Here is a 250,373-nt window from a genome sequence, read left to right as displayed (position 1 = left end):
AGCAAGTCACACACCGACGGGAGACGCCTTCGAGGTCCTTCCGGCTAGCGGTGATCGGCTGTGTTCACACTGCCGCCTCCTCGGCAGGCGACACTCTTGGTGACACAGTCAGTTCCTGGGACGTGGGCTGTAACCCACAGCGAAGTCGCCACGACCCACGAAAGCAAGGCCAAGAGCACAGGCACACATGGTTGCTGGATTGCAAGAGAGAATCAAAGTCCACAGACGTCTACACTCTATTACTCCTTTGAAGTCACTCCCGCCACACCTCGCAGCTCGAGACAAACCCGGCCGGGTCACCGTCTCAGGGCTCAGGAGGCGGCGGGCCATGTCCCCTGCCTCCCTGCACACCCCGACTGACCTGTCCGGCCCGGCCACGCCATGGAGGCCGTGCAGCCCGGCCTGAGAGGTCTCTACCAGGGCAGGAAAGTCCCCGCTGGCCCGCAGAGGGGACCCCCAGGGCCACGCGGCTTGGGGGCTCGTCTCCCAGCAGCACCCCGGGCCCGCGACTGTGACCTGCGCCCGGGCTCCCTGTCCATGGTGGCCGGCCTGTGGCCCGCGCCCTGGCCCCGCACGACGGCCCCAACCCAGCCTCCCCCCGAGTGGGCGAAGCACCCGGCGCGGGCTGCCCAGGGGAGGAAGGTGGCCGGGGGGCTTCCTCTGCACGAGGGGACGGTCACAGAGCCCCCAGGTCCCACCTTGATGGGGTCAGGTCAGGGCTCGGGCCGTTGGGCTGGGCCACCCCGGGGGCTTCACCTTGTCCCAGGAGCCACCCAGTCCCGGCCCCACCAGAACCTGCCGATGGCCATTCGGGCCGCGTAGATGCGGAATCCTGTCCTGTCCCCCGGAGCTCAGCGCCCAGCCCTGCCTGGTTTACAGCCCGCCGTGGGCCCACTGGAGCCTTCGCTGCGGTCCAAGTGGGACGTTTCTAGGAACGCTGCTCTTCCCTTCATTGACTGCCATTTCCAGGAAAGAAGGTCGGGCTTTTATTTATTTATTTTTCTCCCTTTCACTGCACTCCGTGGAAGGCTTTCTGCTGACATGGTCCATAATTAAAAATCAAAGCAATAAAGTGACATTCTCAAATTTGAATACTGGGTACAAAAAGCTTAATTGCCAGTCCCCGTTGCCAAATGGCACAGTGGCTTCAACATGAAGGCACAGGGATCTTCAGGAGACGAGAACCTTAAAAACGCGCACACGTGATTCTATTAGAAGCAGCTTCAGAGCCTCCAGACAAGCTGCAAACACTGGGTCGCCGCCCGTCCCTTGCACCTTCTCCCTGTCCGAGGCCCCTTCACGCTGCCGCTAACCCCGGGGTCGAGGAGCTGACCCACCAGTGAGCGTCACTCACATCTCCTGGGTCTAAGCTGCTGAGGTCCAGGCTGCACCAGGAGTGGAGACTCCGGGCGCCCGGCGGGCTGCGGCGGGACAGCCTGCGACTCTTGGTCTCCGGGTCGTGAGTTCGAGCCCCACGGTGGGCATAGAGGTTACTTTAAAATAACAATATTTAAAAAAAGAAGAAAGAAAGAAAGAAAGAAAGAAAGAAAGAAAGAAAGAAAGAAAGAAAGAAAGAAAGAAAGGTGGAGACACCAGGGCAACGTTTCGCGCCCCAGGGACTGACGCCGGGGGTATCACCTCCCAGGAGAGCAAGGGACGACTGAGTGAAAGGGGACTGTCCCCAGGGGAAGGTTGCCTCAAGCTTACGGGGCCTTCCTTCTCCACGAGATTAATTCCATTAAACACGCGCGGGCGGGGGGAGAAGCTTCAACACGTTCAGTGCTTTTCTCTCGACCTCCAACATCCCCCAACACTAGGGGGGACAAACCCACCCACCGCCTCCAAAGATTTACCCGTAAGAAGCTAGATTTGATTAAACTGCACACCTCTCTTCCTAGGATGCTAGGACAGGAACATAGACGATCTTGCCGCGCACGCCCTTAAAGTCGACCTGAAGAAATAATGGAGACTTACAGGCCACGGGGGTACCTAGGACATGGATAGCAAAAACTTCAGAATTTTCACAATCCGGGGAAGTCATAATTATTTCTCAAGCGTGGTATCTTTTTAGTAAGTTATCTTGACGTAGGAGAACAGATCTGGGCTCCTACTGTACTTCCTTGGCCGCAATACTGCAAAAACCATTTTATTGAACCATGTGATAGAGCCGTTAGAACAGTTTTTATTTCAAGCACGGAATCTGTATTAAAAATAACACAGTTTCATGTCCTGCTTTCTGTATTTTCTCCTAGCGCGAGGGAAAAAACACCTTCCTAATATATTTTCTGGGCGCACTCTCTTTGTAATATTTCCTTTGCAAAGGTCCTGTTCATATTTGTATCTTATTACTTTTCTTATACTGGATTTATTGATAGTTTCTAACAAAAATATGATTTCAGTATATTTACTGAACAAAATTCAATATAACAGACCCCAATTCAATTTTTTTCATCAAAATGGAGAACAATAAAGAACCTAAAGTCCTCAGTTCAGACACATAGCATCAGAAAAACTTATATTGTTTAAAGAAATAACTCAATAAGAGGAAGTGATAGATATTACTTAAAGAGCAACATTAGCTTTGTTTAGTTATCTGTGTTTCTAATAATCCTGCCTCTAACTTAGTAAGCGACAAGCATTTTTGGTGTCCCTTGGTTATTGAATCCTACGTAAATATAGTCATTTTCTGAAAAAGAGGGGGAAATGGTGATCATGCGTTCCAAGGTACCCCTGGTCGGTATTTACCGTTAATCGTCATTTTGTGCATCCAAATTTAATTTAAGAGAATCTTGAAGAACCTTACGGGGTCTGTTTCCCAGATTATTTTGTTCTCGCGCCAGTATTTTTTTATGAGTTAATCATGCTCCTGCTTTGGCATGTTTACCAGGGTTCGCATCCTGAATTTCTAATGTCCTGACTTTGAAAACCGATTACAGAGGGTTTTCTTCATTGACCATTAGGTAAAGGGTTGAAAAATAACTTTGGTTTACAATAGATTTTTAGTTTAATGGATGGGTGTATTCATTATTTCCCTGTTTTCAGTCTCTTGTCTATCGCCTAGTGATGATTATAGCTGTCTTAAAGATGATCCTCATCTGTGGGCTATTGCATCATCCTGAGATTTAGTAATGATTTTAGATTTTTCCACCTAAATTACAGGGCACTTTCCACTGAAAATGGTAAACAATATTACAAACTAAAAAAAAGAAGTAATCTGATTTCTGGGAAGAGGGAGCCCCGTGAAAGATGTGTGCTTTTATAAGGATGGACAATGGGAAGCAAAATAATAACTCCTAACTTTGATTGTTCAAATCTATTCTGCAATACAGAGAGCTGCATGCAGGCTGGAGCAGGCGTGGGGCAGGAAGGTTAAGTAGAAAAGAAGGCACAATACTTCAGATTGGCAGTAGACTGCAGCAAGAATAATCTAATCAAAACGAAATTAAATTATCTAGTCCCAGGGCAGGCTCCTGGGACTGCTGCACTGAATGCTAGCAGAGCCCCTCCTAGACATTTTTCCCCAGTCAAACTCACATGATGAATGCAGATGAAATTTGAAATATGAAAATCTGAAATAATTTATGGAAGTTGTCAGAAATTTGGCCTGCTTGTGGTGTAATTTCCTCTGAGACGAGGCAGGCCGGCTCACTGCTGCAAGAGTTGGAGCGGCTGCTGGCCTTCCAGTGGATGGATCAACCCCTTTAAAATGCTCTTCCAGACAAATTACAGCTCATTACACACAGCCTTGCACCATGCCATTATGTCAGAGGAAATCTTTTTTCATTTGCACAAATTTGCTTGGAATTCTCATATTTATTTGAGCATCCATTATCGAATCTGAACATTGAATTATCCACAATTATTTTCTGGGTACGCGGATGTTTGTGTATATGGAATAGATGGTGACTGCAGGGCTATAAAAATATTACAGTGTGGCTGCAAACCCCACGTACTTTGTAGCCGTGGTACAAGAGCGTCGTTGGCCTGCTGGGAGACAATTGACTTTGGGGGAGATCTTTACAACATCCGCCGTCTCTCTGAACACACTCTGGGGGGGACTAACGGCTCCGAGCGACTTCCTCAGCTCTGTGGCGTACAAGAACCACGCGTTATTCGCCACGCCTAGGTTAGGATCCTCTCCACCCACCCCACGCCGCCGTCTGGTTTGGGTGGTCACTCTCACGTTCCTCGTGCAGCGGCTCACATTCTTGCACAAAGCACACTGCTCCTGATGGCTCCAAAGAACACCGTTGTCCTGAAACCCATTTCTTCCTTTGTCACTCTTCTCGTACTGTCACCATGGCAAGGGTGGGCTCTAGTTGCTCAGAAACCCCGCAATAGCGCCACAAAATGAAACGGTCGTCTCAAAAAATTAACTAGTTTCAGAAAAATCCTAATCGCCGGGGTGTTCTATCACGGCTCTTAAGTTGTGGCTGTTGCTTAGCATAATAAATCTCTGCTTCGTGCAATACTTCCAAATTGAGCCCAGTGCTTCCCAGTATTATTTTAGCCAGTCATTCCGGCTTGGATCTAAATGCCTCGCCAACCTTTCCAGCGACTAAATAATTAAATGGTCTCTATTGACTTGTTGACATTTCACCCGTTATGGCAGGTGTCTATTCAAAAGAAAAACGCAATCATTTCTCCAAACCCACTTATTTTCTCGAAGGCTTTTACACAGAGAAAAACCAACCCGAAAAAACTCTGAGGCGATTAGACCTGGAACACCTTACCATGATTTTGTGAATCGGGGTCAGTTGCAACAACAGGAGACGCACTCTCACGTGCATGGGATTCGTTTTGGTCATGGAAGCTAAAAAGCCAGGGTAGGTAGTCGGCTGTCTACACCGCCTATTGTGTCTGTGGCCCTAACACATGAGCGTTAGTGTAAGATACTTCTGTGAGCAAGAAAGAAAGTAGGCTCTGCGTCATGGAAGTCGGGACCACTGGGATTTGGAAAACCACACCGGCTGCCAAGGGAATGGAGCAGCTGGATGCTTGGCTCACGCCAGAGCGGTGGCGCTCTGTCCCTCGGCCTCCGGGGCTGGGACTCCCTTGCCGTCCGCTGCGGGGCCGGAGCACGTCGCGGCCTCCCCAGCTCCTCCTTGCTGCAGGAAACTTTGTAATAGCACTTGGACAAAGAAAGAAACTGGGTTGGAGATTATTGCTTTCATTGTGCTATTGTATATGTGTATTATGGAGTCACTCCATAGTTTGACACAATCAGTTGAATGTGGGACAAGACAAATGTTGTATATGACAGTGGGGTAGTATTGAAAGATGACCCCATATCTAGAGGGCGAAGAGTTATGGATGCATTGATCGCTGCTACTAACATTTTGAAGCGTGGCTGTTAAATTTTGCCTGCTGGCTTCTGGCTGGAGGCCGGCCGGCCTGGGCAACAGAGCAATTGAAAGGAACTGCAGGCAGCTTTTTTTCAGTACACATCAAGGAACTTTGTTCTTCCTTTATTATAACTGACCACTGACAGGAGTGGCTTCTGAAGAAAGCAAGGCAAACAAGGCGCGCTGAACACTTCCCAGCTGATCTTTGTTGTGAGTTTTATTCACTTCCAGTGGGCACTTTCCTTTTCTTAAAGAACCGTTTAGATTTTTAGAGACACATTCCTAAGCCGGAATATATCATGCAAATCAGAGGCAAGCTTGAGAACATATACAGGGAGCATTTGTCATCGATAGGGTGGGACCCTACTGAGAACACAGTTTATGGAGAAAAGGAGGCAAATAGCGTTGTTTATAAAAGACCTGTGGGAAAACCATATAATAAGGAGTCTCACAAAAGTATACCTACAACATTCGAAACCTGGACTGTGAGTGACGTTTCTTTTCAAAAGCAGTAAACAGTCGGATGGCCTTTGAAAATACAGGGTAAGTTTTCCATGTGCAGACGAACATGAATCATATGAGCAGGAAGCTTCCAGGTTTGAACGACTTATTCAAACAACGACATAGCTAAGGTCTTTGTAAAACATCGCTAATGACTGACCTCTTTTAACAAACTGGTCCGAAAGGACATTTTAGAAGCTGGGAAGGAGTGATGCGGCTCGTCGAAAAATGGATGAACATATTGGACTCTAAGAGCCAAACTTTTTCTGTCTTGCCTGTGTATTGAACTTAGCGACCGTAAGGCTTTATCAAGAGGCCTAAGGAATTTGGACTTGAATTAAGGCCATGTGGTTCCTTTGCTCTGATTAGCTTTCACCACAGAAGGTGTAAGAGGTGAAAATAAAAAGGATCTGACTGCAGCCTCAATCAAAATATACGAACAAACTCCACCTGCATCGCTATCAAAGAGATGTACCAAAACTCTAGCCATGTACATACCAAACATCAATACTTCCTGCTTATGAAACTCTATAGTCATATAAATTGTTATGCGAATCCCAATGTTTATGAAATTCCATCCTACATTTGAACAAATGCAATTTTTCAGTCACTATAGCTAGTTATTTTGTCATTTCTTTCCAGATTTCCCTAGAGATCCACTGAGGACTAAGCACATAAAAACTTTCATCATTTTTATGCCACAGCCAGCCAGTCTTCAGAGGAAGAGCAAAATTTTTCACTGTGCACTTTTAAGCTAATAAAATATTCCCGGAAAATTAGAAGCATAAAAAATCGCTATGCAAATATGTATATAACCTTAGTAATGATGCTTGGACAAGCTAATAAAATAATATTTATCATGAAAAGAAAATTAAGTAAAAACCCAGCCCCTGCAAAATTTAAATGCAATTTTAGACTCATTCCCTTGACCTTCCTTAAAACAAAGTAAATGAGGAGGTAATGATCAACTATTTTCTTTTTTTAATGAGAAAACAAAACTTGAATTAAAGTGGGAGAAGAAACAAAATAGAACCATATTTTACAATGTCTGGTAGAGGTTTCTCATAAAAACTCACTTTCAGGAAATTCTTCTCATAATTGAGACCTTCATTGTGATTACAACAAAACATTTTCCAAACACAGATAATCATGTATACTTAAGTCAATGCTGGGATATTTTCCTGTATCTTCTCCCTATTTGAAAATCATTTCACATTTTAATACTTGAGGTACAAAAGTGCTGATTCACTCGTCTGCACAAACCTACTTTGGAATTTTTCTTAAAATCCAGTTAAACAGTAGGAACTTGAAAATACATATATATATTTCTTTTTTAAAAAATTATTTATTTATGATAGTCACACACAGAGAGAGAGGCAGAGACAAGGCAGAGACATAGGCAGAGGGAGAAGCAGGCTCCATGCACCGGGAGCCCGACGTGGGATTCGATCCCGGGTCTCCAGGATCGCGCCCTGGGCCAAAGGCAGGCGCCAAACCGCTGCGCCACCCAGGGATCCCTATATATTTCTATAAAAAAGACAAAAAGAGCTTTTATTATGGCAGCTAATTAAAGTATTTTCCTATAGCAGCTAATTAAAGTCCACCTTGAAGGCACATACATATTCCCAACATGTATTAGAAAATAATTGCATAAAAAGTTAACTGTGCTTTGTCTTCAGTAAGTGCTGTAAGCAGACAGCCTACAGGTGTCCCGGGACAGCCGTGGGAGATCCTCACCCTTAGAGCTCCCAGGACCCTCAGTCGGAATTTTAGGCCAACTTTGGGGAAACTGAATTTGCTCTATCCTTAGGGTACCAATACTAGATACTTCTACTTGTTATTAAGGACCCGGAGATACACAATAGGTTTTTTATTCCAAAAAGCTTACAGTTTATTTTGTTCAGAGGCGAGGAGAAGGTGAGAGAGCCAAGCAATTATTTAATCAACAAAATCAACTCAGTGGAATAAATTAGAGAGTTTGGGCTCAAAGTCTTTCCTTTTCTCCGTCTCAACGTGCATAGAGATGTAGCCTTTACAGTATCTGGTCACTGTAAAATTGCTCTTAGGGAAAAGTCTGTACACTCGCCACATGTCTGTTCAGCCAAATTATATGGATAACTACCTCAGCTCTACAACCCAATTTGAGAAATGATGTGGCCACAGAGACTTTATGGGGCTGACCTGACTGCAGTTCAATGTGGTTCTTAAGATATTATGGTTTCTCTCCAGCCTTCTCTCCAGCAAGCTCCTAATTGTGTTCTAGACTGAAATTTCCGGACTGGGTCTCATCTTCTTCCTCAAAAGACTTCTGTGAGCATATAATATGTTGGAGCTCAAGAAAGCAAGAAAAGGATTCACTTTAACACAATAAATCGAGGAAGGTTTGCAAAGGAATACTCAGAGGACATTGTCAGGTCCTAAAATTTTCTTTAGAAATTTTATTTATTTTTTTGACATTTTATTTATTTACTCATGAGAAACACAGAGGAAGGCAGAGACACAGGCAGAGGGAAAAGCAGGCTCCCTGCAGGGAGCTCGATGCGGGACTCGATCCCGGGACCCCAGGATCATGACTTGAGGCAAAGTCAGATGCTCAACCACTGAGCCCCCCAGCCATCCCAAGAATTTTAAAATATTACATTTGAAGGCCTTTTGAAAATACTATGTACTGCTTTACAATCGGAGAAAAAGTTAATTTTTAAATACCTTTCCTCATCTAGAGGTGCTAAACCATAATTTTCCATATTTTCTCTTTTAAATGATAAACTCATGTGACCTATTGTTAAGTTCTACCTCCTTGGAATGCAATACACAATAATTCAGTAGACTGATAGTTCTACTCCACGAGTTTGCCTTCTAGGTCGAAATCTCCAGGACAAAAGAAATGGACATGACCGGTATCTGAGAGGCATAAATAGTGAAAATACAATAGATTGGTCTATTAGATACAAAAGCTCTATATATCGGTCGAAGGCTAGTGAGTGTGCAGGGTCATTTCTTTCTAAAATGGGGGGGCTGTCCTTCCCACCTCCCTACAGGGCTCTCAGATCTTCAAGGGTACCCAGCACCATTGTGAGTACTCTGTTCAACATAAAATATAACAAAATATAGTCACGGCCACTGGAGGAGAAGTTGAAGACGAATTCTAGTCAGTGCCTAGGACCCCGGGTAGAAGTCATACGTGACCAACTCTGTCCAACATGTGCCCCCACTGAAAACCAAGGCTTCCGCCACCTGGATGCGCACGTTCCCTGATGCTTCCATACCTGGAAGCCCTCATGCATTGACATGCTCTGCAGACAAAGATACTGCTGTGCTTGCCCAGCAGCCCTGGAGACCCAGGAAGGACCTCTCACTTGGTTTCTTAGGAGCCTAAGGAGCCGAACTGGAGAGCGTCACCTGCCACAGGCATATCCCTGTCATTTGGCAGCTACTGCTTCTCGAGTCATCGTGCACTCCAGGGTAACTCTGGCCAAATGGCCGCAACCTTCTTTGTTTGCTGTAAGAACAATGGGACAGCATCCTTTAGAAAATAAAGGCATAGCAATAATAATAATGATGATGATAATAATAACTATAATAATAATTGGTTTTGTTTTTAGACTAACCTAATGAATCTTGCTTTATTTTAGTTGTTGTTATATAGCAGAGAAGCAGTAGACAATTCTTTCATTCTGATTCCTCAGTGGGTTTGGGACTTTCCTGGCTCTCTTTCCCTCACTTTCAAGGACTAGCACCTGCTGCGTTGATAATTCCCTTCTACTACCTGGGAAGGGAAGCAGGAGGTGCCCTAACACCACGGAAGGCCTGCCGAGGGGGGCCAGGTACCTTGTGCTCTTCCCTGTGCCCTGCTCCCACCCTGACACCTAGACATCTGCGGAGGCTGAGGCTGACCTAGCCTTTGCTGAGGGAGAAAGGGAGGCAGCCATGGTGTGTGTGTGTGTGTGTGTGTGTGTGTGTGTGTGTGTGTGTGTGTGAGAAAGAGAGCCAAGGTTCGCCTTTCAACCTCCCCGCTTCCTCTGCAGCCCTCCTCTGCTCTCTGCGGCTGGTGGCTTAGTGCATGAGCTGATTAGGTAACAACAGAGCACCTACCCTCCCTGTTTCCTCTCAATGCATTTGGGCCACAGCTTTTGAAGGAGCCCAGCCCTGCCACTATCCTGCCTTTATCACGGGCTGTATGGGGCTTTATCTGGAAACGCCTGGGCTTTGCCCCTGGCTTCATCAATCATTTGGACCAGTTCACATCCCCTTCACGGTGTTCCGCCTCATTAAACCCATCAAGGGCGCTGCAGAGAAGCGCTGGGGCCAGGGAATGCCTGAGCTCTCCTTCCCACTGCCCCATATCTCCCTGATGAGAAAGCCCCACAACCGTGGGGGACAGGGTGCCCAGGAGGACTTGCAGGGCTACCAGATGCTCAAGCTTCACCTTTCTTGCAGCTCCAGGACATTATTTAGAGCTGCACATGGGAAATTAAATGATCAGCCCAGGCTGGCAACTGTGTGCTCCTCGGTGTTGCTTCTTAAGGGGCTCATTTATCTGCTGGTGGAATCAGAGACCACAGCTCCATGGGAAGGGGAGGGTTTTAAGGTTGCCAGATGCAAATGCTGGTTATTTAAAAAAAAAAACTCATGATCACGAAAGAAGCTTGAGACTGAATTTAGGGTCTTCAGAGGCAGACTCAATCATGAAGTGCTACCCAGATAACCTAGACAAAACCCTGTTCTATGTTTGGTGAGAGGAAGGTCCCACAGTTTTCCAAAGTCCTGTTCCACTGACTGATGACTCCGGTTTCTATTTTTAGGTTCTCATAAAGATTTTTATTTTTTTAAACATTTTATTTATTTATTCATGATAGACACACACACACACACACAGAGAGAGAGAGAAACAGACACAGAGACACAGGCAGAAGCAGGCTCCATGCAGGGAGCCTGACATGGGACTTGATCCCTGGACTCCAGGACCAGGCCCTGGGCTGAAGGCGGTGCTACACCGCTGGGCCACCAGGGCTGCCCAAGATTTTTATTTTTTGTATAGAAACGCATCACAAGGTGTTTTCTGACATTATTTCAAAACAACCCTTGGAAGCGGCTAGAGCTGGCATTTTCTTTTCAATGGCCTGTGAAGAGGAACACAGCCAAGGCAAAGAGGCTGCCCTCCAGACCCGGCCGCGGGCAGTAGGTGGGCTGCCAGCCCGTCCTTGCTCTCCCACCACTTTGTGGAGGAAGGAGCTCTCGTTTGTGTGTCTGTTTTGCAACAACGGCCTTGATGTGACATCAGGTACCCAGAGGCAAACGCACTTCCCCACCGGCTGCCCCAGCCTGTAAGGAGGAGGGAGAGGAGGAGGAGGAGGGAAGGGGAAAGCAGACACTGTGGTTGCTCTGGTGCAGTCGGGGCTCCAGGGGTGCAGGAGGACGTGCACCTCACTTCTGGGGCGCAGGGGGGTGCAGGTAACCAAAGCAGGTGGGGGAGCGGGGAGCCAGCATCCCGCGCGTCTTGCAAACCAGAGCCGGTCCCCTCCCCGCGTGGCACCGCCTGGGACCCGGAGTGACAGCCTCGGGACCGTTGCGCCCCAGCAAGCTCCCTCCCGGCCCGGGTCCCGAGAGCGCGCCTGCACCTGCTCAGCAGGGCCCCTCCCACCTGTGCACCCCCGCCAGGCGCACCGCCGCGCATCCCCAGCACTGCGGGTATTAACAACCCTAAAACACCGCGCGGCTACAGAAGCAGAAAGTGCTAAATGTCAGGAGCTGGGGCAAGATTTTAAAAAAAAAAAAAGGCAACGCACCCGAACCCAAGTCTGTACTTTAACTTTTTTAATAACGATTTTTTTTTTCTGGGCTGGAAGCTCGCGCCGAATCCTGGAGGAATTGCTAAATCAGATTAAGGTTATATTTTGCAACAGACTGGATGGAGCAATAAAGGAGAGCACGCGGAAATGGGACTTCGCCCATCAATTAGATCTCTATTAGCAGCCAATGCAGGCTTCACCACAGGAAATGTCACATCCCTGCCCAGGCAGCCGCGGGGTCCCCCACCCCCAGCTCTCACCTCTCGCCTCCCCTAGAGTTAAACTCCTCGGGCGCACGCGCGGGAGCCAAGCAAGCCCCTTTGTTTCAACAAGGGTTTTTGTTTGCGTTTGGTTTTTCCTCCCGGTCGGGTCTGGGAGGCCGGCGCCACCTGCTCGGCTGCCGCCCGCGCCGCGCGCTGACCCGGGACGCTCGGACAGGTTGCGGCGCCGACACCTGCGCGGTCCGCCGGGCGCTGGGCCGCGCGGTGCGGGGGCCCGGGCGCGGGGCCTTATTAATATTAAACGCTTTATGACGGTTCTGAGCAGCCCATAATGGAAGGCGATTAACAAGACAATGGGCAGGGCCCTGAATGGCGGGGAGACTCATCTGCTATTATAGCTCTGGCCCGCCTCGGGGGCCCCGGCGTGCGAATTCCACCTCGGGAGCCGGACTCCGGGGTGCGGGGGGGGGGGTTGGGGCGCGGATCCAGGGCAGGACGCGCGGGTGCGGCTCGCCGGGGGGTTGGGCCGCCGGGACAGCGCGCCCTGCGGGCCGCGGCCAGACCCTTGCGCGGGGTCCATTCGGACCGCGGCTTCTGTCGGGGAGCTGGCAGGTGTGCGCGCCCGAGCCCCGGGCTGCACCCCAGGACCCCCGGCTGCTCCCCCGCGCAGGGAAGGGAAGCGGGGCGCGACCCCCCAGCCTGGAGAGCGCGCCCGGGCCTCGGCCCCGGCCCCTCCGCTCCCCGCAGAACCGAGGCCTCTCATCCTCCTCGGGGGGGCCCCGGGTGACCGCGCCCCTCGCCTGGGCGCCCCGCTTGCGCCCCCCGCTCCGTCCCCCCAGGCCCTCGCCCGAAGGAGACGAGGTGCCCAGCCCGGGAGGGAGCATAAAGGGGGCCCTGTTGCCGCCGCCGCCGCCCCATTCAGGGCCGAATTCAAATGGATATTTCCCCCGCGGCCCCGCCGCCGAGCCTCAATGCCTCAAAGGTGCAGAGCTGCCTCCGTGGACATGCTCTGGGGCTGATATTATGATTTTCATAATGCGCTTTTATGTGGCTCCAGACTCCTCCGGTGGGGAGCCCGCAGCGCCGCTGAAAGGGGCTGCCGCGAGCTGCGCGCCCCCCGCCGGCCTGAGTGGCACCGCGTGCCCCGGCGGGTGCTGCCCCGCGCCCCTCATTAGCATGCACCCAGCGCCCGCCGCCCCGCCCCGACCGCTCCCCCGCTCGGGGGCCCCGCGGGCCCAGGGCGGGGCGGGAGGGGGAGGGAGCGAGGAGGGGGCGGGAGGGGACGGGAGGGGGCGGGGGAGGGAAGGCAGGGGAGGGGGCAGGAGAGGCGGGGAGGGGGCAGGAGAGGCGGGGGAGGGGGCAGGAGAAGCGGGGGACGGAAGGCAGGGGAGGGGGCGGGGGGCAGGGGAAGGGGAGGGGGCAGGGGAGGGGACGGGATGGGGCGGGGAATGAGGGCAGGGGAGGGGGGCGGGGCGGGGCAAGAGCGGGGATGGAGCGGGTGCGGAGCCAAGGCCCTGGGGAAGGGGCCGGGGCGGGGCGGGGGCGGAGCCAGGGAGGGGCGGGGCCTGAGAGGGGCGGGGCCTGAGAGGTGCAGGGGGGCCGCGCAGAACCGGGGGTGGGGTGGGGGTGGGGTGCAGTTTGGCTCTGAACCCCCAGCCAGCGTGGACCCGGCTCCTGGAAACTCTCGCAGGAGGGGCCTGGCAGCGACAGTGGTTCCCCAGGTGGCTGTGCCCGGGACCCCCAAGGCCCAGACCTAGACCGGTGGGTCTAAAGGTTCCTGCTGCAACTGAGCTGATGGCCCCTGGCTCAGGGTAGCTCAGTAGGTACGGCCGGGGCAATCCCATGGCCGGGTTGCAAAGGCCAATCCTGGGACTGTCCAGAGTCCTCAAGGCTCCTGTCCTCACCTACACTCAGTCCCCAGAGCTCATGGGATAACAGCTCAAGGCATCTTCCATCCTTGCCTTCATTCCAGACTCAACGGCAGGAATTTGTTTGACACACTCAGGGTGGCTGAGAGTCCAAGTCGGACAAATGCTGTCCCAATAAAGACATTACAGGTCGGTATGTATGTATCACGGTGACACTGTAAAAAAGGAGGGGAGAGGAAAGAGAAGGGGGAAAAAACTACACTCTGGAGGGACTTCCCAAATGAACTCATCATTTGCATTGACCCTAAATGGAGAATTAAAAAATATCATTCTGACTTAACCAAAATACAGATTACAGCAGGCCCTGTTGCTGTAGACTCAGGGCTACCATTCTTAAGCGATTCTCTCCACCAAATTTGGTAACTAGTCACAAGAACTCTCAGATAAAAGTCGTAAAGCTGTAGTTAACTCTATCCCCAAGGCCAAAGTTTAAAAAAAGGGGGGGGGGGCAGGCACTCATAATTGCTCTCTAAAGTCAGGAGGCTACTATGAAGGTGGCCAAACACCAACTTTATTCATTTTTAAAAGGTCCAGCATATGTACTGATCATGAAAGACAGCCATCAGTATATGTCCTGCCCCCCCTTCCTATTTGTTCAGAAGGTAGACATGTACCAATAAATACAATTACAAGCCCAAAATTCCTTGCTTTAAATAGCAGTAAGAGGAACCATGCATTCAGAGTTAGATTTACCTGCTGTTAACATGCCAGGAGCAGTTGCCCCATAAACCCTCAGGGCCAAATCATAACCCCAGTTGCTCATCCTCTTTTTTTTTTTTTTTTTTGGTTGTTGTTGGCATGATTAGAGCAGTATCATGGTATTGTCAATGCCCACCGTGCACTGGGCAATGAAAACTAGCCCCCTGTTCCGTCTGCAGTAATGCCACAAGGTCGGTCAAGAATCAGTGTCAGGTTGGATTTCTATTCATCTACACGAAGGCCTTTGGGGTTCACTCTAGACTTGAAAAATTTTTGTGACCTAGAACTAAGCAATCGATCCAGAAATACAACGCACAGATTCCATCCCCAGAGTGGTCCCGGTGTTTGATCGTCCTCCTCAAACTAGCTGCATTGCTCGTGTTTACGGATCTACTGATGCAGCCCTGCATATCTAATGAGGTGATCCCCAATTACAGCTAAAATCTGTTCTTCCTGGTTTGCTGCAGCGCAATGAAAGATAACTACATCTGAAATTCTGGGCCGGCAGCTGCTCATAGATTTCTTCATTAAATAAACATCGGGATACCTGCTGATTGAACCCATTTTGGGGTTTCGATATGAATGGCTCTTTAAAACCCTTCCCATATGTTAGCCTCTATTAAATCCCACAACTAGCTGCCTCCACATCAGAGGCTATTAAATCCTTATTAAAACTTGAAAATGTTCTAAAGTAAAATTGCATTGCATGTTTGCAAAGAAGTGATAAAGTGCCGTTTTTAACACACAGTTTTGTAAAGCCTGGACGTGGTAGCCCGGATCAGAAGGTCAAATCACTCAGAAAATTCCTGACACCCACCTAGATGGCTTTTGTTTACATGAGCCAACTGAACGAGAGAGGAAAGAGAGTTGGTTTAAATTATTTAGCTTGTATGCCTTTTAAGCCCTGAAAAAAAAAGGCTCAGTAAATCCCATCAGTTTCAGAAACTGTGAGATTTGACAATAACTACCAAAACAATCGCCCTCATAGAGGAGATGATGATACCAAGTTAATGAATGTCATTATTAAAAATAAGAAGACTATAACCCCCGCCCGTTGTGCATGTTAAAAGATTTTTTGGAAGGCATAGTTGGTAATTGTCAAATTATGGATTTGTGTCAAATGATGAGTTTAAAATATTACAGTATTAGGAAAAGAAGTGAATTCTATACGGCTTGCTTAGGATGTGGTGGTAGTTAGAGAAGTGAGGGGCGAAATGAAGTAGACAATAAATTCGGGATTTATCTGCAGGCAAACTGAACAGCTGTGGTTCCAAATACCTTCTTTTCCACTCACCTGCAATATTTTTCCTCTTTGTATGTGCAGGCACAGCCTTTTTTCTCTTTTCTTTTTTCTTTTTTATCTTTTCTTCTTTTTGTCTACCTGAAGCATTTTCACTTCCTTTTATTGCAAGTACGGAGACAGGAATAGGAATACTGAGGGGAATATCTGGAAAATTCTCTCAAGAATGGAAATCTTTCATGAAAGGAGAACTTCTACAGCCCAACTCCCCAAATTGGGCTGCTGGCAAGGATTTAACTGAACTTGTGATTCCTTTGCCTATGCAGACAGTAGCTTATTTACAGGTCTGCTGTGGGTGGAAGGTAGATCTTGCAAGAATTGGATGTAAATGCCTTTGGGGTTCCTTTTTCTTTCTTTATTTCTTTTTTTAAGGACATGGGAAAAAATACTGGAGAAACGTGCCCCTGATTCAGTAAAGGACAGGAAAGGAGAGGGAGAGGGCAGCCCCGGTGGCTTGGCGGTTTAGCGCCGCCTGCAGCCTGGGGTGTGATCCTGGGGACCCTGGATCGAGTCCCATGACAGGCTCCCTGCATGGAGCCTGATTCTCCCTCTGCCTCTGCCTCTCTCTCTGCCTCTATGAATAAATAAATAAAGTCTTTAAAAAAAAAAAAAAGGAGAGGGAGAGAAACCTCAGTTGCTCTTGGAGTCCTACCGTGAGTGTCCATGGTGATCACCATTTTATCTGCACAGGCTCGGTTTCCTCACCTAAAAATAGGAAGTCAGGTTGATCCAGACATTCCCTCTCCCATCTATAGTTTCGATGCTTCAGGAAACCAGTGCCTGCCAAAGCCCGAATCGCTTCATGCCTGGTCACAAACTCAGATGCATGTTTCCAGAACGTAACTCCAAATCCGAAGTGTTCAGTTCACGCTTTACCATTTGTCCTTTGCGCTATACTTAGAGACCACAGCGCTACATATGGTGGCTTGACATTTCTCTGCTGATCGATAGGGCCCCGTCTCTTACCAACAATGACAATAATCAAATGGCTTTCACTGCATGTACAGAACATGTTAAAATTCCCAAATAAAAATTTGGTAAGTGACTTTTTTATGTGTGGATGGATTCCTGAGAGAAGCTGTGTGAAATGGACGCCAGGGGTGAACAAAAGTCTACCATCCCACGTATTCAGATAACAATTTCAGATATGCTTTTATGGTATCATGATGGAAAGTGACTAACAATATTTTGACTTTTATTTTTTCCACTGTACTTCTCCCTTGTCCATCTTCCATACTGAATAGATTTCATGAATACACCTAAAATACGTTTTAAGAGAAAAAGAAAGGGGCGCCTGGGTGGCTCAGTCGGTGAAACATCTGCCTTCAGCTCAGGTCATGATCCCAGGATCCTGGGATCAAGCCCCACATCTCATCTAGTCCCTCTCCCTCTGCCCACCCCCCACTCATGCTCTCCCTCTCAAATAAGTAAATAAAATCTTAAACACACACACACACACACACACACAAGAGCAAAAAAGAATGACAGGGCATTAGGAAAAATATTAAACAAGATAAATAATCATGCTTTCTCCTCTTCACAAATCTGGTATTTGCAACGGTATTTCTGAATTCCAGAGAATAGTTTTTAAATGAAAATAGCACTTAATAGATGCTTTTTTACCATATAAAAAAGTAAAGTTGGTAATAAAATGGCACTGAAAGGGTGAGATAAAAGGTCTTTCGGAGAGCTATACCTTAAGTTAAAATGTTTACTACTTGACAGCAAGATTTATTAAAGACAAATGAGAGTTGGGAATTTCTTTGAGCCTCCAGTTGCTATTTTAAATTTTACATGGTGAGAGTGTGTCCAAAAACTGCAAATTATTTTAGCTAATAAAGACCTCTTAAATAACTGTAGTCACAGCTATGTGCTTCATTCAAAACTAATAAAGCCAGTAAGTTAATAACAGTAATTAACTCCCAGTGTACCGCACTCCCTTCTATAGATGCTCTGCAACGTACATTTGATATTAAGTTAGCAAGTATGGGAGAGCAAAACACAAAAAGATGATGCTCCTGGGATGAATATGGGAAAAAATTCTTACACCAAGAAACAGAAATGTGTTTGCCACACAGTTGTGCATGCCCCCATAAGATCTCTGAGCTCATGAGGACGCATCAGATCATTAATTCATAAATAGCCGGGAATGGCAAGCATGGTTTCCCCATGAAGAGCCAGTTCTTTTCTTCAAGTCCCTTTTGAAATAGCTGGTTAACTAAAAGTGTTGGGAAGGGATTATCAAAATGAACGTTTTGAGGAGAAGAGACTCAAGAAGATTTTAAAGAAGGAGAAATTAAGGTGAGATGATCAGTGAGTAGGAAGTGATGTGTAATGTACGCTGAATAAGCAGATTATTTTTTGAATAACAAAGAGGGAAAATGTATAATGTCCTTATTTACTTAGAAATGATCTCAGCTAACATCTTGAAAGGTCTCTGGAGGTAGTGGGTTAAATACCGTTTTGGGGTTTCTTTCTGCTATTTCTTTTTAGGGTTTCCTTTTATTCACCTTATACAAAAGGCCATTCGTCAAGTTCAAGAATAGGAAGGACACAGTGCCAGTGGGTGTAGTAGTTGTTGTTGTTAGGAAAATGAGTTTACATCCCAGCATGGTGTCTAAAATGGTAGCTAAAGTGCCCCACAAGCAACCACTGAGCAAATGGAATTTCCATACAAGTCATGGGCTTCTGCAAACCAATCTATTTGCAGAGAATTATCTGAATCAGACCCATATCCTATTGATTTGAGCAATAAAAGAAAAAGAAAAGAAAAACCTTTTCTTGTGTTTTGGGGGAAACAACACGCACCAACAAGGAAGAAAAAAAAAAAAAGAAACCCAAAGCAACACACTTAGCAACTCAGTAGGGAAAAAGGTCAGGCTACTATTGACAAGTATGTAAAGACACCTCCTAAACCATGGGAAAACATGTATAAATCGGTTCGACTCACTGCATTCAGAACCCATGGAAGGGACTCACAAAACTGCACTTTGGCATTGTTGGCCTGAAAGGATATCTATTTATCATCTTATAAGACAGCTCGAATGATCTTTATCTACTTTGCCCACTTTCTGACCCAAATTCAGGGTTTTTATGGAAAATTGCAGTCAGTTTGATTGATGAAATCCAAAGATGTCTAAAATGGCACCAAAGATCTCCAACTGTGCAGACTCCAGCCGAGGGCTTCAATGTTGGCATTGTTCCTGCAGGAATAAAAAAAAAAGAAAAAGAAAAAGAAAAAGAAAGAAAGAAAAAGAGAAAGTTGAGAAAAACAGGCAAAAGTTAGGGGATTTCTGCTTTAAAACTTCAAATTTCAATGAAGATCCCCAAACCCATTATCCCTGTTCACACGTGCGAACCGGGCGCACATCAAAGTATTTCCCACACATCGCAACAAAACCGGGTTCCTGGTGCAACCAATAAACCGTCTTTGTAACCCGCTGAATGGCTGCGTCGACGGAGCGAGCAGGTTTCCGGAAAGGGGGCGCGCGGGGGGCGCGGGGGAGGGCACGGGGGGCGCGCGGGGGGCGCTGGGGGGCGCAGGGCACGGGGGATGCGCAGGGGCACGGGGAGCGCGGGGGGGGGGGGCGCGGGGGGGGGCGAGGGGCACGGGGGGGGCGCCGGGCACGGGGGATGCGCGGGGTGGGGAGGGCACGGGGAGCACGGGGGCGCGCGGGGAGCATGGGGGGAGCGCACGGGGCTCGGGGCTCACGGGGGCGCGGGGAGCGCAGGCCTGGGGAGCACGGGGGCGCGCGGGGGGCGCGGGCCTGGGGAGCACGGGAGATGCGCGGGAGCACAGGGGCGCGCGGGGAGCGTGGGCCTGGGGAGCACAGGGGGCGCGCGGGGGGCGCAGGCCTAGGGGGGCGCAGGCCTCGGGGAGCACGGGGGCACGGGGAGCACGGGGGCGCGCAGGGAGCGCGGGCCTCAGGGAGCACGGGAGCGCGCGGGGGGCGCGGGGCGCGCGGGGGGCGCGGGGCTGGGCCGCTGCCCCCACCACGGGGGCGTGGAGCTGGGCGCCCCCGACCTCGGGTCCCCTTCGGGCGGGGGCGGGGCGGCGGCCGAGCGCACCCCTCTCCCCTTCCCTCCCCTCCCGCCCGCCGCCGGCGCCGCTATTAACCCAAAGCCAGACCCGGGCGGAGGCACCGGCGCCAAGGCCCCCGCGGAAGCAGGGGACGAGCCGCGATGGTCTCCGAAACCTCGCTGGGTTTTTGGGGGCCGATGCATTGTAGTGAATGTTGTCACCTGCCTAATTGTTCCAGGCAGGCCCCCTCCCCTCCCCCACTAGTAATAATAGCTGGGGCGCGCCTCCCACCCGGTTACCAGGCCCGGGAGCTGATGAATGAACCCCCTCGTAGGGGAAAATCTTGGGAGCTGTCTTCCGTCGTATTACCCAAGGGGGCCGGCTATAAATCTTCCTTCATTTTAACCACATTTACCCTCATCCTCCTCGGGGCTAGGGATGCTGCGTTAAGATTGCACTGATGTGCCAACGCTCTGGACCAGCTGCTCCTAAATACAGACAGGTCCTTGTCAATTAAGGCTTTGAGAAGCAGGTCCTCGGGGCCCTGGGGCATTGGAGCAGCCAGAAGCGTGCAGCCCCCACAATTAGTATCCATTTGGAAGGGACCTTCGGGGCACAAATGCACAGGCAAAGGAAGAATCAAAACACCAGGCAACTTCAATTCTGGAAATTGGTCGCGTAAGTGTCGTGAAACTGAACAGACGGCCCCCAAGAAGGGAGCTAAGATTTCTGCCACAAGCCGGGCCTCTCCGGCCCCCCTTCCCAATATCTCCCCTTTGTCCTGTTTCCAGCCGGGCAGTAGGCTGAGCCTGCCCATAGGTTTGGGGAGGGGGGCGGGAAGGAAAGATAAATGAATACCGTTCGTTCGCCTGCTCCAAGCTGAGGTTGTCTCTCGGTGGCTTTTGTGGCCACCTCAAGCAGCTGGTCCACCCTGCCCGGACCCTGGCCTTTGGCCCAAAGGGCGCTGGACAAGGCAAGCGCTCCAAGGAGAAGAGCGGCGATGTATCAGGTCAGGGAGGCCAAGCGGCCGGTGGGCCAAGCAGAGCATTAGCGGCTCAGCTGAACAAAACCCAAAAGGCTCAGGGGGCCCCCGGGCACCGGGAGGGAAGGTGTTTGTTTAAGCGATTAGGAGCAGTTGGTAGTTAGGGGCGGAGGAAAGGGCAGAGCTTGTGACACAGGGCAACTTAGCTGGACAGCAAGGGTGGACATTCAGAGGACATTACTGTTTAAGGCTATGTGACCCCACCAAGTTCAAGAACAGAGCAAACAGCACAGGCCATTAGGGACAGCCGTCACCCGATGGCAACAAAGCCAAGAGGGGCATGGAGAAAAATGTTTCAATATCAAATATGGAATGGTATTAGGGACCAGGGCAGGAGGTCATCGAAAGTCAACAAGAGTTTAGGCTTAAGTAGAGAAAGAATTTAATATCAGAAATGCATAAATCTGCAAAGGAGGCAGCCCCATAATGGAGATAAAAGAACCAGTTGGGTCAACAGTCTGTGATAATGGCACCATAATAGATAGCATCAAGTTGTTAATGTTTAGCACAAAAGTTCAGAGAATGGAAGGACAGGCAGCTCCTTTAATGGAGAACCTGCTGGAAGATTTCCTTAGGCCACCAGGGATGAATGGTCGCTAACGAGCTGCTTTATTAAGAAAGAGGTGGGCCTGTGCCTTGAGGTTCCTTAGGGTTTCAACCCACCCTCACGCCTCCTCCCTCCCCCCCCCAAGGTTTCCCTCCCAGAGGCCCCGAGGCGAATGTTCTCTAAAGAGCCAAAATGCCCTTTCTCCCGGTACCCACTGTGATTTTCCCTCTCCTGTTTCAGCAAGGATGTGAGTGAGCTAACCAAGTTCCCAGCAAGGAACATAATTACGAAAAGAACGGGTTGCTTTGGTTTGGTTTGATTTTTTTCCTGCTGAGAAGAAAAACATGTATTTCTTCAGCGGGATGGATCAGTCAAAAAGCCCCTAAACGATTTCTCGCTTCCCTCCCTTTTCCGATCAATAACAAATCTCATTTTTAAGGAAACTTTCAGTAACAGAGTCCTTAAAATTCAGCGAAGCCTGCTGAAGAAAGTATTTCTGCTGCGTGCGAGGTCTCTGGGACTTTGCCTACGTATGAAAAAAGACCCCTTGACCGGCCCCCCGAGGACAGGGCGAGTCCGGGAGAGACCATCTGTCCTATCTTGACGGCAGCACGGTAGGCGGCAAGTGACTCGGACTGTGCCTACTTGCCCCCCGAGACTCGGCGTCCTTCCGAGGCTGCAGGACCCACAGAGCCCACCCTGGGGCGGCCACCGCTGCAGCGCGGAGTCCCGGGGGCTGGGTCTCTATCTCTGTTGCCCTGAGGCTGGTTAGTTTTCCAAACACATTGACATACGTCATCAGAGTTGGTCCTTAGAACTACCTTGGTGCAACCCCCGCCCTACAGGCGAGAAAACTGATCTGAAAGATTAGATACGCCGACTCCGTTCCAGCCGGGGACAGCCAGGTCCCACTTTCCCTACCCTTTTCCTCTATTTGGGGAATGCGAAGTTCAGGAGCACACTTAGAGACGGATGTCCCCGTCAAGCTGTACGGGCACTCTGATGCCCATTCACGTGTCTGCTGTAAATACGACTCGCAGGGGTCGTAGGTACGTCTCAGAGCACGTGGGGACTCGGGTGGGGGTAGGGGGCTCTCGGGACTTCCAGAGCATGTGTCCAAACACGTTCATTACACGCATGAGAAAACCGAGGCTCAGAGGCGGTCCGCACCCCATCCAAGGCTAGAAATGGCTAATTTAGGCCCACCCTGAGTCCTGTGGCCCCACGCCCAGGCTACATGGGCCACCCTTGTACCCACTCATTTTCTCCCAAGGAAACCGCGAGTTCCTTGAGTGCATTGCTTTCTGTTTTTCTTGGGTCTCACATGCAACTGTCTCCTCACAAAGCGTTTGTGGAGTTAATGGCAAGTGTGTGGATGGATGGGATTAGGAGCGCAAATCAAAGAGATACCAGTCTGGGCCTACCTCCAACGACACTGACAGCGGCCGTGCGAAGACCAAACTGCAGATGTCTGGACCTTTAAGTGATCCCTTTTGAATGGCAAGAAAACATGCTGCAAGGAAAACCAGCGCCAGAGTTGGGGGACCCAGAGATCCCAGTTTCATAACAGCTACCAAGTCGAGGTCTAGGTCCTGCAATTGCCACTCCCCATCACGCTTGAGCAAGGAGAGCCAAGGCCACAGGACCTAAGCTCAACAGAGTTCACCCCAGCAAGGTCCAGCCCCAGCCCCTCACATAGTCCCCTGCAGGGAGGGGCCCGGAGGCCCTAACTGAATGGAGGGGGACGAGACGTGCTACGCCCTCACGCCTGGAGGTGATCTGACCACCGGACTCCTAAGAGCCCTCCCATCTCTAAAGTCCTAAGATGCTGCCCTGGTCCTCTGGCCAGCTCAAGGCCAGCTGGGCCTATCTAGGCTGGAGATGCGGATGACGCGCCAAGGGTCCCTGCACCCCCACCCATCAACCCAGAGGAAGCCTCGGAGAGCAAAGCTGGCCCTGGCGTTTCCAGCCAGCTCCAGCGGGGGATCCTTGCTGGACACAGGCCTGGCCAGGCTGTTCCCCGGAATCTTTGAAATCACTCTACTTCCCCTCCCCTCCATCGGCTCCCTCCTGTCTCGGTGCCTGGCGACCAGCCGCGTGGCGCCAGCAGGGGCCCTCTCGGGCGGCCAGCACCCTCACTAGATCAGGTCACTGGAGCCCACGGGCGCCAGGCCGCTCGGGCAGCCGGGGACCCAGCAAGCAGCGGGCACCCAGGACAGCTGCCCTTCCCTCCCCTGCTGGCGGAGGACCGGCCGGGCCCTGCGAGAGCTCAAGGCGACTTCAGGTCTCCGGGAAAGGTGGGGATACCCCCCCCCCAACAGCGCGAGCTGGGAGAAACCAGGGCCTTGGCAGAGAAGCAAAGCTTCGGCGCCGGACAAAGCGGGAGTCGGGAATGTGCCATTTCCAAGCCTTTTTTTTAATTCCCCTCAAGAAAAATGTAATTTGGCTAAATGCAGCAAAGGTTTTCCGCGGGTTCAGAGGGTCAAGCAGATGTAGACAAGCGCAGGGGAGTTATTTATGTCAATTCGGGTTATTGTACAGGCGAGAGAAAGAATGGCCGGGCGCGGCGGCCAGCGGCCGGCGGGGTCAGGGTGGAAGGCCGAGCGTGCAGCCTGGCGGGACGGTAATTGCCCCGGGTCTGACACGACGCCGGGCTCGGGCGCCTCCATCCATCTCCATCCATTTAGCGGCGGCCCCCGACCAGGCGGGAGGCCGGGCTTGGGCCTCAGCTCCGAATAATGAGAACAATTGTCTCCCTGCCTGGCACTGCCCTTATCTGCTCCCGGCTCCCTGCCCTCTCCTTCCTCTGACCCTACTTGTCCCCCGGCCTCGGCGACCACATTGGATGGGAAGTGAGCTGGGGACCAGGTGGGCCCCGAGCGCAGCGCGGCGGGCCGGGAGGCCTGGGAGGAGACCGGGCTGCGCCCACGCTGGCCCCGCTCGGGTCCGGGCCCCCTGCCGCCTCCTCCAAGCCCGAGGCTCAGCCGCGCGGCCTCGCTTTCCAAACCCGGGACCCTCCGGATCCGCCTCTAGAAGTTTCCATCAGCGCTGGGGGCCGGTCAAGATTCTTCCCCTCTGACAATTTAATAGTCCCAAGTCATCATCTGTGTGACATTGGCCATCCATCTTGTCCCAGGGGAGGACAAAGCCTGGCCTCCTGGACTCCAGGCCTCTCCCTCCCCAGCTCTTTCTATTTTGGGCGGCCTCCCCACAATGGCATCCTTATGATCCATAATGGTGATGTTTATGAAGGCAGCAATACCAGTGTATGAAGACAATTTTATGCCTAATTAGGGAATGATGTAACCCGGGAGAAGACAAAGAGGAGCTGTCCCCCCTCCCGTCTCTCTCTCTTCAATCACACCCCAAATTTCCTTGGCCGTCCCCTTGCGCTCCGGGCTCCGGGGGCTCCATTAGGACAGCATCGGGGCTCCCCACGTGGCGGGGTGAAGGCTGCGGAGCGGGAGGGGCAGACCGGGTGCTGGGGCTTGAGATTTGGGACGCGCTCTTGCACTTTCTCTCTTCCCTATGCGCTCCCATCCGAGGGGACCTCACCCCTGGGAAGACTCCAATAAATGCAACCCGGCGCCACTCGATTCCGGGATAATTTTTAATATATATGCAATAAATGTTCACTTTGTTAGATTGAATGACAGACAATAATATCGGCAAATCTTCATATCCATCCATTACCAGCAAATGAGCCGCACAAAGGACAGATTTGCTTTTGATTAATTTATTTGCAGACTCGGGTTGATAAAGCAATAACTATTTGGTTAAACTTGACATTTGGTCTTCGGGGGGTTATCAGACAAATCCCTGTCGTTCGAGAGAGATAATAAAGTTGTTTAAAGGGGATTAATTATTAATTGGCTGCAATTAATTTCCCCCCTTTGCTCGGCTGCTGCCACAAGGTGCATCCCTCACCCACAAACAAAAGGCAGGCTTTGCCCCACTCTACCGACCTAGGGGAGCGGGGGTCCCCGAAGCCCGGGTGGATGCGTGGCCTCTTGCACCCTTATTCTTGTGCTATTTTAATGAACCACCAAGCCTGGTGAAACGTGCCCGTTTGGAGCCCCTGAACTCTCCGTCCAGAAGCTTTTCTTGAATCAGGGGTCCAAGGAACATCCATTTGAGGATCACAGCCTCTGAACAAGCGGCTTCCCTGGTCTAGATAGCTTCGGTGATTCAGCCCGTCAGCTCATCCTGGTTGTTCTAGGCCCACGTCCTCCAGTGGGTCTCCTGGGGTCAGCATCTTCGGGGGGGCTGAGCCCCAAAGTCCCCTCTGCCCCGCCCGCCGCTCGTCCCCGGAGGCCACTGAGCGCAGGGAGGCCGCGGTCCTGCGTGGACGCCTTCGGACTGCGGAGGAATGGGCTCTCGCAGCGGCCTTGGCCTCTCGGTGACCTTCACGCCCCTTCCCTTGCTAATAACCTGCCTCGATTGTAGGAACGCATCCCGAGGCGCGAGGCGCGAGCCGGCAAATCCCGGGCTGCCCAACGAGGCCTGCCTCGGGGGCGCACGGGGCGGGGTCCAGCCGGGCGGGCCGCTGCCCCCGGGGCTCAGCGAAAGGGCGAAGCGGGCAGCGGATGGAGGGGGTTCCCGGGCTCGAGGACGCGGGGACGCGGGGGGGGGGTGCGGTGCAGCAGGTGCGGGGGCGCACGGGCCTCGGCTCCGGGCTCAGGTCCTGGGGCGGACGGACCCCAGTCCCCAGGCCGCCTGGCTGCAGAACCAATGGACGTGGGGGGCGCAGAGGGGACGCGGGGGCGCAGCAGGTGCGGGGGCCTGCGCAGCCCGGGGCGCCCTGGGTGCCGGGGGCCCGACGTGTTCTCCGGGCAGGTCCCGCGGCCCCGACCCCCGCCCGCCCCCAGCGGCGCCGAGGAGGTGGTCACTCCTCCGGTCTGAGGCCCAAGGAAACGCACGGGGGGGGGACCCTTTCCTTCTCCTCTCTGCCCCCCCCATCCCTCGCCTGTTTGCTCTCCTGCTGCTCAGCCCCGTCCGGCCGCGGATAACCAGGTTCCTTTCTCCAGCGCGGGGGTCCTTGGGCCCGGTCTAGCGCCTCCCACGGCCCCGCTGGATGGGGCCGCTCGCTCTTGCGCTTTCCCACAGGTCCCTCCAGAGAAAGCCCTTTTCACGCCCGGGATCCGCTGATGGATCCGTTTTCAAACGGCGCGGGCCGGGGCCGGGCTCGCGGGAGGCCGCGTCTCCTTAGTAATCGCGCGGGCCGGGCGGGCGAGGTCGGGGCAGGGGTCGCGCTCACCGCCGGCCCTGGGCGCGCAGGGGGGGAGGGGGGCTCTGCTGCTCCGCTCCTGCCCCGGCCCGGGTGCCCCCCAGTCCCCCGGTCCCTGCTCCCAGGGCGCGCAGGTGGAGGGGGGCGCTTGGGCACTGCTGCTCCGCTCCTGCCCGGCCCCCTTGGTCCCCCGGTGCCTCGGTCTCCCGGTACGCAGGTGGAGAGGGGGGGGCTCGGGCACTGCAGCTCCGCTCCTGCCCCGGCCCGGGTGCACCCCAGTCCCCCGGTCCCCGCTCCCAGGGCGCACAGGTGGGGTAGCTCCGGCACTGCTGCTCCTGCCCGGTCCCCCCGCCGGTCCCCTTGGTCCCCCGCTCCCTGAGCCCGCAGGTGGGGGAGCTCGGGCACTGCTGCTCTCTCCTGCCCGGTCCCCCCCATCCCCCGTCCCCCGGTCCCGGCTCCCTGAACGCGCAGGTTGGGGGTGGGGTCTTGGTCACTGCTGCTCCGCTCCTGCCCGGTCCCCTTGGTCCCCCGTCCCCGGATCCCTGGGTGCGCAGGTGGGGGAGCTCGGGCACTGCTGCTCCTGCCAGGTCCCCCCGGGTCCCCTTGGTCCCCCGTCCACCACCCCCCACCCGCTCCCAGGGCGCGCACTCCGTCCCCCAGCAGCTCCCCGAAGGCGGCGGGGCGGATGAGGGACCGCAGGGTAGTCGGAGACCCCCCCCAGCCCAGCGCCGCCGTCCGTTTCCCCCTCCTCCGGGTCGCCCCATTCCGTTTCCCCCTCCACCATCTGCCCAACCTCCGCAGACCCACAATGGGGCTGGAATTTTCCAGAACTGCCGTCCCCCGCCCCCGCCCGGGGCTCGCAGGCAGTGCTCGGGGCAGGATGCGCGCACGGGGGGCCTCGAGGCTGGGGCGAGGGGGAGGGGGAGGGGATGGGCCTCCCTTGTGTCCCCTCCATCCCGGGCCGGGGTCCCTGCAGGTGCAGGGCGGAGTTCCCTCCCTGCAGGGGTGCGGGAAAGGGGTGGTGGGCTCAGCGGCAACCCTCGGCGCACCCCGCACCCTGGGCCCGGGGCGCACCCGCCTGCACCCGCCTGCACCCGCCTGCATCCACCTGCACCTGCCTGCGCCCGAGGGATGCTGCAACCCCGTCGCCCCCCCCCCGCAAGGTGGGCACCTCCCGACCCGGCCGGCCCGGAGCTGACCCCGCCAGGACACCCACGTGGGCCCCAAACCTAAAAGGCCGGAGGCCTGGCCGCGCCCCTGCCCGGTGGCGCCCGACCCGGGGCGGCCGCGGCCGCTACTTACGTTGCAGGTGCGCGCATCCGGGCGGCTCTGACCGGCCTCCGCCGCTCTCGATTATTTTATACATTTCTCGGAGATGCACTTATAAACAAGTGGAAATTGTGCATCCTACTGCACCATTTTATACATGATGAGCCGTCAGTAATAGGATTATTAAACAAAAACCGTCTCAGGCGCTGGCGTTAACCTTTTTTAAAACGGCTAATTAGGTTTTGCACAGAAAAATTAGATTTAACGTTGCTTACATTGCCTACATTTTCAGTTGATGCTCCGGTAATTTCGGATAGGCCGGGCTGCCGCCATGCAAGAGATAATAAAAAAAATTAACTGTTTTAACATATATTACGGATCCCCTATACCGAAATAAGGCAAAGGATATTTTCATGATCAAATATTATATACATAAAACTAATTATCTTTTTTCAGCTGCCTCCATCAATTACTGGGGAGGAGGGGCCGCCGAGCGTCCCCTGGTGGCGGACGAGGAGCGGGCCCCGCGCTCTCCCTGCAAGATGCATCATCCACGGTGGCTCGGTGGCATCCTTCACTCTCCATCCACCTTTCTTCCTTTGGAATATTTGGGGCATTTCAGTCTCTCGTGCTCATTTTCCTCTCCAGAACCACCCACGACAGCCTCAAATATCTAGATAGGATAAGGTGCCCCGTAAAATCAAAAGCTTCCCTCTCCGGGATGTAAGAGGCAACGTGATTAGTCAGGGGTCAGAGCTGCAGGCCAGCCTGGCGTGGGCCCCGAGAGGAAGGGCCCGCTGCTGGCTTTACCAGGACATTCCATTTATGGCACCCAACCAAAACCAGAAGGCGCCTACACGCGTCCAGTAGGCTCCACAGGATGTACAGTGAAGCAGTGAAGTTCCCACATTGTCTCTGGTTAAAGGAAACCCTACAAAGGGCCTTGGGGCATCTGCTGGACACGGAAGTGTGGAGCCACGTTTTCCGACCCGCATTGCTCAGAGCAAAATTCAACACTTGGCTCCTGCTCTTTGCCTGGAAGCGAACTGAACAGCACCCCCAGGCCGGCCGCTCCCCGGCTGTGCACGTGGATTTGCAGTCTGTCGGTGGGGCCAGGATCTGTGTGTTACTCAAAACTGGCCGTGGAGGATGAAGGTCACCCGCCCCCCCTTCGGCTCCGCTCCTGCTCCTCTGAAGCAATCAGCTGGGGGAACGGAAGGGGGATGAGGAACCATTAGGGAGGAGATTCATTAATTTCTTAAAGATTCAAAATCGGTTAAGAGTTTATTCGAGATAACAGAAGACTTTTAAAAAATCGAATAACAGAAAGAAGCAGGCGGAGCCCCATATAAAATACATTATTTTAAAGGGGCGTAATAAGCGCCTGCCCCGTGTTTGTGACACGGCGACCGTCATACAGCATAGCATAGCCCTGCTGAACGAGCTCACTTTTAAGAGCCTTTTTTTCGATTTACCCCGTTTCATGATTGAGGTTCACCATCCTGTAAATCTCCCCAGCCGCTCTGGGACCTAAACACCAAAACAAGCAAACAACCGGCCCTGAAATGCTTTATTCCCTGCCCCTCCCCAAGGTTGTCTAATATATGCAAATGAGAGACCATGAAATCAATAATATTCCGGTTTCCCCCTAGCCGGACAGCACGGTTGCGGGATTCGAGCACAGCAGTCCACGAGGACCCCGCGGTGGCTCTGCTGTCACTTGGTTGGCATGAGCATGTCTTCAAGACTCAACAGGAAGCAGTGTTGAGGGGCCCACAGCAGATCCTGGGGTTTGTTGGGATTTGTCTTGTTTCTCAGGAAGCCCAGCCTCAGCGCCAGCCCCACTCCACGGAGCGGAGCTGACCGGCCCACTCTTTTTTAATAAATAAATGACATTAAAGAGCCTGGCAGTTCTGGGAGGCAGGCTCCTGTGAGCTAATGACACCCCTGGGGGGAATCTGGTTGTGTGTAGTGTCCTCTCACCCTAGGGGTGTGATTGCGCCGTGGTGGCCACACCCACCTGTCATGCTTTATTTCTTAACTAATAAATCACTACAAATGATGTGATGTGCGCGGCCATCTATCTCCGACCTCTGTTCCTGTGCTCGTGAGCAGCCCCCTCCGGTGACACCAGGGGGGAAGAGTGACGTCCTGCCAATCGATGTTTCCCATCTCGCCCTCTGAGATAAAAATTCTACAAGCCGCGGGTGTCTTGGGTGCGCCCGCTTTTCCTTTCTTCTATCACGGCCTCCACGGGGGGGGGGGGTGTGGACTCCTCGCCACGGGAGGTCCCGTCGGCTAAGGAGATCCCTTGGGCCACCCCGGAGGAGTGCCCACCTGGCGCGCGGTGGGCTCCTGTGGGTGAGAGCACCAGCGTGGCCTCGGCATCCTGGGGTTTTGGTGACCCCGGGTGAGCGGGAGCGAGACTGCGCACCTCTCCCCAGAGGGGCTCCTCCGGCTGCTGCCCGCCAGCCAGAGCTTCTCCCACGTGCTGGGTCCCCCCAGCCGCCTTCCCCTCCCTCGCCAGCCCCATCTTCCCCAGGAAGGCCTTCGTGTCCTTTAGCTCCACCTGGTCCAATTGACAGGATCTATTGTCTGCCTAAAACTTTTGTTCCTTTTGTCTTTACCCCCCAAAGTGGGAATGCAATGCCCATCTCTCTCTCTCTCTCTCTCTCTCTCTCTCTCTCTCTCTCTCCTTAAGACTTCTTGGGCTGATTCCATACAAGGCAGGAGGCTACATAAAAGGCAATGGTTACCCCAGGACAGACAAACCTTCAGACCCAGGAAGCCTTGCTGGAGCTGGACGCCAACCAGGAACGGGGTCCATGCCTCTGGGGCCTGCAGGAGTCAAGAAAATACATCCGTGAGACTCCAGGGTGGAGTTGTCTTAGGACTTTGCAAAGGGAAGGAAAATATATTTAAGCATGGATGTAGCTTGTACTCTATCCCTTGCAATGAATTGGAGAACTTGCCGCCAAATCTGGGGGCGGGGGGATTAGATTGGGGAGGGGGTGCTACCTCCAACGCAGCCCTGAGAAGAAATAACCATGCTGCCAGCATCAGCGGCCAGGCTGTCCAGAACGGTGGCCTTGGTGGCTCCGACCTGGGCTTCCAACCCCAATCTCAAGGCCGCGCTCCTGCTCCCACCGCCCATCGCTGTAGTCCTGCCGCATCTGGGCATGAGGGGGGCTGGGTACACTGTGGCTGGAAGATCATGAAATGGGGTCCCCACCTTGTATGATTACCGAGAGAATCTGACCTTCGCTTGTCAGGATGGCTTGACGTTAGTGACGTGTCATGTTCTCGTAGGTGAATTTAGAGCTACAGCGACATCCATTGGCGTGACTAGTAAAACGCTGTAGTTAACGGGTTCTGGGAGACATTCTAACTTAGATTTATTCTTTGTTCTATATTCCACCCTTATTAAGCACAAAAAAATTTACCAAGCCCTTCTCGGCCTCGGAGGCCCGTATCTCCACCCAACAGTAGTTATCATCAGGGAAATTTTACCCGAGAGCCGCCAGCCACACGGATTCACTTTGTTCTTCAGAGACACCGGGAGGCCGGGCAGTGCCCTGGAGGCCAGTTCTTTGGGGCCTTCCATCAAGGGGGTGCTCCATGCTGGGATATTTCCCTCACGTCTGGGAAAGGGAGCCAGTGTGCGTGCACATCCCGAGTCTCTCTAGTCTGACTCCTCAAGGAACCGGCCTCCTACCCTCCTTACGTTTCCCGGCCACCTCCCTCCTTGAGCATCCTCATCTTTTATTTAAAGGCTTTCTATTTGTAACTGGTACCCAGATCATGCCACTTGATTTCGGGGTCCTGAGTTCAAGCCCTGGGCTGGGTGCGGAGCCTACTTCAAAAAAAAATAAAGTAAAATTAAATAAAAACCTCTGTTCACACCTTAAACTTACACAGTGTTATGTGCCAATTTTCTCTCAAAAAGCTAGAAGAAAAAGAAAGACTCTCTGGTCTGTACTGATGCACGTGGGGTACGTGAGACCACAAGGCCCGAACCCAAAGGGTGGGAGAGGCCCTCACTTTGTTATATGCTTCAAGGGAAAAAAAAAAAAAACCCAGACCGTCTTTACAGTATTGTTCATATTTACTGTGAACAGTGTTCAGGAGCACACACTCCAAGAGGAGAAAACATGTGTGAACTCAATTCTGGGTTCTGACCCTTCAGCTTATGACCTTGGACACGTCACTTTAATTCAGACTTTCAAAGTCTGGAGGTGCAAAGAGGGTGATGTCTGCTCCGCGGGACTGTTGGAAGAGTGACTCATAGAAGAGTAGCGGCCATGCCATTCACTGTGCACTGGCCCTGATGCTCAGGCACCTCTGAGCACTCTGGGTGAATCGTCCCATTACTCCTTGCAAAACCCCGTCTGAAGAAGGGCTAATGAGGGCACAGGATGCTCACTGGAAGGCTCTGTAACCGGGAAAGCTCTGCGACGATACGGTATGATCGTGTTCCACGTGGTAGAAGGACCTCTGTGTCTCTCCCTTATACCTGGAATTCTTAGCCATTCATAGTTTTCCAAAACTCCCTTACACATCTGATGTCCGAGGCTGGATAACGGAAGAGTAGAGACACCAGGATGTGCTTTTGGCTCCTTTCACGTGGAGATCGTTGATCTTTCCACTACACCTGACCCGCGCCTGGTAGATTGGGAAGCACGTACTGCTCGAACCCAGCCATCGTCTCTGTTCCTTGTTACCCAAAGCGGAACAGCACCAGCTTCGCTGGCCCCAGCTTCGTCAAAATCCAGATAAATTTCTGTGTTTATAATGTTTACTTTCATTCTGTCTTGAAATACGGTCTCCACACTCCAGTGGTGGTACGTATCCATTCTAGGCCTCAAGGTCCCTTCTGGGCGTATGAACAGGAGCATTTATGTGAATGCGAAGCCCTTCACCAAAATGTGTAGCCGTAATCCTGAATTTAGGGATGGACTTCTTGACTGAGAAGCTCACAGTTGTTCTCCTTTTACGGCTGTTATTTCTCTTACCGCATTTTAGAGGAGGCAGGACCCACAAAACACGTTTTGGGGGATATGTATGTGCTGTATGGTTAAAACCTTAACTCTCCCGCTAATTATCACTAGTTCTCTTGCATTGAAATCCCATTCTGTACAGTGAACTCACCCTTTTCACTGGCTAGGGTACCTCGGACCCTCACGGATTTGCCTGGTTTTGAGATCAAATTATGGATTACTACTTCCTCTTGCTTTCTCCTGTTGCTTGATCGTCCATCTACCAGAGGGTAGGAGCAAGGACCAGTTCTGATATTTGGCTGCAGCCCTCGTAAAAGGTTTATTGAAACCAAAATTAATTTAAAATGTGATTTTTTTTAAAAAATTATGCATTTTTATTTATTCTTGTGATTTCTGTTCTCGGTTTTAATGAACGGACTGCCCCCTGGTGGACGAGAACGGTCAGCTCACTTGAAAACAAGTGCTTTTGCTACTTGAGGTGAATCTGAATTATTCTCCTTCAGTTTATGTGAATTATAGCCACATAAACAGTAAGAATTGAATCCATAATATGTCCGATTCAGTAAAATACAGAACTCTAAGATCCTCCTCGGTAGTGGTGAAGTGGGACTAAGATCCCGTCCTCAAGTACGAGGGCAAGGGCAGGATCGTAATCTCTGTCTGGTGAGTTTTCATTTCCCTGGAGTCGCAGGGGAGTTGTGGAGTCTAATCGGTGGGTTCTCGCACTGTCCTTGACGACCGTGTTCATAGATCAGTCATTTGCAAAAGTTTGGCGCGCAGCGTGTAGTGGACTAGTGGGCAGCTAGGGCACCACTGCAGTAGTGCTGTGTGCGCTGATCTTAGACCACTTGTGCCAAGGCCTTTAGGAAGCTCCTTCCTGGGAGGCAGGTCCAGCTGCTGTTCCCCTTGTGCGAGCGAAGAAACATCCGCTGTGTAGCTTGGGGGGGGACAGCTGGGATCGAAGCCCTGGGAATCGGGCTCCAGCGAGCAAGGCCTCCACCCTACGCTAGGTGGCCTTGCTTAGGGGCCCCCGGGGTCCCAGGATTGAGTCCCACATCGGGCTCCCCGCAGGGAGCCTGCTTCTCCCTCTGCCTGTGTCTCTGCCTCTCTCTGTCTCTGGATCTCTCATGGATAAATTAATAAAATCTAAATAAATAAATAAATAAATAAATAGCCTTGCTTACGAGTTGCAACATGCTGCAAGATGCCGCAGGGCCTCTCTCCTGAGCACTGTCGCCTGTCATGCCGTGTTGTCGATGCAGATGTGGGAAGATTAAAATTAACCTGTGGCAGTCCCACCGCCTCTTCCCTTCCTGCCGTCACCACTGTGACCCCTCCCAAAGCACCCGACCCATTAGGGAGCGCAGTAAATATTTCTTATCAGTGAACTTACATTATTCAAAGTGTTCTTTGAAAAATCTCAGCTCTTAGTGTATATATCATTCTTTTTTTTTTTTTTTTTTTTTTTTACACGATCATGGTGGATCCTCCATCTGGTCTCCTTTGACCCTTGGAGACAACCATTGACTCTTGGCTCTTACTGGAGTGGCAAGGAGCACATCCGGGCCCCCAGGGACCAGGCCCAGTTTAGCGAGGGAGGTGTCCTCCTCTCCAGGCAGCCTCTCTAGTTCAAGTCAGATGGACCGGTTCTGCATTTCTACGTGTGGCACTTTTGGGGCGATCTTGGACACCGGACTTTGTGAGGGTCACAAAAGGGCCTATTGGAAATTGCTGAATTCCAGGACGAGGTCCATAGGACAGACTCCAGTGCCCTGTGGGCCACCCTCTCTGGGGGGCTGTGAAACAGGTACGACCCTGAAGCGTCCACGGTGGGGGGGCCACGTTATTCTGGTCACAGTGTTGCTTCTGGTTTCAGGCTCCTACAGACTTGCTCACCCGCGTACGTCACGGTACTGGGGCTGCAGCCCCCCATCCACCGCTCAGCTGGGCTACAGGTCCCCATCCACCGCTCAGCTGGGCTACAGCCCCCATCCACCACTCGGCTGGGCTGCAGCCCCCATCCACTGCTCGGCTGGGGCTACAGGCCCCCATCCACCGCTGGAGGACCTGGATCTTTCGGGGGTCTGATCTCCCTTTGGCAGCAAGGGCCACTTCGTCCAGAGCCATCTGCCGCCAGCAGAGAGACGGGTTCTGGGCCTCCCGACGCCGCCCCGAGGCCCTGGTCGAGGCCCCGCACAGCACGCCCTGCAGTAAGGGCTCGGGCTGCCACGGGCCCTGCTGCTCCGGGTGCTCCGGGTGCTCCGGGTGCTCTGGGTGCTCAGGCTGCCGGCTCCGGGTGCTCACTCACCAACCGATCTCGCTTCTATCCAACCACCTGCCTGTGAATCAACGAGGCTCTCAACAACCGCTTCGGGACTGTATTCACGAGCAGGAGCTTCAGAGGTATTTTTGAAGAAGGGACGGGAGGAGCCACCTCGGGGCCTAAGAAGAGTAACGTGTCTCCTCTGACCGCCAACGCCGGCATCTTGCTTTGTCCTTAAACTAAGCATTAACAGAGCCAGAACTCTTCCTGCTTTATCCCTCCTGTTCCTAATAAAGCTCCTTTCGAATGGCATTTCATTGGTTTTTAGTATGTCTTAAGGGAAAACAGTCCAGTAGGCAATTCAACTTGAAAACCTTACATTTCACACACACACAAAAATGAAATTCTAGTAACTGTCAAGTCTGAAGTACTGATATCATTAATATAGGCTTTAATTAAGTGTCCTTTTTTTCCCCCTTAAAAAAAAAGAAAACTTACCATCTGCATTCACCCAGAAGCACATTAATGGTTGAAATCAGACCGTCTGGGTGTTTTGGACACAAAAGAAACCTTTGAAAACTCTGATTTGGGCATATGAGTGTCAAGAACCCCACCACAGAGCCAATCCAAAACGTGCTACAGTGTTTCCATTCAGAGGGGATCAATGTGCCTCTTTAATGGTTTTTCAGAATCCCAGGAAATTGTGATTACATGGCATTAGCTTTTCATTTTCTAAAGAATGGATGAAAAGCATGAAAGTCCTCTTAACAATGTGAATAAAAGTATTTTTGGTTCTGGTAAGCTTCTGCTGTTCTCTGATAAAGACGACACAGAAGATGCTTTTAAGATGCCACACAATTGTACATAGAATCGTAGCTCAGTAGCACGGGTGCTGCAGAGATCACAACCTCATTCAGCCTGAAAAAGACCCCCAAACGGCCATTGTCCCTCCTCGACAGTGGCTCAGTCAAGAATGGTATTATTCATCCCAGCGACATCGTGAATTTATTTTCCCTCCCCTGTTAGATAGATGCTCTCAGTTCTCCTTGCATGTGGGGCAGGAAATAGTTCCAAGGACATCGCTATCGATTTCGGGGTAAACGCACTTTGCCTGGTTGACTCGGTATTTGCTGTCACGGAAGGTGGATGGAAGGATGGAAGGATGGACACCAGGTGTTCACAGAAACCACTTGGAACAGGACCAGGTTGTGGTGGGATCTCATGACATTTCCAGAACCCCCGGGGTTGATCCCTTCCAGACCTCGGTGAGGACCAAAGTCAGCATCACAGACAACCTCGGGGCAAGAGGGGCCTGGAGCTGCTGGCGCTCAGGCCGTTCTCAGTTCCGTGTGTCCCGGAATCACCAAGGGCCCGTCTTAGCAGTGACCCCAAGGGCTCCACGCTGTGCTCCCTGCACTTTCACGTGAGTCGCAGTCGCCTGGAGCAGCTACAGAGGCTCAGGCCTGGAAAGGTGGGGAGCCCCGACATCTGGGGTGCAGCCCAGAGCAAGGGTGGCCCATGGCTGTGTCCCCATATTCCCCTAGTGTGAACCTGCGGACTGTGCCACCTTGCTGAAGGGCCTGCCCTCCTCCTGGTAGGGATTTGAAGGTCCACACCAATAGTCTTCGGTTCTTTCCGCAGAGGGAGAGACGTGTGGAGGGCCGCCCGCCCCCACCTGCCCAGGGGGCTGCAGGAGGGCTAGCTGCTGGTGCCCAGGCAGGGGGGCCGTGGGGCAGGGGCGGGACACACAGGGGTGAGGACGCGCACCCAGCCCCCCCCCCCCAGCCCCGACTCACTCTTGCAGGTGAAGGACCAGCTCCCTGCCCAGCCCTGCTTCCACCCCTGCGGGTGAAGCACATGCACCCAGCACCGCCCCCCCGCCCATCCCTGTGGGTAAAGGACACTGACTCGGCCTCCCGCCCACCCTGCAGTGCACAGGGGATGGGCTTCAGGAGATGGGCTGCAGGGCACAGGGCACAAGGGATAGGCCACAGGGCACAGGCAGCAGGGCACATGGCGCAGGGCACAGGGGATGGGCTGCAGGGGACGGGCCACAGGGGACGGGCCGCAGGACACAGGGCACAAGGGACGGGCTGCAGGGCACAGGCCACAGGGGACAGGGCCGCCCGCTTCTGTGCTTGGAGCACGAATGTCCCGCGTCCGTGAGTGGGACGGAGGCGGCCCCAGTTTGCGGCATGGGCTGCTGTGGCAGCAGTGGTGGCTTTGGGGGCCGACTGCAGAACAGGAGCCGGGCCACTGCTCTGGCTGTGCAGGCCGGGCACCTGGTTGTGCAGGGAGCCCTCAGCCTCCTCTAATCGAGCGCTCTAGCCTGTAGAGCCACGCTTGATGTCTCTTCCTGTGACGAAGAATCCAGCACCGTCCAGGTCTGACGACCCAGGCCGAGCCTCGGGGGTTTCAGACAGGCCGGGCACCCGCGGCCTGGGTCAGAGGAGCCCGCCTCGTGGTCTCAGAGTCCTGAGTCCGTGCCCCATGCTGACGGTAGAGATTACTGAGAAAAAAATAAATAAATTTTCAAAAAAAAAAAAAAAAAACCTCTGAATTTGAGTCCCTCCCTCTGCATGAAGACCAAATGATCCCGCCTGGGTTAAATACACGCGTTAAGTACTTTTTTTGACTCTGAAATTTCTTTCTTTTCTTTTTCTTAGGAGAGGAAGAGAGAGCCAGGGAGAGGCAGAAAGACTCTCAAACAGATGCCCCGCTGAGCCCGACCCGGGGCTCCATCCTGGGAGCCCCCAGACCATGACTTGAGCTGAAATCAAGAGCCGGGGGCTTACCCAACTGAACCACCCAGGCGCCCCCAGACCACGGTTCCCAAACTCGCATCAGCACAAGGGTTTGGAGTCGTGTGAACAAGAGAGGCCCCAAAACAAAAAGTAGGTGTTTACATTTGCTATAGGAGGGAAGAGCAGCAGAAGAGAATCCTCAAGAATACCCACAGCTCTGAAGTTCAGCTGCCAACTGAACTGCCCTGGCCCGAAGTGCCACTCTGCCCCTGCGCTCCTGCTTCCAGGAGAGGACCGCTGCAGCTGCAACTATGGCTGGACCCTTGCAAATTGGATGAAACCATCAAAGTCACTTCCCGTGTGATGTGACCCATAATTTCAGTTGCAAAGGTGAAGTCTTCGGGCACACTGATTGGACAGATCTTAGAGAAATGTGTATTTTTATCTCCTTGACTCTAATGCCAGCTCCATTCAAGTAGGGTCTTTGTTTCTTTTTTTTTTTTTTTTTTTTAAGTTGTACTTATTTGACAGAGAGACACGAGCAGGGCTGCAGGCAAAGGGAGAGGGAGCAGCAGGATCCCTGCTGAGCAATGAACCTGATTCAAGGCTTGATCCTGGGACCCCGGGATCATGAGTTGAGCCAAAGGCAGACGCCTCACCGACTGCACCAGCCGGGTGCCCTGAAAGTAGGCTCTTTGTCCTTCCCATACGTTCATCTGTTTTGTTTCCTAAATTCCACATATAAATGAGGGTGCGCGGTATTTGTTTTCCTGTGACTGGCTTATTTCACTTAGCGTAATACCCTCTGATTCTAGCTCTATCCACGGCCCCGTAAATGCAAGATTTCATTCTCTTCAGTGGCTCAGTGACATTCCATTGTATATACACGGACCACGTCTTCTCTATCCATTCATTAGTCAATGGGCATTTGGGACGCTTCCCATCGTTCGGCTATCGTTGACGATGCTGCTGCAAACATCGGGGTGCGTGACCCCTTCAAATCAGTATTTTTGTATCCAGTGGATAAATACCTAGTAGCGCACTTGCTGAGCCATAGGGCAGCTCTATTGGTGACTTCCTGAGGAACCTCGACACTGTGCTCCACAGTGGCTGCCCCAGCCTGTGTTCCCACCTGCAGTACAAGACTACGGAAAAGGGCTTCCCTTTCTCTGCATCCTCACCGACACCTGTTGTTTCCTGAGCTGTTCATTTTAGCCGCTCTGACAGTGTGAAGCCGTACCTCACGGTGGTTTTGATTTGTATTCCCCTGGCGATGAGTGATGCTGAGCATTTTTTTCAAGCGTCTGTTGGCCATCTGGATGTCTTCTTTGGAAAAAATGTCTAATTCGTGTCTTTTGCCCATTTCTTAGCTGGATTTTTTGTTTTTTTGGGTGTTGAGTTTGATAAGTTCCTTATAGATCTGGGGTACTAACCCTTTACTATGTATGTCATTTGCAAATATCTTCTCCCATTCCGTAGGCTGACTCTTAGTTTTGTTGATGAAGACCCAATAGTTCATTTTTGCTTTCGTTTCCCTTGCCTCCGGAGATGTGTCTAGTAAGAAGTTGCTGTGGCTGAGGTCAAATTGCTGCCTGTGTTCTCCTCTAGGATTTTGATGGTTTCCTGTCTCACATTTTGGTCTTTCATACATTTTGAATTTTTTTGTGTGTATGATGTAAGAAAGTGCTCTAGTTTCATTCTTCTTTATAGGACTCTCCAGTCTTCCCAACATCATTTATTTAAAAAAAAAAACTTTCCCGTTGGATATTCTTTCCTGCTTTGTTGAAGATTAGTTTATCATATCATTGTGGGCCCATTTTTGGGTTTTTCTATTCTGTTTCTTTGACCTAGGTGTCTATTTTTGTACCACATGCTCTTGATGTTCACAGCTTTGTAATACAGCTTGAAGTCTGGAATCATGATGCCTCCAGCTTTGCTTTTCATTTTCAAGATTGCTTTGGCTATTCTGGGTCTTTTGTGGGTCCATACAAATTTTAGGATTGTTTGTTCTAGTTCTGTGAAAAATGCCGGTGGTATTTTGGTAGGGATTGCATTCAATCTATAGATCCCTTTGGGTAGCATAGACATTTTAATAATGTTTGTTCTTCCAATCCATGAGCATTAAATGTTTTTCTCTTCCTTTGTGTCTTTCTCAATTTCTTTCATACGTATTCCATAGTTTTCAGAGTACAGATCTTTTTTTTTTTTTCAGAGTACAGATCTTTTATCTCCTTGGTTAGGTTTATTCCTAGCACCTCATTTGGTGCAACTCTAAATGGAATCAATTCCCTGATTTCTCTTTCAGCTGCTTCATTTTCGATGTATAGGAATGCAACAGATTTCTGTACGTTGATTTTGTATTTCACGACTTTACAGAATTCATGTATTAGTGCTAGCAATTTTTTGGTTGAGTCTTTCAGGTTTCTACATAGACTATCATGTCCTCTTCAAAAAGTGAAAGTTTGACTTCTTTCTTGCCAATGTGGATGGCTTTTATTTCTTTTTGTTGTCTGATTGCTGAAGCTAAGCCTTCTAATACTATGTTACCATTTTCAGTATTGAACACAGAGGTTATATATACACAATAAAAATTGACTTGGACATTCTTGGATTTTTCCATAAATATCAGTATGTTCTATTTTATGTTGTAAGAGGATATAAAAAAATGTTCTAACTTCAAATATTATTCTGGTAAAGTAGTTTTTTGAAACCTTATGAATCTCCAATATTCTCCCTGTGTTTGAAGCAAGCAGTACTTCAAAGATACCTCTTAGACTTTTCAGAGTGAGTAGTTTCCATCTAAATTGGCAATTTATTTGGGAGTCTGCTATCCTCCACCTACTTTGCATAATTAATATTGTAAACAATGTTAATAACGTTGTTTGATATTGGAGTTGGGAATGAAAATTTCATTTTCATTGTTTTCTGCAAATAATTTGATAGTTGATTCTGTAGATGTCATTTTTAATGTACGTATAACTGTTTTTCCAACAACTGCTCTGGCAGTAAGCCACACAATGCAGGGAGTAGTCTGTTTTCTTGGAGTAAATAAAACAACATATTTACCTTCATTTCTGCTTGGTTTTTGCTTGCTCTGATGCACGTTGCCAGTTCTGAATTTTAAAAATGAAGAGTAAATTCTGATCACCTCGTGTTTTCTCATCGTATCTCAAAAAGAAATAAAAGGATAAATAGAAACTTAAAATAGGAATATAAAGTGCCTCTTAATTAACCTGCTACAACCCAATTTCAGAAGAGGGACAATTGTATTCGTTTTGTAGGGCTGCCATCACTAAGTTTTACAAACTTACATTTCTGTTAGACAGCTCTGACCTATCACCTACTTTAAAGCACTCCACTAGAGACAATATGATTACATCAGGTGTTAGTTTGGTTTTTAAAGATTTTATTTTCCAGCAATCTCTACACCCAAGGTGGAACTGGAATTTACAATCCCAAGATCAAGAGTCACATTCTCTACCTACTGAGCCAGCCAGGCATGTTTGATTTAATTTCACCCTACAAATAGGTATTTGAAAGCCAACATTCTGCAAATATTCCAAATGTCTTTGCCTCTAATCAATCCCAAAGGGCTAATGAGATAGACCGTATGTTGTCCCAAATACATACAGCCATATTTGGAGTCCCTCCCTATTGGAGAATAGCACATCCCCGTCCCCCGTTGGCTTTAGGCTTGGTCATGTGACACTTGGCCAATGAGATGTGAGTGGCAATGACATATTCCACTCCAAGCAGGTGCTTTCAAGGAATTCCCATGATCCGCCAATCCTTTTTGCACTGTGACACGAGACCACATGCTCCACGTGGGGACAGCTCCTCCACCCTGGCCACGGGAATCTAAACGACACACAGCAGAGCCACAGCTGACCCCTGAGGAATATGCAACCTGAGTGGGAAGGCAATCTCCCCTAAGGAGTAGCCAAAAAAGTGAGGAGTATGGCCTCTGTTTTCCCACCTGCCCCAGAACCAAGGGTGAAGCTCCTCCAACTTGGCAGGTGAAGGCCTGAAGCTGATGCAACTCTTCAGGAGAGGCTCTGCCCCGGAAGCTGCTCTGCGGAAAATTCTCCCAATCATCTGACATGTGAAACTATCAGTGAGAGATTGGGTTTTCATTAAGACTCGTCCAAATGGAAATTTCTCTTCTGTCAGCAGCGCACGCAGTGATGCAGTGTCCGCAAGTAGAAATGTGCCGCCACGGGTTGCTTCATAAACTACCTAACGAAGAGGAGTAAAGCAGAGGAATGCTTTGAAGAAACATTTCAATTTCTATTTCCTGTTTCTTGGACACGCGATGTTGCCGTTAACGAAGATAACGTAAAATCCACAGTATCCGCCCTGAGTCCCGTCAGCGCAGGGTTATGTATTCAGCCCGTAAGAACGTTTGATGAGCCCTAATATATTCTTATAGCTCATGCATGAGTGAAGCACAATTAAGTTGTTCTCAGATTTCACGGGATTTCTAAAAATTCAATGGCATATAATGTTATGTGAAGCTGAAAGGAAATTTTCTAAGTTACTGGTAATATTTTCTTTGTGATCAATTATGCCAAAAGGAAAGACTAACAAAGGCTGTGGAGCCCTGTGGAAAGTTGAACCGGGAGGTGTGCCCACAGAAAGAAGACTGACCCTTACTACAGAGGGTGGAAAGGTCCTAAGACCTGTGCCTCACTTGCTATGAGGACCCAGCAGGCCTTATTAAAGCACTACTGTCCAGTTCCCGTGTCCTGGGGCAGCTGGGCCCCAACACAGAGGTGTCAGACTCAAGACATGTTACTAAAGCAGAGTGGGGCCAGGGGATGCCTGGGGCAGTGACCTTTCCCGAGCCCACTGCGGACAGGGTGAGACTATGGACGCCAGGAATTGATCCATGATGTGATGCCTAATGATTGTAGGCTTACTTTTCCTTTAATAAAATTCCTTTTTGCAGGAGGCAATGTTCTTATGAGTGCCCAGGTTATCCAGAAGGATGAATTTCTCAGGTTTCTGGCTGTTAATAGAAATGTTAAGACTCAGAAAGGTGTGGAACCTTCCAGAACAACTTGGACCCTTGTTCTAGGGACCTCAAGGTCTTCGAGTTAGGAATACCTGTTTTGTTACCTCTCTTGTGCAAGCATCAAGCTTTTTGATGTCTTTTTGTCTCTTACTCTCATTCTTCCTTCCCACGTACCCAAACCCTTTGCCAAGGAATTGCCACTAGTTTCTGTGCCTGCCCACAGAATGCCCTCAGCCTGGAATGTTCTCTCACCACACATCCCCCTCAAAAAGCATATACAACAACAAAATAGATACGGTGGGCCTTATTAAAAAATTAAAAACTTCTGTGCATCAAAGGACGCTATCAGCAGAGTGAAAAGACGAGCCACACAATGGGGAAAGTATTTGTAGATCATACATCTAATAAGAGATTAATATCCATAGCGTCTGGGTCACTAAGTCGGTTAAGCATCTACCTTTGGCTCAGGTCATGACCTCAGGGCTGGGATTGAGCCCCATAATGGGCATGGAGCCGACTTAGAAAAAAAAACAAACTTTTTTTTTTTGACAGAATTAGAATGGTGGAGACATAAGACCTTGGATTTAGCCTCTCTGATTCATACCTCTCACTTTAGGCAGAGTACTTTCCATTTTTTAATTGAAATCTAATTAACATTCAATAGTCTATTAGTTTCAGGTGTACATCATAGTGATTTGCTATTTTTTGTTACATAATGAAATGATAAGTCTAGTCACCATCTCAGGCCAAGCACATTTGAGCATTCCTAAAAACAAGGATTTATCAGGTTCATGAAAACTTGCCAGAAGTGCATCTGTTGGCTTTGCTAACCCAAGATATTCCTCTAGAAGGCTCACTTAAATTCTTCCTAAATAGTTGTCTCTTCATTTTTCCCTTTTCCTTCCTTTCAAAAATACTTACTGAGGACCCTTACTGTGTAGGGTACTATTTGGGAGACATCATGGAGAAAAAAATGGGAAGATGGATAGTAATTAAACATAAACAGTTAAAAAATAAAAAATAAACATCAACAGTTTTTGAAAAATTATTTATTTACTTATTCATAAGAGAGAGAGGCAGAGAGGCAGGCAGAGGAGAAGCAGGCTCCCTCGATCCCAGGACCCGGGATCACAACCTGACCAGAGAGGGCAGACACCCAACCCCTGAGCAACCCCAGGTGTCCCTAAATATAAACACTTGATGTAAATGCCAATTTTGCTTCCCTATTATCCATGGGCACATTAATTAACGTCTCTGTACCTCAGTTTTCACATCTGCAACACGGGTACAACAATACCACTCATTTTATAGTATTTGTGTTGAATGTCTTGTTCCTCCAGACCCAGCACTTTTGTCTGCCCCGTTCCTGGCCCTGGGGACCTGGCCTCTGTGGGCTGTGTCCATATCCATATCCTTGCTCTCTAGTTTCAATTTGGATTTGACCAATGGGGATCCCAGGAGATCAGACCAGGGAAGATCAGAGGTAGGTAGGCAATGAGAGTTGGTTCTTCCTTTTCTTCTTTCTTCCCCTTCCCTCCTCCCTCCCTTCCTTCCTCTTCTCCCAGGCTTCCTCCTTACCAGGTCACTGCCCAACGGCTGCCTCCCAGTGCAAGCTGCTGCGAAGGCCGCCCTCTCTGCAGGCCTTCCTTTTCCTGAGCAACCACAAACATTTTATAACAAGCCTAGAAGTTATCACGTTCACACCAACTGGCCACCACTGAAGACGTGAGTACCAAGGGAGGGGCAGTGCCTTCTGAGTAACAGCACAGGTTCTGATTCTCGGACATTAGCAATAGGATCCCAGATGAATAAAATCAATCTTTCTTTCTTTCTTTCTTTCTTTTTTTTTTTGATTTTATTTATTTATTCCTGAGAGACAGAGAGAGAGAAGCAGAGACACAGGCAGAGGGAGAAGAAGGCTCCATGCAGGGAGCCCGACGTGGGACTCGATCCCGGGACTCCAGGATCACACCCTGGGCTGAAGGGAGGCGCTCAACCTCTGAGCCACCCAGGGATCCCCAATACATAAAATCTTTTTTAAAAAATCTGAATTTTATATTTTGAAATTGTTAATATAACTACTGAATTTTGTTCTTCATAAATGTATATAAATTGTTTAACCAGGAGCAGTAATGAAAAATTGAATAGATATCTTTGAAAGGGGCAGCCCAGGGGGGGGCTCAGCAGTTTAGCAACACCTTCACCCCAGGGCATGACTCTGGGGTCTTGGGATTGAGTCCCGCATGGGGCTCCCTGCATGGAGCCTGCTTCTCCCTCTGCCTGTGTCTCTGCCTCTCATTCTGTGTCTCTCATAAATAAATAAAAATCTTAAAATATATATATATATATATATGTATATATATATATTTGAAGGTACAGTAAAAGGCAAATCTCTATTTTAGCCATAAAGATAACAAATATGCAAATTATTTAAACTATGAAATACCTACCTGGTGTAAAATTAGGTAGCCAGTAAAATATTATGTGACAATGACATAGGAATTGTGTATTATACTGAGTAAGAAGAATATAAAAAGTTTTATATATGAAAGATTATTACAATGTAAGAAAAAAGTCCCATAAATACTTAGGCTTTAATAAAAGCCAATTGTTGTCTGGATGGCTGTATTGTGAATAACTTTTCCTCTTATTCTTAAAATGCTTTTTCCAAATTTTCTAATATAAACATATATTATTTTCTTTTGTTTTTAAAGATTTTATTTATTTGAGAGAGAGAGAGCTTGAGCAGGGGGAGGAGCAGAGGGAGAAGCAGACTCCACGCTGAGAAGGGAGATGTCTTGGGGCTCCACGGCAGGACCCTGAGATTACGACATGAGCTGAAGGCAGGCACTTAACCGACTGAGCCACCCAGGTGCCCCAAACATGTATTATTTTCCTAATGAAAAATATTAAAGCATAAGAAACCTATAGTTTAAAATATAAATAATTTTCCTCACTAATGGAGAGGAAATATGTAGATCATAGACAAACTAATATGGGGCATTGGGCTGGCTTAGTCTGTAGAACATAATGACTCTTGATCTCAAGATTGTGAGTCCAAGCCCTATGTTGGGTGTAGTGATAAAAATATCAAAAAAATCTTTACATTTGCAATGATGTGGATAGAGCTAGAATGTATTATGCTAAGTAATATAAGTCAGTCAGAGAAAGACAAATACCATATGATTTCACTCATGTGGAATTTAGGAAACAAAAAGGATGAACACATGGGAGAGGAGTAAAAAGAGAGAGAGAAGGAAATGAATCATGGGTCTTGACTATGGGGAATAAATTGAGGGTTGACAGAGGGCAGGGGTGGGGGATGGGATAGGTGGGTGATGGGTATTAAGGAGGGCACCAGTGATATGATGAGCACTGGCTGTTATACGTAAACGATGAGCCACTGAACTCTACTCCTAAAACCAATATTGAACTGTATGTCAACTAACTCGAAATTTTTAAAAAAGAATTTTAAAAAATCTTTAAAAAGTAAAATACAAATAATTTTCTTTACTAATGGAAAGAAAATATGTAGATTATAGACAAATAAATATAAAATTATTCTTTTGGACTTTGATCAAAAGGATATATACAGGGGCACCTGGGTAACTCAGTGGGTTAAGCGTCTGACTCTTGATTTTTGGCTCAGGTCCTAATCTTGGGGTTGTGGGATCGAGCCCCACAATAGGCTCCGCAGACATGGAGGAGTCTGCTTCTCTCTCTTTTTCTCTATGTCTCTGTCTCTGTCTCTCTCTCTCTCTCTACCTTTCTCCCAGGCCCTCTCCCCTGCTCTCACTTACATGCTCTCTCTCTCTTAAATAGTAAATAAAATAAATAAGTCTTTTTTTAAAAAAAGGATAAATACAGCATCCAAAACTGACTCTTTCGGCTTCCAACAAGATTACAAATCCTATTATTATTATTATTATTATTATTATTATTTTTTTTTTTTACAAATCCTATTATATATAAAAAAAGCCCACAGCTAATATCATCCTCAATGGGAAAAAACTAAGAGCTTTTCCTGTACAGTCAGGAACAAAATGGGAATGTCCAACCTCATCATTGTTATTTAACATAGTACTGGGAGCCCTAACCTCAGCAACCAGACAACAAAGAGAAATAAAAGAATCCAGATTGGCAAGGAAGAAGTCAAACTTTCACAATTCACAGATGACATGATACTCCATGTAGAAAACCCATAAGACTCCAACAAGAAACCACTAGAACTGATACATGAATTCTGTGAAATCACAGGATATAAAATCAATGTACAGAAACCTGTTGCATTTCCACACATCAAAAATGAAGCAACAGAAAGAGAAATCAAGGAATTGATCCCTTCACAATTGCTCAAAAAAACATAACATACCTAGTAATAAACCTAACCAAGGAGCTAAAAGATCTGTACTCTGAAAACTATAAAACACTGATGAAAGAAATTGAAGACGACACAAAGAAATGAAAAAACACACTCCATGCTCATGAATTGGAAGAACAAATATTGTTAAAATGTCTATATTACTTAAAGCAATCTGTACATTTAATGTAATCTCTATTATATGCTATTTATTTTATTATTATTCATGTTTTTATTTTACTGACATTTTGTTATGATTAAAGCATAGCCGAATAGCACAATCTTGATCTCTAGAGCTACTGGCCAGCTCCTCTGTGATAAAATAGCAAATGAAAAGGATTTGGATTGGGAATAAGGAAGCTTCAAGTCCATTGTCTTCTATTTCTTTGTTTCTTCTAGACTATTGGAAATTTTGATCTACCGGATTCAATAGGTAGGGTAAGGTTTATAGAAGCTATTCCATCAGGGCCAGTTGAGTGCTTCAAGTGAAAGGAAACAGAGCTAGGGGGACTGCGGCATCAGAACAGAAAACTCCAACTTCCTTGTAAAGTTTAACTGGATACTTTAGCTTTTAAGCAGAAATGCTTAAGATTTTCATTTCATCTTGCAAAAACACTATTTGCAGGTCAATGATTGAAGGCAGGCAGTTCACTGTTAGCTTTCTTTTTAAGAAGTAGATTGTAGGGATGCCTGGGTGGCTCAGGGTTGAGGGTCTGCCTTCGGCCCAGGCATGACCCCAGGGTCCCAGGATCCAGTCCCGCACTGGGCTCCCCACAGGGAGCCTGCTTCTCCCTCTGCCTGTGTCTCTGCCTCTCCCTCTGGGTCTCTCAGGAAATATAAATAAAATCTTTAAAAAAGAAAAAAAGTAGATTGTAAAACCTCTGGGATCCAGGTAGGGTAAGGAACAGATGATCTTAGACGATTTCTTTGAATTGTCTGGAATTCAAACTTGAGTTTCAAAGGTCAGAAGGTAGTAAGTAACCTGATCTCTTTCAATCAGTAGCTGTTAAAGTCCCAGCCAAGTCTATCTCCTGCGCATGTTTAAATCTATAAGATGGAAGAGAGTGGGGGATGCCCTCATTTTCTGAAGCCCTAGGATGTATCTCTAGCATATATGAGTGCATATACCATATTCAATCTCTAGTATCCAAGCCTCTGATAAATTTTCAAAATAAGGTAAAATTCTGACAAATACGTAATATTTATAAGCTAAGAAATTATCTTATATGATGTGTAAAATAAACACACGTCAAAGATTTCAGGGAGCTCATTAAATACTGAGAGACCCGGAGATTTTGTTAAAAATGGCTCAAAGAAGGAGTCAGAGAACTATAATTCCATACGGAGTAAAAGAAATGGAAGCAAAACTGGATTTTGCTACAGGAGTGGGTGGTAGAGAAGTCAATCTCCACCTGGCAGGATTTATTTGCATGTCTATAGATGGTGGAAGGAGAATAATGCCTCCTTCCCCCACTTCCAAAATAGTCCAACCTACTCCTCAGAACCTGGGAATATGTTAGATGGTGAAGGGGAATTAAGGAGCTGCAGATGCAATTAAGATGGGTAGTCAGGTAACATTATAGGGATTATTTTGGACCATCCAGATGGACTCAATACAATCACAAGGGTCTTTAATAGTAGATGAGGGTAGGCAGGAGAGTCAGAGGGAGCAGCAACTATGGAAGAAGAATGATCAGAAAGATGAGACATTGCTCATTTTGAAGATAGAAAAAGGGCCCAAGAGCTTCAGAATGAGGTAACCTCTAAAAGCTAGAAGAGGTGGGGTGCCTGGATGGCTCAGTCAGTTAAGCATCTGCCTTCAGATCCAGTCATGATCTCAGGGTCCTGGGATCGAGCCTGCTTTCTCTCTCTCTCTTTAGCTCCCCCTGCTTGTGCTCTCTTGCTCTCTTTCTCTTTCTCTCTGTCAAATAATTAAATAAAATCTTTTAAAAAATGAAAATAAAAGCTAGCAAAGGCAAGGAAATAAAATCTCCTCGGTAGCCTCTAGAAAGGAATGGAGCTCTGCAGATAACCTTGAACTTAGCCCAGCAGAGCCTGTATGGGACCCCTGGCTTCCAGAACTGTAAGAAGAGAATAAAGTTATGTGGTTCCAATATGCCAGATTTGTGGTGATTTTTAAGAATAGAAACAGAAAACTCACATAATAGAAAAAAATTAGTCGCTCTATCAGTTATCTACAACTTAACAGAATTTAGAAATAGCTCAAAAACAAAGGCACACACACACTTACACGTACATACACAAATGCACATTCATAGTTAAGACCTCGTACTTGTACCATATCCACGGAGCATATGTAGCTTACTTTTTGGGCAGCAAATAAAAGTAGGGATGTATTTCTTTCTTTCTTTTTTTTTTTTTTTTTTTTTAGGGATGTATTTCTAATGAGATGAATGACTCAGCACTTAGCAATTGCAAAGATGCCCTACCCAACCTCAGGATCATTAATCACTGATGGAAGCAGAAATGAGCAAATTGATGACTTGATGGTTCAGTAGAATCCCCCTTGGAAACTGGGGAGAGCCAAATCATCAATAACTCTGAAATCAATTCTTGCTCCATCAGCCAATTTCTAGCCAAAAGGAGTAATGGCCTTTTAGTAGCCAACTGCTTCAGCTTTGGGGTTGTGTTACAGCAGAATTTTCTTCCTTCAATTAAAATAAGCTGGATAACAGAAATTGATGTTCGCCCTAGGGAAACTCTTATCAAGTCAAAATTGATAGGCCCGGGGAAGAAAAAAGCAAAAATATGAAAAGCATCAGATAAAAAATGATGATTCAAGTGGAACTAAATTGTTTTTGTTTCCTGGCACCCATACTTCATCCTTTTCATAGCAACAGCCTTAGAGTTCCAGACGAGGCTGATCCCACACATATTCCTCTTACTACTCCATTCAGACGAGAGTGGGTGAACGACCTAAGCCTGGCCCATCTGTCTTAATGATAAGTTAAGAATTTATGTGCTCAGGGGCACCTGCTGGCTCCGTTAGAGCATGCAACTCTTGATCTCTTGCATAGAGCTTCCTTAAAAATAAATTTAGGGGCGCCTGAGTGGCTCAGTTGGTTAAGCAGCTGCCTTCTGCCCAGGTCATGATCTCAGGGCCCTAGGATGGAGTCCCGCATTGGAGGGGGGCTGCTCAGCGGGGAGGCTGCTTCTCCTCCTGCCTGTGCTCTATCAAATAAATAAAACCTATAAAAATATTAAATTTAAGAAATTAAAAACATTGGACACCTGGTAGCTCAGTCGATTAAGTTTCTGCCTTTAGCTCAGGTCATGATCCCGGAGTCCTGGGCTCTAGCCCTGTATCAGGGTCCCTGCTCAGCAGGAAGTCTGCTTCTCCATCTCTCTTGCCCCCTCCCCCATGTATTCTCTCTCTTTCTCTCCCTTGTTTTTTCTCTCTCAAATAAATAAATCTTAAAAAAAAATACGTCAGGAGAAAAAAATCCCAATTGTTAAACAAAAGCAAGGGGGTTAAATAACATCTATACATAACATGATTTACAATACATCTTGCGGAAGAAACATCATAGATATCCCTACATTCAATAGTTACACTAACCACTGAAAGCTCTTACAGAATCAAATATCTTGGCAAAGTGGCTTCAGCTTCTTCCACTAGGACTTCAGTGTATTTTCTACTGTCCCCAAGGTGCCTGAAACACTGTCCTGGAAGCCATACCAGGATCTATAGTTATATTTGAAGCCCAAGGGAATAACACAGAAATGAAGAAAATAGTCTTTGTGATGCTTCTGCTCTAGGGAGAAACAGCAGCAGAAGAAAATCCAGCAGTTAGTAAAAGTGAGCACCATTTCTGAGAATAATTATAGTACAATCTGATAAGTTGTGATCTCCTTATTTTCATCCATTCAAAATAAATGATTTCTTCTTTGTAACATTTCTAGAACCTCCATTGTAGGGCTACCTCTGTGGTCCTTTTAGTCTTCATCACATCTGAGAATGCAGAAGAAGCAAAAAGAATAAAATCGAAGGAACTCAATTATTAGAATAATATGATTAAGTTGGGTCAGTCAGCAAAATGAAGTCAACCGACTAAAAAGAGTTTTAATGGGGAGTATCATCCTTCATAAATCAGGCAAGCAAACCATGAACCATTTGGAAAGCAGCTAGGTTTGTGCCCTTTTCATTTACCTTAATTTAATAGCTCCGTGGAGCCATGGCCTAGCAGCTCCTAGTTAAGGTTGGGGTCTAATGTTGTGGGACAGATTGTTCCTCCATCCTTCCACCATATATTCACTTACTGTTTTTATTTAGCTTTCAAAGACAGAGGGGAACATCTCAGCTCATAACAAAGGACTAGTGTCAAAACATTACTTTAACTTTAAACCTACCTTTTTATTTTATTTTTTTTAAGGATTTTATTTATTTATTCATGAGAGACAGAGAGAGAGAGGTAGAGACACAGGCAGAGGGAGAAGCAGGCTCCATGCAGGGAGCCCGATGTGGGACTCGATCCTGGGACTCCAGGATCATGCCCTGGGCCTAAGGCAGACCCTCAACCACTGAGCCCCCCGGGCGTCCCAAAACCTACCTTTTTAAAAAAGAGATTTTACTTATTTTAGAAAGAGCATGAGCAGTGGGGAAGGGTAGAGGGAGAAGGAGACTCCCTACTGAGCAAGGAGCCTGATGGGGGGGGCTTGATCCCAGGATCCTGGGATCATGTCCTGAGCTGAAGGCAGATGTTTAACTGACTGAGCCACCCAGGTTCCCTAAACATACCTTTTAAAAAACTCCAACAAACCAATAATAATAGTATAAGAGACAAACAATCCAATAGAAAGAGACGACAAGGACGGCTGGGTGCCTCAGCGGTTGAGCATCTGCCTTCAGCTCAGGGCTCAGGGCATGATCCTGGAGTCCCAGGATCCAGTCCCACATCGGGCTCCCTGCAGGGAGCCTGCTTCTCCCTCTGCCTGTGTCTCTGCCTCTCTCTCTGTGTCTCTCATGAATAAATAAATAAAATCTAAAAAAGAAAAAGAAAAAGGGACAACAAAAGAGAAAACCTGAATGGCCAATAAAGTTGTGGAAGGATGCTCAACTTCACTGCTACTAAGGAAAATGCATATTAGAACAAAAATGCTATACCATTTTCCTATAGGTAAGATGGGTGGGAACTAAAAATAACAAATGTTGGCAGAGATTAGAGATATTCTCATAATCTAAGTACAACCACTAGGAGTAAATTCACCATTATTTTAATATGCAAATTTGAAGACATCCAGACCTACCAGTTCCACTTCTTATTTATTTATTTATTTATTTATTTATTTATTTATTTATTTATTTATTTATTTTTTTGAGTAAGCTCTATACCCGACGTGGAACTCAAACGTACAACCCCCCAAGATCAAGGGTTGCATGCTCCACCGACGAGCCAGTCAGACAATCTATATTCCACTTCTAAATACTTATTCTAGATAAACTCTCATGCAAAGCTGTTCACTTCAGAATTGACTTTGAAGGTAAAAAAATTAAATGTCCATTAAGATGCCAAATAAATTCATTTGGGTAATGCTTAATAGGATTCCATAGGATAGCTAGGATACATGAGCTAAACCTAGGTGTAGGATCACGGTTGCATCTTAAACACTATGTTAATTGAAAAAAGTAGATTCCCGGAGAATGCATGAAGTATGGTACAATCTTTTTCTTTTTTCTTTTTTTTTTTAAAGATTTTATTCATTCAAGAGAGAGCATGAGCAAGAGGAAAGGGAGAAGCAGACTCCCTTCTGAGCACAGAGCCCAACGCTGGGCTCCATTCCAGGACCCCAAGATCATGTCCCAAACTGGAGTCAGACACTTACCCAACTGAGTCACTCAGCATCCCAATACAGTACTTCTATTAAAAGTGTAAAAGGAGGGCAGCCCGGGTGGCTCAGTGGTTTAGTGCCGCCTTCAGCCCAGGCCGTGACCCCGGGGTCCTGGGATCAAGTGTTGCATCAGGCTCCCTGCATGGAGCCTGCTTCTCCCTCTGCCTGTGTCTCTATCTCTCTCTCTCTCTCTCTCTCTCTGTCACTCATGAATAAATAAAATCTTTTTAAAAAATGTAAAAGGATACTAAACTATATTGTATATTGTTTATCATGCATGTACAGAGGTAATACAAGTATATGTAATAAAAGTATAAAAACATGCAGAGTAACTTCAGTGAAAAGGTAGCTCTGGATAGTTAGGATAATGGAGTGGGGGATGGATATCAACTGTATATACTGTTTGGTAAAAAGGGAAAAAATCTGAAGCAATTATGGAAAATATTAACTTCTGTGATTACATGTAGCCCTGGGAGCACAAAAAAATTTTCTAAAAGATGTATTGGCATTAATATTTCAATGGCATAGGGGCACCTGGGTGGCTCAGATGGTTAAGCAGCTGCCTTCTGCCCAGGCCATGATCCCGGTGTCAAGGGATTGAGCCCAACATCAGGCCCCCTGCTCAGTGGGGCATCTGTGTCTCTTTCTGCCCCTTCCCCCACTCATGCTCTCTCTCTCACTCTCTCTCTCATTCTCTCTCTCAAATAAATAAACAAAATCTTCTTAAAAAAACATTTCAATGGAATGAACCAAAGCAAAACTTCCATGTATTTGTTTTCCTAAAAGTTATCTTTCTGAGAACTTGTCGCACTGGTCCTTGCCACATTCTGAAAGGCGTCCCTTGCAATCATCTAAATCTTTGTAGCTGTCAGATTTTCCAGGGCACCAAACAAAGGGATAGTCTTTAAAAACACAACAATAAATTTTCGGAGAAGTGGCCAAACAAAGGAAGAGAACTTTGAGTCTACAGGTTGACAAATTGGAGCAAGGTAAATATATGGGAGAACCAGTGGAAGAGAGAGGGTAGTTAGTGATGTCTGTTTTGTAGATTCCTTCGGTGCTGCCTCTGGGCTGATAAGGGTAATTTTTGTCCTTCCCAGTAGAGAGAGGAGGGGGAATAACTTTATCAGTTTATGTCCTATTTTAGGCAAGTAGGAGTAATGCAGAGAGCTTTCCTTTTTATCTGTTCCTTCTCAGTTGCCTTCAGCCTAAAATAATCCTTATATCAAAGTGCCATAATTTGGGGTGCCATATTTGGACACCATTGACTTGCCGTTGCCCTTCTTTTACTAAAACTTTTTTTTTTAAGATTATTTATTTATTTATTTACTCATGAGAAATGCAGAGAGAGAGGCAGAGCCACAGGCAGAGAAAGAAGCAGGCTCCATGCAGGGAGCCCGACATGGGACTCGATCCCGGGACTCCGGGGTCATGCCCTGGGCCGAGGGCGGGCGCTAAGCCGCTGAGCCCCCCCCGGGCTGCCCTTTACTAAAACTTTTGACTAAATTGCAGACACCCTGGACCTTGACTTCTAAATCCCACATGCCTCAAAAAACTAACAATAACCATGTAATGTTATCTAATACCCATCTCATAATCAAATGTCTGAAATGGCCCTCAAATTTCTTTTCTTACACTTTCCCAATTGAGACTCTAAACAAACTATGCACTTAGTTGTTTTGACTTTATACATTCTAATTTGAAAAAGCTCTCCCACGTTTTATAGTGATACTCACTTTTTGAAGAGTCCAGACCAGGTATTTTGTAGAAGATCTCACATTTTTATTCTTGTCTTATGTGTTATTTTACTTTGTCTCCTTAAATTTTCTCTAAATATAAATTGATAGGTAGGTCTAGAAGGGCTTGATTAAATTCAGAGTAAATATTCCGCAAAAAATAAATAAAAATAAAAATAAAAAATAAAAAATAAATATTCCGCCAAAAATTTCTTATAGGGAACGTTGTGAATATGGTTTTGGGTCACATCAAGAGACTCTGTAAAGATAATCCCCTATATCTGTGATACTGAAGTTGATCTCCTGGTTTAGGTTTTAACTTCATGTGGCTCCTTGGAAAAGATTCATCTTTCCTTTTGTAATTAGTTAAAAAAAAATATCTAGAGTAATACTTTGGAACTATGTTCCCCATCAACATTTCACCCCATGGGTTTAGCATCCAGTGATGAGTCTTTTTATTATTGGTATTATGTCCTGACCAGTTATTAATGTATTTATTTTTAAAATGAACAGTTGTATATTATATTTTAATTAAGAATATTTCTAAGACTATGGGGATGCCTGGCTGGCTCAGTCAGTAGAGCATGAGACTCTTGATCTCTGGGTTCTGAGTTCGAGCCCCATGTTAGGTGTAGAGATTACTTAAAAATGAAATCTTAAAAAAAAAAAGGCTATCAAATCGAACTTCTATATATATATAATATAATATAATATAATATAATATAACATATATTTAAAAAAGTAGCTATCAACCAAAAGTCCTCCCCATTCTTCTATCCCCCATTGTTAAGTTTCTCATGTTTGCTTCCTTGAAACTTAAGAACTTTGAAAATGTAAAGTAATTGAATTAAAATAAAATATTAAATAAATTCTCTAATAGAATAGGAATATATTTAGGCATTTCAATGAGGGATTTTTCTGTTGGAAAAAGGAGAGATTGGTGATAGTGTTACTGGGCAGTGAGACTGAACAGACATTTGAGTAGGCATGCAGTTAATTTGCTGGAGCCAGCTCATATTGGCTTGCAAGAGCTGATTGTTAAATTTTTTAGAATTTTGTGAGCTGGTTGTTAAGCACAGCCATTATTAAAAGTTAAAGGGTATAAATTTACAATGAGTTATACTAAAAATAGATAATAGGGGCACGTGGCTGGCTCAGTTGGTAGAGCATACAACCCTTGATCTCAGGGCCCTGAGTTCAAGCTCCATGCTAGGCATAGAGATTACTTTAAAAAAAAAAAAGATAATAAACATTTAGAACTCACTAATTCTTAATTATTTTTACTACATTTTATCATTATTTATACCCTTGGGGTTATGTCTATTGTATCTGCATGATGGAAATATTATTTAATGTTGTGTTATGCACATCTCTTCCCAATTTCACATTCAGTGAGTCCATGTTGATGGTTTGAAATAGGTCACGGTAGGGGAATTTACAACATGGCAACACCAGCAAGCATTGCCAATCAAGGCTCAATTTATTATTTTGTTGATTGTCTAGACTTAAAATTATGGGGAGAACGTTGATGCAGATTAAACCTAAAAGTGTGTTATGTCTGTAGCTGTTAACATTGTGAGTAGCATTAAAAAACTGAGTAGATATTTGTCCAGTATTCAAAAATCATTACTCAATTCAGAAAAGAAGTTGCTCACATCATTGTTGAAAGAATGAAGTTTCACTATATGTCTTTGTTGTTTCATGTTGTTTCACTTTTGTTTTATTGCTTAACAGAAATATCAAACAACATTCATGGAATTATGCTGGTTTAGCAATAGTAACAATATGTTTCTTTGGTTACAAAAGTTCAGTAAAAATCAACAAAAGTGTGTTGTGTGAACCAACTGGTTATATGGACTTTAAAAGAAGACGTTTTATAGGTTAGTATTTTTGTAATAAGAGCATTTTTTTTTTTTAAGTATGCTTCAGGCTGGAACTCATGACCCAGAGATTGAGAGTCACATGTTCGACTGGCTGAGCCAGTCAGGCGTCCCATAAAAGGACTGTTATAAATCAGTACTACACATATGTATATATTGCAATGGACTGGATTGTGTCCTTCTAAAATTTATATGTTGAATCCCTAACCCTCAATATGAATATTTTTGGAGATAACATCTTTAGAAGGTAATTAGGTATAAATGAGGTATAAGGGTGAGACCCTACCATTGAAATGACATAGCCTTATTAGAAAAGGGAAGAGAGAGCTCTCTCCCTTCTTTCTCCCCTATGTGCCAGCACCTTGGTCTTGGGCTTTCCAGCCTTCAGAACTGTGGGAAATAAATTTCTGTTGTTTCAGCCACCCAACCTATGATATTTTGGCATAGCAGTTCAAGGTCAGACACACACACTGCTGATAGGCACACAAGTTGTAAGAAGTGTTAAGAGATGATAAGTGCTATAAAAATATGGAGTAAATGATATGTGAGGAGTGCAGTGGAGGTGGATTATTATTATTATTTTAGATAATCCAGGTGATAGATCATGAGGACCTGACCTTGGGTAGTGACCTTAGAAAAACAGAAGTTGGGGATCCCAGGGTGGCTGGGCGGTTTAGCACCTGCCTGTGTCTCTGCTTCTCTCTCTCTGTGTCTCTCATGAATAAATAAATACAATCTTAAAAAAAAAAAACAAGAAAAAAAAAACTGAAGTTTACATGGTTTCAAGAGGGCGCCATTCGACTTGCCGCCATGACTGACTACACCAGGATTGCCATGGAGGTTGGACGTTTCTTCTATATATAGATATAGATATTGATATAGATATATGTAAAATATCCCACGTAACCCCCTGAATTTTAGGTTGTTCCTCTGATCATCCTCTAACCTACTGCCAGGCTGATTGTTCTAAATCCATTTCTGCTTAAAATTGTATTCTGATTCCCTGGATTTCAAGGTCAAGTTCAGATCTTCTCCTTAATCCTTCTAACTTGCTACTTTATCCCACATCTTTTACAATCCACTTCTCCTAGCCGCACCCCTACCCCCCAACACATACATCCTAGTCACACTCAGCTAGTTCCTTGACTCTGCCCTGTTGCTTCATGAACTTTCTGTTGCTCTATCCCGACCTCCCCCCTCCCCCCACCATTTATTTATCCAACTTCTCCTTGTCCTTTAAAATTTAGGTCCAGAGTTACCTTTTCCAGGAAACCTTCCCAAACTCTTTCTGACTTGGGTCCCCTCCTCTGTGCTCTCTGCGATTAACTTGGACTCTGCCCATATTGCACAAGCTCTGTGCTGTGATATTGGTTTACTTACCTGTCTTTCCCACAATCTGCATATATTCTTTTTTTTTTCTTCCTTTCTTTCTTTTTTTTTTTTAAATTCACTCTCTGCGAGGGGACTGATGGCAGGATCCTGGGGGATCAGGCCCTGAGCCAAATGCAGATGCTCAACCACTGAGCCCCACCCAGGTGCTCCATATTCATCACATTTTTCTTTTCTTTTCTTTTCTTTTCTTTTCTTTTCTTTTCTTTTCTTTTCTTTTCTTTTCTTTTCTTTTCTTTCTTTTTTAAATCCTCCAAGCCGAACATGGGGCCTGTCCCATAGCAGGTGTCATTAAGTGCTTGTGGGAAGAATTAAATTTATAGGTAGAACCTTGCACCAGTGAGCCCTGGAGGAAAAGGCAAAGAAAGAAATGTGAGTATTCCACATTAAGGAGCAGACACCCTGCAGCTTGGACATTGGCAGGGGGCAGGGAGGAAGGAGCACCTGGCAGCCTGAGCCGCGGGCAAAGGTTGCTTTGCGGGCCTGCTCACCTTCCACACTTGCACAGCCAATCGCAGGGCAGGACAGGTGAAACTGAAGGGAGGAAAACTACATTTCCCGTCATGCCTCAAGGCGCCGCTGTCCGCTTCCGGCCTCGGTCACCGCCTCTTCCGCCGCGGAAGTGAAAGGAGCACTTCCGGGTCGGGCAGTACCGCGGGCCGGCGGCGTCTGACCGGCCGTGTCGGGTCTTGCTCCGAAGCTCCGCCTCTCGCCGGTGTTTCTAGAAGCCCGGCTGGCGCTCGGTGCTGCGGTGCAGGTATTCCCCGGCAGCTCGGGGCGCTCCGCGGGGGCGGGCGCGACTGTTCCGTTGCGGCTCGGGGGCGCGGCGGGCGCGGCGGGCAGGTGCCCCGGGGGCGCGGCCCCGCGCTGAACCCCTCTCCTCCCTCCCCGCTTGCAGGGTCCCGGACTCGGCTGTGGGCCTCCCATGGCGGATGCGGCCCCGAACGGCCCCCAGGGGGCGGGCGCGGTGGTGAGTGAGCGCTCGGGGTCGGGTCGGGTCGGGTCGGGGTGCGTGGGGGGCGCTCCCGGGCCTCGCTGCGGGGCCCTCTCCGCCGGGCGCCGTCACGCCGGCTCGGCCGCTTCCGGCCGCGGGATGCTAACTGCGCGGGGGCGGGGCTATGATGGGGGCGGGGCGAGGGGCGGGGCTACGTGGAGTGGCGGGAGCGGTCTTTTTTTTTTTTTTAAGATCCTCGCCCCCCCCCCCCCTTTGTCACTTTGTCCTTCTGTCCCTACGAAGAGGGATGCTGGGCTTCCGTGAATATACTTTGTGCGTAACACGCAGACCTGCCTGCTAATTAATTCGTACCCAAAGCGTCACTGCTCTCCGATTTTTAAACACTGTGAATATGTGAATTGAGCAGCTTACTTTTTATTTATTTATTTATTTATTTATTTATTTATTTATTTATTTATTTATTATCTTTAAAGATTTTATTTATCTATATATTTATTTATTCATGAGAGACACTCACAGAGAGAGAGAGAGAGAGAGGGAGGCAGAGACACAGGCAGAGGGAGAAGCAGGCTCCATGCAGGGAGCCCGACACGGGACTCGATCCCAGAACCCCAGGGTCACAGCCTGGGCTGAAGGCAGATGCTCAACCGCTGAGACACCAGGGCTGCCCTCCTCATGCAATTTTGACTGTCAGGAGTTCAAACTTGCTTTGTTTTTCAAATTGAACTTGCCTGCTTTTTCCCCTGTGACTAGCTAGATTCAAGTCAAGCATTTTGGCAGGAATAGTACATAAATGCTATTCTATCATTTTCAGTGTGTGATATATGAGGAAGCATTTTATGTTGATTTATCTTATCATCGCAGATAAGTTTGACAATTTGGTTTAAGTGGCATCTACCAGACTATTGTAAACACACCATTTTTATTTTGTGATTAAAAAGTATTCTCTGGCATGATACTTTGAGACTGAATAGCTTTTCACCTGGGTAGGTTTTCACCCAAAATTTCAGTGATTTTTTTTTTGCCCATACTATTTATAACATGACTGGGCTGTTGACTCTTAAAAGTGTAAACCAATAAACTTTTTAAACCTTTTCTATTATGTATTGAAATGCAGATACACAAAGTGCAAAATGAAATGAATAAATCAATGATCCACGGTATTACAAAAGAAGCACCCTAAACAAATGGATTTCATTTTATTTTTTAAAAAGATTTTATTTTGTTTATTTTTTTTAAAGATTGATTTACTTTAGAGAGAGAGTGGGAGCACGCACGCGTACTGTGGCGAAGGGCAGAAGAAGAGGGAGACTTAACCAGCGCCGACTTCTGCGCTGAAGTCGGAGCCCAACTCATGCTTGAGCTCATCTCCCTGAGGTCAAGACTTGAGCCAAGACTAAGGGTTGGAGGCTTAACCGAGTGTACCACCCAAGAATCCCGAAAAAGATTTTTATTTTTAAGCAATCTCTATACCCAACGTAGGGCTTGAACCCATGACCCCAAGAACAAGAGTCACGTGTCCCACTGCCTGAGCCAGCCTGGTGTACTTAAGCTAATCGATTTTAAAGACCGTGTTTTGGGGCAGCCGGTCGCTCAGCGGTTTAGTGCCACCTTCAGCCCAGGGCCTGATCCTGGAGACCCAGGATGGAGGCTCCCTGCATGGAGCCTGTTTCTCCCTCTGCCTGTGTCTCTGCCCCTCTCTCTCTCTGTGTCTCTCATGAATAAATAAATAAAATCTTTAAAAAATAAAATAAAGAACATGTTTTAAAATTAGATTTCAGACCATGATGTAAAATCTGAGTATTTGTGGAGAACCTGAGTACAGGAAGCTAGATTCATTCTTCCCCTTGACTAGGGTGATCATTTAAATTTAAAGGAGTCACAATGTAGTAGGTTTGGATAGAATAATTACTTGCATATTGTTGAAAAGACATGCAGCGAAACATCTTTTGATTTTAAAATGTACTTGCTTTTTTTCCCAAAAGGTTTTTATATTTTTCGAAAGATAATTAAGTTAGACTGCTTAATGTTTTAGGCTTCATGTTACGATTCACTAGTGAGTTTTGAAATCCATTTAGTGAAAACACTAAGTCTTTCTAAAACATTAGAATACAAAATACCAAAATCCATTACATAGGAAAGTTAAGTATCATTTTTTGTGAAATTTCTTTATAGAAGTTTATTTATTTATGTATATCTGTATTAGATGTTGATGTAAAAATTATTAATATAGCTTCTATCAAAAAATGTAAAAGCCACTTAGAAGACACATTTTGAATGGGAAAACAGATTTTAAGTGATTCTGTTGATGATAATGGATCCATCTTTGACAAACATAGCAGGGGCAAAGATAAAGATAGAAAACATGGAGAATAAAGTTGTATAAGGGAGTTTAATTTAGGGCCACTGAAATATTCAGGGTAAGATATGTGGGGCAGCTTCCAAGGGGATGAAGAAGTCATAAAATTGAAGAGGCAGGTACTACTTAATATTTGACAGTCATATTTTGAACACTTAGGAGTATGTCAGGCCGTCATATGTACATAAGCAAATTCTCCATATATTAATGAGTTGGGTAGTGAATGATTATTACCATGTTTTACATTTTTCCTTTGTAAGGTTTATTTAATCCAAACTGGCTTTTTACTCAGATCTGAAACTTACCTATTTGAATTTGAGATTTCTAAGAATAGGCATTATGGTTCTCTTGAGAGCAATTAGTTCTTATTTAAAGTTCTTTTAAAATAAGTGAAGCCAGTATTATCAGTGCTGGAGGAATAGAGACAATTGTAGTTAATCTCTGTTCACGGGTTTCTTTTTTAATCTTTATTTTTTAAAATATCAGCTAATATTTTTCTATTTAAGTACTTCCACTGCTTTCTGCATCAATGCCATAAGGTTTTTGGAGGTGTTACTGAGTGTATAGTCGAAACAATTGCCTTAGGAGTTCTCATTTAATGGTCTTAAATAATCGCTGCAGGGTTGTTAAAACATTTTGAATATGAAGAAGACTATGTTATCTTCATCCTTGGGAAGATAATTTGCTGGCTTAGTTTACCACCATATTTTTCTTTTTAAATTTAGCAATTCATGATGACCAATAAGCTGGACACAGCAATGTGGCTTTCTCGCTTGTTCACAGTTTACTGTTCTGCTTTGTTTGTCCTGCCTCTTCTCGGGTATGTATTACACGGATATTCTGCCTTTGATACTCAGTTGTTTGGTGTTTATGGACTGCCTTTTATGTGCAAGACTCGTTAAACTGCAAAAGGTTCTGGAACAGATGAAACGCAGGTCTCCTCCTTTAAGTGCTAATAACCCACTAATAGTATCAACTGGAGGAATATCTTATGTTGTGTGCTTTGTAAAAGCTGACACCATGTTGAAAATCAGAAAGAAAGTGGATGTGTAGGGATGAGAGTTCCTATTTTTTTCATTTTTGATTTTTTGACTTAATAGTAAGATGACTGCTTTAAAAGGAAGATGATTGCTTTATAAAATTTAGTCGGGTATGTATATGACGTGATACCTCTAAGAAGGTATAATAGGTTCAAATAATTTTTTTCTACTGACAAGAGATTTGGGTGTTGTGCAATTATGATGCAATCCACAAAGGAGGAAGAGACATGATAGTTGTCAGGTCTCAGGATAACCTCTCCTCTGGTAATTTGCAGGTTGCATGAAGCTGCAAGCTTTTACCAACGTGCTTTACTGGCAAATGCTCTTACCAGTGCTCTGAGGCTGCACCAAAGATTACCACATTTCCAGTTAAGCAGAGCATTCCTGGCCCAGGCTCTATTAGAAGACAGCTGCCACTACCTGCTGTACTCACTCATTTTTGTCAATTCCTACCCTGTTACAAGTATCCTTTTTTTGTGCCTTTTTGACAGAGAGGTTGCCTATCAAGTGTACAGGGAATCTTTTGTTATTTCTTTGCAATAGGAAGGGTTCAGCAAGGAGGGTTTCCGTGAAGCCTGGGTTGGCTGGGTGGTTGACACTTGATTTAAATGAAGATAGATTTAGTGTAAGAATTTCTGACTCTAAGATGTGAAATCTAAATTTGAAGAGCTGATGTGGGAATTTTAAATTTTGTATCTTTGTTCTTCCCTCTTGTAAGCTTCTCTATTAGCAATGGATATTTTAAACTTTGGATTCAAAGCACAAGATTATGGAAGACTTATTTTAATATTTAATTCATATCTTTGGGAAATTGTCCATATGTCTTGCTTAAAAAAAAATCCTCAGCTCTTTCAATTCCTAGTGAGCTAGAAACAAATGGAAATTCATCAAAGAACAACTTATTTAAGCAGAAAATGCGATAATTAATAAATATAATAAAAATACTGGTATTTACTGTGGATAGAGTAGAAAATGGATAATCTTTGGAGCTAATGAAAATTAACACATTTGGAATCTCATTTCAAAAGTGTGTTGGGCCATAACAGGTTTTCTTAAAAGGTGGGGAGGGTTGGGGAGGAAAGTCGCAGTTTATTTTGTTTGGGAAGCACTAGATTAAACAGTTTGGATTTCTTTACTGTAGGACTTTGATGTGCTAATGTGCATTGTGAGGCAAAAGAGTGACCAGAGTTTCTTGATCATTTTAATACTACTGTCCCCCTGTGGTCCCTGTGTCCCACAGGAAAGTGTTTTGTGCTTTAAGTGCTGCTCTTAAGGATTCTTGACTATGTCTGATACATCTGATCTACTCCTAAACAATACGGGTGTATACATAACTACAGCTAATGGAAAACACAGTGAAATGTGTCTCTAGGGCTAAATATTACCTATTTAAATAATACTTTTCTCTGTGAAATATCAAATTTTAAATAGGTTTTTTAAAGGTCTTAAGGAAAAGAGAATAGGTAACTGAAATTTTTTGAGTACTTATTTTGTCAGCATTTACAAACCTGACGTACTTAATCCTCGCAACACTGAAAAAAGTCAAAAATTTTTTTTAGATTTTATTTATTTGCCAGAGTGCAAGCGTGTGAGTAGGGGTGGGGTGAGGGAGAAGCCAACTTCCCAAGGAGCAGGGTCCCAGGACTTTGAGACCTTGACCTGCGTGAAGGCTGAGGCCAAGTGTTACCGGATTGAAGCACCCAGGAGAGGAGCCCCAGGCAGCATATTCGATGAGGACACTGAGGCTCTAAGAGTTTCAAATAACTTGGCCTGATGCCACATTGGCAAGTACATAGTAAAGCTGATAAGGTCTGTCTGGTCTAACAGGTTTACCTAATCTACGGTTAATGTATGAGTAACACTTAGGTATAGTTTTGAGGTATTTCTGTCTGTACCACGACGAAGCAGTCCACATGGCAGGTGGTCAGTGAGTTTTGTTGAGTGAATCCTGAGTGGATGCTAAAGGAAGCTCATGACCAGTTAAGACGGCCTCTCTCCTGTTCTGTGCAATTGGTTATTTGCTAGCCACTCTCTATGGGAATGTTGAAGATTAAGGATTTCCTGTTCCTTAAATTCTTAATGTTAGGGGTGGAGGTTGGGGAGTAGTAGTAGTAGAAATAGTCTAAACTAGTAACTGATAGGAAATACTAGTCTGATTCTTAAAGCACTTGAGTATTGTTAGTCAATGAAGGTGATCCCAGGGTCATGTTACAAAGTTGTGTTCTGTTCTTTGGTCTTACAAAGGTGATACTGTCCTTGCTCTAACAGGGATAGGTACTTAGAGTTTAACTTGTAGACTTTTCACCCTTTCTATTTTCTAAATAGTTTAAAAGTGACATTGAAAGCTAAGTTATGAATCTCTTATCAAGGATTTGTGAACTATAGAATGCTAGAGGTAAAACACTCATTAGAAAACTAGCTTTTTAAATTTTAAATATTTTAGAAAGAGCATGAGTTGAGGGGGACGGGAAGAGGGAGAGAATCTCCACTGGACTCCCTGCTGAGCATGGAGGCAGGTTCCATCCTATAACCCAGCTGGACCAGAAATCATGCCCTGAGCTTAAATCAAGAGTTGGACACTTAATCCACTCAGACACCCTGACACCTCCCCTCCCTTTTTTTTTTTTTTTTTTTTTAATATTTATTTGATTGTGGGCGGAGGAAGTGAGCAGGGGAGAGGGAGGAAAATCTAGCTTTGATGAAAGTGGTCTAGCAAGTGAAGTTAGTGTCAGCCATGATTGGAACCCAGGTATCTTGACTGTCCATTCAGGGTTGTTTTCATTACCTGCATTGCTTTACTGAATAGGCTTCAAATTAAGATATGTTGTGGAGTTTGAGTTTAACTATTGAAGAAACAACAGAATTTTACAGTGGCCTTGGAGAGGAGAGGCTGGCAGCTTTCATCTGTTCCAAAGGGATCTATTAAGCTATACATGGTCTCTACTGAGGAAGTTGGCATTTTACTTAGTTCTTGTAAGTGTCAGGGAAGAATTGGTCAGGATACTAATTAGGAAAATTCTAATCCTTGGGTATAGGTCAGTGTCTTGGTTGCCATTTGGAAATCGGGCACTTTTGGATCTTAATGAATTACGTGGTAATGAATTTGGAATTCCTAGTGCATTCTAATCACCATTTCCCACCACAGCAAAGCTTTCAGTTAGTGAAAGCTTTTTTGTTAGAAAAAGATAATGGTTCGTTTCTTAAAAACTGCAGATAAATATTTTTTAAATGAGGGCAATTTAAAAATTTTTTTGATTATTTTTTCTAAGTAAACTTTACACCCAACATGGGACTTGAACTCATGACCTTGAGATCAGGTCCCATACTTTAGTGATTGAGCCAACCAGGCACCCCAGAATCTGCAGATACTTTTAGGGCATGTGTTTTTGCCATTCAAAGTGGACTAACAGTCTAGATCATTTTATGAAAGTTATTTGACAAGTTTTGTTGTTGTTCTTGTTATCAACCTGGCAGAAATTGGAATAAATAGGGTCTTTGGAACATTCCATTTTTCAAAAAGCTGAATGAAAATCGCATATTTATCTATGACATAAAGCCAAACAGTTGAACTCAACTACATGTCTAATTAAACTGATGAGACTCAGTTAAGTGTCTACAAACCCAAATACACACTTTTTACTTGAGATTGAGAATTTATGAACTGTATAAGCTCAATAGGTACAGTGTCTTGAGATAATGAGGATCTTGTGGGAAAGAAATAATGAAAGATCTTTAGTTGAGGAAAATTGGAGAAGTACTTTTTAAAGGATTTTTTTTTTTTTTTTTTTTTTTTTTTATGTAAACTCTACTTGCAATGTGGGGCTTGAACGTACCACCCCGGAGATCAAGTACAACCCTGATGAGATGGAGTCCCATGCTCTACTGACTGAGCCAGCCGGGGCGCCCCTGAAGAAGTACTTTTTAAACCATTACCCCAGACTCTTTCCTAAGCAATTGTGATGAGGAAAGTAGTATAAGAGACTGTCTTTATATTTGAAGGCCAAATTATTCTGGCCAGGATGGCCATTGTGGGGTTAAAAGCCGTAATAAATATTTAAGGTTTCTTCTAGGTGCTCTAGATTTTGATTAGATATAGCAGATGTTTATTAATATTTCATTATCTAATAGAAAAAAACTTTTCACTATTAATTTTCTTAATAAATTATGAGCTTTAGAAAATGAAATTGTTTACAGGTAGGAAAAAAACTTCATATGGTTAACAAAGTGAAACAAGTCTTTTTAGCAGATGCTGGTTCAGCTCTATATGGGACATAATACAAAGCCTGTTTTACAAAATATTTGATACATGTTGGATATTTTCCTTAATTGTTTTCTTCAGTGAGTATTTTTCCAGTCTTGTTGTTCTCTTTGCTTCATGCTGCCACATACACGAAAAAGGTCCTTGATGTAAGTAAAGCTGTTTTTTTGACTCCTGTTGGCATGAATTTGAGTTCTAAGGCATTTTGGCATTTGTCACAAAAGTTTCCTTCATTCCCTGCAAAATACATTTTAAAAGTATTGTGTTGTAGAATACCTCTCAGTTCCCAGAGAATTTCTCAAGTTTGAAATAGATTTTTTTTTAAATCATATCTTTTCTATTTGGTAAGTTGTCATAGATCTCTTGTACTGTCATTGTTTAATTTTAAGAACCAGGTAAGTAGAGTGTACTGAATTTCTTTTACATTTAATGTTCAGAACTGCTACTTTCCTAAAATATTTTCTTATTCCTGGATTAAACATTAAGCCTAAGTGTCCCAGGTGGATTGACTGCATATGCACTGACATTTAAATTAAAATACCCAAATGTTTGCTTTGTGTTGCCCTTTTTCTTTATCTCCATAGTTCTTTGGTCACAGTGGTAATTGGACTTTAATTTCTATTTTGTATTTAGCTAAGGATTCACAAATACCTTATTACTAGGTAGTCTGATTTTGTTTATAGTTAGATAGAAATAACCTCCATTTTTTTGTGTGTGAAAACACACATCTATAGTGTTTTTATTTTTCAAATACACAAAATCAAAGCAGGAAAATATACTTTTACGTTATTTTGTAAACTTTTATATTACCATTTCTAAAATAATCGTCTTTTAGTTGCATACCTGTTGGGTATGCTATTTATCTAAAAAAAATTATGGAGTAATCAAAAATGCTTCATTCTTTCTAATATTTATTTTCTTATGTTTCAGGCAAAGGGTTCAAATAGTTTACCTCTGCTGAGATCTATCTTGGATAAATTAAGTGCTAATCAACAGAATATCCTGAAATTCATTGCTTGTAATGAAATATTCTTGATGCCTGCTACAGTTTTTATGCTTTTTAGGTAAGAATAAAAATATATTTGTTTTGAGAGGCAGATGACTAAATGAACATAATAAATGTATTAACTCAAATTTTATCCTGCATAAATCTGTTAGATACTGATGTGCAGAGCTAGATTGATCTTAGCCACCATTTTTTCAATTTATTGTGATGAATGTGAGACGTTATGGTAAACCTAGGAGCTTGTCTTATTTATCATTCCTTGTGATTTACCATTTAACATTTTGAAAATTAATTTTAGAACTGCTGCCTTTGAATCTTGAGAAGCCTAGGTTAGTGCATTCTGCCATTATTTAGATGATTTTTTTTTTTCCTAGAAAAATTATGGTCTGGTATTAATAGTCGCCTACCAACACCTCCATGTTTGTTTGTATCTTAGTCATAGAAGTAATGTAAAAATTAGATCAGGCTAGTATTGACCCTCCCCATCAAAATTCTTGCGTTTAAGTTTTAAAACTACATTTCTAGAGAGATGGGTGAAATAGATGATAGGAATTGAGGAGTACACTTGTGATGAGCACCGGGTGATTAAAATTAAACTTTAAAAAAAAAAAAAAGGAAAGGGGAGGAGCAGTTTAAATGGTATAAGCTTTGGTTACCAATTCAGAAGTTCTTCTCTGTCTCTATTAATGTGTTTATCTTCTTTGTTGTGGGAAAAAAAATTACTGCTTAAAAGCCAATTGGGGAAAAAAAAATCAAATTAGCAGGAAAAAAAATAGAGCTACATTTCTGCCTGGATTATAGCTTTTTAAATTTTTCCAATAAGAGGACATTATAGATAAAAGCCAAATATTATTTTACCATGAACCATTGTTGCAGTTCTGTCCTCTCCTCCTCCTTATGTGTACATGCATGTAGTACTTTAAAAATACTTCTATAGGGCAGCCCCGGTGGCACAGCAGTTTAGTGCCGCCTGCAGCTCAGGGCGTGATCCTGGAGACCCTGGATCGAGTCCCGCGTCAGGCTCTCTGTATGATGCCTGCTTCTCCCTCTGCCTGTGTCTCTGCCTCTCTCTCTCTGTCTCTATGAATAAATAAATAAAATCTTTAAAAAATAAAAAAATAAAATAAAAATACTTACATAGATATGTAGAAAATACATACTACTATGGTGTGGGGTTTGGTTTCTTTCATTTTTTTATTTTGCATCAGAAGTGTCCTAATGGATCAGTTACCTGCATCTTGCTTTTTTTCAGTTAATATGAAATAAGTTAGTATGTTTTCATGACCTATTTATAAATGTTGATAGATAACAACTCTGTTTTCTTCCATTTAATGACTGTGTAGTGTTCAGTCATATAAATAGGCTGCATTTCACTACCTATTCCCTTGTTAATGGGGAAACATTTGTTTCCAAATTTTTGCTTTTCCAAATATTGATGGAGTAAACATCTTTTTACCTTTTAAGTAATTTCTACCCTTGGGCAGCCCTGGTGGTGCAGCAGTTTAGCGTGATCCTGGAGACCCTGGATCGGGTCCCACGTCAGGCTCTGCATGTGTCTCTGCCTCTCTCTCTCTCTCTCTCTCTCTCTCTCTCTCTCTCTCTCTGTCTCCATGAATAAATAAAATCTTTAAAAAAAAAAATAGTAATTTCTACCCTCAGTGTGGAGCTCAAACTCAGGACCCTGAGATCAAGAGTTGCATGCTCCAACTGAACCAGCCACGTGCCCCTCTTTTTACCTTTCTGCCTATACTTTGGGCCTCTGTTTACTTTAAACCAGAATTGATTTTGCTGAGTTTAAGCTAAGTGCACTGTATATATAATGGACCATGGCACATTGTCCTCTGAGACGTCTGTATTATCTATTTTCCATAAGCTCATTAATTTATAAAAACTTATTTTTGTTTATGAAATATTTCATTTTAATGTGCATTGCCTTAATTAGTGAGATTTTAGCATGTCTCATTTTTTTCTTTAGCAGGCTGTAAGCTGGTAACTGAGTTTTACAGATTTCCTCATAAATAACAGTTACTTGTTCCATTCTTTTAAGTAATGTTTTTCTCTGGAAACTCCAGGATCACCACATGTGCTCCAGAATGACACAGTGAAAAGACTTCTTGTTGGGTGTTAGGGACCTGGATTCTAGTTGATGTAATCATTGACTTAGACTCTTGAGCATTGATATCACATTTAAAGAAGTTAAACTTTAAAATAACTTGATTTTAATTTTCAAGATTATTGTAAAAGAGATGAGAATTTACCAGAAATATTTAAATAGAGAAATCACTTTGTTATTCTAAAAAGTAAGATTATAATGTCTTATTCAGTCCCTAAAGCTATTGATGCTTTGATGTCACTCGCATATAACACAAACTATAAAATTAAAATAACTTAAAATCATTATTCCTTAGTTGCTCCCTTTATGATAGAAGAACAATCTAATATTAGAAGGCTTCATTAAGTTATGTTTTTCACAGTAATGCTTCAAGCTTTGTATTTAAAAATGAGGTAAAGTCTGTGAGATTATCTTACATATACATGAACATGAGTGTAAAAAAACATAAAAGGATGAGGTCTTTGTAGCTTTATTAGTAGAGCACTTGTTACATAATAGTAATGCATAAGATGAACTGCTTGAAGCTGTAAAAAAGAATGAGGTAAATTTATGTGTTGTGATGGAGATAATCTTTAAGGTATAATACATTTAAAAATTTTTAAGAACTGTGTAGAGCATTCCCCTTTTATATCTTGGGGTATGTTTGTGTATTTAAGAGCATGTGGGTTTTTTTTCTGCTTCAGTTTCTTCATTTTTGAAATGAGAGTGATAATGCCAGTTCCCGCTTAGAATTGTTTAAGTGGATTTAGCGAATCATAAAGTAAACACCGTATTAGGGTTAGTCATATACACTTGTGCATGTGAATTTCTGGAAGGATATATTAGCGACTAAGCTGGAACTCTGAGGAAGGAGCTAACTTGGAGGATGGAAATTTTGTTTTTTATTGTATATTATTTTCTATATTTTCTATAGTATGTATATTTTTCCATTTGAAGAGTTAAAGATTTGTCACAGGAATTTCTGGGGGAAGTGGATGTAATGTTTAGTGATTAGTTTATAATTACGTAAATTTTTATTATGAAAGTAATATCACAATTTAGAAGAAAAGGTGAAAATTAACTTTAAAACCACATTAACATCTTTAATGTACTTCCTCAAAAGGTTTAAAATATAATAATATGTATAGTTCTATATTCTGCATTTTTCAAAGTTGCTGTATAGTTTTCATAATCAAGATTTTAGGTAGTTGCATACTCCATCAAGTAAAGCTAATATACTCAACCCTGCTACCTAATTATCCAAATATTGATGCATTTACTTTGTAGTTATTGGTAGTGAGTGTCTTAATCCAGATAGTCTTTCCTAGGAAAAGAATTCTTGACTTAGAATTTCATAAATTTGTATATAGCTCTTGGGTATTATAATAGTGCTTTTTAACCAAGCAAAATAGTAGAATAAGCTGTGTAAATTTACTAAGGAGCCTGTGTGATTTTACTAGTTTTTTTTTGTTTATATAAAATGAACCACTTTTCACTTACTGTGTTATAAAGTTTCACAACTTGATGAACAATTATTTGTTGGTAGTAATTATAGAAGCATTTATACATTTTCTTTTTTGGGACATCAGTCCCAATCTCAAGGCACTTTCCTAAGTGTCGAATGATAAGGAAACTAATTCAGGGTACAGTGTTCCCAAACCAATATATGATGCATTATTATGTTTGCTTTATCATATATCTTTTGAAAGGTTTTATTTATTTGAGAGAGAGCATGAGTGGGGATGGGGGCAGAATGAGAGAGAAAGGGACAAGGACAGTCAGACTCTGGGCTGAGTGAGGAGTGTGATGCAGGACTGGACCTCAGGACCTTGAGATCATGACCTGGGCTGAAGTCAGAGGCTTAATTGACTGAGCAACCCAGGCATCTGTATACATTTTCTGATATATTTATTTAATAGCTTTTAAGCTTAATATATACATCAATATGATGTTTATAAAAATTTAAACAATAACATCTTAGTCTTTAACAATCATATGTATATTCTTTTATTTCTTTTTAAGTAAGCTCTATACTTAACTTGGGCTTACACTTACAACCCCAAGATCAAGAGTCACATACTCTACCAACTGAGGCAGCCAGGTGCCACTCTTTCTTTCTTCTTAAGAATAACTTTAATTTAGGGGTGCCTTGGTGGCTCAATTGGATACATATCCAACTCTTGATCTTGGCTCAGGTCATGATCTCAGGGTCCACACTCAATGGGGAATCTGTCCCCCTCCCCCCCATTTGTGCTCTTGCGCCTGTGCTCTAAGTAAATAAACTTTGATTTAGACATGATAGATACTACCATGACCATTTATTTTGTTTATTTTTAGAGAGAGAGCACTTACACGTGCACCAAGCCAGTGGGGAGGGGCAGAGGGAGAGAGAAAGTCTTAAGCAGGCTCTTTGCCCAGCACAGAGCTGGACACGGGGTTCAGTCTCATCCTGAGATCATGACCTGAGCCAAGATCAAGAGTTGATGCTTAACTGATTGAGCTCCCAGGCACCCCTACCATGACCATGTAATGAATGAAAGCATACACATTCTTCAGTTAAATTGCTTTCAGTTTTGAGAGTGTACATATGAATTGGTAATGTATATTTCTTACCCTTTATTTATTTCAGTGGTCAAGGAAGTTTGCTCCAGCCTTTTATATACTACAGATTTCTTACTCTTCGATATTCCTCTCGAAGAAATCCATATTGTCGGTAAGCTGGTGATTAATTTAAATCTGTTTTATTTGTTGAGAGTATTGTAAAATAGAGTATAACTTTTAAGAGTTATTTAGCTTTTATGTTAGAGTTAAGCAAGAGATATTTTTTGTAAATTTAACTTCCAGGCCTTAGTAGGGTTAGTGAGAAGGTGGTTGTATTTCTTTTTAGAACTTAAGACCGGATCTACCTTGATCTCCACCAAAGTAGTAATCAAATAAAATAGTATTCAAGTTTAAGAGATTTAAAGATGTCTAAGACATCAGTCCCAATCTCAAGGCACTTTCCTAATTGAAGAAACAAAACCATATGTCAGATAATAAGGAAACGGTAGTTCAGGATACAGCATTCACAAACCAATATATGATGCACTCTTGTGTTTGCTGTATCTTATCAATACTGTGCTCCACAGGGAGGAGAGATCCTTGAGCCAGGAGATAAAAAGGGCCCGTGAAAGTTTCACAAAGCAGAGATTTTAATTGTTCAAGAAAATTAAAGCCTTTGAATAGACAGGATAGGTAACAGCATTTTAGGTAGGAAGAGAGTAGGAACACAAGTTCAAAGGCAAGAAGGAACAAGCCATGTTGAAGGACATTGGATGGACCTGTGTGGCGATACCAGGGATCCTGAGTGCTAAGTGGGTGTAGCTGAGATTAACAAGGTGTATTAGAGCCAAATTGTAAAACTTCTTGAATTTCTGGATCAGAAGTTTGGCATTTATCTTTTAGATGTATAGGAATCATGGCTTGGACATGATCGTACTCTTCTAATAGACTTGTGCAGAGTAGTTTGGAGGAAGCAGAAATATTTGAATGCGTTACCGTAATGTTCAGGAATGGAGGCTTACATGAGACAGTAAGTTCTGCGTGCTGATCTCACAGGTTAGAGTGAAACTGAAACGAATAGTGGTTTTTAACAGCTTCTTGGATATGTTACTGGGATGCTAATGTTAACGTAGCTTTTGTTTACAAATTTAAAATTCATTGTATAGTAGAGCTCAGTCAGAAATTAAGTGTTTTAGCATGATGCTTATTTTCATGAGAAAAGTAAAAGAACTGAAGTTGAATCCTGGTCCATCATTTGCCAGGTGTGTAACTTTAGGCAAGTTATTTAAATTTTAATTTCTTCACTGGTGGAAGAGAAAACCTCTTCCTGGAGGTGAAATGAAGTAATGTTTGAAAAATGCTTAGATTCGGCTGTGTTTTTAATACATAATTTATTTTCCTCTTTCTATAATTCTGATTCATGTTTTGAGGGGTTTTTATGCTCTGTTACAGACAATGTCTTAAAGTACTTCCTAAGACAGAGCTTAGTTCAGACATAGGTTTTCTTTCTTTTTCTTTTTTCTTTCTTTTTTTTTATTAAGATTTTATTTATTTATTCATGAGAGATGCAGAGAGAGAGAAGCAGAGGCAGAGGGAGAAGCAGAGGCAGAGGGAGAAGCAGGCTCCATACAGGGAGCCCAGTGTGGGACTGGATCCCAGGACCCGGGGTCACGCCCTGGCCTAAAGGCAGATGCTCAACTGCCAAGGCACCCAGGGATCCCCATCAGACATAGGCTCTGAATAAGTCCCTAGTCAGGAATAAACCTTCAGTTTTACTTGATTCCGTGAGTTTTTGCCCTTTTTCATTCTGGTACATGTATTCATTTCAGAAAACAGTATCTTTGGGGCCCCTGCCTTCATACACATTTTCATCAGCAGATTTGATTTTCTTTACTGTTTTATACCCTTATAATCTCTACCCCCATTTTCTCATTTGCCCTTAAATCAGAGAAATTTTAGAAGCGTCCAGTGGGATAAAAAAGGAAAGGATAGCAGTAGATCTGGGTAACACAAATACGTGCCAATAAGCATTTTCAGAGATCTTGCATAAGCACACAAAACAAAACAGAGGGAAGGTAATGGGAAATATGTGCACTTAAAAATATTGATAAACAGCCTATAAAAACTACATTTTGTTTTTTGGGGTTTTTGTTTGTTTGTTTGTTTGTTTGTTTGACAGAGCAAGAGAGAGCACATATAAGCAGGGGGGAGGAGCAGAGGGAGAGGGAGAAGCAGACTCCCCGCTGAGCATAAGCCAGGGACAAGGGGCTTCCACTTTGATCGCGGGACCTTGGTATCATGACATGAGCTGAAGGTAGATGCTTAACCGATGGAGCCCATGCCCAGCATGGAGCCCAACTGGGGCTTGAATACATGACTCTGAGACGAAGACTTCAGCTTAGATCAAGAGTAAGATGCTTAACTCTTGAGCCACCTAAGTGCCCCGCGTTGACCATTTAAATAAAAAAATTAATTAAAATTCATATACTTTAAAACTCAATTCCTGAGTCACGTTAGCCAGTTTCACACACTCAGAAGCCACGTGTGGCTGGTGATCACTGTTGGAAAGCACAGAGAAACATTTTCATCGTCACTGACTGTTCTGTCGTCACTGCTGCTCCAGAGCAGCTCTGAGACATGGTCTAGATCATGCCAGGGGTAGAGCCAGGAATGAAAGAACTAGCCACGTGGGGATGCCCGGGGCAACTGTCTGCCTTCTCACAGCGTGATCCTGGGGTCCTGGGATCAAGTCCCACATCGGGCTCCCCGGAGGGAGCCTGCTTCTCCCTCTGCCTGCGTCTCTGCCTCTCTCTGTCTCATGAATAAATAAATAAAATCTCAAAAAAAAAAACAAAAAACTAGCAGCATGACCTTAAGGCAAGCCGTTGACTTGTAATCTGTCATCTGTAACCTGAGGGGTTTGACCAGTGTATTTTCATGGTACCATCTAGTTTTATTCATTAGAGTCATTCAGAAGACCGTGATTGTGTGTTGGTGATAAGTTTATGTAGGATTGAAGTACTTGCTTCCTAGAGCCTTAGAGCTGAGTGAATTAGACCCTCTGTAAGTCAGTGTGCTGGTGACCGTCCCGTGAGAGCACAGAGATCAAGGAGGCAGCTGATGGGGAGCTCACCCAGGAAGTGGTACCAGAAGCCAGGCCTTCTAAAGTCTAGGTTTGGGCACGGGGGCCCCTGAAAGTGCAAGGTGCTTGAGTTAGGGAAGTGTAGAGGGAAGTAATGAAGCTCTGTGCCTGGAAGGTAAGACAGGGAGAGATCAAGAAAGGGTTTAGATTTTATTTCATGGGAGGGAGGAGCATTTGAAGCTCAGAACATGGAGGGGTTGAGAAGGTGATGAGATATGATGTAGAAATATCCCAGAAGATGTGTCACCGGCTCAGCAAGAGGGAAAGAGGGGCCACTTTGGAGCCTGTGAGAGTAGTCCAGAGCCTAAACTAATTCTGTGTAAAATAAAAAGGGATACATTTGAAAGATTCAGGAGGTAAGAGCTTAGGGCTTAGGGAGGAAGACCAAGATAAGGAAGCCCTTTCTGGCCTGGGACTTAGGAGAGTTGTGGTCTGCCACAGGTAGATACAAGGGCAGGTGGTTGGATAAAGTTGCATCTTTACAGATTTCCTTCCTGTCTTTGTGTGAAAGCATATCACATCCTTTTTTAAAATTGTAGCTTTTCTTTTTCCTAACCAGCAAAATAACAGAGGATACAGAAAGGTAGAGCAGGAATTGTCTTATGCAGGATGAGTCAGCACATAAAGTGAAAACTCAAAAGTGAATAATCAGAATTACTCTGAATGACCTTTCAAAAGCTCTTATAAATCACAGTTCGCCAACATGCATGATTTTGTGTCTGCCAGCCTGTACCGGGTGTGTGATGCGGGTCCTAAGGAGTCCTTTGGAGGCAGCAGGCACAGTTAAAGTCAACGGCCTGTTTGGGGCACAGAAGTGCGGCATGACTGGGGATTCGGGAGTCCTGGCAGAGAGTGGGGGAGGAGATGAAGCTGCAGGTTCCATTACGACCAGAGAAGGCATAGAGAAGGCATAGATGTTAGGAGTCGGGCTTGAGTCTGAAGATAAACAGGAACTGGCTTGATCGGGAAATAGCACTTACGGATTATCCTCTCTGCTGTCTCACTTAACTTACTGGGTGACTCCATGAAGTCCATCTTCCTCTTTTATAGATGACGAGAGCTCTGAGAGGCATTATGTATGTTTAAGGCGATAGTTTAAGGAAAATGGATGGAATTTCACTTTCTTGCTCTTTTTTAAAACTAGTGAATTTACCAAAATTAAATGTGAAAATGATGTGACTCTCCTGTAAAGAAGGTATAAATCACCCCTTATCTCAGCCCTTGGAAATAATCATCGATCAGATGCTGTGGCCTCACCCCCCAAAAGACACAAATACGGATTTTGAGAATTTTCTTTTGTGTGTTTCCTACGGTGCATTCTAGTTATTTCTTTTACTTCAGATTCTCTAGTGGCGATGGGGAATTCCTTTATCAGCATTTGCTTTGTATTCTTTTTCCTTTTGTGTCTGAAAGAAAACTATTTTATTTTGCAGGACCTTGTTTAATGAACTGAGGATTGTTGTTGAACATGTAATAATGAAACCGGCTTGCCCACTGTTTGTGAGAAGACTTTGTCTCCAGAGTATTGCTTTTATAAGCAGACTGGCACCAACAGTTGCGTAGTGTAACATCCACCTAAGTTATATATAGTATAAATAAGCATTTTTAGCAGTTGGTACTTCTGCTCGGGGGTTGTTAATTCCAGGTGTAAAACTGACCTCAATCCAATTTGCATAATTTACATAAATGCATCTCAGTGGAAACATGATTATTTTCCTGGCATGTTAAACCAAGCCTTTTAAAAATTCCCAAGAAAATTTTACTGTGCTGTGTTGTTAATGGTTAAGGAAGTTTCTATCTTGTGATAAATGTATCAGAATTTTTTTAAATGCTGCTGTGCCTTTATCATGAAATACATTTATTTCTCTTATTGTAAAAGTAGCTCTTAAATTTCTTTGAACCTAATTGGTACTCTAAATTTACATCTGGCATGATTTCATTATGGCAATATTAACATACATGAATGCATTATATTTTGAGACAGTATTCTTTTGCCATTCAGTTATTTTGGTTGATGATTTTAAAAGAAACCTTTACCACTGTATTTAATTTCAAATTGTTCTTAAATTGATTTTGTGCTGCTTTGTTAGGATTTATTTTGGATATACCATTATAAGAGGAATTCTGCATGCATCTTACACTATGACCTTCCAAAATTTTATTTCCATAACTACTTAATGTGGCTTTGAATATTTTTTAGAAGGCTGAGCTATAAGCTTGTTAGCCAAATGGGTAAATATCTGGGGTCACAACTGTTTTACATCAGAAAGCCGTGGTAGTTCTACAGCTTTCCTTTCAGAGAGCCATTCAGTAACCTTTCTCAAATAGGAAACCCTTCTACAAATGTGGACACATAGATTATTAGTATTACTATAGTTAGTAGAATTAGATCAGATTCTTGACTGCCAATTTTCTCGGTTTCTTAGGGTTGAATTTTCATAGACAGTTGCAGCAGTTCAGATGTCTTTTGAAAGGAATGTGACTGAAGATTGAGCATATGCCTGTGCTTGGTGTCTGTTCTGAAATAATAATGAAGATTATCCTGTAGATTACATACTGTGACCTATCCAATCTGATTTTTAAAAGGTTAAATGGAAAGGTTTATAGGTAAGATAACTGATTGGGAATGGGGCTGGAGGAGGAATTGTGGGGGAACAGTGTGCATTTTAATTTTGTAAATTTACAGGTAAATTTGGGAGTATTGGGTGTATTATGCAGCCGTGATTGGAGTTGTATAATATGTTAAATCCTGTTTGTTGAGCTGCCGTCAACTTCTTTATAAAATTCATTCTGATCTTTATTACTGTTGCATGATTAGGAATGTTTAAAACACTGCAAAATTTTTAGTAATAGTTTTTGTAATCAGTTTTCTTCTGTCTGCATGTAAATGGATTTCTCAGATACATTCATACTTGTCAGTAACCTCAGTTTCCTTTTTGTTCAACTTTCCCATCTCTGGAAATGTGACATCTACTTGATAGCTCAACTGTAACCAACTGTTTTTGTATTTTTGTATAATATTTATCTACTAAGTTAGAAAAGCAGCCTCATGCAATACAGTTGATTAGGTGGGTGGATGGGTGTGTGGCTCGCCTCATCACTATATATGTAATTTGATGGTTTTAAGAACTAATTTTCTAGAGCAATAAAGTGATTATAATGTTAAGTAAACATTGATTTCTAATGATGTCTTTAAAACTTAAGTCTTGAATTATATCAAGAAATATGGCAGCTGAAGTGATTTATTTTTAAGTTACTAGTTTTTTTGTTTTCTACAATTTTTTTAATCATGAGATACTTTTAAATTTATAGAAGAGTTGCAAAAATAGCACCGAGAGTTCTTGTATGACCTTTTACAAGCTTCCCCTTATATTAATATCTTATGTAACTATACAGTTATCAAAACTAAGAAATTAATCTTGGAACAATACTATTAAAGTATAGAACTTACTCAAATTTTGCCATTTTTTCCATTTATTAATTTTCTTGTGAGTTGTTTTTACTATGATTGTCTTTTAATGACCTATGAGTATGCCTCTGTTCTGAGTTTTTCCTCCTTCGTTTAGAAATTACTTTTGGTCAGAAAGATTTCCCTAAAGGAAATGATTTCATGTTGGTTTTAACAAAAGGAATTTTAGTATTAAAACTTAATAATTTAGAAACCCTGTGCTTTAAAAGTTGAGGCTTTTTATCACATAGCAAGATTATATTTCTGATACGCTCCTGATGGACTATTCTTTCATGGAAGGCTTGATTTATAAATAAAATACTCCTCGAGTCATGAAAAAGTAAATTTTACAATTTGAGCATTACCAGATACTTAGTTTGCATGGCTTGTAGTTAGGAATCCTGCAATACGTATACATGCAACCAGCTGATTTGGCTCTAGAATGATAGTTTAGTAGGTACTCTATCAAATTAAAATTAGAAATACAGTAGCAGTATGTGGAATGAATGAAATAGGAGAAACTATAGCTTAGCTGAACCTATTTTTACGTCTGGGTTTAAAAAAGTTAACATCCAGAATATCTGATTCTTTAGAAGTGATACAGTATGCGTTTGTTCTTCTAGTACTTTTAGATATTAAACCCTCTTGGACAGGTGGAAGCCGAACATAGAACCTACTTTTATTACAACAAGAATTCTATATTCTTTTTGTATACTTGATTCCTCATGAAGTAAATTCTGTTTAATGTCAGTCCAAAGAGAAATTTCTTAAGAATTTGTATTTACATTTTCTTGGAATAAAATTTACCAAGGTAGATGCTCCTGGAAGTAAGCAAGTAATTAAATTTAGATATTTAGGAACCTCCCTTGCAGGGAAAATCAAAGCATGCTGTGGTATTAAACCAGAAGTTATGAAAAATTTAGGAGATCTATTTTATAACTGAATTTTGTAAAGCTGTCAGAATTCTCTTTCTAAAAATCAAGATAAAAAATTCTGATTAAGGTTTGTAAGGTTAGGACATGAATATTATTTGATGTGGAAAGGAAAATGAGTGTATATGTAATGAGATAAGTGGAACCGAGAGACTTAGTTTTTTAAAAGTTTGAGATCAGAGTGAATGGAATTAATTTTGAGGGATTTCTGGTTAAAGACTTTTGTCTAATCCTGAGGAGTTTATTTTGATTAAAATAGTTACTCTAAAACACCCCCCCTCCCCGCCCCCACCCATGCCGGCCCAGATCCCCCTAGGATCTGCTAGCCTCAAAGCTACCACCCAAATTTAGACCAGTCTTGATTCTTCCTCTGTTAATGAGAACCTCAAGGGAGGAAGTAACCACAGACCATCACGGTCCTGAGCGGTAGGTGGCAGGCTTTCCTCAGGGAGCCTCCGGGAAGGGAAGGTCCGATGCCACCAGAGGCGCGGGAGTCAGCCAGACTTGAGGACCTGGTTCCCTTCGCCCTTTTTAATATGTAATTACTCAAATTCAACAAATGTTTAGTAAGTATTTATTGTGAGTACATAGTAATGTAATGAAACTGCAATACTACGTATTCGGTTATATTGGAATCGTAGTAAAATATTGAAATGTTGAAAAGCTGGAGGAAGTGCCCTGGTAATGTGTACTTTCTAGTTAAATGGGAATATAGGCCACACTTGGGAGCGGCATCATTCAGATCACGGGCCCTGTGTTGTTTTGTTTTTTTTCTTTATAAATAATGCCTGAATCACCTAAATACATCAATTATAAGAGTGTTCTTTATCCTTAATTTTTAGGTGTGTAGAAATATGGTACTTAGAATTTTTTCATGAATGTTTTGTAGGTATACAAGGTATGGCCAGTTCAGTCTCTTAAAATTTAGACTTTTCGTGGTAATATAAAAGCAATATTGAAATATTTTGGTTATTATATCAAGAATGATACTTAGACTTGTAAATTCAGTTTGAGTTGCAGAGACAACTAGTTTCTCTTTTACACCATAGTGGAATTTCTCTAGGATTAGAATTCTGCAGAGGCTGTATATATATATGTGTCTGTGCGTATATATATATATATATGATGTAGTTGAGTAGATAGTGTGGCAAAAGTATGTCTGTAAATCCAGGAGTCGTTTCCAGGGTTAGTTTTAATTGAGCAGCCCTCTTCTAATATTCAGAGTGGAAAGGTGTTGCTGCATCTGGTATTAGGATAAGAAAATTTGGAAGGATTCCCGCTAGTAATTATTTTGGACACATGTATCTTCTAAGGTGGTATTCAGGTGGGTCCTGAGAAGGAACTGGTTTTTTCTGTGTGAGGGATGAACCCTAGAGTGCTCCTTCTCTTGTGCAGCGCAAATAGGAAAGCTGCACTCAGTTTGAGTTGATGCGACAGGAGAAAAATTACAGTATTTTTAAAATCTAAAGCAGATTCTGTTTCGTAGAGAATTAGTAAGAAAAAAAAAATTGGTAGATACCTTTGCTGGAATCTAAAAATTAACTCACATTAAAGGAGAAGGAAAGGCTCCAGTCATCTCACATTTTCCTTCATAGCCTTCTTGAAAGTAACTTTTTGATATGCTCAATCCTTTTAAACTAGTTTTTTTTTTTTCTTGGTTCATGACAGTTGAATTCTAGATTTTCTTTTGTACCTTCCGAGTAGAACAATTGCTTTTGATATGAATTTTTGCCTTCATATATATTTGTAAGTTGAGACCAAATGGGCAAAGTCTTGGGCAGGTAACATTTGTGATGTGTCTTTACTGGAACAAATGTAAAAGGGTCACAAAGTCTAGAAAGAGTCATAAAACACTGCTTGATTTATAAATGCATTAGTTATGGTGCTCCATATAATGGGATATATTGAACTAAAAAATTTGTGTAGATAGTATGTCAGCATTTCTTAGTAACCTCTCTTGAATCCATTTTTAGTATCTAATCCGTACAGGTTGGGGAGTTATACTCTTCAGGCCAATACTATCCAGACTGTATAAATTTATAAAATAAATTGAAAAATTCATCATTCTCCTATATTCAAGACCAACGCACATAAATGCTAATGTAGGGCTCAGAGGGGAAATATATTTCTCCTGAATATTTGAGAAAATGTGAAGTCCTTTCAAGAAAATCTAATAAACATAATAATCATAGCCTGCTGACACTAAGGAAAAAGGGCCTCATTCGCTCTTTCTTTTATGCAGCGATTTACTGGTCCCTACTGATTTCCAAATTGGATCACTGTAGTAAATTATCTATGCTGGTACCTGTGAAAGTAAGCCCTGGGATCCATATTTGTTTTGTGTTCTGCTTAAATCAGCAAGAATGATAAATTTGATGGTATGAAATTGGAAGTGTCAGGGCTTTCTTTGGTGATTGAACAAAATGATGTCTCCACTTTAATTTATTGTGACCCTTTTTCACTCTATGTGCTTTGTATATCTAATTTATTTCAATACAAATTAAATTCTTGTTCCTTCATCTGTATTGTTATATATCTAAGATTTTATTGATGTAAAAATCAAATTGTGTAATAAAAATCTCTCTGGATTTAAGCAGATTTGAAAATGTTATGTTTCAAAAAAAAAACATTTACAGTTAGAATTCAGCTTTTCATTGTGCTTCATTGCCCTATTGTTAGAATAAGGTGAATTTGAGCACTTCTGTTGTGCTCAAATCTAATAAAAATGGTGTAATTTTGTGATCTTAAGGTGAAACTGGAAAAAAAGAAAAATTACAGTGTATCTCTCAGCTGTTTGTGTGCTTGCTTCTGTATTTTTTGTTTAGTGAGATTTATAGCCTAGCGGATAAGTTATTTATAACCCTATAATTTTTTTACAATATACAGTATAGCCAAAGTATTAAATCAACACAGGGTAACATAGAAGGATATATTTCCCATCTAGGTGTTTAGAATTGGCAGATATTTTCTGTGGCAATTTTAACAACTTGTACTAAGGAAAATGCTGTACAAGTAAGTAATTTATAGTGCTTTTTTTGTTGTTGTTAAATTCTTCAGATTTGGACCTCTGCAACTGTTAAGATCAAGAGTTCCAAGAGTAACAGACCATTTTCATTTAAATAACAAACCAAAAACCTCAAGACAAAGACTTGAAACTTGCAGTGATCCAGAATAAAATGTATTTTTTTTTTGTCATTAACTCATAAAAGATACAATTGTATATGCAGGTGTCTGTGATCTGAAGTAATGGTCCTTGTTTCAGTGAACTATCAGGTTTATGTTGTTCAGTTGAGCTTAGTAATAACCGAAGCATATACTTCATCTTCTATAGTGTTTAGAAATTACTTTTTACTCCTTTATCTAAAAAGCTAAATTTCCTTTTGGGGCTTATAGTATTATCGGGCTCATTTTGAATTAGTATTTATTTAAGATTTTTATTTATTTATTCATGAGAGACAGAGACCCAGGCAGAGGGAGAAGCAGGTTCCCTGCGGGGAGCCCAATGTGGGACTCGATCCCAGGACCCCGGGCTGAAGGACCCCGGCCTGAGCCACCCGGGCTGCCCTGAATTAATATTTTATATATGAACTTTGTATTCCTCTTTCCCAAGGGCAGTCCTCAATACAAAAACAAAAACAAACGGAAGAACATTTCTTTACGAGTATTGGAAGAGGAGCGCCTGATTGGCTCAGTCGGTAGAGCATGTCTCTTGATCTCGGGGTTGTAAGTTCAAGTCCCACACTGGCTATAGAGATTACTTAAAAGTCTTTTAAAAAATTGGAACGGCTTTTAGAAAAATAATTTTATATGGGCATATTGCTGTGATAAAATAATTTTTTAAAAATTTTTATTTATTTATTTATTCCTGAGACAGAGAGAGGCAGAGACCCAGGCAGAGGGAGAAGCAGGCTCCCTGTGGAGACCTGACATGGGACTCGACCCCAGGTCTCCGGGATCACACCCTGGGCCGAAAGCGGCGCTAAACCGCTGAGCCACCTGGGCTGCCCAATAAAATTTTTTTGAAGTGAGTGATTAAACGTTTAAACCAGAGAGTTTGCCTTTTAGTATTATAAAGTTAAAGGATCGGGGACGCCTGGGTGGCTCAGCAGTTGAGCCTTTGGCTCAGCTGTGACCCTGGGGTCCTGAGATAGAGTCCTGCATCGGGCTCTCTGCACGGAGCCTGCTTCTCCCTCTGCCTATGTCTCTGCCTCTCTCTGTGTGTCTATCATGGATAAATAAATAAAATCTTGAAAGAAAAAAAGGCTTTAAAAAATAAAGTCAGGGGATCCCTTGGTGGCTTAGCGGTTTAGCGCCTGCCTCTGGCCCAGGGCGCAATCCTGGAGTCCCAGGATCGAGTCCCGCGTTGGGCTCCGACATGGAGCCTGCTTCTCCCTCCTCCTGTGTCTCTGCCTCTCTCTCTCTCTCTCTCTCTCTCTCTCTCTCTCTCTCTCTCCATGTCTATCATGAACAAATAAATAGATGAATCTTTAAAAAAAAAGTCAAAGGATCTATAAGGCTTATTAGTATTTGAGTTTTTATGTTCATTGAAGTTGCTCTAAAGTGGTTTTGCCACAACTACAGATACTTCTATAGCAGGGATAGCTTCCAGTAACATCCTTTGACACTAAAATGCCCAAGTGACTTTGAAGCAGGTTTATAAAATCATTCTTAGTCTATTTTCTATCTACTAGGAGTTGATCAGATTCTCAAATTTTTATTATTTATTTATTTATTTATTTATTTATTTATTTATTTATTTATATTCTCAAATTTTTAAAACATAGAATCTTATTTTAATTATGAGCACCCTGCCCCCTGCTGGCAAATTTTCTGAAAAAGTCTAATGGTTCAGTTTGCATGTAAAAAAAAAAATCACGATGGGGGAAACATAGCTTGACTCTTGATTTTTATTTCTAGTTGGCTTTTACATTAAATACTAATAAAGGCTATGAAGAGCTTCTTACTCATGATTTCAACCTTTTAATGTCATAGAGTTTTTAGGATTAATCACTATTTCAAGATGCCTCAGTGAGCTAATGAAGTTTTTCATTATATTTACGAGACAAGTAGACTTTTTGTCTCTGTTTTAAGACTGAGAAACCAGAATTCCAGACAAGCCCATGGGAGTTCCTAAGTGATCATTTGTGGAGGAAACCAGAGTACAACCCTCATTCAGACCCTGCTCGCTGGAGGCACATTTTTAAAGTGTAAGTGACAGTCTTAGGAAACAGCAGCGCTTGGCTGTTCTTTGTGAGACCATCACAATTTGAGTATTTATACAAGTCTTTCTTTTTCAAAATTTGTAGAATGCATCCTTCAGTCCTTGAGTTCCTTCCGTGCATTTGCGGCTTGCCCCACCTCAGGAGGCCATCGTAGGCACCCTTCACATGCCTTCAAGCTGTTGAGCAAGGATGAGAGGAGATACACTTCTCTAGTACATGAACTTTATTTTTTGGTTGTCAATAATGGGTCTCATATATGGGTCTCCTGATGACCATGCCAAGAACAGAAAAAGCGTTAAGAACTGTTTATACCAGATATTCAATTTTTTTCCTTGAAATAATATGTTAGCAGTCTCAGACATCAGTGGTTAAGTATTTCGGTGCCATTTTTGTCTATATTTAGCCCATCCCATACACTTTCACGTTTTGTTATCACCATTAGGTGGGTATACAAGACGCCCTTTAAAAATCCGAAGCAAGTTTGGGTTGTGATTAGCCACTAGTAAATCTGGTTGTAAGTTGTGGTGCTCAGCCACGTAGAGTCTTTCAAGGATTTTTTTTTCCCCTGAATGTTGATCCCAGACCCTTAAAAAACAACCTATCCAGGATCCCACGTTTTCAACTATTTACTATTATCCAAAGAAAATTAACTGAAAGGATGATGGCGCACGTGCCAGCAGTTCCAACAGGAACGGAAGTCCCCAGTGAGGACTGCGCCAAGGGGAGGGTGTGTGGTTCCAGCTGGAGCATCTGGACACCGGGCGCCCGGGTGGCTCAGTTGTGCACCTGCCCTCGGCTCAGGTCACCATCCCGGGGTCCCCTGCCCAGCGGGGAGCTGCCTCTCCCTCCCTCCGACAGCTGCTGCCCCGCTCCCATTCTCTCTGTCGAGTAAAATCTTTAAAAGAAACGTTGACGCTCGCACTGTCACTTGGACCCGGTGCAGCACCAGGCCAGCGTGTGGTGGTCCCGGCCAGTGTACCCGGGTAGGGAAGGGCTCCGTCCCAGGCCTTTTCCGGCTTCCTGGGGGGCCGAGGGGCTGTGTCACATTCACCTCCAGGGCCCGCTCTTCTTGCCCAGATGCTTCCCTGTCCCTGCCCCGCGTCCCTTTGGGTAGAGGAGACCTGGAGCTCGAGTCCTGCGGGCTCCCCTCTTGCAGCTGCTCCCCTGCCCAGGACCTTCGGGTTGGAGCAGAGCAGGGAGCGAGGGGAGAGGAGAACGGGCACCCCCTCCAGTCCCCTGTCCGTCGGGGACAGCCTCAGGCCCCGGCCTGGTGCAGCGTCTCCAGCACAGAGACCCGGCCCGGGAGGCAATTTCCCCGATGCCCCGCGCTGGGCTGGAGGGGGGGAGCTGGGGTGGCCAGGCTGGGGGATGCTGAGCTGGGGGGGGGACTGAGGACCAAGCCTCCCGCCGCAGCTGCCCCTGCGCCACCTTGCGCCTCCACCGACAGATGCTGGCACATCCCTCCCCGTCCCTCCACATGCCCGGCGCCCCTCCGCGGTGTCCCCGCGGTGTCCCCGCCTGCACAGCCCCTCGGGGCGGTGCTCCCCGCACACCTATCGCTGCACCTGTCACCGTCCTGGCCGCACAGTCCCTTCTGCGGTTAGTCGGGTGTCAGGTGCGCCCCGGTCGTCACCGTGATGACCCTCGTCCTCTCACTGCCGCCTGCGCATCCTTCTGGGGCTGTGGCACGAGGGGTGCGATGGCAGGAGCGGGGGTGTTAGCCGGACGCCCGGTGCTGGGCCCTGGCTCCCGAGGCGGCCACCACCCTGACGTCGCGGGACCTGGTGTAGGTCGTGGCCTGTCCGATGGCTGCAAACACGTTCTTGGCATAGGTTGGGCCTGGCGCCTTCCCGCTGTCTGCGCTCCAGGTGCCTGCTGTCCCGGGGGGCACCTACCGTGGGGCCGGGGGCTGCAGCCTTGCACGGGCACACTCGGGGGAGCTGGGGGCGGCCGGGAGCAGGGCCCTCGCCCCGCACACACCAGCCGGCCACGCTGGGGCAGGTGCCCCCCCCAGCCCCACGGCAGGTTCACCCCCCCTGGCCCCACGGCAGGTGCAGCCCCCCGGCCCCATGGCAGGTGCAGTCCAGCCTCCGGTGCCTTCCCCAGGTCCGTCCATCTGTCCCGGTCCCAGGCGGTCTCTGCCCCACGGCCCGAGGTCCATTGCTGAGTCCCCGGTGCTGTGACTCAGTGCACTGCTACCCCCGAACTCCACAGTAACCCGGAGCTCGATATTTTTAATCAATAATTTGATAATTTTATTTTTTCACTGGACAGTCTAGTCCACTGATACGTTTGGCCTGATTTTCAGTTATCTTTGTGCTTTTCGTCCTGCCTTCTATGTTTCTTTTTCCTCCATTCTTAATTTTTTTTAATTGGATTTTTTCCCCCTCTACCATTTTGGAATTTATATCCATTTACTATTTTTTTTTCCATTAAGCTTCAGAAATTTTAACCTTCATACCTAAAGTTTTGCATTAAAATTTCCTTTTCTTTCTTTCTTTCTTTCTTTCTTTCTTTCTTTCTTTCTTTTTTTTTTCATTAAAATTTCTAATTTGCTTCTGCTGGGACCACTTTAAATTCTTAGCTCTAGGTTTTTGTTTTCCCATATAGAAAACATAAATTGGGGACACAAATGTTATGGACATTGGCCCGTGGTTATGCAGACTTTTCTTCCCTCCACCTGTCACCAAGGGTAGAAAAAGGCACGTCTCCCCTCTCTCCCCTCGGCTGCCTCTCCAAAGCTGCAGTTGTTTGTTATGCAACCAACTGTCTCTGGCCGGAGCCTCCTCCCTGGGCGGCCTCCCTGACCCTGTCCTCCAGTCTGGGCCTGGCTCCCCACCTGTGCGCCTCCGTTTCAGAGGTGTTAAAACACCACCTGCGTGTATTCACTTAACATTGAATTCTTTGCCTTCTGAACATTCTTTGCCTTCTGTTATCTTGGGGTTGCTTTTAGTGCGTGTGTGTTGGGGGGGTGTATTTATTTTCCCATTTGACCAGATGTTTTTAGGTTGACTTTAGTAGAAACATTATCTGGGCTGTGGGCCATACTACTACGAATTAAGGAGTCCAAAGTTAGGCTTCGAGATTGGAGAGCTGGTCGGCACTCACCATAGAAAGGTCTTTTTTTGGGCGGGGTTCACTCTGAAGGATCTGCGGGATCCAGAGGCCCCCCCCCGCCCACCCCCAACCGACAACACAGCTGGAACTCCAGTGATGCTCTATGGCTGCACCAAGATAGAAAAGGGAACCTACCGCGATGAGGGGCAGGAGAAGGCGGGGGAGGGGGCAGGTGACGGTGCAGAGGCCGGAGCCTTAGGGAGGGAGGGGACCACCGTCCGTCCGAGGTGGACCCTGATGCCACCTGGTAGGAGACTCCACGGGAACAGTAAATGCACGTTTTGCCATATTTCCCGAGCGCTCCTTGTGCCCGACCTCTCTAGTTTTCTTCCTGGCTGCGGATTCAAAGCGACCCGCCAGCTGCATGTCGAGGTCCCGTCAAGGACTTGCAGGTACGCCTGAAGTCGATCGTCGATCGGGTGTCTTGTCACAGAGCCCGCGAGCGCTGCTTCCCGCCTTCCGACGGCCTCATGGCTTCCGGGGCCTCTTCACTTGTGGAATGTGGCCAAGAACAATGGTTCTGCGGATTGTCGGGTGTGAACATATTTGTACACTGTGATGGTTTGTACAAACAAATAGCTACATTTTAGGTTTCTCATTTTACCTTAGGAGATCCTGGGACTCGGGACTTAAAGAACTTCTCTCAAGATCCTGCTTGAGGAGTCAGTGTTCGGTTAAAACTTGCATTATCATGTTTTAAGTCAACGCCTTTCTGGGCAAAAAAGAAACTGGACCTGTTAAGAGATTCCCCGCCCCCATCTTAAAATACAAAGCCTTAGGTTGACAGCTGGATTTTTTTTTTTTTCAATTCACAATTCCAGGGATATAAAGGCTCATGCAAGGGACAGAAAGCAAAAATGCAATTACTTGGCAAAAAAACATCAGATCAGCTTCTGGAATTGTGAGAGCTCTCTCCAGAAGCACATCTTCAAAATCAGTAAATGATTAAAAGTCCTCTCAAAAACAGGCTCTTTCTAAACTATCCCAAATGAATGCATAAGAAGGATGCAAAAATAGTCTTAAGAAACGCTCAGAACTAAATTTATCTATAATATGCAGAGAAATGAGGCCCAGAATTACAATTCTTTCTTCTTTAGGGAATTTGCCAGAAATTCAGAGTGACTTAGTTCTTTTAAATCCCAAGGGAGACACCTAGAAGTAGGGTTGATGAGACCATTACACAGGAGCCAGCGGGGCATGGCCAAGCTCTGAGGCCCTGAAGTCTGACAGGCCTGGGGTCAGTGCTTAGCCCTGTGACCCCTCGCCTGTAAGATGGGGTTACCAGACCCCACACGCTGTCAGGTAGGAAAACGAGCCCAGGCACAGGGTGTCTAGCACGGTGCTTTGCCCAGAAGGGCTGACGACGTTTTGGGTGTCCTTGTCATCCCATGTGGTTGAGAACAACTGTGCGGGCTGCTTGATCGAATAACTTGCGTAGGTGACAGAATTTCCCATTTATGTGTATCCCAAACAGAAAATAACTGTCATTATTTTCCAGGTAGTGTTTAGTAATCATGGATGTTTGCATCCATGACCACCTCTCGTCATCTCCCTTACCCAGGTTCTGTAAAAGTCTGAATTGTCGGGCAGCCCGGGTGGCTCAGTGGTTTAAGCACCTGCCTTCATCCCAGGGCATGATCCTGGAATCCTGGGATTGAGTCCTGCATCGGGGTCCCTCCATGGGGCCTGCTTCTCCCTCTGCCTGTGTCTCTGCCTCTCTCTCTCTCTCTCTCTGTGTGACTATCATAAATAAATAAAAATTAAAAAAACCCAGCAAGTTTAAAAAAAAAGAATAAATAAATAAATAAATAAATAAATAAATAAATAAATAAATAAATAAAATATTTTTAAAAATAAATTTATTAAAAAAAAGTTTGAATCGTCAGAGGTTTTGAATTTTGGGGATTCCATCATCTTGTGATATAAGGGTAAGAGCCCAGGATCTGGGTAGACCCCAGATTTCAGTAGTCACTACTTTGTACAGATCTGTGACCTTGGGTCATGCACTTACTCACTCTTGACATCTTTTCGGTTTTGTAAAACTAGGGAGTAATAGAGGATCAAAATCACTAAGGTATGCTTGATGGGATTGGGTTTTCTTCCCTGCCACTCCCATTTTCTGGAATGTTGTATTCTTTCTTTAAGATTTTACTTATTTATTTGACCGAATGAGAGAGAGCACCAGCAGGGGGAGGGGGAAGGGGAGAGGGAGAAGCAGGCTCCTAGCAGAGCAGGGAGCCCCGCGTGAGGCTTGATCCCAGGGCCTGAGGTCATGACCTGAGCCCAAGGCAGGTGCTTAACTGGGGCACCCATGCAGGTGCCCTGGAGTGCTGTGTTCTAACGGCCACCCAAGTCATTAGAAGGGTGTTTTAAAAATAATGTTTACCTAAGATAGTGAAGGAGAAAAAGTGTCCGTGCAATGAGGAAAGGTCTAATTGCATTCGGTATTTTATGGGGTGGGGGTGGTGCGGTGAGACTCCCATAGGGTCGGTCTTCCCCGTTTGGCTTCACGCAGATTCAAGTTCTGAAATCTGCCCACAATAGTAGAAGTAGCTGGAGCAGAGAGACTGACAGCGTCCTTTGGAGGCAAGGCCCAAGGACCGGAGGTGGGATTCTGAGGAACGCGGGAGTACCTCAAAAGGATTGAGGCTGCGTGTGTTTGGAGAAGCAGTAGAAATACAATGCAAGGCACAGATGCAAGCTACTTGCATAATTTTAAATTTTCTAGGAGCACATTAAAAACAGTAAGAAGAGGGGCATCCGGGTGGCTCAGTGGTTGTCTGTTTACTATGTTTTTTTTTTTTTAAGATTTTATTAATTTATTCATGAGAGACACAGAGAGAGGCAGAGACCCAGGCAGAGGGAGAAGCAGGTTCCATGCAGGGAGCCCCATGTGGGACTCGATCCTGGGACCCCGGGGTCTCACCTGACTCAATTTTAGGTCAGACCTTTCCTGACCATCCGTCCTATTTAAATGTGCCATACCGGGCAGCCCTGGTGGCCCAGCGGTTTAGTGCTGCCTTTGGCCCGGGGCCTGATCCTGGAGACCCGGGATCGAGTCCCACATCAGGCTCCCTGCATGGAGCCTGCTTCTCCCTCTGCCTGTGTCTCTGCCTCTCTCCCGCTGTCTCTCATGAATAAATTAATAAAATATTAAAAAAACCAAAAAAAAAATAAATGTGCCATACCCCAGCCCTGGCATTTCTTCTCCTTAACTGCTTTATCTTTCTGACCACATTTATTGTCTTCTCATATGGCATGCAGCATTTTCATATTTAACATCTGTCTCCCCTACAGAGAGTAAGCTTTATGGGGACAGGGATCTCTTCGTTTTCTCATGCTAAGAGCTAGTTCCTAGAACACAGACTACATTCAGTAAATAGACACTGAACGTCTGAAACAAAATCCACCGTAAACAGAAAAGGATCCTTTTTCAAAGGACATTGAGTAGCTAACTATCTGGATGTAGAGGATCAAGCTTGGAAGCTGTGGAACGAGGAATGATGCAGCTTCTACCGGAGACGGTCATCACACTTAGGGGCCACTCACCAGAACTTAGGTCCCTACTCTCCCTGAAAGCTGCATGTGTCTTGGCCTCATACCTCTTCCCTTGCCCAAAATGTATTCCATGAAATGCCTTGGTTTCCCCATTACTTTCATTCAGATGGAAATATCTGTCCCATCTGTGGGGCCCTAAGCTGCAAGGGGGTCTGGGAAAGCAAGTCCCAGCCTCCTTTTACCTTGGGGAGGTGGACCCCACGAGCGGGGAGGTTCCCCTGATATTGGAAATACATTAAAAATATGCTGGGCTGACAGAAAATATGATAAATGTCCTTCAGTGGCCCTGAACTCTACTATTAAAAAAAAAAAAAATTGGGCAGCCCAGGTGGCCCAGCGGTTTAGCGCTGCCTTTGGCCCAAGGTCTGATCCTGGAGACTCGGGATCCAGGCCCACGTCGGGCTCCCTGCATGGAGACTGCTTCTCCCTCTGCCTCTGTCTCTGCTTCTTTCTCTCTGTGTCGTTCATGAATAAATAAATAAAATTTAAAAAAAAAAAACAGAGAGAGAGAGAGAGAGAGACTGATGCCAGACAGAGGCACTTCCACCAAGCTACCCGAAGACAAGGGCTGTTGGCCGTGTTAGGAGAAGGGGTAGCAGAGCTGGGGGGAACAAAGGAGCATAAGGAAGCATGTCCATGCTACTGAAATATTTGATGGAAGGTGGGTTCACGAGAGGCTGGGAATACAAAAAAAGCAAGACTCTGGCCCTGTTTATCTTTTTACCTTCCTATCCCTTGAGTAGATATTTGAGGCAAGAAGATAAATACTGGCTCCCATTCGTCCCTCTGATTCCCAACAGCGATGCCGAAGTGGGGAAGTGGCTTCAGACATGGATGGAACTGGCACATGGTCAGGCCAGAAGGGCAGGGCTACGAGGTCACTTATGGAGAAACAGGAGGAGGAATCTTTAAAAAAAAAAAAAACAAAATAGGGGATCCCTGGGTGGCTCAGCGGTTTAGTGCCTGCCTTCGGCCCAGGGCGTGATCCTGGAGTCCCGGGATCAAGTCCTGCGTCGGGCTCCCTGCATGGGGCCTGCTTCTCCCTCTGCCTGGGTCTCTGCCTCTCTCTCTCCTTTGTGTCCTTCATGAAAAAATAAATAAAATGTTTTAAAAAAAAAAAAAAGAATCAGGAGGAGGTGGTGGACGAAGAGATTAAGGGGAATGCTGGAGGCCGCGCATGTAGATCCCTAGGAGAGAGGGAAAGGATTCTGGAGGCTGAGCGAGCCTCTGGGGGATGGAACTCAAAGTTGTGCAACATTTAAGGGGAAATACTTATTTCTCCTAGAAGAGCTGCGTATATGTTTATCGAGAGGGAAGGAGAGCTGATTAGAAAAGAAATAAAAGTGGATTGAGAGCTGTCTCTGTGGGGTGACAGTCCTTAGGGATTTTATAGCCGGAACCGTAGCTCGCTCTCTCTGAAGGGGCCTAGGGACTAAAGGAGAGTGAAAACATTTATGTAGTTCCTACGGTTTTGCACGCGTTAGTTTTGAGAATCTCAACTCCAGAGGCGTAAGCATGAAGTTTTCCTGTTTTTCTACACTTGGTACTTGTCAAACTTCATTGTTTTCAGGTAACAGCCTCCCTGGTTACTAATACTTTAATTCCATGTACTGAGATTTCCTATTCTTTTAAAACATTAATCTCAGGTGTCTGGGTGGCTCAGTTGGTTGAGTGTCTGACTCTTGGTTTTGGCTCAGGTCGTGATTTGGGGGTCATGGGATTGAGCCCCATGTTGGGCTTCATGCTCCACAGGGAGTCTGCTTCTCTCCCTCTTCTCCCCCCCCCCCACCAACTTTGCTCTCTCTCTCAAATAAATAAATCTTTAAAAAAGCATTAATCTCATATGTCATTTAAAAACATGCACAACCCTCTGGGGTAGAGTAGACTGGACCCGTGGCTCCAGCTCACTCCCCACACGCCTTTCTCTTCCACGTACTTGCTCTTCTGATGGTGGAGTCAGGAGCTCGATCTCAAACGCGTGAATGTGGTAAAGTTGCTGTCCCCCCCCCCCTTTTTTTTATGAATTTGTTTTTTATTGGTGTTCAATTTGCCAACTGGGTGACGGGCACTGAGGTGGGCACTTGACGGGATGAGCACTGGGTGTTATTCTATATGTTGCTGTCCCCTTTCTGCAGGTCATTGTGGCTTATCCAGCTACTTGTCAGTGAGGACACATGGGGATTCCCAACAGACCCAACTGAGGAGAACTGCAATCCCAAGCAGCTTCTATGCTTTGATCGTTCTTTGCAAGATGCGCTGTATCCATCAGCCGACTGCTGGTTGCAGGGCTGAAGTACGTTCACCTGATACATGCATACCTATTGCCTTGTGTTTCAGTGTTCTGCGACAAGTCTACAGGTGTCAGTCTCTTTTATTCTCCGCGATCCCAACTTGAGGTCTGTAGGATCAGTCAGGATGCACAGTCTCTGCTCCCTATGCTGTCTTCCCTCAGGCTTACCATGTCCTCCGTAATTCACGGCACTGGGATAGGCCAGCAAACTTGGCAGTTAAGCAAACATCCAAATGGGGATGGGGTCTTGAAGACACTCCAAAACTTTGCAAGTACCATGGCAGGAGTACCAGTTTTCAAAATAGAACACAAAAGATACTCTCAGTGAAATAAGTTGGTAGTTTAGACAAATTGATAATTTAACATTAAGAACTTCCTTTCTGGGGATCCCTGGGTGGCGCAGTGGTTTGGCACCTGCCTTCAGCCCAGGGCCTGATCCTGGAGTCCCGGGATCGAGTCCCGCGTCGGGCTCCCGGCGTGGAGCCTGCTTCTCCCTCCTCCTGTGTCTCTGCCTCTCTTTCTCTCTCTCTATGTCTATCATGAATAAATAAGTAAATAAATAAATTAAAAAAGAGTTAAAAGAACTTCCTTTCTTTCCTTAAAAGATACCACTAAAAAATGGTAAGATGTCTCACCAAGTGGAAGGTGGTATTCGTAAAGCATATATCCAACAAGGGACCTGTTTCCAGAATACACATATTAGTAAGAATCCTGCAAATCAATACGAAAGGCACAAAGTGAAAGAAAGGTGGGCAGTAAGGGTCTTGAACAGGATATGAAAAGGATATATCCGAATGGCCAGTATGTACTGGAAAAGGTATCCGGCTTCATTCATCACCAAGGAAGTGGAAATTGAGTAGGCTCCATGCCTGCCCGATGTGGGGCTTGAACTCATGACCCTGAAATCAAGAGCCACATGCTTTACTGACTGAGCCAGCCAGGAACCCCTAGGAAGTGGAAATTAAAGCCTTAATTCCGACCACTCCATACCTACCATGAGGTTAAAAAAAAAAGGTAGCAGCACGTGTCCGTACGGTCGCGAGGGAGCAGGACTCGGACACACTGCGTCGGGAGTGTGTATGTTGGTGCAGCTGCTGTGGGAAACTGCGGTACCCGCTAACACTGGGGGTCTGCGTGCTGGGCGGCCTCGGTCCATGCGACAGCACCCCCCCCCCCCCCCGGGCCGTGGTAAGCTGTGATAAGTGGCTCCAAACTGAAACTACCCAGATGCTGGTCTGCAGTGAAAGGGGTACATTGTGGGATCTTCATGCAGGGGATCTTACGGCAGCGATGACGAACACAGTACGGGTCCCAGGAACATAGCGGGTAAGGAAGTGACTCTTTCGCAGGAGCCATCTAGGAAGGACTCAGCGCACAGTTCAGGCACATGAAGTCCCCGAATGGGGAAGGCCAGTGGATGTGCTCAGGAGCAGGAGCTTGCGACCTCGAGGGGCGGGAGGGTGGTGGCTGGAGGAGGAGCTTCTGGTTTCCCCAGCTGTAATGCTTGTAATGCCCGGATCGCCGGCGTCTAAGGACCAGGGCCACATGGTGGCAGATGTGTGTATAAAGAAGTTCACCTAGGAAGTTCCCCCCCAACTTACAAAGTGAATTGCAGAAGGGGTTACTCTTTTTTTTTAAAAATTTTTATTTATTTATGATAGTCACACACACACAGAGAGAGAGAGAGAGAGAGAGAGAGAGAGAGAGAGAGAGAGGCAGAGACACAGGCAGAGGGAGAAGCAGGCTCCATGCACCGGGAGCAAAAGGGGTTACTCTTGGGGAAGTGAAGATGGATAAGGCAGCTGGGACCCAGGAAGATGGTCGTCATCGGAGAACTCGATCTTTTTATTTCTGGATGGAAGCGGCAAAGAGTGTGCCTGTCGAATGCAGGTGCGGATACTATATAGTTATTTCACATAATAATTGTGATCAAGGAACAAGAGAAAACCCATCAGAACAACCAACCTCTGCCTCTCCCCAGTGCACCCCATGCTCACACACACGGATTTGGAGTCAGAGGACCCGTGTCTGATTCCGTGTTCTATCTAGCCCGTCCTGGCCAAGAGGTCTTGGGAAAACCACTCAACAGCTGACAAGTGGACAGGAGGATTAGCTCGGACACTGCATCAGCTTCACTTTTCAGTTCCTTCCTTCCTTCCTTCCTTCCTTCCTTCCTTCCTTCCTTCCTTCCTTCCTTCCTTCCTCCTCCCTCCCTCCCTCCCTCCCTCTCCTCTCTCTCTCCCTCCCTCCCTCCCTTCCTTCCTTCCCTTAGATTTTATTTATTTTTTCATGAGAGACACAGAGAAAGAGGCACAGACCCAGGCAGAGGGAGAAGCAGGCTCCCTGCGGGGAGCCCGACATGGGACTGGATCCCAGGTCCCTGGGGTCACGCCCCGGGCCGAAGGCGGTGCTAAACTGCTGAGCCCCCCGGGCTGCCCCTCGTTTCAGTTTCTTATGCAGACATTTGCCTGTATACGCAAAATCTATCTGGGCAGCCCCACCTTGCTTTCGACTGTGCCCGCAGTGCAGCACGCACTGACCCTCTTGTCGTGGCCTCCCTTGTATCCACGTGTAACCCACTTACTTTTTAAGTGCTGAGGTGGGCAAGCTCCGTCCGCCTCCCATCCTGCATGCAGAAGGCAGCCTGGCACCCAGAAATATACGCGCTCAAAATTAGTGTTCTCAGTATCCCCCATGATAGCACCACTCACTTTATCTTGCAATGCACCATCGGAGTCAATTTTCCGAATAAATGGCCAAATCTGTCTCATGATCAGAATCCCTATGTTCCCAAAGTAATAGCCAAGGTGAAACCAAGCTCAATTACAGAAGCAAATTCCTGAAAGGCGTAGGAACTTCTACAGAGTTCATGGAAAGCCTTGCAGGTGTGGTGTCTGCTAATAATCAAATGACCCTTGGCTCCTTCCGCCTTCTATTTCCAGCTCTCTGACCTAACCGTTATCTATATTTAGGCATCTATTTGTATCACAAATCCTATGAAACTCTATTTTTTTTTGAAATGCAATGTCAATGTCATATCGATCTACATTAAAAAATCTAGGGCCACCCTCTCTTGACCTACATTTCAGGAAACGAAAGGCAATGTTGTCATTCAAATCTTTTGAAAGACCTTGTATTTTCTTCCAAAGGATAAAATCCACAGACTTAGAAGGTAAAGTGTGGTGGTTAAAAGCAAGATCCCTGCCTTAGTTTCCTCATCTGTAACTTGGTTAGGTGTCATGAATGAGATACTGCACATAGAGGGTGTGGCAATAAGTAAATAATATTATTACCAATAATACCATTTTAAAGTAAGCTGTACCCCAAACATGGGGCTTAAACTCACAACGCCAGGATCAAGAGTCCCACGCTCTGCTGAATGCCCATATAACATCATCACTATTTGAAATTATGTGTTTATTTTTAAATTTTCGGTCTCCTCTGATAGGAAATAAGCTCCACGATATTGGAATTTTACCCACTGAGTACACATAGGCAGCTGCTGAGTGGTCTGAAGTGGAGCAGCAAGGCAAAGTCTCTTGGGAAGGATGGGATTTCTCAAAGAATTTAGGGTCAAAGGAAATTCTCCTAAGGAACTCTAAAACTGACATTGCCTCAATTTTCAGCACTTTGGGAGATTCTGAGGACTGTCCAGCAGGACAGGTACATATATAATGACGATATGGCTTTACGCACTAAGACAGCTGCGGTGTTTTCATCCAAGTCCATGGCGACCTTATTATCTGATAGAGCATCGTTAGGGTTAAATGAGGTAACACAGCGTGATCCACTTTATTCCTCAAATTTATTTGGCAAGTCAAGGCTTCTGGAGGTTTTATCAAAATGAATACAGTATCCACGTTAAGAAACCAGGGGCTACTTTAGGAATCCAGAGCACGTAAGTACTGTAGTGAAGGTTAGTGGATATCAACGTAGAATTAGAGCTAAGCTTCTTTGTATTTTATTTTTCTTTGTATTTTATATCACAGAGTTGAATTTCTGTTAAAATCTATTTACAAGGAAGAGATAACTTTCCTGTAATTCAGACATTTAAGTAATCTTGAGGTTATGAATATTTATGGCACATTTTAAAATGTCCACTTAATTTTTTTTAAGAGAAGGAAGGGAAATAAGTGGTGAGTTTATTTTTAATATTTTTAAAGATTAAAAAAATTTATTTATTCATGAGAGACAGCGAGAGGCAGACCCATGGGGAGAGGGAGGACCAGGCTCCTCCAGGGAGCCAGATGCAGCGCTTGAACCGTGGACCCTGGGACTGTTAACCATTGAAATGCTCAACCACTGAGCCACCCAGGTGCCCCTTATTTTATTTTTTATTTTTATTTATTTATTTAATAATTTTATTTATTTATTCATTAGAGATACAGAGAGAGAGAGGCAGACTCCATGCAGGGAGCCCGATGTGGGACTCGATCCCAGGACTTCAGGATCATGCTGTGGGCCGAAGGCAGGCACCAAACTGCTGAGCCACCCAGGGATCCCCTATTTTATTTTCTAAAAGAGATTTTATTTATTTGAGAGAGAGGGAGAGAGAGCGCTGCAGGACAGAGGGGAGCAGCAGAGGGGCAGGGCTGCAGGTGGGGCTCCATCCCAACCACCCAGAGATCAGGACCTCAGCTGAAATCCAGAGGGAGACGCTTAGCTGACTCAGCCACCCAGGTGCCCTGACCATTTAGTATTTTAACCTGTGTTTATCGTAGAAGTTAAATTTGTTTACCATTCTTATAATTTCATCATTATGACGTCATTAACCTGGTGATCTCCATCAGCATAAAAGACTGTTGACTCAGAATTAGGAGCATGCTAATTTATTTCCTTCTGAAATAGCTATTGTGGAGTGGCACAGTTAAGCTGCTCAGATTTATTTCAAAACAAGCCACCGGGTTGGCCTGGGGGGCTCGGTTGGTTGGGCGTCTGCCTTCGGCTCAGGGGTGATCCCAGGGTCCTGGGGTTGAGCCCGGTGTCAGGCTCCCTGCTCTGCGGGGCATCTGCTTCTCCCTCGACCCTTCCCCTTCACGTGTGCTCGATCTCTCAAATAAATAAATAAAATGTTAAAAAGAAAAAAGAAAAAACAAAAACCCACCATGCATTCCGCTGAGTGTATTTACCCCTTTGGGAGCAGCGATGGACACAGCCTGAGATTCCAGCATCCGGATGCTTATTTTCTATTCTGAGGAGCAGGAAATCCCCCAAGGATAAATACACGGATGATTTCAAACAGTGATAAGCATTACCGAGAGCAGCACCACCACCAGCGCGCTGCGCACAGCCGGCAGGTCGGGTCGCGCCTGTCGCCTGCCTGCGCTCAGCCCTGCGTGAGCCCCAGGACCCCGGGCCCCCGCCCAATGCAGACCCTGGGCACGAGACCCCCTTCCTCCCCACTTTGTTCCCACCTTCCTCCCCATCCTTCCTCCCACCTTCCTCCCCATCCTTCCTCCCCCCCTCCCTCCCCATCCTTCCTCCCCCTTCCTCCCCTCCTTCCTCCCACCTCCCCTCCCACCTCCTCTCACCTCCTCCCCATCCTTCCTCCCCCTTCCTCCCCATCCCTCCTCCCACCTTCCTCCCACCTTCCTCCTCATCTTCCTCCCACCTCCTCCCCATCCTTCCTCCCCACCTTCCTCCCCATCCTCCCTCCCCTCCTTCCTCCCACCTCCTCCCCCTTCCTCCCACCTCCTCCCCATCCTTCCTCCCCACCTCCTCCCCTCCTTCCTCCCACCTTCCTCCCCATCCTTCCTCCCACCTTCTCCCACCTTTCCCCATCCTTCCTCCCACCTCCTCCCACCTCCTCCCCATCCTTCCTCCCCATCCTTCCTCCCACCTTCCTCCCACCTTCCTCCCACCTTCCTCCCCATCCTTCCTCCCCCCCTTCCTCCACCTTCCTCCCCCCCTCTCCATCCCTTCCTCCCCTCCTTCCTCCCCACCTTCCTCCCACCTTCCTCCCCACCTTCCTCCCCTCCTTCCTCCCCATCCTTCCTCCCACCCTCTCCCACCTTCCTCCCCATCCTTCCTCCCACCTTCCTCCCCATCCTTCCTCCCCACCTTCCTCCCCTCCTTCCTCCCACCTCCTCCCCCCTTCTCCCCACCTCCTCCCACCTTCCTCCCCACCTTCTTCCCACCTTCCTCCCACCTTCCTCCCATCCTTCCTCCCATCCTCCTCCCACCTTCCTCCCCACCTTCCTCCCACCTTCCTCCCATCCTTCCTCCCACCTTCCTCCCCATCCTTCCTCCCCATCCTTCCTCCCCTCCTTCCTCCCACCTTCCTCCCACCTCTCACACCTTCTCCCCATCCTTCCTCCCCACCTTCCTCCCACCTTCCTCCCCATCCTTCCTCCCACCTTCCTCCCCATCCTTCCTCCCCACCTTCCCCCCCTCCTCCCACCTTCCTCCCCACCTTCCTCCCCATCCTTCCTCCCCACCTTCCTCTCCCCTTCCTCCCCATCCTTCCTCCCCCTCCTCCCCACCTTCCTCTCACCTTCCTCCCCATCCTCCTCCCCCCTCCTCCCCTCCTTCCTCTCACCTTCCTCTCCCCTTCCTCCCCACCTCCTCCCACCTTCCTCCCCTCCTTCCTCCCCCCTCCTCCCCATCCTTCCTCCCCACCTTCCTCCCCTCCTTCCTCCCCACCTTCCTCCCACCTTCCTCCCCTCCTTCCTCCCCACCTTCCTCCCCTCCTTCCTCCCACCTTCCTCCCCATCCTTCCTCCCCACCTTCTCCACCTTCTCCCCATCCTTCCTCCCACCTTCCTCCCCATCCTCCTCCCCACCTTCCTCCCACCTTCCTCCCCATCCTTCCTCCCCACCTTCCTCCCCATCCTTCCTCCCACCTTCCTCCCACCTTCCTCCCCATCCTTCCTCCCACCTTCCTCCCCATCCTTCCTCCCCACCTTCCTCCCCATCCTTCCTCCCACCTTCCTCCCACACCTTCCTCCCACCTCTCGCAGGGGGGCTCAGGAAGCAGCCAGGAGGCGGCAGACGCGGGGAGAAGCTGTCCCTTCCCCCAGAGCTCCCCGGCTGCCCAGGTGCCAGCAGCCTGGAGGACGATTTCCCAGCGACGCGCGGAGCTACAGGTGCGGGGCTCAGACGAGAGGGCGGAACCAAGCCGGGCTGGCCCCGCCCCCGCCCTGGCCCCGCCCCGTCCTCGGCCCCGCCCCCGCCCCGTCCCGCGGAGACCAGGCGGCTCAAGTCGCGCTCCGCGTCCCTGCGTCACTTCCGCCGCCTGCGCGCCGGCGCCCATAAATGGAGTTACCGCTTCCGGGTCGCGGAGGCCGCCGGCGGCGGCGCAGGCGAGAGCGTCGGCGGGCGCCGGTCTATGGAGTCCTCGGGGCCGCGCGGGTCGCGGAGTCTGGAGGCGGCGTCCGGCTGGGGGCCCGCGGGCCGCGACGATGTTGCCGGGCTTGGCCGCCGCCGCCGCCGCCCGCGGCTGTAGCTGGTCGTCGGTGTGCCGGCTCCGTCTGCGCGGCTGCCGCGAGCACCCGGGTGAGTGTCCGCGCGTCGGCCGCTCCCGCCGCCCTCCCGACCCCGGGACCCCGGCGAGCCCCGGGCGGGCGGCGTCCTGAGCGGCCGCCGAGGGGCCGAGGGGCCGAGGGGCCGAGGGACGCTGCGTGCGCGGCGCTGGGCCCTCCCTCCGGCCTCACTGAGCGGCTGCCGGCTCCCGGTGCCGGGCCCCCGCCCCCCCGGCCCCCCCTTCGCCTCCGCCGACCGCCCGGCCCCGGTTCCCGGCCCCGGTTCCCGTGTTCCCAGCTTCCTTAAGTTTCCTAAAAAGATGGAGAGAGGGAGGGAGGGATGGATGGGAGGAAGGAAGGGTTGGGATGGAGGGAGGGAAGGATGGGAGGGAGAGAGGGAGGGATAGGAGGATGGGATGGAGGGAGGAATGGGGGGAGGGATGGGACAGCACTCACCGTTTATGATTCATCCTTAAGTATGAGGACGTGAAGCTGCAAGAGCCTCTGAGTGGCCCCGGCCTTGGGTCCTGCAGCCGCAGAGCTAAATTCAGTTCCACTGAACAGTCTTTTAGGTGAAAACCTGTGTCCCGGAGCTGTAACCCCGAAAATGGTGCTTGATGAGGGTTTTTATCCCTCTCCTTCACTACTCTCTCTCTCTCTCTCTCTTTTTTTTTTTTTTATGATCTTACTTATTTGTTAACAAGACACAAAGAGAAAGGCAAAGACCCAGGCAGAGGGAGGAGCAGGCTCCATGCAGGGAGCCCGATGCGGGACTCGATCCCGGGAGCCTGGGTCATGCCTTGGGCTGAAGGCAGGCGCTAAACCACTGAGCCACCCAGGGATCCCACACTAGTGTGTTTTTTTTTTTTTTTTTTTTTGACTCAAATTTAAGTTGCCCCACGGTTTCCAAAATAGCCTTGAGCCTGTTTCCAGCGGGCTTATCTACGTTAATGCTGTAGCTCAGCATCCTGCAGCTTGACTCGTGGAGAACCGAGGGAAGAACACAGAACCACATCCACCCCTGGTCTAACTCCCCAGATTCTTGAGCATGCAGACTCTGTACAGGAACGTTTCCCAGAAACTCACGTTTGAAAAAAAAAAAAATCGGTAGCGTGTTTGTGGCCTGGCGTTAGAAGTTAGAGCTTGTAGTCCCAGACCTTCAGGTGTACAGGTAACGTAAGCCACAGCGATGCCTGTGCTGTGCAGACGGTTCGGAATATATTAGTATCTTTAATTTGCAGTAAATGTAAAGATTGGCTCTTAAAATTTCAGCAGAGTTACTGTTAACATCATGTTCTGGGGGCTTTTTAGTGGGGACAGAAAATTTGACTTTTTCTGTATTGGTAGTATAGCTGGTTCTCTTAGGAGCAAAATGAATCTTCTGATTATACCGTACTCCAGAATCCCCAAGTAAACCTTCTAGCGTAGTTGATTCGATTGACCAAGCAATTTTGGCATTTTACACTTAAATTAGGTGTATTGGCTAAGCTGCCTTCTAAGTTGGTAGAAGGGACTTGAAGTAGTGAAATTTGTAATTCCTGTTCTCCGTAGCTGTCCTCATGCTGAAAATTATGTGCTCTTTGTCTTGCTCATCTGTGAACCACAGATAGTAAGTACCTATTGCTTCGGTCAGAATGACTTTGCAGAGTTCTTTGGAATGTTTATCAGAAAATTAAAAACGTGTTTTCACACTGAGCAGATAGTAGGTTTTAAAAATAACCTTCTTTGTGAAAATTTAGTTCCAATAATAACTGAAACAGTTTTTAAAAGGGCGGTCATCGTGCTCACTTCGGCAGCACATATACTAAAAGGGCGGTCATTATGGTAAGATTTAAAAAATTTAGAAAAATGGTACTATTTAAATCGAACGGATGTAAGAAAGAAGAAAAGGACATTTGAAGAACTTTGGGGAAAAAATCTAAAAACATGTTTTTCTTTGTCAAGAAATAAAATTTATGCTTCTAAAATTCCTGTATTCTAAAATACCACCGGGGGTGGGTAAAATTACAAAGATTAAGCAGAGAAGGAAACCTTAAGGGAAACAATTGCTTTATCTGCGTACTTAAAAATAAGAAATGCCTATACACCGAAAGCTCAGTTTAAAGGTAAAAAGGAAAATCGTGTTCTAGAGCCGCACTGTCCAGAAGTAAGATAAGGTGAGCCATGTATATATAATCTTGAGTTATCTGACAGCCATATGTGGAACAGTCAAAACAAAACAGATAGTTTATTTTAATGTTTTAGCCAATAAATTCAAAATACTACATAATCAAAAATTGAGATACTTGCATTATCTTTTTGTACTAAATCTTCGAAGTCTGTGTATTTTACACTTAGCACTTTTTAATAGCCACATTTCAAGTGTTCAGTGAACAGTGACTCCCGTATTGAACAGTGCAGTTATGAAGTTAGTATCCCTAATTTATGAAGAATGTTTACAAACCACTGTATCTTCCAGTAAAAAAAAAAAAAAAAAAGTGGGTGAAGGAAATGAATGAATTCATAAAGGAGTTCAGGTGGCCAATGAAAATGTAAAAATGTACCATACTTATCAATATGCATAGAAATACAAGTTTAAGGATTTGCTACTCATTGCCTGTCTTACAGGGGCTAAGTTTTTCATGATACCTCCTGCTGAGGGTGCAGGAAAGCAGGAACTCTTGCTATTGATTGGGACATACAGTGTTTTGGAGGTCAGTTATTCTTTTACGAAAAGAAATTCAAAGTTTTATGCTTTCTGACCAGTGATTCTCCTTTTTTTTTTTTTTTTTTAAGATTTTATTTGAGTGAGAGCCTGTGATCAGTGGTGTGGGGGAGGGAGAGGAGCAAAGGGAGAGGGAGAAGCAGAACTCCCTGCAGAGCCCTAGGTGGGGCTCAGCCCCAGGACCCTGGGAGCAGAAGGCAGACTCTTTAACAGACTAAACTACCCGGGTCCCCCCCCCCATCCACCCCCACCCCGTGATTCTATTTAAAGATATATAAAGAAATAATCAGGTATTACAATGTGTGCACAAGTTCATTCTTTGTAGTAATGAATTGATAACATAGTCATGCAGAATTGGAAATGGAAATATGTTGCCTTTATTATGAGTTGGTGATATATGTCATATTAAAAAAATCAATTTAGAAGAATAGTGACATGGGAAAATTCTATTATAAGGTAAAACTAAAAACAAAGCACAGTAAGAATATGTACTGTAATAGTAACTAAGTTTCTCTAGAAAATTAACTTTGTGTTTTTCAGTTGATCTATGATAAACAATCCTTTTAAGTGATGAAAATGTGACTTAGTTTCTATAGTAAATACTTCCTTTTTAAGTTCCTCTGATTTTTGCATAGAGCACTTATTTTTCATATATTTATGCCTTACCTCATTTGGCAAAAACTTGAAATGGAAGGATGCTCCTTTAAGTATAGCATACCAAATTAACAGATGCATGCTTTTGCTTAAATCTGTGGTTAGTAGAAGTGTACTTTTAAGTAAAAAGAAACTAAATTTTTGTATTTTTATTCTTGTCTCTAATTTGAGAATTTTGTTTTGTTGTGCCCTCCCCCCACTCCTCCCAATAACTAGCAATAAAAGGTCATTCTGACAGGCTGATAGTGTGGTTCTGTGTAGTTCAAGTTAATGACAGGATTTTTAACCACAAAAGGATCCTGACCATACCATGTGCCTCATAAGTTTTCAGCAAGGAGGTGCTAGACATTGTTGTTGGTGCTGTGGTGCTGAACAAGATAGACCATATCCATGTTTTTTGGGCAGATGCTAGGAATGAGAAAACCTAAGTGCTGTAAGAGTAGTAAATAGGGGGATGGGTTAGAAAGTAACTAGCATAGGCCATTTTATTAGATATACTGAGGAGCAGTGACTGACTCAAGGCTTGAAAAATTAAAATGAGCAAGCCAGGTAGAGCAAGTAGGAACCCTAAAAATCAGACTAGTAGTATTCAGGAGCAGAAGAGAAAACTGCTGTGGCTGGGGTAAGTGTAGGGTATGAGGTGAAGTTTGAGAGGCATCGCAGCCCTTTAGACCATAGGGTTAAAAAGGCAATATTTTTAAAATAGCAGTCTGTGGAGAATGGATTGGAACGGAGAGAGTGAATTGGAGACCTTGGGAGTTATCTAGGTAAACAAGACTGTTGCTAGGCCCTGGTTGCAATGAAGATGGAGAGAAGTAGATGGCTTTGAGGTATGTTTTGTGATATGAATTATATAATAATACAGGTATTTAGGACAGTGGCACTTGGTAAACCCTGCATGTATTAGATACTGTTTTCACTTTTTTAAGCAAATATTAACAAGATTTAAGTGCAGTAGAGATGTATACCAAGAGGCAGTGCAGGAAGTTGCCAGGATCTCATATTTCTTACTAAAAAACAACAACAAAAAACTTCTCTGCTGCTTAGTCTGTTCTCAGCAGGAGTCCTGTTGGCTGGACTTCCTGATGAAGGTCACACTTGGTAGATGATTAGGCACAAAAGGTTTCTCTGCATCTTTGGCTAGCTAAAGCATTATAAGGTAGACTAGATAGTGTTAGTAGTAATAATGGAAGTAATTTGGCAATGACTACATTCTTCATTTTGAAAAATTTAGGCCTTTTTTTTTTAAATACAGAGAAGTATAAATTATGGAGTAAAAATTATGCATAATCTAGATATTTCACCAGCCACATTTTTTTTTTAAAGTAGGCTCTATATACAATGTGGGGCTCAAACTCAGAACCCCCAGATTAAGGGTCACATGCCCTACTAAGCCAGCCACCTACTCTCATTAGTCACATTTTAATAGTTGAAATCCTGTTAGGTTATTTTGTCTCTTGCTTTTTTTTGATGCAACATTTTTTTTGTATTTCAAATCCCACATTCTTAAAAGATTTAAATGTATACACAATGAAGCTATAGGGACCTTTGAGGCACCTGGGTGTCTTAGTCGGTTGAGCATCTGCCTTCGGCTCAGGTCATGAACCCGGGGTCCTGGGATCAAATCCCAAGCCTGTTTCTCCCTGTCCCTCTGCTTGCCTCTCCTCCTGCTTGTGCTCTATTTTTTAAATAAATAAATAAAATCTTAAAAATATATATATAAGGCCCTCTCATAAGTTAATTATTTTTCTATTAGGAGATATGTAAGTTTCCAGTTTTTGCCATGATAGATATTGCCTGGAAGAACAGCTTTTGTGTTTTATATTACTGTGTATTTAATGGGCCCAGCAAGCTTCTGGTGTGCTACTCTGCTTACTATTGTGTATCTTAAGTTAGCAGTAATGTCTTACAAAATTAAGAATAACAATGATTTAGTTTTTTGATATGTCAGTGCTTGAGGAATTTGGAGGAGAAACTACTGAAAAAGTCTCAACTAAAGAGACTGATCTCTAGAAGACTCAGGCTATGAAACTGACTCTCTAGTCCTTAAATTAGCCAGTAAGGAAACAGTACAAACTGCAAGAAATCTGTTTTTAGTTATGATTATTGTAGAAGCAACATACACAGTAGACAGAATTGTGAGTTTGCAGGAGACAAAAAGTTTGTTTGTTGTAATCTGAAAAAGAAGGCCAAATTTCCTCTGAAAGCCAGAGTAAGTGGTAGGTGAAATAAAAGCAGAGAAGAATGATTGTTGTAACTAGACAGACAAGAGTCTCTCCCAGTCTTGGTGAAGAAATAGCTCTCCTAGGGGCTCCCGGGTGGCTCAGGGGTTGACCATCTGCCTTCGGCTAAGGGCGTGATCCTGGAGACCCGGGATTGAGTTCCCCATCAGCTTCCCCTCAAGGAGCCTGCTTCTCCCTCTGCCTGTGTCTCTGCCTCTCTCTGTGTCTTTCATGAATAAATAAAATCTTTAAAAAAATAAATAGCTCTCATATATGCAGCAATGAGAAGTCTTTGTCCAAGCCCATAGAACGGTGAGCACTGAACTCTCAAAGATTAATCTTACATAGGCAGTTTATTTCAGATGTCCCTTTGAAGAAAGGATATTAATGGTGGTAACATTTTTTACTGTTTTTCTGCCTTCTAGAATTAACTCATGAATTCAATAATTTATTTAAAACTTGTTGTTTCTTGGGGGTGCCTGAGTAGCTCAGTCGGTTAAGCATCTGCCTTCAGCTCAGGTCATGATCCCAGAGCCCTGGGATTGAGTCCTGAGTCTGGCTTCCTGCTCAGCAAGAAGCCTGCTTCTCCCTCTGCCTGTTGCTCTCCTTGCTTGTGCTTGCTCTCTCTGTCAAGTAAATGAATAAAAATCTTAAAAAATGGTTGTTTCCTTTTTTAAAATAGTTGTGTTTCTATTGTGTGTTAGGTATTTGTTTTACTGAATCAAATGTGGTCCCATTTGTTTTTTAGAGTATAGAATATTAGAGATGGTATTTTTCAAGTTTTGTACAGTTTTTGATCTTGCATTAATGCCAAGTGTGTACTTTTAAAGTTGCTGATAGCTGGAATTCTACTGAAGTTAAAAATTAAGTAAGGACTTTCCAGAACAGCTAGCAAGGAAGCTATCAAAGATTATTATTTGTTTTTTTATGTAGGTTCTATGCCCAGCATGGGGCTTAAACTCATGAGCCTGAGATCATGAGTTGCTAGCCATACCAACAGAGCCAGCCAGGCCCTCCAGAACTTGTCACTGGTTAGTAAGTAGTGATGTTCTAATAAAAAGAATCAGAATTTAGATAAAACTTTTACATCCATTTGATTTATAGAACATATATAAGAACAGGTTAGACAATACAATGGGAAATAAATCAGAATTCAGACTGGAATGGTTCTTAAAAAAAAAAAAAAGACATCGTGGGGCACTGGGGGTCGCTCAGTCAGTGTCTGACTCTTGATCTTAGTTTGGGTCTTGATATCAGGGTTTTCAGTTCAGGCCCTGCAGTGGGCTCTGCACTGGGCATGGAGCCTTCTTAAAAAAAAAAAAAGAATCCTGTGGCTTAAAAGAGACTTAAAAGACCTCTCAATCAACAATAGTATGTGGATCTTACTAGGATCTGTTCACACAAATACAGATTATAACACTTCTAACAGTTGGAAATTGAGGATATTTGATGATACTAAGGTATTGTGTATTTTTTTGTAATGGTGGTTTGGCTATGTTTTTAAAAGTCCTTGTCTCAGACTACATACTGAAATACTTGTGAATTATTTTAGATTTTTTTTTTTTTTTAAGATTTTGTTTATTTATTCATGAGAGACGCAGAGACACAGGCAGAGGGAGAAGCAGAGGCTCCATGCACGGAGCCTGACGTGGGACTTGATCCCGGGTCTCCAGGATCAGGCACTGGGCTGAAGGCGGCGCTAAACCGCTGAGCCACTCGGGCTGCCCAATTATTTTATATCTGAGATTTGCATCAAATTAACATGGAGGCAAGGAGGTATTGGTGCAGGTAGAGATGAGACTAGGTTCACCATGAGTTGATAATTGTTAAAGGTGGACGATGACCTGGACATTTATTGTATTGTTTTTTCTACCTTTGCATATGTTTGAAACTTTGTAATGCTTGAAAAACTAAGGAGAACTTTGAAAAAAAAAATCTAGCATCAAGTCATGGAAATATTGTCATCTTCTGAGGAAGGATTTTTATACGTGAAATAATCCCTCTTTAAACACTTGAGCACAGTCTCTGTAAAAGGATTTGATCAGTGGGTGGAAAAAAAGCATTGGTGGCATATTGGCTTTGTAGGTAATAATCAGGAAAGATACTTTGGATAGAACAGACGGGTCAGAACACTAGTGGCCGTGGTAAGACGCTTTCCTGGAGGATGAGTTTCTTAGGAAAATTTGCTTTAGCCCTTGCTTCACTGATTGGGCTAGTAGGCTGCAGATTTTAATGTGCAAGGAGATACATTGTTATATTTGCTTTACTTTAAGAGTAAGCCTTTAAAAAATAGAGGCAAATGACCAAGAATATACTGGGCCTTCAACGATTATTTGCCAAATAAGTGAAACGGTAAGTTGACATCAGGAAGTTTTTCAAAAAAACAACTTCAAGCCTGAAACTTGAATATTTATGTTGTTTTATGTTCTTCATGCTTTTCAAATAATCTTTGACATTCATGATAACTTAGGTTCCTGATGAATTCTCCGAGGCATTAAAAGGTTTATTTTTCTTGGTATCGGACAGCATACATCTGTACATGCACATACACGAATTAACATCTTTGGAAGATCGTTATTAAGCAGATAAGAGTTTTACCGTGGGGCTGCTGGTACTGGTTCAGTTGGTAGAGCACACATGACTTGTGATCTCAGGGTTGTGAGTTCCATCTCTAAGTTGGGCATAGAGATTGCTTAGGGGGAAAAAATGGAAAAGAAAGAAAAGTTTCAACCCTTAAATGCTTAACTCTCCACTCAGAAAAACTTGACTATCTGTTATGATAGAACTTCATTATTTTACTGAACACTTTAAAATATGTAAATTATTCACAAGGTGTTCAAAGTCTAGTACTCATAGTTGAGAGAGAGAGAGAGAGAGAGAGAGAGAAAGGGTCCCATGAGAGAGGCAGATAGATTTACTTTTCTGCCACTTGAGTGCAAGTGTGGAATATATTTTTCTTCTGTATTTCAGCCCTCCAAAGCCCACAGTCAACCAGATGTAGCAGCTGAAGTGCTTTGTAATTAGTGTCTATTCTTCCCCTCAATTAGAATTCCTATATGCTTCAGAATCTCACCAAATGTTGATCTAATTATCTGATTAAAAAAAAATCAGTGACAGTATGAATGACTGATTAATATAATTCACTTATTGATTGTGAAATGAAAGAGGAATAAATCTCTAGCAGAAGGAGGACACAGGGTAATTTTGAGTAGGAAGCACTCCTTACCTCCCCCCTCAGTCTACCCTGAAGAGTCCATCATGCCCACAGACTTGGAGCATGCAGCCGGCATACAAAATAAAAAGTATCTATTAGATGTTAGAGACCTTTCAGAAGAGGTGAATAATAAGAATGTCTTATCTGGTTAATTACTTATTTTAAAAGTTTCCAGGGGTGCCTGGGTGCGCTCAGTGGGTTAAACATCGGACTCTGGCTCAGGTCATGGTCTTGGGTTCCCGGGATTGACCCCCGGCTCGGGCTCTGTGAGGATCGCCTTGTCCCTCTACTCTGCCTCCTGCTCACTCCCTCTCTCTAATAAATCTTTTTAAAAAGACATTTAAAAAGTTTCCTATATAAATTACAAATTAGAGTAGGAATATATATATATATATATTTTTTTTTACTTTACAAAGCATAGTCCCCATACACCTGGGGGTTGGTGACCCATGTCTAGGGAGGGTGGGCATTTGGGTATTAGCAGAATGAAGGTTTTGTTGTAATTCTGTAGAATCACTCTTTCTAATCATAGTGGGTATGTTTTTATTTGGTATAAATCTTTGTTGTGAGTTTGTTTGAAATTAATTTTTTTCCTCCTAGAATGGCAGAATTTAGTGACGTTGAGAAGCTCTTCACACGTGATTCGCTGTGGGCACCCGTACCTTCGCGCGCTGAGTCCAGTGAAGTCGTACTCCACAAACGTGCAGAAAGAAGGACAGGGGTCGCAGACTCTCAGAGTGGAAAAAGTACCATCGTTCGATGAAACAGGTGTGTATAAATCTTTTAAAATAACCTTTCTCTGTATAATGAAACAAGCTTGTGTAACGTTACTTGTCCCTCACGTTTGATAGAGCTTATGTACGAAACTGAATTAGTGCTTGCTTTGTGGAAAGCTATTTTTTTTTTAATTTTTATTTATTTATGATAGTCACAGAGAGAGAGAGAGAGGCAGAGACACAGGCAGAGGGAGAAGCAGGCTCCATGCACCGGGAGCCCGATGTGGGATTCGATTCCGGGTCTCCAGGATCGCGCCCTGGGCCAAAGGCAGGCGCTAAACCGCTGCGCCACCCAGGGATCCCTGTGGAAAGCTATTGAACTGCTTATTTCTTTTCATTTTTCTGCTTTAGACTCCATTTTGGTAATTTCTAATTTTTCTGAGAGTTTGTCCACTTAAACTAAATTTTAAATTTACTGGCATCAAGTTCATGACAGTCTTCGTATACTCTCAGCACATATAGTTACATCCTTTTTTTTTTTCATTCCTAATGGTTTGTCATTTTCTTGATTAATCTTGCCAGAGCTGTGTCCATTTTCTTATTTTTCCAAGTAGTAATTTTTTTGTTTGAACTTTTATATTGTATGTTTCGTATTTCATTAATATATATTCTTACCTAATTATAGCCTCTTGCTTTCTTTGTGTTCTGTCATTCATTTTTAAGTTATCAGGTAGCTGTTCATTAATTCTGAACCTTCCTTCTCTCCTAAGGTAGGATTTTAAGCCGTGATAGCTGTCATGGTAACTTTTGACAGTCTTTCCTTTATATATATTTTGAAGTTATGTTGTTAGATACATTTACATCTAGAGGTGTTCCTTAACACTGATGAATTATACCCTTTATTTTTATGTAACAGCTTTTTTTTTTTTTTTAATTTTATTTTTTATTTATTTATTCATGATAGTTACACAGAGAGAGAGAGAGAGGCAGAGACATAGGCAGAGGGAGAAGCAGGCTCCTTGCACTGGGAGCCCGACGTGGGATTCGATCCCGGGTCTCCAGGATCGCGCCCTGGGCCAAAGGCACGCGCCAAACCGCTGCGCCACCCAGGGATCCCCAGCTTTTTTTTTTTTTTTAAGTGATATCTTTACCAGATTTGATATCTCTGCCTGGTATAAATTTTTCTGTCCTTTGACTTTAACCTTTTTTTTTGGTCCTGATTTGATAATCTGTGTCTTAAAATTAGAAATTTAGTCTGTTTACATTTACTGTTACCACTGATGTTGGGGCATATTTCTGCCATTGTGTCATGAGCTCCCTTGTGTTTTTTTCTTAAATCTCTTTTTGCCTTTAGAAATTTTTTTCTCTGGCAGCCCGGGTGGCTCAGCGGTTTAGCGCTGCCTTCAGCCCAGGGCGTGATCGTAGGGCCCCGGGCTCCCTGCATGGATGGAGCCTGCTTCTCCCTCTGCCTGTGTCTCTGTTTCTCTCATGAATAAATGAATAGAATCTTTATAATAAAATAAATTTTTTTTTCTCATTGCATTATCCTTTCTCCCCCATATGTATTCACATACATGCACTTGTTTGGGAGTTACATACTCAATGTACTTTAAAGGAAATTAAAAGTTCACGTTTTTTTCTGGAAAATCTAAAGAACTTGGAATGCTTTAATTCTGGTCACTTTCTCCCAACTTACATACTATTTATTGGCTAGTATTTTGTATTCTACTCTTTCTTTCTATACAGTATACATTGTTATTTATTCAAATTTCTCTAAAATCTTTGTTAACCATTTTTTCTTATTTCTGTGGTCTTTCTGTCTGATGTGCATCCTATAGAAGTTCCTTTAGGTGAGGATCTTTTTATGGTAAAGGCACGTTTAATGTTTTTCAGCTTCTGTTGCTGTTGAGAAGTCATATGTCATGCTTTTGTTCTCATGTCTTTTATATGTTATTGCTTTTTAAATTTGATTATTTTGAAAGTCTTTTTCTTTGGTGTAAACTGCAACTTTCCTATATGTATTTCTGCATACTAGGTATGTATTTCTATGTACTTATCCTTTTTTTTTTTAAAGATTTTATTGATTTATATATTTGAGAGAGAGAGGGCGAGAGAGCACAAGCAGGGGGAGTGGAAGAGGGAGAAGCCAACTCCTCACTGAGCAGGGAGCCTGATGTGGGGCTCTCAAGCCCAGGACCCTGGGATCATGACCTGAGCCAACAACAGACACTTAACGTTCTCACTATATATTATTTTTTTCTTCTGTCTCCTCATTCATGATGCTATATATATATTTTTCCCCCCCACTGAGAGTTGTTCGTTTTCCATGTAGTTTTATATTTTGGAACTATTTGAAGACTCTCTGGATTGAAGATGCATTCCTGCATAGAGTTTGCTTTTTCCTCAGCTGCTGAAAATACAGCGTAGGACCAAATTAACTTAAATTCTTTGCTCTAAAAAATAAAATTCTTTGCTCTAGGTTTTTTAGACCACTTTGGTAGCATGAATTCAGACTGCAAACTTGTGTGAGGGCTGACATAGCCTTCTGTTTTTCATCCCCACAATTTAACACCAAAGTAGAGGTTGGCATGCTTTCTTGCTGTTCCCTTCTGCGTGTATATTTTTTAGTTCACAGCTATACTGTCTAGCTTTTTTTCTGGGTGTCTTGTTAGATGTCCCATCTTCAACCGAATGTAGTCTTGTTCTCTCATGCCCCTAGCAGCAGTGGAAGTAGAAACTCAAAGACTATAAACCTCAGTAGAAATCTCAGGGGAAAGGTTAGCTTTGATGTTCTCACTTACTCTGTAGACATTCGGCTTTCCTTTTGTTTTTGCCCTCTTCACATTTTTTGTGAGCTTAGCAATGTGTTTGAAAAAAAATTTTTTTTAAAAATTTTTATTTATTTATTTATGATAGTCACAGAGAGAGAGAGAGAGAGGCAGAGACACAGGCAGAGGGAGAAGCAGGCTCCGTGCACCGGGAGCCCGACGTGGGACTCGATCCCGGGTCTCCAGGATCGTGCCCTGGGCCAAAGGCAGGCGCCAAACCGCTGCGCCACCCAGGGATCCCTGAAAAAAAATTTTTTTTAAGGATATCTAGTCTGCTGTGCAGTGTTAAAATGAAGTTTTTTCATTTATTCCAGAAGTATTTATTTTTTTAAAGATTTTATTTATTCATTTTAAAGATGGAGCAGGAGGAGGAGCAGAGGGAGAGGGATAAGCAGATATTCCGCTCTGAGCTCAGAGCCTGACACGGGGCTTGATCCCGCAACCCTGAGATCATGACCTGAGCTGAAATCATCAAGAGTCAGATGCCCAACTGACTGAGCCATGCGGGTGCCCTCAAAGAAATATTTATTGTACGCTTTTTATATGGCAGCAAATGAGAATGATTCTGCTTATTACTAAAACAGAAAATTACTAACAGAGAGTTCAGTGAATATAATACTGTATGGTAAATACCATGATGGAGGAAATACTGTATACTGCAGGAGAACTTTGGAGGGATATTGAACTGAGTCTTGAGTGGTTGAGAAAGTTTTCCATGAGGAAATGTTATCTAATTAGGGACCTAAAAGAAAATTAGGTATTGGTGATGAATGGTGGAGAAGGTAAAACTGCAAGTAATTTTGTGTGATTAGATTAGTGAGTAGAGGACCTGGTGGGGATTTTATCAGTAGTTTTGAGAACATAAGGGATGACTATCAGGCAGTAAGTAAAGTCAGATCAAGTTTTTGTTGAGTTTGGACATTGTTTTGTAGGCAGTGGGAATCTATTAGAGTATTTTAAGTAGAGGAAGTACTTGATCCTATTTAAAATTCTACTGGAAAACACATAGGAAAGGAAGGAGACTGAGAGCAGTACTAGAAATGAGGGTCAGTCTAGACTAGGTTAATGGCAGTGCTTTTGTGAGAGATGAACTGGAAATTTAGGAGCTGAATAATTAGGACTTGGTGATTTAATTTGGGAAAAAGAGGAGAGTCAAGTAAAGCATGGTGGCTGGTTACTGGTTTGGATGATTGTGTAGATGATTCACTGATTTCTAAAATTGAGAATACCAAAGTGAGAATGTATTTTAATGAGAAGATGGTGATTTACTTTTGGACATCTGAACTGTAGGTGCCTCTGTGACTTCTTAACATGATTGGTAGGCTGTTGGGTTACTACTTTTCTGCTGTGAGACATCATCATCTCTTGGCTGGATTACTGCAGTAGCCTTCTCCTGGGCTCCATGCTTCCACACTCTTTTTCATGCTCATTATGTTTCAGTCAAAACAGTCTCTTTTTGGTTCTTAGAAAATACAAACCTTGTTTTCAGTATAGGGCCTTTGCTCTTGTTTCTCTTTCTAAGGTGCCCTTCTACACATGGCTGATGCCTTCTGGTCATTTACATCTTAGTTGAAATATCAACTCTGCACAAAGTCATTCTTTAATCACTTCATCTAAAGTAGTCACCCACTTAGTCGGTTAAGCATCTGCCTTTGTCTCCAGTCATGATCACAGGACTATGGGATCGAGCCCTGTGTTGGTCCAGCTCCCTGCTGAGGAGGGAGCCTGCTTCTCCCTCTCCCTCTGCCCCTTCTCCCACTTAACTCATGCGTGTTCTCACTCTCTCAAATAAGTAAAACCTTTAAAAAAAAATAACCACCCAGTCTTTAATATTAGCCTAATTTTAATTCTCTAAGTAGCTGTTAATACTGATTGTTATCTTCAATATTTATTTCCCATCTCCCACTTGTTTCCAAAGCCTCGTGAGAACAGGAACCTCAGTGCCTAGAGCAGTGGTTTGAATATAGTCTCGAGGTTTAATAAATATTTGTAAATGAGTGAATGAAGTGTTCTAACTTGGGGAGAGATTTGGGAGTTATTACCTATACCCACCAGAAAACTGAAGTGTGTTGGAGACCGTACAGGAAGGGAGTTCAGAGTGAAGAGAATAAGTCCTCTAGTACAGTAATTTCCATTGAATCAAGGGACAGATGGGAGGGGAGAAGCCTGGAAAGGTAGGAGAAAAACCAAGGAGAAGATGGTGTCAGAAGAAGAGGGTGTTTGAGGAAAAACATTTCAAGAATATCTTTTCTTTATGTGGATGTCTTTCACAGGGGAATATTTTATAGATTCCTCAAGAAACCTGTGCTTGTATTTACAATGCCTGTTTTTCATCCTTTTCCCTAAATCCCATCTTCCTTTTGGGCTTACTGTGCAGTTTTAGTCAATTTGTTCTCTTTTCCTTATGATGATGGAGAACTGCAGGGAGAAATAATGATTGAGTATGATATTAGAAAATGAAGAGGGCAGCCCGGGTGGCTCAGCGGTTTAGTGCGGTTTTCGGCCCGGGGCGTGATCCTGGAGTCCTGGGATTGAGTCCCACGTCGGGCTCCCTGCATGGAGCCTGCTTCTGCATTTGCCTCTGTCTCTGCTTCTCTCTCTCTTTCTCTCTGTGTCTTTCATGAATAATTAAATAAAATCTTAAAAAAAAAAAAAGAAAAAAGAAAATGAAGGGATGTAGAGCATAATAAGCCCCTCAGTTCCAGAAATAAGCATATTTATTGGAACACAGAAATGGGAAAAGAAACAAGTGATAAAATAATATAATTAAACGTAAAATGTTATAATACTCTTTTGAGGTGAACACAGACTCAGGCAAAAATACTTAATGTTGGTTCTGCTATACAAAATGCTTGAAATTAAAATTTATGACCAGGTTTCTTATTTCTCTGCTGACTGAAATCAAGATTTTTTTTCTTAGATTAGAAATTCATTGTTTATTGATGGTTTTATTTTGGGCTCAATTTTTCAGAATTTGCTTAGGCCAAATTAGAACTTGTTAGCCATTAGATAGACAACAACTAATTGCCTGATTGAAAGATAATTTGTATATTTAAGGATTTGAGATTGACTTTTGAATAATTCAAATCACATGGTAAAGTCAGGAACAGCTCATTAAGAGGCAGAGACTTGCTAAGGAATCCTTAAGTTTTTAAGGAGCATTCAGATGTTTTAAATTTTAGTAAAATTAGTTTTAATTTTGCTAATGACAGCAGATGTGTGGCAAACAGCCAGGGGTTGAGCTTTAAACAAGTGTCTAGAGATATTCATGGATAGAATGTCTTATTGAAATCACAAAGATTCTACTCCAGTGGTACAGTTTAAGTTTATACAGATGTTGGTGTGCAAAATAAGTATTCGTACACATGTTTGAACCATTTACTAGCATTCTTGTTTCTGATTCTTAGCACTATATTATTAGCATCATCTCGATAGTTTGTAGTGAGAAAAACATCCAGAAATATCTGCCTTAGAGCAACTTACTTCATGTGATTTGGTTGAATTACTTTGATCGTTGTGGAAAAGAGGATTGTCTCTGAAACTTCTGACATTAGGTTTTAGTTGTTCAGATAAAAGCTGGTTTGGAGCCTGGAAAGAGGAGTAGGAATTTCAAACTGGCAGTTAGAGATCTGGTTCAAGATAGAAGGATCAGATTGAGTTTTGAGCACTAGAGCATGAGGAGGAGAGTGAAAGTACACAAAGGATCATATTGCAATATATAAATTTTAAATCAACACATTGTACATCTTAAACTTATATATGTCAATTATATCAATAAAAAATAAAAATAGATGAAAAATTCTGATTAAGAAAGTCAACAAAATCAAATGTGTATTAACTCTAGATACTAAAATAACAGCTCGAATTGCTTTAAAATAAGTTTGATCTCAAAAACATAAATGAAGTACTCATATTTTGGAATACAAACTGGCAGAGTAAAACCAGAACAAACAAATTTGGAAAAGAGCTACCTAGAAATCTTAGAAAGTGTACTAAAATAAAAATTTAATAGATTAGGGGCACTTGGTTGACACAGTCGGTTAAGTATCTGATTGTTGGTTTTGGCTCAGGTCATAATCTTAGGGTCCTGGAATTGAGCCCTGTGTTGGGCTCTGCTCTCTAAAATAAATAAATCTTTTTTTAAAAGAGCTTAATAGATTATATACTTGTCATAAACTAGACCTTCAATGTGCATAAAACAAAAAGACTTTCAAAAAATATTGAAAAGGCATTTAAGAGACATGAAACTAGCCTACATTTAATAGACCATTTCAGAGAGAATAGAGAAATGATGGAGAAGTATAGAGAGATGATAAGAATTTTTCAGATTTTGACAAAAACAATCTTCAGATCAGAAACACACTTTGAATACTAAGCAGGATAAGTAAAAAATTCATATTTAAAAACAAAAACAAACATCCCAACTTAAAAGCTTCTGAAAAGAAAAATAAAAATGCTATCATCCAGTTGTTGCTCTTTTGAAGTAGAGTTTTTATCTGCCACAATATGCAGGAGTGATTTGGAGTCACCTCCATGAAAGGGTGAAAGGAAAAAATGAATGTTAATGTAGAATTTTACACGGGTCTAAATAACCAGGCTAGAGTGAAGGCAAAAATACTTCATGTCTAAAAAAGGACTGTCATTACTATTAACCCACCCACATTAAAAAAAGAAAAAGTATGTATTTGTGTAAGATGCAGGATAAACGCAGAGGGGAAGAAAGCATTGGAGGGGCACCTGGGTGGCTCAGTTGCGTAAGCCTTTGCCTTGGGCTCAAGTCATGCTCTCACGCTTATGGTGATACGCCTCGGTTCTTGTCTCACGGAACGGAAGAATGAATCTCGCCGAGTACAGAGGGCGAGCAGAGCCATGCAGCCAGAGCTCTCAAAAGGGACAGGCAGGGGTCCCCAGAGAGTCCCAACTTGGTAAATCTCCTGTTAATATGGGGGGGGGGATTTGTAAATATCATGTCTATATTTAGAACAAACACATATTTCTTTGTGAATATCCTGAGCACAAACAAGGTGTTCCCTGCTCTCTGGTTAGTCTCTGCTCCCTAATACTCCTCTACATCTGGGGTTGCTTAGTAGCCATTAGAGGAGCGACTCCCTGACATCTTGGAGCTGGGGAGCTAGGCTTATGGTTGTTTTTACTGTCTTACCTCTGTTTTCTTGGGATGGGTAGGAGCCTGACTCTGGGGCCTTTCCCTTATCTTTCCCTGACTTAACCCCATCTGTCTGCCCCTAACTGTTCCTACATCATTGGGATGGAGTTTGCATTGGGCTTCCTGCTCAGCGGGGAGTCTGCTTCTCCCTCTCCCTCTGCTGCTCCCCCTACTTGTTCGTACTTCTCTCAAATAAATTAATTAATTATAAATTTTCTTTTTTTTTTTTTTTAAAAAGGAAAACACTGGGATGTAAAAGAGACCATAAAGAGCAAGAAATGGATAAAATGTGTTGGTAAAATTATTGATAAAAACAAGAACAACCTCTTAAGTTAATGCTAAAATCTTAGTCAAGAGTAATAAGATCGAAGAACTTTTCAGTAATTAAAGATTTTTTTTCTTGTTTAGAGGAAAGTTGAGATAACTGAATAACTTTATAAATGGTTAGGAAGATTTATAGGAAAGTGTGTATGTTAAAATTTTAAGTGGAATCATTAAAACGAAAGAAATATAATCTTAAAAGTTTCAGACCATCATAGGAGATGGGGCAGGAAGAAGATGTAGAGAACTTTATCAATCTAACAGATGGCAAGAAAGACAAAATAAAAATAAAAGCAAAAAAAAAAAGATGGTAAACTGAAAACCGTAAAATGGCGGAAGTCCAAATGTACCACTACTCAAGTAGTCGGATTTCATGGTGCTGCGTATCATTTAACTACACGGATATTCTAAATATGTAGAAACAGGTTTTATTTTATTACATATTTTCAGATATGTATTCTGGATCCTCTACTGTCTCAGCTGCTCAGGTTCTTTGCTCTCTTGATTATCCTCGTGATCTACTTTTACTACACCAGCGTGATCTCCCTCTTCATCCTTCTCCTCTCTGTAAAGGACAGGTAGCCCTCCCTTGATCTCATTCTCCTTGTGGCTCCTGATGAAAGTCCAAAGATTGCTTTCATTTTCTCATTTCTCATTTTCACCTCAACCTATTGCGTCTATCCCCTTCTTCCTGCTGATGCTGCTGTTGTCAGAAGGTTACCAGTAATCTCCATATTGCTGATCCAGTTTTTACTTCTGTCCTCCCTCCGCCTCATCCCGCCCTGTGAAAAATGCACAAATGTCTACTCATATAGCAAATATTGTTTTAGAGACAATATAGGAAATTGGTTAAGAGCATAGACTAATCAGAATGACTTTGGTTTCAATCCTGACTGTGCCTTTATGTTTAAAATCCTAGCTGTGTGGCTTTGTGGGAAGTTACAAACTTTTCTGTGCCTCAGTTTCCTCACCTGAAAGATGAAGATAATAATAGTACTTACCTTAGCAGTTTTGCTAGGATTAAATGAAATAATGCACATAAAACTTATAGCATGTGGCACATATTTAATACTTAGTAAATGTTAGCTGTTATTAATAAACTTAATGTATTTTACTATTGAGGGTATAAATATAAGGGAAATTTTTTAAGGGTGATTTTTATTATGAAATATTTGCTATATATGAAAGCTTGTATATGATATATATGTAAGTTAGAAAATCAACAACTGGGAATTTAGCATGCAACCTAAGAACTTACATTCTTGATCACCTTCTCATATTCCCCTTCACCCTATGTATCCAAAGTGACTGTCCTGATCAGTCACTCAGCCTCTGCTGCCCATCTACCAGAGCTCCGGTGCCACCTCGGCCTGTTGGTCCTCCGCAGGAGGGAGAGAGCCAGCAGGTGGCCAGTTGATGAGGGCCACCCATGGCCTTGTAAGCTCACTGTTGGGCAGGAGTAGGGATGGCCACATATCCCAGTGCGCTGGGCTGGACGCCAGAGACTGACCCCATGCCTGGAGCTGTGACGTACATGTAGTTGCAGAGCTGCCACCAGTCCCTGACCCTGGTGAGCAGCTGCCCTCTGGGGCCTTGAAGCTGGGTCCAACCCCCTGGCCCTGTGCATGCATGGTGGCCACCCTCGAAGCATTGTGGCCTGTCCTGCCTCCAATGCCCCCAGCTTAGGGCAGCCTGGGCTGGAGGGGACTGTGTTTCACCTCTTTCAAACCACGTCAGTGAAGATGATGAGCTGGAAGCTGTTGGAAAGGCCCGTGGTGCCTTCAGCTGCTATTCTCTCTTAAAATCCATGTGGCAAGCCCTGCAGCAGGTATAGGAAAGACAGCAAATTCTGTTTATCGAGAACATTCCATTGCTGCACCGAAGGCACACATCTTTGGTGGGACTTAGAATTCTGGAGAACTCCCTTTGTGAAAAACTGGGTGTAATTCCTTTAAATTCCATCTGTCAGTTTTCCACTTTGTTATGTTTCGGGGAGCATGAAGAAACCATGAACAACTTTAGTAATGGCAGAGTTTGACTGCCATTTCCTCAGTGAAGTCTTTATTGCCAAGGACATTCTGAACCAAAAAATTTACAAAGTTTTGTCTTATGATAAGGATGCTTTCTATGTCATAGACCTGGGAGACATTCTAAAGAAACATCTGAGATGGTTAAAAGCTCTTCCTTGGGTCACTCCCTTTTATGCAGTCAAACGCAATGATAGCAGAATCATAGTGAAGACCTAGCTGCCATTGGGATAAGATTTGACTGTGCCAGCAAGACTGAAATACAATAGGTGCAGAGTCTCAGGGTGCCTCCAGAAAGGATTATCTGTGCAAATCTTTGTAAACAAGTATCTCAGATTAAGTATGATACCAAGAACAGGGTCCAGGTGATGACTTTGGATAGTGAAGTTGAATTGGTAAAAGTTGTCGGGCACATCCAAAAGGCAAAGTTGATTTTGCGAATTGCCACTGATGATTCCAAAGCAGTCTGTCTCAGTGTTAAATTTGGTGCCACATTCAAAACCAGCAGGATTCTTTTGGAACAGATGAGAGAGGTAAACTTTTTTTTTTTTTTAAAGATTGTATTTATTTGAGGGAGAGCACAAGAGAGAAGGAAAAGCAGACTCCCTTCTGAGCAAGGAGCCCAACTCGGGGCTTGATCCTAGGACCCTGGGATGATGACCTGACCAAAGGCAGGTGCCTCTGAGTCCGGCAGATACTATGTTGTATCAGCTTTCATGCTCGCAGTTAATACCATTGCCAAAAAGCTTGTATTAAAGGAATAGAGAGGCTCTGATGATGAAGATTGAGTCGAGTGAACAAACCTTTATGTACTATGTGAATGTTGGAGTGTATGGATCGTTTAGTTGCATCCTCGATAATTATGCACGTGAAGCCCCTTCTGCAGAAGGGACCCAAACCAGATGCAAGGTACTATTCAACTAGCCTATTGGGACCAATATGCGATGGCCTTGATCACATTGTTGAGAGCTGTGATTTGTCTGAGATGCATGTGGGCAATTGGATGCTCTTTGAAAACGTGGGTGCTTAGACTGTTGCTGCTGCTGCTACTTTGGGGCCAACATGGCAACTGGTACAGCAAATCCAGAAAAACGACTTCCTGCCCCGAGTAGAGGAATAGGAAGATGTCAGCCCTCTGCCTTCGTCCTGTGCTTGGGAGTGGGATGAAGCATTCCCTGCTGCTTGTGCTTCAGCTAGGATTAACGTGTAGTTGTTACTCCTCTAGCTGTTAACTTCAAGTTTAGCTTGGATTGTGGGATCTGGGGGGACCATTTAACTTAATTACTGTTAGTTTTGAAATGTCTTTGTAGGTGGTGGTGGCATAATATGCAACAATACGGAAGGCTAGGAGATGGAGTCTCCTTACCTGTGTTCCTGTGGAAACTATTTGAATATTTGTTTTTATGGGATTTTTATACACTTCTCGCACATGCCACTAGAGTGCCCCTCAACTGCTGAGCAAGTGTTTGTAGCTTATACATCATCAGAATGGGTCAAAAGCTTAGTGTTGTGACCTGTTTTAAAAACAAAGTATGTTGGAGTGCCTGGCTACCTCAGTCAGTTGGGTGTCCTACACTTGGTTTGGGCTCAAGTCATGATCTCAGGTCCTGGAGTCAGACCCTGTGTTGGACTCTGCTCAGCATGGAGTTGTCTTAGGATTTGTTTCCTCTTCCTCTCCATCTGCCCCCTGCCCCCATACATCTTAAAAAAAAAAAAAGTGTTTTGAGGGAGGCCTGGCTGGCTGGCTTGGTGGAACATGCAACTCTTGATCTCAGAGTTGTAAGTTCAAGCCCCATGTTGGACGTAGAGATTACTTGAAAAGAAAATCTGTATTGGGGCACCTGAGTGGCTCAGTGGTTGTGTTTGCCTTTGGCTCAGGGTGTGATCCTGGGTCCTCTATCAGGCTTCCCACGGGGAGCCTCTTTCTCCCTCTGCCTGTGTCTCTGCCTCTCTCTGTGTCTCTCATGGATAAATAAAATCTCTAAAAAAAATAAAATCTATATTTTTAGAAAGTATCTTGAAATAAACAAAAGCTAGAAAAACCATAGTGACTTCTGAATTTTGTGTTTATTTCTAAAAATAGGAATGGATTTAGACATTTTATGTTTCTCATTGTTTAGCTTGTTTGTGTACTGTGTGATAACTTGATATGTGTATGCTTTTGTGATTTACTTTTTTCATTAAATTTTGCTAAGATTTATCCTAATGGTATATGTATCTAGTTGATTAATTTTCGTGGAAATAGAGTATGTACTTTTGAGGGTTGTGTGAATTAAATCAGTTGATAAATGTAAAGTGCTTAGAATAAATAGTGGTTGTCACATAGTGAAGGCTCAGAGAAAGATAGTCATTATTGTATTTATTATTCACTAGTGTATGAAATGTATGCACAGTCACATGGTCTATGTGTTCTCCTGCTTATGGACATTTGAGTGGTTTCCGATTGAAGCAACAGTACACATTGCTGCTCTGAAATATTCATGTTCTTTTCTCCTTATGCTCTTGTGCAAGTTTTTATTAAGGTAAATGTATCGACCTAGAAGTGGAATTTGCTAGGTCATAAGTTAGGCTTGTGCTAACTGTATCAGAGAATGCCACCTTGTTGAGCAAGGTAACTGCCTGTTTGCATTTCTATCAGCAGTGTAGGAGTTCCCATTGCTCCGTATCCTTGCCAACATTAGATATATTTTTTCATTTTTTTGTGATTGGATGGTTGTAAAATGACTTCTTGTGGTTTCATTTGGGGTTTGTCCATATGAGGCAGCCATTTCTTCATATGTTTATTTCTTATTTGTATTTCCTTTGCTCCTTGTTCTTGTCTTCTGCTCTGTTTTTCTGATGAGTTGTCTTGTTGATCTGGAGGAGTTCTTACATAGTGGTACTTCTCTTTTGTTGATCCTGTTTGTTAGAAATATCTTCTCCCAGTTTGAGGTTTTTCTTTTCTTTTTTTTTTTTTAAAGGGATCTTTCATTGGACAGAAGTCTTGAATTTTAATTTAGTAGAACATATCCATTTTTTCTTGCTTAAGAAATCTGTCTCGGCACCTAACTCTAGGAAATGAACAAGGGGTAGTAGAAAGGGGAGGAGGGCGGGGGGTGGGGGTGACTGGGTGACGGGCACTGAGGGGGGCACTTGGCGGGATGAGCACTGGGTGTTATGCTATATGTTGGCAAATTGAACTCCAATAAAAAAATTTAAAAAAAAGAAATCTGTCTCAGGGTGCCTGGGGGACTCAGTGGTTGGGGGCTCAGCGGTTGAGCGTCTCAGGCTGGGACCCTGGGGACCCAGGATCAAATCCTGCATTGGGCTCCCCGCAGGGAGCCTGCTTCTCCCTCTGCCTGTGTCTCTCATGAATAAATACATAAAATCCTTAAAAAAAAAAATCTGTCTCTATCATGAAAATATTCTCTCTTGTTCCCTCTTAGGCATGTAAACGTCATCATCATGTAAGTCCTTAATCTACCTTAGATTGTGTGTGGGGTGAGGTATATTTAATTCTTAATTTTTATCTATGCAGTTGTCTCAGTAGGCACTTTATTTGAGAGAGAGCACAAGCAAGGGAAGGAGCAGAGGGAGAGGGACAAGCAGACTCCTTGCTGAGCAGAGAACTGGACATGGGTCTCCGTCTCAGGATCCTAAATCATGACCTGAGCCAAAGTCCGATGCTTAACCAACCGAGCCACCCAGACGCCCCTCTAGAATAGTTTTGAGTTAAAGGATTTATAGTGTGTGTCCTTGTTTTGTTTCTTATTTTAAAGAAACACATTTAAAATGTTCACCATTGGGTATGTTTGTTAGAGTTTGTTTTATTTTCTAAGTAAATTCTGTTTTATCCTAGTTTTCAAAAAAGGTTTGAAACTGGCATGGGTATTCAATTTCAGTGAATGTTTTTTCTTTACCTCCTGAAATGATTCTATAGCTTTTGTCCTTCAGTCTGTTAATGAGGAGCATTAATAGTTTTACTAATGTTTGACTACTTTTGCATTCCTAGGATAAATCCAACTTGACCTATCATATATTATCTTTTTAATACATTGCCAGATTGCTAGCTAATATTGTTTATAGGTTTGTATGAAAGCATCTACTCACTGTAACTTTTTGAATAAACTTTGTAGCAGAAAATATAGGCGCTGAACTGAAAGCTCCACTTATTAAGCAAGAGCCTCTCCAAGTAAGAGGTAAATATACTTCATTCTAATTTTTACTATAATGGTATTTTGAATTAAATATACAAAATGAGTTTACATAGAGCTCTGTATAATTATATTATTCTGGGTGTACGTCCACTTTTACTTTGCTTTATATATACCAACCATAAAAATTCATTCTCCTGTTTATAAGCTAATTTTCTACTGAAATTCACTTTGCATTTTGGTTACAAATTTTGTGGTAATTGTTTTTTTCAAAACCCCAAAGAAAATAAGGGCAAATAAAAGTCATCAGCTCCTTTATCATTTTTGGAAAAGTAATGTGATTAAAGAAAAAGAGACCAATGCCTTTCAGTTATGGCATGTTCAAGTCCAGACAGAGTTTGGACATTCTTGTCCAACTTTTTTTTCTAGGAATAACTGAGTGATGAAGGAGTTCTTGTTTACAGCTCTGCTCTTTATAATGAGCTATGGCTCGTGTCTCCAGAGCAGCGTGTTGTACGTGTGACTCTGTCACTAGAAGCACCGTGGCTTTGGCGTCATGCAGAGGTGGACTCTGTGGCTCCAGCATATCCTCGCTGTATGGCCTTGGGCATTTCCCTGAGCCATAGTTTTCTCCCCTGTAAGATTGAGGTAATAGAGGAATTTCTTTTCTAGGATAACCTTGAAGATGATCCATAGTATATACGGTTACAGTTCAGAATAATGAACATGATAGCAGTCACCATTGTCACTAATCGGGGCCAGGACAGGGCAATAGGGATTTCTGTAGACTTTGAAGGAATCTTTAAAGAGTAATTTTAAAAAACCCACTCATCTTTTAAAAGAAAGAAGTAATTCTTTGCTCTAGAGAAGCTCATCTGGATTTAGAATTTTAGGATTATTATATTAAAGGAAGCTAATGAACTTCCTTGAATGTATTTTTTTCAAATACAGTTTTGATTTTTATACTGACTTTTATGTTTGTAATGTTATGATTTGTGAATTTGATTTTAATAGTTAATATGTTACCTTAAGAGTCTTATTTACCAACTGTAGTGATGGATAATTTTAGTCTTAGTTTGTTCTTTCCACTTCAAATTACAATGGACAACTCGTTTATTAATATCTGAGAATAGAGTATGAAGTAAAGGGTGACAATTTGAAATATAACACATGATTTTCTGTTGTTTTGCCCTTGCTCTTCAGATATTTGCTTTATGTTAATATCTATGTCATACCACCAAAAGTCTCACTTTACAATGATCATAAACATAGACCTATATTGAGTGTGATTATTAATTCACAGACTTTAATTGATGCCAAATTGGTATTTTTTTTGTTATCTTTTTTATTTTTAGGAACAATTTGATACTTGGTAATAGGGAAGTAATTTAATAGAAGACCATATTTTACCTGTAATCTGTAATAAACTTCCTGTAATTTTTAACTGATAAAAATATTCCTTATGTTTACTTTAGCTTTCTTATGGACTGTGTGAAGTAGTCCAGCAGCTTTCAGGCTTTTTTGACTGCAACTCACATAAGAAATATTAATGACCTACTATATAAAGAGATTATTGTATGTAACCGAAATAGAAGTCTTCACAAAAAGTACTTACTCATTGTATGTGGTACTCTTTGACCACTTTCTATTTTCATTTTTTATCAAATGCTGGTTTCACCCTGTAATTTGAAAAACATTGAACAAGCATATAATTTTTAATTGAGACTTCATTTTCATTTAGACCCTAAGACAATTTATTATTATTTTTAGACCCTAGACAATGTAAATTGTACCAGTACAATGTAAACAGATCAGGAATACCTATGCAGGATATCCATTAGACAAAAGATTAACATTTTGGCATCGGTTACAGATGACTATGGAGATACGATCTAGATGTCTACAAACGGAATTTTGTCCTGTTCTGCACTTGGGAGACTTTCTTCTGATGCCATTCAGTGCATCAGGAAAAACGTTTTTTTTGTGAAATTCATTAGTGAACTCACTTAAGTGTCAGCATATATGTTCATCTTCTAATGTGTTTTCCAGTGTGCAAATTTATTATGTTTTTGTATATTCTTGAATTTAGTCAAAGCAGTCCTTAAGAAGAGGGAATATGGACCAAAGTACACTCAGAATAATTTCATCACTGGAGTCAGAGCAATAAATGAGTTCTGCCTTAAATCCAGGTACGACATTTTGTTTTTTCTAATGTGGTAGCTCTGTCTAATCTAACCATTAATTTCTTTTTATGCGTTACTTGCTACCTCCACCTGGAAACTTTGCAAGGACTCCTTCCTAAATTGAACTATTCAGTTTAAAAATGTTAAAATTTTTAGCTTACTAAACGGAATTGTGCTTTAGTGTGAACAATCCCAGCCTTTTGTGGTATCTTAAACTCAAAAAAGCATGTTCTTCAAAACCTCTGTATCGTACAAGAACTTTAGTAGGAGTTTTATTATTATGTTAATATGTACCAGTTATCAATGAGATATTTATGTATTTGTATGTTTACCTTTTTAAAGTTTTGGGTTTATTTGGGTAGCAGAGTTGAGTAATTTAGTTATTTATGTTCACAGCCCAACTGTGGTTTCTGTTGAGCATAAGTTATCTTTCTTTTCTAATATCTTTTTGTTATTAAATTTCTTGTAATCATAGAGATTTGTTGAGATATTTGTCACAGATTTAAAAATTTCACCCTCCTTTGTGTGTTTACCTAAGAAAGCCGTATTACATGGAAGATTTCTTGGCAACTTAGACATCAGATTTAGCCTTTTTTCCCCCCTCTCCCTCCTGGTCACATCTTCTATGGTATATTATCAAGAAATAAGAGTTCTTATAATCAGTTTTATAAGTTATATAACTATTAAAACAACAACCAGTTGTAACATTGATATAAAAAATGCTTGTTTCACATGAAGTGCTTCATTTAGTTCTCACAAAAATTTTGTGAATTAAGTAGATTAGATATTGCTGTTTCCACATTGTAGGCCTCCACCCTGTAGGCCATAGTAAAGATGTCAGTGATGACCGAGCTCATTTACTGAATATGTACCTTTGATACCTTGCTGCCCAAACTTTTTATTAATATGTGATAGTGGTTGATTTATGTATTTTAAAGATTTTATTTTTAAGTAATCTCCATAATTTTAGTATTACCACTTAGTATTAATCTGGATATAAACAAGTAGGATTATAAATTCTAAATTTTATTTTATTTATTTATTTGAGAGAGAGAGAAGGAGAGATCATGAGCAGGAGGGAAAAGGTAGAGCAGCAGACTCCATATTGAGTAGGGAGCCCAGTGCAGGACTTGATCCCAGGACCCTGGGACCGTGACTCAAACTGAAAGCAGATGCTTAATTACCTGGGACACCCAGGTACCCTAAATTTAAATTCTTAAATAGAGGATGATACTCTAATTGATGTTTTTTCCACTTTTCCTTTTTTTTTTTTTTTTAATATATGTCAGATGTGGCAGTAGGGTGTCCATAGCAGATAAAATATAAACACCAGTGAAGGAGTTGAATCTCTGCATATTATGTTAAGGCATCTATAGTTAGCATCAAGAATAATTGTTATTTTTTCACTGTCTCTACACCGATTTTTGTATACAAAATGCCACCTTAATTTTTCAAGCCTTTAAGTTGATCTGTGTAGCCTTTAAAGATCAGGATCTAGGTAGTGGCTTTTATCTGCCCCTAGTAATCTTTCTAATAACAAAAATTATATGAATTGTATCTGAATAAATTTAGCATGTTTCTTTCTTCAGTGATCTAGAACAACTTCGAAAAATCAGACGACGAAGTCCTCATGAAGATACCGAGTCCTTTACTGTATACTTGAGATCAGATGTGGAGGCAAAGTAAGAACTTATTTCTTTTAAACCAAATACACAAGCCAAATTTTGGATTAATAAAAACCCATATTAGATAGACTCAAAGGTTTTTAAATGTTACACTTTAAAAGAAGAGTATGTACTAGTTAACTAAAAGTACGTGATAATTTATATGACAATTTACTGTTGAATTTACTTACTGATCAGATTTAATTCAGAAAAATTTCTTAAGTGCTTTACATTTTTCCTAAAGGACCTTATGTTTTGTTGTAAGATTCTCATATAGTTATAGTTCATCTCAATTTAAATATCATTACAATAAAGTCATTAAAATTGTTCATTATTGATGGCCGTGTGTGTATGTGTGTGTACACAGATCTTTGGAAGTTTGGGGAAGTCCTGAAGCTCTTGCCAGAGAGAAAAAACTGCGTAAGGAAGCAGAAATAGAATACAGAGAAAGTAAGTATATTCATTTTATTTATTTATTTATTTTTAAGATTTTATTTATTTATTCATGAGAGACAGAGAGAGGCAGGCAGAGACATACGCAGAGGGAGAAGCAGGCTCCATGCAGGGAGCCCGATGTGGGACTCGATCCGGGGACCATGGGATCACCTCCTGAGCCGAAGGCAGATGCTCAACTGCTGAGCCATCCAGGTGTCCCAAGTATATTCACTTTAAAATGGAGTTAATTGAAATGTAACTTGTAGGTAAAACTTGGGCCTTTAATAATTGCACTTCCTGGTAGTTGCATGCCTCTTGGCTTTTACTCTTTTGGTCCTAGTAAATACCAGTTTCCACTTTGGGATTCAGTTTCTTTTTAAACAGTATCTGTTTTTTGTTTTTTTCCTCTATAGCTCATTAAAGATGATGAGAAGAACCAAAGCTAGTTGGTGATTTGAAGATTATATGTCCTAAAAGTGGTAGTGCTTTCTTACAGGAAAGTTTGTTAATTTAGTTTCCCCATTTCTACCTTACTTTTCTTTTTTCTTTTTTTTTTTTTTTTAAGATTTATTTATTTATTCCAGAGAGAGAGTCACATGAGTGGGGGAGTGGCAGAGGGAAGGGGAGAGCGAGAGAAGTAAACTCCCTGCTGGGCATAGAACCTGATGCCAGGCTGGATCTCATAACTCATAAGATCATGGTCTGAACTAAAACCAAAAGTTGGATGCTTAACTGACAGAGCCACCCAGGCACCCCTCCTCCCCCCATTTCTACTTTAATTCATTCATTGAGCAGATAGTTATCAAACATTTATGGTGAACCAGATACTGTGCTTGATGCCTGAGATTTAGGTGCAAATAAGACTCTCAGGGTATTAAACAGTCCAATAATTGCGTGACAGAGCCATCTTTATAGAATTAATTATTTAGGATTATGTGAAATATATTTAGATAATTCTTTGATTTATATATATATGCATGTATTCATGAGAAAAGTGATGCACACTTGCGATTTAAAAAAGAATACAAAAATATAAAGAACAAAAGGTCTCCTTTTAATACCTCTACTTACCATGTCATTTTACTTTCCATAGATGACTGTTGGTGGCAGTTGGTATCTATCTATCCAGAATATTTCTGATGAATTTTCAAATCTGTATACATACATGTTTTCACTTAAATGTAAATTGGGTGACACAATACATATTGTTTTGCATCTTGTTTTTTATATTTACCAGTGTAACCATAAACATCTTTCTTTGTCTACATATAGAAATCTGCCTGTCTCATTCCTTTTAACAGCTGCATAATATTCCATTGCATGGAACTCATTAGTGAATGTCCTATTTCTTAAATATATAATAATATAATACTCTTATTGCAGGTATATGGGATAAAATGTTAATAGTATTTCAGGGTCAAAGGACATGGGCATTTTAAGATTTGATAGAATAATCTCTGAAGGAATGTGGTACCAGTTCACATTTACACTTAATGGTGTGTGAAAGTGACTATTTTCTCATACCCTTGAAAATGCTGGATATTACCATCGTTTTAACTTTCTTGTGTTTTTGATGGGCAACAGATGGTACCTTTAATTATGAGTTTCTGTGATGAGTACTGAGGTTGGTTATCTTTTAATATCTTTTCTTAATTCTGTGATAATTTTTATAAACTTCTATTAAATCGTGTGTCTTATAATTGATTTTCATGAGTTTTTGGTAGATCTTAATTTTGTATGTTCTGAACATTTTTTTTTTTGAGTTACCCACTTTTCATTTATTTTTAAAATATTATTTATTTTTGTTTCAAGTTTTTACTTAAATTCTAGTTAGTTAACATATAGTGTAATATTGGTTTCAGGAGTAGAATTTAATGACTTACCACTTACATTTGACACCCAGAGTTCATCCCAATAATTGCCCTCCTTAATAACCATCACCCATTTAGCCCATCTCCTTCGCCCACGTCTCTTCCATCAACTCTTAATTTGTTCTCTGTAGTTAAGAGTCTCTTACAGTTTGCTTCCTTTTCTTTTTGTTTTTGTATTCCTTTCCCCTATGTTCATCTTTTTTTTTTTTTTTTTTTTTTTTAGATTTTATTTATTTATTCATGAGAGAGAGAGAGAGAGAAAGGCAGAGACACAGGCAGAGACAGAAGCACGCTCCATGCAAGGAGCCAGATGTGAGACTCGTTCCCGGGTCTCCAGAACTACACCCTGGGCTGAAGGCAGCGCTAAACCACTGAGCCACCCGGGCTGCCCTGTTCATCTGTTTTGTTTCTTAAATTCCACGTTGAGTGAAATCATACTTCTTTTTCTCTGACTTATTTTGTTTAGCATAATACTCTCTAGCTCTCTCTACGTTGTTGCAGATGGCAGGATTTCATTCTTTTTGATGGTTGAATAATATTCCATTGTATACATACACCACTTTTACTTTATTCATTCATCAGTCAGTGGACATTTGGGGTCGTTCCATAATTCGGCTATTGTTAATAGTGCTGCTGTAAACATCAGGGTGCATGTGCCTCTTCAGTATTTTTGTATCCTTTGGGTGAATACCTAGAAGTGTAACTCCTGAGCCATAGGGTAGCTCTATTTTTAACTTTCTGAGGAACCTCTACACTGTTTTACAGAGTGGCTGCACCAGTTTGCATTCCTACCTACAGTACAAGAGGGCTTCCCTCTCTCTGTATCCTTACCACCTTTTGTTTCCTGGATTGTTAGTTTTAGCCGTTCTGACAGCACGAGGTAGTATCTCGTGGTGGTTTTGATTTGTATTTGCCCGATGATGAGTGATGTGGAGCATCTTTTCATGTGTCTGTTGGCCATCTGGATGTCTTCTTTGAAAAGTCTATTCATGCTTTCTGCCCACTTTTTAACTGGATTGTTTTTGTGGGGTATTGAGTTTGATAAATTCTTTATAGATTTGGGGTACTAACCCTTTATTAGATTCGTCATTTGCAAATATCTTCTCCCATTCCATAGGCTGACTCTTAGTTTTGTTGAAGAAGACCCAGTAGTTCACTTTTGCTTTCGTTTCCCTTGCCTCTGGAGATGTGTCTAGTAAGAAGTTGCTGTGGTTGAAGTCAAAGAAATTGCTGCCTGTGTTCTTCTCTAGGATTTTGATGGTTTCCTTTTGTTTTTTCATTTGTCTTTATTGAAGTTTGATTTACCAACATATAGTATAACACCCCGTTACCCCATCCCCCACCCACCCTCACTTCCACAACCCTTTGTTTGTTTCCCAGAGTTAGGAGCCTCTCATGGTTGTCTCCCTCTCTAATTTTTCCCACTCAGTTCCCCTCCTTCCCCTATAATCCCTCTCACTGTTTCTTATTTTCCCCATATGAGTGAAACCATATGATGTTTGTCCTTCTCTGATTCACTCAGCATAATACCCTCCAGTTCCAGTCACGTCAAAGCAAATGGTGGGTATTCGTCCTTTCTGATGAGTAATACTCCATCGTGTATATAGACCACATCTTTATCCATAATCTGTTGAAGGACATCGAGGCTCCTTCTACAGTTTGGCTATTGTGGACACTGCTGCTGTGAACTTTGGGGTGCAGGTGGCCTGGCAGATTTTGATGGTTTCCTGCCTCACATTTAGGTCTTTTCATCCGTTTTGAATTTATTTTTGTGCATGGTGTAAGAAAATGCTCCAGTTTCATTCTGCATGTTGCTGTCCAGGTTTTGCAAGATCGTTTGTTGAAGAGTGTGTCTTGTTTCCATTGATATTCTTTCCTGCTCTGTCAAAGATAAGTTGACCATATCATTGTGGGCCCATTTCTGGGTTCTCTATATTCTGTTCCTTTGATCTATGTGTTTATTTTTGTGCGAGTACCAACCACACTGTCTTCATGACTACAGCTTTCTAATATAGTCTGGAATCATGATTACTCTAGCTTTGCTTTTGTCTTTCAAGATTGCTTTGGCTATTCTGGGTCTTTTGTGGGTCCATATAAATTTTAGGATTGTTTGTTCTAGCATTGTGAAAAATGTTGGTATATTTTGATAGGGATTGCATTAAATCTGTAGATTGATTTGGGTAGTGTAGACATTTTAATGATGATTATTCTTCCAATCCATGAGCATGGAATGTTTTTCCATTTCTCTGGGTCCTCTTCAATTTCTTTCGTAAGTATTCTGTAGTTTTCAGAGTGCAGATCTTTACCTCTTGGTTATAGGTTTGTTCCTAGGTATCTTACTGTTTTTGGTGCAGTTGTAAATGGACTTGATTCCTAGATTTCTCTTTCTTCTGCTTCATTTTTGGTATATAGAAATGCAACAGATTTCTATACGTTGATTTTGTATACTGTGACTTTGCTAAGTTTGTGTCTCCGTTCTAGCAATATTTTGGTGAAGTCTTTTGGTATTCAATGTAGAGTATCATGTTATCTGTGAAATTGTGAAATTTTTACTTCTTCCTTGCCGATTTGAGTGCCTTTTATATCATTTTTTCCTAGTGAGGGAGAGAGTAGGGTGGGGGGGGGGCGGGGAGAGAGAGAGAGAGAATTCAATGTTAAGCAGGCTCCACACCCAGCATAGAGCCTGATGCAGGGCTCAGTATCACAACCCTGGGGTCATGACCAGAGCCAAAATCAAGAGTTGGATGCTTAACTGTCTGAGCCACTCAAGCACTTCAGGATGCCTTTTATTTTTTTGTTGTCTGATGCTGAGGTTAGAACTTCCAGTACTGTGCTTAACAGTGGACATCCATGTCTTATTCCTGACCCTTAGCAGGAAAGTGCTCAGTTTTTCCCCAATGAGGATAATATTAGCTGTGGGTCTTTCCTACATGACTTTTATGATGTTGAGATATGTTCCCTCCATCCCTACTTTGTTGTGGGTTTTTGTTCTTAATATTTTTCTGTTCCTTCTTCACATTTTGTTTCATTTCCCATCAGTGGGAGATTTTTTTTTCTTTTCTTTTTTTTTTTTTATGAAGGATTAAGTAAGTGAAAGTCATGGGTTTGAGACCAGTAGTTGCTATTTAGCTTAGGTTTTTTCCCAATATAGTTTTTTTCCCCCAGATACCTCTGTTTATTAAGACTTTAGGAATGCATGTCTAGACCAAACTATGAGAGCAATTAAGTTCACATGCTTGGAACAGTTTGTCTCTATTGACCTTCCACCCATAACCTTCTCCCTCTTCCCATTCTTGTCTAAGTAGAACTTGTATCTGATCCCATTTTTGGTGAGGGATGACTGAGAATGACTTGGGGATCAGAAAGGTGGGAATAATAGTTCTATAAAGCATCCCCATATTATCAGGAGGACTCTTCAAGTAAGGCTTCAGAGGATAGTACAGAGGATAGTATAACAACCCCTCAAGAATCCATCACTCAGCTTTACAATTATCAATACATGGCCAACCGTGTTTTATCTTTATCTCCCTTACTGACCCTCACTCTTTTAAATTGCTTTGAAACCAGTCCCAGTATTCTATCATTCGTCTATAAATATTTCAGTATATGTTTCTAAAAAACAGGTGTTTTAGTTAGTTCCTATGATAGTGATAGTTAACTGTTTTAGAACATTCACTAACTCCTGCCTGCAGTTAATCTGTCAGCCAGTCCTCATATCCTCTCAGCTGCACCTTGGTTGAAGATCTAGGGTGATTTTGGATAGTTTGAATTCAGGTAAAGAAAATCAGTGACCTTCTGCTGATTGGTTATTCCTTGTCTTGACAAAATAACATTTTTTTCTCTTTCTGACTAATGTAGCCAGGAGGAATAAGAAATATATTTGAGGTTCTCATAGGCCTACAATATATAATATTAAGTTATCTGCATGTTGAGCAAGTATAGTTTTTTTGCAGAATATAAGTCCTTTAAATCATTAGTTTAGCATTTTGAAAAGTAATAAGGAGAATTAGTGAATCCTAGTATCTATGGGGGTTTTGGCCTCTCAGAAGAAGCAAACAGTTATGGATTATATTTACAGATATGTTGAAGAGAGCTGCAATTAAATCCACAGAAGTGAAATAATTTCAGTAAAAGAAATATATATTGGGGTCAGGGAGCTTTGGAATTTTGGTATCACTATTCAGTTAAAGGCTTCCATTGGGTTCTTTTAGGTAATAGAGATGCTAATACAGGATATGATCAAATATTGTTCCAATAGGGCAGATTGCATTGGGGAATTAGATGCTTGCACTGCACTTATATTTCTGATTACTTTGGGGATCTGATAATGTGGCAGGATTAAAATTGAGGTAGAGGTGTTAGTGTCTGAGAAAAATGTCCACGTTTTTCTTTGACAGTCACCCTTTATTTAGGAGAATCTGAATTCTTTAATTGTATTTCTAAATTCTGTACAGGACCAAAGCTTAAAGGTGATAATATTAACCTTCCCTTGATGAGTTGGTGAAATTTCTAGATGGAAATTGAGAGACAATTAAGATCAGTAATATAAGAGGAAAAGAAGCAGAGAGTTTCTGGAGAGCATGGGAGTTCAGAATCATTCAGTATCAAGACGGGGAGCAGTGGGATAGGAAGGAGATCCAGGAGAAGGGAAAGGATGGAGGAGACATGCTAAGAAGGAAAGAACAAAGTAAGCAAAGTAGAGGTGCTCAGATTGTTCCATATTTGGCCATTGGAAGCACCTCAAGTTGGTTGCACCTCAATATACCTAATATTGTAGCATCCTTGCTGTTAGGTACAGTAAGGTGCTTCGGGTTTGTTTTGTACATGTCCTGCCCCAGGCTGAGCATTACTCATCTCTGAAAGGAACTCCATTTCTTTTTAGTGGGAATTAAAATTGAAACACTGTACTCAGGGCATTAGGGGCACTCATTTTTTGTTTGTTTTGTTTTTTGGGGGGAGAGAGGTATGGAAGGGCAAAAGGAGAGGAAGAGTAAGAATCCCAAGCAGGCCTTCATGTCTAGTGTGTAGCCTGATGCAGGGCTCAGTCTCATGACCCCAGGATCGTGACCTGAGCCAAAATTTAAGAGTTGGAAGCCCAGTCGACTGAGCCACCCAGGCACCTCAGAGGTACTCATTTTTAAAAGGCTGATGTATTTTTAAGGTCTTTCCAATGGACAGAAATAGGAAATACTTTTCCTTAAGAGAGAAGATATATAGGCTATTCTGAAAAACTTAATGTTTTTTTGTTGTTGTTGTTGTTGTGTTTTGTATCTCTTTTCTTACACTGAAAATCTTCTTAATCCAGTAATATAATAAATTACATTTTTGTTTTATTCTTATGTGTATGTATGCACACATAAAGAAAGGATACAGTGTAGTTTCAAAATAGTAATACCAATATTATAGCCATCAGGATGATTTAAGATTTCTTGACTTTTCTTTTTGTTGTTAGTATATATTCCACTAGGGATGTATAGTTAAGTGTCTGTGTTTTAAATTCAATTGAAATTTGTCTGGATAAACCATCAAATAGATGTAAAATTATGTTCATTTGGTTCATTTTGCTTTTGATTTTTAGAAATAATTTTGATTTTTATTTGGTAATTTTATAAAACATTTACGTGATTCCAAAGTCAAATCTATCAGACAAAACCTTCAGAGAAATTTAGTTTCCATCCTTATCCTTTCTACCCTATTCCTCCCTCTCGGGTGGGTAACCATTTGAAAAATTAGTTTTGTAGTTTTTTCCATTAAAAGATATATTATGAAATAGGTATTATTCCCCCTTCTGCCCCCTTTCATAAATAAGGTATACTTTCTGTCCTTGCTTTTTTTATTTGACATTGAGTCCCAAGGACCATTCTTTGGCAGTAAATGGAGACATTTCTTTGTTCCTTTTATAATACTCCATTTTTGGGGATACATCATAGTTTACTCAGTCATTCCCCTATAGGTTGTTTCCAATCTTTTACCTTTTTTTCCCCCTGTGTTAAAAAACACAACAGAATTTATCATTTTAACAGAAGTGTTCTGTATCTTTACATTGTTATGAAATGAATATTTAGAATTTTTCCCCCCAGAACTCTTTCATCATGTAAAACCGAAACTGTTAACAAACAGCTCTCCTTTCTCCTACCTGTAGCCCTTGGTAACCATTATTCTGCTTTCTGCTTCTACGAATTTGACTGCTATAGATACCTCATATAAATAGAATCATACAATATTTGTCTTTTTTGACGGAGTTATATCACCTACTTAATGTCCTCAAGGATCATCTATGTGCCAGGATTTTCTTCTTTTTAAATTCTGAATATTTCATTGTATGTATATACCACCTTGTATGTAGCCATTTGTCTGTCCATGAACATGTTGATTGCTTTCATTTTTTGGCTCTTCTGAGTAGTGTACTCTGAATATGGGTATGTAAATACTTGTTGAAGTGGGGTTACTAGATTATACAGTAGTTGTTAATTTTTTGAGGAACCCTCCATCATGGTTGCACCATTTTACAGTCCCACCAGCTTGCACAAGGTTTTCAGTTTCTCCATTTCCTTGCCAATATTTGTTTTCTGGGTTTCCTTTGGTTTGGTTTTTGGATAATGGATATTCTGATAGGTGTGAGGTGATACCTCATTGTAGTTTTGATTTATATTTTTCTGATGATGAGTGTGATAATGAGCATCCTTTAATGAGCTTGTTGGCCATTTGTATATCATCTTTGGAGAAAGGTCTGTTCGGGTCCTTTGCTCATTTTTATTTGCATTGCAGATCTAGAGTTTTTATAATAATCTGATGTTTTTGCTGATAGCCAGCAGAACATATTTAATATACTCGTAAAGAGAATAATTGTGTTGACCTAAAATGTGACTGATAAGAATATGTATGAGCTAAAATGTATTTTGTAATTCTTTTCTTATAAAGGGCTATTTAGAAACCAAAAAATATTAAGAGAATATAGAGACTTCCTCGGAAACACCAAGGTAAGATTATCTTTCTAATAATGTTATGTGTGCATATTTTGCATAATGAAATTTTAATATGTCTGATCACAAGTCAAGATTTTCTTGAGCACACTGTAATTTACTGAATTATATAGTCTGTCTGTCTCTGTGTGTTTTTCTTGAAATTAAAAAAACTGGGATATAAGCTCTCTTTAAATTCAAAACAGGGGATCCCTGGGTGGCTCAGCGGTTAAGCGCCTGCCTTTGGCCCAGGGCGTGATTCTGGAGACCCTGGATCGAGTCCCACTTTGGGCTCCCTGCATGGAGCCTGCTTCTCCCTCTGCCTGTGTCTCTGCCTCTCTCTCTCTCTCTGTCTCATCAATAAATAAAATTTTAAAAAAAAAAAAAATTCACAACTGTTATAAACCATAAGTATATAGGTAAAGGAGAAGACTTCATTATGATTTTAGCAAAATTTAACTCTCTCATATGTACTTTTAATTTCCTGTGTCCTCTCCTCTACTTCTAATCCTAATTAAATATTCAAAATGCCACTTCTCTGCTTGTAACCAAAAAGATTAGCCCTTGGAGGAGAAAATTACATAGCCATTCTGATTGTTCTTTCCTATTATGGGTACATAAAAGTCAGTGGACACAGTATTAGTTGACAGTCTTACTGAACTTCCATAGTACATTCAGTCTCTCTGTGAGATAGCTGTTGCCTGTATTTCCTATCTTCTCAAACTTCCTAAAGCCTTAGTGTTCTCCTGATGACCTTGCTTCATCGCTCACTGAAAAAAATAGACGTAATTGAATAAGGTACTTTGCTTTTCTTCACCAGATTTACTAAGATTTACTTAACTTGTCTAAACTTGTGTGCCACAATACTTCCTATTAGAAGGAAATTAATATTGGGACCAGTATAGAAAGTTTACCTTCATTATCCTATGTCTTATTCTTTTTTTTTCTTTATTAAAATTTTATTTATTCCTGAGAGACAGAGAGAGGCAGAGACACAGGCAGAGGGAGAAGCAGGCTCCCCACAGGGAGCCCAATGTGGGACTCGATCCCAGGACCCCAGGGTCATGCCCTGAGCTGAATGTAGATACTCACCCACTGAACCACCCAGGCGTCCCTGGCTTATTCTTTCTGAATCCTCTTCATTTGGCCTTTCATCCCCACCATTCTACTGAAATGGGTCTTTTTTTTTTTGAAATGGGTCTTATCAGAGTCACCAATACTTCCAAAATACCAAGTAGTCATGTCCAGATTTAATGTTTGCATTTAAACCTAGTTGGGAGGTATTTCCTGTCAAGAAGTGAATATCTCCAGAAGTCCTATCTGGAGAAAACGCTAGCTGTGCAAATTGTCTCCTTTTTTTCTAAGTTACATTTGAGACATTGTTCCCTTTTGGCAAAATTTGTCAGTGATGGCAACTCTAGTTCTTTTCAATTCATTATATTCAAAACTCCTTAATTTCCATTTCCCTTTGGGTTTTGTGTTTCTTGCATCCCGTTGGTGGAATCTTCATATACTACATGAGCCAGCCTTCTCACTTCTATGCCCCGGCAGCTGCTGCCACTGCCTTTGCTGTGGAATAGCTTAGGCTGGTGAGAACCTGCCTCCTGGGAAGATCTGTTCCTCTGTGTTCCAATTGCTTTTGTTATGGAATTTATGTGGGTTTTTTTTAATAACTTATTTATGAGAGAGAGAGAGCATGGCAGGTGGAGCAGCAGAGAAGAGAGGAGGGAGAAGCAGGCCTCCTGGCTGAGCAGGGAGCCCGATGTGGGGCATGATCTCATAACCCTGGACCCTGGGTTCATGTGCTGAGCAGAAGGCAGATAACCAGCTGAGCTACCCATGTGCCCCATGGGTGGTTTTAACAGGATGCTTCCTGTAGTGAATCCTAGCTCCTTGTAGATCTCTTGTGTTGCTTTGGTCTTTGTCACTATTTCTGATCTGATGACTACCAACACATTTTCACCTTTTCTATGATCTTTTTATCTTTTTTATCAGCAATTTGAGCTCCATGGATATCTTTTTTGGTTATAAGATTCTATTCTAATTTTAAATATCTAATTTCCCTTTCTTATTTGTCTTATTCATCCCAAAAGTTCACAAACCTTTCTTCTAAAGAAATATTTTTCATCTTCCACTTTTTTTAAAAAATTAAATCTTATTTTTGTTTATTGGAGTTCAATCTGCCAACATATAGCATAACACCCATTGCTCATCCCATCAAGCGCCTCCCTCAGTGCCCGTCACCCAGTCACTCCCACCCCCCGCCCACCTCCCTTTCTACCACCTTTTCCTTGTTCGTTTCCCAGAGTTGGGTGTCTCTCATGCTCTGTCTCCCTTTCTGATATTTCCCACTCATTTTTTCTCCTTTCCCCTTTATTCCCTTTCACTATTTTTATATTCCCCAAATGAATGAGACCATACAATTCCATTGTATACATAGACCACATCATCTTTATCAATAAGTCATTCGGAGAAGGACAAATATTATATGGTCTCATTAGCAATGACAAATACCCACCATTTGCTTCGATGTGGATGGAACTAGAGGGTATTATGCTGAATGAAATAAGTCATCTTCCACTTTTAAACAGCATCTTTTCACTTAATCTCTGTGCATTCTTTTTAATGATTCCTAAAATAATTTTTCTTATTTTTCTCTCTTCAGCCAAATGATGCATGCAGCAATTCTCTATTATAATAAAACAGACATACTCAGTTTTTTATTTATCAATAAACAATAGAACTCAGAAATCTAGAGCCATGGTCATAGTTTATAGTTTGCATATCAGAGTTCAAGTTGAAATCATATGGATAAGGTTTCTTCCTGCCTCATTCCTTGTCTCAGCTCTGGAGGCAGTTTAAAGCAGAATTTGGGGGCATCTAGTTGCACAGTTTGTCAGGAGCTGGCCTTAATGCTTAAAATCTAGAAGCTCCCCCTTGTGTTCTGTTGTTCAGAGAAAGTAGGAGGTACTGTTTAAAATCCTGGTCTGTAGACCTGACTGCAAAACACTATAAATGTGAGAAATAATTTAAATAGGCATTGTTCTTTCCTAATGCCTCATAGAGAATCTCACCTCAGCTTTCTTGGCAGTACCCAGCTGGAGTGTAGCTATAGAATTCACGTGGAGTCTACAGCAGCCTGTCTTAGAGGACCTACACCTTCAGTAAGGGCTGTTTCCCCTTCTTCGGGGCCTTTTAGCCTGAATGCAAGGGGACAAAACTGCCGGAAGTGTGGGGACTTAACCAAGAACTAACTCTCACATGGCACAGCCCCGGTAGCCACCTCACATTTTACTCCTTGTTTTCTTCATCTGTTTCTCAGAATTCTAAATCAGTACATTAGATCTTAAAGAATCTTCTTATTTAGATGTACCCAGTGACTTGTAGACCGCTCTACCTGTTTTGACCAAATATGGAGCCATGAAAGAACATGTTGACAATGTGTACCAACTCCCAACATAAAGGAGGGAGCTAATAAGCATGCCCAGCATTCTCTCCCAAATCAACGTCTAGAGGGCCACTGGGGAGGAGGGGAGGCCACCGGTATGGGGGAGGGGGAAATTCTCTTCTCATGGAAATTTGAGGTAGAAGTAGTCATGTGCCCACCACCCATGTGCCCATGTGCAAGTGTTCTTGGAGTAGCAAGTTTCCTTACAATGCCTTGTTCTCTAGGAGTCCAAGACAGTCTTTCTCCTGGGTTTCTTTGTACTTCATTAACACCTCCTCTTTCTTCATCTCTTCTGCAAGAAACTCTGCTGATTCATTATAGACCCTTTTATATTTAAATGCTATTAGTAGGTCCAACTGGCAATTTCCCTAAAATAGATACCTAGTGCAACTGCTGCTCACTGTTCTCTTATGGAAACCTTAGTCTAAACCATCACCATCCTTTATCTGCAGTACCCTCCTAATTGTTCTTTCCACCTCTGCTTCTGTCACCATAATTTATTCTCTACATTTTAACTATATCTTGGAAAATCTAAATTAGATTATCCCAAATACCTACTTAAAACCATATAGTGCTTGCTTTTTGGCAGTAGAATAAGATTTATACTCCTTACCATGGTTTCCAAAATCCTGTGGGTTATGGTCCCTGCCTCCTTCTCTGTCCTCATCCCCTCCTATTTTCCTTGCTCTCTGTGCTCTTGCCACACCAACCTTATTTTGTCCTTTCCACACACCAGTCTTAGTTCTTTCCATAGTCTTTAAGTATGCTGCATGTATACTCTGCCTGAAACCATTCTCCCAGATTTTTTCATGGTTGCTGTCTTCTCATCATTGAACCTCTTTGCCGCTGTAGCTAAAATAACCCTTCCCACATACACCCTCCCCCCATACATGATCCTCTCCGTTCTTTTTATTTTATTATGTTCACTGTTATCTGATGTTATATATTTGTTTACAGATTCGTTTCTATCTTCCTGGACTAGACTGTGAAGTCAGTGAAGGCAGGACTCTTGTTTTGTTTACTGTTAGGTCCCAGCAACTAGAATTGTGCCAGTAGTTGCACAGTAAATATTTCTTGTGTAAATGACATAAGCAGAATATGTGAAGTGCTTTAATAGAAATGTAAAGTTCGGTAATAAATGTGCAGCAGAGTATTTATTCTGACAGACCAAGGAAGGTTTTACATAGAAAAGTGCCAGTTGGCTTAACATGGACTAGAATGGATAAAACCTGGACAAATTGTGGTAGAAGATGGTGATAGCATTCCAGGGAAAGGAAGGAGCAGGAAAAAAAACTCAGAAAGTGTACATTAAAGGAACAGCAAAACTACATTTAACTCAAAAATATTTGTTGCCTTGTTTCTTCTGTTTTGGTCTGTTTTGGAATGAAACCACTACTTGAGGTCTTTGGTATGGAGCACTAAAGAGTTAAATTAGAGAAGCAAACTTGGCTATAGTTATTCCTTGTTTAAAACAGTAACTTGCTCAAGAAATGGAAAAATTTTAGAGTATATTGATTTTAGTTCAATACATTTTAATCACTTTATCCCTAGTTTCTGTGTAACCAACTCATATCTTTTCTGGCAATATGCAAGAAATTACTTCCGAGGAAACAAAAATAATTAAGGTTTTGGAAAAGGACCCATATGTATTCTCAGTTTCAATATTGTCACTTTTTAAAGTAGAGATTCTAGAGCAAAAGAAGTAAATAACTAAATCTAGTTTTTAGGATTTGATAGAGGAGATATTATCTGGTGTGTCAGGGTCACTTATAAGCATTAAACTGTTTTTCTGGGAAATCTTAGAGATTCTGTGTGTGTGTTTGTTTTTATAGCCACGGTCCAGAACTACATCAGTTTTTTTTAAAGGTCCAGGAAAAGTGGTGATGGTTGCTATTTGCATGTAAGTATCATTTAAATTTTTAAAAAAATATTTTTAATATGTACATCCCTGAAGGTGAAAATTTATTACTTGGTATCTAGGTTAAGAATTAGAAGTTCATGTTGTTATAGAAGTAAGTTGAATGAGCCTTTGTTAATTATTGTCAGTAAAGTGTTGAAGCAAGAGTCCAGATAGATACCCATGCTTGTGCTGGGTCTATTTTTGTGGTTAAGATCTAAGAATAGTTGCTCTCTGGAAATTCTTTTATTTTCATTGGAATTGATAGAAGTCTTTTTTAAAAAGGTGAATTGGCTGTAACTAAACCAACCTGGGTCATAACTACTGAAGAATATTTACATTCTTGTTTTTCCCCACTTACCTTGGAAGAACATAATTGATATTTGTGCCTCTTTTTCCTTCTGTCTTCTTGATTCCTATTGTTTTATCTTTTGCTGACTAATCTATTTTAGGATGTTTAAAGTATTAATTTCATAATTCATTAGTTTGTATCTTTGTTTCTGATATACACACACACACACACACACATACATACATGTGTCACGAATTGTGGTAAGGTCTTGAAATACAAGAATAGAATACATAACTCTCATCTTTAAGGATTGGAGGGGCACTAGACTGAAAGAAGTCATGTACAGTGATGCAGAGAAGAGATGATGATGCACTAAACTAAGATAATGAAGGTAGGGATGGGAAGACCTATTTAGGTCCAAGATGTATTTAGAAGTATGGTCAAGAATGGTGCCCAGGTTTCTGGTTTGGACAATTGGATAGATATGGCGTCATCATTGAGAGGAGGAGCACTTGAAGGAGGGGCAGGATGGCAGCAAAGGAAATGATGAGTTTATTTTTGAATCTGAGTGATCTCTAGGGCATCAGGTGGAGTGATCAACAGCATTAATTCTTAGTAAAGTGAGGTTAGCAATTAAAGCTTTCTTCATTGGAAGAATGTGTGAATATGTGTAAGCTGCTTAGCATAATACTCAGGACATAATAGGTACTTAATAATTGATATTACGTGTTGGTCTGAAGTTCACAAAGAAGAGCGGGATTAGAGATTTAGAGTTGAGAGTTATTAACATATAGATGATAATTAAAACTATAGGAGTAGTTAAGACCACCTGGAGAATGTGTATGAAGTGTGAGGAAGAAAAATCCTTCAGAAGAAAACGTTGAGGCATGCTAACATCTGTGAAATGGGTGCAGGAAAAGAACCTGCAGAGTAGACCCAGGAAGAGAAAGGAGCAGGAAAGAAAGGAGAGCAAACCAAGAACTAGGAAGAAAACCAAGGATATCATGGATGCCAAGGAAGATCGTCTTTTAAGAAAATAGTGGCATACGCTTCTGCAAGATTAAGAAAAATACTAAAATGTTTTCAGGAATTTAGTAGCAAGAAACAGCTGTTGGTAAGAATAATGAGGTACATCTGAGGCATAAGCCATTTATTGTTAAATGGATTGAAGACTTAGTGCAAGATGTGGAAAACTGAGACAGCAGGAGGAGATATAATTCAAGAAATTATCTGAAATGGAAAAGAGGGAAAGGGTTATATAGTTTCCTTACTTAGAGAATTAGGATATTATTTATATAATAATAGCATTATAATAAAACATGGTAAGTGACTAAATGTAGTGCCCGAGATAAACTGTATTGGTCATTACTGTTGGAATCTGAACAGCTAGCTTCCTCAGAGCCAACCGCGTTTATTTTTAGCATCTATTATCTTCTAGTATGACTCTGGGGCTGTTTGGTCTAGATTTGTCTTCACCTCTGGCATCTGACACCTTCACATCTGGCCTGGTTAAGTAGACAGACTTTCACTAAAGTCTTGGTTTTTGATACTGGTGTGCTAGACAGTATCAAGTGTGCAAATCCTCTTTAACCTACCTAAGACACTTAATTTCCTTTCTAACTTTATTTTGTCCAAATACAAAACAGTCTCTCCTCATCAGTTCTCAGAATACACATATCAGTAATTTGTTTACACATATCATGTTTCTTCATTTGAATATTTAATGATATAATCTGTACTTTTCAAATTTGTATTCTTGGTATCTAAAATATAATAAATTCTTGAAGGCTAGGTATTCTTTTTAATTTACTTTGAACAGAATCTAGTATAGAGGCTTATATACTCAAATAAGCTTTTGGTGGAAATTTTTATCAAAACCTATGCTAAATTGTTTTCTTTCTCTCCTAGAAATGGATTAAACTGCTTCTTTAAATTTCTTGCCTGGATTTATACGGGTTCAGCAAGTATGTTCTCTGAAGCTATACACTCTTTATCTGATACTTGTAATCAGGTAAGGGTTAAAGGTTTTTTTCTTACTAATTTTCAAGTAAATGTTTTAAGGCCTTAGTCTAAAAGGTAACCTATTTAAAAACCACGATTCCTGTAGTTGGCTTGAATAAACTGAAAGTTTTTTAAAATTTTCGAATGATAAAGTACATAGAAATTTGATCATAGTATTTTTTTTTATTTTTTTATTTTTTTTTAATTTTTATTTATTTATGATAGGCAGAGACACAGGCTGAGGGAGAAGCAGGCCCCATGCACCGGGAGCCCGATGTGGGACTCGATCCCGGGTCTCCAGGATCGCGCCCTGGGCCAAAGGCAGGCGCTAAACCGCTGCGCCACCCAGGGATCCCCCAGTATTTTATTTTTAAAATCAAAGATCTTTATTTTTATAATTTTTTTTAGAGAGAGAAAATGGGGTGAGTGGGATAGGTAGGAGGGCAGGAGGAGAGAGAGAATCTCAAGCAGGCTCCACACTTGGAACCCCTAATCATAGTATTTTAAAGCAGATTATGCTTTAAGAACTTAACAAGAATGGAATACAAAGACATTCCATGCTCACAGATTGGAAGAACAAATATTGTTAAAATGTCTATATTACTCAAAGCAATCTACAGATATAATGGAATCCCTATCAAAATACCAACACTTTTCACAGAGCTAGAACAAACAATCCTAAAATTTATATGGACCCACAAAAGACACAGAATAGCCAAAACAATCTGGAAAAAGAAAAATTAAGCTGGTGGTATCACAATTCCAGGCCTTAAGTTATATTACAAAGCCATATTAATCAAGACAGTATGGAATTGGCACAAAAATAGACATGTAGATCAATGGAACAGAGTAGAGAATCCAGAAATGGGCCCACAATGATATGGTCAGCTAATCTTTGACAGAGCAGGAAAGAATATCCAATGGGGAAAAGATAGTATCTTCCATAAATGGTGTGGGGAAACTGGACAGTTACATGCAAAAGAATGAAACTAGATAGCCTTCTTAACATGGTACACAAAAATAAACTCAAAATGCGTTAAAGACCTAAATGTGAGACCTGAAACCATAAAAATCTGGAAGAGAGCAGAGATAATAATTTATCTGACATCGGCCATAGCAGTATTTTTCTTGATATGTGTCCTGAGACAAGAGAAATAAAAGCAAAAATAAAGTATTGGGTCTACATCAAAATAAAAGCTGTGCAGTGTGAAGGAAACAATCAACAAAACTAAAAAGGCATCCTGTTCAGTGGGAGAAGATATTTGCAAATAACATATCTGATAAAGGGCTAGCCTCCAAAATATATAAAGAATTGATAAAACTCAATACCCCCAAAACAAATAATCCAATTGAAAAATGAGCAGAAGACATAATCAGATATTTCTCCAAAGAAGACATGCAGATGGTCAACAGAGACATGAAAAGATGCTCAGCATCACTCCTCATCAGGGAAATACAGATCAAAACTACAATGAGGTATTACCTCAAACCTGTCAGAATGGCTAAAATTAAAAACACAAATGCAAGTGTTAGCGAGGATGTGGAGAAAAAGGAATGCTCATGCACTATTGGTGAGAATACAAACTAGTGCAGTCAGCCACTATGGAAAACAGTATGGAGGTTCCTCAAAAAGTTAAAAATGGAACTACCTTATAATCCAGTAGTCACACTACTGGGTATTATCCAAAAAATACAAGAACAGTAATTCAGTGGGATGCATGCACCCCTCTGTTTACGGCAGCATTATTTACAAGAGCCAAATTATGGAGGTAGCCCAAGTGTCCATCAGTAGATGAATGGCTAAGATGTAGTGTATATGTATCTGTGCCGTAAAAAAGATTGAAATCTTAACATTTGCAACAGCATGATTGCAGCTAGAGAGTATAATACTAATAAGCAGAGTCAGTCAGAGAAAGACAAATATCATGTGATTTCATACGTAGAGTTTAAGAAACAAATGAGCAAAGTGGGGGAAAAAGACTCAAGCCAAGAAACTCCTCACTCTGGAGAACAAACTGATGGTCACCAGAAGGGAGGTTTGTGGCGCTGGGTAGATAAGTGATGGGTATTAAGGAGGGCACTTGTCATGATGAGCACTGGGTGTTGTATGGAAGAAGTGACTCACTGTATTGTATACCTGAAACTAATATAACACTATTAACTATACGAGAAGTAAAATTAAAACGATTTTAAAAATTCAGCAAATGATTCCTTCTGATGTTGGGAAAGATAACCGAAAAGAGGCACAAGAGAACTTTTTGAGGTAATTGGAAAAAATCTGTGTCTTAATGGGAATATATGTTACAAGGGTGTTGATTTGTCAAAGCTTAAAGAGCTTTTTATATTTAGGATTCTTGCTTTGTGTGTGAATTTTATCTCAAACTTAAAATTTCCATATGTGGAAATGTGATTACTGAGTATATATTTTAAAATGTTAAGGAATTAGTATTAAAATTTTAAAGTACGATGGTCTGGTGTCTCAATTTCTAAAATGCCTTAGAGTTTTAGTCATTCAGATAAAATATTTAAAGATGAAATGGTGTGATGCTTAGAATTTACTTCAAAATATTCATGGGAATGGGTATGGAATAGAGAAAACAGATGTGGTTATGTATTTGTAATTATTGAAGCTGAGTAATGGATGAGTTGGGTTTATTGAAATGTTCTATTGGGTGTTTAAGAAACGCTTTATCCGTCTCTCTGTATGTTGACAGTTTCCATAATATAAAGTGCAAAAGACATGATATAGATTGTGATCAGCTTTTTAAGCACATGCACACTCTTCCCTGAAATCTGGCACAAATACATTCACAAAAGCAACATTAACAACTATATACAAGTATATATAAAGATAGTCTGAAATATCCATCAGACTCTTAAATTTCCTTTCCTGTCCTATTTGGTTTCTTTACAATGAGAATGTGTTAGTATTCTAATTAGAAAAACAAATACTTTCAGTAACAGATGGAGTGTAACAGAGGTAAATAAACCTGAAATCATGTGGTATTGGTGCTTTGAGAATCCTTTTATTTTTTTTTTAAAGATTTTATTTATTCATGAGAGACATACAGAGAAAGGCAGAGACATAAGTAGAGGGAGAAGATGTGGGACTCAGTCCCAGGACCCTGGGATCACGCCCTGAGCCGAAGGCAGATGCTCAGCCATGGAACCACCCAGGTGCCCCTGCTTTGAGAATCCTCGGTGAAGCATTTTTCTTGTTGCGAGTGTCAGAAAGGCTTTGATGAAAAAGATTTCAACTGGGCCTTACTGAGTAAATGGAAATTGTATTTCTTCTGTTCTTTTGAAAACTATTTTGGGACACTTCGGTGGCTCAGTCAATTAGGCATCCACCTCTTGATTTTGTCTCAGGTCATGATCTCAGGGTTGTGAGATCAAGTCCCATGCGTTGAGTCCTGTGCTGCGTGTGGACCCTACTTGAGGTTCCTTTCTCCTTCTTCTCCCTCTCCAGCTGCCCTTCCCTGACCCTGCTCATGCACCCCACCCCCCCTCCTAAAAACAAAAACAAAACTATTTTAGACGTATAATAATATTTCAAAAAATTCTAAAGAGCTCCTACAACTCAATAGCAGAAAAAAAAACCTATCTGATTTAAAAAATGAGCAAAAGAATCCGAATATTTTTCCAACTAAGACGTTCAAATGGCCCAGGAAGTATATGAAAAGGTGCTCAATGTCACTAATCATCAGGGAAATGCAAATCAGAACCACAGTGAGCTATCACCTCACACCAGTTAGATGAGCATGTAGAGAGAAGGAAACCCATGTGTGTGCACTGTTGATGCGAACGTAAATTGGTGCAGGTACTATGAAAAATAGTACAGAGGTTCGTAAAAGAAATAGAACTACCATATGAGCCAGCAGTTCCACTTCTGGAATTCTAATCTTAAAGCTGTCTGCACCCTCATGTTCAGTGCGGCATTATTTATAGCAGCCGAGACTTGGAAACAACCTAAATTCTATTTCAAGTAGATGAATGGATAAAGAAAATGTGGTATGTATGTGTGTGTACAGACACACACACACACACACACACACACACACAGAGGAATATTATTTAGACATTAGAAAAAAAAAAGGAAATCTTGTCATTTGTGACCTTGAGGGCATTATGCTAAGTGAAATAAAGTCAGACAAAGATAGATCCCAATTGATCTCACTTATATGTGGACTAAAACAAAAATACCCCAAACTTATGGATATAGAAAATAGATTGGTGGTTGCCAGAGACAAGGAGTAAATGGGGGTGGGTGAAATGGGGAGAAGGTGGTCAAAAGGTACAAACTTCCAGTTATTGAAAAATTAATTTTTGTAAATTTTTATAACTATAGTATTTTTTTCTTTACCTTTAGAGAGACAAAAATACCTCAAGTTTTAAATTTAGGCCTGTGCCTCTAGTGATATCTAGGTTTACAATTTCTGTGACAGTCCTTTTTTAAAGACTTTTCTTCTAAACATACAGCACATCCTTAACATTAATTGGTATGAATTTATCGAGCACCTGAATTTACAATACAGTGTTTTGAAGAAGACAGTCTTCACTCTGTCTTCTGTAAGGAGGTCAGAACAACTGGAAAGATTCCAAGGTGACATTTAAGGAGTTGCATGGTAGTATAATACTGAAGGAAAAATCAAAAAAGGGAAGGATAATCTTGGAGGGGGAAGCATTTATAATCTTCTTAGCCAGTAGATATTAATATTCATTATGCTGCAAACCAAGCAGATGTAGGTTATATTTACATATCTGATAGATATATCAGCATGTATATTTATATATGTATACACACACGCATTGTAATTGTGCAGAAAAAGGTCTGGAAGGATACATATCAAACCTAATTCATGCTACCCTACCTCTAGGGGAAGTGGGGGGGCACAGGGTTAGGGATGGTGTGTGATAATTTATTTTTATAGGAAAAACTAATAAATTTGGCCCATATTGAGTTTATGAAAAACTTGATATCCTACACTTCATTGCATGGCCAACCTGAATATTGATTTTAAAAATAATTGAATGCCCATTGGCTATTTTGTAAACATGATAAATGCATGCGTATGTGTGTGTGTATACACACATACACACAAATAGTGTGAATTAATGAATATTTTGATTTAATTTACAGTTCAAAAGAATTCTATGTTCTATCTTAATTTGCTTTCTTTTTTGGGGGGGTTTGATTAATCAAAAAATCATCAATTGTGTTTTTAATGGTAATCTATTTTAGATATCCAAATTCACATCAAACTAGAATAGAAAAGACTTAGCATAGTAATATCAGGAATTTCCAGCGGATAGCTCTTTTTAACAAAAAATGTGATTGAAAACCAAATAAATGAAAGAAAGGCAAGAAGAAAAGATGAAGTCCAGGGAGGAAGGAAGGAAGGAGAGAAAGGTGGTAACTGCGATTAAAGACATGTTTATAGTTTCGCCATATCTACTTTACGTTTTTATTTATTTATTTTTACTTTTTTACAATTTTATATATTTGACAGAGAGAGAGCGCACAAGTAGGGGAAGGGGCAAAGGGACAGGGAGAAGCAGGCTCCCCCTGAGCAGGGAGCCCCATGTGATGTGGATGCCAGGACCCTGGGATCATGAGTTGAGTCGAAGCCAGACACTTAACAGACTGAGCCACCCAGGCGCCTCCGTTTTTGTTTTTTTAAAGAAATAAAAATCTTAGTTGTAATTATTAGCCCTACATCTTTATTCTCCCCTCCCGCACCCCAGATAATCACTACTCTGTATATATTGATATGTCTACTTCTAGTGCATGGCTTTGAAGTTAACAGTAGAAACATATGTGCCTGTATACCATGTATACTATTCAAATTTTTTATTTGTACAGCTATACAAGTCACTTTTCCTATAAAAAACAAATAGACTAATGCTACTTCTCTCCTCAGAGATATAAACAGTTGAATGTGTATCCTTCTAGAACTTTTCCTGTGCTTTATATTATATGTTGTCTACAAAAATGACATAAGTTTTTTTGTACTTAACACACTGTTCCTAAACTTGATTTTTTTCTCTTTCACTTTAATATTTAATAGTATGTCTAGGAGCTTTTACCAAGTCAGTACAGAAAGCTCTATCTCAAGCCCATTCTATTAAACTATGGTAGAAGTAACTTATGGTTTGGCAGTACCATCATTTATTTTGCCATTCCTTACTGATGGATTTTTAGGTTGGCTTTCACATTTTTCAACTGTATAAACAATGGCATTTTGAACTCCTTTGGGTTCATCTTTATGTCTGTAAGGTAAGGGCTATAAACCAGAATTGCTTTGCTGGGTTATTGTGTATGTGCATGTAGTTTCTTTGCCCTTGTCAGATTGCACAATCCAGATTGGTTTTACCACACTGTACTCTCCATCTTGCTAACAATTATTTACCCCTTTTTCTTCTTGTCCATAGGGTTTATTAGCAGTGGGCATCAGTAAGTCTGTTCAAACACCAGATCCAACTCATCCGTAAGGACATTGCCTTTATTTTATTTTTTATTTTTATTTGATTTTATTTTTTGGCAGTAAGTTATTGAAATAAAAGCAGTTGAATTTTAGAAGTCTCCTGCAGCTTATATACCTGCAATTTTGTATTAAAGATTTGGTCATTTCTTTCACTATAGTATCTAAGATGTAAGACTCAACCACAGTGTCAAAATAAATTCAAGATATAATTTGAAACTTATGTTTTAAAATTATTTTTATGCTTTGTAACAGCATAGAGATCTTGTCCTCTTCATATTTGAGAATTAATAACAAAGCACATATTTTGATCTTAGAGTTCTATTTTATTTGGTTAAAGGAAACATTCCACATTTAGACTAACAGGCACTGAATCTGAAATTTTAGTGATAACTTTTATTAAATTCATATTTAATGTATTTTTTAATCCTTTTGTGATTTGGAAATAGTATCCTGTTAACATTTCAAAATTATTTGTAAAATGAGTATCATTTTTAGAATATATTATTTTGAGTTACATAAGTTATTTGATAGTTTTTTTCCTTTTACTAACACAACCAGCTAATACTTTTGAATTCCACATGTATCATTTATTTAACAAGCTTCAATATTAAGATTTTATCAATCTTAAGGCAAAAAAACACTTATTTCTGTAAAGGAGTCTACCTCTGTACTTTGTTTCTTTTGTTTTTTTTTTTTTTTTTTTTAAGATTTTATTTATTTATTCATGACAGAGAGAGGGGAGAGAGAGAGGCAGAGACAAAGAGGGAGAAGCAGGCTCCTTGCAGGGAACCCGATGTGGGACTCGATTCCGGGTCTCCAGGATCACGCCCTGGGCCGAAGGCAGGCACTAAACCGCTGAGCCACCCGGGGATCCCCTACCTCTGTGCTTTGTATAAATGCCTTTTGTTACTCAAAACCAAGACACTATTGTTTTCTTATAAATAATACTGTATTTTTAATATCCTAGAGATATCAACAAGCAATTATTGAGAACAGCTGGCTTTCTTATCTACTAATTACACATTGTTAAAATATTTTTTTAAAAAAAGAATTTTTTCCTGATCAGTTTTATACACCAGAATTTTAAAAACAGGATAAAATTTTACATTTTTAGGTTGTGGAGATTTTTGTTATTTTCAACAATCTACTTTAATGCTGCTCAATAGAATTTTCTACAGTGATAGAAATATTTTATGTCTGTCCAATATGATAGTCAATAGCTACATGTGGCTATTAAGCATATGAAATGTGGCTAGTGTGAAGAGTTACATTTAAATTTTTATTGTTTTAATTAATTTGAATTTAAATAGCTTTATGTGGCTGATGACTAATATGGGACAGTGAAGATCTATATAGTTAAAAATTTTTAGTAAGAACCCTACAGTTTTTTGAACACACATAGAAGGAAAGTAATAGCACTTAATTTAGATCTTAAATTACTTTAACTGAAAGAAATATGTATATCTTACAGTAGTTGGGGTAAATTTAGAAAAAGTAAATTTTCTAAATAAAGCTGATAAAGCATTGTCACATCTATAAACTGAGAATTCCCCATGGCAAGATCACTACATATTTGCAAAAATAATGAAAGAACAGTTTTAATTAAGATCTATTTTTAAATTGGCATCTGCCAGAAGGGTGCCATAGAGTTTGGCTTTGGGAGTAAATTTCCCAGGAAATATTTTTATTAACGTGTGATTCCTTTCCTCATCTAGTATGTCGTGTTTTGAGCTGCTTAAAACTCAGTATTTTATTGATACGTACAATAATACAAAATAATACACAGTGACCAAGATTCTTAAAAAAATAAGTGTTTTTTTAATTGCCATAAAAGCACCCAGAAAACTGAAGTTCGTAGTCCTAATAATGGTAGTTAGTTGCTGTGTGCTAAACTATTCAGAACCAGCCCCAAGTATCCAACATCACATTATAGGTAATAGAAATCACTGATTGGCAGTTCAAGAAGACCAAATATTCAGTTAAAAGCTGCATTACAGGAAAATTTAAATGTCAACCTCTTCATTAAACATCTGAATGCATTTTAAAAAGATTAATTTTATCCATATTTGTGGTACATAATAGCAAATTGCCTCTATTTAATCAAAACAGACTATATGGAAAAGGGATTAAAAAATACATGAGTTCAGTCATATCACTCTGTTTTTATATATTTTCAAAGATCTTGCAGTTTTTTCACTTTATGATTTTCTGATTAGATTTAAGTTTGGCCCTTGCATTTTACTTAAATATAAAACCATAAAAATTTTTATATTGTAAGAAGTTTTTGGTTTTCTTTTTCATTGACTTATTCAACGTGTATTTTAAAACAATTTTTATTTCCTGTAAACTGTATTATCTTTTTTTATTTTTCAGGTACGGATTTTCAAATATGCGCTATATTGCTTCACTGATTAGTGGTGTTGGTATTTTCATGATGGGTGCAGGATTATCTTGGTACCACGGAATCATGGGATTGCTTAATCCTCAACCAATGGAATCCCTTCTATGGGTAATTTTTTCCCCCCCCCCTCAGTTTTCACATAATATAAGATAGTGATTTAAGTACAGTGAATGTCTTTGTCATATTGATTTTAAAGAAGGGGACTAACATACCTTTTTTACTGTAATACAGGGTTATGTACCTGTAGTTGTGCATTTTAGAACATGACTAGACATGACCTCTAGGTGCATATGATTCAGTGATATTGAACAAGGGTATCTCTGTAGGTACTGGGGCACCTGGACAACCCAATTGGTTGATCTCAGGGGTTTCGAGCCCCACGTTGGTTTTAGAGATTACCTAAAATAATATTTTTTTTTTTTTAAAAAAAAGAGTACCTCTGTAGGTACAGTCATTAAGTACTGATTCCTTGGTTAAAATCTTGGACAGTTTCATTAATTTCTCGTTATATTGAACAAGAAGATCTCTGTTCATTTTTAGTCCCAAGAATAATCTGTCAGTAATTAAAATATCCAGTGCTACAAGATAGTCATAGTTTGGAATTGCTGTATTTAAAGATTTTTTTTTTTCTACTCCTGTCAATAGGAAGCCTGTACTGGGGGAATGAGAAGATGAGAGAATGGTCACCTTCCGTATTTTCCTATCTAGGGCTTCGGCCCTTCTTTCGTACTCCTGAAGTTGCCTCTGGCAGCATCAGAAGTGGGGATTGAGGGCAGAAAAGTACTGTTTTACTGGCACCAGCATCATCTTGCATTGGTTTCCTCTGGCCTTTGTAAATACTTAAAGCTGTCCTTTTCTCTCATGGAAACTTCTTGGAGATTACCCTGTGTAGCCACTCTGACTCCCTTGACAAGTGCAGATTGGTCATGTGGCACCACCCCCCTGGGCTTCTGCATCTTATGGTGTAGTTCCAGACTCTTTCTGCTGAGGTTGCCTTGCATTTTCAAGAAGGCTCTTGGGGCAGTTGATCTCTTTTCAAAATCCTACTCAGTAGGAGTTGATCTCTTTGCAAAAGACTTCTCAGAATTCTGTGGTTTGGCTCTCTGTGTTAAAACAGACATCTTTAATACCTTCTCAGTGAGAGTGCAGTTTTTTTCCCCAAACATAATCATCTACTCTGTTGACACAATCAATATCTGTAAGACTTGCCAATAAATTTATTTTTACATGTGCATTAGATGTAGTTCAGTGTAGTCTCTAAACACTAGGGATCCACATCCAGCTTTCTGAGCAATCTTAGCAGCTTAATAGCTTTCTTCAAAGAAATCTTCACTTTTGGCCTTTAACCTTAGCTCTTCCTCATGGGTTAGTGGGTGTGGAGTGAGGAGTTGTAAAGCCAGGCTGAGGCATTCTCTGTGCCTGAAGAGATGGTACAGCACCTCATTTTGGGATGTGGGGGTACTTACAATCTAATTTGTTCTCAATTGGAATGAGTCTCATTTAACATCTTTTTTTCCATTCTGAAAAGGTTCAGCCACTTTATAGATACCTCATTTGTCTAGCATTCATCTGATTTGTATTGTATTACTTTACAGAGACTAAGTGGTTAATGAAAATTAGTTAAATTTTCAATTGTGTTTAAGTTTTAAGGATTGTAGAACCTTGGGGTGCCTGGGTGGCTAGTTGGTTAAGCATCTGATTCCTGATCTCAGCTCAGGTCTTGATCTCAGGGTCCTGAGCTCAAGCTCTGTGTTGGGCTCCAGTGCTGGGTGTGGAGCCTATTTAAGGAAGAAAAAAAAGCTTCTAGAAGCTCTTCTGTCTTTTTGCAACTAAATGAGGTTACATCAGACTATGACTATTATTAATAAATCATGGATTCAGTGTACCATAGACTAATTTATGTTTATTAGGTATTGGAATCTTTGGCTGATATATGTGGTTTCCCTTTATTGGGTGTTAAATCCTTTCAGGAAAAAGGATTAAAAAAGTTATTGGGCAGTTTAGCAACTTTTAATTATGCTTTAGGTTGGCAGTAAGATTCAGTGGAGATAGCCTCGAATTGAGACTGGAAAACACATATTCTAGTTCTTACCCTGGTATCATTTCTATGTACTGAAGCAAATCACATAGCTTTTGGACATTCAGTTTCCTTAACAGAATTTTAAGAGTATCAGACTAGGTTCAGAAATTTCTAAACTTCTATTTCAGGGAAGTCTGTGGTTCCAAAAAGGTAATGCAGAAAATTCTATATATGTTTGGTTTGAATTTCATTTAAATTTCTAAAAATTTGTATTGCGAGGTTATCTCTTGGTTTAAATTTTTTTTGTGAATATTTAATTCAAGTGTGTCCTGGTACTGCAAGGAGGGTGATGTAATTCCCCTCTCCCAAATTGATCACTGTTTATAACTGCTTATCTTTCTGAACCGGGGTTGGTACTGGGCATCTGAAGAAAATCCAGAAATTATGTGGGTATGAGTGTGGATCTAACTGCGTCCTGGTATCCATACCCCAGATTTCAAATGTTTTGTGTCCATTTTGAACTTGAGAAAATTTTTAAACTAATTTTTTCATCTTTTATATCATGGATTTAACTTAGGTCGTGTTACAACATTCTATAGATAGATTACTCTTCTAAGTATTAAAAAATGAGATGATTATCAAATTTTTAACTTTTATTTTTTTCCTTTTATGAAGATACACTATCTATCTCATTGCCCTCATTTGAGCTGTGTCCTTATCTGGCTAGGATTTGAATTTATGTTTCCATTTTAAACATTATAAACTTTATGCATGAATCATTATGATTCTCTAAAAAATATGAACTTACACTTTAATACTTATTTTCTAGGCATATTGTATTTTAGCGGGATCATTAGCATCCGAAGGAGGTATGTACTGTTACAGTATCTCTTTATTTTTAATTTAGTAATATATATTCAGTCCATTTTTATAAGTTGCTAAATTCCACTGATTAAAGAAAAACTGTGGAAATAGAAATTTACTTTGAGCGAGAAAATTCTTTGTATAATGAACTGTGGTTACTACTATAATGGATGGGGGCAAGAGAAAAGCTATATTTTTGTTCTTGAGTGTCTTAATCATAACACTCAGAATATTCGGAATGGAGTGTGAAAACATAACTATATACTGAGTTTTTAAAAATCTGGTTTTAGTGGGGTGCCCGCGAGGCTCAAGTCAGTTAAGTGACTACCTTCAGCTCAGGTGATGATCTCAGGGTCCCGGGATTGAGCCCCACATTGGGCTCCCTGCTCAGTGGGGAGCCTGCTTCTTTTCCCTATCCCTAAAATCTTTTTTTAAAAGAATAAATGACGCCCAGGAGGCTCAATGATTGAGCGTATGCCTTCGGCTTGGGGTCGTGGTCCTGAGGTCCCAGGATCGGGTCCCACATCAGGCTCCCTGCATGGAGCCTGCTTCTCCCTCTGCCTCTGTCTTTTTCTCTCTGTGTCTCTCATAAGTAAATAAATAAATAAAATCTTTTAAAAAATAAAGAATAAATTAATAAAGATCAGGTTTTAGTAGTGTTAATCATGAAAGGCCGACTCTTTGCAATAAAATAGTTCAGTTTCCTCAAGTTTCAGCTGTAGTATAGAAGTGCTACCTCATGCAGGAAACTGCCTAACTCATTGCTAGATCCATAGTATACTTATTCTAGTACATTGTCATTTGCTATGCATAGTGTTCCCTTCATCTTTGAGAGTCTGTAAGATAGTGCTGATACTACCTGCCTCAGAAGGTTGGGAGGATCAAACATGATTGTGCTTGTGGTGCCTGCCAGCTAGTTGCTGTCCAAAAATTATGGTCATTAAGGTTGTGGTAATGATACTTAAATTACTATGGTTTTTGTTTTGTTTTTTTGGATTTATTTATTTTTTCATGAGAGACACAGAGGCAGAAACACAGGCAGAGAGAGAAGCAGGCTACGTGGAGGGAGCCCGATGTGGGACTTAACCCCGGATCCTGGGATCATACTGTGATCCGAAGGCAGATGCCCAACCGCGGAGCCATCCAGGCGTCCTATAAATTATTATTATTTAGAAATAGGGATTCCTTGTGTTGTGATGATAATTGGAGTCTTGATAATGACCAGTTAATACAGAACTTTTCTTAATTGACAACCCTGGCATTAAAAGTGTTGTTCCTATTTATTTTGAGATGCCATCTTTAAAATTTGGAGGCATAAAGTTTTTTTCTCGCTGATATGAATGCTTTTCTTTCAGCAACGCTTCTTGTTGCTGTAAATGAACTTCGTAGAAGTGCTCGGGCTAAAGGAATGTCATTTTATAAGTATGGTATGTATCTTAGAAAATAGGTGTCTTACTTCATCTCCTTTGTTTTCGAAAATTGCCCAGTACTATTGCTTTTTCCTTTTAGAGGTGTACAAAATATATCTCAAAGTCTTCCCTGTGTGTCTCTTACATTATATATCATCTCTTTTAAAAAGAGAAATGAAAAATAAATAAATAAATAAATAAATAAATAAATAAATAAATAAATAGAGAAACGTGTGATATGAACATGAATACTTTATATTTGAATTTTAACTTAAGTGAATTATTTTTGTATATGTTTATATAACTAGAGAAAGTAATTTGACTTTATTTTTTTTAGTAATTTGACTTTAAATTACTGTCAACATTTAAACCAATAAATTATGTTTACATTGAACAAGATTTTTAAAATCAGGATCTCATACATTTTTTAATCTTAATTTATATCTTAATTTTAAGTGGATACTTGTTAAAATGTTACCTGATAGTATCAAATTAGAATTTGAGAAAGTTTCTTTTCTTGTCTCTATCCTAATGATTAAGTAATGGAAAGTCGAGATCCTAGTACAAATGTTATATTGCTGGAGGATACTGCAGCAGTCTTGGGAGTGACCATAGCAGCTACCTGTATGGGCCTTACTTCTATAACAGGTAAATATTTCTTAAATTATGGGTGATTTATTTGGACTACTTTAACTCTCTAATATTGTGGGCATTTTCTTTTATATCTTTGAATAATTTTAAACCAGTAGATTGTTAAATACTAATTTCATACTAACCATTTATTTGTGTAAGACAGATAAGACGGTTAAAGTCTTCAGAGTTCTCTCTCAGAAATTTTCTCTTAGTTTAAGATAAAGTAGGCTGTTGTTAGAGCATTTCTAATGTGCTAAACCTTTCTAGCTGTGGCTTAATAAATTATGCAGCTACTCTGAGCTTTAGTATTGCTGTTTGGCCTAGTGACCTTGCAGATTTATTAAGATAATAAATGGAAGAGAACTTTAATAAACTCTAAAGTTGTAAATACATATTGTAGCTCTTGTTCATTTGTCTTTCATTGCTAGGGCCAATAATTGCTGTCACTTTCCTGTTTTTTGGACTCTCTAGTTGCTTTTATCCTCATTTTGGTAGCTAGTTCATTATTTTGAAGACCTTGTAGTATGAAAAGATCCCCATTTCTGAGGTTGGAATTCTCTTGGAATGGAAATTCTTCCATGCTTATCCATTTGTTTTGTACATTTGAAATAATTTTAGGTGATGAGCTTCCACAGTTCTACAGTGGTTCTTAAAATACTTGAAATATGAATGGGTTTCTATCTATCTAATCTATCTATTTATCTATCATTTTAAATTACATCTTAAGACTAAACCAGCCTTCTCTGATGTTCACTGTGATCCAAAATATTTCTCAAAGTTCTGATTGTTTTTCTAATTGACCTTACCATTTTAGACATTTCTTAGACAAATTATTAGCAAAATTTTAAGTGTCATTTGATGAATAAGTCAGCTTTTAATAGAATATTTTCTTTTGTATAATAATAAAAATAGTCAAACTTATGTGAATTTTTAAATTTTTATTTATATATTTTTAAAGATTTGTTCACTTATTTTTTATGAAGGGAGGGAAGAGGAGGAGAGAGAGGCAGAGAGAACAAGTCGGAGAGGGGCATAGGGAGAAGCAGACTCCTCACTGAGCAGGGAGCCTGACATGGGGCTTGCTCCCAGGACTCTGGGATCATGACCTGGGCCGAAGGCAGCAGGCACTTAACTGAATGATCCACCAAGGTGTCCCAAACTTACATAAATTTTTGTGTTAAGAGTTTCACATTGTTTTATTTAATCAGCTAAATTAATTCATTTAAATTGAATAACATTCCAAGAAATAAATATTTTGCAAATAATATTTCTGTGATTTCTGTAGGATTATTTATACATGTATACTTTTAAATAATTAGATAAATTTGAAGTTTCAAAGAACAGTATTTGATTTTGAGCTGTGTAATTACAAACCTCCTAGTAGATTACATTTTACAAACGGATCATTTTTAATACTTTAGTACAGATTTAGTCACTTTACTTTTGTAATGCTATATTCTGACTAAATGTTAATAAAACTAGTATGTAAATTGACTTTTTTAAGTAATATGTATGTTTTATCAAGCATTAAGAAAGGTAAATTTAATATTGACATTTGATCTTTAGAATAAAAAGAATTCTATGAGTCTTGTATGTAAAATTGATTATAAAATTTAAAATCTATTGATGTCTGTTTTATAAATATTAACCTACACATTCAAAGATAATAAATCAGCTCTTCTCATAGGTCTTAATCCTCTCCCAGAACCAAACAGTCTGGGCACCTGGTTGGCTCAGTGGGTTAAGCATCTGCCTTTGGCTCAGATCATGATTCTGGAGTCCTGGGAGCAAGGCCTCCCCCCCCCCCCCCCCCCCGCCGTGTCTGGCTCCCTGCTCAGTGGCGAGTCTGCTTCTCCCCCTACCCCTCCTCAATTGTGTTCTCTCTCTTCTGCTCACTCTTGCTCTCTCAATAAATAAATAAAATCTTAAAAAGAAAAAAAAAATCAAAACTAACAACCTGAGGCAGACTTTAGAATCAGAATCACCTGGAGGGTTTGGGAAGACCGAGAATGCTGGTCCCAACTCCGGGCTTTCTGATTCTAAGTCTTAGGTGAGGTCTAAGAACTTGATTTTCACCAAGTTCTCAAGCGATGCTGATGCTGCTGATTAAGGAATTGTACTTTGAGAACCCCTGTTCTAAGGTACCTGTAGCATGCATCCAACTAACCTCTCTCCTTTGTATCTAGAATGGTGCTAGCTATGTATCATCCTTGGTTGAATCAAAAGAATGATCCATATCATTTTTTGTATGGCTTAATTCTCTCACAGAACCTTGATAAGAATAAGGGACAAATTATTATTTTATTTTATTTTAAAAATAAAATAAAATAAATTTATTTTATTTTTATTTTAAAGCTGGTTATTTTATTCAGCTTTTGATCTCACAGTGTTGTCTGTATGGACAGGAAAAGAGCTGATATATCAAAAAGAAATGGATTCTATTATATTATTAGTATGTATATGTCATCTTTAATCTAAAATGATCTAGAACCCTCACTCATGTAATGACCAGAATCAATAAATAGATCCTAAATACTTAAACCACATAATACTCCTATATAATGTGAGGCATATTGTAGCATTCCCATTTTGGTGTAGTATAGTAAACCTATTAGGAGAAGGTCATTAAAAGAAAGGAAGGAATTTCAGGTCCTTTGCTTTAGTAATTTTGGTTTTTTTCTCATTAAAGCTGACTGAAATAATAGAAAATGTTAATTTATTGACTTCTGTGCTTTATTTAGGTAATCCGCTGTATGACAGCCTAGGTTCTTTGGGTGTGGGCACGTTACTAGGCATGGTCTCAGCATTCCTCATCTACACTAACACAGAAGCACTCTTAGGGCGATCCATCCAGCCAGAACAAGTGCAGCGGCTTACTGAACTCCTGGAGAACGACCCATCAGTAAGGTCAGCTTATTCCAATGATGGTGCTAAAGTTTACAAAAATATATTATGAAATAGAAATGCTTGCTTTATAAATACTTCCAAAAGGGTTTGTCGTTCCCTAGCCTTTAGATAGAAGTTTTTAATCTATGACTTTTCAGACTTGCAACCTTGTAAGAAAACAAGTGAAAGCATTTAGGAAACTCCCTGTTTTCTTTTAAATTCTGTGTATCTTTAATTTTTAGAATAAGGAACAATTAGATGATTGAATGGGAACAGAAGTTTGTAAGCAGTTGTCTCCTTAATGTAGAAGTACGTATGTGGAACCTTCATATTTATATTTTCCCTATATTTGTATTATAATTACAAATTGCTATGTTAAATTTAAGAAGATTTTTATTCAATGAGGGAGTGATTACCAAATTGAATATAATTTATACTCCTTTTGAAAATAGACTTCTTGTTTTAGTTTATTTTAAAAGTTTTTCCTTATAGTCTTTATCTTTTAAATGATATAAAGATGAAAAACTTGACGGGGCACCTGGCTGGCTCAGTCAGTAGAGTATGCAACTCTTAATCTCTGAGTTGTGAGTTCCAAGCCCCCCATTAGGGGTAGAGTTTACTTAAAAAAAAAAAAAGAAGAAGAAGAAGAAGAACTGAGGACTTAAGGGGTAATCAAAAGAGATAAAGCATTCTAATTAGTACTTTTTAGTGAAATTCAAGCTTCAGTGATATGGAAGGAGTAAGCCTTTAAAAAATCTCAATTTCCTACTAGCTACATATGTATGTTGAACTTTAGAAGAATGCGTTTTTCTTCTGTTATAACCATATCTTTTTTTTAAAAAAAAGATTTATTTATTTATAGAAAATACAAGTTGGGGGATGGGCAGAGGGAAAGAATCTCAAGCAGACTTCCCACGAGCATGGAGCCTGCCTTGGGGCATGATCCCACAGCCCTGAGATCGTGACCGGAGCCAAAATCAAGAGTGGAATGCTTTTAACAGACTCAGCCACCCAGGCACCCCCTTATAACCAGAATCTAAGTTAAATCTTTTAATAATGACCTGTATATCTGAATCAGTAAAACAAATGAGTAAATTTTACTAGATTTATATTCCAAACTTTACATTTTTAATTTGGAAAAATACCTAGCTAGATCTAGATTAGAAGTTGAGTGTTCTTAGAATCAGTATTATTAGACTTAGTACTTGATTAATCCATGTTAATATCCTTTCCTCGTAATACCTTGGTCTGGTTTTGGTATGAAGGTAACATTGACAATACAGAATGAGTTGGGAAGTCTTCTCTTCAATTTTTTAGAAAAGCTTGTGAAGAATTGGTATTATTTCTTCTTTTAATGTTTGGTAGAATTGGCCAGCAGTGTTCTCTGGGCATGGGCTTTTCTGTATGGATAGTTTTTTGAATACTTACTCTACCTGTTTACTTGTTACAGGTCCCTTCAGATTGTCTGTTTCTTCTCAAGTCAGTTTCAATAGTTTTATGTTTTTCTAGGAATTTGTGCTTCAGTTCTAAAAGTTATCTAATTTGTTGGCATAGAACTGTTCCTAATTTTCCTTTATAATCCTTTCTATTTCTTTAGGGTTGGTGGTAATATTTCTTTCACTTCTGACTCTAGTAATTTGTCTTCTCTCCTTTTTTCTTGGCCGGTCTAGCTAAAGGTTTGTCAGTTTTGATCTTTTCAGAAAACCAGCTTTTAGTTTGATTTTGGTTTTTTCTCTATTTCATCAATTTCTGCTCTGATCTATATTATTTCCTTTCTTCTGCATGCTTTAGGTTTAGCTTGCTTTTCTTTCCAGTATCTTAAGATGGTAGTTTAAGTTTTTCATTTGATAACTTTTTTTTTTTAAAGTAGGCTTTTATAGTTAGAAATTTCCCTCTATTACTTTCACTGTGTCCTATACAGTTTGATATGTTGTATCTTCATTTTCATTCATTCCAAAGTATTATCTGATTTCACTTTTGATTTCTCCTTTGGGCACTGGTTATTTAGAAGGTTATTTGGGCGTCTGGGTGGCTCAGTCGGTTAAGCGTCTGCCTTTAGCTCAGGTCATGACTGCAGTCAACGTGTTAGTTGGGACCAGAGGCGTGTCCTGGGGAGGGATCTGCTTCTAAGCCTGCTCCCGTAATTGTTGACAGAATTTGGTTCCTTATGGCACGGGCTTCTCCAACATGGCAGCTTACTTCCTCCTAGCGTGCACAGTAAAGTCACAGATTCGTCATCTAATCTTAGAAATGATAGTTCCTCACTTTGCCATGTTCCCTTGGTTACAAGCCCTTAGCTCTAGCCCACATTCATAGAGAGGGGATTGCGTGAGGGTTTGAGGGCAGGAGGTAGGGTCTTCAGGAGCTGTAGCAGAGAAGCAGCTTATTACAAACACTTTTCTATCTGCAGTTACTTATGTATAAGAACATAAGGAAACAGTATGTGAATATTTGCATTTACTGCAATTTAGTCTTAGTAAAATAATGAAGTTTGTATTTTGTTAGGACTAAGGCAGATACACTTTTTTAAAAAGAAAAAAAGTATATAGCTTCTTGCCAGCCTGGACAAGTTTTGTTTCATTTTGCGCATATACAACTTTATAAAATCATTTTTATTTTTATCCTAGTTGATAAAGATGCTTCTATAGTGCTATGGCTAAAGAATTTTAGACTCAGTATTTAGTAACTTGCTCAGGATCACTCAGAAATTAGGGTTGGATGTTTTGAGTATTTGGAGTCTCATTTATGTTTGTTTTCCTAAAGCCTTCTATATTCCCAGGATTCAGAGTGTTTTTTATTTTATATATCCCATAAAGAAAAGATGTTAATAGTGCTTATCATGGAATAGAATTTCTCAGTGGTTTTCTACAGAAGATTGATTGCTGAGGGTTAGGGTGGAAGAGGTGAAAAGCAGTTACAACCCTAGAACATCTGCTTCCCTTTCTCGGAGACGGAATGGTATAATAATAAATAATAATAATAAATAAAAATAAATAATAAATAAAACCACTGGGTTTGAGTGTCTATAAAGATCTGGAGGGGAGTCCTGCGTCTGCTGTGGACTAGCTGAATTACCATAGGCAAGTCGCTTAGGCCCCTCTGGGACAGTTTTATAATCTGTAAAGTAAAGGTGCCAATTTATCTACATTCTGAATTCCATTCATTAAATGCCTACCATGTAGTTGCTTCCATGTGAAACATTTTATGTATGTGTTGGTTATTATTTACCATATTCAAATCCTTTTAGGTAGTTGTTATTAACTTCATTCCAATAGAGTACTTCACAGATGAGTATGAAGGCTTTTAAAGAAAGTTTTTAAAAAAGGAAAAAAGGATTATGAGACAATATGACAACATTGTGGAAAAGAGATTTAGAGTTAATTTTTTAATCCACAAACTAATTCATGTATATACAAACCATAAAATAAAATATATTAAGTTTGCATCTTCGGCATTATGCAAAAATATCTAAATGGACGTTTGTTTGGATATTTATAGATGGCACTTAATGGTGAATACTGAGACCCGTCTTGGTGTATTTTCATCACTGATGGGGAAAAAAATAAAAATTCTGTACTTTGTAATATTAAAATGTATAGGTGTGCATAGCGTATATAAATTTATGTGCATTGTTATTGATTGCAGAGCAATTCATGATGTTAAAGCCACAGATCTGGGATTAGGGAAAGTAAGATTTAAGGCAGAAGTAGATTTTGATGGACGAGTTGTTACAAGATCATATTTGGAGAAACAAGATTTTGACCAAATGCTACAGGTAAGTTTATATACTCACTGTTTTCTTAAATAGTCAAGGGTTAGAAAAATAACTTTTTAAGTAAATAAAAAGAAACTTTTACAGTCTTAAAGTCAGTTAGGCTTTCAACTTCTTAGGGTTCCAAAATTGGAGAGAGACCGTTTTATTTGCTGTAGAATAGGTGGGAGGAGACAGCAGAGGAGCAAACTATATTATTTTAGAAGATAATATAATGAACACTGCAAAGGTTACCACTTGCCTTTGTCAAATTTTAACATTTTAGTCTACTATCTTTGCTTAGGGTCTTGAAAAAGGAAATAAGTTGTTAAAAAACAGATGAAGCCCTTGTTTTCCCCTTCTAGGTCCCATTCTTCTTCCTCCATCCCTACGACTAAAATTGTCTTGAATTTAGTGTTGTCATTTCCATTCAGTTTTTAAAATACTATTTATTTGTTTGTTTATTTGTTTATGAGAGACAGAGATAGTGCCAGAGATAGCAAGAGAGGCGAGGAGAGGGAGAAGCAGATTCTCCACTGAACGGGGAGCCAGATGTGAGGCTCGATCCCAGGATCCCGGGATCATGACCTGAGCCGAAGGCAGTTGCTTAACTGACTGAGCCACCCCGGCTGCCCCTCCATTCAGTTTTCATACCTTTCATCAGACTTTTCTTAGCATAGTATATAGTAGCATTTTGGATATTTAAAAATTGATGTAAATGGTATCATACCATCGATTTCCTCTCGCGGGTTAGCAGCATGGTTTTGAGATTCCTCCATGTTAACATATACACACATACATGTGTTCATAGTAGCTTCTAATATATTAGCATATATTAATATTCTAGTTTATTTTAATTGTACATGATAATCTCCCATGAATATAATGCAGTGTTTTTATCCAGTCTTCATTTGATGGGCATTTATGTCCACAATGGCATTCTCATGTATTTCCTTGTTTAAATATGTAAGAACATATTTAGGGTACCGTACAGCTAGATATAAAATAGTTGGGCCGTAGAGTCAACCTGAGGCCATGAGTGGCTGGCGGTTAACTGTCCAACTCTTGATTTCCACTCAGGTCTCGATCTCAGCATCGTGAGTTCAGGCCCCGTATTGGGCTCCATGCTGCATGTGGAGCTTACCTAAAAACAAAACAAAACAAACTTACCTTCAGCTTCCTTAAATATTGGCAAATTTTTCGCCAAAGTGTGTCAATTTAATTTCCACTGTCTGTACATCAAAGTTTCTATTGCTTCACATTCTTATTAGATTGCATTATATTGACAGTTTTGAAATTTTTGTCGTTACAATTGATATGAAAATTACAATTTGTATTTAATTATGATTTCTCTTTCCCCTGGTAGTAGTAGTGAAGTTAGCAAGCATTGAAATTTATTGACCTTTGGGATTTCCTCTACTTGCTTGTTTATTTAATTTCTGTTATTTTGGCAAATTAATAAACATTTTATTTTTAATATATTGCACTAATCCTTCCTCAGTTGTGTATATGCAAATATCTTTTACTAGTTTGTGATTTACCATTTCACTTTGTTGTTATATAGAAGGTTTAGTGTGTTTGACTTTATGTCCAATTTATAATTTTTTTCTCAAGGCTTTTTTATTATCTTGCTTGAGAAATACTTCCTTATTCCAGTATCATAAAAATAGTCTCCTTTTTTTTCTAGAAGTTTTGTGGTTTTCTACCCTGAATTTTTTTTTTATTTCACTTAAAGAATTTTTTTGTTTGTTTAATGATCTAACTAGGGGTTTAATCTTTTTCCTGTAGAAAAATAATTGCCCTGGCACAACTTACTGAATAGTCTGTTCTTTTCCTACTAATTTTGTAATGCTATCTCTGTAAAGTATTATACTTGATTTCTTGTCGAATTAAATTTTTTTCAGAAGTGGTCCATCACCTATAGCATGAAAGTTTTCATTAGACTTAATGGTGTTACAATTTTTTAAAAGAAATCATCAGTGTACTACTATGATTTTTTAAAAAGTTATTTTGTCTTCCTGTTATCATTTTCTTTATAGGAAATTCAAGAAGTGAAAACTCCTGAAGAACTAGAGACCTTCATGCTTAAACATGGAGAAAATATTATTGACACTTTAGGAGCTGAAGTAGATAGACTTGAGAAGGAACTGAAAGTAAGATATATTCATAATAATCATAATGCCAGCTGTTTTCTTGAGTACTGTGTCTGTGTCACTATGCTGATTATATCACAGGTGTATGTTTATCTTCTCAGTAACCTCATGGTGCATGACTGGTAGTTGTGAGCAGGAAAAATCACTGGGTTAGTAAGTTGGGTGATTTACTCAAGGAAGTAAGGGTTTGGGATTTCAACCTTCATTGGTCAATTTCAAATTTTCTTCTTTCAACCACTATTCTACACTGCTTGCTTAGTTTCTAAAGTAGTCAAAGATTTTTTGTTTTGAAATAAAAAGCATTTTGAAAGTTTCTAGAAAAAGGTGAAAGGGAAACTAGATTCTCTTCAGAAGTTTGAAAAACCAGTGTGACCTTGAACATATACATACATCTTTGTTTTACCCCATCTGTCATTAATTTGTATTTTCTTTTTTGCTTCTGTTCAGTTGGAGCCTCTTGGTTTTTTACTGAAATATTACCTGATTTTACTGAAATATTACCTGATAAGACTATCTTTAAGAATATCTTAGTGTGGGATCCTTGGGTGGCGAAGCGGTTTGGCGCCTGCCTTTGGCCCAGGGCGCGATCCTGGAGACCCGGGATCGAATCCCATGTCGGGCTCCCGGTGCACGGAGCCTGCTTCTCCCTCTGCCTGTGTCTCTGCCTCTCTCTCTCTCTCTCTGTGACTATCATAAATAAATAAAAATTAAAAAAAAATTTAAAAACTTCTGTTTAAAAAAAAAAAGAATATCTTAGTGTTCTCAGATTGTCATTTATTGACTCTTGAGTTCAAGTTTTTGCAATAAATAAAACTTATAAATGATCTGTAACATACATAGCTTGTTGAAGGCAATGTATTTTCTTTAGTTGATGTTGACCATTTGTTAGTTTTGTTAAAAGTTGAAGGGAAATGACAAAAGTTGAAAGGAAGCATTTTTGTCAGTACTTATTATTTTTCTTTTGGACTCTAGGTACCAGATTAATAGAAGCACTTCAAATAATATGATTTTGTTTATGTTAATATTATAGTTGACAACATGCTTTTCAAGTTTGTAGATGAGCAATTCTCAAATATTTTCATCTTAAGATTCTTTATATTCTTAAGAATTATTCAGGACCCAAAGAGCTTTTATTTATTTTAATTAATATTTATTGATACTAAAAAAATTTATTGATATTTATTAAATCACAAATTAAAACTGAGGGTTTTAAAAATATTTAAGAATTATAATAAACTATTACATGTTAATATAAATAACATTTTAGTGAAAGTAACTATAGTATCCAAAATGGGGGGGGGGGGAAAGTGGAAACAGTGGTATTTTTTTACATTTTTGCCAGAATCTAAGACCACTAGATTCCCATATTTGCTTCTGCATTAATTCTGTTGACATATATTGTTTTGATTGATGGATATGAAGAAAAGGGAGGAATCTTTAAAAGTATCCTTATAGCCTTTTCAGATAATTGTGATATTTTTTTTTTTGGATAGTACATCAATACTAACAACTGGTAGCCTCTTAAAGCTTAGTTGTAATATGGAATCTGAAACTATATCAGAGAACTTTTCAGATGCTGTTTGTGAAGTTAGAGGACACAGTCCACAAATCACCCTCATTTCTGATGCCAGTTGCAAATTTCAAGTGGTTCCTCATTTTACCCTCAGGTTTGATAATTCACAAAAAGGACTCACAAAACTCATTGAATAATTTTATTTATTTATTTTTAAAAAGATTATTTAGAGAGAGAGAGAGAGCATAAGCAGGAGGGGCATAGGGGGAGAGGGAGAGAGAATCCCAAGCAGACTCTACACTGAGCACAGAGCCCAACGCAGGGCTTGATCTTAAGATCTTCAGGTCATTTAAAAAAAAAAAAAAAAAAATCTTCAGGTCATGACCAGAGCCAAAACCAGAGTTGGGCACTTGACCTGCTGCACCACCCATGCGCCCCCACTGAATGCTTTTTATACTCATGGTTATGATTTATTACAATGAAAAGATACAGATTAAAACTAGCCAAGGGAAGAGGTGCATAGGACAGAGTTCCAGACACAAAATTTCAGTTGTCCTCTCCCCTTGGAGTCCTGGACACTGTTATTTTCCTGGCTATGATATGTGACAGTTTGCACAGAGTATTGCCAACCAGGGAAGCTTAACTGAGCCTTGATGTCCAGAGATTTTGTTGATGGTGGCCAACCTTTCACCTCTAGCCTTTCCTAAGAAAAAGTGACACTTTAAGTCTCTAGTCCCTCTTGGATGTATAGCATATACTGTGTGGCCAAAGATAAAGACAGAATTATCAGGACATTCCAAGGGCCTAGAGATCACCTCCCAGTGGCCAAGGGCCAAGGCCAGACCTCTCTGTAGGTAGGATTAATTATCTACTATACACTGGTACTTTAAAATCCATTGTCTTTTTACATTGGATCTTTTAAGCCATGCATGATTCCAGATTGTTATGATTTGGTCATTTGGAAAATACTAATACACTGAGTTTATGCCCATCTTTCAAATGGTGATATGCTTCTAAGTATTGGGAAGTTGTCAGGGTCATGGTAGTAGATACAAGTTTTTCAGCATTCGGATTTTCATTTGAAACCTTGCATTTTACCATTAGCAACAAATGTTGTTTTCCTTGAAGTAACAGATTCATTTTGTTCATTTAAGAAGATTCCTAGAAGGGGCCCCTGGGTAGCTCAGTCTGTTAAGTAAGTGGCTGCCTTCAGCTTAGCTCTTGATTCCAGAGTCCTGGGATCGAGCCCCACGTTAGGCTCCCTTCTCAGTAGGGAGCCTGCTTCTCCCCCTCCCTCTGCAGCTCCCTCTTTATTTTTTTAAGATTTTATTTATTCATTTGTGAGACACACACAGAGAGAGGCAGAGACACAGGCAGAGGGAGAAGCAGGCTCCCTGCGGGGGAACCTGATGTGGGACTCGATCCCGGGACCCCAGGGTCACGCCCTGGGCCAGAGGCAGACGCTCAACCCCTGAGCCACCCAGATGCCCCTTAGCTTTACTCTGGAATAGAAACAGTAAGGCAGAAGCCAGATGTAAGTTAACAAATTGGTCATTCTTATATTTACTCTTATCACAATCGGATAAGTTTATTGTTTTGTTTAGCTAACTTTGTGCTTTAATTAGAAGCTATTAAACCTTTAATAGACAACTAATTCATACGTGTTTTTGAATTTTAAATCTTGAAACCAGGGAACAAAGTTTAACCCATATTCTCAGGTTAGAAACCTCTCTAAGGTAATAAGGCTTAATTTATCTTAGAGGAAAAGTTCTTCATTGTTGAGGCACCAAACCAAGAGAGTGCATGAATGTGATTCTTTTTTCTTGTTATGAAAATCAGCTGATTTTCTTTTGAAAACTAAAATTTTGGCGTATCCCCTTCTTTTTAAAAAGTACTCTAGCATGGTTGCCTTCTAAGTTTAAATTTAATAATTATTGAATTACTTTGGAAGATCACACTCAGTGATAAAATTTAGCAGTATAGCCATCTCTGTTAAGCAATGCCATTGATCTAATTTTGAGACTAGGTAGTATTTTTGGTATAAAATCTATAACTTGGATAGTTCTATGTAAAAACATAAAAAAATAATGGAAGCGAATTTATGAAGTCCCATATTATAAATGTGAAACATATTTTGTCTTATTTTGAAGTTCTTTGAACTGTTAATTAAAACATTTTGGTTCTACTTCTATATTTCAGTCTGTCAATAGACCCTTCTCACGTCCCTCCAAGTAGTTTTTTTGTTTGGGAGGCAATAATTCTGTTGAGAATTAATTCAGTGGGAAGATGCTGTAGTATTTGCAAATTCCTAATCAGCAGTATTCCAGTTAAATGTTCTGCTCTTTACTCTTTTGCTTCTCGAATTGCATCCTCCTGTAGCATTTTCTTGAGTCTGTAGTATTGCAAAGTAAATCATGGTGTGGTTTTTACCTGTCCATAGTGAGTTTTGAAATAAATTTGTCTGTAAAATGTTTGAATTGAAGAGTGCCTGGGACAGAGTAAACAATAAGTATTTGTTGAAGGGCGCCTGGGTAGCACAGTCCGTTGGGCATCTGACTCTTGGTAGCTCAGGACGTGAAGCCCCACATCGGGCTCCCTGCTCAGCGGGAGCCTGCTTCTCCTTTCTCTGCTGCTCCACCTGCTTGTGCTTGCTCTCTTTCTGTCAAATAAATAAAATCATAAAAAAGTAAGTATTAAACAAATGAATGAAAATTATAAGTTGAATACTGGTTAATTGATTTTTAATTCTATTAACAATATTGATTCAGTTTCTGCTATGCACATGATCTCTTGTTAGGTACTAAACATTGAAATCTAAGGATATTAATGCTTTTTTTTATTTATTCAAATATTTTGTGTGTTTCTTCTTTGTATTTGGCACATTACGTTTTAGGAATTTGATTTTTTTCTCTCTAAAAACTTAAAACATAATCAACTGTTTAGTTTTTTTCTTGAGACTAAATTTTTATTGGTACACATTTGTTATATAGTGTTTTTTTTTTAGAGAGAATAATTTCAGATTTTCTATTAATAGCTAAGCTTTTCAAGTCATATTGGGATGGGTTAGGGAGAATTAGAAAGGGAAAATAAAATTCAGTTTTGTTTCTGTTTGAGGAAATCTTTGTTTATTCTGTACTGAATTTAGGGAATTCTAGATGGAGCACATAGTTTAAGGTAATGAGAACATTGAGAAAAAAGAATGTACCCCCATGTTTGGGGGTCCCCTGGCCATTCTTGCATTAGGATCCAAGAGGAAAGTACCCCCAGGTATACTTGAACGAAACTAATAAGAAAAATCTCGGTGCACACTCAGTAGATAGAATGCTCTAGCTGGAGCTAAACTCCAGTATTACATCATATTTTCATCTTAATAATTGAATTCCTTTAAAGGGCAGCCCCGGTGGCGCAGCGGTTTAGCACCACCTGCAGCCCAGGGCGTGATCCTGGAGACCCGGGATCGAGTCCCACATCAGGCTCCCTGCATGGTGCCTGCTTCTGCCTCTGCCTGTGTCTCTGCCTCTCTCTCTCTCTAGCTGTGTCTCTATGAATAAATAAAAAATCTAAAAAAAAAAAAAAGAATTCCTTTAAAGATTTTATTTATTTATTTATTCACGAGAGACACAGAAAGAGACAAAGACACAGGCAGAGGGAGAAGCAGGCTCCCTGTGGGGAGCCCGATGCGGGACTTGATCCCGGGACCCCAGGGTCACACCCTGGGCTGAAGGCAGATGCTCAACCGCTGAGCCACCCAGGCGAGGAATATACAAATGTTCGTAGGATGTTTTTAGATTTTATTTATTTGAGAGAGAGTGAGAGAGCGAGCATGAGTGAGGAGGGGCTAAGGGAGGGGGAGAAACAGGCTTCCCGCTGAGCACAGAGCCTAACATGGGCCTTGATCCCGGGATTTTTCGATCATGACCTGAGCACCCAGGTGCCCTCCCTAGGATATTATCTTTTATTTTTTAAGTTAGGTATTATTAATCCTGACCGATTATCAGAATCTCTTAGAAGAGTTTTTTCCCCATATTGATTTCTTTATCCATTTATGTAATATTAATTTATTTAAGTAATCTCTACATCCAACATGGGACTTGAACTTAAGATCGAGTCACACATGCTCTTCCAACTGAGCCAGTTAGGCACCCCTATTTTTACAATTTTTATCAAATAACACACAAAATGGGTGAGGTCAAACAACTGAAAAGCTTAGCAACAGAAGTGTCACTTGCCTCACCCTCCTCAATCCTTCTGCTCACAGATAACCATTTTTAGTATTTTGTTTATATTTACTGCCATATTTCTATATGAAAGTCTTAAACTGCTTCTCCATACTTAAATGTTCTTTATTTCCTCTTTGATAGATCTGGGTTAGTTATATAGTTAGTTTTGTGTGTTCTCTCTGCCCTCCATTTACACAGTGTCTTTATATTACATCTTATTACACTTTTAATTCCCCCACAGAGTGAGTTAGGTGTCCCTCCATTTTGTACCCATACAGATAAAATCCCAAGACCTTTACCTTGCTCTCTAAGTAGTGGGCTGTTAAAATTTCCTGCTTACCTGCCTCCGTTTCCTCACTAGACAAAAAAGTTCATCCAAGGCAGGGACTGCTTGTTTCCTGTATGTTGTTGTGTACCCGGTGCCTGGCGCAGGGTAGGCTTGTAATAAAGATACTTTCTGTTGTTTTTGACTTGAAGTTCCTTAAACGAGCATTTAAATTTTTTCACAACTTGGTTTCTGCTTGCCTTTCCAGCCTCGTTACTAATCTCCTTTTTGCAACTTCTGTGACTCACTACACCGTACTGCCAGTGCGTACTTCTTAGGCTCCCCAACCGCTCATGCTCCTTCTCTTGTCTGGGTCCTTTTCATCATCATCTCTGGAAAACTCACTACTTTCAAACCTTGTATAGCTATTGTATCCTCAGTGAAGTCTTGCTGGACCTCAGGAGTCCGTAGATTTGACATTTTTGTTCCCAGAATTAGCCTTATAGGACATTGTAATAGTTAGGAGCTTGGGATCTATCCTGGCTTCATCAGTTCTAGCTACGTAACTTTGGGCAGGTTGGTTAATTTCTTCAAACTTCAGTCTTCTCATATGTGAAATGGAAATGATTGAGTTATTAGAGAATTTTTTATAAAGATTTTATGTATTTATTTGAGAGAGTGACAGAGCAAGCATGAACAAGGTGGTGGGGGGATGGGCAGGGGGAGAGGGAGAAGCAGACTCCCCTCTGAGCAGGGAGCTCATGCGGGGCTTGATCCCAGGACCCTGGGATCATGACCTGAGCCGAAGGCAGATGCTTAACCACTTGAGCCACCTAGGCGCCCCAAGTTATTAGAGGATTTTAAAACACGCATGTGCATGTGAAATCCCTTACTTAGCACAGGACTTGACACAGAGCAAATGCTCATTTTTATTTTTATTTTTAATTTTTTTTTTTTAAGATTTTATTTATTCATGAGAGGCAGAGACACAGGCAGAGGGTGAAGCAGGCTCCTTGCAGAGAGCCTGATGCGGGACTTGATCTCCTCCTTAAATGTTAACTCTTGTTATTATTAGCTCTAATGCTGTATCTCATAGATGATTATTGGTATACTTGGCTCCCTGCCTAAACTGAGTCCCCAAAGTCAGGAACAGTCTTATTTAATAATCATAGCTCCACTTTCTAGCCTGGCCCAAAACTATATGGGTTGCTGTAAGGTATATACACAATAAGTGAGTATCCGTTTATTTTTTTGATTATTAGTGTTGTCTTTTTTTTTTTTTAAGATTTTATTTATTTATTCATGAGAGGCACACAGAGAGGCAGAGTCAACAGGCAGAAGGAGAAGCAGGCTCCATGCAGGGAGCCCGACGTGGGACTCGATCCTGGGGCTCCAGGATTGCGCCCTGGGCCAAAGGCGGCACTAAACTGCTGAGCCACCTGGGCTGCCCTGATTATTATTGTCTTGCAGTGAATTTCTTTTTACCACAAATGAGGGTGTTTCCAGGGCTTTGCGATGTTTGGCACGTATGAGATTCTTATTCCATTACTGTATTAATGAACATATGAACAAACTCAGGGAGGTAGTGCTGCTTACCCTCTTGTTTATAGCGTATAATATTCATCTGTTGATTTTTATCCACTAATACGCTACCATGAAATTGTTTGACCTTGTTTTCCATGACTTTAGTGTGATCTAAAGGAATAAAAGGAAACAAAAATCTGTTTTGCTATGAATAACATGGTGGTGATCTTTCCTTCTAGAAACGAAATCCCGAAGTTCGACATGTAGATTTGGAGATACTATAGATTTGATGGAATGAATCACTTCGAGGAAGCCATGGAAACAAGTTCGGCGAGCCTGCTCTCCCACACGGAAGGAGTCCATGCTATTCAGAAGTGGTGTTTTTTTAAGATGGAGGAAATACTTTATGTGAAGGGCAGTTCAGTCTACAGAACTAAATACTACTTCCTACTTCTAAGAGACATTACAAGTTGAATCAGTTGGGAGATCATGTTTTTATGTTTCAATAGGGAACATTTTATTTAACTTGTTCATAATTTTTCATCTTACCCTGTCAGGGTGTCTTGTACTTTGCAATCATGTTTCCTGTCTTCACATTGGTAAAAATAATCATCCATAGGATTACGATTTTTAATTTATGACCACTGCAGATTTCACTCCATCAAAACCTGCCAGTCTTGAACATTCTGGCTAAATCTTGGTTTCTAAACAGTCATTCTGGTTTTTTCGTATAGAATATGGAAATTATTTCTACATAATTGTGCCCTGAGCACTAAGAGGAACCCTCTTCCAACCCATAAATGTTCATTCCAGAAATGTTTTACTTACTGAATTGAAGGAAGACATGTCAGTTCACTCTTTTAGGTTACAGTAGTTGCCATTTTGTAAAATTTCTTCTCTCTCCTTAGCCTTTTTTCTTTATTTAGTTTAATTTTTCCCATGTAGGAGATACTGAATAACCCTATATGTTTCCATAAGCCAATTTGATAGCTGCTTTTTTGTTTTTGTTTTTGAACTGGCTTCAGTGCCATAGTGTGTATTTACTAGGAGATAATGCATTTATAAGCATTTTAACATCCTGTAAAATGGGCTAGAAATATTTATAATTTTACAGACAGGACAGCATTTTATTTTTAATTTATTTAAAAAGGCACTACTCATGTAAATCTGAACTGTGGGATATTTCTTCTTTAAGAGAAAGAGAAGTAAATCTCTTATGCAGAAACTTTGTGGCCATGATTTTGTGTAATATCATAGTCAATAGCGTGTCTGTAATGTGAATTTCTCGCAGTTATAAATGGGCATTTAACATAATATATGGCTACACATGTAAGTGAGTAGCTTTCTAGTGATCATAAGGTATCAAGGTTAAAAAAAATATACAATTCAGTAATGGAAAATTTAGTGCAAAACTACAGCTGTGTCTCCATTCATCAAAGCAACTCATATGCACTTTAAATCTTTCGGGGGCAGTGAGCATTGTCCAGGCGAGTGGTGGCTAGGGGAGGTCTTTGCTCGAAAAGTGTTGGACCTAAAGACTTAACTAATTTGTAGGAGGTCAGTGTCTAAAAACTTACTTAGATTGAAGTTTATGAATCACAGCAAATTGTAATGCTGGAAGCAAAAAAATAAACATTTGACTAAAGGGTTTATAATGGTAATTTTTTGATCCAGAAATGCCATTTATTGGAAAATTACGAAAATTTATAATGGGGTACATTTTTTTACCGTTATAGAGTACTTTGCATGTTGTACATTTTAAGTGAAATTACATTCTCATTTTAGTTTTGAAGATATAAAATTGTTAGGTACACACATAATTTGATCCTGTTATGGTTTCAAATTCTTTACCCTTCCTTTGTGGGTTTTTTTTTTTTTAACTGTTTTTTACCCATTATACTCCACTCTCTACTTCTTCTGTCTTCTTCCCTCCCCTTCCCACTTCCCATTTGTTAGTCTCTGTCACTGCCATATGGGAAGGGACCAAATTGTATCCAATTTCCTCCCTGTGAAATTACTCTGAAAAATTTCACATAGCTACACGAGAGGAATGAACTCATTTAGAAAAAAAGTCAGAGTTGGTGTGCAGAATTTATTCTAAGTGGTAGATTTTTTTAAGGATTCCCTAAAAGAAGCCAACCCTGATAGTTGAGTTTTTTAATCTGATTTTGATTGAGGTCATACTTATTCTTAAGTAACAATAGAAGGCTTATGTTTCTGTCTTTTCTTTCCATTTCTGTTCTGCACTGATACTGTAAAGTTCAACAAAATTTGACATAAAGATGTACAGCAGTATCCATGAATTTGAGTATTTCTGTGGAATCAGGAAATGTAAGCTGTCTTCACTCTTTTTTTTCCCTCCTTTTAAACAGGAGTCAAATTTGAATTTTAAAACCAGGGAATTTGAGCCTCTTTCTTTAAAAACAAGAAAATCTCTAGTTCAGGTTTTTTATTTTTATGTTTTTCCAAATTAATGCTTCTCCTTTAAGTCTTGACCTGATGGATAGCGCTTGAACATTTAAGCACTGTAATCTTAATATTTTTAAGGGAAATAGCTTCTGGGGTAGAAGAGTTGCAAAAGTAACGTTGGGCAGTGAGGAGGGCAGTCCGGCCCCGTGACTCCCGCGGGCACCGAGCTGGACTTCCAGCTCTGCGGAGGGTGCAGCTCTGCTCAGCTGGAGCCCGGCCCCGAGCTGTCCGAGGGGGCACCTTCTGTGGGCGACGGCAGTTGGCGGGATGAGGGATGGAGACCTGTTTCGAAGTGGACCATCCCAGTGGCCGATGACACCCAATTCCAGAGAGGGAGCTTCCTGAAATGTACTGAAGATACAGAGGATTAGACTGGAAAATTTTCAAGTTTTTTTTTTTTTTCTTCAAAAACAAAGTTAATCTCTGCATACAGCCTCCTACCCACACACCAGATAACCCAGAATAACAAAATGGCATCAGACTCGAATTCTGGGTTTATGGTTTTAGTGTTACCTTAATTATCTCATAATTTGGAAGATGCTTTTTGCTAAAATTATACCATCTACAGGAAATGACTTCAGTTTTAAATCTGATAACTTTTTAAGGTAGAAATCAGGGAACTACAGAAAATCGCAAGGCACTTAGAATTCATACTATCTTTCCTAGATTGCATTTGTCAAACTTTGGCATTTCTTTTAAACACAATGACCCCCCACCCCCAGTTTACCAAACTGTCAGAAGTCAGTGAAGCAAAGAATTGAAGGTAAAATGTTGATTCAAAGATCGTCTCCCCTAAATCCCTCATCCCTGTGTCTGAAATGGAAATTTGGGAGATATTTATATAGAAGATTGGTCTGGCAGCCTTTATATTCGCATTAATTTACTAGCATTCCTAGACTCTGGTTTTATGGAAAAGAAAGTTTTTCTTTCTATTCTATTGTATTTCATCTGATTTGCTGGCTGATGAAGATGAAGGTCCTGGTCCTTCAGGATGCTTTTTCCTTAATAAACGTCATCTGTAAGTAAGAGCAGTTCACTTGCTAGTTTTATTTCCTGATAAATGTTTCGTCAACTTAAATCATTCTTTACCTCATATGCTCATAAGAACTAACCTGTAAACTGTAGGTATATTTCACCTTAAAAAGCCTGTATTTTTTGAACGATTTATTATTCATCGAGTAGGCTTGTTAGTTTGTAAGTTTCCTGGTTTTACAAAACCAAAACACGACAATTTAATCATTTTACTGTGTTTTCAGCGTAAAGAGAACTGCTGTGAACGTCCTGTTAGGATGAGTGTTTGGTATATATTGCTCCGTTTTGGCAAAACTAGATTATTTAAATATGTTAACTAGGTCATTTCTTCTGAGATGTGTCTAAATAGCATATTCAGAGAAAAAAAAAAGGAAAACATAAGAACACTAAGAGCTACAACCTAGAGCCAGCCTGCCCTGGGGCCCATGATGAGTCCTATACCAATCCTAATATAGGAATTCCAGCTGTATTTTCTTTTCTACAAGAAACAAAACCAAAGTAATTACTGAAAGTAATTTGGTATTTTGAGAGTACACAGTTCCCTCCCCCAAATCAAAATTCATTGAAAATAGCAGCGCAGGGGCACCTGGGTGGCTCAGTTGCTTGAGCGTCTGCCCGCAGCTCAGGCCGAGCACCCGGGGTCCTGGCCTCGGCCCCGGCTCCCTCGGCCTCTGCTGCTCCCCTGCTTGTCCCCCGCCAAATCTTTTTTAAAAAATGAAAATAGAAGCACGAAGGTTTAGAGCGTGCGTAGGCTTCTTTGGGGCCCGTGGGGGTGTCGTGCCTGTGCCAGCGGTAACGGGGTTTGAGTCGGCGCCACCCAACCTCACGGCCGCTCGGCCGAGGTCCCTTGCGTCGCAGGGGAGGGCAGGGGCCGCTGGTTGCGGCGCTGCGGGGCCCAGCTCGGCTCGACAGGTCGGGGTCAGCAGGTCCCTGCGGAGCCCGGAGCCCAGGGCCGAAGGGCGACGAGGTGGGGCACCGGGATGGTTGTGTCGCCAGGGGAGGCCGGGCTCATGCCGGGCCGGGCGAGGCTCGTGCGGGTCGGACGCCGGAGCAGCCTGAGCCGCGGGTGCCGGGCCGGGCGCCCTGACGTCCTGCGGGAGCCGAGCTCCGGGCTGTCACCTGGACGACTCCAGAGGCCACCCACAGGATGACCCGGCCGGCGCGCTGAGCCCTGGGGGGCCCCGGGGGGCAGCGGGAGCCGCGCCCAGCACGGGGAAGCCTTTACTTGGGGTTCCAATGCCCGCGGGCAGCGGGAGCCCCCGTGAGCTCCACGCACCCGTTCCCTCTCCCGGAGGACACGGCTGGACGCTGCGCCCTGCCCTGCAGCTGCCCAGCCGGGAAGCGCCTCCGACAGGGCTCCCCGTGCAGCAACGGGGCGCAGCGGTTCCCAGGGCGCTGCGTCCCCCGTGACCTCAGGGCGAGGCACGTGAGCGTGGGGGGTGACCGGGCCCTGGGCACCACACGGGCTCCCGGGGCGCCGGCCGGTTCCTGTGCCCGGTAGCTGACGGGTCGCTGTGCACGGGCCACGGTCTACGGGCCATGGTCGGGGTGCTGGCCACGGCACAGGGGCCACGGGCTACGGACTACGGGCCACAGTCGGGGTGCTGGCCACGGCGTGCGGGCCACGGTGCATGGGCCACGGGCACTGTGCGGGCCACGGAGTGCGGGCCACGGACTGCAGCGCAGGTGCAGAGCGGGTCCGAGGCCCTGTCCGGGCCGCTCCCTGCAGGAATTCCCACCTTGTCCACAGCTCCCCCATAACCTCCAGCGGGTCCCATCTCCGGAAGCACATGAAGCTGTAACTGTTGCGCGTGGACAACGCCTTGAGCGCCCCTAAGCCAGCACAGCCCGCCTCGCCGCCGCCCCCCGAACCTCGCGGAGCGCCAGCCGGCGTTTGCACAGAACCCCCACCGCAAACCAGGAGAGCGTCCAGTGTCTGCTGCACTTCGCCGAATCCGGCCCCCGAAGCGCAAACCAGTACAGGTGTGTGCATGCGGCACGCCGCGAGTGCATGGCCGTGGGCTCTGCTCCCCGCCGCTGCCCAGGCTCGGGGACCTGGGGCTCCTTGAATGTCCACCGTGACTGTCTCCGGCTCCGGTGCCACGTGGGCCCCTGTGCATCCCGCATCGCAGCTCGGGGAAGTACCCGGTCGCCCACCTGCAGCCCCGTGTCCAGCGACTGTGTTCTGTGTTTCCCTGGCAGCGGCTGAAGGCCGGACATTGCAAGTTGAGCCGCCGTTGGGTCGGGGCCACCCGCAGCGCCCAGGTCTCCTTCCAGCCCGTTCTGGCCGATGTGCCCATGTTGCATCAGGCTTCCGGCTGGTGAAGGCCGCCTCGGCTGGCGCTGCCTTGAACACGTAACTTTGTTTCAAAAATAGTTCAAAGTGGACTTTCCGTCTCATTCAAACGGGGAGCACCGAAGGGGCCTTGAGTTGTTACCCATTCGACTGAAGCTAACGGACCCGCCGTGTGTTGATCACATTAGAATAATAATAAAAAAACAAACCTGAAGTGTGATGGGTGCCGGTCGGTGGCGGTTAGGCTCTGGCCTCTTGGTTTTGGCCGAGGCTGTGGCCTGCGCGGTGACCTCGAGCCCCAGGTCAGGCTGCACCCTCGGTTCGGAGTCTGCAGTCGGCTGGCGCCTCTCCCCCTCTGACCCCCCCTCTCAAATAAATAAATCTTTTTTTTTTTAAAGATTTTATTTATTTATTCATGAGAGAGAGAGAGGCAGAGACACAGGCAGAGGGAGAAGCAGGCTCCACGCAGAGAGCCTGATGTGGGACCGATCCAGGGTCTCCAGGATCAGGCCCTGGGCTGCAGGCGCCACTGGGGCTGCCCCTCAAATAAATAAATCTTAAAAAAAAAAAAATAAAACAAAAGCAACCAACCAAGAACCTAAGGGGGTGAGAATCCTTGAATTAGAATTTTAACACTTCCTTCCAAAAGGAGGTGAGAACAATTTGAAAGGGAGAAGACTTAGGCTCATCGCTTTTATTCTGTGGCTTGGGCTCGGCCCGCGGCCAACAATGACCGAGGGGGGGTGGCCGGCGGCGGTGAGCCCCGTGCCTGACCTGCGGGGACCGGCGTGTCCTGACCCTGGCGGGTGGTCGCCGGCCTGTCCGAGGGGCCACGGCGGATGCCCTGCGGGGGGGGGGGGGCTGCGAGGAGCGGCAGGGACGCGGTCGTGCCAGGTGGGCTCGCAGCGCCCCCACTTCCGGGCTGTGGCGGCCAGGCCCGCACAGGTGGCCCCGGACCAGGTGGGACCAAGTGGAACGCGCACGCCTGCCCCTGGCCCAGCCCAGGCCCCCGCGGCCCGGAGCCTCGTGCACGATGAGGACAGCTGCCGGCGGTGCTGTCCCGGGGAGATGCCGCACCTGCGGGGGGTGGGGCTGTCCCGGGGGAGATGCCGCACCTGCGGGGGGTGGGGCTGTCCCGGGGAGATGCCGCACCTGCGGGGGGTGGGGCTGTCCCGGGGGAGATGCCGCACCTGCGGGGCGGGGGGCTGTCCCGGGGGAGATGCCGCACCTGCGGGGAGGGGCTGTCCCGGGGGAGATGCCGCACCTGCGGGAGGGGTTTGTCCCGGGGGAGATGCCGCACCTGCGGGGGGTGGGGCTGTCCCGGGGGAGATGCCGCACCTGCGGGGGGTGGGGCTGTCCCGGGGGAGATGCCGCACCTGCGGGGGGGGGGGCTGTCCCGGGGGAGATGCCGCACCTGCGGGGAGGGGCTGTCCCGGGGGAGATGCCGCACCTGCGGGAGGGGTTTGTCCCGGGGGAGATGCCGCACCTGCGGGGGGTGGGGCTGTCCCGGGGGAGATGCCGCACCTGCGGGGGGTGGGGCTGTCCCGGGGGAGATGCCGCACCTGCGGGGGGGGGCTGTCCCGGGGGAGATGCCGCACCTGCGGGGGGGGGGCTGTCCGGGGGAGATGCCGCACCTGCGGGGTGGGGCTGTCCGGGGGAGATGCCGCACCTGCGGGGGGGGGGGGGCTGTCCCGGGGGAGATGCCGCACCTGCGGGGGGGGGCGTGTCCCGGGCAGATGCCGCACCTGCGGGGGGGATGTCCCGGGGGAGATGCCGCACCTGCGGGGGGGGCTGTCCCGGGGGAGATGCCGGACCTGCGGGGGGGGCTGTCCCGGGGGAGATGCCGCACCTGCGGGGGGCGCTGTGCTGCGGGGACCCCACGGCCCCGACCCGCGGCCGGACCTAGCTTCCCGCGCCTCGGGCGCCGCAGTGTTGGCGCTGGGGCTCGGGGGCTGGGGGCTCGGGGGGCGCTGGGGCTCGGGGTCTCGGGGTCTCGGGGTCTCGGGGTCACGGCCTCGCCGCGCAGACTCGCAGACCTTGTGTCCCGTGGTGACTCTTTAAAAAACTCTTTTACCTACTGGAGCGGGAGGGAGGGGCACGAGCGCGCGGGCGGGGGGGGGCGGGCCTGGGTCCCCGACGGGTCGCGCCCCAGGTGCCCGCCGCTGCCCCGCCTCCCGCGGCCCCTCTTCCCTGTATTCGTGAACTTGGCTTCTCTGGTTTTATTTCCCACAGCTCTGAGCGCCGCGTCACGGGGGGAGGGGAGGGGCGGCGGGTGCGGGGGGAGGGGCAGGGCCGCGGCGGGCGGGGCGGCGGGGTGCGCGGGGAGGGCGGGAGGGCGGGCAGGGGCGCGGTGGGCAGGGCACATGGGCGGGGCGGGGGACAGGGGAGCAGGGGCAAGGGCGACGGGATGCAGGGGGGGGAGCAGGGGCGCGGGCGACGGGGGGTTGGGGGGGCGCAGCCACCGTCGTCCCCCCCCCAACCGCGCCGACAGGTCCTCTGGGCCACAGGGGCACCTCTCCCCCTCCCCCTCTTCCCCTTCCCTCCCCCCCTGCCCTGAGACTGTGCCCCAGGCCCGGCCCCGCCCTCGAGGCCGACGCTGACCCCTGACCCCAAGAAGCTCCTCCCTGGGGAGTCCACGGGCCAGAGCCTGGGGGTGGGGGGCGCGCTTGGGGCACTGCCCTCTGGGCCCTGGGGACGAGCCCCTGGCACTGCTTTTAGATTAAAGGGGTTCAGTTTTTTTTTAAAGATGTTATTTATTCACGAGAGACCCAGAGACAGCAGCAGAGCCTGGTGCGGGACTCGATTCCGGGACCCGGGGTCACGGCCTGAGCCCCGAGGCCCCGAGTGCGCCTGTACCTTTTACCGGGGTTATCCTAAGAGCCTTCTAACAGGTACATGGGGTATCTTGTGATTTTTGATTGTATTTCACTAATGATTAGTGATGTCGAGCACCTTTTTTTTTAAATTATTTATTTATTTATGATAGTCACAGAGAGAGAGAGAGAGAGAGAGAGAGAGAGAGAGAGAGAGAGAGAGAGAGAGAGAGAGAGAGGCAGAGACACAGGCAGAGGGAGAAGCAGGCTCCATGCACCGGGAGCCCGACGTGGGATTCGATCCCGGGTCTCCAGGATCGCGCCCTGGGCCAAAGGCAGACGCCAAACCGCTGCGCCACCCAGGGATCCCTGTAGAGCACCTTTTTATGTACCTATTGGTAATTTATTTTTTTTTAAATTTGTTTTTTTGAAGATTAATTTATTTGAAAGAGCAAGAGAGGGAGAGCATGTGCAAGCAGGGGTTTGGGGGGGGGGTGGAGGGAATCTCCAGCAGACGGTACCCTCGGGCCCCACTGCCCGACCAGCCTGGGAATGAGGAGCCTGAGGTCGCCCAAGGCCAGGCCTGACCTCAGGACCACGACCTGAGCACAAGTCAGGAGCCCCACCCAACCACCCAGGCCACTCCGGGACACCCCAGGGCACCCTGTTGGCAATTTATTTGTCATCTTAGGAAAAATGTTCAGATGCCTTGCCCACTTTTAAATGGGATTGTTTGGGCTCTTTGCTATCGCGTTTTACGAGTCCTTCAGGTATTTTGGACGCAAGCCCTTTATGAGATACGTGATTTGCAAACATTTTCTTCCACTTGGTGGGTTGCCCTCTCGTGTCACTAACGGTTTCTGTTGATGCGCAGAAGCTGTTTAGTTTGTAGTCTCACGTGCTTATTTTGGCTTTAGGTCGCCTTTGCCTTTTTGGAGTTTGATCCAAAAAGTTATCACTGAGATTGATGTCGGCGAGCTCACCACCTAAGTTTTCTTCTAGGAGTTTTATGGTTTATTTATCTAATTTTTTGATACTCATCTCTGCTCCAACTAAATCTGGCTGGAGTTCCCGTAAAGATTTATCTTCCCAAAACCTCACTGTAGAATTAACTTTCTCCTTAATAAAGATAGTCCTCACTGACTGTCCCCCCGCCCCCAAACACCCCCTTATCCTCATTAGCTGTTTCACCGGCGTTGTAACTCCCGGTGTCTTTTCCTAGAATCAGCTGGAGCCGTTTTCTTAAAGTTTAACCTGCATGCAAATCACCTGGAAATCTTGTTAATGCAGATTTTCGGATTCAGGCGGTTGGGAGTGCAGCTGGGATTCTCGCTCCTAACGGGCTCGTCGGTAGTTCATTCTAGAGGCGCTGGCTCGTGGACCCACTTTAACTCTCAAGGACTAAGGTGATTTTCTGGTGCTTGGATATGTGGCCCATTGGCACAGGAACGTCTGCTCTTTTACAGTAGATGCATCTCCAAAGAAATAGGGTTATCGTGGTTGGGAACCTGAAACACTTTTAAAAGAAAGACCACTGTGGATTCTCTTATAGAGGAATGGCTTTCCTTCCTAGTCGGTTTCTTAGAGATTATTCTGGAATCGTATCCAAAGTACAGCCATTGGGAGGTGGGCGGGAGGATAGGCTAAATGGGTGATGGGAATCAGGGAGGCCACTTGTCGTGATGAGCACCGGGCATCATATGGAAGTGATGAATCACTAAATTCTACTCCTGAACTTGTATTACGTTCCGTGTTAACGAACTAGAATTTAAATAAAAACTTGAAACAAAATACAAAAAAAAAATGCATGGCCATAAAATAATGTCAATAGTATTTGAAATAGATATTAAAGATCCACTAAGCGTTCCTTTAAAAACAATCCCTTGTGAGGTTATAATGTTATTCTAATAATGCTGCATCTTTGGGATTTTGCTTGCGAGTTAACTAGAGAATTCATCTCCCATCTTTTAAAATAGGCTTGATGAGATGATGGCTACCTTCATCTTTTGAGGATAATTTTGATTCTTTTGGAAGCAGTCAAACCAGTTGGAGATAAGATCGATGAATATATCGGATGGGTAAGCTGGTTATTATTTCCAGTTAAAAGCAAGGAACACTATTTGGGTTAAAAGCTTATGTTGTGTCTGTGGCTCATGAGTTCACTTTGTAGGAAAAGCCCTGACTGTGCCGGGAACACTGTGCAGTTTGTCCTTTCACTGTCGTTAGTAATTTGAAGAATCGCGCTCACCCGAAGATATAAATGCTGGTTTGTTGCTTAAAACAGTCAGTCTCATTATTTCGCCATCCTCACGGGACATAAAAGGCACTTACTCGAGGTCACAAAGCTGGTGCTTTGGAGGCATATTTGGGTTTGGGTTCTGCGTCTGCTACGGACTCTGTGTGACCTTCGGCGAGTTGCTTTACTCACTCGGCATCAGTTTTCTTACCTATTAAATGCTGATAACACTATTATCTAAGTGCGTGGGGATTAAATGAGGTATCAGATGTCAAATGCTATATTTTATACCGATTAAAGTTAGCTGATATTATTACTACCATCATTGATGGTTAATTCAAATAATTCTTGATTAATCACTGAGTGCTGTCTTGCTGGGCATTTTTACGTGTTATTTGCTTCTTTAAATTTACCTTCACTTCTGCCTGTGAGGACAGGAATCCTCTTCGGAAAGGAGGATCCTCTTTCTCAGCTAGATCAGCAGAGAAACTCCGTGGGGGAAGCGGGACCCTTAGGGACCAGGAGAGGAGATGTGGTCTTGATTATGGGCCACTAAGGCCTCAAGGCGTCTGCAGTTGCAGCACAGAAGCAGATGCGCCTGGCTGAGCCTGGAGAGCTTGTTGAGTTGGGGTGCAACTGGAGCTCAAGGAGGGGCACCCTGCTGGGGGGGCGTATAGAGAGCATGGAGGTAGAGCCTTCGTATGGGGTGAGGCCCCCACGTCTGCGGTTAAGGACTCGGGTCATGCAGAGGACGGAGGTAGAGCCTTCCTATGGGGGTGAGGCCCCATGTCTGCAGTTAAGGATGCAGGTCTCATGCATGCGGGGAGACAATCACTGGAAATCCGTAGCCCTGACAATTCCCGGGGTTCACACCACGCTGGAATAGTTTTCCTGTCAGAAGGAAGAAAACTCTTACAGGAAGTACGGTGGAGACCCTGCGGGATCCCAGCCCTGTGAGGTTACATTAACCGCAGAGGAAAGGCTCCTCCGGATCTACGGTAGCAAAGCCCAAGCCAGCCTCGGAAGAAGCAAACGGGGGCGCCCGGGGGCCTCGGTTAAGTTCAGACGCTTGGTTTTGGCTCCGGTCCGATGAGGGGCGGGGGATGGAGCCCCCCGCTGGGTGGGGGGGATGGGGGGGGCCATGCTCAGCGGGGAGTCTGCTGGAGATTCTCTCCCTCTGCTCCTCCCCTCACTCTCTCTCTCTCTCAAATAAACAAAGAAATAAATGAATCTTTTTAAAAAAAGAATCACGCTGATCTGCAAGCAACTTCACAGTACGCGCCAAAGGAGTCCAAGCACTTTATAAGAGACTCCGAGATTCCGGATCCACGCACGAGTCACAGCGCCCAGCAGCCAGTCGACACCTGCCAGCAGGAGGCCATGACCCGCAGCTAGGAGGAAAACCGACCAAAAGAAACAGCCGGGACGTGGTAGGGATGAAGACCTTGGCAGCCAAGGCCCCGAGGACAGCTGGCTACATACGGGTTTGCTCAGGGACGTAAATGCAGATGTGGACGCGTGAGGGCAGATGTGAGTGAGTATGTGTATTCAGGTCATGAGGTGCGTGGAAGAAGAAAGTGTGTGTGTGTGTGTGTGTGTGTGTGTGTGTGGTGTTTCAAGAAATTAAAAAAAAAAAAACTATGACGAGAAAAAGACTCTGGATGGGGTAATAGGAGATTTCGCCCGGGTGAATTTGCAGCATCAGGTGCCGCCCCAAATCCAGCGCAGCCAGGAGTCACGGGACCCACGGGGACCTTCACGCAGCCTGCCCCGTGGCGTAGGACTCGGCTGTGGCCGCTGTAACAATTCGCACCGTCTCCGTGGCTCAGCGCCGAGTATTCTCTCGCTGCTCTGTAGGCTGCAGGTGCGGCTCAGGTGTGGCACCATCGCGGGCTGCTCTCCTCCTGGGGCTCTGGGTCCTTGTCCTCGCCTTTCCCTGCTGCTGGAGGCCACCTGCACTTCTTGGCGCCTGGCCGCCTCCTCCATCTGCGAAACCAGCAGGTGAGTCAGGCCTTCACCTGGCGCCACCTGGACGCCCCCTTCTGCTTCCTTTTCCACCTCTGGGGATCCCCGCCATGCACTGGGCCCGCCGGGTGGTCCCAGACCACCTGCCCGCTTGAGGGCCCTGTGCCGGGACCCATCGTGTGCGCGGGCTGCCGGGCCACCTCCTGCAGCCTGGGCTGGGCTGCGGACGGGAGGGGTGCGGGGGGCAGGAAGTAGGTCTGAAGAAACCACTGAAGAGGTTTCCAGACGTGATGAAGCTGGGGGCCCCCAGACCCCACAGGTGTATCAGAGCCCAAGTAGGATCAAGAGAAGCACACCCAGCCTTGGCATAATCACACCGGAAGAAACAGCGATAAAGAATGTTCAAAGCCACCAGAGGGGCCGGGGCGGGGGGTACATAGGCACGGAGATCCCGGGTTGGAGGTGACCCTATAAAAATATGGGAGACTTCACACCGGAGACTACGGAAGCCGGAAGAAAATGGACGGACAGCTTTAAAGTGCCACCAGGACACCACTTCTCAGCCCAGGATTCTACACTGCGCTAACGCCTCTTCCAGAAACAAAGGTGAACTGAACAATGTTCCACACGCACAAGCAGGAGTTGCTCGAGCAGGAGGCCTCCGCTATGAGAAGACTTAGGGCGAGGCCTACAGGCAGAAGGAAAATGGAAATGGATGGAAACCTGAGTCTGCAGAGAGGGATGGCGCGCCCTGAAAGAAATGAGCACATATAAAAATGTTTTGTTTTAAAATTAGTGGATAGTTGATGGTCTAAAGCCAAAGCAATCACATAGCGTGTTCCGGGGCGTGTGTCAAATGCAGAAGGGAAACATGCAGCAACAGGGGCAGGGGAAGGAGAAACACAGGAGATGGCAGCGGGGGCGCAGGGCGGCTCCTAACTGCAGGGATCACCCTGGGCACCGAGTCGAGGGGTGCGGGGGGCGGGAGTCACGGGACTTCGCGAAACGACTAACGCGCTGGGTGCTCAGGAGCTGATTTTACCCTCACTCTGGGAAACGGACAAGGGGTGGTGGCAGGGGGTGGGTAGGGGGCAGGGTGAATGGGTGACGGGCACCGAGGGGGGCACTTGGCGGGATGAGCACTGGGTGGTATGCTACATGTTGGCAAATCGAACTCTAATAAAAATTTTTTTAAAGGAGTTGGTTTTAAAACACATGCGCACACGCCTGCATACATGTGCACACACGTGCACCCACACACATGTGCACACATGCAATACACACATGCAGACACACACTCGTGCACACGCGCATACACACATGCACACACACACACGCACATGCACACACATACGCACATGCACACACTCATGCGCACACAAGCGCATACACACATGCACATGCACACATACATGCACCCACGCACACACTCGCGCACACATGCACACACACGCACACACTCGTGCATGCACGTGCATACATGCACACGCACGCACACGCACTCGTGCACACACACACACGCGATACACATGCACATGCACATAGACACACACGCACACACGCATACACACATGCACACATGCATGCACATGCACACACTCATGCGTACACACACACATGCACACGCACACACACGTACACATTCGTGCACATGCACACATGCGCACACACTCGTGCACACACAAAAGGCTCTGACACCTGCGGGCAATCCCGGCCCTCGCAGGCCCCCGCGCCCAGGCAAGGTGTGTGCTCTCACCTGTGGAGCAACCGCAGACCTGGAGGCGGCGCCGCTGCTGCTCACGGACGCGCCCTCGCCGGGCGGGGGAGGGATCCGGGCCCCAGACCCCGGCTGACCCTGGGGCCGGCGCCCAGTGACCGCGGCCTCCACACGTCCACCAGCGGGAGACGGGCCGTTGCCGGAGGAGGCCCCGTGGGGGGAGGGTCCCCTCGGGAGGCCTGGAGGGCGCGGACCGGGGCAGGCAGGTCGGTGACCCTGCTCGGAGCGCCCGGCCGTCGCGGCCCTAACGCAGGGCCCAGCACCAAGGACGGGGGAACCCGCTGAGCCGGAGCCTCCCCGCGGTCCCAACCCGAGTCCATGGGGACCCCGAGCCACCAGCGGCCGCCGACCTCGCTGGCCCCGGGGGGCAGGGGGGAACGGCAGCTACCATGAAGGCCCAAGGCCTCGGGGGAAGTGGGGTCGCGCTGACACCCAGGGGCGCAGAGCCGAAGGGGGAGGACACGCGGTGGGCCTCGGCGAGTGTGCACGGGAGGTGACCGTGCCCACCGCGCACACCCACCACGCGTGCATCACGCACACTGCACACACTGCGTGCACATGCACACTGCACACATGCTCTGCACACACATGGCATACACCGCGCACACCCATCTCACATGCACTGCACACACACACCATGCACACCCACCACGCATGCACCATGCACACCGCACACACCCACCGCACATGCACCATGTACACTGCGCACACCCACTAGACACGCACCGCGCACACTGTGCACACCATTTACGCACTGCACACACACGCACACCCACTGCGTGCACACACTGCACACACACTGCATACACCGCGCCCACTGTGCACACTCACACACACCCCGCATGCACTGTGCACACACACCCACGCTGCACACACTGCACATGCACCATGAACACACATGCACACTGTGCGCACACACCCACCCACCATGCACACACACACCCGCACCATGCCCACTGTTCATGCACTGCGCACACGCACACATGCACCACATACACCATGCATGCACTGCACAGATGCACACCCACCCGTGCCCCGTGTCCTTCCTGTGCCCCACGTCCTGAGCGTTCCTGTACCCCATATCCTGGGGGTTCCTGTGCCCTGTGTCCTTCCCGTGCCTCATGTCCTGGGGCTTCCTGTACTCCATGTCCTGAGGGTACCTGTGTCCCATGTCCCAGCCCTTCCTGTGCCTGTGACCTGTGTCCTTCCTGTGCCCTGTGTCCTGAGGGTTCCCGTGCCCTGTGGCCTGGCCCTTCCTGTGCCTGTGCCTAGTGTCCTTCCTGTGCCCAGTGTCCTTCCCATGCCCCATGTCCTGGGGGTTCCCATGCCCTGTGTCCCGGGCCTTTCTGTGTCCCATGTCCTGGGCTGGCCTCCCCTGTGGCCCCGCCGACCAGCGGTGTGTGTGCACCTGAGGCCCTGTCGCTGCTCGCATGTGGCACGACCCCGAAGGCCTAGCCTCAGCCTTCAGCACGTGTGCATCCGATGGACGTTCATGCATCTGCACGCCTGCGTCACGGGGTGGTTCTCACTCCTCAGGTGACGGTGGAGCTGCACAGGCTCAGGCCCGGGGCCTGCCCGCGTCTGTCTCGCCTCACAGGGGACCCGCGGGGGAGGGGAAGCCAGAGCCCCCAGTGTCCCCGCCCGCATCGTCCCACTGACCGCAGTGAGGACACTTCCACTGTCTCCCACAAGCCGCTTCAGACCTTTACAAGCATCGTGTGGGTCACGCGTGTACGTACATGTATAGGAGTGCCGTGTGCGGACGTGCCACGAAATATCCCGGGGCTCCAGGCCACGTGTGGCCACTGCGCCCAGTACAATATACAAAAAGGCAAGAAAATCAATTATGTGCCTCGATGTCATGGGGCTAAAGGTCCCCTGGGGTGTGCACGTGATTCGAAGACGCGCACTGACACGTAGTTACAACGTCGTCGGAAGCGCTAGTGAGCAACAGGAGGCCGCGAGAGCGGGATGACCGACGTGCGCCCGCTGCCCGGGGCATCGTTCCCGTGGCTGGGCCACCCGCTTCCCTGCGAGTTTCCAGGGCGCTCGTTCCCATGGCCGAGTCGTCTTCCACCGAACCCACCAAAGACTCTGAAAGTATCATCACGAAGACGCCAAACCCGAAGCGGACAGTAAGTCACACGGTTTAGTAATAAAACGATCCTTTCAGCGTTAGTGTGCTCAGAGCCGAGCGATTTCTCTTTCACGAGGTGTTTCTAGTACAGTCTCTGGGGCAGGAAGGGCTGTCGCCTGCGATGACTCTGAGGGTCGGTCGCTCATCGTCTCCTTCCCCTCGGCTGAAAGAGCGGTGATCTCCAGGGGGAAGAGGCAACCAGGGAGCGTTCACGCTAACGCAGGTTAACCACAGGATTTCGGAGGAAAACACTTCAGGCTCTCCGTTAGCAAGTGGGTGTGGACGACCTATTTTTTTTAAGATTTTATTTATTTATTCATGAGAGAAAGAGAGAGAGGCAGAGACCCAGGCAGAGGGAGAAGCAGGCTCCACGCAGGGAGCCCGACATGGGACTCGATTCCGGGACTCCAGGATCACGCCCCGGGTTGAAGGCGGCGCTAAACCACTGAGCCACCTGGGCTGCCCTATTATCATTTTTAAAATTTCTGTTTATTTATTTGAGAGCGAGCGAGCACGTGCGGGGAGAGGGGCAGAGGGAGACTCCCAAGCAGACTCTGCGCTGAGTGTGGACCCCGACTCGGGGCTCGACTCCGGGACCCTGAGGTCATGACCTGAGCCCAAACCAAGCAGCAGATGCTGAGCTGACTGAGCCCCCGGGTGTGCACAGCATGTGCCGTGGCCGGGGTAACCCGCAGCGCTGGGGCAGCCCACCTGCTGTGCTCACCGCGAGCTGTGTCAGGGGCAGCTGGCCAGGCCCGGCTCCCCGCGGCGCTCACACCCGCGCACCTCGCGGGGGCGGTTTCCGATTCTCTCCAGCCACAGCCCGGTGGCCGAGCCCGAGCAGTGACGGCGACATCACGGTGCTTTGGCTCCGTGTCCTATCTCTCTCTCGTGACAGGGCCGGAGAGCCGCTCGCGTGGTGTGTACACGGCAGAGGCTTTAAAAAGACAAAAGGAAAAAGAAAGAGCGAGAGGAAACAGGAAATGGGTGTGTGGCTCGGACAGCTGCAAAGGGAGACGGAGCTAGAGCTGGATGTTGTCAGCGGTTGCGGAAGCAGCGGAGCAGGAGACGAAAAGCAACGATCTTTAGGAAGCGCTGGATCATTATCTGGTCCCTTGTTTGTAAAAGTAGCTTTATTTTAGGATCGCATTTGAGTGGCTGGATTTGAAGCATTCTCCCCAGGCCCTGCTGTGGTTAGGCACCTAACACTGAGCACTGAGTACCGAGCACTGAGCACCGAGCACCGAGGCGATGGAAGCATGTGCTCGCTGGACACAAGCACGTGCCCAGGTTGGCTCCCCAACAACCCCATTTGCCTTTCTGATTTGAGCCGGGGCGGGGGGCGGAGGGCCACACAGGGAGGGCGGGAATGAGGCAGGTGGCAGAGTCCAGGGCCGGCGCCTGCAGTGTACACGGGTGGGTGTGTCTGGCTAACGACACGGGAGGGCTGTTTCTGGCACAGAGTAGTCGCCCCTCAACCACGTTCCTTTGTGAATGTCTGTATCAGTGTCCCGCCAGGTGTCACCATGAGACAGGCCCGCAGATCAGCTTGGCAGCGAGCGGAGGCGGGGGCGCGACACTCGGGCTGCGGGTATTGCGGGGAGCAAAGCTGCTTTGTTTCAATAACGATGCAGCATGATGCCTGGTGAAGAGAGCAATGTTCATTTTGAAAGTGGCTCATCCATTTGTCTCTCTAATACCCGCTTTCCGGGCTAATAATGCGGCCATTTCGCTCCCAACATTTAGAGGCGACACTTCCCTCCGCAGGGTCTCCTCCGCGCCAGCACCTGCTGCCAGGACAGAGGAGGAAGAGGCGCGAGATGGGCCACGGAGGGCAGGGTGGTTCCGAGCAGAGAGAAGGCTCTAGATGGAGGGTCCTTAACGTGGAGACCACGGGGGGGGGGGGTTTCGGGGACTCCAGGGCCCCTGGGAATGTCCTGGAAAACCCCGGCGTCTGTTCATCTAGGGAGAGAGGACTGGTCCTGACCCTAAAGGGCTCGGATCTGCCGTGTGATGAGTCAGGTGAGCCCGTCCCGCTGCGGGGACCCGGCCCAAGGAGCGCGGGGACCCGGCCCGAGGGGAAGAGGGACGGAGCCCAGGCTCACCCGTTCTCGATCGGATGGTCCGCGCAGCACCGGCCTGCCTTTGGCTTCCGTGTCTTTCTACAGTCACAGAAAGACAGTCCATCCAAACATAAACCAGAAACCAAAAGGTAATTATTTAGCACAAAACACTAATAGAAAACACAATACGACCCACCATCAAACACGATTATTTATTTTTTTTCTTCAATTGAATTGAAAATGCTCTGTGTTGCCAGGAAGGGGAATGAATCGTTGTCACTGGTGCAAGAGGGATGGAGTAGGACACGTCTCCTGCCCCGACCCTCCTGCCTCCGCGGGTCGCCTTCCTCCATAGACTCCGGCAGAGGCTGGAGACGCTGCTGTGAGTCCCTTATCATCGCCCAGAGGACCCCGGCTTTGGAGAAATGCCTGTATTTAGAGTTACGAGCTCTGGTCGCCGTGCTTCCGTTCGGGGACGCAGTGTCCTGTTGCTCGGATCGCGCTCTTGCCACGAGGACAGCAGGATAGTCTTGGCTATTTTTGTGCCTTGACACATTTTGATTTTTACGACTAAGGAAAAGCGGACAAGAGGCGCACCAACCTGGGCTGGGACGTGGTTGTGCAGCGAGGAGGAGCGTGCGTCGCCCAGCTGGCCTCCGGGCCGCAGCCCCGCCAGAGCACACGCACTACAGTCGGGCGCCTCCCAAGTACGCCTCGGGTTCCGCGGTAGACGCGCTTCTCTCCACCTTGCGGGGCCTCGCAGGCGCCCCATCCAGGCCCTGGGCGCGGAGGGCTGCAGCAGCGCCAGGGCCCAGGGGTCACGCGGACACTCACGCGGGCCCTGTTTTCAGGCCTCCACGGGCCAGGCTTCTCCGTGCAAACCGAGGGGAGGCGCCGTCCGACTGTCCCACTGTCGGGCCGGGCAGGGTGAGCAGGTGCTTGCAGTCTCGGCCCAGCTGCTGCACCTCACCCTCTCCTCCGGCGCGTCCTGCAGGCGCCACCTGCCCCAGGAGCCCCACCATGGCACATGAGAACGTCGCCTCCCCGGCCACGTGGCCACCAGGTGGCATTGGCTCTGCTACTGGGGCGCGACCAGCCCCGGCGTCCTGGGCGCTCGTGGGCGTCAGCGGCCCTCCGCAGAGTGGGGGTGCTAGCTCACCCTGGGCACCCACCGGGGAGCCGGGCGGCGGGCCAGGAGAGCACCCGGCCTGCCGCATTGAGTGTGCGGTCCCCGGAGACTCACCGGGCGGGGTGTGGACGCCGACTGGCGGGGTCCCAGTGCGGGTCCTGGTGAGGCGCAGCTGAGCGGCCCATGTCCCTTCGTGCGGCTCCACGGGCGCAGGCTGGTGTTCACAGGGGCGGGTTCAGCTGGGGGGGGGGGACAGGAGATGGAGAAGAGGGGATCGGGGTGCTGACTCCTGGGCTGAGCCCGGCACCGGGCCCCCCCAGCCACCGCCCCTGCCATACCCCCGACGTCTCTGCCGACTGCCTCTCAAGTGCTTGGGGCCGCCTGCACCGCCAGGTGGGTCCCACCAACACGGAGCCTGAGGTCTGAGCTACTTTAAGCATGTGCAGGGTGTGGGGGGACGAGCATCTAACAGGACTGGGGTGCGGCAAGTCACGAAGGCCGAGGCCCGCCCGAGTCGGCACGTACCTTGGCAGAGGTAGAGCCGACGGTCCCGCTGGGACGGACACACAGGCTTGGTGGCACCGTCTCAGGCTCGGGGCCCCAATAGCGCGTTGAACATGGCTCTGCTCGCAGGGGAACGTTGCTCCGTGGAGCTTGGGGTTTACTCCTAATTCACAGTGGGTCTTTGTCATCGTCCTCCACGTAGGTATTTAGCCATTGGCCAGACCAGCGTGGGTCCCGGGACGTGGGCCCCAGTAAACACACCGGGTGAACGTGTCTCAGCTCAGGATTCTATCCCCAGACATTTGGTTCCTTCATTACGTGGCCCGTGTACTGAGCGGCAAACCCTAAAACCGACCCACCCGGGGTTTCGACCCACTGGGTACCGAGGACTCATCGTAGTTCATACGCATGGAGCCCCGGAACGAACGGGCCCTCGTCTGGCTTCTTCCATCAACATGTTCTCCAGGTCCGTTCACGTCGTCCGAGGTGCTGCTGTTTCTTGTCTCACGGCTGCCACCCCTCGTGTGGCTACACATCTTCTAACGCATTTTGTTTACCCGTTCATCAACTGGTGCACGCTTGAGCAGTTCCCACTTTTGGGCCGTGATAAAGAATGCTCCTGTGAACACGTATGTACAATGCGTTTAACCCTCCGAAGTGTACGCGGTGGGTAGGACTGCTGGGTCACATGTTGACTTTTTTTTTTTTAGATTTTTAGATTTTTTTTAGATTTTATTTGAGTAAAGGATACGAGGGAGGAGGGGCAGAGGGAGAGGGAGAGGGAGAGACAGACTCCCCACCGACTAGGGAGCCCAACCTGGGGCCAGATCCCAGGACATCGAGATCAGGACCTGGCTGACGTCCGACGCTTCGCTGACCGGGCCACCCGGGTGCCCTATAAATACACGTTTCAAGCAACTGCCAGTTTTTCAAAATGAGCACACCACCTTCTGTCCTGCCCAGCAACGTACGGAGGTTCCAACCACGCCTGTGAGGGTGGCGGGGCCGGGGGGGGGGGCCAGGGGAGGGACATGCCGACTCCCCAGCTGAGCTCAGGCCCCAACCCGGGGCTCCATCCCATGACCCAGAGACTGTGACCTGAGCCCAAATGAACAGCTGGACGCCTGACTGAGCCACCCGGGCTTGGCCCCCAACTGCGATCTGAGATCACGTGCTCCCAGCATCAGTTGTTGAAAGGATTATTCTTTCCCCATTCCAAGGTCTTGGCTTTGTGTTAGAAACCAGTGGAGCATCATCAACGTAAGGATGTCCAACTGTCGAGTACCTGGGTTCCTTGCATTTCCGCATCTAACTGAAGTTCATCTGAATGAATTTCAGGATCGGCCTGTCCGTGTCTGCGAAGCATTGTCCTGAGACTTGGGCAGGAGCTGCAACGAACCCGTTGGTCATCTCCAGGAGCGCGGACATCTGACCATCACGTCCTTGCATTGTTACCATTATTATTTAGACCTTTTGGAATTCCTTCCACTGATGTTTTGTAGTTTTCAGTTTACAGATCTGAGACTTATTTTATTAAATTTATCCTTAAGAAGTATATTATTCTTTGTGATATTATCGTAAATGGAATTGTTCTTAAATTCATTTTCAAGTTGCTTGTCGCTGGTGCATAGAAATGCACTTAATTTTTGAATACTGATCTTATATCTTGCGACCTGGATGAATTTGTCCCTGATACCTTTTAAAGTATTTAAATTTGAAGTTTCACCCCGTGAGTCTGAGGTAGATATTCAAAATATTTGAGAAGAGTGGAATATTTGACAATATTTTAAAACTCAAGTTACTTAACAATCCTCTTAATGCTTTATAATGATAAATTCCATTTTAATTGATATCTCAATTGAAACCTGAATAATTCAGACCAAGTTACTGCTTCATCCAAAACTGGTTGAAATGTTGCATCTTCTACTGAAAAAAAAATCCCATCTTTGTATTTTTCCTAAAATGAAGCAAGTGTTTTCAGTTTTCACTTAAGTCTGATTTGTGAAATGACGTTTATTCAATTTTATTCTATAGCGGGTGATATGTCACATTCATATTTTATGTAGGACTAACAGGGGGAAGCTACTATCATGCCACCTTGGCCATAACTGTTCTGTTTTTGTACTCAGATCACTGTTCAAAAACCATGAACAATCAACATTTGTTCATTTTTAAAGGTCATGAGTAGCAGCTGTAGGATTTTTTCCTCCCTGGTAGGACGGTGCTGTTGAGTAGGAAACAAGTTGTGTTTCAAGTGTCAATGTACAGAATACTGGGAAGAAGCCCTCCTGGATTCCATATGCCACTCTTCCATCATCACCGGGTGTCTTTTTCGTTCACTAGATCACACGACTTTTTGGATGACTTTGATCAGTTCTCTGATCTAACTGGAGTGTCTTGTACTTATTTGGGCTTTAAGTACATAGGATTTGCTCAGGACCCAGAGACAAGCAGAAAAGCTTTTTGAATGAATTGAAGAAAGACGCAAAGAACAAGTTAAAACACTTAACAGAGACTTGACATTTATTGTGCAATTTTATCTCCAACAGAACATGTGGCATTCTAGAGGTATATGAGGTAATAAAATCAATACTCCAATTAGAACACCTGAAATAACTGGCTCTAGTAACAAATGTTTCTTATAATTAAAAATATTGGATGTTTAAAAAACTCTTATAACATTTTAAGTTCCTAAAAGAAATGTGCCTAACACTTAAAAAACAACTTACTTTTCTATATAAATTGTTCACAAAAAAAATCTTGCTATTCTATATTACACTATGCATTTATAGTTTTATTAACATATCCCTAGTGGGTATTAATTCTACACAGTACAATCGAATAGAAATTATTCATAGAGAATCAACAGGACTCCAACAATAAAAATATTAGGATCAATGGATTTGTCACAGTTTCTCCACAAGTGTTCATCATAGAAAATAGAGTAAAGGCAAGTTGGCCCCAATGTCAGGCTGCTACATGAAGCTCCAGAGAAGAGGGACAGAGGCAGTGCTTACACTGGGCAGGGTCTGGCTGGACCAAGGACCTCGAAAGTTTCAGGACCGTCTCACCGTCTGGCGCGCCCTGTTCCCAAGAAACACAAGCCGGGCCCGCATGGCCTTGGCAGGCTCCTGAACTCAAGCACAGCCCCAGAGATGTGAAAGCCAGTAACTACGGGAAAGGGTCCACAGATTACCATATTTTCCTACAAAACCTTCACAACGGTTCTCACAGTGACATCGTACATTAAATCCCTCTCTTCCAAACCAGACTCATCGACTCTAAGGCTACAAACACAACAAAGGCGCAAACTGAAGGAAACGTTAGCTAACCGATGCCCAGTGCCGTTTCTGACATCTAGGGGTCCCCAAAGAAGATCACTCCACTGAGTTCAAATGTTTGCTTTTATATCCCTGCATTTTTGTACAGGGAACCTACGAAACAAAGGTGAACACATCAGCGATTTTAATTTTTTCACTACTTTAACACTTCTTGTCAACATGGACTCTCACGCAAGTCAAGTCTTACGTGGAAACCCGGGCAGTTACCAGAACAGGTATGGTTTCTAGGGTCCTATTGAAGCGTCAACACACTTTAAAGGTGGTTTTTAATAACACAAATATCATCTTTCCCTCGATGCCATAAATCAAACACAATCCATTCCAGACTGTTGGTGGGCTTTGAGAACTCTGACTACTGGGGAAAACTGAACTAGTCATCCTGCTTCCTGAGCCCAAGGGGATCGCTTACTAGCTGAGTACCTTGGGCAGCGTCCTTACGGATAAACTGGGGTAACGAGAGTAACCGCCTCGGAGGACAGTCACGAGGATCAAAAGGAGACGATGCGTTAAAGTGCTTTGTAGAGAACCTGGCACACGAGAACTCAAGGAGTATCAGCTGCAGTTAGTAGGGTGGTTGTTAGAGGTTTGGGGTGGGCCTGAAGGGTTTTCCAACGTGGCCAACACCCACGTGGCCACTTGTACTGGGGCAATTACGCTGAAGGGGGAACTGTGACTCCGTGAACACCTAGACCTTGTATCAGTCAGCTATGGATGGTCACCAGGAAAACCAGCCTGGCCACTTGTACCACAAAGATTTGGTAAATTTAGTGCTACAGGAGGCAAAGCTGGTCGTTCGTTAGACGGGCAAAGTCCAGTCCTCTCACCGTTGCCTGCAGTTGAGTTCACTATGGAGGGTGAGGTGGCCTCTAAGGTGTAGATGGTATCAGTTATGGTCTTGGGTTTTACACACTAGAAGGCAAGTACTGGGGCCTTGGTGTACGTGCACCCCGCCTTGTCTGGCATCAATCCCTCAGCCTCTAGGAAACACAAATGCCACTGACAATGCAAGTAACTGTGCAGAGGGCCACCGGCAGGGTAGCATTTTCCTGCATCATTCCAAGGGAAGTGATTATTTGTATTCAGTACTTATACGACTGTAAGAAGCCACGGCTATGTTTACAAAAATATATCATAATGCGACATAGCCCTGTTTAGACACGTTTACATTAGGGTTCTGACTCCAGCGTTCTAGTTGACACGCTTTGCCAAGCAGTTATGGCAAATGTTGCCACGTTAAACACACACCAGCGAGGCTTGCACCGTATGTGCACAATCGTTTCCCATTACATTTCTTGAAATTTGTGTAGAAGAGCTGTCAAAAACCATAGATCTCTACTGTGAAATGACACAGCTCTGAACGAGAAAAGTTAGGTTTCAGTCTTTTCTACAAATAAAGTTATCCCAGACTGAGTTTTTAACAAATGACTAAACTCTAAGAAAAAACTAAGGAGGTAGTCGGTGGGTATTAGGGTTAGAGTCTAGAGCATGGGTCGTATAGTAAAACCCAAATGAGGGGGAATGTAGGTTTGCTTTTCTGAAAACCGTGCGTTTCACCTCGCATAATGCTCCGTCCGGGTTCTGAGAGCAGCAGGGAGGAGGACTAGACATCAAAGGCGGGAGGAGAACGCAGAAGTCACGAACCTTCCGGTTCACCGGGTTGGGGTTGTTGTCTAGATCTGGGGAAGACGTCAGGTATCACAAGAACAGCTACTGGGCCGCATACCCCGTTCTACCCGCATCTGGCTCTCGGACGCGCCGGGCCAACTCCCGCCTCTAGCAACGTGTCCTCTACAAGGCTGACAGTCCCCTAGGCCGCTGTGCTTATGGCCGAGGAGGGGCCAACGAAGATCCGGACCGAAGTGCACCCGCCTGCTCTGCAGCTGTGAAGCAGCTCCGCGGGTCTCCCAGTTCCCTCCCGAGGAGGGGCAGCCGCGTTCTGCAGCCGCCGTCACCGGCCTCTCAGCGTCCGGCAACGGCGTCCGGTGGGGCTGCTCACGGCCCAGCGGCCCTGCCCTCCGCAGCCTCCGGCCTGCTGCCTCCCTTGGGTCCCCCAAGGGCCTCCGGCGCCCAGCGCCGCTGCATCCGGGGCTTCGGGTCGCTTGGAAGGTAGGCAGAGTCCCTGTCCTGTCCCCTTACCTCGGGGCAACGAGACACGCCGAGACTGTGTCACTGGCGGGCTGTCCGGTCACGGTGGTCACGGAGCACACGGAGCACTGGGCAGGTGGCGGTGAGCCTCTGGGGCCAGGCCAGGCCAGCCCTGGGTCACCCCCCCCCCGCCCCCCGAGCAGGTGGCGCCGCCGCAGCCCGGGCTGCTCAGTCCGTCGGTGCCGGTGCCCAGCGACTCAGGGATTCCACGAGCTGACGCGACACTTTCTATCTAGCCACGAGCGATCCGCCAACTGCCCAAGGGGCCGAGCGTAAGCCACGTCCTCAGGTCTCCAAGGACATCAGGGCAAAGGGGGACAGAGCGGGGACGGCCCCCGGTCTTGGTGGTGGTGAGCTTTTGAAATCTCGCTCCACACTCGCTCCACAGGGTCTCACCACAAAAACACAAACATCCTCTGCACGCCCCGATTTAGGGATGAGGCAGCCGAGAGGCAACCGCCGCGAGCCAGGCTCGCACAGCGGCCTCCGACGGCGGCCCCCGAGCCCCGGGGCTGGGCGGACCCGCACCAGGACAGCCAGGCCGCGAGCAGGCGGCGCCCCAGCCCCACTCAGCCTAAAGCGCTCAGCCAGCTCCAGCGAGCACCTGATGCAAAAAAGCAAGGACAGAAAGACAGAGGAGGTTGCGGGGACAGTCTGCGTCTGGCCAGGATTTCCTGCCACCAAAGAGTCTTATAAGGCACTGCTGACTTCCCAGACCTCTGAAAACATTTTAAAAGTCTCCCCCTTCCTTGGACCGCCGAAGGCAGCGGTCTCCTGGTTCCCCTAACATCACATTCGCCATCATCCTTTTACTTACAAATCTAAGCCAACGTGCCCCAAACGGGGTCGAGATACTAGTTCTCCCCACACGACTCAACAGATCCAACAAAGGACCACCTCTATGAACATTAAACCCTTCAATGGACGAAGCTAATAATAACAGAAGCTAAAGGAGAACCTACTTCCAGGGCCGTGCATACAGCTGGTGCTAATTACTGAACATAAATGATAATTTACAGTCTCACAAAAAACCCTCTTTATAAACGGATGCTCATAAAACTTCAACGAATTTCCGACCGATTTTCAAAACCCTCATCACGTTGGTGGACGTTAGGCACCTTCAGCAACTCCTGCCCACGCAGCCCTAGGCTCTACAAAGAATGTTAATACGGAGGTCGGGGTGACGGAGGAAGCTGCTCCTCCCCCCGAACCTCAAGCCCTCAGAACCAGCTTCTAGCATCTCCAGTCTGTGGGGGAGGAACGCTCCCAAGGACAGTACTAATTTCACGGACGGAGCTCAACAAATTCAACAGGAGAGAACACGTGGGAGTGGTTCAGTGCTGACTTAGCCAGAGCCTGTGTTCAACAGATCGGGGGGGGGGGGGGCTGGGGGGGGGGAAGAGGCACAAAACAGCAAAAACAGTCGGGATGAAACATTTTCAACAGTGACAATGAGAAACAAAAGCTTATGCAAAGTCTACACATCTACTCAGAGGAAGACCCTCACGTTTCAGGGAAATTACAGACGAGCCCGTTGCATAGTTGTCAGAATGGCCTTGCGGCTGTGTATGCGATCCCAGAACGTCCGGTCAATCGGCGACCACCAGCAGTCACACCACTTGTCTGGCCTCCAGTGACTGAAATCCTCGTTGCTCAACCCATCACTTTGGCATCGTGTCGACAAAGTCTGAGTTAAGGCTGTGGGAACGGTGGGTCGGTGGACCTACAAAACCGAGCAGCTGCAAAGGGTCTTGGATCTCTGGCGGTTTCCTGACTGAACAGAACGAAAACTTACTGTTTGTGAACTCCAGAGCCTTTCTGATCAACAGGGCAGATTTTTGGGCTGGGGGTGGGTGGGGTGGGGTTCATAAAAAAACTTAAAAAAAAAAAAAAACCAAACCCAGCGGTTTCCAACGAACCGTTGTCTAGCAGCGACTTCTGTTCTCAGGCTTAATACAGGCTTTGCCAACAGGCGACAGTGTCGCCCACCCTAGGTCTTGGCTGAAAAGTAGGAATTCAAGTCTTTGGAAAATGGAGAGACAACTTATTTGAATTAAAATAAAGAAAATGTTCATTGTCCCTTAAAATAACTGCACATCTGCCTCTTCTTTCACGGGCAGGGCCTCTAACCCCGTACCCCGTCTTCTGCGGGGACGGGCTCTGCTCAGGAAGCAGGGCTTACGGGAAGATTTCAGACAGGTGACCAGTAGTTCACCGATTTTTTTTCACCCTCACTGTCTAGCTAGGAATCAATTAAATTCAATTGTTTTTTCTTTTTATAATGTACCCAAAGTCTGCTGTAGGTTCCATAGACTTCCCAAACAATCCCAAAATGGATTTCTATTTGGGAACTGTGGCAGTAGGTCAAGAGAGTTAAGGTTTGAGATGTGTACAGTCTGACAGAAGGACATGGTCTGGACTCTCAGGGGACGGGGACAGCACACGGACAACTGGAACTGTTGAGAGGACCAGCCGCTACGGTGTAAAGATTTTTGTCCACTAATCCCCAGGCCCATCCTGGGAATTTTTATTGAAGACCTCATCCTGGGAAGCCTGGTGATCGATCCCTTCATAAAACGAGCCACCGTTGTGCAGGAAAGTCCCCACCGCCCGCCCCTGCCGGGCGTGACCCACAGCGTCGCTGAACACTTTGTTTATTTGTTCCTCCGAGGGCATCCACCAGTCGGGGTTGGAAGTACAGTGCATCCTAATGAATTCTGTGGGAATATACACAACAATAAAGAGAGAGAGAAAAACAGCTGGTTTTTATGGAAGATGACAGACAGGCTGCTTAAACATTTACAGAAGCTCTATAAGAAGAACTGTACGGGAAACCCAACGTAATGCTGTGATGATGTCACTTCTAGACCCCACTAATCACACGTAAGCTTTCTACCCACGTGCAAAAGCAAAAACCACGCCAAGTGAGAGGGTGATCCTCCTAAGGAGGACCTGCCATCGAGTGGACGGTACATCTGACTGGTGAGAGGGGCCGCGGTGGACGTGGCGGAGTACGTCTGGAGCCCGTCGGCACCCGCTCACTTTTCTAGGATGTCAACTCTTTCCGGGAACGTTACCTAACTACCATCAGCACAGTACTCGTTAGTCCGCTAGTGATCTGCAGACTGAGTGTAACAGGATCACAACACCTCAACGACTGAGAACCTGTCTGGCTGGTGGTTCCGAAGGGGTCCCCACATTCTTCCCGCGTATTAGAGGTCGTGCTTGGTTCTCTAATCAGGACATCTGCACGTGTGCTGACAAGTATCTCTTAAGTATCTCTAAATATTTCATTTCACCAGAAAGCAATCAGCACGCCTGGAAGGGCGAATGGGTAACAGGTAACTAAGACTCTCAGGAAACACTCAGCCTCCCTCTGGGCGGCACGCGGGATCCTCCCCTCCGTGTGCTCGGGGGGCTGGGCACGTACACAACTCCCGCCTGGCTATTCTGACACGGACACTGGGAAACCGAAGTGAGCAATTTTGAAAAAAGTCCTAAGTCAAACTCTGTCCTTTTTGCACGGCTGACTGGAAGCCCAGAGCGCCTATTATACACCCCGGCTCTTCTCCAACACTGCTCCCAGACAGAAGCAGGTCTGGTCAGAGGACTGGGTTTGTCTGAAATGACTGCGTGGAATCTTGGCCCCGTTTGCCTTTAGGAGAAGCTGACGCTTCCCGTGTTTGGACCCCCAAAATCCCAAACTGAACCTCGCCCGTCTCGGTAGACAGATGGAGCTTAGCAGAGAAGCGGCGGCACCGCCGACTTTGTTGGCATCCCCCTCGATCCTGAGCCTGAGTGGGGAGCCTTGCTCACCTACCTGAGCCCCAGACCTTTACTGAAGGGAAAGAACAGGGTTTATTCAGCATCTCATCCTGCCAAACTGTCAGGATCAGACGGCTGAGCGGGGGCCCAGGCCTGGGAAACACTGATGGGGAGCCCCCTACTGCTCTTCTGTCCCCCCCACATCCCTACTGTGTTCAGCAGGTATCGAGTAGCTGTGGTGGTTTCCCAGTCTCTGTCTGGATTCCCTACTCACATCCACACAAGGAAATAAAGGCTAATGGATGAGGATGCTATGACCCTGCGACCCCAGGAACGTGCTGCTCTGTGATGCCTCTCGACCCCCACCCCCAGCTCAGCGTCTGCTGCTGACACAGGACCTTCTCTGATATTGTAGAAAAGACTATTAAAGGCTAAATGCAGAGCTCTTCTGGTTACACAGACCGGACACATGTCCAGTGGCCCTCTAGGGGAAGGTCAGCCCTGAGTTTGGTTCCATTCCCCAAAGCGCCCTGCTTCTCATCACTAGCGTCCAGAGGCCTGAGGTTCCCTGGGCTGTTCCAGTCTTGCTCGCCACAACGTGGACGTCCTCTCCGGGTTCCCCAGGCCTAAGCCTTTATGTAAAGAATCCCATCTGGGTCAGAGGAAGGCCCTGGGATTTCAGCTTTTGGGACTAGTATGTAAATGTTCCCATCACCCTTTTTGCCTATGAATTCTCCACCTGAGGGCACGGGGAGGCCTGTGCGTGTCCCCAGGTGAGGATGAGCTGGAGAATTCAGGTTCTGGTTAGCCAGCCTGGGCTGTGTCCGTGTCACAGCGGCTCAGGCAACGTTCTCAGGGCAAAGCACGAGTGCCCTGGGATGTTCGTTAATCCCTGTTTCACGGACTTGCTGGTTAAAATGTAAAACATTTAGTAAGAATTCCTGGAAAGGGATACAGCTGTGAGGCCCCTTGTCCTGATGCCCCCTATGGGCCCCAGAGCCACTTGGGGTACAGTGTCCCCAGGAGAGCCCCAAGCTCACGGCTGCCTCGGTTACTCTCCGTGAGTCACTGTCAGCTCTGATGATGTCGAGGAATAAAGGAGGCTACGGATAGTTTGCTAGGACAGACCTGGCCGTGCCCATCGCCCACTCTGAGTAAGGGAAACTTTCAGGCTGGCGCACCTGTGCCTGCTTGACGCAGGTGCTTTCACTCCAGGTGGTTTTCTCAGTATGGGCCCCCTGCACCAAAATCACCTGGGGCGGGGGAGATGGGCAGCAGTGCCTGCCTCTCCCCTGCACACCTGCCGAGTCACAAGCTGGGGCTGGGCCTGAGCCATTTCGGCTGCTCACAAAATCTCCATGTGCCTCGGGCACGCTAGTGTTCCAGGATGCTGTGGGCCTCCCACGAGGGACTGCTGGAATGTCCTTTCTGTAAACCAAGGCCTTGTCAGTAATACTGTTTCTTCGCTGCGACCTCATCAGGAAATATTTTGATCCCTGTCCAGAGTAAATTATTACTAAGTTTTCCCAACCAATGAAATTACTATTGAACCACGTACAGGCTAATACTTGAGCTTTTTGATATGGATTTTTCAGGTGTGAACAGTGTTCTGTCGGCGCTCTAGCGCCTCTACTTGCCTACGTCTGTGTTTATGTGCACCTGCCGAATCAGCCGTCTACCCCCGCCTTCTCCTCCTCTCCCTCTCCTGACCTGCCACGGTGCGGATCAGCTGTTAATACTGGTACAGCGCTATTCTCTGAGCAGGATCTTTAATATAGAACCTTAAAAAAAAAAAACTAGCAGAATAAAGCTGACTGGGCAACAGGTACTTGAGACAACCAATTTTAAGGAAAACTAACTAAATAAATTTAAGGAGTTGGGTCCGAGTCCTCTGGAGGAGGTAGCTGGGTGGGGGGTGGGGGCCCAGGCTGCAAATGGCAAACGGGATAGATCATTTCACTAATTTTTAAAAATATTCCACACCTCCCCTTCCTCTTGTGCGTTTCCCAATGCTCCAGTTTGCGGGCGGTGGCCTTCTGTGGCAGCAAAGAAAATCTGAATTTAAAGCGTGAAACATGAGGTGCTATGCAATGCTTATGTGCCATTAAGTGAGAACGTCAAGGCTCAAGCAAACGAAGAGTTTTGAAAGGACTTCTCAATACCAAGTAGATGGGCCACATGGAAGCCTATAAAGATCTCACGGGGGAAAAAAAAACATCAAAATACAGTAAAGGCTGAACACTTGCACGGGGGTGGGGGGGAGCCACAGCCAATGCGGTGAAATGAGACCACAGATGGTGACGCTGAGCGGAAGGATGCAGTACCTCGGAGGCATGTTACTTTAACTGGATCCAGAGGGCGTCTTTCGGGACCTGTCTCTCCTGACTGCACTGACCTTTTCCTTTTCCCAAGGCCGCATGAGTACTTAAGCTCATCGGTTGTGAAAACAAATCTGATGAGGTATCGAAGGAGCCGTCTTCCGTCTTTCTTTGAAGAATTTACAGCCTCGTCCCACTGTTTGCTCGTTATGTAGACAGGATAGTTGTTCAACAGCTGCTTGCTTCCCTGGAAAAGCCAAAGTATTTTCTCATTACCTTCTTAGCCAGCCAGCCAGCCAGCCAGCCAGCCAGCCAGCCAAGGCGATCTCCATTTCAAAGGCAAGACATGGTTTTTAACCAAGTGGCTCTGCTGACAATGAACCAGGTAGTGAAGAGCACAGGTAATTGCTCACACTCAGAACGGGCACTTTTCAAATTACATTTGCATTTTCTATAACAAGAGCCAATGAGGTATAATGAACACCTTTGAAAGAGGAGCTATTTATAACTTGCATTTTAACAGGTAGGTTAAAATGTGTCAAGATCCAATGACAGGGAACACTATTTAAATATAACCCGCAACTTTCCTTTTCAATCTATTAAAATATGCAAAAAAATGACTTTGAAGAGTGTGATCAAACAGGTCTCTTCATCCTCTGGTTGGCGGTTAAGTATTTTTAGAAATGATGCTGGTGGTCTAATTTTCGTAAAGGTACTACTCGTGTTTAATTCGCCTGACACCTGATAGCCATTGCGTAACAGCAGAAACAGCATTAAAAAGCGAATTTAAAAAAGGGGGGAAACTGTGAACCCCACCCCCCCAAGTCATCATGGATAATAATAATGCAAACCAGCTTTCGTCAAATTACAGCTTCTGCAAATGCCACTGTGTCAACTCAAAATTTTTCTTCCTTTTCATCTTCTTAATTTATGTCTGCTACAAAATTCCCAGGCTCAATAGCTGCAGTGGGACTAATTACAAGAATTTCTGTAACATTTATAAGGCATGTTTAGTCAATTCCACCTACACAACCATTACTTTAGTTCCGGTTGTCCATAAAATTCTACAGTCCAGGACAAATTAATTAACCCATGATCTCAGTTTTAATGTACTCCCTTCCTCGGTAATTCAGGTGTTCAAAATAAAGAAGGAAAAATTCATTCAGTTTTACAACTCTGTAAATCGACTACAGGTTATAAATTGGGCACTGTTTGGGTCCGATATGGGTTCATTTCAGAAAGTGCCGTTAGTAAGCAGGGAGAGGGCGATGGGCCAGGCTGGGGCCCCCCGGGAAGGTGGCTCCCGGGGAGGTGGCCCGCAGGGGCCCAGAGCCCGGCGCCGGCAGCACGCGGCTGAGCCTCCTTGGGGGAGGCCGCGGACGCCCGTGGTCTGTGCTCTGCGTGTGGAACAGCGGCAGCTTGCACGGAACCTGGCTCCGCGGCTCCTGTGGGGTCCTGAGTGACCTCCACTAATCGGGGGGACCAGAACTCCCCTGCGTGGGAAACAGGAAGAAGTGAACCGTCGTGGGTTTAGGAGTGAGCACACGGCACGTTGAGGGCCGGAGGGCGGCGGGGCTGACGTGGGCCCAGGCCACTGTCTTGGGGGGGCAGGGGCTGGCGGGGAAGCCAGAGGGGAGCTGTGGGGCCCAGGGGCCGGGGGCGCGCGGAGGATCCCCACGCAGGACAGCGGTGCCCCTCCCAAAGACAAGGGCCAGATGGCCACGGTGGGAGGCAGCGAGCGAGGACCCCCGAGGGTTCCCACACTCGGGGAGGAGGAGCTGGGCCCTGGGGCGCGGGGGGGGGGGAGCCTTCCTCAGCCCACAGATGGCGTCAAGGTCTCTCCGGAAGGACCCACCAGGATCCGCCACCAGATCCACCAGCAGCCGGCCTGCAGGGGCATGGTGTCCCCACGGGAGACGAGCCCACGGCCGGGGCCCGGTAACAGTGGCTAAACGGGGACTCCCTTTCCTTCTTTCTACTGCTGTGGCACTGGGACGTTTGAAGAGCCTCCGACGGGTTTTCGCTGGCAACGTGAGAGAACTTTAGGGAGAGGAACAAAGACGGGGGGGCCGTGGAGGGCTCCCGGGGGTGAGGGCTCCTGCCAACGTGCGCCCTGGGCGATCGCTTGGCCGTGCTCCTTGCAAGCACACCCGACAGCCCCAGACGGGGAGACTGAGCGGCTCTTGGCAAACCTTTTATTTAATGTTGTGCAAGTTTTTTTTTTCCTTTTTAAGATTTTATTTGGGAGAGCAGAGCTAGAGCGAGCATGAGCACGGGGAGCAGCAGAGGGAGACGCAGGCGCCCCGCTGAGCAGGGAGCCCGAGGCGGGACTCGATCCCGGGACTCTGGGGTCACGCCCTGGGCCAAAGGCAGGCGCTAAACCGCTGAGCCACCCAGGGATCCCCAGTATTTTTGTTTTTGTACAATAGAAATGTCAAGTTCAGAAATGTGGACCCTATTCTGGGAGCAAAAATGAGAGAGGGGGAGGATGTGCTGCCATGGTCTAGGGACAAGGGCGGGGAGGGAGGCAGAGGGAGGAGCGGCTCCTCAGCGAGGCTGCAGAGCAAGCAGACGTCAGGGCCGAGGAAGGCGCGGAGGCTGTGAGGGCTCAGGGAGTTCCACGTGGGGTTGGTGCTGCCTTGACCCGGGAGAACCGGGTGGGGCCGGAGGGCGCAGGGCGTCCACGGTTGATCCCAGCGGCCGGCAGCGGGGCACCCGGAGCCCAGATCTAGCTTTGGGGCCCGTTACCTGCACGGGCTCGTGGTCACAGGGAACGGACCTGAGCGGAGAGGGGGCGCGGGAAGGGACGAAGGCTGGCGCCGGACAACAGTGCACGCAGGGCTCCTTCAAGCACGACGAAAGCCCGGGGAGCCAGAAAGTTCCTGACCCCAGGGCCAGAGAAACGGCGCATGGAGCAGGGAGGTCTCCCCCCGCCCCCCGCCAACAGCCGGAGCTGGGAAGGCCACCGCCGCCTGCAGACGACTCCAGCAGTGGAGGTGCAGCCAAAGGACGGGGTGAAGGTGGGACGGCGGGGGGAAGAGCAAGTGGAAACCAAGAGTGGGGTCACCATGTCACGAACGCAGACCGGTCTTTCAAGGGCTTAATGACTAGGAAAAAATGAGGTCACCAGTCTGCAGGGGCCTTCGACGCCAGGCCTGCGGGGCACACGGGAGGCCGCCTGGGGAGCAGGGGCACCGCGGCGCAGGGTAAGGGCTGACGGGCTATGCCCAGCGACGGAAGCTGAGGGAAGGCAGATGATGGAGGCGGAGGGAGGGGTCAAGGCAGGCCGGTCTTCAAGGGGGGAAGACTCAAGGGTGTGCAGCACGCAGTGACCCAGTAACCGGGTGACAAGGGACGTTGGCCGCGGGAGTCCCGGGAGGGGAGCGCGGCACTGAAAGAACGGATGCGGGTCGGGCTGGTGCGGGTGGCAAGGTGGTGGGGGGGACACCGCCGGGGCGGGGCAGGTGCGCGGACCCGGAATCCATGTGGTAGGACTCGCAGGACCGGGCTCAACGTGGTGCTGCCGAGGGTTCCACGGAATTCAAGAGGCAGGGTGGCGGGGCCAGGGGCAGGGCGCTGCGAGGAAGGGGCAGACGGGGACGGGCCCCTCCTAACCGCGGGGGAGGCGGGTGACCCCACACCCGGAGCTGGGAGTCCCAGGGCGCGAGACCCACTCCGCCCTTTTCACCCTCTGGTGTCTTCCGTGCAGACGCGTGCAAAGCAGCGTGTCCCCATGTGCCCTTGGCCGTGAGGCCGGGGTCAGGGCGGAAGAGCAGGTGCGCGGCCGGACGTGCGCCACAGCTGTCCGGGGACGGAGGCTCAGGACGACCAGAACTGGACACAGGAGTGCGGAAGGATGTGTGACGAGGACATGCGAGAGGGTCCTGCCTCGACTCCCCTTGCCACGTGAGGAAGACTTAACTCCCCAAAAGGCACTTACGTACTGAGGTCAACCCAAGACGTTTCTAACCACAATTGCTCTTCCACTGGGTGTGGGTTCTGAAGTCCGGAAGATAGGGCAGCCCGGGGGGCTCAGCGGTTTAGCGCCGCTTTGGACCCAGGGCATGACCCCAGGGTCCTGGGTTCGAGTCCCGCATCGGGCTCCGTGCATGGAGCCTACTTCTCCCTCTGCTTGTGTCTCTGCCTCTGTCTCTGTGTCTCTCATGAATAAATAAAATCTTTAAAAAAATAATAAAGCCCGCAAGATAAAAATAACACCTATCCAAACCTGAGCCTTGGCAATCCGGTAAGAACGTGCCATGTTTCACCCGACCTGCGTCCCCGCGCCCTGGCAGGGCTGTGCTGCTCCTGCAAGGCCCGAGCAGCCGCCAACCAAGCCGCGGCACAGAGATCGTGCACCTGCGTGGGGGCGCTCGCTCCGAGAGCACCAGGGCTTTCTGGAAGCGGCTCCAGCGGGGGGAGGTGAGGCGGTCAGCCCCCGGCCCGTAGCAACGCTGCGAGAGTGGCCTCTGCCCTGTTCACTGCTCTTCCTTCCTCCCCCCGCAGCACACGGCGTGGAACCTGGCTGAGGCTGGACACCCGCGTGCTCTTCCTTCACGGGAGACCTACGCACAGGTGGGGGAACCACCAACCTCAGCGCCGCGCGGGGCTCGCGGCCCGTTGTGCCGTGTCCGTGTGAGCCATCAGGACGCCGCACCTGCGGGGCAGCCGAGCGGGGCCGCGTTTACCTTCCTGCAAGGAGCCTACCTCGGTGGGCTGGTCTGCAGGCTGAGGGACCAGGAGCTGGTTGTGGTGCTGCAGCACGGTCTTCAGGTAATCCAGAACAGTCTGGCAGGGCACTGCGGGGAGAAACGGCAACCACAACACATTAGCAGGCCCGTGACAAGGAAATGAAAGGGCCTAAGGCTCAAAAAGAGTTTGGATGTAAACTTCTAAAAAAACCAAAAAAACAAAACTTTTCTAAAGGAACTAGAATCTTCTTTGGTTTGACATCCGCAGTTATTTCCGTTTGTAAATACACAACAGATGCCTACAGTCTGGGGAGAATTTTTCGGCTCAGCACAATTCACCGAGAACTTTCGAGTCACACGCGCTCCAAGATGAATTTGGGCCGACAGTGACGATCAGTGAGGCACTCACACGAGGGACGGGTCCTGGAGCCTTCAAGCTGTACCGTTAGCACCCAAGGTCGCCGCAAACTAACCTCCCCAGTTTCAGATCCGTAGTACAATACTCGTTTTTTTTAAAAAATAAATTTATTTTTTATTGGTGTTCAATTTGCCAACATATAGAGTTAACACCCAGTGCTCATCCCATCAAGCGCCCCTCTCAGTGCCCGTCACCCATTCACCCCCACACCCCACCCTCCTCCCCTTCCCCCACCCCTAGTTCATTTCCCAGAGTTAGGAGTCTTCATGTTCTGTCTCCCTCTCTGATATTCCCCACCCATTTTTTCTCCTTTCCCTCCCTATATTCCCTTTCACTATTTTTTATATTTCCCAAATGAATGAGACCATATAATGTTTGTCCTTCTCCGATTGACTTACTTCACTCAGCATAATACCCTCCAGGTCCATCCACGTCGAAGCAAATGGTGGGTATTTGTCATTTCTAATGGCTGAGAAATACCCGTTTTTGACGGCAGAGCCATTCCTAGGTCAGCGGCAGGCGGGACGGGCACGCGGGGGACACCTGCTTCCCGACCCGGAGAAAGCCGGCCAGAGCTCTCACCCCTCGGGGCCCAACGCACATTTGGTTGCTGTGTAGCTCGCCAACTGTTGCACTAAATTCTTGGGCCTTAATCTCATCCATTCGTTGAATAATTACAATAAAACCGAACAGATATTAACCCGACATGGAGCCTTGACACCTTTTTGTACCACTGCATAAGTAATTCCTACGGCGCGAGATTTATGTAAGAGCCCTTTCAGGAACGGTATTAACTAATTGCTTTTAAAGGTCTTGGTAGCTTAGTTAATAACCTAATTTATAGGAATTATTGCCACTGTGTGTCCCAGCTGTGGGGTTTTCTTAGGCTGTTTTTGTCACATTAAAGAAAATAATATTTAACCTAAACCTCAATTTTAAAGTATCACTGCTGCTTTCTGCACTTTCTTTTTCCTCACTTTTTTTTTTTTAAGATAGCATCTTTATCCACACTGCTAATAGCTTTGGGGTTTTTTTTTTTTAGGGGACATCACATTGTGACGTAACGAATCAAAATGTCCATCCACATCCTTTCGAAGGATATGAACGATAGGAAGTAGTCGTAGTTTGGCAATCTTTTCTTCTTGTCAAAAAAAAAAAGAAAAAAGAAGTATTTTGTTGAATAACCACCTTTCTGGACCTGCGTCCCACTGTCCTTGAGTGCAGTCTTCGTGCTGGAGAAGCACTTGCTGCACAACCACGAAGCCACGGCCTCCTGTCAAACCAGAGCCTCGTAAACGAGGACGTCGAACTTCACGCCTATTAAAAGTCGAAGCCACCGTACTGATGCCTCAGGGAGGGAGAATGAATTTTGCTTAATGGCAGTAATGGGGGGAAGCAGAGGACCCGCGAAGCTAATGGAGCCAGGAAGCCATTCGCTGCTCCAGTTCTGGGTTTTCACTAACCGCGTAGCCCGCGGGGCCCCATTTCACTCCTGTGTCCAGGTCTCCTGTACCCGGGACCGCGCGGGAGGTTCCCAACAGCAGCACTTCCCCTTCGCGGCTTGTGATTCGAATCACACGCAGCCGCACGCACGTCACTGATTTGCCAAGTGACACGTGCGAGGTAAGACTCTCGCTTTCGTTTGTTAAGTTTTAGTAAAAGTTGCAAAAACACTGGGCAGCCCGGGGGGCTCAGCAATTTAGCACCTGCCTTCGGCCCAGGGCATGACCCCGGGGTCCTGGGATCGAGTTCTGCGTGGGGCTCCCTGCAGGGAGCCTGCTTCTCCCTCTGGCCCGTGTCCCTCATGAGTAAATAAATAAAATCTTCAAAAAAGATTGCAAACACTCATGGACTGATTGGGATTTGAATGAAACTCCTTTGGATCCCTTACCCATATTTCATAGTCATTAAGACGTTTACGAGGGGGCGCCTGGGGGGCTTAGTCGGTTAGCATCTGACTGTTGATTTCAGCTCACGCTGTGACCCCAGGGCTGGGCGATCGAGCCCCACAACGGGCTCCGTGCTCTTCCGTGCTCCGTGGGGACTCTCTCCCTCCCTCTCCTCCTGCCCCTGCTTGTGCGCACACACTCTTTCGCGCGCTCTCTCAAATAAATAGATCTTTAGAAGAGATATTTATGAAAAAAGTGTTTAGACGAAGCGTTTAAAAACGCTTACGACACGGAATATTCAACATGACCTCCATCACGTTACGAATAATTACGTACATAAAGAGACTGGAAAGAAATACGCTGGAGCATTAATAATAATAATTAGCGATGATTACGTTTTAGTAGCAGGATCAGGGTAGTTATTATTCCCACAGTCGTTGTAAAAACCAATTTAAAAAAAACTTCCAGGGGGGACCCCTGGGTGGCTCAGCGGTTTAGTGCCTGCCTTTGGCCCAGGGTGTGATCCTGGAGTCTCGGGATCGGGTCCCGCGTCGGGCACCCCACAGGGAGCCTGCTTCTCCCTCTGCCTGTGTCTCTGCCTCTCTATGTCTATCGTAAATAAATAAAATCTTTAAAAAAAAATAATAAAAATAAAAAAACCTCTACAGTGGGCATGTGTAATAATAACGTAGAAGTTGTCTGAAGCACGTTGATAGGATTGCCACCCCGGTTCCCTTGCTGGTCGTCCGCACAGCCCTGGGAAGGCCCGCAAGCCAGCTCCCCCATTCCCCACACTCCCAATACTTGGGCAGCAGTGCTGAGCTAGGAGCGAGGCCGGCGGATTCAAACGTTGGGAGAAAATGGGATTTCACGTGCATTTACGGGCTGTAGGGGCAAGTGGGTCCTGTAGGTGGGTACCTGGGCCCAGGCTGAAGGCCAGGAGGCCAGGACAAGGCTCTTCCCCAGCCCTTACGATGTACACCAGCCCCTGGGTGTGGTGTGGGGCCCTCCCCGGCCCTGATGCTCACAGGGCAGAGGCCTCCAGGCCCCTTCCCAGCCCCTGAGGAGACCGCAGCCCTGCGGTGACACATCTGGAATGTCACCCGAGTGGGCTCTTTGCAGGGCTGCCCGTGTTTATGCAGAGAAGCTGCAGAATCAGACGAAACTTTGTGTGTGTGTGTGTGTGTGTGTGTGGAGAAAAACCCCAATAAAGTCCGTATAGAAAGTGGGGATAGTTGGGTCTGTTCACGAGGGAAGACCGTGAAAGGAGAGACTCGATCCTCCCCGCAGCCACACCATGCTGCCTCCCAGAGGAAGCAGCGGCCCCGAGAAGAAATCGTGGAAACGCCCCCGTCGCGTGGCCTGCTGCTCCGCAGACGCTGCTCCCCTGGCTCTCACGGGGCGCGGCCGGGGGTCAGGGATGGTCCGGGAGCTGCGATGCCCCAGCCGCCTCCGCATCCCACGGCCCCCCACGCACATCCTGGACAGTAAGCAGGGCGCCTGCTGCCGAGAAGCTGCGGCCGGAGACCTGCTGGGGGGCTTTCACCTACTGGCCGAAGCCTTAGGCCTAAGAAAGGCCGCGACCCGCAGGCTTAGGGAGACCCTAGACGAGCCAGAGCCTGTCAAAACTTCCATGAAAGGGGAGGGAGGACGTAAGGCAGTCCACAGGTCCCCAGGTCGGTCCTGCCGTCAGTAATCACTACTTCCACCCCCCCCCACCCCGTCCCCCACGCACCAGCATGTGGAAATGCAGAGTCCTGCAAGGAGTACAATGCCCAGGAGGGAGAGAAGCTACAGGTTCGTAAGATGTTCCGTGTCCACGGAGACGGGGGGAAACGGGTTCCCAACACCCCCCTGGTCATCCACGGCCTGCCGAGGAACGTCCTCCCCTGGGACACAGGCCGGTTGCCTCGCCCGGATGGCTCCACTTGGTCCTGTCGGGGGGGTGGGGGGGTTCGCAAAGTCCACACCGGCAGGGCCTGCACCACACTGTCCGCCGCTCCTAGTGCCCATTAGTTGGCTGCAGGGCCCTCCCCGCGGACATTGGTCCTCGAGTAAGTCTTGGGTGGCTTTCCCCTTCATGGTCTCTACCTGGCACTAGGAACTGTGATTGTGGGCAGGTTGGTCGACCGGTCTTAGCCTCTGTTACCTCCTCTGCAAAACAGGGACAATTACCTACTGCATGCAGGTACTGGGGGGACCGAAGCACCCCCGTCGAGCGGAGAGCCCCAGTGACTACTGCCCCATGTCAGCTGGTCTTGTTTTACCCCCAGGAGCCTAGCGAGTCGCCTGGGGGTCACCGGATGGACTCTGTTGGGGCAACGAGTAAGGAGGGTCCAGCCCCAGCTCTGCGTATTCCCGTTAGGGAGGCCTGGCTCTCGAGCACCTGGTTTTCACGGCACATCAGCACGTTAAAATCCCGAGCAGTTCCTCCAGCACTATTTAATTTACTTCACTGTGTAACTGTCTTTAAAGACTCACAAAATACACCCCCCCATGATTTTACGGGGAAATTGAAATGATCGACTGTCCCGATGACCACGCCGTCTGGGCGCTCATGCCATCCTTCAGTGTCCTGCTTATGCGGTGTCTGAAGCGTAAGCCCCTGAGCCGTGAACACGCAGGGAGGAATGACGAGCTTTTGGTCGTACGCGGCCCTACGGGGCCCTATGTGCGTGATGTCAGCGCCACGTGCAGATGCCACATGCCCGGCAGTGGGCTAGGCTTGGGGCACTTGGAGGACACTGACCTCGCCGGTCCTGTCAGGACGCCCGGGAGAAACGGGCAAATGCACAAAGTAAACACCTCCCCGGACACGGACTTTCCCGGGAGTGTGTGCAGGACGGACCAGGGACAGGGTCCGTCCTGGCCGGGAGCTGGGGGAGAACTCGGCGCAGAGGTGAGTGTCCTCTGCACTGGGTCCTGGGGGATGAGGCGGCGTTTCTCATGTGGGGAAGAGGAGGAGGTTCTGGAACCGGGAGGACAGCACGAGCAAGGGAAGACCAAGTGCCCCCTGGGGCTGGAACACCTGGTTCACACGTGGCAGGAACGGAGGGAGAGTCTCCAGGTGGACGGGAAGACTCGGGTAGCGAGGGGCGCCGTGGTCGTAGGGCTGCTCAGCTTACCTACTGCCCCCGCGACGCCTGGAGCGGCCTTGCCGCGGGGGATGATCGGGGCTTTTCGGTCAGGGAGGCCGGGGTCTGGGAGGCCCTGATGGCTACTGCCCAGGTCCATGCCCGTGCTGACAGGCCCGGATGAAAGCGGGGGGCGGGGGGCAAACTGAGGAGTGTTTGAAGGGTGGAGTCCAGGGGGAGGCTGACCCGGGGGAGGTTCCTAACCCGGGTAGCTGCGTGCGGACCGCTTCACAGCCAAGAATGCGACTTACACCCCAGGAAGACCACGTAAGATGTCGGCATTGCCGGGTGCAGGACGGCCCCCCCCCGCCCCGTTTTTACCGTTGAACACTAACTAGAGGCCCCGGGAGGCACAGCCGCTGCCCAGTGAGCTCCGTGCCGCCGACACCCCAACAGCGCTACTGACCTCGCCGTTCGGAAAGAAGCCACTCAGGCTCAGGATGGTGAGGCCGCTCGCCAAAAACCACAGGCGGCCAATTCCAGAAGCAGAAATCCAAGCCCGGCTGTGCCTCGGAGCCCATTCTTCCACCACACGTCGGTCCGTCTCTCTCTCTCTCTCTCTCTTGATCTCGCGGCCACTGCAAGGGCTGTGACGACGTCTACCAACCTCCAATAAAAGGACCTCAATCCTCGTACTCCGCTGTTCCCCTCTGCTAGGTTTATACGCACAATATATTCCTGGGTCCTCCTCTCCTTAGAACCCCCACTAAAATCTGGTTAACGTGCTTCTGAGGACCCAAAGCCACCCCGACACTTCTCCCCAGGCACGTCCGGGCACCTGCGAGCGGGAAGCGGGGGAGAGGGCCCCGGCGCACCTTCACTGCACTCACTCCAAGGCCACTGTATAAAACCTGATCCAAAAAAGCCTGACATTCCTGATTTAGCTTTTAAAAATCATCTTAGGAGGGACGCCTGAGGAGCTCAAAGGTTGAGCATCTCCCTTGGCTCAGGGCATGACCCCAGGGTCCCGGGATTGAGTCCCGCGTTGGGCTCCCCGCGTGGAGCCTGCTTCTCCCTCTGCCTGTGGCTCTGCCTCTCTCTGTCTCTCATGAATAAATAAATAAAATCTTAAAAAAAAAATCTTAGGAAATGACAACTGTGGACTAATGGGGTCAGAGCTGCATAATCCAAGGTGAGTTTTCTGGTTTGTACCCTCGAGTTAGTACGGTCAATCCCCATCATTCGCAGATTCCACGTTTTTTCCCAGCTTGCCAGCTTGCCGAAATGTCTGTGGGACCGTCCCCGACCCCGGCCCCTCACCGATCATCCCAGCTGAGGCCCCAGCTGAGGCCCGGTGCCGCCTGCCTGGTTAGCTCTCGTGCCGTAGCAAGTGGGGCCCCCGTGCCACATTTTTCATACTTTTGGTGCTTTATGTGGGGGTTTTCCTGTGTCGAAGGGACCCGGCCGGCCGGGCTGAGGGCCACGGGGTGCTAAGTGTGGGAAGGCTGCGAGGGCCTCGGGGGGTGGGGGGGAACATGGCTTAGAGGAGCTTCAGGCGGGTGGGCTGGTCAATCCCACAGCACCACGCGTTAAACAGGCCTCTTTAAGCAAATGTGTACGTAAGACAAGGCTATGTGCCTTGTTTTGATAGATTTGATAGATTTTGATCAGTTGATAGAAATGTGACCCGAGGTCCTCAGAACCCCAGCTGTCACCTGCCCTGGGGGCGAGGCTTCCGCAGGTGCTAACCCCGTGTTAGAGACTCCTCCGCTGCACCTTGGGGACCCAGGGGGTCATGAACTCGGGCGGAGTCAAGAGCTCGGAGGACAATCCTAGCTCCGCCACACACTTTGCCCGTCCCGCTGTCGAGCCCGCATCTATCAAGGGGGAGTAGTATTGTTTGTTCAGCGTCAACGAAGGGAAGTTGAGATAATCATAAATGTGTTTTTAAAAGGCAGAAAAGCCCTTTAATAACGTCAGTCGTAGATTTCGGTATATTTGGCACTTAGAATGGTTCAAGGTAGTTTCAAGGAGTCATGATTATTTTACTTTGGAAGCTATTTTTGAAAATTGCCATATTTTATGATCCTGAGACCCACATTTTTTGATATTCGCTTGTTCAAAGATAATTCTAAGGCGCAATGACGATTCACTGTTTTTTTTTTTTTTCTTAGAGGAATGTGGAGTGCTGGTGCACCTTGCATTCGATTTTTTTTTTAAAGATTCTATTTTTTTGACACAGAGCACGAGCACGGGGAGCGGCAGGTAGAGAGAGAGGAATCCCCCCCCCCGCGCTGTGGGGCTCGAACCCAGGACCCCAGGACCAGGACCTGAGCCAAAGGCAGATGCCTAATGGACTGAGCCACCCAAGTGCGCCTCACTGGGGTCTTTTTTTTTAAATTTTTATTTATTTATGATAGTCACAGAGAGAGAGAGAGAGGCAGAGACACAGGCAGAGGGAGAAGTAGGCTCCATGCACCGGGAGCCCGACGTGGGATTCGATCCGGGTCTCCAGGATCGTGCCCTGGGTCAAAGGCAGGCGCTAAACCGCTGCGCCACCCAGGGATCCCCTCTCACTGGGGTCTTAAATTAGAGGACATCTAGTTTTTTTTTATTACCCCCCCCATGAGTTCTCTCCCCTCCTGCTGACCGTGAACTTTCTAAACAAGGGCACCGGCTCTAACCTGATCCCCTCTCCACTGAGGCGTTTCCCCAGTACTTTCTTTTAGTAAGGTCTCGGCTTTCTGGATTTCCGATCCAAATATTTCCTTCCGTGGCTTTTTAAAAAGATTTCATTTATTTGAGAGAGCGAGAGCACGAGGAGAGCAGCGAGAGGGGGAGGGAGAAGCGGGCTCCCTGCAGAGCAGGGAACCCCATGGGGGGGGCTCCATCCCAAGACTGCGACCTGAGCTGAAGGCTGACGCGTCCCCCACTGAGCCACCCAGACACCCCTCCTTCTGTGGCTTTTTACTTTGAATTTATCTTCACTTTCTTTCTGAAAGTTTAAACTTTTCAACTGACTTTAATTTCTGGTGTGATAATCTAACACAAAAGAGTAAGTGCTAACGCTCGCCCCTTAGGACAGTTACCTGCCCCCGTCTGCAAGGAAATGTGGGACAGGGAGTCAGTGCTATTCTCCAGAAGCCCTGTGCTTGCGTGTGATCATCAAAAAGCCTTTGCTGTTTGACAAATACTACAGGAACCCAGATCCTGTCTGGGTCTTAAAAGAGCACCTTCTCCAACCTCTTTTTTTTTGGGGGGGGGTAAGATCTGCACTTTCCTGTCCCCTTTTTTAACTGCCCAAGTGAAATAATCCCCCACTGCATCCTAATAGGCTCACGTGAAGCCCTGTTTCAAGAAAAGCTCCCAGGGGATCCCTGGGTGGCTCAGCGGTTTAGCGCCTGCCTTTGGCCCAGGGCACGATCCTGGAGTCCCAGGATCGAGTCCCACATCGGGCTCCCGGCATGGAGCCTGCTTCTCCCCCCTCTCTCTCTGTCTATCATGAATCAATCAATAAATCTTAAAAAAAAAAAAAAAAAGAAAAGCTCCTAGGGACGAATGGTTTATTTCAGGGAAAACCCCAAAACACCAAGAATCTCAAAGTCACTCAACAGCAAAACACCGGAGCAGCCGAGAAGGAACTAAAATCAGTGTCTCAGCCGTGACCTGGGAAGGCGTCCCTACTTTTTACCCTTATTTCCTCTGAATGCTTTCTCCTTTGTAACTCATCCATCTGCTTGGCTGTTAGGCAGACTGATCCCACAACGTAAGGGTACTTTCTACCACAGGGAGGCCCTAGGTCCTCCCATGGAAATGCACCCGCCTTTAGAACAACAGAGGCCTACTGGGGCCGTTGGAAACCTTGATGATGCTTAGAGAAATCCATGCCGTGTTATACAGGAGGCTACTGCTTACAAAATACTCTTTGTTACATGCAAAACCAGAGGACTACTCGCTATGCTTTTCTTCAAATGGCTGTCTAAAAATAACAGATTCCCCCCACCCACTCGGATTTGTAGCTAAAGGAGTGAAAGGTGGATTCTTAAGTGATCACCCACAATCTGGTTTGTTGTTTAGCCAAGGATGGAGACTGGGTGATGAGGGCAAGGGCACAGTGATGCCTTCTCTTGCTTCAAACTTTTTCTTTTACTTTACTTTTTTTTAAAAATATTTTATTTATTCATGAGAGAGAGAGAGAGACGGAGAGAGAGGCAGAGACACAGGCAGAGGGAGAAGCAGGCTCCATGCAGGGAGCCCGACGTGGGACTGGATCCCAGGACCCCAGGGTCACGCCCTGAGCCAAAGGCAGATGCTCAACCACTGAGCCACCCAGGCGTCCCCTGCTTCAAGTTTTCATTGTTAAGTGAACATGTTCAATAGGATGCCCAATACTAAGCTGTCCCTAGGTAATGAGAAGTGTTAAGTAATCACAAATAAGCTAATCTTTCTTCTGTTTAGAGAGAGTGAGAGCACATAGGGGAGGGAAGGAGGGCCAGAGGGAGAGACAGAATCTCAAGATGACTCCAAGCTCAGAGTGGAGCCTGACACGGGGCCTGATCTCATGACCCAGGCTGAAGTCAAGTCAGACGCTCAACTGAGCCACCACCCAGGCATCCCTTAAATAAGCTAATCTTTCTTAAATTTGACACTAGTTTTTTTCTACTCATAACTGACAAACTGATTTTCATTTATACAGTTGGGTTTCACTATGGATTTTATTATTATTTTTTCACTATGGATTATTTACAGCAATCACGGTTCTCCACGTGAAACGGCTACCGATTCACGTTCACGGAGGGGACTGCCAGCATGGCTGGAATGTTTACCCTCACCCTGAGGGTGGTGACCACAGCCTCATTTCAACAAGTGTCATTCAGTACTGGACCATCAAGAAGGCTCAAGAAATTGCAGCATTTAAAAAAAAAAAAAAGAAAACTGCAGTATTTTCATCTTTCTGGGAAACAGAGACAGGGATTACTGGAAGATCAGCAAGGAGTCATCTGCGACACAGACATTTCACCTCATATAGATTCTGAGAAATGGGAGGAGGACTACATCCCAAACTACACCTTGGTATTTGCCAAGGACAAGTATTTAGGACTGGGAATCAGACAATACCACCTGGACATCTGTGTTACTTGTCCTTGCACTCTGAAACTCTTAGGCACAGCTCCGAATGGCTGATGTCGATCTCCAGGACGCTACTTGCTCCCCCATGCAAAGAAGAGGATGGGGAGCAAGATGGAAAACACCCCTCTGGAGATGAAACCCCTCCTTGATCAACCATAATTTATGGAACTGTGAAAGCTGTGCAATCCCACAGTGTGTCTGTCCCACCCCACTCCCTTGGACTTGGGAGAACCCAGTAGAGCGCTGGTTTCACTGCATTGAGTTCTACCCCAGTGTCTCTTGCAGCTGCTGCCTGCCTGGCTCGGGAAGACACCGCAGCCCTTCATCTAACCCCAGGGCTCAAGTGCAAAGGGAGAGATTGGATTAACTTCGCCTCTTGCTTCTCCCCGCAACACAACTGCACTCAATCTAATTACAAAATATTCTGAACCAAACCTCAGGTCTATTTGAGGAATGTCTTTAAATGAAAGGATGGAAGGAAAATAAATGTCTGATTTGGCCATTCTTAACACCTGCTTTTGTTTTTGCTTTGTATGCGTACCAATAAGCAAGTGGATAGTGTTTTTCGATATTTCCTTCTTTTTAAGTCGGCTGCCAAACTGGGTGGTTCAGAGACACTGAGTTAGGAAAAGAACAAGCTTTCTATTGATATTTATGTATCAGCCTTAAAGTTATCTATTTATTTATTCATTTATTTATTTTTTAGCCTTAAAGTTTTTTAATGTGCTATATATGCTATATTTTGAACATACTATATGAGTTATAATAAAACATGTATGTAATTAACCAATAACGGTGTACACCGGTGGATACGTGCTCAAAATTTTTTATCAATGGGCTGCATGATTAAAAAGCTTTGAAGATACTGTTCTAATGATCGTACTATCTTTTGTAGGTCACAGACACGCAGGAGTGAATTAAAAGATATAAGCAAAATTGGCACCTTTTTAAGTAGTAAAAAAAAAAAAAAAAAAAAAAAAAGATGTTTTGCAACCCAGAGACGATCTTGCCATAAAGATGACTTCACTACTCCACAAATCTAGTGTCTCTAAGAGGCAGAAAATGCCTGCTTCGCCAGGGGCACAAATAGTTTGGGATCAGCTTAATTACTGGTCTGTCTTTGATCTATTCCTTTCAGTTTACAGTTGCTTATTAACTTTAACGGGGAGCCACATGCTAAAGAGAGACTGTGCCTGGTGAAACCTAACAAGAACGGCAAGAAATGAACGGAACAGGAGAGACCATTTGATCAGAAATACTCGCGTCCCCGCTCTGGAAGGATCAGTCCACTTTACTCTCTATAACTACTGAATAAAACACATATAGCCAAGTCTTTAAAAATACAAAAGCTAAAAAAAATAAAAATAAAAAAAGATAATAATACAAAAGCTGCTTTTAAAAAAGAGGGCCACTTTTTGACGCAGACTCAGGCTCATGGCACTTGGCCTATTCCAATCTTCAGTCTAGAATGGACATGGATAGAGATCTTTGAACAGGACAACTTAAACATACGCAGGGCAAGGCTAGTAGCTCATCCTGAAATTTCTGTTTGGCACCGGAAGACTAAGGCCACCCTGTGCATGCCTGTTTGTTTTTTTTTTTTTAATAACTTTTCTCCCTCGCTGGCCAAAACCAAAACTAGAAACATGCATACGCATGCACGCAGACACACAAACAGATGAGACCGGGAACGATCTGCAGGTGGCTTGTAAGAATAAGGCACGGTACCTGGTATGCTCTCTAATTTCCGTCTGAGCTCTTCATTTTCTTGTTGTAGTGAAATAACCTCCTGCTCCAGCTCTTGGCATCTAGGGCAGTAGCCTTCCTCTTCCTCCTCTTCTTCCTCCTCCGGCAGTGTAGAAGAGGACGGGTGACCGTGGGATTCGGAGGTTGCCGGGGAGGTCCAGCCACCTAGTGTATGCACGGGGGAGGTTGACAGAGGATCCATGTCGGCCAGCTGGCCATACTCACTGACTGAAGAGGTGTTTGGAGTTGGAAAGCTCCCTGAGAGCAGGTAATTCTGTAGGGAGTCAGTGAAAACCCTCAAAAAGGCAGAAGTCTGTTGTTTCCTTTGCATATATTGCATGTCTACGTCTATGTTATCTGAGGTCTGACTGTGGACCCCTTTCCCGATGGGACACTGCTCCTGTCTTTCGGTATAACTGGAGCCTTCCTGCTTTACACAAGAAATCATGGATTGAGAATGGTTGGAGTCCAGAAGCTTTCCTCCACAATTTAAGAGACTAAGAACTCGACTGCATTGCTGGGCAAAGGCATCCAAGATCATTCGACTCTCTGAAACACACGAAAAGACACATCAGAGATGGACAGCCAAAGACAAGGGAGAAGGTCCTCAATTTTGAGGTTAACGTTCAAAAATGTCAAAGATGTGCATTTCTGTCCTCCACCCCCCAACTACGGTGACAAGGCAGGATGCATTGGCTTCCTGTCATGCTGTAACCAGGTGGGTGCCCCAAGAGTTACCTCCACCCCTTACTCTGGGAATCGGCTGGACTGCGACTCTGGGCACCAGAGAGACCTCTCCCTCGCTGTGGCATTAACTGGCCTGCACAGGCCTGAATTCACACCTTTGGCTTCATGAATATCGTTACTCTAATGAATCGACCCGGCCACTGCAGACTCAATTCCTCATTGATAGGAGGGCTCACGGCAATCATTACTTCTATTTCTGGAGTGCCCTCATGCCCTTGCTATTAATCAGCTGATACAATCCCTGCCGAGAGTATGTTGCTCCCAGATGCAAACTGGAGAAGAAAGAGAAGTCCTTCTGAAGAGCTCACTAGACCTCTGAGGTAAAACAGAGAGTGGCCTATAAGGCAAACGATGACGAGCCCGAAAGCAACACCGTGCTATCCGACACCTGTGCTCGCTACGCTTTCTTTCCATTGATCTGCGGACTTGGATTTCTTGTGAAGGCCAATGTTTATGCCAATCTGTAAGAAGCATCATGTGGAAAGCAGCAGTGCCTCTTCGTACAGCCTTCCATCAGATTGCCAAACCTCTTAAAATGGCACGCACGCACGGAGCGTGCTGGTTAGTTCACGGAAACGCCTTCTAACGCAAATTAATTGTCAATCAGAGGAACGTAAAAACCAAATGGAAACCCATCAGCTTAGAAAAACAAACTAAAACCTCTCAAGTCGGTGAAAACGTGTTTTCATGACGTCAGCCTACGGGTCTTAAAAATTCACCCTAAATGCAAATGTCACAGGTACATTCTCTTCTTTCCTGACCACCACCTGAGACAAGACTACCTGTAAATACAGAGAGGTGCGCTGTAAGGCTTACACGGAGGTAGTGGATGCCTCTCATCTTCTTCTCTGCTCTACTCAGAAGAATGGCTACAAACAAAATACTATAGATCTTAGATTCCAGCAGCTATTTATGATAGAAATTTAGCTACCTACTTGCTATTTCTGACCATGTTGATCAGCTGTATTTTTGAGGGGGGACAAACTTTAGAAATGAAAAATGGTGAGATGCTGGAGGGCTTTTATGGGGACAACGATATCTTTACTGAATATATGCAGGGCCTCTTGTAAAAAAAGATAAGATTTGAGTTTATAGAATTTCATATTTCCTTGGCTGGGGTGGCAAGAGCACTCTGGGCAGGCTGTGAGTCCACAGGGCTATTTTCCTCCTGGCACAGCGCATTCCTGCTCCTAGGAACAATACTGCCCTTAGACACAGGCAGGAGGGGGGGGGGCTGCCCTAACCGTCCTCCTCCATCCCGCCCTCTCCCCATGGTGAGGTACCCAAGATCCAGGAGTTCCTTACTCAAACTGCTTCGAGGGCCTGTGCTGGACTCTTCCCTGAGCCATTCTCCCAAAGACAGACCATGGTGCCAGAGCGTGGAGGTTTGGACTGGGGCATCCATTCGTGTGTATGTGAGGTTCCTCCTAGTGGAAGAAGCTGGGGGTGGGGAGAGAAGGCCATGGGCTGGCTGAAAACTCCAAAGTCAAATCTGATCATTAAGAAGGCGTCTTTGTCAGGGTAGGTGGATGGAACATACTTTATTTACCAGTTTGTTAATTATATTTAGATACGTGGTATGTAGGCCTGCATTTGTACTTTTGTTCTAAACCCCACAAATATTAGGCACAGGCCTGTTTTTAACACAGTGATTTTTGAGTCCTGAAGAAAGAACCAGAAGTCAAGTACACGGTCAGGCTAGAACTGACCGATGGGCTGGGAACTGCATTGAACAGGCCGGCAGGATAAAAGTCCACTTGCTATTTTGGAGGAAAATGGATATGGATATGGGAAGTATCTTTTCACACCAAAACACTAGAATTGATGCCTCTGCCCCTGCCAGGTAGAAGGGAAGAACTGTTCGAACCCATGATTTAAACCAAAAAGTAATGGGAAAGACCTGAGGCATTTGGGTATTATTTCTTTCTATTGACCCAAACCAGATAAACTGCCGAACCATATAAACAGGAAGACTTAAGATGTTGCACTGTCATCTTCACTTCCGGGTTTTTGTTCTATTACTAGTAAAATCAAAGGATGATATTGATTGGGAATTTTCAATTCTAGCACACTAGCAGTTTTCATTCATTTTAATCCTATAATCCCATTCTAGACCTGAAGTTGTATTTACCGTTTGCATTTTAATCAGCACAGTCTCAATTGATTTACATCCTATGCACCTTTACCATAACCTTGATGAAAGGAACAAAATATGAAAAGAAAGGCGAAAACAGAGGTGCCTATAAGGAATTGCCCGAATAGCACACTCAGTAGCTTTCATCATACTGATAAATCACATCAGGGTATAGATTTTAAGGGAAAAAAAAAAACCTGATTTAGGGACAAGCATGATTTGTTTTCTTAATTGAAGGATAAACTTGTAACACGCCGAAAAAAATCATCATGCAACACACTACATTATGAAGATAATGTATTAAAGTGCACTCACAATATCAGAGAATAGCTTTAACCATAAAACAGTTCTTGCCTTCAGTGTTTTAAAACGCTTCATTCTGATTTTGTTCTAAGAGCTGACAGATGCAAAAATAGCGACCATAAGCCTTAAAGTCAAACTTCTCCTCTTTTTGGTACCTTAAGATATTTAAATAGTGTCTTAACATCAATACAAGGAAGAACATGATGAAAAATAATACTATTACACTTGGCATTAAACAGCACATCTCTCTACCTACTACACAGCCCAGCCAGCAATACCTCAGCTTTCCAGACAGAATGTGATTAGAAATGCAAGTACTACGCAGTTCCCATTATCGCTAAGAAACGGAGAAAAGTTCTGTTTTTATATGAATACAAGTGGTCGCTGACCCATGATTCTTAATTGAGCAAAGTGAGAAGATGAACATTTTGAATTTTTTTAACTTTTTTTCCCCCTAGTAGAACGCTGCACTCAAGCGATGGCAGGGAAGTAGAAAGTCAACAGTCTACAAAGGGGCTTTATAAAACTACCTGCCGTATTCCTAACTTCTCTAAAATCCAACACTGCAAAATGTAGATAAATCCCAATCACAAAGCACCGCAAAGCGACCACCTGTAATTTATTTTGCTCTACTGTGCAATCTGTTGGGATAATATCACGTTGCAAATTGTGCCGAGTCTGATTCCAAAATCTGAACCCGTGGTTATTTATTTTAATTAAAAACTTCATTTCTAGAAATTCTTGTGAATTTAAGTGGTTCAGTCTATCCTAAATCTGATAAGTGAATAAGAAGAGGGATGGGAACTCGGCAACCAAACACAGGCGCCTTTACTTTTAATGGCCTTCTTTGTAAGTAAAGCCCTGAATGGAATTTGCCCATCACAGCGGATACCCAAGAGTATTCTGTTACTATGAAGGAGATCACAGTCTTCGAGATTAGTGGTAACCTTTTGATTTTAGCCCAGTGAAGGGTGAAATATATTAATATTAAAAATGCAGAAGCAGAAAAGACTTTTTTTTTTTTTGTGATCCACTATCCTGTATCCGTATGTTCTATCTGCCAAAAGGATTTCCAGCTAGTTCAAGATAGATGGTTCCCTTAAAACATTAATGTAACTTAAGAGAGGACTTCATGGCATAGAAAATAGAAGTCAGAAAATGAAAGCATCTTTGGGAGCATCACCCTCGTCTTAAATCAGTGAACTAGGTCTTTTAAAAAAAAAAAACCACCATCCAATTTTTTTTCATAATGGCAAACATCAACACAGCAAAACAGGATGCAATTTTTCTAAATAAATAAATCAATGATGTGTCAAAAATTAACAGATGAGTTAATATACTCGGTGCTATCAAAACCAGATGGTGCTTCCTAATATCCATCCTGCTCAGTCAATCCCTGAATATTTTCTGGACCATCGGTATATAAAATAGGATGCTGCTATTTGTGATGGCAAACAAAAGCAATCATGCCTGCCAAGCACATACTATAACAGGCAGCATTTCAGCTCTGCTAGACAGAAAGTAATTAGAATGCTTTTAATGTCCAAAAGAATGATGCTGATAGGCTGCCACAGATGTGTAGATTTATGAATATTTATATGGTGGTTTATAGCTGACACTTTTATCAGTTGAAGAAGATAAAATATCTGCCTGACTCAAAAGCTTGACAGTCAGGTTAATAAAATCTCATTAAAGAGAATGACCTATGCAATTATATAGGATTTATTGTAATTCATTTTTGATTGTACTCTGCTTAAAGATGCAATTTCCCATTTCCTGATGCCAAATTTAGGCTGCATATCAAGATCTACGTGGGTTTTAACTCTAAGCCTCCCACAGAGGGAAAATATGCTTTTAAAAACCATGGTATATTACCCCTTTTAAGGGAAATTATACTCTTTGTGAGATTTTATAAGAATCCTGAAAAATCTATTTTTAATCACCTATTTCTCCTCTCAATGGTTTATGGCTTCTAATGGCAAATAAGATTCACTTCAACCTTTTCATCTTTTCCCTGTATTTACTCTGGACACTCAGCTGTATCTCTTCTATCCTTGGCGCGATTCATCACATGGATGTCTTGACTATTCTCCCTTTACTGGGTGGCTGGAGAGGCTGCAAGAACACTTTTGTGAGGGTGCAACAAGCAACTTACCACCTCCCCAGCCTCCTCCCCAATACGCTTAAATGGCGGCTGTCTGTGTGCACACACGCTCATTGGTTCAAAGTGGAACCATTAGTTCCTCCAAGGGCCAATCAGCTCTTCAGGTGACTGTCCCTCTGATGGCCACTCACATCTCTGTGCCTGTAAAGAGCCGGCTTTGTCCATCAATGATGAATTTTATGAGCACAATTCATGAGGTCTAGTACTATGGCCTTTTTTTTCTTTTTTTTTTTTCTTTTTTCTTTTTTTTTTTTTTTTTTTTTTTTTTGCTGCCAGACCATTTTCCTCACTGCATGGAAGGAACCTACCAACCAACCCATCTTTCCAACAAGCACATGGCATTCTGTCTTTGGTGCTATCAAGCTTACCTCTCTCTGACCTTAAAAAAAGAGCAGCAGCAACAGCAGCCTTGAGAATAAAAAAAAATAAAATAAAATAAAAAGATATAGGGAGTTTGAGAATAAAAGAAAATAAAAAGATATAGGGAGTTTGAGGGTGCATCAAACAAAGCCCCCTTTCACTCTTTTAGATTCAGTAGTGTGATTTCCACCTGGGAACAGAGACAAAATTAACGAAGAAACACTGAAAGAGAACATTTAGAACAAGGCGAAAAGGAAACACACAAACTCCTTGTGAAGGGAAGACCGCAAGGGCGCTGCCAGAGTGGGAAGGGGCATGGAGAGGACATCAAGTGGCAGGTGGAGAAAAGAGACACAATGCAGGGAGAAAGAACAGGAAAGAGCAACGTTAAAACTGGCTGAAAATGGAAGTGAGGGAGCAGATTCAGAGCGTAGAAAAGAAAGTAAAAGATTGAAAGATAGCGAAGATGGAAAGGAGAAAGCAAGAGGGGGTTAAAGACAGAAAGGGGGAAGACCCTGGGGGAACGTGGTGGAACTAAGGTCACCCAACGGGGCGGGCAAAAATATTGGAGAATGGGAAAAGAACTCGAGTTGGGCAGAAACAACATAAAAAGTAACGCCAAAGCACAACTAGGGCGTGAACGTGGGCATGAATCACAAAAAAATAAGAGTCTAGCCGCAGAAAGGAAGAACACAGAGCTTCCCGAGGAGGAGAGAACACAGAAGAAAAATAATGGGAAAGACGGAGGCGGGTGAGGAGCCTAAACACAAGAGAATATGGGGTGGAGACCTCAAAAAGCACCCCACAAACAGCAAGGAGCCTCGGCAAGATCCCCACTTAGAGCCGGCAAACCTCTCCCAGTCAGGCAGGGGGGTGATGGAACCAGGCTCACTATTACCTGCAATTAGGTTTTCTTTCTCAAAACCACAATCCTTCATGTGTCAAAATATTGACAAACAGCATAACGCAGGCACCGGCGCCTCTAACTCCGGTAGAGACGAGGCTCCCACTTCCATTAGGACAAAAGCCTCGGCCCGCGGACACGCAGCTTCGGGGGCTCGGAACGGCCCTTTGGGGCCCGAGGAGGAAGTTTCCGACCTGGGGGCGCCCCGGGGGCGCGGGGGGTTGGGCCAGGCCCGGCTCGGCCTCCCCGCCCGGGCGCCGGCTGCGCGCGGAGGGCCCCGCAGGGGGCGGCTCCCCGGGGCGGTCCCCGCCGGCCGCCAGGGCCGCGCGCGGCCCCAGGTGCGGCCCCGGCCTCCCCGCGGAGCCGAGCCGGCGGGCCGGGCTGGGGGGGGCGCCCCGTCCCCGGAGTGCGCCGCGGCGCCGGCAGGTGCGCACCGAGGGGCAGCGGGGCAGAGGGGCGGCGGGCGGGGCGGGCCGCGGGAGCCAGCGGGCGCGAGGAGCCGGACGCGGCGCGGGGGGCGCGGGGGCGCCGGGAGGTGCGGCGGGAGGTGCGGCGGCCCAGGGCCCAACACGGCGGCCGTCCTGGGATGCCCGGCGCCCTCCCCCCAGCCCCGGGACCCGGGGACCGCCCGCGCACCCCGCCGCCCTAGGATGCCCGGCGCCCCGCCCCGCCCCTCCCCCCTCCCGTCCCGGGACCCGGGAACCGCGCCCGCCGCCCCGGGACCCGGGGACCCCCTCCCCGCCGCCCTAGAATGCCCGGCGCCCCGGGACTGCGCCCGCCGTCCTAGGATGCCCGGCATCCCCGCCGCCCCTCCCCCCGCCCCGGGACCCGGGGACCGCCCCCCGCCACCCGCGCCCCGCCCTGGGATGCCCGGCGCCCCGCCCCCCCCCCTCCCGTCCCCGGGACCCGGGGACCCCGCCCACCCCGGGATGCCCGCCCCGCCCCCCGCCCCGGGACCGGGGGACCCCGCCCGCCCCGGGATGCCCACCCCCTCCCCGCCGTCCTAGGATGCCCCGCATCCCCGCCGCCCCTCCCCCCGCCCCGGGACCCGGGGGCGCCCGGCGTCCCGCCCCGCCCCTCCCCCCTCCCGTCCCGGGACCCGGGAACCGCGCCCGCCGCGCTGGGATGCCCGCCCCGGGATGCCCGCCCCGCCCCGCCCCCCGCCCGGGACCCAGGACCCAGGACCCAGGACCCAGGACCCCCCCGCCCCGGGATGCCCGCCGCTCGCGGAGTCCGAGCGCGGAGCCACCTGTTAGGAGGCGCGCGCGCCGTCGGAAGCTGCGCACGCGGCGGCAGGTGGCGGCGGCGGCAGGTGGCGGCGGCGGCGGCGGGGAATCCTCTGGAAGTTGCGGCGGCGCGTGGAGCCCCGGGGTTGCGCCCCGCCGCCCCCGCCCCCGCCCGCGCCCCCGCCCCGCGCCCCGCGCCCGCCCCCCGCCCGCGCGCGGGGGAAAGTTGCGGCTTGGCGCGGTACCTGCGCTGAGCTCCAGGCTGGCGCCGTCGCTGCCCGCGCTGCTGCTGCTGCTGCTGCTGCTGCTGCTGCTGCTGCTGCTGCTGCTGCCCGCGGCGGCCCCCGGGCCCGGGCCATAGCGCACGACGGCGGCGAAGGACGAGGACGAGGACGCGGCGGGGGCCGGCGGCGCCGAGGCCCTCGGGGGGCCCTGGGGCGCGGCGGGCGCGCAGGACGGAGACGACGACGAGGCGGCGGCGGCCCGGCCGGGCCCGGGGGGGAAGGAGCCCTGCGGCGGGAACGGCGGCGGCTCGCCCGCGCTGCTGCTGCTGCTGCTGCTGCTGCTGCTGCTGGAGGCGGCGGCGGGCGGCGCGAAGGGCGGCGGGGGCGGCGGCGGCGGCCGGGCGAGCGGCGGCTCGAGCAGCGGGGCCCGGTCGTAGCGCTTGGCCAGCGCCGGCCGCTTGCCCGGGAACGTCCTGAGGACGCTGTAGGGGCCGCGCTGCCGGTAGATTTTGGGGCCGCTGGGCCCCTCCTCCGCCGGCCGCAGCGCCCCCTCCATCCCGCGCCGGCCCTCCCCGCCCGCCGCCCGGCTCCGAGGGCGCCTCCGCCTCCCGCCCGCCGGCGCGGCCCGTGTGCGCGCGAGCGGGGGCCCGTGCGCCTGAGCCCGAGCCCGAGCCCGAGCCCGGGCCGCCGCCGCCGCCGCCGCCGCCCGCCGCCGCCGCCGCCGCCGCCGCCGCCGCTGGCATCGCTGAGCCCCCGCGCGGGGGGCCGCCGCCGAGCGCTGATTGACAGCGCGCCTCGCCAATGCCTGCGGGGAGAGAGCGGCGCCGGCGACCGGCCGGGCAGTAAGTGCGGGCGGGCGGGCGGGCGGGGCCGGGGCGGGGCCTGCGCGGGCGGGCGCCTCCGACGGGGGAGGGCGGCGCGGGGCCCGGGGCGCGCGCCGAGGGGCCCCAGGTGCGCGCAGGTGCGGCGAGCCCGGCCTCCCCGGGGCGCGCGCGCGGGGCGGGGCGCGGGGGCGCGGGGGCGCGGGGGCGTCGGCGGGCGGCGCGGCGTCGGGGCGCGGCCTTCGGCCCCCCCCGCCGCGACATTCGCCCCATTGTGCGCACGGGTAAGCCGAGGCTCTGCGACGCAGGTGCGCACCGCCCGAGCCTCCGGAGCGGGCGTGGCCGAGGGCGCACGCGTGGGAACCCAGACCCCCCCCCCCGCAGCACGTCCACGCTGGGCGGTGGAGGGAAATCTGGGACCGGACACCATCCAGTGGGGCGGCGACGCGCACCTGCCAGGGTGGCCCTAACACGGGTCGCGCCCCGCGTGGCCCGGCGAGCTCCCCGGTGCACTGCGGCCACACTCCCGGCGCACACGCCTCTCCGGTACTTGCAAGGCGGGAGACCCAGCGCTTTGGAGGAGGCTCCCCGGGGCGCACAGATGGATCTAGAGGCTCCTCGCAGGGGCTCCTTGGAGGGAACCATCCCTCCCCGCAACCGGCAGGGAATCTGGGTGCACTTCCCCCCCGCCCCCGCCCCCGCCCCCGCCCCCGCTCCCGCCCCCGGGGGTATGACCCTGCTTCTCCCCCCTAGAGTGACATTCCTTTTCAGAGTTTTCCTTTCACTCCTGGGAAACTGACCCACTTCCTTCCTGGGGGTTCAGGGCCTCCTCCGCCTTTTACTCCCCATCTCGCCCTTCCCTCTCTCTGCTGCTCCAGCTTCTCTGTTCCTCCACCCAGGACGGTGCCCCTCTCTTCTGCAGCCTCCTCAGATCATGCCGTGGGCAACCCCCCCTTTCCATTTATTAGAGATGAAATAAATAATGCCATAAATAAAAGTATTTGGGAGTCCAGGAACTGTCAGAGCTGATTAGGGCATAGAGGACATTTTCTTTCTCATTATGCAAAAGCATTTCATGGGGAAATAAAAGAGGTTTCATTGTAACTCATGCATGTCATATTTCAAGGAATTCAAGATATTAATCATATTTAACATTATTTGCAACGTTTCTCCCTGGCTTCTGAAAACTGCTAAATGAGGACACGTGGATCACTAGGAGAAAGGGAGACAAGCATGAGAGGGACAGTTAAGAAATAATGAAATGCTGGTAAAAGACGGGGAGAGAGAATGAGATGCCAGAGGGATGTTTCTTAGGGGCACCTAAGTGAGAAATGGGGGAGCTGCTTCTGAGACGGGAGGCAGCTGAAATTGAATGATATACTGGAGGAAATGAATGATAACAAACCTCCCCACACTTTTCTCTCTATAAAGCGGTTCTGAGTTTTGCATTGACATGTTTCCCTCCCACTTTACTCCCAGATGATTTGCCAGTAGGTCCCGGCGGTTTGGAAAGAAACCGAGGTAGCGGCAGTGTTGGCGCGGGGTGGCTTCGAGGGGAGAAGTTCACGAGGGCTTCTGCTGGAGGAGTCATTTCCCGCCCCTGAGAGCGTTCTCTTTGGGTCACGTATTTTTAGTTTGTGTCATCCTCGCCGCTTAAACCCCCGGAGAGACTGGGAACAGTACTTCTGTTGTTGTATTTTACCAACTGGAAGGACCTGCCATCCTATACATCAAAAAGTGGTCATTTCTGTAAATCTCAATGCTAAGATCAGTGATTTCGCTTTAAAAGGAAAGGTGGGGTGGGGGAGGGCTCCTAGCGGAAAAATATTAGAAATTTAGAGATGATCGACTTCCGGATCCTCATGCTAACAGTCACCTACATCTGGGTCCGTGGAAAAACGAAGTGCTTCATAATCACCCTCGGGAAAGTAAAATGGGCATTTATTCCAAGTGTGGAGTTGAACTCAATTTTAAAATTGTGACTGACCACGAGTCCCTGCCTGGGATTGCAGTTGGCTGGGTATTGTGCGGAAATGTAACGTACTGAACTGTTTATAAAATCACTGGTAGCACTTTGTAAGCATCTTTCTGTAAGTTATAGTCTAAATTATCAGATGGTGACTTTGCTGATAGCTTCTCTTTAGGGTCTCCTAGGGGCTGATGGGATGGTAATTACACCCATGTTTTAAGTCTCCTTAGATATTTACTCTTATCTCAAAAAATAAAATAAAAAGGTAGTGGACTTTTAAAAGCCAAGCGGCTATTTATGGACAGGGTGATTTTTGACTGGCAGCATGTCAATTCCTTGAGCCATCCAGAATATAGCTCTTAAATAATAAGCCAGCCATGGGAAATGCTTTTTATTGCACCAATTTCAATGATATTTAATGAGCTTCTGATTGACTGTTTGATCTCCCAATGTTTTGTGCTACTTTTAATTCATTTCGTATAATAGAAAAAAAAAGTAATTGGAATAAAATTTTGTGACAAGATAATGACCTTCTACTTTGAAATTAAATGTCTGATTAGCTTCAATATTTTAATGCTGAGATGATATTGCAGCAGGAACAGGGGTGTGCATACGATCATTTGGTGGGAAGGGCTGAGGAATACTCCTTTGCTTTTCTCCCCGCATGGCAGCGAGGGTGCAGTGGCCACAGACTCATAGCCTGGTGGTACTAGAAGGGACCCTCGTGGCTTTTTATTCTCGAGACTAACCTATGCCTATAGCTTTTCTGTGACATTGCTAAGTGTTGGACAAACCATGCCTAAATACTTCCGGTCATGGGGACCTCACTACTTCCAGAAGCATCATTCAGCCAAGGATTTGTTTGTTTGGTTTGGTTTTTTTTTTTTTTCAAGTAGACCTCACAACGGCGAGATTGTGTGCTCGACGGACTGAGCCAGCCAGATGTCCCTCACCCAAGTATTTATTCAACGGGTATTTATTGAGTGCCTACTATGTGCTGGCTACTGTTTTAAGCACTGGGGGATATAATGGAAGCAGAATCTCAGATCCTACTATTATAGAATTGGGGTGGGCAGGTGATAAATAAGCTAGAAACTAACCAAATGATATTTTACATTTATGTAATATAATAAGCAAGTACATTATATTAATGTGCTTATGTGGTTAACATTATACTAATGGAGTAAATATAACGTATGAAACGTGTATAGTATAAAATACTAGTATTGATCATCTTGCAGATACAAATAACGTTGAAAAAAATAGGACGCGGACATTACTTTAATAGAATGGTTTGAGAAGACCTCGGAGAGGGCACCGTTGAGCTGAGAGTTTACTGGTGAAAAAGAGCCATCCATGAGAAGAGGACTCCACGTTGAGGGACAACAGGTGCAGGACATGTAAGGTGGGAGCAAGTTGGAGGTCCCCGGAGGCTCAAGCAAGGGTAAGTTGTCGGAGCATCCTGTCAAGGGGCAGGGTGAGGAGATGAGGCCTGGGGGCAGGTTGGGCCCAATGGGTGGGTGCTGTATCCTGGACCCCTTGGGAAATGTTGGGCTTTTATTTTACTTTATTTTATTTTTAAAAGATTTTATTTATTTATTCATGAAACACATACACAAGAGAGGCATAGACACAGGCAGGGGGAGAAGCAGGCTCCAGGCAGGGAGCGCGTTGTGGGACTCGATCCCGGGACCCTGGGATCACGCCCTGGGCCGAAGGCTCCACCGGGCATCCCTTGGGCATTCATTTTAAATGCAACAGGAAGCTTGGAAGTGGTTTAGATGGGGAGTGACATGACCTGATGGGTGCTCTTAAAAGATAATTTTCAGAAAAGATGATAAAATTCTGACTCTCCTATTGTACACCAAAAATGAACTGATGTTAATGATTTTATTTAACTCATGGTATTCAAAGGAAAAGTAAAAAAAGCACAACTTGATACGGAATAAAGGAATGTTGAATTGAATGTGTAAATGGTTTTTCCATGCAGAAACTGGTGTTTGCACAGGGTTGGAGGGGGGTGCAGATGGGGGGGAAGGGAACCTTTACCAGACAGTTTGCATGTCTGTCAGTTACCTGAACTTTCAAAGTCGTAAAAATAGTTCAAAGTCAATGAAAGAACAGAATCAGGTAACTTGGAGAAGGGTGTGTCGTATGTAGACAATGCATGATTTTTCACCAAAAGACAATTTCTTTTCTCTTCTACAAATGCTTTTTTTTTTTCTAATTTTTAAGAAAACACTTTTTGCTTTGCAGTGATTGCAGATTTGCAGGAAGTTGCAAGGATAGTACAGAGAGGTGCTGAGCGTCCTTCGTCCATTTCTTCCAACGGGAACATTCTATGTAGCTGTAGTTACACAGATGGAATCCTGCAATATGTGATCTTTTGAGGTTTTCCACTTAGTTCAAAGCCTTTGAGATCTTTCCATGTTGTGTGTAGCAAGTTTGTTCCTTTTTATTGCTGAGTAGTACTCGGTGCTATGGAGTCCCACGCATTCAACTAGGACATTCTGGTTGTTTTCCGTTTGGGGCTGTTACAAACAAGGCTGCTCTAAAAAGTCATGTACAGGTTATCGTGTGAATGTAAATTTTCTTTTTTAAGGGAGTAAAAGTCCGGGAGTGGGTTGCTGGGTCACTATACGGTGTTTTCAAGGAGTCATTTTGCCCCGTGGGCCGTGCACTGGAGAGAATCAGATTGGCAGCCGGAGGATAATCTACTACTTTCCAAACAATGACTGAGCGACCCTTTTGAAATATAATCCTGTCTCTCCACTGCCCTGTGTTGTTTTTCTCCTCCAGAGAAGAAAATTCAGAGTCTATGCAGTTGCCTGCTTAAGGCCCTTCGTGATCCACAGCCTCCCTGCCTCTTGGCCTCCCCTTCCACGCTCCCTCGCTCCGCTGCAGCCTCGGTGGTCGTGAAGAGGCCCTAATGTCCTGCCTCCACACTTTTACTCTCAATCTTTCTTCTGCTTAAACTGCCCTTTCCCCAGATGTCTGCCTCGTTCCCCATCTTACCTCCTTCCAGTCTTAGCTCCAGCATCTTTTTCAGTGAGGGCCTCACTGGTGACTATTTCTCTGCTGTAATCCAGCCCCCCCCACCCCCGCCCCACGCTCCCATCTCCCTTCCTGCCTAGCCCCTCGCACCATCTGTCATGCTGCATATTGTACGGTGTTTGGCTCCCCGGTCCAGATTGAGGACTCCTTTAGGGCAGGGATTTTTGTCCATGCTGCTGCCTCCCGAGTCCTCCGCATCTAGAACCGTGCCTAGACCGAATAGAGGCTCGATGAACGTATGCCGAGTGCACGATGGACTTGAGGAGGCTCGGGTAGTGGTGGGTGGGACGGGAGCTGAGGTGGGTGGGACTGGTGCGGAGGCAGTGGGGTTGCAAGAAAGTTAGGCACATGCGGGACACATATGCCCCTATGCGGGCCCATTCCGTCTCACACAGCTCCGGACGGCTGGCAGGTGTCCTTACCCTGAGTCCGAATTTGCTTCTTCCAGCTGCTGACCCTTGGGCAATTCAGAGGGCATCTAATCCCCTCTCTTTCCTTCTTGTGACCGCTTCCAGCACCTTTTTAGAATGGGCACATCATTTCAAAGAACAGTCATCTTTGATCGAATTACTATTTTTCTTACTAATAGGATTCCGTGTCTTTCTTAGGATTCGTTTAGTAGCCAGTGACAGAAACCCAATGCAAATGGATTAAGCGTAAAAATGCTTTTGGCTCACATGACCCTGAGGATGAGAGGCATATCTGGTGCAGAGATGCTCCTGTGGTGTTAGGAATCTACCTATCTCCATTTCTCACCTCTGTGTTTTTTTTTCTTTTCTTTCCTTTTTTTTTTTTTTTTTTTTTGTTCTCTGGCAGGCTCTGCCTTTGTGGTGTTCATCTGGCCACCAGCAGTGGTCACTTGTGTGGAAAGAGAGCATCACTTTCCATTGGCCCCAGCAAAAGTACCAGAATGGGCCATCATTGTCTAATTGGGTCAGTTCATTTGTTCGTTGGCCCTTCCACCGTTGGGAGGTGTTGGGGCTGTTTCCCTTAAAGTGCACGGAACTAAAGAACAAGGAATTGAAGACATTTCCTCGAAGTCACAAAACAAATCATTGGAGGATTTAACTCAAGTCAGGGTTCCTCTGTTTAATCAAAGTAGCAAATATACCTTGTCAAGTTTAGTAAATCTAATCTTTTATTCTCCATCCTTCACTTTGTGCCAGTGTCTAAAAGAATATTTCTCTCAAAGAGCTGAAAGCACCCTGGGCAGAAGTATGAGCTTGAGATGTTTATGAGGACAAAGTTGGGTATTAAAGCCAGGAGGGAAAATGGTGCAAAGAAAGAAGGCAAAGAAGTGGAAGGTGAGGAGATGTGGTAACAAGTCAGGTGACAGGCTCAGTTTCTGAGAAGAGTTGGTTGGCACTGTCTTCCAGCAAGATGCCTCCTCCCTCTTTTCACCGCTTTGTATGAATATTGCAGTGCAGCGGGACAAGATGAGGTTGTAAGCTCATTCCAGACCCGCAGGAGGACCAGCTTCCACCAAGAAGGTTCTGAAATGAGCCAGTGACGAGCAGCTTAGATATGCACCGCCTGAGGTTCTTCTGACATCACACGTTCCACAGTTTACTGGGATCTCCACAAATTAAGCCAGCCCAGTTGCCCTCAACCAAGAAAGCAGTTGGATTTGACCTGACCGATGCACTGGTTGCTTGGAGTATTTTGTGGTTTGCTAACAAAGCTTCTCTAAGTACCCGTCTCTGAAAAACAATAGAAATCGTTTTTTTTTTTTCTGTAAAAATTGTGATAATTTTCTGACTGATTTCTCTGATGTCCAGGCAGTTGGGCTTTTGGGATTTCTTTTCTAGGCCAGGAGAAAGGTAAGTTTTGGGTTTGATTCCTCTTCTTTGTCTTCAGAAGGCAGCTGGCAATGAACTTCATGTGTTGCATAAAGGTCAACGATGACCTTTCACCTATGGTTGCTCAAACTTCTGGGTCTCTCCCCCCACCACTACAGACAGCATCAAAGGTGAATGATCATAGAATCATAGACTTGTCGTTTCTGCAAGGGGCTGTATTTGTTTCCTAGGGCCATCATAACCAAGTACCACAAACTGGGTGGCTCGCACCTCAGGGAGGTATTGACTCTGGAGATGAGAAGCCCGCGAGCACAGTGTCAGCCCGATTGATTCCTTCTGACAAAGGGTGTCCCAAGACCCTCCCTTAGCTTCTAGTGGATGCTTTTCTGGAAATCTCTGGTCTTCCTGGGCTTGTAGAGGCATCACCCCCACCTCTGCCCTCATCTGCACTTGGCGCACTCTGTGTGCCACTTTCCATCTGTGGTCCTGCCTTTCGGCAGCCCTAGCTAGCTAATACATATGCCGTGTAGGTGGGTTGTGTGATCATCTTCATTAACCAAAATGAGTTTTGTCAGAAGACTCAAGTGTTTGATTTTTTTTTAACCTTTTTAAAAAAAATTAATTTTTTTTCAGAGTTCAATTTGCCAACATATAGCATAACACCCCGTGCTCATCCCATCAAGTGCCCCCCTCAGTGCCCGTCACCCAGTCACCCCCACCCCCCACCCACCTCCCTTTCCACCACCCCTTGTTCGTTTCCCAGAGGTAGGAGTCTCTCATGTTCTGTCTCCCTCTCTGATATTTCCCACTCATTTTCTCTCCTTTTATTCCCTTTCACTATTTTTTATATTCCCCGAATGAACGAGACCATATAATGTTTGTCCTTCTCCGATTGACTTACTTCACTCAGCATCATACCCTCCAGGTCCATCCACTCGAAGCAAATGGTGGGTATTTGTCATTTCTAATGGCTCAGGAATATTCCACTGTATACATAGACCTCATCTTCTTTATCCTTTCATCTGTCGATGTTTTGTTTTGTTTTAAAGATTTATTTAGTTTAGAGTGGGGACAGGGCAGAGGCAGAGGGAGAGAGAATCTGAAGCAGATTCTGCACTCAGTGTGGAGCCTGGAACGGGGCTTGATCTCATGACTCTGAGATGTTGACCTGAGCTGAAACCAGGAGTCGGATGCTTAACCGGCTATACCACCCAGGAGCCCCAAGTGGTTGGCTTTTTTTTTTTTAAACAAGTCTACCAGAACTTGAGTGATTTAATATGTATAGACAGAGGACCAATGCACACAACAGCTACGCACACTCGCACTAGCAGTGAGTTCCTGTGAGGCCACAGAACACAGGGCTAATGTGTAAGCGGTATTAAGAACAGGGCCTTTGATCATTCCTGTCATACCCTAGGAGATATCCACTGTGGTTTAATGAATTTTAGCGTACCTTAGGAGATACTGAAGGAGAGTTATATAGGGAGAACCCGTCTGTGCCTTTTCCAACCCCACCCCCAAGGCATAGTAGAGAACAAGTTATTCTAGTTGAATCAAACATAAAAATCCTTAAAAACATGTATAAATGTATTTTTAGTTAGCCAAACTTAATCTTGGTTGACTTAACCTTGGCTGGGAGAATTTGGAAAAATCCTGATGCCCAGGCCCTTCCCCAGACCAACCAATTAAAACAGAATCTCTGGGGCAAGACCTTGGCCTTGTTTTTTTTTTTTTTTTTTTTTTTTTTTAAGAAAAATCTCTTTAGGTGATTTGAATATACAGCTATTCTGAGAACCACTGCTTGAAGCAATGGCAGTGTCACTGGAATAAGTGCATCATGGTATCAAGGTTGGAAGACAGTTCACATTGGGGTGCTTGGGCATTTTGCTGTTTATGAGCAAACAGGATATGCCCTTGCCGTCCCAAAGACAGACTAAGTTACTGCAGTTAGAGGGTAATCACACTGGCCTGAAGTCCGGGCTAAGTGGGGTGTGAAAAAGAAAGAAATGGATTAAAATCAGGAGATGATTCAAACTAGCAAGACGACAGGTTTATTGGGTATAAAAGCAACTTGGTATTTGTAAGAGAGGGGAATACATTCAGCTCAGGCAGGCACCTTCGGGGAGAGGTCAAGGCAGTGATTGAAACTTTCAGTCTTTTATACTAGGGCTCATTTGGTTGCTAGAGACAGAAATCCAACGTGGGCACAAAGGGAAATTTATTGGCTCATTCAACTCAGAAGGATGCTAAGGTAACTCACAGGAAGGAAGGAAGGAAGGAAGGAAGGAAGGAAGGAAGGAAGGAAGGAAGGAAGGAAGGACGGACTATGGGGATTCGAGTCTCTGAGATTAGGAAAAGGGCCTCACTGATTCCAGAATTTTCTCATCTTCCACCCAGGGAAGATGGCCTCTAGCACTCTTAAAAGTGTCATCTTTCCAGCATAAAATCTGCAACAGAAAGAGCTGTCACATCTATCCTTGGACTAGTCTTTTATTGCTTGGGAGAGAGGGTTCCGTCATAGGCTAGGCTGGGAGCACGGGGACTGGAACTGCACATGGGAAAGTGCTTCCCTAAGTAGGGGATGCAGACTAGACTAGAGCTCTCTTTTGGAGAGCAAACTAATAGCCCTCTTTCAACTTTTAATAAAAACCATTTCTGTGGGATAAAAATGTTCCCTAAATCAAGGAAAAAGCCTTCTTTGGAATTGTAAGGGAAAAATGAAATGGCAAAGGAAGACAATCTTGAATGTCAAAAGCCAGTTTCACGTTTTACTATCTCTCTTTTCTAGTTGGTGAATTTAGGAGGATTGATCTGGACTTGTTTGTTCACGGACAGATACACCTGTGCAAACAGTGAGTTGACTTGACTTGCCGCACAGTCTGCTCTGGAAAGCAAGTAATGTATTTTCTGTAATATGCATGACAGCAGCTGTTACTTAGCTGTTGCTTTCCCTTTAGTGAAAGAGCCTAGTGGTTTTGTTCTGTATTTTTTTCCTCCTCCAGCTCGGATTCGAGGCTTCTCAAGAAAGGTCGTTCATGAACCCAGAAGATAAGAGCAGATGCAGGGGTGTGACTGCTGCTAGCAGACCACCCATGTTGAACCTATGGGGGCATTTGTTTTCAGTCTGTTGACATTATTGTAGGTTTTTGAGATTTCCAAGAACATAGATATGGTTTCAAGTGTAGGTTTGTTTGTTTGTTTGTTTGTTTGTTTGTTTTTGGTGGAGGCAAGTTGAAAAAGAGCCAATTTTTCCCCTTAGAAATTTGTAAGTTGGGGTGCCTGGGTGGCTCAGTCAGTAAGCATCTGCCTTCGGATCAGGTCATGATCCCGAGGTCCTGGGATCTAGCCCCGTGTGGGGCTCCCTGCTTAGCGGGGGAGCCTGCTTCTCTCCCTCTGCTTATGCTCTCTCTTTCATTGTCAAATGAATAAATAAAATCTTAAAAAAAAAAACAACTTGTAAGCTACTCCATGTTCCAAGGGTCTCATTTTTGCCAGTACAAGGGTAGCATGAGTGTTATTCTGAATAAAAGTCTGAGTGGCACATTGTTGAATTAGGAGGTTGTAGGCTGTGCTAACTATCCATTATCCATGTATCTTAGAAGCAGGAGAACATAGAACTTAGGAGTTCTGGAGCTGGTTACTTGGGTTTTATGTTGGCTCTTCCACTTACCAGCTCTATGTCCTTGTACCCGTTAGGTAACCTTCAGGATCTTGGTTTCCCTGTCTCTGAAATGAGGTTAATAATGCACTCGACAGCATTGTTCAAGGAATAAAAACGTGGCGCATGAAGTCTGGCACAGAGAGGACACTCAGTATATCTTAGTCCTTACCATTGTCTTCATCATCATTAGATATAATCAAGTGACATCTTTGTGTGTATCTTAATCCCAAGCAATCGCCCGTGAGAGGACTCTGTGTGGCTTAGGCTAGTCTGCTGGCCCCGCTGTGTGAAGAGCATAGACGTTTGAACCAGCACCCTTGGACCCATATTTAGGCCCCACCACGTATTGGCTCTGAGAGGGTGGTCAAGTTGTGTGACTCTGGGCAGATTAGGCACGTCTCTGAATCCCATTTTCATCAATTCTGAGCCATGGAAAATCACACTGAACTCCTTCCTCTGCTGGCTGGGCCGATCGAGGGGACCACATTCGCCGGCTGCCCTGGGCCGGAGGCCCCGCGCCCATGGGTGGCCCCCGGCTCAGATGTGCTCCATCTCTCCTTTCTCTCCCCTGGTGATGTTTCAGTAATGGGAGACACCCTACAATGCACGGTGACTTGTTTTTAAGTCTCCCATTTGGTCCCTGTCTCGTCCTCAAATTTTTGCTATTCTGGATTTCAGGAAATAGTTCAGTTGCCAAAATTGGTTGAATGAGCTACTTTCAAAATTAGTCAAGTGATACAAAGTACTGCTTTTCAGAGTGGTTCTAGCAATTTCCTATCACGGAGCCATTCTGTAAGAGAGTGTTTTGACAAAAGGGGAGGACTTATAAAATTTGCATTATGAGAACTCGAGAAAATCCCAGTGTCATATAAATCTCTTCCCTTCCTAAACCAGAGCATCAAGATAAATCAAGGCAGGGATCATCTTCAAGTAACCTTACACGGAGGTATCCAAAGATAGAAATTTTAAATTTATTATTCCTTGCTTCCACAGTGAGGTCCTCTCTCGGCCTCCCGGTTTAGTCCTATCTGTATGGCCCCAGGTTCTAACCTTAGCTATTTAATTTAAACTCAGTTCAGTAGCTCATGTTTATGGATAAATGAGCAAAACAGTAAAGATCAAAAGCAAAAAAAAAATTACTATGGAATTCAATATTTCAGGAGCTGGAGTCGGGTAAACGGTAGTGAAGTGTGGCGTTCAGGACGAAAGGCCCTCTCTTATGATAATGCGCCTAACAAGGAAATGAGATTGACACAGCAATTCTCTGTTTTTGTTGTCCCCTGAGGTTAGAGATTATGCAGTGCGTGTTTCTGTTTTTAGCTTCTTTGGTAATTCCTATGGTGAGAGACTACACTCTGCATATTTGTCAGGTCGGCTGCTGTGAGGTGCTGGGTCTGGAGGGAGTGCGGGAAGCACTGTGCCCAGCTGGGCCTTGCATCCAGCTCCCCAGCTCCCCAGGCCAGCTGCCCCCGGACGGCCCCCTCCTTGTGTTCAGTTGCCGGGGAGTCCCACAGAGGAAGCATTCGTCTGTCCTAGCAACAGCTGTCGCTGTGAGAAATGTTGAAGGGTGGCCGGGGACACGCTCCCGTCCCTTAGTTGATGTCCTGGGGTGATCCTGGAGCCTTCCCGCGCCCACTGGAAGTCAGCTGCGCACCGGGGACTGGGGGAGGTCAGCATGGGCATGAGTGAGAAGGATACTGGGGAGCCTTCTTTCATGTACGACCAAAGATCATCCGTCCCGTGGCTCTGGATCCGAGCTGGCGTAGCCGGCCCCTGGGTAGCGCATTGGCAGCAAGGCCGGCCAGGCTGAACGCAGGTTCGGGGTCACAGGTTCCCCGGAGCAGCAGGGCTGCAGCAGTGGGGCCCAGGCTGGGTGCTGGCAGGATGCCTTCCCGCCCACCCTCTAGCCACCCCTGCGTGTCTCCCCTCCTCGCTGGGAGTCGTTCTCGGTCCTGCCCCCCCCCCCCCATGAAGGTGCACCTGCTTGTGTGTCGGGCGCACACACAGCCACCCTCAGCCCCGGCTGGTACCTGGCCAGAGACAGCTGCTTGCACCTGGTGCTTGTGTGTGGATCCCAGGCCGGGACGTGGATTCCCTCTACTTTGGGGTGCATGCCCACCCCTGTTGTTAAAGAGGATAGTACAGTTGGCAGCTCTGCGTCCTGGCCAGGGCCAGGACGGCGTGTTCTCAGGAGCAGGGACTGAGATCATTGTCGCTGGCGTCCAGGACAGTCCACCCTCTAGCTATGTGTGACATGTGTGTCATGAGGTCACAAGATTGCCTTCGTTTATCATCACTGCCCCGTCTTCAGCCAAAATACGCTCACGTGCTCCCTAGCGAGAGAGACAGCTCCGTGTCACATCCCGTTGTTACACCAGCTCCCGGGGTAGCACTCCGGGCATCACCTTTCCTCTAGGACACGCTCAAGCCTGGCTCTCTACGGTCTGGCAGCCCGTGGCTAACCGTCTCCCAAATACCCAGCGTGTGATGATGCAGCTGGAGGGGCAAGTGCGGGTAAAGACTGTTGGTAAAAAGGGAAAGGGGGAAGTGGAACGGAGCAAGCCAGCCCTCGGCCTTTCCCCTGCCCTGCTAGATAGGGAGAGGGGGCTTCCTTCTCCAGCAGTGAGGCTGCTGCACAGTCCCGTCACCTGCTACCAAGGGGCTTCGCTGCCAGCTCACAGTGTCTCTGCCTCTGTCTGTGTCTAGGAGAGGCGTGGCCCACTTCTCAGGGGACGCGGAGGTCATACCCCTGACGTCTGTGCCATCCTCCGACCAGTCTTTTTCTGGTTGCATGATGCTGGCCATACATTCCAAACCCTGGCCTGGGCCTTGTGGACCAGTGATGCCGGACCTCCCCTCAGGCATGTCCAGCAGTATGTGTTATTTTTTTTTATTTTTTTAAATTTTTAAAAATATTTATTTATTTATTTATTTATTTATTTATTTATTTATTTATTCACGAGACACACACACACACACACACACACAGAGAGAGAGAGGCAGAGACATAGGCAGAGGAAGAAGCAGGCTCTATGCAGGGAGCCCGACGTGGGACTCGATCCCGGGTCTCCAGGATCACACCCTGGGCTGCAGGCGGCACTAAACCGCTGAGCCACCGGGGCTGCCCCAGTATGTGGTTTAGATGACAAAACATTAACTTTTTAGGGACTTTATTTTGAAACTTTTTTTTTTTTTTAATTTGAGAGTAGTTGACCCACCGCGTTACAGTAGCTTCAGATGTGTCGGGGCCTTTCCTTTTCATGCGAACCATTTGTGTTGGAAAACTTTCTATGATCTAACACGCACTTCTCCGCCTCTAAGAAAAATGTGAGTAATCCGGTTCATTGCGGAAAAGCAAAAACACAGAAGCATTGCCCGTGATACCACAGCGCGGGGATGGCTGTGAAGGGCCGACCTGGAGTCTTGCGACGTCCCTTTTCACTGTATGCCTGGTGTTTGTGTGCACGTTGGGCAGGAACAGGTCCCACCGCACAACCCGCTGCTGTCCGCCCGCACCCCGACGTGGGATAGGCCAGAGCAGGGAGAGCACTGGCCTTCCTGACGCCCCGGAGGAGCCCGTCGTCTCACTCAGGATTACGAACCCAGGGGCGTAGCGGCGAGTGCTGGCCTCAGCGAGGACTGGCTCCCCATGCACGACTGAGCCTCCCCCTACCCGCTCCTAACCCCTCCCCGGAATTAGTCCCCCCTCCCCGCCCGGGGTACAGCTACTTTCCTCCAGCCTTCCTCCTCTTCCCACGCTCTGTGACAGAGACCCCTGATGTTTTCCGTTTGCAGCTTTATGGGAAGTTCTCCAGGACATCCTAATGGTTTGTGGGGCCAGTGGGATGCGATATATGAGACCATGACTGTCCTGGAATATGTGGGACCAAAGGTCACCATGAAATGGAGATAGGGAGTCTAGAGGAACAACACTTTGGTTTATTTTATTTTATGTTTTAAAGATTATTTATTTATTCATGCGAGACGCAGAGAGAGGCAGAGACCCAGGCAGAGGGAGGAACAGGCTCCATGTGGGGAGCCCGACGGGGGACTCGATCCCAGGACCCCAGGGTCACGCCCTGAGCCGAAGGCAGATGCTCACCTGCTGAGCCACCAGGTGTCCCAGTACCTACTTTCGATGATTTATGCAATAACACTTATTACTCACCTGTCACTCGCCTCTGGTCAGACCCTACCCGGGATTCCTGAAGAAACGCGTAGCTGGACCCCTTATATGCACACCCCTACCCTGTGGCGAGGGCGACGCGGAGTCCCCTCCCTCTGAGCTCTGCGGACGCTCGGTCCCCTGTAATCCTTCCCCCAAAGCCGTTTGGTCGACTCTGCCTTTACTTCCCGTGCCTCGCCCTCAGTTTCCACGCGTGAAGCCAAGGACCCTCCTGCCTGGTCCCGCAGGCCCGCGCTGCCCCGCTGCACGCTCCACGTCTCCGTCATGGAGCCTGGTTCTTTCCTCAAGACCGAATTTAGGTTTGGGGTCAGATCCGGTCCTTTTGTTTCTTCCTTTTTCCTTCTCCTCGTGTTGCCCTGAGCCACGGCACGCCACGCGTCCCACGGGCCTGAGCTGTGGACACGGGTGTACATCTCGCCTGACCTGTGGTCAGACTCCATGCAGACTCCATGCAGGGAGCCCGACGTGGGACTCGATCCTGGGACCCCGGGGTCACGCCCTGGGCCGAGGCAGCCGCTCCCCCACGGAGCCCCCAGGCGCCCCCGTCTGCCCCTCTGGTACCAGGCCTCTGACCTCACATCCCCCAGCCAGCACCCTCCATCTGCACCAGCTGCGCTTGTCCTGGGGCTCCCGCCCAGCAGCCCCACTTCAGGGCCCGTCCATACGTCCACGCGTCCATGCGTCCTGCTCCTTCAGCTTCCTCGGGTCTGCACTCTTTTTGTCAGGTGCGTGGGCCTGCCCGCGGAGACCCAAGTCCCCCTCCTGGTGAGGCCGGCCCCGTGCTGCCCCCGGCTCACTGGCTTCTTGGGCCCTCGGAGCAGTCCCGTCCGTGGGTGGGCTACCGCTGCCCCTGGGCCGCGGGCCGCCAAGGCAGACTCGTTGGCTGCAGCATCCCCGGCGCCTCCCCAGCGTCCGGAGCCCTGGGGGTGAGTCCGGTGTCCACTCCCTGAGGGAGACGATACGTTGTAGGAAGTGGCTGTAAGATCAAATCTATTTGCCACTTGATTTTCATTATGAAATTAAAGATGCATTTCTATGAAAAAAAAAACCCCCAAAAAAAACAAACTCCCATGGAGATTAAACAAGGATTAGGAACGCTTCCAAGCTTTTCACACTCTGGGCCTCATTGTCACGCTGGGTTTGCTCGCTGCCTTGGCGCCCACCCTCAGCTCCTACTCCTGTGTGACATTTGCGGCCCATGATGGGGGTTCTAATGCTGGGTCTCTCTCTCTCTCTCTCTCCAAGGACGGGATTTTTTTTTTTTTAATGCCAGGATCCCCTCGCTTCCTACTCCCGATGTCCTGAACTTTCTTCTCTCCCTTCTCTTTCAGCCTCAGGAGCGTGGCATTACCCAGAGGTTGCCATGCGCGGCACCTTCCAGGTCCGGTGCGGTCACGACGCAGCAGCTTTGATTCTCTGCTGTGACCTCCCTGGAGAGTCTCTCGCCCTGAAAACACCTCGTGAGATTGCTGGCAGCCGGCA

General features: G+C 45.1%; 3 protein-coding genes, 2 long non-coding RNA genes and 1 pseudogene across 6 annotated transcripts; 3 read left to right on the top strand and 3 right to left on the bottom strand.

Moving 5' to 3' along the window:
* Window positions 1-41,354: 41,354 nt before the first annotated feature.
* LOC129519865 (uncharacterized) lies at window positions 41,355-58,680 on the bottom strand. Its single transcript, XR_008666447.1, has 3 exons — window positions 58,614-58,680; window positions 58,114-58,468; window positions 41,355-42,129 (listed from the first exon to the last, which is right to left on the bottom strand). It is a non-coding gene; the product is annotated as an uncharacterized LOC129519865 (long non-coding RNA).
* Window positions 58,681-58,746: 66 nt separating this feature from the next.
* Window positions 58,747-82,493, top strand: TMEM33 (transmembrane protein 33). Of its 2 annotated transcripts, XM_055340689.1 has the most exons (9): window positions 58,747-58,879; window positions 59,021-59,092; window positions 62,162-62,256; window positions 62,752-62,939; window positions 66,816-66,883; window positions 67,665-67,798; window positions 72,462-72,545; window positions 76,949-77,069; window positions 77,942-82,493. In XM_055340689.1, the coding sequence occupies exons 2-9, from the start codon at window positions 59,048-59,050 to the stop codon at window positions 77,945-77,947; spliced, it is 741 nt and encodes a 246-aa protein (XP_055196664.1). In that variant the 5' UTR covers window positions 58,747-58,879; window positions 59,021-59,047; the 3' UTR covers window positions 77,948-82,493. The 2 variants fall into 2 exon arrangements, with proteins under 2 accessions (XP_055196664.1, XP_055196658.1); XM_055340683.1 differs by having other exon boundaries at window positions 58,748-58,879; window positions 76,949-82,493.
* A 13,278-nt stretch (window positions 82,494-95,771) lies between these two features.
* LOC129520196 (uncharacterized) lies at window positions 95,772-101,178 on the bottom strand. Its single transcript, XR_008666509.1, has 4 exons — window positions 101,032-101,178; window positions 99,187-99,273; window positions 96,667-96,726; window positions 95,772-95,959 (listed from the first exon to the last, which is right to left on the bottom strand). It is a non-coding gene; the product is annotated as an uncharacterized LOC129520196 (long non-coding RNA).
* A 189-nt stretch (window positions 101,179-101,367) lies between these two features.
* Window positions 101,368-179,896, top strand: SLC30A9 (solute carrier family 30 member 9). The gene is made up of 18 exons (XM_055340725.1): window positions 101,368-101,575; window positions 110,936-111,103; window positions 125,507-125,569; window positions 127,614-127,713; window positions 129,297-129,389; window positions 129,739-129,821; window positions 138,599-138,657; window positions 143,920-143,987; window positions 146,185-146,287; window positions 152,710-152,765; window positions 155,136-155,271; window positions 158,013-158,052; window positions 159,403-159,474; window positions 159,997-160,104; window positions 162,831-162,996; window positions 166,621-166,750; window positions 168,766-168,879; window positions 176,641-179,896. Exons 1-18 carry the CDS (start codon window positions 101,482-101,484, stop codon window positions 176,683-176,685), a joined length of 1,698 nt encoding a protein of 565 aa, XP_055196700.1. The 5' UTR covers window positions 101,368-101,481; the 3' UTR covers window positions 176,686-179,896.
* LOC129519908 (ornithine decarboxylase-like) lies at window positions 121,373-122,404 on the top strand (annotated as a pseudogene).
* A 24,355-nt stretch (window positions 179,897-204,251) lies between the features above and the next one.
* On the bottom strand, window positions 204,252-234,062 carry BEND4 (BEN domain containing 4). Its single transcript, XM_055339296.1, has 5 exons — window positions 233,423-234,062; window positions 225,322-225,888; window positions 213,099-213,190; window positions 208,398-208,638; window positions 204,252-205,025 (listed from the first exon to the last, which is right to left on the bottom strand). Exons 1-5 carry the CDS (start codon window positions 233,955-233,957, stop codon window positions 204,808-204,810), a joined length of 1,653 nt encoding a protein of 550 aa, XP_055195271.1. The 5' UTR covers window positions 233,958-234,062; the 3' UTR covers window positions 204,252-204,807.
* Between the last annotated feature and the right edge of the window lie 16,311 nt (window positions 234,063-250,373).

This window comes from Nyctereutes procyonoides, unplaced genomic scaffold, assembly GCF_905146905.1.
Source record: "Nyctereutes procyonoides isolate TBG_1078 unplaced genomic scaffold, NYPRO_anot_genome, whole genome shotgun sequence".
In the NCBI taxonomy this organism is placed as follows: Eukaryota; Metazoa; Chordata; class Mammalia; order Carnivora; family Canidae; genus Nyctereutes; species Nyctereutes procyonoides.
This window is presented reverse-complemented; position numbering and strand designations above follow the sequence as displayed.

Bases quoted from the DNA above. Each gene is read 5' to 3' on its own strand.
- SLC30A9 (XM_055340725.1), top strand. From the start codon at position 101,482: ATGTTGCCGGGCTTGGCCGCCGCCGCCGCCGCCCGCGGCTGTAGCTGG. The intron at 111,104-125,506 runs GTGTGTATAAAT...TAAACTTTGTAG, and splicing joins ACCATCGTTCGATGAAACAG to CAGAAAATATAGGCGCTGAA. The intron at 129,822-138,598 runs GTAAGTATATTC...TTTCTTATAAAG, and splicing joins AGAAATAGAATACAGAGAAA to GGCTATTTAGAAACCAAAAA.
- BEND4 (XM_055339296.1), bottom strand. From the start codon at position 233,957: ATGGAGGGGGCGCTGCGGCCGGCGGAGGAGGGGCCCAGCGGCCCCAAA. The intron at 213,191-225,321 runs GTACCGTGCCTT...TTCTCCCCGCAG, and splicing joins GAAATTAGAGAGCATACCAG to TGCCCTGCCAGACTGTTCTG. The intron at 208,639-213,098 runs GTAGGCTCCTTG...TGGCTTTTCCAG, and splicing joins CTGCAGACCAGCCCACCGAG to GGAAGCAAGCAGCTGTTGAA.
- TMEM33 (XM_055340683.1), top strand. From the start codon at position 59,048: ATGGCGGATGCGGCCCCGAACGGCCCCCAGGGGGCGGGCGCGGTG. The intron at 59,093-62,161 runs GTGAGTGAGCGC...TTTTAAATTTAG, and splicing joins CCCAGGGGGCGGGCGCGGTG to CAATTCATGATGACCAATAA. The intron at 66,884-67,664 runs GTAAGTAAAGCT...CTTATGTTTCAG, and splicing joins ACACGAAAAAGGTCCTTGAT to GCAAAGGGTTCAAATAGTTT.